Consider the following 282,408-nt stretch of genomic DNA (forward strand, 5'->3'; position numbering starts at 1 on the left):
TACCCTCCTCATGTAGGACAAAGACGACGCCTTGGACCCCAGGCGCCAAACTAACGGTTTATCTAACCAAGTGTTTATCTAACGGTGTGCCTGCCCAGATCTCCAAAACACTCATTCTATCCATCCCAGTGACGCTCAAGGGTCAGAATGCCGTAGTCTCTTATAGCTTGGATGTGGACCTCCAGGACAGCTTCGAAAAAGATGGAGCTGCCCCACCCACCCAACACCCTAGCGAAGGTTAACTACTTGAGAGGGTCAATCTGTGTTATTAGCAATCGGGCAGCTCTGACGTCAGCCCCAGGAATCTGGCGATAGCAGAACAGGTCACCATCAGTGCAACGGTGGCAAATAACATATCTACCTCCTGCGCATGCGCTGAGTCGCCTTATAAAAGGATCCGTTTTAATTTCTCTCTACCCCCAAGAAGGGGCTTCTGCACCCGCCTTAATGAACCTCTCAAATGAGGCCTACCTCGTGGTGTGGCTTCTTGGATTGCGTTGCTTAGCTCCATCGCCTAACTCCCAACAGGTGCTCTGCCTCAAACTCCCACTCACTATACTGTGTGCAACTGCTGTTTTAAGCTGCACGGTTTCCCTGAGTGAGTCCATCTTAGAAAGCTGCAGTTAGCTTCATTTCTACGTTAAACTGCGACAGAATGACTTCATTTAACTTGTGCAAGTAAACACTCAGCATCTGTCTAACCCAGCGTGGACTGATAAAAATCGACTAGTGCAAGCTGGGAAGTGGTGGCGCACACCTTTAGTCCCAGCACTCGGGAGGCAAAGGCAGGCAGATCTCGAGTTTGAGGCCAGCCTGGTCTGCTGAGTAAGTTCCGGGACAACCAGGGCTACACAGGAAAACCCTATTTCAAAAACCAAAACAAACAAGCAAAAAATAAATAATAAAATATTTTCAAAAAATCTTTTGTGCAAATGAAATTACCACCTAGAAACTTCTAAGTTAAATCATGGGTGAACCAAAATCTTAGCAAAGAAGCCGAGTCTTGAGCTTATGAAACATAATACCAATGAATAATGCAAGCCCTTTCCCACAGAGAGAAAGCAGTAACCTAATGCTAAGATACCACAGAACCTGCCTGCCATCAAGCCCCTCCCACCCCACTCTCACCGCCCCCCCCCCCCCAAGTGCAGTGCTGACATTATGGAACATCGCAAACATCCATTTATAGAACAGCTTACTCCACTGGGAAGAGTTATGAGTACACATAGCCTTGACTGAGCCTGAGATCTGTCCTCTTAGGTATCTCTCCTTTTCCAGACATTTCTTGGCTACTTTGAAGAGGGTTTTTTTGTTTGTTTTTAAGTTTTATTTATATACTTATTGTATGAGTGCTCTATCTGCATGTACACCTGCATGCCAGAAGAGGGCATCAGATCTCATTATAGATGGTTGTGAGTCACAATGTGGTTGCTGGGAATTGAACTCAGGACCTCTAGAATAGAGTACACAGTGCTCTTAACCACTGGGCCATCTCTCCAACCCTAATTTTTAAAAAGTCTTTTTTAAAAATTGCATGTGTATTGGTGTTTGTGAGGGTGTTGGATGCCCTGGAACTGAAGTTACAGACAGTTGTGAACTGCTATTAGGTGCATAGGAATTGAACCCGGGTCCTCTGGAAGAACAGCCAGTGCTCTTTACCTCTGAGCCATCTCTCCAGCCCTTTTGGCTAATTTGAAGAAAGTGCTCTTTGAGAGATTTGCTCCCCTTACTTCCTGCCCTTAGGAAATCTGGAACTTCCTGTAAAACTACCCGTTTTACCTTGCACCAGTCTGTGGCGCCTCAGTAAGCTTCCTGGAAGTCTGTTCAGTGTTAACTCCCCTAAAAGAAAAAAAGAATGAAAAGGTGGGCTCTCATTCAAACATAGCTGAGAAGTCAATGGTAGCTGATGGCTACTGGGAGAGGGACAGTCAGCTTTATTTAAGTGTATGGCCCTTGAGAAGCCATATGATCCATTATGTAGTAGATGGTTCCATACCCATGCGCACACTGGCAGCGCCCAGTGGACTCAGTGAGTCCACACTTGGCAAGAAATAGTTGCGGTGAAAAGAGGAAAGGAACAGAGGGTGGACTTTTTTTTTAATTTATTTAATTTTCATTTTATGTGCGTTAGTGTGAAGGTGTCAGATCCCTTGGAATTTGTGTTACAGACAGTTGTGAGCTGCCATGTGGGTGCTGGGAATTGAACCCGGGTCCTTTGGAAGAGCAGACAGTGCTCTTAACCACTGAGCCATCTCTCCAGCACCCAGAGGGTGGACTTTATCAGAACAAATCAGATGCATCTATGAATCTCTCAGTTAAAAAAAATTAAAAATAAGAGAGCCAGGAAGAGTGAAACTCTGAGTTCAAGGCCAGCCTGGTCCTACAAGGTGAGGTCCAGGACAGCCAGGGCTGTCTCAAAAAAAAAAAAAATCAGTCAATCAATAAAGGAGCTCAGAATGGTAGCACATGCCTTTTGATGCAAGTACTTGGGAGGCAGAGGTAAGCAGATCTCTCTCTCTGTGAGTTCAAGGCCAGCCTGGTCTACATATCCAATTCCAGGCCAGTCAGGAGTACACGGCACTCTTCTGCTCTTCCAGAAAATCTGCAGCTCACAGCTTACTCATCTCACAGGGCACTTGATGCCCTCTTCTGGCCTCCATGAGCATTGAATTCACACTCACACATACGTAATTTAAAAATAAAAATAACAAATGTTTTAAAAAAAGATCTAAACCAGCCATACAGTGGTAGCACACACCTTTAATCCCAACATTCAGGAGGCAGAGGTAGGGCATCTCTGAGTTCAAGGCCAGCCTGGTCGAGAGGACAGTCAGGGCCACACAGAAAAACCTTGTCTCAGAAGAAACAACAACAAAAACCCAAAACAACACAACAAAAAAGCCTAAACCATAGCATTAAGTTTCCATGTCTCTGTGGCTTCCTCCCCGGATCCTGTTATATACTGCTGTCAAATTATGAATCTCCCGAGCAAATGTTCCCCAGAAATAACCTCTCTGGCAGCGGGTTCAGTTTTAGAATTTAATTTATACTCTGCCTCTGCGTCTCCCCACCCCCTTTTTCTCCTACCCATCCTCTCCCCTCCTCCCTCTTTGCTAATTGTTTTCCCCCACTTTCCCATAATTAAATTGTCCAATTCCCCCAGGACCCTGCAGGGTTACTGATTAGCAAATAATTGAGTGAATTAGACTGTTTGGAAGAAAATTAGCATGTTTACAGTGTGCAAAGAACCTTTCTCTACCTATAATAGCTTCCCTTATCTCACAGTATTATCTCACATTATCCTTTAAAGGAATAGACAAAATATGTAAATATAATCTTAGCACAATATATGGGGTCTTGCTGACGTAAAGGAGATCGTTTGAAATTGTATCTGATATTTGTTTCTGCTGTCTGCAGATGCAGTTTATGTTTTTTGTAAATTGCTCTTGCACCCAGCAGTTTTTCCGAATTCTCTAATGAATTCTCATCATGTTCCTCACTAATGAATTCTCATGTTTCTCATGTCACTTGCTAGCAGACACTGCCAGTTATCCTGGCATGTGGCCGTCTGCCTCACAGAGGGAAAGGCCACTACAGGTTGCTCCTGGGTATTTGGGTCAGCTGTGTGCCGCCTGGGTTTAGCCAGAATGCCCAGGCCGAGACACTAAGCCAGCAACAATGTGTTCTCCTCAGCAGCTCCTGCCACTGTTGGACAAGCCCATGGTGGTTTGTTACCCACGACTGTCTTTATGGCGCCACCTAACCTCCACCCTAAAGGAAATGGTAGCTTCCTGTTGGGCTGGATCTCTTCAGCACTTCCATCACGGCATGCTCTGTCTCCACTGAAATTCAGTCTCGAGGGCTAGAAAGATGGTGCAGGCATTAGCTGCTTTTACAGAGAGCCCAGGTGGAGGCTCACAGCCATCTACAACTCCAGTTCTAGATCAGTTGACAGGTCCTGCATTCACATGGTGCACAGTCCTGCATTCAGGCAACAGACATATAAAATAAAAAGGAATAAATCATAGCCACAGGTAATAGTAATCTAAGCACTTCAAAGTCAGAGGCAGGCAGGCCGCTGTGAGTTCAAATCCAGCCTGACCTACATAGTGAGTTCCAGGACAGCCAGAGCTGCATAGTGAGACTGTCTCAAAAATAAATAAGCGTGGCAGTGGCGTAGCACACCTCTAATCCCAGGATTTAGGGGGCAGATCAGACAGATCTCTGTGAGTTCGAGGCCAGCCTGGTCTACAGAGCAAGTTACAAGACAGCCAGAGGTACACAGAAAAGCCCTCTCTCTTTCTCACACACATACACACAATAATAATAAATTAAATCATTGTAAAAGATTTATTTATTTTATGTATAGGAGTGCTTTGTCTGCACACCAGAAAAGGCTATCAGATTATGAGCTGCCATGTGGTTGCTGAGAATTGAACTCAGGACCTCTGGAGAACAGCCAGGGCTCTAAACCACTGAGCCATCTCTCTAGACCCTAAATAAGCCTTATTTATTATTTTACATTGTTTTTGCTTATTTTACAGGAATACTAGAGGTTCAAGCTCAAGTCCTCACAATTACACAGCACATGCCCTTACCCACTGAGCCATGTTCCCTGCAAAATTATGTGTATAATTATATATAAAATTATATATGTTATATTAATATATAATATTAATATTTAATTATATACTAATTAATATTAATATAATACTATCTAACTTTATATGTAATTATAAATCTAGATGAATTCAGTCTCTGCTTTGAGGTGTTAAGCAATCAGGCCAGATGGTATGGATATACATCACAGGAGACAAAAGCATTCATGCATTAACAGGCCTAAGAACTATCTTAAGAGTCTATTAGGAAGCCAGTAAGAGTCCGTCTGTTAGGAAACCAGGTTGGATGGGCCTGTCCCAGTCATGTGATGCTCTGCACTGCCTTAAACCTCTGCAGAGTCCTCTACTTCAAGACAGCCCTCAACGGACACAGTCCACCTTAGACTCCCAGCCTCCCAGAACCTTAAACTGAATGAACCTTTATTCTTTATAAATTAGTCAGTGGGTGGTAGTGAGTGACAGCAACAGAAAATGGGAGTTAAGTGTCAAGCTATGGACCCAAACAATACTCCGGTTATCTTTAAATGAAATTTAATTAACCTTTAGGAGACAGAATTCTAGTAGCTCACACAGAATTCTGTGTGACCTACAAAGAAATGACCGACCACCACCACTGCCACCACCACTACCACCGCCATCACCACCACAACACCCCTGGTCTAAAACTGCTAGTTGCTGCTTCCTAAATGCAGAGGGCATTGTGCCGTGGAACGTAGGCTGGTCTACAGAGCGAGTTCCAGGACAGCCAGGGCTACATGGACAAGCTTGGTCTCAAAAAACAAACAAACAAAAACAATGAGAATGAAGATGATGATGATAGGCTGGGGAGACAGATCAGTCAGTAAAAGGAAAAGGCTTGCTTTGCTAGAATGAAGATCTGTATTTGCTCCCCAAGCACCCACTTTAAAAAGGCAGGCAGGATGGCACACATTTCTAAATCCTCAGAAGATCCAGACAGGTAGATCTCTGGGGCTTGCTAGCCAGCCAGACTAGCATATGTGGCAAGCTCCAGGCCATGTACATACACACGGACACGCACACGCACACGCACACGCACACGCACACACACACACCAGAAGTCCTGAGTTCAATTCCCAGCAACCACATGGTGGCTAACAACCGTCTATAATGAGATCTGGTGTCATTTTTTTCTGGTCATTCAGGCACACATGCAGATAGAGTACTCAAATATATAAAATAAGTAAATCTTTAATATATATAAATGTTTATATATGTATGTTTATTTTGCTTAGTGTCAAGGTTAAAATCCAGACAGCACGGTGCTGTCACATTATAGTGATAGCATTATCAGGAAAGGAGAGACCACCTGATTAAACAGGAGACAAGATGGCAGGGAAGAGCCAGGCTTGTTCCTTTACAAAAACTCTCTCAGTTCTGACATCATGACTTATAACTGGGACACAAGAAAGGCAGAGTCAGCTGGGCAGTTGTAAAAGAAACTTTTTTGGGGGTGGGTGGGTGGAAAGAGACAGGGTTTCTCTGTGTAACCTTGGCTGTGCTCGACTGGCTTTGTAGACCAGGCTGGCCTCAAATCACAGCGATCTGCCTGCCTCTGCCTCTCTGCATGCTGGGATTAAAGGTGCGTGCCATCGTGGCCGGATGTAAAAGAACTTTTATTTGTCAGTTTCAATTGTCTTGAAGGCTTACTGCCTCTGTCTGCTATCTAGTCCTAGAAGCTTCTAGCTTCCATACAATCTAACCAAGGCCTAGAATGTTTTCAGCCTCTGCGACTTACTTCTTAATAAGCTCACCCTTTCTTGTTCTTCCTGAGCTCTGGGCTGGCTGGTTCAGCTCTGCTGTTCTGGCTCAAACTCCAATCCTAGCTGACTTATTCAAACCTAGCTTTTCTCTCCGGCCCCCCAATTGCTCTGCTTAGCCTCAAACTAACTCCAGAAATCTTTTCTAATCTTCTGGCTCCTTCTCATCTGCTAGTTTGTTCTCTCTTTGCAACCTGTCTCTCTATTATTGTCCTCTCTCCCTCTGCATTGCCCCTTAAGTAGCTTCCCTTTCCTCTCTCTTCTCCTGAGAGTTGGGTGTATCCTATTCTGCCAAATTTCTCTGATTTGTCACATTTTTCTGCCACTTAATTAAACATCACTTTCAAGAACGGGTGCTTTCTTCTACAAACTAACTTTACCTTCATTGTTTGGGATTAAAGGTGTGTACCACCATGCCTGCACCTAAACTTTTCTTTACTTTAAACTTTCTCTATACCAGGCTGACCTTGAGCTCAGATTTGTTTGCCCTCTGGATTAAAGGCATGTTTGTATTCCAACCAGATCACACAGACCTAGAAGGTCTTTGGATATGATCCCTTGCCAGAGTAGCCATGTTTTGAACCAAAATTCCTCTACAGGCAGTGATGGCTCATTTCCAGCACTTGGGAGGCAGAGGCAGGCGACCTCTGTGAATTTAAAGCCAGCCCTGTTTACAGATGAGTTCCAGAACAGCCAGAGCTACACAGAGAACGCCTGTCTTGAAAAACAAGAAAGAGAGAGGCAGAGAGACAGAGAGACAGAGACAGAGAGAAGAAAGAAAGAAAGAAAGGAAGGAAGGAAGGAAGGAAGGAAGGAAGGAAGGAAGGAAGAACAAGCACAGGAAGAAAGGAAAGGTAGAGTCAGGAGGGTAGAAAGTTCAAGGTTGGCCTGGGCTACATAGGAAGACCTTGTCTCAAAATCCAAATCAACCAAGGTAATCACTCCCAGAACATCACCCTTCTTATGAGCATTACCAGATTCCCACATGAGCAGCATTAGTCCCTTCTAAGAGTTGCACCCATGGGCCCCACCTCTTACGGTTCTAGTCCCACATCACCACCCTGGAGACCATGAGCTTCCAAGTCGGGCGCCCTTGGGGAGGGGAGTGGGGTGGACAAATGTAGACAACTCACCCACTGGAGAGTCTTTCCCTTCTGTTTGTCCCTGAGTCCTCCGGTTCCTCCAGCGGCTAACTGGTCGGCTGTGAGAAGCAGAGGCTCCATGATCATACAGTTCCAGCTCCAGTCCCCCAGAGGACAGGTATGACCTGCTCCCTTCAGTATTATTGACGCACCTGTAAAGTAAGCGCACCTCAGGAAGTTGAACAGGAATGTCCCCTGGAGACAAGAGTTAGGTGAAGAGAGGCTGTTCCGTTAGCTGTTTGTGTCCTCTTCCTTTAGAGACAACGAATTTGGGTTCTCCCTGTTGTCTAGACCTGCATTTGTTCTTTCTGCCTTCCTGTGCTCTGCCAAGGTCAGGGGACTCTGCCAATTTATCCTGCCACCTGAGTGAGTTTCCTGATGTTGTTCAGAGGTCCAGGTTCCAGTCAGTCTCAAGGGATTTCATGAGGCTGCAGTGTTAGAATGTAGCCTCTCAGCCCGCAGTGTCTGTATCCTCCCCTCCCCCGCCCCTTCCCCTCCGGTTTCACAGAAACCTCTTCCATCCTCAGAACTACAAGAAGAGGCTTCCACCTGGGCTGACTCCACTCTTCAGAGACCTAGCCATTCCCTGTCTCTGGGGCCTGAACGCTTCTCGAAGGTCCCGTCGTGCTTTTGTCCCCCTGTCTGCCTGTACACGGCATCAGTAGCTCTAATAAACTTTTTCTTCCCGGTGATTCATTTCAGTGTCCCGAACCCTTTCACCACCACAGAGTTTTCCTTGGTATAAACTGGAGGTTAGGGCACATTCAAGTGCATGAAATGCTTAGAGCGCACTGGGCACCGTGTGGGAGGGGTGGGAATCAACAGTGGGAAGGAGGAATTGATAACCAATAACACACTCCACAGCTATGCCTTTGTAAGAAGGTTCTCCGAGAAGTCTCGTCTTGGGGGTGGGGAGATCTGCCTCAGTGATTATATTCGTCAGAGTTGATCCATAAAGCACAGGCTGTCTTTGAAGAGCCCTGCCGCGGGGTGGGCGGATGCGTACCACCACGCCCAGCTTCTGGTTTGTTTGTTTGCCCCTACTGGACACGCAAACTACCGCCGAGCTGCGTCTCCAACAAACAACAAACTCACAAAAACCTCACGAAACACAAAAGACTCTCAGGTCGAACCAGAAACGCTAGCTGTGCACCTTCGGGAGGCTGCAGAGCTAAGGGTGAGAGCAGGGCGAGGTGGGCGTGCCTTCATCGGAGGGGCGGGGCTTCCAGGAGAATCACGTCCAGGGACGGACCCAGCGCGCTCCCACTTGGGATTGGTGAACTTCCTCAGGGGCGTGGCCTCGGGCTGCGCGCGCAAACGCCTGGGCCCACCCTGGTCTGCGATTGGCGAACGTGATCCGGGGCGGGGCCTCGGAGGGTCCGTGAGCATGCGCAGTCAGGTAATTCGGCGCGACCTCGGCGTTCGGCTTCTGAACCATGGCGGTGTCTCTCCTGCTGCGGGGAGGACGAATCCGGGCGCTGAAGGTAAAGGGCGAACGGGCGAGACCTACCAGGCCCCAAGCCTGACCCTCGGCAAGCCTGACCTCAGCTGCACCCGTGGCTCGGTGCGGTGAGAGGGGTCCCAGGGTTTGTGCTCACCTGACCCGGAGAGAAGGGCTTTCTCTGCAGGAGCAAAGCCGAGGCTCCTTGGCTGCTGTTAAAACTTAACCTGGCTTTCTCTGCAAAACCAGTGTTGGGGTTTGTTCGGGGATGGATCCTAGAGCTCTGCCCTTGCTTGCCACGAGCTGTCATTGAACTGCCCCAAACAGGAAGTGCTCACAGAAAGGGTCCCCGTCGTCAGATGGGCACTATTTAGTGCCCCTCCCTTTTTTTTTCACCGTGTTTCGGTACACATAATTTGTACACACGCGGAGAATAATCGATATAAGCAAAAGTTTTCCCGTTCTTTTGGGGGCCCGGCATGAAGCACCCTAGGACCTAGCACGTACCTTAGCGGCTGCCTGCGCAAGTACAGTAAGATTCTTCTCAGGTTGTAACATTTCTGGAGCCATTGTCTACATTCTCTTTACCAGTTGATAACGTTTCTGCAGCTTTCCTAAGTCAGGGAGCTAATTTTGCAAAAAGAAACAGTATTTTACAGAGTAACAAAATAAGCGACAGGATAAACTGGCTGTGGCTTCTAGGCCCAGTAATCCGGACTGGGCTGAGAGTCCACTGGGCCTTGCGTCCAGGATTCTGGCAGGCTAGGTGATGGCAGAGGTCCAAGAGGCCAGCACCCCCTCCCCATGTCAAGTCCGGTTTGTCTAACTGGGACTTTTCAGGACAAGTGGCGGCAAGCTCTTCTGCCAGCAGCACCCGCCTGTCATCTATCCCCTACCCCCTGAGCCCCAGGTTCTGCAGAACACAGGACCAGGCTCTTCTCCTCGATGTCCCAAAGGTTTGTATAAAGAATGTTGCAAACGTCTTTGTTTTTTATATTTTTATAAGATTTATTTATTATTTATACAGCATTTTGCCTGTATGTGTGCCTGCATGCCAGAAGAGGACACCAGATCTCATTATAGATGGTTGTGAGCCACCATGTTGTTGCTGGGAATTGAACTCAGGACTCTTTGGTTGCTGGGAGTTGAACTCCGGACCTTTGGATGTACTCTTAACCTCTGAGCCATCTCTCCAGCCCCTCAGGACTCTTTGGAAGAAGAGCCGGTGCTCTTAACCCTTGAGCCCTCTCTAGCCCATGTCTTTACTTTTTTAAAAAAACTTTCCAAGTGTCTATTTTGGGAAATTTTTTCAAAGATTAGGGAAATGAAAATGTTCTCGTTCACACAGTGATTGTCCTGGAATTTGGGTATGTTTTTCTTGAAGCTTTTTTTTTTGTACCTTTCAAAATAGTCGTAATTCCCATATGTCTTGAACATTGTAATAAACATGCCACATGAATACTATTGTATAGCATTCGCATTATAATGACCCTTACCAAGGTGCGTATCCTTGTTGACTCTCCCCAGGCTGTGCTCCTGGAGGCCAGGGTGTCCCAAGAACTGGCTTCTGCCGTGGCCCTCTCTACAGAATCAGGGACGAATGAAACGGGAGTACAGTCAAATCCCAAGAAGCACAGTGCAGCCACAGGTGAGATTTTTAAGAGGTGGTCTCAGGGGGCAAAGAATGCAAAGTCAGTAGCATGAAATGAGTTTGACTGGCCACAGACCCTAAGGTTCTTCATCTTCCCAGGGTCCAGATCATAATCAGATACAAGGTCGGGACACAGCAGTGGTGCTTTCTAAATGCCCAGCTCAACAGGGAGAGCAGAAGGGCCCTGACATTTCTGAGGCTCTAGGGGACACGTGCCAGTGTGTAATAATGAGACCTGTCCTACTTTCCTTTCCCTGGCTTCTGGCTTTCCTGTCTCTCCAAGACTAGTGAGTTTTTCCTAGCGTACCTCATCACCATCCTGAGCCAGCGTTTCTGCTGTGCTGGCACTCAGCTGGTGCCTGGTCGGTTTCTAGCTCTTTGTGACATCATTTTGATTTCTGTCACATTTCCCCCCTCTCTGAATGCCTCACACCAGGCAAGCAGGAACTGCAGTGCATCTTAAATGCTTCTCTCCTGGGAATGCTCAATTGTTTTTGTTTTTGTTTTTTTTTTTTTGGTTTTTTTTTTTTTTTTTTGGTTTTGTTTTTAAATGGATCACGAACTAGGTTCATTGAATTTAGTTTCTTAATTCATGGAGCTCTGATCTACCCCGAACAGCTATATAGAACTGCTTCTTAGCAAAGCTTCCATCATAACACACGGGACCATGGAGTGGTAATTGAGTTCGGTCTTAGTTTCACTAAAAATAGTATTTCTTCGGCTTGAATATGTGAAACTAGAGATTCTTCTGTTTTCTCCTTATCTGAGTACTGGCTATCAGTAGATGTTAAATGTTTGCACTGCCTGCCCACAATCTTTCCTGCTCTACACACACCATACACACACATGTATGTGTAAGCCCCATAACATAAGCCCCACAACAAAGGTGTCCTAGCATGAATTACAGAGGGACATGATTCAGCTCTGCCTAAACCTGCCTGATTTTTAAAACACAATGCTCCTTTCCTTTTGGATGCATTGAAAAATACAAATATGAAACATGAGGACTGTTTAAAACAACAACAAAACATAATCCCAGTGTGCCCAAGAAATGTCTGCAGCAAGAACGTCAGTGAAGTTGGGTACCGTGTGTGGCATGGTCTTTTGTTTGTTTGTGCATGCTGTGGATTGAACCGAGGGTTTTGCATAGTCTGGAATGCTTATGACTGCTTCCTGGAGAGTGACTTAGATTTCAATACTAACTGTGTCCTCTTCTCTGGTAGATTGTTAAGTTATGTCTATAATCCTATCTTTAGATACATGATTTTAGACTAGCTGGATTTTAGGACCCAAGAGCCTTCTACATAAGATGTCTGTGTGAATAGAAGTGTCTTCCTGGGAAGGTTTGGGAAGGGGACCTGGCCTGAGAGTCGGCCTGGGAGTCCCATAAAGCTCCTGCCCATGGGCCCTGCAGCCACCTGAGCCTGTACGTTTGCCACTTCCCTGGGTGCTGTGGGGCTGATGAATCTGTGGTGTGGGTGTGGTTGTGGATGGCAGTGGGCTTTGGTGTAGAAGATGACCTTCAGAAATAAATTGCCTTCTGTGCATAGTACACTTGTCTGTTATAATTTCTCTGTACAGAGAAAAAGAAATAGTGCTTCTAAGTAGCCTCAGGTAGGCCTGAGTTTTCCCTAGAGGTGCCAGGGACTTGAAAGCATTGAACCAGCGTGGCTTTGGGACCCTCTGGGGCTCCCTGCATCTATTCAGCCCCTAGCCCAAGGGTCGGGGCCTGCCCTTGAGGACAATATTTTCTGCCCTATCCTGGAGGCTCCCATCTCTTAGCAGCATGTAAAGCTGTTGACACACGTCAGTACCAAGGTGCTCCCACTGACCCTTCTTGGAGATGTCCCTGGCTTTTCTTCACTGTCTGACTGAATCCAGTCACCAAGCCACTGTTGCACAGATCTGTGAGTAGACTAGCTGAGCAATTTTCACATTGCTTTTCTTCAAGTTGGTTTTGGTTTTTTTCTGTGGTCTTGCTATGTAGTACATGCTGGCCTTGAACTCTGGAGTGCTAGGATTTACAAGTGTGCACCATCGCACCTTGCTTTTGAATAGCTCTTTAAGAGTACAAGCCAGAGTTAGTTGTTCTCCATCCAGGGTCGAGTCCAGGCTTAAGAAGTGTGTCATTTCTAAAACTAGAGGTTAGCCATATTAACCACAGGCTGAGGGTGGAGGGAGCGCCGTTCTGAACACTTCCTACACGTTACCCGCAGACTTCTTACCGATGAGCTGAGGTATCACACCAAAGAGGTCCGCTTCGGGCCTTGACATTCCGGCCTATTCCCTTCTCTATATTCTAGTCACTGTGCTGTCTCACTTCTGGAGGAAAAAAAAAATCTAGATTCTCCTGCATTCTTTTTTTTTTTTTAAGTCTGTATACACATGTAATCCTAAGCCTATAAAATCCGAGTGATTTTAGTCTCCAGACATGTTTAAGGTACATTTGTGAGGAGTGTGCTTTGTTTCCTGGGTTAGTTTTATAAATCACTAACACTACATAGGAATATTTCAGGGTTGCTAATTCGTTTTATTATTTACACACACTTATTAACATGTATGTGTAGGGGTGTGTGCGCGTGCCATTGTGTGGCTTTGTGTATGTGAGTGCAGTGCCCACAAATAGCAGAAGAGGGCATTGGATCCCCCGGAGCTGGAGTTACCAGCTATAGTGAGCCACCCAAGATGGGTACAGGTTGCTGAACGGGGTTCTCTGTGAGAGTAATAGGTGCTCTTAACTGCTGAGCCGCCCTCCCTACCCTGCTAGTACACAGCAGCCCTCTCTTCTTTGATAGAAAGCTTGAAGACCGTGTTCTCCATCTTCAGCCAAAGAGAAAAGAGATTCAGAAACTTGAGCTGTGTCTTCAGAGGAAGATGGAGCAGCAACAGGGAGAAATGGTTGGCACCATCTGTGTTTGTAGACGTAGCTGTGTGGAGGCTGCTGTGGTCTCTGGAACGAGCAGCCTCATGCACATTCCCCTCTGTGCTCTGAGAGGAGCCTGCAGGAGTCAGGGGTAGGAGACTGTCTGCTGAGGAGAGCCGGTCTTTAGCTAGAATGCCATGAGAGGATGCCACATCCTGTGTCCACACACTGAGTGTGCTCCTCAGAGGTCACGGTCACCTGTGACCTGCTCCGCCGGATGCAGACTTGCTGTGGATGCTGGTTCCAGGTGGCAACCATGGATCCATATGGCAGGCTTCTGTCCTGGAGCCCAGAGATGAGGGCAGGGCCAGGGCTGGGCAGGACAGAAGCTGACCCTCCATCAAAAGCAAAACCAGATCTCAAATCTGTTAGCCTTTCCTTGCACTTCTTCCTGTAACCAACGAGAAGAAGAGAAACTGCCCAGGCCTTCTCATTCCATACGGTGAAGTCCCCTTGTCAGGCCGGGTCTGCCTGTCTGGAATGTTCTTTCTGTTTCATAGGTAAATAACCTATAATGTAAGTTTTTATTCTCTCTCTCTCTTTTTCTCTCTTTCTTTCTCTCTCTCTCTGTGTGGTTATTAAACCCAGGGCCTTGCATGTGCCCAGCACACACTGTATCACTGAGCAACACCTCAGCCCCAGTGATGTAGTTTTATAACTCATTACAACTTTATAAATTTCTAAGGGCTAAGGAGAGGGCTCAGTGGTAGTTTGCCTAGTATGCCTGAGGTCCTGGGTCCAGTCACAAGCGTAAAAACAAAACCCGAAATCCCCAGCATATTTTTTTTTGGAAGAGTCAGTCCATCCATCATTTTCCTATTCCAAATAGCCTTCCGGGAGCTTTGTTTATTTGTTTATTTTAATTTTTTGGATAGCGCTGTATGTAGCCCAGGCTAGCTTCAAACTTGCTATGTAGTTGACCTTGAACGTGTGATCCTCCTGCCTCTACCTCCAGAGTGCTAGGATCATAGTCATGTACCACCCCATCCATTTTAATGCAGTGCTGGTTTGGAGCCCAAGGCCTATTGCATGTCCAGCTAGCACTGTGCCAGCTGAGCCGCACCCCAGCCCTAAGGTCATGTCCTATTTGCAGTAGTCCAGCTCAGGAAGATGCCAGTGCTGTAGATGAGTGGGCTAGCTGGACTAGGAGCCACACATCTGGCTGCTGTGAATTCTGAGCTGTGCGGTTGTGGTTCAGAGAGCAAGCGTGTGCTGCCCTGCCCCGCTGTACTACTCAGCAAGGCTGGAGCTGTGTGCTCTCTGAGTCACCACGTCAGTCCCTCAGGCAGGGTCAAGGCAGACCTAGCCTATGTGTGAACCAGGGCTGGGTCCAGCCGTCACCCCCCACACTGGCTCTGGTCATTTCATTTCGCAGTGCCTGTCACTCTTTCTCTGGCTCAAGAGACTTCACTTTTCTCTGCTCCTACCAGTTACAGGTTTCCCCTTGTGTAGGGTGATGACTGTGGGTGAGCAGGCCTGATCCTACTATGGAGGAGGCACGCAGTTTTAGTGTGTATGTAGCCCCGTCTTAAGGACCCTGTCCGTCCACTCCTCTGGAGAATGTTTGGTTCCACTTCAGGCCTGAGGGCAATTTACCATAGGAATAACTTGTCCTGTGTTTTTCTGGTTAGAAAGATAGATACCCAAGTAGATTAAATGAAATTAGCAGTAAAGTGATTTTTTTTTTTAATTTTGCCCTTTCATAAGTGACTATGAAATGTAAGATTTTTCTGTTAGGATTCATCTAGCTTTTTCTGCAGTTTAACATCTGTTTCCAGTGATATGGTATTAAATTATTTTAGACTTTCTGGTTTTGTAAAACTTGTTTTCTTGGCTGAAGAAATCCCCATGTGGCCTGTGTGAGTTTTGAGGACTTTTCTTCCTTTTTAGGGCAACATTATTTAAAAAGCTGTTGCCGCTCCCTCCTGCTCCCCTCACAGGAACGCCCCAAACAGACTCTTGTCTAGACCTGCTGTTTTGTTCAGAAAAGTCAAACTGTGAACTTTTACTGAGAAGCACCAAATGCTTGAGTGATCTTAGCGCTTCGAGAAATTGTGCATTTGTAAAACTTGTATAGTCAACTGTAAAAATCTGCAGGAGTCTAACTTATAAACTTGAGTGAGATCATTTAAAAATAATTACTATTAGGAAGCAGTGAGTGAGGAATGGAGTCCGTTTGTGGCCCTGGTTGGTGAGAACGTCCCTCATTGAAGGTTCTGCTCAGAGTCAAGTCTGCCCACTCCTGCTGCCGCCCCAGCACCTGTGGGGGTCCCTGGGACCTCTCTTGGCAGGGCCAGTTCCCCGGACCGCATTAGAACACGCTGATATGCAATGCACTGTGTGTAGCTTTGAGTTGTTCTTTAAATAATAAATGTTCCTCTTTATGCCGTTTCCCAGATGTGGTGGGAGCAGAGGAGAGAGGCAAGCCCCTAGCCACTCACACAGCAGCCGCACTGGCCAAAAGCACGTCTCCACCCAGTTCTTACCCATCGGTGGAGAACACAGGTTGGGCCGTAGCTGGCCCACACCCCAGTGGCAGCCTGCTGCGCACAGATGAAGGGCTTCTGAAGTGTTTGTCAAGAAAGACTCTGGTAGAGTTTCCTCAGAAAGTTCTGTCTCCACCCCGGGCCCAGGGTCCTGACTCAGAGGCTCGGCGGCATGTGCAGAAGGTGACAGATGACTCGTCCTCATCCAGCACCTCAGATTCAGACTCTGATGAGGAACGTGACTTGGGCGTTGGTCACCGAGTGGCAAGTCAAGGCAAGGCAGGGTCTTCCAAACCAAAGGCTTCCCGTCCCTTCGAAAACGGAACCCCTAAGATCACAGTTTCTGCAAAAGAGAAAGGCAAGGTGCAAAAGCCACACACAGGTGACACCTCCCAAGAGAAGTCCCTGCAGCCGAAAAAGAAAGGGACTGTCACCAAGCCTGTAGAAGACCTCAAAAAAGCCAGGTCCAAGCCCAAGGCATCCAGTTCACGGTCTAATGAGATTCTGGAGCAAAACCTGAAGGAAGAACGCCAGCAGGGGAAACCGAGACCAAGGGAGACAGGGAAGGAAAGCCCAAAGCCACTCGAAGCTGAAAGAATCTTACCCGACCACACAAAAGCCAGGCGATCTGCACAGCTCACTAGTGGCCCAGTGCTCACAGCGAGAACACAAGAGGCCAGTGCAGGACAGCGGCCAGCTGCCGCCCCACTGGCCGAAGCCGGACATCCGGGACCGGAAGTGCCAGAGCCCACGGGGAAAGCTGCTCCTCTGGTCAGAAAAGAAAGCCTGGAGAAGCAGGTGCCAGAAGGATGCTCAGAGGCCAAGGAGAGCTTGGAGGATCAGAAACTAGTTCTGAAGAAGACAGTTCCTGTTCAGAAGAAAGATACCTTCGAGGAGAAAGCAGGACCACAGCTGGAGGGGAGGTTCCAGGCCGAAGTTGGCGAAGCCACGCCCACTGACGCAGGCCCACCCCAGGAAGTCCCAGGCGACACACAGGGTACAACTTGCCTTGGTTCAGACTCTCCTTGCCCTGTAGGGTGTATAGATTCTAAGAACCCCCTTGAGTTTCTGTGTGTCTAGAAAGGAGTATCCTTTTTTTGACAGTCTTAACGTAGCTCAGGCTTCATTTCAAAATTGCTAGGTAGCTAACACTAGCTTTGCACTCCCGATCCTCCTGCCGCCAGCTCCCAGGTGCTGGCTTCAGGCGTGCACCACTTGGCCTCATTTAACTATTTCTTAGATGGCTTAATTTATGGAAACTGATAGCTAGCATCACCACACTTAACCTTGGAGGGTTTCCACACACACATTTCATCCTGCCGAGCAGCAGTCGTCCAGAGCTTCCACAGGTCAGGAGCAGCAGTCACACTTGGCAGTGATAGCCCTCGGGTGGACTGAACTAGATAGGTGCCTTGCCGAACTAAAGCAAGTGCGAGCAGGCAGGCAGCCACGGCCTGCATCGTGGACTTTTCACAGCACAACACACTGGGCTGTTTAATCTCCAGTGAGTTTCCAAGGAGGGGCCTTTCGGGGGGGACAGTACTCCTGTGAAGCTTCGTGGGCTCGCACGTGTATGACGTCCTCTGGGCAGCTCCCTGGGAAATTGGAATTCCTTGATTTTTCTTAGAGTCTTTAGTTGCTGGAGCCTGTCTTAAGATGCGGCATGGCTAGCAAGGCCTGGTCCCTGCACCTGTGTGTCATTCCCAGCCCACCCTGGCCTAACTTGTATCCCCTGTGTGCTAGCTATTGCTCTTCCAGGAAACTGACAGCATTTGTTTTCTTTCTTTTCCATTGCCCCTTTCACTAATATGCCAGGTACCAGTGCATGCCAGACTGCCTAAGACCTTGGGGCCTGCCTTCCTGATGCCATTGCAATTTTCAGACTCGATCTCAACTGGACAGGAGGGCCTCAAACCTAGGATGAAGGCCCCTAGGGCCGGGGATTTCTAGGTTGTTTCTGGGGGGGGGGAACCACAATGACTCACAGGGCTGCCTGTGTAGCTCAGTGTGGGGCTTAGTCAGTGAGTAAGGTCCTGGGCTCAGTTTCCAGCACTGTGGAAACAGGCATACCTCCCCCAACCTTCCAACCCTCCTTGCTGGCAGGAGAGGCTTAAAAAGTGCTCCTTGCCTGAAGCTCCTTGCTTCCAGGTAACCCCCGGCTCCCATCAGCTGCTGCCTAACTATGTAGTCCATTGCTTTCAAGGTACGCCTTCAGCGCACTGAAGATCTTCAGCTTGGTGCAGAAGACAAGATGCCAGCTCTATAAGATCATTTTGCTTCTTTGCTTCTTTCTTTCTTTCTTTCTTCCTTTCTTTCTTTCTGAAATGACAAGAGACAGCTGTTGGATTTGGAATAGAGAAAGATGTATTTAAGTTGGTGGTGTGTGTGTGTGTGTGTGTGTGTGTGTGTGTTTGGTTTTTGTGCAGTGTGACTAGAAATTGAGACAGCTCTACTGACCTGATTCCTAGAGAGCTGGGAAGAGTGTGAGCCCAGACCTTGTCCTGTGGCCCCCGCTAGCCCTGTTTTGTCTCCTGTCTTATATTCATGTTGCAGAAGAGCCACGTCCTTTTGCTTTGGTCCCACACTTCCACTTTTAAGATTACCAAGTGTTTAGGTATATAGATTTAATTTTTTCCACTTAAGATAAAAGGCTAAATTTCTATTTTTGTTTTTGTTGTGTTTTTTTTTTCTCTATTGAATCTGAAGATAACCATTTTCCTCAAAAAGTTAAAGTGGCAAAACTACATCTCCTTCCTAGTTCTCATGTTGATTTTTATCGTTATTTTAACACTCAGATTTTTCCCATATCTGTGCATGGAAATCATCACTTTCCAGGGAAAGCGATGTCCTGTGTATTTTTATATAACCCAGAAGTCCATCCACAGGTCCTTCCACATTTATAGAGTTCAGGGCCTAGAAGTACATAAAGTACCTCTTTACGCATGTATCGATGCGAGGTGCCTCGATCTAAAATAAGGAGCGAGGCAGCCTTGTCCTGTCCCGTCTCATAAATGTTAGGATCTGCCATTGTATTACCAGAATCAAAGCAGAGAGCTGTCCTGTCTCCCGGCCATCCTGTGATGCAGCTATCATGGGGAAGGCATCTGTGGCAGGGTTAGAGGATTGACAACATTGCCTCCGTGTTCTTCATGATTACACTTCACTGGAAAGACAATAAGTTTTAGCATAAGTTTTCAGATGATTTCTCTATATTGTCAAGGTCTCTTTCTTCTGGTCAGCGGGCTCACTAGCACAGACCTCTGCTCTACAGCGCCCAGACAGGCATGTGTCTTGACCGCTCTCCCATCACTTCCTTCTACAGAGCCCACTCCAGCCCCTGAGCCGATGGACATGACCACCTACAAGAACCTGCAGCATCATGACTACCACATCTACACCTTCCTCGACCTGAACCTGGACCTCTCCAAGTTCAGGATGCCACAGCCCTCCTCAGGACGAGAGTCGCCTCGGCACTGAGCTCAGCTCAGGGCAGCCCCATGTCAGCCCATGAATTCTTGCCTGTAAGAATAAAAGCCAGTCTCGAAGCTCCAGATGTGGTTATTTTCCCCTCACAGTGTCCAGACCAGAGAAAGAATTAGCGACACCCTTGACTATTTGTGTAGAGTCTGTGGCATCCTCCAGGGGGCCACAGTGAGATGTTCACGGATCTTCCTTGAGACGTTAAACTGTATCATCCTAACAAGGCCTAAGGGATGTTATCTGTTGGGTACCACATCCCTGTTTAACCGGCAGTCTAGGGATCCAGAAAATGAGAGAAACAAAGCTGCCGGGCCCTCTCAGCTTGGTACTGGTCTACAGCTGCAGTGACTGCTAGATCTGAGCTGCAGCCTGGATAAACTGGGAAACGGTTACAGAAAAAATAAGTGTGTGGAGAGAAAGAATAGAAACTGGGGAAAGTTACACTGATTTAAACTACATTACACAAAAAATGTGTGTGTGTGTGTGTTTAGAGAGAGAGTAGAAACTGGAGATAGGGAGTTACACTGATTTTAACTACTACATTACACAAAAAAAATTAAGTGTAGATTACACTGATTTTAGCTGTAATTGTCTGTAAAGAGAATGCCCAGCCTGGCCTCCAACTCAACCCTGTCGCTTCAGCTTCCCTCTTCCCAGGATACAGACGTGCCACCATGTCCTTAAGGGTCAGCTGTGTACCTGCCAGGACAGCACAGCCTCTGGTGACCACAGAAAACTTGAGCTACTGTAACTGTTTATTGACTGGGAAAACCATCACGGAAATTCAGGGCCAGTGAGCACTGCTATGCACGTCAAGGGTCTCAGCCCCAGGCATGGTGTGGGGGACAGACTGACTCCAGCGACAGCCAAGGTCACATGTGGGGGCTCAGGTGACAAGTGTGGTCCACTGAGGTGTTGTCTTGGGTTTCCTGTTCCTGCCCTTCACCTGCTTGCTGTGAGCCCAGTGCTGGGGTTCTGCCGGTCTGAGTCCTGGTGTTTGGCCTCCAGCCTGCACAGCACATCGGGTGCAGATGGTCTGACCCCACGTTCCTGCGGTCACACTTCTCAGCATCGGTTCAAGTGGAAGACTTTCCCAGGGATACTGTGATCCTCTTGGTTTGGTGGGCAGCGCACAGTTCAACAGCTCAACAAAGGCCTTCTTTGTGAAACTTAGTCTTTCAGTCTCTCACGTTTATATAATGTGCTTTGGTCACACCCCCATTACCCACTCTTGTCCCCCTCTCCACCCCACTGACCCATTTCTCAACAAGCCCCACTCCTACCTTGATGTCTTTGTGTGTGTGTGTGGCCTGCTGCATTTAACTAGGGTTGCTGATGTGAGCATGGGTTGGGGTTGCTCACGAGAGCAGGGGTGACTCAGTTTCTATTGCTGTGAGAAAACACCATGACCAAAAGCAACGTAGGGAGGAAAGGGTTTATTTTATCTTACAGCTTAACAGTCCATCACTGAGGGAAGCCTGGGCAGGAACTAGACAGAAACTAGAGGGAAGCAGAGGCCATTGAGAAACTTCATTTCTGGTTTGCTTACCATGGCTTGCTCAGCCAGTGTTCTTACATAACCCAGAATCCTCTGCCCAGGGGTTGCATGGCCCACAGTGAGCTTGGTTCTTCAGTTTTGCCTGGGAGCAATCTGACGAGGCATTTTTCTCAGTTGAGTTCCTTTTTCCTAGGTTTTGACCTTATCTAAGATTGTATCAAGGTGACAAAAAAATGACCAGCACAAGGGTCAACTTGTTAATTAACTATACCACTGAGGAATATGACCACCCCTCAGCAACCACTGCTGGTAGCTTCATAGGGAGGAGTGGGGCCACGTGAGCCCCTCCCCCATTCCTGATCCATGTCGATTGGCTCAGCCTAGTTTGAGTTGCCGCTGCTGCTGTGGTGAGTTCGTGAGTACAATGACCATGTCATGTCTAGATGACATTCCACAGCCCTCTTCCTCATCTTCTGGCTCTCACATCCTTTCACCCTGCTTTCCCGAGACTTTCTCTGAACTTTGGATGGGGTGGAATAGATGTCCCATTTAGAACCAAGCACCCAACAGTGACTTATTCTCAGCCCGAGTTACCAGCCTCTTTTTTAACTGACACCAACTGTACAGAGAATCAAGACTGAGAAGAGCACCGATTGTATCTGCATCTCACCTGTCACCATGGGTCTCCTAATTACATTTCTTATTAAGCTTCTTAAACATGGTACCAAACAAAAGTGGGAATCAGTAAGAGTTTCTAGAATTCACCCAGATAACATCAACATCTCCCTCCATAGAGATGGCTTAAGGCAGACGTAGCCATTTTTAACGTTCAGAGTTTTGGCTTTAGATTAACAGCTTCTCCGGGCTGGAGAGATGGCTCAATGGTGAAGAGCTCTGTCTGTTCTTCCAGAGGTCCTGAGTTCAATTCCCAGCAACCACATGGTGGCTCACAGCTATCTATAATGTGCTCTGATGCCCTCTTCTGGTGTGCAGGTGTACATGCAGATAGAGCATTCATATACATAAAAATAAGTAAACACATTTTAAAAAGATTAACAGCTCCTCAAACGTAAGCCAACATGTGTGTGCAGTGTATGTGGGGATGTGAAACTTTGGGTGAAAAGGAATATACAAGTTGTATGTGTGTGTATGTGTGTCATGTGTGTGTGAGAGAGAGAGAACATGTAGAGATAAGAGGACACCCTGCAGAAGTTGATTTTTCTCCTTCCACTATCTGGGTCCAGGGGTCAGAACTCAGGTCACCGGGCTTGGCAGCTCCTACCCTCTGAGCCATCGCTCTAGCCCCAAGGGTAAGTACATGCCGATCTCAACAGGAATTATGAGGCCTGAGCCATTCTTGCCTTGGAACTGGTCCCTCTGGGCTGTCTCAGCCTTCTTGGCAGTTGGCTCACTGCTCACTGAAAGGCCTGAAAGACAATGACGAGCAGCCCCAGGCATGGTCACAGCTGGCACTTCCTGGGTATTCCATCTGGTAGCGATGGATGCAGATGTTATCCTCACAGTCAGTTGGGGGCAGTGGTTGTCTGTTGTTTTCTCGTGCTGTCTTAAAGACTACTAACAGAACATCTATGTGGCTTGAATTTGCTTGTGCTTTGTCACTTCACTGGGACAGCGTTCCAGATTCTGACCCGTGTCACATACTATGAGCTCCCCTGCTGCTTTCCTTTGGCTGAATTTTAAAACCAGTTTGACACGTATGGTTCTGGTGCCTATTTTTCTGTCACCAGCACTCTGGCATCTTTTCTTGATGGTGCTTCCTCACACCTGGTGCAGATGCTCACCGACCGGAGCAGGTTGTTTACAAAGTCACCCCAGCCCTTAAAGATAGCAGCAGCCCACTGGGCACATGGCCATTATTTAATCCTAGCACTAGAGAGCCAGAGGCAGGTGGATCTCTGAGTTTGAGGTCAGCCTGGTGTACGGGAGTGAGTTCTAGGACAGCAAAAGTTGAACAGAACAAGAGTGACCCTGAGTGGGAGGACCATGACAGTCATAGTTCCATCACCATCTTGAAGGCCAGTCCAGACCTTACACCCACACTGACATGGGGTTATCAATCCCTTCTGTGTGTTGTCTGATGGGTACCTCTGCCCTGCTGGGTTCATTAGGATAAAAGTTCTGCAGCCTGAGCCCTGAGGGCAAGCTGCTTGGTGGATATCTGTGGTCTCAGACTATCGCTCTATGTGTATTTTGAATGATTGCCTATGGCCTTGCCTGTGTCTGGAGCATGTTTCTTGTGACATATCTCTCTATATATGGTCTTCATTTTTTCCCACCCGACATGTAACCAGCAGTGGCATCAGTCTGTTCACTTTTCTTCTCTGCTACTACCACCTCACTGCCTCTGTGCAGGATACACATCAGTTACAGTGAAAGACAAAGCCCCTTCACAGATAGAATTCAGACTAAACAATCATGGAAGTCAGGGGCTAAGGAGGTGGCTCAGTGGTTAAGAGCACTGGCTGCTCTTCCAAAGGTCCTGAGTTCAATTCCCAGCAACCACATGGTGGCTCACAACCATCTATAATGAGATCTGGTGCCACCTACTGGTGTGCAGGTGCACATGCAGGCAGATACTGTACACATAATAAATCTTTTTTAAAATTTTTTAAAAAATCATGGAAGTCAGACTGCATGGAGAAGGAGGGCATGATGGCAGGTCAGAGCACCTGCCTTCCAGAGCACACAACTGAGTACCCAGCAGTAAAGAAAATGAGATAAATAGAAGCTGACAGGTGAGGGCCAGTGAGATGGCTCAGTGAGTAGAGGTACTTGCTGCTAAGCCTGAGGACTTGAGTTCAATCCCCGGACCCACAAATCAGTAGGAAAGAACAGACTTCCTCAGGTTGTCCTGTTTCTGTTCATGTGCAATGGCACATGCATACATACACACGAATACATACACACCCATGCACATGCGCACTACCTGGGTATAATAAAAATAAATGAAGGAGGAGAGCAATTGAGGAACACACCCGATTTGACCCCAGGCCTCCAAACGCGTGTAAACTCCTATAGGACAAGTACATCTAGCACACACACGCCACAAAATACACACGCCACAAACAGCACCAACAAAACCCAGAAGCAGGTGGCACTTGAAGAAGGCAGAGCCTTTTGGCAGCTCAGACCGTGACAGTTCCTAGAAGGGAAGCCCCAGAGAGCGCCCATCCCTGCTGCTGTGGGAAGATGCAGTTAGCAGGCACCATTTAATCCAGTGCCAGGGCACTCTGAAAAGACTCCAAACACCTCGGGCCACAAGAGTGGCATATGCTTCGCCACAGTAAAAATCCAAAGTGAGTTTGGAGGGAAGTCTGCCTCTCCTGAGAAGGGTCACATCGTACCTCAGCAAACGCCACAGTAAAAATCACCAGCCTCAAATACTGGAAACAAAACCTGGGCTTGACAACAACTCAGGGCTTGACTGACGCTCAGATCCTGTCCCCATTGACCTCTGGGCTGCTCCCCAAAGCCTCTGCGAACACTCGTGGGCCCAGGGGGAGCACTGACATACCCAGTGGGAGCACTTAGATCCGCCCATACCCACTCTGCTGCATTGGTCACACCCATCTCAGAGAGCCTCTTGACTTCAGTCAGGCCTGACATCCTACAGGCTTGACTAGGCAAAGCTGCCAGCCATGTCCAGGGTCGAGGCGGCTCTCTCCCTCACCCCTCGTTAGGCACTGTGAACAAAAGGAAGTTACCTTCTCTTTCTCTTCACTTGGTCGGTCACGTGATTCAGGAACTCAGGCCTGCATCATCATCTTATTTTAACTCTACAAAACAACCGGGACAATGGACCCCTGCCACATTAAGCCTGCTGGCTCCCCAGTCGGTCTTGGACTCCCCAACTCTAGAACCGTGAGGAATAAGTCTGTTGTTTACAGGCCACACCACTAACGGCATTTTGTCGCAGCAGCCCGTACGGGATGGATGACAGAGACAGCTCTGCTTCCCTTGGCAGGCTTCCAGCCAGCGGCTGCTCCCCCACAGCCAAGGGGAACGGGACGGAGAGCTGGAGTGGAAAAGCTTGCCCCCATTGTGTGTGTTGGAAATGCCTTCTGCTCATCGGACAGCTGGACTGTGCGAAGCCTGACGGTGCCCTGCACCTCCCCCATTGGCTTCTCAGAAGTCCACCTCTGGCTGGTCCAGGAGCATCCGGACTGTCAAGGACACATAGCAAGTCTCGGCCATTCCCCTCTACATCCAGCCACGTGGGATGTGTCCCACGGTCGATGGGGAAAGTCTGTGTGGAAAAAGCATGTTCCTCTAGCTGAGTGCCCCCCTTCCTCCCCTTGCCTCCTCCTCAGTTGCCCTCCCCTCTCTCTTCTTTTTCCCCTCCCATTGGTCCCCTCTGTACCCTAAGATGGTTTTGATGCTGCTTACATGTCACCCGTACATACAGGGTTGTATGAATCTGTACAAAATCTGGGATTCACAAACGGGAGAAAGCTTGGGATTTTTGCCTTTCTCAGGCTGACTTGATTCAGCTGTGTGAACACGGCCTCATGTAACCCACTCTAGTGAAATAAGATGAGATAAAATTAAAAAATGAGCAATGTGGACTTGCAGCGTTCATCCGCCTAATTCGCCAAATGAACGTGGTTTCTCTGAGAGTAGGGGGAATTATAAAGTATTATCACTAACATCTGTTCTTTTTTGTTTGTTTATTTTGTCTTTTTTTTTCTTTGTTGTTGATTTTTGTTTTGAGACGGGGTTTCTCTGTGTAGCCTAAGCTATCCTGGAACTCACTCCGTAGACCAGGTTGGCCTCAAACTCAGAGATCCACCTATCCTTGCCTCCTGAGTGATGGGATTAAAGGCGAGCGCCACCACCACCACCCAGCCCTTAACATCTGCTTTTTACTTAAAGGTATGGAACTGAGGGGCAGGAAAGGAGGGAGAGACACATCTGTTCTTGTCTCCTTGAAATGATGCAGACCTAGTTAGTGACAGCCCTAAGCAAGCTTGTATGGCTCCCTTTCACTGTTCCCCTTGCTGCTGTAGCGCTGTGATTCCAGGTCTCCATGAAGGGAGGTCCATGAACTCTTGGATCTGCCAAAGCTGAAGGCAAGTGACCTCCATCCATCCAGTCTCCTGACTCCCTCTTCCTGACTCAATGGGAAGTGGGTGAGGTGCAGATCAATGGATCGGCCATGTTTTCAATCCATTTTTTTAAAGATTTCTATTATTATTATAAGATTGATTTATTTATGCATATGAGTGCTTTATTTGCATGTACGCCTGCATGCCAGAAGAGGGCATCAGATTCCATTACAGATGGTTGTGAGCGACCAAGTGGTTTCTGGGAATTGAACTCAGGACCTCTGGAAGAGCAACCTGTGCTCTTAACCACTGGGCCATCTCTCTAGCCCGCAGTCTGTTTATTTGTTTGTTTGTTTGTTTTTACCGCATGCATTCCTGAAGACATGACACCCCAACACAGGCCATGTGGGACACCACAGTCACCACAGTGGGTATTAACATGTATGTATGAGCAGGAAAACATGGCCACATGTGCTCACTGTGTCTTGATGAAAGGCTTGACATCCTTGCTTTATGTTCCAGAGGGTTCTGAGTATGCAGGCAAGCTAGACTAGGGAGCTTGTGGCTAGGACCATTGACCACTGACCATGGCCTCCATCCTTTCACTTTCTCCAAACTGCCTTCTGTGACTGTGAGCATCTCCTAAAGACACATGTCGGAATCCTGAAGTTTACAGTACAGCAGTGTTGGGAGATGAGGCCTGGTAGGAGGGTCTTGGGTCAGAGAAGAGAGCTCCAGGAATGGACTGATCTCTTTCTGCTGTTAACAAATTAGCTAATCACTGAGTTCAGCCTTCTTTTCCCTTTCTTTCTTTCTTTGGTTGGTTTTTGGTTTTTTGAGACAGGTTTTTCTCTGTGTAGCCCTGGCTGTCCTTGAATTCACTCTGTAGACCAAGTTGAGCCTGAACTCAGAGATTCACCTTTCTCTGCCTCCTGAGTGATAGGATTAAAGGTGAGCGTCACCACTCCCAGCCTCTTTTCTTTTTCTTATAAACCTTTTTCTCATATACGTGTGTGTGTGTGTGTGTGTGTGTGTGCGTGTGTGCGTGTGCGCGTGTGTGTGTGTGCGCGCACATGCGCATACATGTGCGTACATACATACAGTCTTGGGTGTCTTGCTATAACAACAGCAAACTGACAAGACCAGCCCAGGCGTGGTGGGGCAGCCGTGGCTTTGCTTTTCAGGAACTGCTGTCTTAGAGAACACTGTTGCATAGGGTTTGTCTCTGAGCCAAACAGCCACCATCTACATGAGTCTAGCTTCTGCTTGCAAAAGATCACCACAGCCAGGCCTGTCGACTGTCGACCTTCCTTTAGAGAAGGAGGAGGCAGGGGGAATCATGGGATTTCTCACTGGAGTGCCTAGCCACTCCTCCCAACCAGTTGAATTTAATTCTGCCCTAATTTCGCATTGCTATCAGGGTTTCAGGGAGGGGTGAGACTATATATTCAGAAGGATGAGGGAAGGGACTCCATCTACACAGCCATGGGAGCCTTGTCATCCATGCTGGGTACACACCTTCCAGTGTGGCTACTTTAAGGTCATCTATACTGCCCATTCTCCTCCCTGACGCTCTCAAATAAGCCTAATAAACTCACTGGTTCCCAAGGTTGAACTTTGGTGGAATCAAACTTTGTCATTAACGCCTGATGGGAAAACAGCACACACACACACACACACACACACACACACACACACACACAGACACACACCAGGAAGAAAATTCTCAAAACAAAAACCACAGGACAGCTACTGCTGGCACAACTTAGCACTCTGATTCTGGGGCAGAAATGAGAAACTGAGTGCTTTCCGCTATTGCTGTGTGGAGGACATGGAAACGGATATCCTGAAAAGTGGACCTCTGGGGCACCAATTACCAGTAATGTTTTCAAGCCAGGCACAGCGGTGCAAACCTGTGATCCCAGGACTCAGGAGGCTGGCAAAGCAGGATTGTGAGTTCCAGCCAAACCTGGGCTTCACAGCAGGATCTGGTCTTAGAAAAACAAAACAAGACAAAAACTTTGTATCAGTCCAGGTGAGGCGGCCCGCACCTTTAATCCCAGCGTTGGGCAGGCAGAGGTAGGCGGATGTGCTGTGGGTTCAAGGCCAGGCCTGTTTCATAATGGGTTCCCAGCCAACCGGGGATACATAGTGTGACCCTGTTTTGTTTTGTTAATAAACAAAATCTTTGTATCAAAAATGGTTGATAGTACCTTGTTTCTTGTCCCCATTCTTGTCCCCACTTGCAGAATCCTGAACCCATCTTGACTGTGGCAGGCAAGACAAACCAAGGGAGCCAGCCGTTGTTCCTCTCGTGATCCAGTAGGCTCCGAGATCCTTGTGCCCACTGGCCTTCACTAGGGGTGCCTGCAATATTAAGCACATAGGCTTGTTCCTCCAAAACCTGTTTTCTGCCCAGAAGGCTGAAGAGGTTGTACTTTCTAGACTGGTGACCTTTGTGTGGATGGAGACTTTTCTACCACCGCACTCTCCTTCAGAACTACATTATAAATTTGTTTTTCTTTTTGTTTTTTTTTTTTTTCAGCCAACCTACAGAACCTGTCTTTACAGACTTGCATTTCAATGTAGTCATGTCTGATCTATATTTACTCAAGGAGATTTATGTATGTTTTGTCATGCACACAGTATCGAGTTAATCTCAAGAATAACTTTCTCCAAATGTGCTGTCAAATAAAGCATTCAGGGTCAGAATCCGGAAGTTTGAGCCAACCCTGGCTACTGACACCCAGAGACACCCCCTCCCCAACTCCTGCTTCCAGGGTAAATACAATACACAAATACAATATACAAATGGGCAACATGGGAAGACATTGATGCTGGGATTCTTTTAGCGCACTGCTCTTTGGTCAAGGCTAGACCGAGGACACCTCCTGGCAGTGGCCTCCCAGAGACCAAGAGCCTCAGAGCAGCCTCCCTCTGATGACAGACCCGTCCAGTGCTCTGAGAGACACATCCTGCCACTCTTGTAGGCACTTGCTATCTTTCTGTTCTCAAGCCCTGGCTTTGAAATCAGGAAAAAATTGCAAAGGACTGGGAGCCCAGCAGGAGGAGCAGGCATGTCTGAGGCTTTCTACTTGCTGGAGCCTTTGCCAGAGCCTTTGAACAAGGGACTATGCTTCATTTCTCTTTAGTTTAAATGCAACACTATGTAGCCCCCAGGCGCAGATCCACCTGACTTCCCAAGTGCTGAGATTGCAGGAGTCTGCAAGCATGTCAGGCTTCTTCTGTTTTTGAGAGGAAGGGTGTATGTGTGTCTGTGTGTACGTGTGTACCCTGTCATACAGTTTTCCATACCTATCCTTAGCTCTGAGCCAACCAAGGGAAGGCGCAGTCTTCCCCTAAAAGGCACCAAGTGCCTCTGCCACCCTGCCACCCTGCCATCGCTGTCACATTGTCACCATCAGAAGTTCTAGAAAGACCATTCCCTCACCAGGATCAAAGCTTCATGCCATCGAAGCTATTTCCAGCAGGGGGTTCTTTAAACTAAAGAGTTCACGGGGAAGGAGGGAGAAGCCGCTCCCAGGCTGTCTGAGCTATCTGGGGGTGGGGAGGAGCTGCCCAGGTTGCTTGTCTAGTATTGCTCTCACTCAGTAGGATGCCCTGGACCTTAGGTGAACCTTTGCTCAGCTGCAGACACTTCAGACAGCTGCCTTCTCCTGGCTCAGTTTCCACCTTTTCTCCCTTGTAACGGGCCCTTTAAAAGATCCCCATTGTTTTGCCAGAACCACCTCCTCCCCCCTGCTTGTAAACCGAGGTCATCTGCAGGAAGGAGGCGTCTTAGGCAGATGCCCCCTCCTCCATCTATTTAAGGCTTATTTTTTTGGTATCGTGCGATGCTCTTCGTACTGCCTTAATCTTTCAGTTATTTCCCCTAAAATGCATAATTCTCATTCATCCCGAACTCTCGGCCTTCCAGGGGTTCCCACGCCTGTATCTTTGCTGTACTTAACATTGCTGCTGTGGTGGTTGTTGAGAATCCCGCAGCGGAACAGGAAATTTTATGTAGTGTTGCTGGAGACTTAAAAGTTTTTGATTTTTAAATTTACTGTTGGAGTTAGTGTGTCATTAGGGGGGAAAAAGGGCTACAACAAAAGGGCCTGCTGGCATTATTAACGGCAGAGGCAACGGGCTCATATATAATGCATAAGTCTGGGTAATGGATACTTTTCGTTAGTCATAAAATGTTCAAATGACTCACAGATGTGTGGCCCTCGCAGCTGTTCCTCCCCGGCTAACGGCACTGGCTTCCATTCAGAGGAGTTCTGTACGGAAGGAGGCTGGCAGCCACAGCAGTTCTTGTGATATTCCCATTGAGGGGCTCACTCACTGTCAGCAAAGCCTACAATGACAAGCCACTGAAGGCTGGCCGGGAGGCCAGGAAGGCTGTGACCCCCTTGCTTTCCAAAGGGGATCCTCAGCTGCAGAATTCTCACCCCACACACACACACACTCAATTCAGGCTGTTTTATTGATAAAGTCGTTTTTCTTTATTTTGGGGAGGGGTGCATTTGAGACAAGGTCTCTCTCTGTATAACCCTAGCTGGCATGGAAGTCACTATGTAGTATGGGCTGGCCTTGAATTAAAAGAGAATCCATTTGCCTCTGCTCCCTGACTGCTGCTGGGATTAAAGAATGCGACATCACACTGGCTAATAAGATTGCTTTATTTTTTTAATTACATATATTGTGGAGGCCAAAACAGGGTATCATGTCAGATCCCCTGCCGCTGGATTTACAGGTGGTTGTGCGTTGCCCAACATAGGAATTACCCTAGAACCCATCAATTACCAGCAGCAACAGGGTGAGGCCCCAACAGCCTCAGAGTAGCTTAGAGCTGGGAAGAGAAGGCCCAGTTTATTGATTTATTTAAATTTTTTAAAAAAGATGTATTTATTTGTTTTATGTATAAGAGTGCTCTATCTGCATGTACACTTGTATGCCAGAAGAAGGCATCAGATCTCAGTGTAGATAGTTGTGAGCCACCATGTGGTTGCTGGAATTGAACTCAGGGCCTGTTAACTGCTGAGCCATCTCTCCAGGCTCAAAGGCCCATTATAAAATGTTTGCCTTCCAGACTAGGGGAAATCTGAGTTCAACCCCCAGAAACCATCTTTATTATTATTGTTTTTAAGATTTATTTAGTTTATGTGCCTGAGTGCTTTACATGCAAATATCTGTATACTATATGCCTGCCTGATACCCACAGAGGCCAGAAAAGGCTGTCAGATTCCCTGGAACTGGAGTTTCAGACAGTTGTAATCCACCCTGTGGGTGCTGGGAATTAAGTCCCGGTCCTCTGTAAGAACAATGCTCTTAACTGCTAAGCTATTTCTCCAGCCATGCCAGAACATATATTTAATTAAAAACAAAACAAAACAAAACAGGTGGTGTTGGTGGTGCACGCCTTTAATCCCAGCCCTCAGGAGACAGAGGCAGGGGGCTCTCTGTGAATTTGAGGCCAGACTGGTCCACAGAGTGAGTTCCAGCACAGCCAAGCTACATAGAGAAACCTTGCCTTTACTAAAAACTAAAAATAAAAAATAAAAAGGTGGACAGCACCTGTGGAACACCAGAGAGTGACCTTTGGCCTCTACTTGCATGTACACACACACACACACACATACACACACACACACTCACTCACGAAATCCGAGTGGCATATGAGCAAAAGCTCAAGAGCAGAATGAATCCTGGAAAGCTGGTTGTCTAGCCAGGGCCCCACCAGCCCTTCCCAGGTGCTGGTCAGCCCCTCATCACTGTGAGAAAATGACCTAGAAGGAAGTGCTGGCTCAGGAACACGTGGCCACGTGGCTGTGTCAGGCCTGAAGTGCGGCAGAGGAACGAGGTGGAAATTAATGGAGCAGAGGGGCTCACCTCATGGAAGACAGAGTGGGAGAGGGTCCAGGACATGCTTGAGTCTCTCATCCAACTAGGCCCCATCAATTCTCAACGTGAGATGAGAGTCCTTTCACAGGGCTCACCCGAGACCACCAGAAAACGCAGCTCTTTACAATACGGTTCCTAACAGCAGCAAAATTACAGTTAGGAAGTAGCAATGGAATAATTCTATGGTTGGGGGTCAGCACAACATGAGGAGCTGTATTAAAGGGTCACAGAGTTAGGAAGAATGAGAACCTAGCACCTCCCACCTCCCAGTGAGGCCTCCCAGTGTGTTATCTGTGGTTAACACACTGATTAGGTTAGAGTCTGTAGGATCAAATCACCTCTCAATGACGGGGCCCACCAGCTGGGAACCAAGCTGCACATATGAGCCCATGGAGGGACATTCCGTCCCCAGCTGCAGTACCTGCTAATACAGAGAAAGGTTGTTCTAGGTCTGAGAGTTAGCCCTCGGGACACCCTTTGATCACCCTATCTTTGGGGCAGGACACACTGGACCGAATGTAAGAACCACCCACGTGCAGTGCCTGTGGTGCTGAGCCCTCATTAAGGAGGCCTACGGGTAATAAAACCTTTCAAAGCCAAAGCCAGGCTGGAGAGACGGCTCAGTGGATAAACACAGTTGCTGCACAAGCTTGAGGACCTGAGTTCAAATACCAGGGACCCACATAAAGTGTGGGGGGAGGCAGGGCAGGTGTGCATTTGTAATCCCAGCATTTTTATGGTGAGATGACAAACAGACACAGGAGGATCCCCAGAAGCTCATGGGCCAGCTAACCTGGCACACACAACAGCAAGATGGAAAGTGAGGACGGACACCCGAGGTTGTCCTCTGCCCTCTACATGTGTGCCTTTGAATGTGTGTGCTCGCTCTCCTAAATATCTCAACGCACAGAGACAGAGACAGGCAGACAGACAGACAGACAAAGCCAAGAGCTGAGTGTGTACTTTGCATGTTCAGGTTCCTGGGTTCCATCACTAACCCACCCATCAAAGAAAATCCAAACATTAAAAAGCATGAATTCAATAGCAAGAGGCCTCAGAATCAAGCTGGGAGGTGTCTCCCATGGGCCTGGCCCTGGGTGGGGCAGAGGAGCTGCAGGGAGGGCAGTTTATAGGCCTGTGATAGTCTTACAGTGAGAGCCTGGGCCTGTCAGCTAAACAGGAAACACTTTTTTCTACGTCTCGCCGGCTTCAAGGGGATGGACAATTCTTCCTGCCTGTTTTTGTTTGGTTTAAGGGTCCTGTGATCTCCTGTTTCATCATCCTACATGGATAGACCTCCAGGCATGACCTCCTACAATTGGCAGGGGACAGACTCACTAAGTATCTATGAGAAAAAGAGCATGGAGTGGTAGGGTCTGGGTCTGGCTTTGTCACAGTGCACATGGATATATATATATATGAGTGGGAATAAGTGATGTTCAAAAGTTGAGGGGCTTCTCTGGGATGTCATTTTCTGGGGCCACAGGAACATGCCATCATTAGCAATGGTGGTCTCCTCTATAGCAGTCATTCAGAAGCTCAGAGGCTGGTGGGCCGGCACTACATTTTGAGACAGTCTCAGACCGCCCAGGGTGCCTGAGACCCTACTTCTGAATCCATGCTGCCAATTATGGGATGACCCTGTATGACTCAGGAACACATGTCCCTTTTCCACAGGGGAGGGGAGAATATGGGTTGTGAAGGAGGCAGGAGGGACTCCATGTGTTTGGAGAACATACAATGGCTGAAACAAAGGCACACAGAACAGACAATGGTTTGTAAATGATTCTCTTTGGCACCGAAACAGAAGTCAGTGGTGTGTGACAGCAGAGCCTGCCCAGGTGTGTTGACCGACTTCAGCCTTTCTTCCTGGGTGTGGACCGAGGCATTGCTCCTTATTGAAGATTTTGAGAGGCCTCCTTGGAGACCTAGCAGGTGGACAAAGGAACCTGGAAGGGACTTTCCTTGTCAGGGAAGGGTGGGCACCTCGAGTTCTGAGAGAGGTTCCATGCTTTAAAACACACATATAACAACAGCAAAGAACATTACAAGTGAAAAACCAAAAATAAAATAAAATAAACACCCGATTTAAGATGAAAAGCAAAGTGGCTAGCAAGGGAAAGGGCTAGAATTGACAGCTCATCTTTCAGCTTAGGAAGAGCCCCATAGTGTGCCAACAAAGTGGCCTGAGACTCTCTAATGCCTGTGTGGCCAAAGGGAGAGAAGCCCGGATCCTGGATGCTATGGTGTGCCTGGGGTGGTAGCCGGACTGAATGGCCATGTAGCTGTAGAACATGGCCACTCACTAGGAAGCACATCTGTGATCAGCAGTTGTTTGTTTGATTGGTTGGTTGGTTGGTTTTTCTGGGCAGGGTTTCTCTGTGTAGACCTGGCTATCCTGGCACTCGCTCTGTAGACCAGGCTGGCCTCAAATCCAGAGATCTACCTGCCTCTGCCTGTGGAGTGCTGGGCTTAAAGGAACCATTCTGATAACCATAGCCCCAGGGAGACGTAAGGTCAGAGAACTCTCAGGCAAGACACTAAGCACCCAGGACCTTTCAGGGGATACTCACAGCTGAGATGTCTCAGTGGGGTGGTGTTCTTCACTAAAAACATCCCTCACAGGAATAAAAAAATTCAGTATGCTGTGTGCCACATACAAAAAACAAGCCTCGCTCTCCGAGTCTCAGGTGACCAGCAGATCACGTGCTCGCCCTGATGCCTCATGCTAAGATTTTAAACAACAGCCTTATAAGTAAATGTGACTTTGGATTTTTGGACTTAGATTTAACACCCAGGAGACCCTCCATTCATTCCCCATCACACATGTACCCACCTATACACACACACACACACACACACACAGAGAGAGAGAGAGAGGAGAGAGAGAGAGAGAAAACAAACCTAGTTACCCTGGCTGTCCTGGAACTCTCTCTGTAGACCAGCCTGGCCTCAAAATCAGATCCACCTGCCTCTGCTTCCCAAGTGCTGGGATTAAAGCGTGCCACCACAGCACAAAACAAAACGGGATTTTGCTATGTATCCCGTGCTGCGGCCTCAAACTCAAAGGAATGCTCCTGCCTCTGCCTGCTGAAGGTTGGGATTAAACCTCACCACACCCAGTCCCTATTTACTCTTTAAAAGGGCTCTGCTTCGGTCTCAGGAAGTTAACTCCTGACGTGTTTAAACACCAGGCACTGGAGCAAATCCATGTCACTAACCTGGTTGACCATTGTCGCTACAGTTGCATTTTGTAGTAGTGTTCTAAAAGTAATTAAGTAACTAGGTTACGTGCATGACTAAGATATTTTTGGAGGGTAGTTTTAGTTACCTTGTGGGAAGTACCTGGGGGAAATCATTTTGTCAGCTTTCCGCAGACTCTTCTATATCATTTTGGGTGAGATTCTTAACTTGTCAATGCCTTGATTCCCCCCATAAAATTGAGTTAATAACACTTGTCCCTATTGTACTGAAACACCTAGGATTTGCCTCTAAGGGTAATGGTAGTGGCTTAGTGGTAGATTACTTGCTTCGAATGTATGATAAAAACAAAGAAAAACAAACAAGACAAAAACCCAAACCAGTGTGGCAGTGCAAACCTGTGATCCCAGCACTCAGGAGGCAGAGGCAGGTGGATCCCTGTGTGTTCGAGGCCAGCCTGGTCTACAAATTGAGTCCAGGACAGCCAAGGCTACAGAGAGAAACCCTGTCTCAAAAAACAAAAGCAAAAGCCAGTAAGTAAATAAAGCAATTTAAGGAGGGAAGGAGATGCATAGGAAATAGAAAAAACAAGATCGACACACTGTTACTAAGTTTGTACCGTGTGTGTGTGTGTGTGTGTGTGTGTGTGTGTGTGTGTGTGTGTGCGCGCGCGCGCGCAAGCATGCAGGTATGATGGGGATTGAATGGAGGGCCTCATGAACATTAAGCATTGGTCCTACAGTTAAGCTGTTTCCCCAGACCTTCATTTTTGCAGCTGAATGCTGATCACACAAGCTCATTATATGCTCCTCTCTACCTTCAGGCCTACAGAAATGCCCAAAATAATAAGTTAAAAAAAAAAAACCTTTAATGGCACCTAGCCCTGCCTGAGACATTAAATAAAAACCACGCTAACTCCACAGTCCTCCCAGGGTGCCTGCCATTCCTTGGAGAAGGCTGCAGCATAAATGAGACTTTGCGTTATTATTCTGTGGCCCTACAATGGTTGCATCACACCTAGAGGCATTGTTGACAAGGAGACAGAAGCTAGATGAGAACCCTGGGGAGGAATGGCTGTGAAGGAGGAGGATAAAGCTTTCAGGCAGGGGCCCCTATGCAAGGGATTTGCTTTTAACATGAGGAATGGGAACCCCATCTGGGCCCATTGGTGATGAAGGACATAAACTCAAAACATATCAAAGCTATGTTGCCTTCTAGCTGACAATTTATTTCTGGAGTTCCGTGTGTACAACATTTCTTGCCCAATAAATGACAAATAATACTCTTTTTACTTGTAAATCACTGGTTCCCAGGCAGGTACACACACTGAATAAGAAGAGGCTCCCAAGGAAGCTGACTAATTCCTGCCATCTTGAACGTGAGGACAGACTTGCTGAGTGCAGGGATTCAGGTGCCGATACTCCTGGGACACTGTGACTGCCAGAACACAGACCTTGTGACAGGAGTCAGAGGTCTGGACTAGGACAGTATTGCTATGCATTTTGAAACTATGTGTCCACTATTTCAAAATCACGAAGTGGTGCTGGAGAGATGGCTCAACAGTTAAGAGCACTTACTGCTCTTACAGAGGACCTGGGTTCAGTTTCCAGAACCCATTTGTAACTCCAGTTCCAGGGGATCCAACCCCCTTTGATGACCTCCAAGGGCATCAGGCGCACACCTGGTGCATGCATGCAAGCAAAACACATAAAATCTAAAAAACAACAACAACAACAACAAAAAAAAAAAACAATTTAAATTAGGAATTGGACCTGTGAGGCGGCTCAGCAGGCAAAGGCTTCTACAACTAAACCTGATGACTTGAGTTTGATCTCTAGAACCCGCTTGGCAGGAGGAGAGAGAATGGACTCTTGCAGGTTGTTCTTTGATTTCCGTATGTGCAAAATGAACTTCCAACACACTAAATAAATGAATAAATGTAAAGACGATTAGCAACGCCCCCTTGCCAGTAATTTTGGAGGGGTGTGCAATTGTGACTGTATTATCGCTGTATTACCCCTATGCTTTCCATGATACTGTATGTCTTGAATCTATTCTACAACCCCGGAGGAAGAAAGCCCTCATCACTCATCATTCATCACTCATCTTTCTCTGTAAGACTTGTATGTCCAGAGATCTGCAAACCCAGGGAACCCTCTAGAGAGTGGAGACACCAAGTCCATTCTACCTTGAGGAATCCACAACACAATGACCGTGAGAAAAAGGAAAAGCACATCTTTCTGCAACCCAAAAAAGAAAATACGACAAATCATCCTCCAGTTCTGAGACACAAGATGATGAGTTCACCTCTTGGTGAAGGAAAGCCAGCCATTACCACAGCCAGGAGGTAGAGGAGTGAGAGAGATGTGTGGTGGAGAGGAAGGAGGGAGCTTGTGTGTATTTGGGTAGGGGAGACTCACCATCACTTACAGAGAGGCAAACTCCTGTGCAATTCAAGGTCATAGGGGCACATTCAGAAAGATGGCACCCAGAGGCAGAGTTTAGTCCCTCTTCTAAAAGTCTTAGTTAAGTTGAGACATTACAGCCTTTTAAAGGGGCGGCAGCTTTCACATAAATCAGTCGTTTTCAACCTGTGGGTCATGACTCCTTTGGGTGCTGAACATCCCTTTCACAGGGGTTGCCTAAGACCATCAGAAAACAGATATTTATGTTATGGTTCATAACAGTAGCAAAATTACAGTTATGAAGTAGCAACAGAAATAACTTCATGGTTGGGTGTCTCCAAAACTTGAGGATTAAAGTGTCGCAGCCTGAGGAAGGTTGAGAACTGATGCCCTAAGCATGGTGCCCGATTGGCTTAGCTGCATGCCTGCAGGCCCATTTTATTCCGTTTCATTTCCGGGCAACAGATTGGCCTCCCAGTCTCAGTCCTCCTGCCTCAGCCTCCAAAAATCTGGGATTGCCAGTGTGAGACATCACAGACAGCTTTTCAATGTAAAAGAAAATTATAAAATATTTCCACACCCCCAAAATGAGCAAGCAAACTGTCGCCATGGAAACTGATACACAGGAGTCTTTGGCAGGTCAGGATTGCCAGTGACCAAGATGAAGAGTTGGAACTTGCCCTGTTTACAAACGCTTTTGTTTTGAGATAATAAGGGCAAAGGAGTTGCTTTGGAAGAAATTTTGCCAAACACAAGCTATTTGAAGGGCTTTGGAAACTTATGAATGCTTAACAGGTGCTAACTTAATTATGTATTATTTCCTTACAGCTGTTAATTCTTTCCTTTCCTTTTCTTTCTTTCTTTCTTTCTTTCTTTCTTTCTTTCTTTCTTCCTTCCTTCCTTTCTCTCTCTCTCTCTCTCTCTCTCTCTCTCTCTCTCTTTTCTTTTTCTTTCTTTCTTTTCTTTTTTTTCCCTTTCTTTTCTTTCCTGAGACAGGGTTTCTGACAGCTCCAGCTGTCCTGGAAGTGATTTGTTGCTTAGCCCTGCCTCTGCCTCCCAAGTGCTGGGATTAACCCTATGAGCCACCACTGTCCAGTGCTGTTAAGTCTTTTAAAGATCCTCACTGATTAAGATTTCAGAGTCCTAAAGCCAGGCATGGTGACACACGCCTTTAATCCCAGCACTCGGGAGGCAGAGAAAAGGGGGTGTCTGAGTTTCCGACCAGCCTGGTCTATGATGAGTTTCAGGACAGCCAGAGCTACACATGAGACTCTGTCTCAAAAACAAACAAACAAACAAACAAACAAATAAGACTTTGTGGTTCTTGTTCATATGGAATGGTGTGAGACGACAGCCATTTATAGGGTACCGGCATACATCACCCAAAATACACATCATGAGCACAAGGTGATTATTCTGAGACTGGTAGACATCGGAGACACTCAGTGGAGCAGGGAGCAGGGTGGACGTGGGGTGTAGAATCACTTTGTACAGGAAATCTCCCTCTCACTTGCCTGTCCCTCCAGAGGCTTAAATCTGCACAATAATTCTTAGGTTGGTCACTTGCTTTCCTCATACAGGGTCACCTTCCATAGCCTGCCCTCCCGTGGCTTTAGAGAACTTGTCTTAGCTACCTCTGGGCCCCCTCCCTCACTCCTGAACTACTTCCTCATACACTAGGAACCATTTGGATTACACTTCTGCACGCTTTGCTTTTTTGTTAACTCACGGTTTCTTACAGGAACCGCAGCAGATACCTGGAAAGGAAGAAGAGAGAGACTGGCTTTTCTCCTTCATGCACAGTTGATCTGAAAGAGTACTTGTGGGGATGGGAGGGACCTAGAAGCTGGCCTTGAGCTTGTTCTCTGTAGAGCAGGCTGCCTCCTGAGGCTTCTGCTTCTTCAGACTTGCAAGGACATTCTGTGTCACATTAGCTCTACACATTAAGCATCTATTGATACCGGTTGATTCTTGGGCTCACACACACATGCACGGGTGCACACAGGCACACACACACACACACACACACACACACACACACACACACACACACAAGACCTCAACGTTGAGATGGATAATACATGAGGAAGGGGGCCAAGGATGAAGGCAGCCTACCCTCCTAGGCAGGAAGCCAGAGAAGCAGCACTGTGGGACTGAGGGTCCCACCCACAAGGCTACCCTCTTTGTCTTCACTGGCTCTGTGTTGAGGAAGCGGAAACCTTGTACTTGGCTGCTTCTGGGCATCAGATGATAAGTCTTGATTTTGGCATCATGAGAAGGACAGCTAGGAGCAAGGGGCAGCAAAGGAAGGATTTCCTTTTGGCTTGACACTTCTTGTGGGTTGACTCCGCATGTCCAGGAGACAGGAAGGCAGGTGTCAGCCTTGTCCCCCTCCACCCAAGCCAGCCGTTCATATTAAGCTTGTCCAGCTATGCCAAAGTAGGTCACTTGAGTCACTGCAAAAGCCTTTGTGACTAGCTGGTGGGCAAGGGGACCAGCCACAGCCAGGTGGCCACTGTCCCTCCCAGGGACCAGCCCTCTCACTCCATCCTCTTCCATCTTTGACCAGGCTGAGAAGGACCAGATCCCCCCCAGGGACAGTGTCTGACTCCGGCTGCCTGTGTGGGCAGAAGGGAAACTGCTTTGGTGCTTTTGGTGTCTGCAGACAGGAAGCAGGATGACAGGAATTCAAAAGCACCTTTCCTGTGGCTATCCCTACCCACACCTTCCCTCTAGGAAGAGCCAGCAGGACCACAGCCATCCAGAACTGTCCTTGACTGTCCACAGTGGCAGGTGAGACAGTGGTGTGATATGTCAGTGAAGTACATGAGAGTCCAAACAGAGGTGAGGAAGGGTTTAGAACGGCCGCATTCTTCTGAGAAGCATAATCTGTGGGCTGGAGACATCGATCCAGCTACATATATACACACTCACACATACTTACATACATTACATACACACACACACACACACACACACACATACATGCCTGCATACATACAACACACATATACATACATGCATACATACATACAATACACACACATATACATGCATACGTACACTATCCATCTACCTACTCACACATCCATCTACACATTAATCCACCCATCTATTCATCCATCTACCCATCCAACCACACACACACCCATTCATCCAACCAAATAATCAGCCGGCCAGCCACCCACCCACCTACTCATCTATCCATCCATACATCTACCCACCCATCCATCGGTCCTTCCTTCCCTTCTTCTTTCTTTCCGTTCATCCATCAAGACAGTCTCTTTTAAGGAGCTTGGGGCTGTTAAATTCAAGGCCTGCAGGGACAGAGAAGCCCAAGCTTTTGTAGTTTTGCAAACTGAGCAGGCTGAAACTGACAGCAGACAGGACAACGGGAGAAAAGGGGCAGATTTATTAACCTGCACGTGTGCCCGGGAGCCATACAAAATATGGAAGTCAGAGAAGGGCCCTATGGTTGAAGCTTCAGGACCTTCCTTACAGCGGTGAGGGAAGAGGGAATGGCCTACAGAGCGTTGCAGAAGGGGGGAGGGCAGGCCCGGTGATTTGTAGAGAAATGAATTGACCTGAAGGATACACAGAGGCTTGGCACAAGGTTTTCTGGGCTCTGGGGGGAGGTGGTGACAAGCTATGAAAAAGCAGGTGGCAGGCTGGGCTGGAACAAAGGCTTTCTCACAGTGTGAACTCCCGGAAGGGAAGGTATGCACCTTGTAAATGCATGGTGCAGTCTTGCCCTCATCGCCTGCCCGCCCCTGGCTGGCCTAACTGTGCTGAGGTGAAGGCTTACCGTCCTGTCAGAGAACGCAGTTCCTACTTCTGCGACTCAGTGTGTTCATCTTCCCGGCTAGTGTGGTTCACGGGGAGTCCAAGCCGGTTGTGTTGGAAGAACTGCCTTCAGTCAGGTGAGAGACTTCAGAGAGAGCCCTGGCCATGCTTGGGGCAGTGCCCGAGGTCAGGGAACCTATCATCCCAAGACCTGGTTTCCTTTAGTTCTGCGCACTCTGCAAGCCAAGCAACATACATTGGAAGATGGTGAACAGCAGGGTAGGGAGCTGCCTGGCCAGAGTCTAGGCTGCCTCTAGACCAAGGCCATCTGGAGGCTTCCTTCCTTCCATCCTGGGTCCTGTCATCTCTCTTAAGTCCTTAAGCCACATCATGGAGGGTTGGTTGGCTGCTTTACCCAAGTCTGATAATGTCAGTGTCACCCTATCACACTTTCACAGAAACAGCTCAGGTCCTTCAGGACAGCAGCAAAACCCTCTGGTTCTGACACCGTCTGTCACCAACACACATCTGCTGTGGTTGCAAGTAGGAGGCTGAGACAGCAGACTCAAATTATTGCCACTCGCTTCTTATTTTCTTTTTTTTCCTGCTCAGTCTTTTTTTCTTCTTTTTCTCCATTCCTTCCTCTCTTATTTCTCTCCCTCCCTCCTTCCTCCCTTCCCTCCCTTCCTCAATTCCTCCCTTTTTTTCTTCCTTTCCCCCCCTCTTCTTCATCTCTCCCTCCCTTCTTTCCTTTGTCCCTCTCTCCCCTTTTCAGTGCTGGAAATAGAACCCAGGACTGTGCATGCCAGGCACAGAGCTGCACCCCAAGGCCTGCTGGGTTTAGTTTTGTGGAATACTCCTTTCATTTGAAAGGACAACCAGCTAACGCACGTCAGTTATTCAGGACTTGAGCATCGGAGAGAAGGGTCAGAGGGTAAAGTGCTTGTTGAGCAAACATGAGGATTGGAGTCCTAGCACCCGCAAAAGCCAGGCGTGGTTGAACACATCTGTCTCCCCAGCGCTGGGAGGCAAGCCCTGGAGCTCACTGGCCAGACAGTCTGGCCAAATCTAGAAGCTCCAGAGTCAGTGAGAGACCTTGTGCCCCCCCCCAAAAAAAAAAAAAAACTAAGATGGAAATGACAGGAGACACCTGACATCGACTTCATGCCTCCACAATACAAAGTAGGAAAAAAAAAAAAAGACTTTAAAAGTGAGAAGCTGGTTTCTTGTTTGTTTGTTTGTTTGTTTTAACTTATCCATCCAGAGTGCGTACGTGCATGTGGGTGCCTGTCTGCCTGTCCAGATTCAGATTCCCTCACCCAAGTAGATGTCTAGAGAGGCCAAAAGTTGACCTTGGGTGTTTCTCTTCATTTTGTTTTTGCTGCTTTGTTGAGATGGTGTTTTTCACTGAAACTGGAGCTCCTGTTTTGACCAGGCTGGCTAACTAGCCAGACCCCAGGATCCACCTATCATTCCCCCCCCCCCCACACACACACAGGCACTCGTGCACACACAGTGCTGGAATCACAAGCCCTTGCCACCACACCTAGTTGAATACATTTATGCTGGGGATCCGAACTCAGGTCCTCATGTTTATGCAGCAAGTGTTTGCTACCTAGACCCCTGGGCAGATTATTTCTTTAAAATAAGCAAGATAATGGGCCTAGTGTACACACTTGGAGTCCCAGCTGACTCAGGAAGCTGACTCAGTAAGGACTACTTCAGCCCAGAAGTTCAAGGCAAGGCTGAACAAGATCATGTGACTTCAGCCATGGGCATTCCTAGCCCTTTGGCTGTGAGGGACAAAATCTGAAACTTCAAGTGAAAGTTTAAATCCTAGAGAACTTATATCTGTGCTGTGAACTTGACCATTTATTTTATTTATTATTTTTACAGCGTTCTGCCTGCATGTGTGCCTGCGCACCAGAGGAGTGCACCAGATCTCACTATAGATGGATATGAGCCACCATGTCAGTGCTGGGAATTGAACTCAGGACCTTTGGAAGAACATCCAGTGCTCTTAACCTCTGAGCCACCTCTCTGCCCCCAAACTTGACCGTTTTCTGGTGCCGGCTCTTATGAGGTAGGCAGGGGCACTAACAACCAGGATGTTACTTAACTTGGTGAAAACATTCAGCGTTTGGTGCATCCAAACAATCCGGGAACTGAGGCTTTCCAAATGGCCCCGTTGCAGAATGCCACGTGGGCGAAGCAATCAGACAAGCCCAGTGCAGCGGTGGCTATTAGTTCATCGATGAGGTGGCCTTGACTGTCTCTGAGTCTACTGCCAAGGGCCGAGCCCTGCCAGAAACAGCCACATGGAGTCTGGCAGGACATCCTGTTATCTGCAAAGGCCACCTAAATCCTCCTCCCCATCCCTGATACAGGCCGGCCTACGGGGCCTCGTTTCTTCACTCACGTCAGCCAGAGTTATAAATCACAACTGACTGGATGCAGACGAAGATAGGGGACAATCTGGCTGTCTCTGATTAAGCCAGATGTTGGAGGGATTTGCAAAATGTTAAACAATGTCACCCTCTTCATTGTCCTTTGGAGAAATATTTTCTTAAATGTTTTGGCTATCACAAGTGGACTAGGTTTTAAGCAAATTAGTAAAATTAACAAAAGTCTCCTAAAACACTTTCTGCTTTAGTTTCCTTTTTTTTTGTTTTGTTTTGTTTTGTTTTGTTTTGAGTTCTGTTTCAATCTTGAGGGCTGTGTGCTTGCGTGAGCCGGAAGCCAGCTAGATGGAAAGAAGAGCGGTTCAGGCTCTAGATGGGAGTGTTCCGTAGTATAAACAAATGATCCTGTCCCAATAACTCTGGGGAATTTAGTCTTCTTAACTCTTTATGCTTAGGGAATGCCATAGCATCAGCTAGGATTTTTAAAAATCTCAGGAGGTAAAGCAGGGAGAGGGGAGAGTGTGGCGGTGAATCAGAATAGGGATCTTAGAAATCAGTGACACTATTATATACCCATCAGCACGGTCCTACTTGGGCGGGGGAGGAGAGACGCTAAAGCTGACATGCAGCTGGTGGAGACGCAAACCCACACAGCTGCTGTGGAAAACAGGATGGCGGCTGCTCCAGAGATTAAACATGGATTTATGAAACAGGGTATGGTGACACACACCTGTCATCCCAACGTTCTGGGGCCGGATGCAGAGCCAACCTCACCTACATAATAAATTCAAGGCCAGCCTGGGATACACGAGACCTTAAAAACAAAACAAAACAAAACAAAACAAAACACAAAACCAAACACACCTGGGCATGGTGGTACACTCCTTTAACCCCAGCACTTGGGAGGAAGAGACAGGTGGACAGCCAGGGCTACACAGAGAAACCCTATCGCAACAAAACGAACAAACAACCCTGTCCTCCCACGCCGATAGATAGATAGATAGATAGATAGATAGATAGATAGATAGATAGATAGATGAAAAGGGCAAACAAACAAACAAACATAAAGCAGCTAGAGAGCTAGCATGAGAGACTTTTTCTACAAAACCTGAGTTTGGTTCCTATCATATCAAGTGGCTCACAACCTCCAGCAGCCCCAGCTCTGGGGAGAATGTCCTTGGATCCCTGTACTCATGTGCACAAACCCCCTGCATACATACACATAAGTCATAACAAAATCTCCTTTGAAAGACTTATAATGTGAGCCAGCATACCCATGTTCAGAAAAGCCCTATTCACAAGTGCCAGCATTCGGAAACAACCTAAATGCCCCAAAGCTGATGGAGGGATGGATGAACACATTAGGATCGATCCAAACCATGAGATAAATCTTCAGCCTTCAAAAGGAAGGGAATCCTGTACTTGCTACATCGTGGGAGAGTCTTAAAAGAAGCCAGAGGGCTTTGAGACCTGTTTAAAAATGGATCAATCATTACAGCAAACAACAAAGAGAACCTTGACTCAACCTAGTGGCTTTTTCTGTCAGTCTGAGCTGGGCACAGCCCAGCTGTCTCCAGCCCCGAACTGGGGCAGCAGGGTGAAGAGGAGCCTGCCCCCTGCACGAATGCTTTTGTGTTTAATTCCCCAGTTTCACTGAAAAAGGGATTTTACAGCGTTTGGGTCTGGAGGGTTACTAATTCCAACATTAGGGAGGCTGAAGCAAGAAGACTGCTGACTTGAAGGCTAGCCTGGGCCACATAGCTAGACTCTGACTCAGACAGGACAGAACAACACTTTGCAAAATGTTGGCATCCCTCGACTCAGTGGATCTAACTTGGAAGCTGGCCAGCTCTGAAAAGAAACTGACGCTACAGCTGGCTACACAAGTTGCTGCTGCTTGCAAGAAGACAGGGTGGCCGCTGGCACAGTGCAGCGTGACCACAGTGGCCTGGGAGACTGTCTAACCGACAGTGTTAGACATGTCCTGAGCAGCATGGCAGTTACCGCAAGCCAGCCTCTGTGTCTAAAGGGCCTGTATGACCCTGGGGCTGTATGATACCCTGTCACGAGCACAGCTGTTCTGGGGCAGGCAGCGGCACAAAGGCTTTGGGTCTGGAAACCATCCAAAGAGCCAAGCTGCCGGAGTAAAACCAGGAACCACGGGAGCCAGGACCCTGTAGTTCCATCTCGCTGCTTACACTTTCAGGGACCATGCCTTGCTAGTAGCTGAGTCCTGACACAGGCACGGTACCTCCATGGTAGACCCTCAGCCAATGTTTTTTTTTTTTATGGATGAGCAGGTTTTAAGTTTCTGTGTTGGTCAGTTAGTACTCTCACAAGATCCCTGAGGTCATCACTTTAAGAAGCAGGAAGGTTTATAAGTCTTAAGAGTTGTGGAGGTTCTGACCCATGGCCTATTGGCCCTGTTGCCCTAGGCCTGTGGTGAGGGAGCACATTAAGGTAGGAGCCTGGGCTGGAGGAAGTCCTCACAGAGCATCCAGGAAGCATGGAAACTGAGGTCCCAATGTACTCATTAAGGGCAGGTCTTCAATGAGCTAACTTCTTCCCTCTAGGCTCTACCTGTTCAAGGCCCCACCACCTCCCAGTGACATCCGAGGCTGGTGATCAAGCCTTCTGAACACAGCTTTCTGAGGACTGTCCTCCAAGCCACGGCAGTTAACAGCTGAGAAGTGCCGTGGTAAACTGGGTCACTCTGGTGCCTGGTCTGAGCCCACCACATGGACAGCCTTTAGCTAGGAAAGAACTGGGCTGCGACAGATCGTGCCGAATGGGGTGGGGGAGGTGGGGACATGGACCGCTGAGAGGATCCTCATGCAGCAAGGACCTGGTACCTCCCGGACAGCTGTTTCTGCATTGGAATTCCCTCATGCACAGGGCCCAGCTTTCCCTATGTTGTGGGGTTGAACTATGCCTGCTGGAGACAGCACAACAGAACAGAACAACCTGACTGTTTTCTCTACCTCTGCTGCAGAGCACCTCTGTGGTCTTAACCTGGTGGGTCTTGTTGGAGGAACCGTTATTTGAGGTCTCCCGGTCCAGTCCGGGTAGCCATTCTGAGCTCCATGTTAAGGTTCAGGACTCCCTCTCCCCAGCAGGGCCCCTTGTTTTCCGCCTGACTCCATCTGGAGAGTGTCTTTGGCCACAGACACCCCTAACCACATTTGAGAAATGGCCTCTGACACAGCTCCCTGCTAGCTCTCCCCTCCCCATACCTGTAGGAGAATTAAGTATTGTATTTCTGCTTATATGATAGGAGGGTGATGTTTAATGCAAATCAAGCATCCTTGAAGTGCCTAGTTCCAACCAATTATGTATATCTATCCTTGGAGCCTCCCTCCCCCCCCCTCACACTTCCCCAAGGGATATATAGCCTTTGCTCTCTGGAATTAAAGTTGAGCTCGCTCCCTGAAGTGGTTCCCAGAGTGTGTGATCCCTGTATGGGTGCTTGCTGGCCATTCCAGGCTTGCTTCTCCTCTCCCGCCCCTCCTGACTTTGCAGGCTGCTGGGAGACGGGCCCCCCAGGCAGGAGGAGAAGCACAGGTTTCTCTCCTCTCATCAATTCTCAGGTAGGAGTTTCATCAACCCTGACTCTATCTGGAACATCAGATTTCACAGGCCAAGACTTGACCCGCACGGCATGAACCTCACTTCAGAAAATAGCTTCAGGTCCTGGCTGGTTCCGTGATTTTGATAGATTCACTAGAAAGGAGAGTTTTTATGCCTTGAATTTGAGTTCCTCTGAGTATGTTTCGTCATTTGCCGGAATTGCTCACAGAACTCAGAAAGGCATTTTACTGAACGTGTATCCTTTGGTTTTAAAGGGGGCAACTTAGGACAGAGCAGGTGGCAGAGGCTCTGAGGTGTAGAGAAGGGGCAAGAGGGCTGCCATACCCGTGGAGGGCTCTACCCAACCCAGCTCCCACACCTGGAAGGCCTCTGAACTCCCCCCAACCTCGCCCTGCCCCAGTTGCTCTCGGTTCATTACTTTTCTGTTGCTGTGATAAAACACCACGAGCGAGGCAGCTTATAGAAGGAAGAGTTTATTTAGGATTACAGTTCCAGAAGCCTAGGAGCCCACAGGAGCGGGAAGGGGCATGGCAGCAGGCAGCAGGCCTGGTGGCTGCAGCAGGAAGCTGAGTGTTAACATCTTGAACCACAAGCACAAAGTCCGGAGGGATCCACAAGATCTTTTTTTTTTTTTAATCTCAAACATCCCTTCAGCCGGACTCAATGATGTACTTCCTTCAGCAAGGCCTCACCTTCTTAACCTCCACAATGGGAACCACCTACTGGGGACCAAGTGTTCAAACGTCTGAGGCTGTGGGAAGACATCTCATTTAAACCACCACACTCCCCTTCTCAGAAGTAGAGGCAGAAAGCTCCAGGCTCCTAACTAGAGCTTGTCTTCTTCTGGGTTTTTTTTTCCCCACATTCAGGAGACACCAAGAGTTGTCTCATTAAGACAAAAGATGCTTCCATCTCCTAGCAAGCCTCTAAGGGTCAGGGCCAGAGACCAAGAACCAGAACCAGTGTGTCCGCTAGTTTTAAATCAGCCTGATGCAAGCTAAAGCCATCTGAGAGGAGGCATTCTCAATGGAGAAAATGCCTCCACAAGATCAAGCTGCAGGCAGGCCTCTAGGACATTTTCTTACTTAGTGATTGATAGGGGAGGGCCTAGCCCATTGTGTGTAGTGCTATTCCTGGGCTGGTGGTCCTGGTTCTCTAAAAAAGCAGGCTGAGCAAGACAGTAAGCAACACTCCTCCATGGCTCCCACATCACCTCCTGCTTCTAGGGTCCTGCTGGGCTTGAGTTCCTGTCCTGACCTTCAGTGGTGAATAGTGATGAGAAAGCATAAGCTGAATAAACCCGTTCCTCCCCAAGTTTCTTTGGTCGTAGTGTTTCATCACAATAGTAACTCTAACTAAGACAAGTAGAAACACTTTCCAGTGCTTGTTACCCAGGAAACTACACAGGTGCTAGGAACCAGGATGAAGCCAAAATGTACATTTTGAGGAACATAGCTGCCATTCTAAAAGGAACAAGGGATAGTCCATTTTGAGTCAAATCTGAAAACAATGGTCCATGGACCCAGATTCAGACCATCCTGAATGACAGGGCCCACTGTGGAAGAGGGTACAAGAACACAGGGCAGTCATAAGTTACTGCATTTGCCAGTAACTTATGTATTTACTCTGGTGGGGACCTGAGGTGGGCAGGTAAGCAGATACAGGGATCTCCTCTGTAGTGCTCAGATGCTCTCTGATGACATTTTGAGCTTTAGGGCTAGCATGGGTGGTGGTAATGCATTCCCAAAGCTTTCCCCACAGTCACAAAGATTCAGGCCATGTACTAAAGTGCTTAGCAAATGCCCCCCCCCTTTTTTGAGACAGGGTTTTTCTGTGTAGCCTTAGCTCTCCTGAACTAGCTTTGTAGACCAGGCTGGTCTACAGCGCACAGAGATCCGCCTGCCTCTGCCTCCCCAGTGCTGGGATTACAGAGGTGCCCCACCGCGCTCAGCTCGTAAATGGCTCTTAGGGGCAGGGAAGACAAGGCCAGTGGTCTTGGTGATAGTGCCCATCACCAAGTTAAAATGAGATCCTCAGGTGGGCACTGATCCAATCTGGCCTGTGTCCTTACAAAGGAGGAGCCTAAAAACACACAGCAAGTGTGCAAACAGTGAGGACAGGGGGAAGCACCTTGGGACCATAGAGCACCTACTGCTCTTAGAAACCCTGAGAGAAGCTATGGTGTGGGAGCAGAGCCTCCCACAGAGCCTGGGTGGGGGAGGCAGTGTGCAAGGTCAGCTCTGGTGTCCCTAGGAAACTCTGTGTGCCCCATGTAAAGAGACTCGGGAAAAGAAAAACGCTTTAGGGACCGGAGAGATGGTAAAGTGCTAGCCACACTAGGGTCTGATTTTGATCCTCATCACTCGTGTGAGAAGTCCGGGAGAGGCTTTAAGACCTATAATTCCATCCATGGGGAGGTAGAGTCAGGGGCATCCCCCACTTGTTAGGTAGCTGTAGGTTTAGTAAAAGACTCTGTCTCGAAACTAATGTGGAGAGTGACTGAGAAAGACACCCAATGTCAGCCTCTGGGCTACACATCCACACACACACACACACACACACCCCCGACACACATACACGCATACATGTGCACATGCAGAGAAACTCAGATAGTACACACTATGCACACACGAAGATAAAAATTAAAACAGAAAAATAAACAACTCCAGTGGAATCTACACATTATAATTGACTGTTTCGTTGACTTGGGTTTGGCTTTGTTTTCTTATTTTTTTAGAGACAGGGCCTCATACAGGCTGGATGGCCTGGAACTCGCTATGTAGCCAAGACTGCTCCGGACCTCTGACCCTCCAACTCCCTAAGTGCTAAGATTAGCTCCTCAACTTAGCTGGTTGACTTTTGAGATGGGGGGTGGGGGCCGGGGGTGTCTTGCTAAAATGCTCAGGCTGGCTCTGAACTCCCAATCTTCCAGGCTGAGCCTCCTGAGTAGCTGGCATTAGAGGTGCCCCTACACCACAACGCTCTACACAGTCATCAGAACTCTCCTTCCAGATCCCTTAAAAACACCCAAAGTTCTCTTCCAGCCCACGGCAGGACTGGCTGTGACCATGCGATCAGGGGCAGTATCCTGCTTTTTCTGTGAGGTCCCCTGCAGGCCTGAGCCCTCACCAGGCTGGAGGGGGAGCTCAGTCCCTCAGGCTGCTGCCTTTATCGATTCTGTCTTTCCTGTAGTTTTGCCTGGAACACACAACCACCTGTCTGGTCCTCATCACAGTACTGCCCAGGGTGCCTGCCCAGCCATAGGTGGCTACCTGGTCCCTCCATTCTTCAATTACACCCACAGACATACGTACACCACAAGTACCTACACTCAAGAGTACTGAAATCCTCGTTTCTGTGAGTGACACTTGAGATAAAAATCAGAAACAGGATGAATAAAAACCCAAGGCGTGATAAATTTTTAGGAGACCAATGGTGAGCGTGTGCAAGCCCAAGTGAGGTCATGGCCAGGTGCTTCCTGAGTGGGAAATGCAGGTTGGAAACTTAAGTCCCAAGATCATTCCCATAACCACACAAGTCTCATCCAGTATTGTAAAACTGGAAAAGGATTCCACTCTTGAATTTCTGCATACATTTACTCATGCATGGTCCTGAAGCATGGTCCTTAGGAAAATAGTGAAGATAAAGCCTTTTTTGTTTGTTTTTTCGAAACAGGGTTTCTCTGTGTAGCCCTGGCTATCCTGGACTCACTTTGTAGACCAGGCTGACCTGGAACTCACAAAGATCCACCTGCCTCTACCTCTCTGAGTGATGGGATTACAGGCATGCACCACCTAGTCCGGCTGTGACGACGCTTTTTAAAAAAAATTATTTTTATGTGTATGTACCCACAGATACCAGAGAGGACGTAGGATCCCGTGGAGCTGGGGTCACGGGTGGTTTGCCACCTGACATTAGTGGTGGAAACCAAACTCCAGCCCTCTGGAAGAGCAATGCTTGCTTTGACCGTGGAGCCATTTCTTCGGCCCCCGACAAGGAAGATTTAAAAGGCAGTGTAAGGACACAGAAGAGTTAAGCATATGACATTCTTACCCTTGATCTCAGCGCTAGGATGAGGTCCTGCGTGGCCTCACAGGTGAGAGAGAAGCAAGAACCCCTGATGCGAGAGTCTGCTTCCCCTGGTGGCTGGGTCGCACTTGCCCGGTACAAATCTTTTTTTTCCCTTTTCCCACAAATGAACTTGTGTGAACGAGGAAAGGGGTGGTGGGAAAGGAAGGAGACAGCTGGCAGAGAAGACCAGATCCCTCTAAAGCCAGTTTGGGGGGAGGGGGGTCAGCAGCTCATATCAGGTGTGGGCTGACCACACACCGGGATCCTCCCGGCAAACTCAGCTGCTCCAGTGGAAGAAACTGAAAGCTTCGGCCTGGACGAGGTGAAGCCCCTGTCCACGTCCACGGACACGGCCCTTGCACAGGACCTGCTTACAGGGCCTTTCACCCTCTGTGCTGGTTTCTGTCAACCTGACAAACTAGAGTCACATGGGAAGTGAATACTTCAGATGGGGAGTTGCCTTCATCAGATTCGCCTGTGGTCATGTCTGTGGGACATTTTCTTAATTGCTGGTTGATGGGGGGGGGGGCGTCACTCAGTAGGTAATCAAGGATGACTTTGAGCTTTTTTGTTTTGCTGTGTAGCCCTGGCTGTCCTGGAACTCGATTTGTAGATCAGGCTGGCCTTGAACTCACAGAGATCCACCTATCTCTACGTGAAAAGTGCTGGGACTAAAGGCATGTGTCACTATGCCCGGCTGGCTTTGAACTTCTGATCCTCCTGCCTCTGCCACCCAAGTGCTGGGGTGACACCTGGCTTATGTGTGATTTGCGTGTGCTAGGCAAGCGCTCTGAGGGATACATCTCCAACCCCCAAATTCATTTATTTTTTCAAACTTTATTATTACTGTCCTGTTGTTATTGTGTATGTGTAAATGTGTGTGCATGCTACACATACGTCCTGGTAGTTGGTTCTCTCCTTCCACATGGGTTCTGTGAACTGAACTGTAGCTACAAACAGAGCGATGCTCTGGCTTCCCGGTGTCTGTGGAGCCCTGAGGACACAGAGGGAGTCCTCTGAGCTGTGCTCGCTGCGTCTACCTCAGGGCCCTTCCAGCCATCAGTCCTGGCGTATAAAGTTCCTCCTGAGGAGTGTGGGGTCCGCAGAAGATGTGCGCGGATGCGAAGCCCTGATCACACACGCAGGCGGCCGCTGCATAAAGTGAGCCTAAACAAGCCAGGCAAACCGAAGGGCCTCCATCGCGCTGTCTTTACAGTCTTCCAGGGAAGCCACGGGGCCCGTGGGTACGCCGCTGCAGACGATCTGGTTAGGCAGAGCTCCAACTGGAGACAACAGCGTCCAGGCCAATTTCTTGCCTGGAGTTCGGGTCCGCTTGAGTCCCCTGGGAGGGACCAGATGTCAGTCCGCAGCTACCCATCCGTCAGTCAGATGACAGTACCCAGGGTCAGGTTCCAGGGCGGGCATCTCAAGCGCTCAGTCCTCCAGTCCTCAAAAGCGCGCCATCCCCCGCAAGCCCCCGCTTCCCGCGCCTACCCCATCTCCAGAACCTGGACTGAGAGGCGCCCCACAGGACGAAAGGCTGGAGCTGGAAGGCCCGAGAGTCCCGGGTGACCTCAATGGTACAGCCCGCTCTCCCCGCCGAAGCTGCAGATGGTTCCACCCAGCTCAACAAACAAACCTCTTTCCCAAGGCTGAGAAGGGAGCGGAGGAGGCGTGGTCCCACGCAGCCCTGGGCCACGCCCTCTCCGCATAGTCCATGAGATGGTAAGCTCGGCCTCTGGGGGCGGGGCCGCTGGGTGGAGCCACGCTGAGAGCGCGCGGCGGGGCGGGACCTGCCTCCGCCCCGCCCATCCTGGACGCTTCCCGCCCCCTGGCTCGCCCCCGCCCGCCGCCGCCCCGCCCCGTGCCCGCCGCCGCGCTGGGCGGGGGCGGGGCCCGGGTCCGGCAGGCCCCGCCCCCGCGGTGAATATTGATGCGGCGCGCGTCGGCGTCGCCCTCCTCCCATTGAGCGAGGCTGTGTCGCGTGGCCCGGCGTCGGCGTGACGGTTGGACGCGGGCGCGGCACTGCGGGTCCCGATTGCTGCAGCCGCTTGTCAGTGTGATGAAGATTGGCACCCAGGTAAGCTGTCACTCAACCGCTCCGCCGCCGCCGCCGCCGCTCTCGCCGCCGCCGTCCCTATCAATCACACCGGCCGAGGCCGCCGCTGCCGCCGCCTCCGCCGCTGCCTCTTCCGCCGCGGGCCGGGCGGGAGGTCTGGCGGGCGGTGCCCGGGGCCGCACTTGACCCGCGCCCCGGGCGGGGGCGGGGGCGGGGGAGGGGAGCGCCGGTGGGGGAGGGGGGCGCTACGGCCGCGGCGCGGGGACGCGCCCGGCTTGTTTCCCTGTGCGGGTTCAGGGGCGCGGAAATTTCTGGAAGGCGGCGGGGCCTCCGCGCTGGGCCCCGCTCGAGGCGCGCGCCTAACCGTCGCTCACGGAGCGCGGCTCGCGGGTGGCGGGGGCGCGCGGGCCGGCGGGGGCGCGCGGCGGGCCGAGGGCCGGGGGGCGGCGCGGCAGGAAGATGGCGGCGGGGCCGGCGGTCCTGAGGGTCGGCCCGAGCCGGCGTGGGGCTCCCCGCGGGAGTGCGCGGCCGGTGACAGCGTGTCGCGCCGCGTCCGCGGCCCGCCGGGACTCGTTCCTTCGGGAGCGCCTGGCCCGCTGTGCCCGCCCGGGGTGTTCCGACCGAGGGAGGCGGCGGGGCAGCCCGGAGCGGAGCTCGCCGGCTCGGCGGCCGCGGCCTGCGCGGTGAGGTCCCGCCTCGCCACCGGGAGCGGGGACCGCGAGGGCCGAGTTGGAGCGCACGCCTGGGATTCTGGATAGCTGAGACATGGGTGTCGGCCTCTTCCAGCGGTGGCTGGGGTTGTTTGTTTGTTTGTTTAGACGCGGGTGCTTTCCGCGAAAGGATGGAAGAACCCGCCCCCTAAGCAGGCCTCCTGTCACGGCCCTAGAAAAACGAGCTTTCTCTAAACACTCCCAAGGAAGGGTCTGACCGAGGCGGGAACGCTTTGCCCAGCGCACTTTGTTGTTCCTGCGGTGTCCAGGTGCTGCGGGGGTCAGGCAGAACCGTCTCAGCCTGGGGCCTGGGCCGAGCATCCCATCGCCACAGCGCGCTGAATCTCAGATCCACCATTGTGTCACTTTTTTTTTTTTTCCTGGCTAACTTTGTCACCAGGGAGTTGAGGCTCCTTAGAAGTGTTCCCTGTGCTTTAGAATAGAGGAAGCATGGTTAGATGGATAGCCAGCTCGTTCCCTGACGGTCTCTGCTACTCAGGGGGCAGCAGGTTGCGAGGCCTCCAGTTCACTTTTAGTTACGTTTCTGTGGTCTTGTGTCATCCCTACTTTAGGAAAGTGCTAATTGTGGAAACAAAGTCATTACAGGAGTAACATTCAGTTACAAGAGAACTGTTAGTCTTGAGAACATTTTAACAAGTTCTCTAGAACTGTTGAGAAGAAATTTGCCAAAGTTCAAAGTATGGATCCAGGCGCTGTAACTTTCCCAGGGTCAAAAAGAGTGCCAGCCCAATTGAAATAGCTGTCAAAAAATATCGTCCGACCTAGCTGGATGCTAACCCAGCCCTCAAGAGGCAGAGGTTCAAGGCCAGCCTGGTCTAGAGAGTGAGTTCCAAGATAGTCGGGGTTACACAGAGGAAAAAAAAAAATCCTGTCTCAAATAAAATAAAATAAAAACGTATTGGGCCAGAGTGGTGAGAGGCTCACCAGAGCCCTCCAAGTCCTTTGAGGGTGTGGGTTTCTGTGACAGCTCAAATGCTTTGTGGACATACCCCAGGCTGGCCCTGCTCATCTTCTGTTCTCAGTGCCTGCCTTCTTGAAGAGCTGGGGCACGCCTGGAAGCTACTGCAGGTAGTTTTTGGTTTTGTCAGTTTCTAATACTCAGGGTAAAAGGTCCTCATCAGAAACCCATGTACATTTAGCTATCTTTGGCAGGAGCATGAATGGAGGTGCTGGCCCCCCTCTACATGACATGGCTTTTTGGTGGCAGAGGTGACAAGGTAACAAGGAATTAAAAGTGGTTCAGTCAGGAGCACTTGATGTCCTTATGTAGGAGTGTGGCCTCACAGTGGGTAGTTAAAGATAAGAGAGGGAGCCTTAGCCTTTGGTGGGTTAGGCTGTCTTACAGCTAGCAGTGCTGAATCCCAGAGTCTTGAGTTCTGTTTAGATCTCGTCTGAAGTGGAATTATGCTGTGTATACCAAAAGTTGGTTGGTAGAATGACAAAGTCTGTGCTGGACGCTCATTTGGTGCAAAGCAGACACAGGCCTGGCCACAAAGGCTGCTGTGTGTTACACCACTGAGGGAATGCCAGGTACCTCGCCTGCTGCAGCCCCTGCTGTTCAGCTATTGTTTATGGGAATTATCCACAGAAGGCACTCATTGTAGTGGCTGGCCTGTGGTTGACAACTTCTGTTTCTCTGATGTTCTGTGGTTCTTAGGACATGGGAAGAGGATGGAGCAGCTCCTCATTCCAAATATCTTCAGGGAGGTGACAGGGTAAGGAAAAACATTTGCAGAATCTTGAAAACCACTAGGTAGGGGATGTAGCTGATTGATAGAGCTCTTGCTTTACAAAGCCCTGACTTCAAACATCCTGATGCCAGATGATTTATTGTCTTGGGCCTTTCTCCAGATTGATAGAGTCAGCTCCAAGGCCCTTCTTCCCTCCTGAGGGTTAGCTGATTGGTGTGGATTGTTAGTGCTCTGTGTGTGTAAGGGAATTTCTGCTCAGGGCAGTCCTGTCATCCTAAAGGCCTGTATAAGTTACTTGGTCCCCTCCACCCCCCAATAGAGGAAAACCCAAGTGACTCTGTGTACTCGTGCTCAGGACAACAGGAGGAAGGTGGGCTCCCTCTGTAGTCACCATGTTATCCGGTCCTCACCCAGCTCTACCTCATTCTTTCAGTCCTCACTTTTACCTTCCCTTTTGTTAGCCATGGACCTGAGACTTCTGAGCTCTCTCTTCCTACACACCACCATCCACACACTGAGCTCTGGGCTGGGGGCTGCCTTTTTCTTCCCAGCAACCACACTTTACTTTCTGTGTGTGTGAAGGTGCCAATTTTAGGTATCCCATATAACTGGAATAATTCACCTTTTTGTGAGTGGCTCATTTTACTGAGCAAAATTTCATCCACACTTTAGCTTGTGTCAGCATTCCCATGTTTTTAAGCCTAATAAAGTTCCATTATATGTATGCCCTGTATTTTGTTGATCCACCATTGCTGGACACTGGGTTCTTTCCACCTTTGGCTCTTGTGAATAATGTGGCCATGAACATGAGTGTGTGGATTTCTGAGGTACTGCTGTCCGTGCTTTTGGTAGAGTCTCAGAAGTGGACCGCCACATCGTGTTGGTTACATCTTCAAGAACCATTATTCTGTTTTTCCACGGTGGCAGTGCTTCAGGTTTCCAGATTCTCAGCATCCTGTCTTGTGGGTGTTTGGTGGTTCGGTGGCAAGAGTCCAGAGCTTTGTGAACAGTGTGCAAAGCACTCAACCACAGAGCTACACTTCTATCTAGCACCAGCTCTGTATGTTGTTTTAATTGTCAGTTTCATGTGTGAGATGACATTTTATGGTTTTAATTGCATTTCTTTAGGGGTTAATGATATGGAGCATCTTTTCATGGGTTTATTTGACATTTGTATATTTTTTGGAGGAATTTCTTTACATTCTTTGCCCAATTTTGAATCTAGTTTGTGTGCATATATTTTATATATAAATTGCTGAAGTACTTTGTATCTAGCATTATATAATTTTATGCATGTTAACATAAATGTTTCTCATTTTAAAATTTTAAAGTTGGGCCAGAGAGATGGGTAAGGAAAGGCATTTGCCACCAAGCCTGACAACCTGAGTTTAATCCCAGATCCCACATGGTGGAAGAAGAGAACTGACTTCTTCAAGCTGCCCTTTAACCTCTACACTGGCTGTGGCATGGTACACTCACACAATAAAGAAATAAATTTAATTTTAAAATGTTAAGTGTCACAGTTTGTTTTTGTATGGTTTAGTACCTTGTGGTTATGCCTGATGTATAGGGCGTTTGAGCAGTTAGCTTTGACTTTGTGTTTTTCATCTGACAACTGGCTTTCCTCTGATCCACTCAACATGTACTAGCTAGGCTGACAGGGAATCTGGTGTGGAAATGCAGCAGCTGCTGGAAGAAGGGCCCGCTGGGGCCTCTTTCTACAATGGCCTGTCAGTGTCCCTGAACAGCACTGCAGTACCCAAGGCGGAAAGATTGTCCTAGGGAAAAGGTTCTTAGCTCGGAAGAGTTAAGGTCTCTCTATTTTCCTCGTGCTAGAGATTGAACCTGGGACCTTGTACACGTTAAGCACATATTACCTCTGCTGTCTTGTCTCTCACAGGACAGTTTCATTGATCTAATAACAAGGACATTGTGCAAGTTTTGTGTCTCAGTTAAATTGATGCCAGTAATAGACAGTCATATAGTTTTAAAGCTCTGATAATGAACTTAATAGCTAGGATAGACCATCTTAGCCTCAAAACAAATTATAAAACCTGTAAAATGTCTTTTTTTAGGGCCAAGGAGATAACATGTGTTTGCTTGGCCCAAGCTCAGATCCCCAGAACCCAGGAAAAGCCTGATGTAGCACATGTATAAGTCCCTGCACTCCTGTGGAAGGCGGGGAGCCGAGAACCCCTGGACGCTCACGGGCCAGCTGGCCTGGCAGAGGCAGCAGCAAACAAAGTAGAAGACAAGCGCTGTGCCTCAAGATTGCCCCCTGACCTCCACATGCTGCTGTTGCACGCGTGCCAGCACTCACACCTTACACTGACACACGTGCTGTCTTTGTTATTAGAACTTTGTTATGTTTATAAGTTGATTCTGTGGATTTTTATCTGTTTATTTTCTGTGTAAGCCAGGCTTAGCTCAAACCATTCTTCTGCTTGAGTCTCCCAATGGCTGAGCCTCCTGAGTGGGGGGTTGCAAGTGTGCCACTGGGCCTGGCGCAGGTTTTGTTTTAATAGGATTTAATATCCGATCATTTGGATTAGTTTTAAATGGCACCTTCTCAAGCTTTGTTTGAAAACTAAAATGATTTCTTGGCAGATGTTTTTCTTCAGGTAAGTTACCTATTGACTGATCATCCTTGAGCTAGGGAATGAGAACAGGGGCTGTTTGTGATTTTTGAGCTCTAGTCACCTGAGACTTCTTACACAATGAAACTCCCTTGACTTTGTGCCAGGTGCTTAATTCCCTAAAAAGCTCTGGAGAAGGTGTCCTTTTGAAGACAGACCTTTGCCAATGTCTGGTATTTCGGGTATGTGAAAAGGCAGGTGTAGTTTGGGCAAGGACCATCAGCTCTTCTGGAGGACTGGTGACAGAAGGGAAGAGCCAGCCCAGCAATCTCGAGTGCTGTCTTCAGCCTTCTGCTGTCACGTCTGTCTCTTTTAGTGCTGATTTTGCCCTCTGCAGACACTAGAACTGAGCTTGCCTAGAATGCCCAGCTTTTCCGGATTAGGGTTGAACAGGTTCACTTGGATAGCAAGTCAGGCCTGGGGAAGCTATCCTGTGTTGGTTGTGGCAGCAGGAGAGGAACATAGGGTGCTCGGGTCTATGCAGTGGCTTGAGGCATCAGCACCTGAGTCGGTAAACGTTTTAGGTGGGTTAAGAGAAGTTTGAGTGTTCGAGGACAGCTGGGACTACACAGGGAAACAGTGTCTTTAAAAAAAAAAAGAAAGAAAAGAAAAGAGGGAAGGAGATTTCTCTTTGCTTAGATATACTTAATGAGACCAGGAGTTAGCAGGCTACAAAATCCAGCTGTGGTCTGTATTTGTATGGCCCTAGAGCTAGGGATTAGTTCATGACTGCGTGTATGTGGAAGAGAAAAGCCTGATTCAGACCTTCCCTGCCTCCCTCCCCCACAAAGACAGGGTTCTCTGTGTAGCCTTGGCTGGCCTGGACCAAGCTGGCCTTGAACTCAGAGATCCGCCTGCCTCTGCCTCCCGGATTGCTGGTACTAAAGGGCTGGGCCACTTTTAAAGTGTTCTCTCTTTGTACATTTTAGTGGATATTTTGTGTGTGTTTTTTTGCCTGCATGTATGTGTGTGCACCATATACTGTTTGGCGCCTCTGGAGGTTAGAAGAGGGCACTGGATCCCTTCGAGGCAGTTACACATGATTGTGAACTACCATGTAGATTCTGGGAAACAGCACACATCCTTCATGTTTTGCACCTTGCACTCCTGGGCACACGGGAGCCTTCTGAAGCAGCTTCATGGGTAGCTGGGACTGCAGGTGAGCACCTGCACACCTGGCTTATAAACATGTTTATGTGTAACTGATAATGCAGGGTTGTTACGGAAACCAACCGGGATAAAAGTGTCACTGTTGACTTTAGGTGGTGTAGTGTAAAAATAACCAGTTGGCTACTGAGGACAGCGAGGACAGGGAACATACCACGCATCATAAACAGGGTGACTAAACAGGAAAACTCTTAACAAAGAATCGAGAAACGTAAAACCAGGTGGCGTAAACTGAGAACATCAAGAACCATCATCAGTTTGGAATGGCTCAATCTCTCATAAAGCTAAGACGGACAAGTAGATGAGGAGCAAGGGGTGGAAATTTCAGCCCTACTAGAAGCAACTGCCAGACAAGACAAACTTCTGGGCAGTAAAAAGTACTGAGGGCACTGCATGGCCCTCACAGGATCAGTTACTAATGTTAAACTTTATGCCTTGTGTTCTTTTTTTAATGTAATTAAAAAAAAAATTTATGTGCATTAGTGTGAAGGTGTCAGATCCCTTGGAATTGCCGTTACAGACAGTTGTGAGCTGCTATGCAGGTGCTGGGAATAGAACCCCGGTCCTTTGGAAGAGCAGGCAGCGCTCTTAACCACTGAGCCATCTCTCCAGCCCCCCTTGTATTATTCTTACCAAGACTGATTATAGTAAGTAAACTAACACACATACACAGACAGATCTCCCGGAGAGACAGAGAGATCTCCTTGTGACTCCCAGCAGCCCAGTGACCAAGTAATTTTCAAAGGAGTAAGAGTGTCAGGCAGGACATGAGCTAGACCACTCTGTCAGGTCTCACCTGCGTCAATAATCAGAAATGTCTCTGGGTATTGCCAGATGTCCCTTGGGTGCCAAAATTGTCTCCAGCTGAGAACTGGATTTAAACAGTGACACATGAACCAATAAACATGGACAGAAATTTGTGCCTAATAAACAAAATGTAGATTGTCTTTGCCACATAAACACAACAAAATTAGCCCTGTGTTAGGATAAAAAGAAAAATCTTAAGTTTCAGAAAAGTAAATCCTAGCCAGGAGTGGTGCACCACACTTGTAATTCCAGCATTTAAGAGGCAGAGGCAGGAGAATTGCTGTGAGTTCAAGGCTCGCCTGACCTACACAGTGAAATCTTGTCTCAAAAATAGACCCCTCTCCTAAAAATGGGGAGGAGAGGCCAGGTATGGTGACGTCTGCCTGTGATTCCAGCTCTGGGAAGCAGAGGCTGCATCAGGGGTTCAAGGTCCTCTTCAGTCATGAGACCCATTTTCAAAAACAAAAACCTGAACAATTTTATGAATGAGAATCTGAGACCACAGTACCATATCCTAGTAATATAACTTTGAAAGGGAAGTTAATGATTCCTATACAGGACTTTGAGTCCCTTCTATATGTTTCTGGGAATAAAGAGGAGATTCAGAAACTATCTCAGTGAGGGGGGGTACACCTTTAATCTTGCCACTCAGTGGCCAAAGGCAAAAGGATATCTGTGATGATGAGACCAATCATATTGAGCCCCAGGCTAGTTAGGGCTACAAAGTTAGACCCGGTTTCAAAAAATAGAACTATTTTTCTGTCTCTGAATAAATGAGTGACTATAGCCATTTTGTGGCTTACACATGAATAACTATATTACACATCCCTCACCTCCAGGGTAAAGCAGAGACAGGACTCAGGAGAAACTAACTCCACAAGTGCATTTACCAGAAAATAAGAAAATAAGCAGATTGAAGTTTCAGCTTAAGATAAAAGTAAAATTAACCCAAAGAGGGAAAATCTGATGGTTTTGCTTGTTAAATTTGATTCAAAAGAAATTAGAGAAAAGTAGTATTAAAAAAAGATATGAAGACAAATTGAAGGTGACAAAGATTCATTACGATTGGGGCTGGAGAGACGGCCCAGAGGTTAAGGGCACAGGCTGTGATTCCAGAGGACAATGGCAGCCCTCAACTACAACTTGAGTTTCATGGGATCTGGTGCCCTCTTCTGGCTTCCAAAGGTATCAGGCATACACATGGTACACAGATGTACATGCAGGCAAACTACTCATACATGTATAATAATAAAGAGGAACATCACATGCTGATAAATTGCAGTGCCTTTGAGGAGCTGTGGATCATGTATGAAGAGAGCAAGAGTCTGAGTTGACCTTGTAGGCTGAGCATTTTGAACAGGCTCCAGGAACAGATGAGTGGGTTCTATGGGCTTTTCATAGAACAGGTAATTCCTGTGTTGTGCAGGCTTTAGGAATCACTTACCTAAATAACTGATTTCCTGCTGTATACCCAGCATTGTGATGGGGGCTGGGAATAGGGGGTGAATAGAAATCGCTAAAGTTCCTGGAATGTGCAGAAGTTTGTATCTGGAAGAAAATGAGCTCATCAGCAACTCATCAGAAGAAGTGGTTTATTACAACCGTGGTAAGGACCGGAGGGGAGGCATACTTTGTTCCAAGCAGCTGGTCAGGGTTTGGGGGTGACGCATACAGTGAAAGGATAGCTGTGTAGAGGAGAGAGGGAGTGAAGCCGTGCTAGACAGAAGGGGAAGCTGTGTGTTCAGAGGTTCAGAGAAGATACTGTGGAGCCTGCAGAAACCTGAAGTGGCTGGATGGGGCCAGATAGGAAGGGGAAACTAAGGCCCAACCATCATTGGATATGCTAGTTACAGTCTTCATCTCGTGGCTAATAGAAAGTCCCTGAAGGGTCTTTAAAGACTTGGGATCAAAGCAAGAATGAAAACTAGTAGAGAGATATTAAACTTTGTAGAGTGTGTGTCACCTCTAGGCACCTGGTGTCCTGATGGTCCCCTGAAAGGGCTTGGAGCCCCACCATTGTGATCTTGCTCTTTGCACTCCTCATTCTTAAGCTGGCTCTACTCATTTCTTGTAGCTTTCCTAAACAAAAATTCTCCACCAGTCTCTCCCACACCACAGAATCTCCCTTTTAATGTCAGTTAATACACACGGTTTCACACATCACTCAAGCCTGCCTGCCTGGCCCTACCTCACCTGACCTGATCTCCTGGACCTTCCTTCGAAAACCAAGACTGTGAAAGACCCTATAAGTGCTGACTTTGTCAGGTGCAAAGCTTGGTTCATAGGGAGGACGTCAAAGTCCCAGAAGTGCCCTATTCTCAGGGTAAAGTCAAATGAATGGATGCCTTTACATCCTTAAGCCTGGGGCTGGGGTGTGGGGTCTGGCAAACTTCTGAGGTGTCCTCACAGCATCTTTGTTATTGCCCTGGTGCAAAGTACTTGGCTTCTTTCTAACATCTCTAGTCCTTTCTACAGTTATGCTCTTGTCTATAAGTCTCAGTAAGCTCCTTTTGCGTCTAAACTGTCTTTTCCAAATCTTTCTTTTTTGCTCTTTGATCACAATTTCCACTGTAAACTTATCTAAAAGTACCCACCAGTAGGCACATCACAGACTGACTGGGGATTCCTTCCACAAGGTTAATTAGACCATCTGCTTCAGCCCCTCATAATTCACCATAGACAAACTGTAGCAAGTTCTTTGCCAGAATTCACACAAAAGGCCTCGGATCCAATTCTCAGTGGACTTCTCATTCCTGTTGGAAAGCTTGTCAGCACACAGTTACTCTCCACATTCCTGTCAGCCTTCTGGCCTTCCAGGCTCCCTCTCTGGCTCTCAGGCTCCTGCTCTGCCTAAAGCAATCAAGAGCTTTTACCTCTCATCGTCAGGCTTCTCCAAACTTCTCCCACAAACAAGTTTCTGTGGCTGAGGACCATATGGTCAGGTAGTCACAGTAATGCACCAGCTTCTTGGTGATAGTTATCTGTGCCAGCATTTTCATCATTGCTGCAAGATACCCACCATACACAACTTCTGAGAGGAAACTTACTTTGAGTCACAGGCTTGGAAGTTGCAGTCCATGGTTGGCTTCCCATTTCTTTAGGCTGGTAGTAAGGCAGACGTCATGGAAGGTCATGGCATAAGATGATTGCTCATTGTATGGCAACCAGTAAACAGAGAGAGGAAAGGATCAGGCTAGCTGTACTGTTCAAAGTCATGCTTCTAGGCATCTACTTCAAGGCCCTGCTCCTCCAACAAGGTCCTGCCTATTCTCACGTGAGAATGGGAAATGTATTAATAATGGAAGTTTATTTGGCTCGTTGTTCTGGAAGCTGAGGAATCCCAGAGCATGGCTGCTTGCCTCTGTGTGGCACCTCTAATCTCAGCATTGGGAGGCAGAGGCAGGTGATCTCTGAGTTTGAGGCCAGCCTTCCTGTTCCACACAACATGATATCCAACACTACATGGAGCCTGGATTTTTTTGAAGACTATTTATTTTATGTATATGAGTACTCTATTTTCATGAACACCTGCAGGCCAGAAGAGGCCATTGAGGGTATAGATGGTTGTGAGCCACCATGTGGGTGCTGGGAATTGAACTCAGGACCTCTGGAAGAGCAAGTAGTGCTCTTAACCACTAAGCCATCTCTCTAGCTCCCCAGAGCCTAGGTTAAAACAAAACAGAGTACAGGTTCTTCATTTGTAGTAAAATGAGCTGGTAACACAGTGGAGTTCAGTCTTCGAACTCTGTGGTTTCAGAGCTTTCCCTTGTCCTTGTTTATTTTTTTGAATGTTTATATTACTAAAGAAAAGCTTACCCAGTGGCCTTGTTAAAAACAGATTTACCTCAGGAACACCCCAACAGGCAGAGGAACCAGGCAGGGAGCTTTGCAATGGGAGAGAGACTGGCTTACCTCTCATGCAGCAAGGTAGCGTGGAAATTTGGAACCCAGGAACAGAAATCTGTGGATGGAGAAGCAGCAGAAAGCAGCCTGGATGAGGGGCATATGGGCAGCCTGATCTGAAAGGATTCTTGCTGAAGGCAGGCCAAGGTCACCTCCTGGGGATGGTGGGTGTGATTATGTTGTAGGTGTTCAGGTACCAGAGGCCGAGAGTCCGGCCAGGTCTCTGTGACAGGGTTTCTTGTTAAAGGCAGACTATAGAGACAGCTGCATTTGCATAGGAGCCCTGCTTGAGAAGGGCATCAGAGGAACTTGTCTAGAGTTAGGCGGAGTGGCCAAGAGTAGCATTGGCCCACAGCCTCACTCCAATTCCAGCTAGCCTCAAGCAGCTCCGCACATTTGAAGTATCCCCTTAAGTCTCTGAGCACAAGTTCTAGGCTCCTCTTAGTTTCTGCTAAGTGCTCATTTCTGGTGGTACTGTGTTGTAGTGGGTGGAACAAATGTGTGTGGGTATGCATATATATATATATATATATATATATATATATATATCACATGGATATCTACTTCTGTATTTCTCTAGTAAAACCATTAATTCAGCCGGGCCTGGTGGCCCACTCCTTTAATCCCAGCACTCAGGAGGCAGAGGCAGGCGGATCTCTGTGAGTTTAAGGCCAGCCTGGTCCATGAAGTGAGTTCCAGGACAGCTAGGGCAGTTATATAGAGAAACCCTGTCTCAAAAGCACAGGCACACACACACCTACAACAATCAACAACAAAAACCCACAAGACCCAAAACAAAATCATGGATTCACACTGACATTCCCCAATTCCCCAGCACCATAGAGAGCCTTGAACCCACCTCTCTTCTGTCACTGGGAAGCCTGGCTCTCAGTATCTCTTGCATTTGTCTTTCCATACTGGAACCTCCCTGGTCTTAAAACAAGACAAAACAAACAAACAACCTCCAGGATATTCAGTTTTCTCCTGCCGTAGCCCAAAATTAGGCCCTTCAGTCTATCAGTCACTTGTTTGCTCCAGGGACCTCTCTGTAGACACTTCTGCAGGGCCTGTCAGTCAGGCATGCTTTGTGACCAAGAGTTTATAGGAAGTGACCATTCTGTTCTTGGAAGAGTGATTGCAGAGCTGAACTGGGTGTGAGTTGAGAGAGTCAGGGTGCCTTGTCACTTCTGCTTTGCAATTGAACATTCCCTCTGTCTCTACAGTAATGGGAAAGTACATAGTATGTGTGAGGGCATGTGCATGGGGTCGGATAGGAGATAGGTCTCTTGGTCACTCAGTTCTCCCATATGCCGAATCCCCAGGTGACATGATAAAAGACAGATGGTATATTAGGAAAAGAGCTACATGATTATGAGACTGGGAACATGTGTGGGCACTGAATGCTGGCCCCGTCTACCCACTGAGGGGAGAGAGTGAGACAGCAGTGAAGGGTCACTGAGTACAACCAGAAGCATACATGCTCTGCTCTAGAACTGTGTTCTTCTGGAAAACAGGCATGGAGAGACCAAACCTCTGGGTTGTTACACTGCCCCCTGGCTTCCCAGATGGTTCATTGGCCATCATCTCTTAGCCAAGTTTGCTCAGGAAGCCTCCTCAGTGAGACTAGAAGACTATCTCCCAGCAGGGTGGCATCTTTTCCTGTGCCACATGAAGAGTGTTCAGTGAGAGCTATCTGGAAGCAGTACAGGACCAGCCATTGACTGTGTGACACCGTCACTTCTAGACTGACCTGATTTTGATATGGAACTGTCAGTATACTGTTGGATTCAAGGTGTGACAACCCTGGGAGATGTACCTCAGTGGCAGTCACAGCAGGGTCCCTCACCACTCCTCATGGCCAGGGAAGGGGAAAATCTGTGGGGGAGTCCAGTGGCTCTTTAGTTTAGCTATTGTTTAGAATACCTCTATAATTATAAGAGGCCGGACATGGTGGCACACGCCTCTAATCCTACAGCACTCAGGAGCGGAGGCAGGCAGATCTCTGAGTTCTAGGCCAGCCTTGTCTACACAGTGAGTCCAGGACAGCTAGAGCTATGTAGAGAGACCCTAGCTCACAAAATGAAAACAACAAGAACAAAAAATTGTGTAAGGCTGGAAAGATTGTTTGAATAGTTAAGAGTGCTTGCTGCTCTTGCAGAGGACTCAAGTTCAGTTCCCAGTACCCACCCCACATGACAGCTACAACCTCCTGGAGCTCCAGTTCACCCACCCCACATGACAGCTACAACCTCCTGGAGCTCCAGTTCACCCACCCCACATGACAGCTACAACCTCCTGGACCTCCAGTTCACCCACCCCACATAACAGCTACAACCTCCTGGAGCTCCAGTTCACCCACCCCACATGACAGCTACAACCTCCTGGAGCTCCAGTTCACCCACCCCACATGACAGCTACAACCTCCTGGACCTCCAGTTCCTAGAGATCCAATGTCTTCTGGCCTCTATCTACATGGTACACATAAACTCACACAAGCGCACATACCTACACTAAAGTGATTAAGTTAATCTTTGAAAAATACTTTCATATCTTAACCATCTCAGCCCTTGAGAGACTTAGACCTCCAGTTGACTGATGGTTGAAGATCATCGTTTCCCAGGCTCTGTGTGGGCTTCTTGTTCCCTAGGCAAGGCCCAGGAGGAAGGAGGTGTGGATGATAAAGCATGCTCTGAGCTAGCCATACACACAGAGTGGGAGACAGGGTGGGCAGAGCTTCTAGGGAGGTTAGGACTGTGGTGGGAGAGAGCGCTGCAGCAGAAGGGAGACAAGGTAGCTGGTTTGAAGATGTACCTTGGAGGTGGGTGGACGTAGCCTGATGCCTGGGGAAGGGCTTGGGGAGAGACAACTTTTTGAGGACAGTCACATGACCAGTTTGCGGTTTAGAAAGCCTGGAGAATGGTTTGGAGCAAGGCCAGACTTGGGCTCTGGCAGCCTGGTGGAAGCTGCAGAGATGGAGGTCTGAGGAACTGTGCTGTGCTGGATTTGAGGGTGGAAGGGTAGGTTGAAGCAAACCTGAAGAGGAGTCAGGATTGGAGGAGAGCCAGACTTTAATCACAGAAGAGGGCATTAGGAGATGCTCTGGAGCAAGTCGCAGGTGTGTGGGTCTCTGTCTCAAGAATGGGGTCCTGGGGGAGGTGGAACACACAGACCTACCAGACTTCACAGCATTTTAAAGATTTAGCTCTTTTTTTTTTTTTTTTTAAGATTTAGCTCTTTAAAATGGAGTATTGGCACATGAATTTAGTTCCAGCACTTGGGAGGCAGAGGCAGGTGAATCTCTGTGGGTCTGAAGCCAGCCTGGTCTACAAAGTGAATTCTTGGATAGCCAGAGCTACATGGTGAGACCCTGTCTCCAGGAAAGAAAACAAAAGCGAAGAAACAGTATTTAACTTGGTTTTCTCACTGCGCTCACTCCATCTTCTGAGCGGCTGTCTGTGCTGTACTGGCTCTTCTTTTAAAGTGTTTTCCCACCCCTCCTAGTACAGACAGCTCTTAGGAATGTGCCCTGCTGATACCATGGCTCCTGGTGGTAGGGTTTGGGGCCATGGTTCTTGTTTTGCCCACCAAAGGCCTTCTGCTCACCAGCTGCTGACTCAGTCCTCCTCTTCCTGATCCTGAGGAAGTCCTTGGCATGGCTGGCCCTCCCCCACCATGGCCTCCCTCTTTTATGTAGTGTAAGCAGTTCTATTGTGCTTCTCATGTGCTGTGCTGTGTTCTCTTGTCCTCCAACCTCCAGGCCATCTCCTTGCACTCTGCCTTCTGTCTTTCTTTTGGTCTCCTCCAGTCTCTTGGCATTTACGTCATGTGTCTATGTGTACTTGTCTACTAGGGCAACAATGCCAAATTACCCTCAGCTGGATAGTCTAAGCAGTAGAGCACTCACTTAGCCTGTGGGAGGCCCTAGATTTAATGTCTACCACCCCCAGAAATGGATTCTCTCATGGGTCAGGAAATCCACGATCCAGGTGTAGACAAGGTTCCACTCCCTTTGAGGGCTCTAGGAGGCTGACCTTGCCTCTTCTAGTTTCTGGTGACCCAAGCAACACTGAGGCTTCCGGGGCTGAAAGGTGTGTTACTGTAGTGTGTGCCTCCTCCTTACCATCATGAGCCTCTGTGTGTCTCAGATCTTCCTCTCTCCTCTTACATAGACAACCAGTTGCTCTGTCCCAAGTCCAGAAACATTTCGTCTCGAGACACTTAGTGTCATTCTGTCTTTAAGACCCTGTTTCTAAATCTGGTCCATGCTCAGGTGCTGGGTGATAGAGTGGGACGTGTCTTGTGGAGGACTCAGCTCATCTCCAAGTGTACCCACTGTGCCCTGACGATGACCAAGTGATTCCAGCCCAGGCTCCTCTGCTCAGTTTCCGAGAAGGTGTCTGAGAGTCGTCTGCAGCCTGAGATGTCCTGCCTGCTTTCCCTCCCAAGACACGGAGCTCTCCTTAGCTGTTTGCTCATCTCAGGACCCACGCGGCTCTGTTCTTCCAGGTGCTCAGGTGGGAAGCTTGGGCCCATCCCTGCTCCCTTAGTCCACCTGCAGGTCCCTGGCTCACCAACTCTGACTCTTGTGCTTGCAGCTCCCCACCTTGGCTCTGTGCCCCTCAGCTGTTCAGTCTGGTCTGTACCTGTGGTCGGAGCATGAGCCAGCCACTGCTCACATCTGCTGTGGGCTTCTATCTATCGGCTTGCTGTCCTCACTGTAGCACAAACTCACCTGATCAGACATCCCTACCAGCTTCTCCACTGTGTTCAGCCATCTTGTCTGCTGGCTTCCTTTCAGCACAGTAGGTAGCCTGCTACCTCTTCACTCGTCAGACCTCTCCCCTCTAAGGTGCTTTCTGCCCCCAGTCATCCTCCACCCCAGCCTGGCTCCTGTACCTCATCACTCCTGTCATTGACTTGCCAGTGTGTGTCAGTAGTTTCTATCTGTGCCCAAGCCATTTGTCCCTGTGGTATCTAGTGAACTTGTCTATTGGCCCCTTCCCCCATACAGCTCCTGGGCCTGTGAAAAGCTCTGGTACTGGGAACCTCAGGATGATGCTGAAATGAGCCCAGTTTACCTTTGGTCAGCTCTGTGGCCTTGGCCCCATTATTCCAACTTCTCACATATAAAGCAAGCATCATTGTGCTCAAGAGGTAGCCCGGCTATTGCTCCCATCACACTGCTGGTGGGACAGACCCCTTCTCTGAGCTGTCTCAAGACTTGCTGCTCATTTCTGTCCTTGGCTTGCCCTGCACAGGCTGTATGCGCTTCTGTTTTGCCCAGTCTAGAGTGTAACTGTGCTTGCTTTGGTGACCCTTAGTTGGTTCTGCTAGTGCAGAACAGACGATGTACCTGTCTTTGGTCTAGGCCAGCTGGGACTGACCCCGTGCTGCCACACTGCATCCCCCACCTCCACCTCCACCTCCCATGCTTGTCAGATCCCTGGCCGTCATTCCAGCTCAGCAGCATTACTGTGAGGGTGTCTGTCATCACTAAGCAAATGACCATTGCTTACTTACTCGTGCCACACACGCAGATTTGTCAGTGTGCCTGTGGGACACAATATTTTCATTTTGCACTAGTCATTTCTTCTTTTCTCCCTAGTCTTAATGGTAATCAAGCCTTTCTTAGATGGCTTTTTTGTGGGGAAGGCCTGCTCTGCCCACACATCCTGGGAACCCCTCCATACCTCTCCTTTTCTCCTCATGCTCCTATCCTGTGGCGCCACTGGGTATCTCTCCTGCTAGTCTCCTCTTCTGCGCCCCTCCCCCTACTGCCATGTACTCAAGGGAGGCTGGGTCTCTCTAAACTGACTCCTGTGCTCCTGGTGTCCCAGGGCCCCACCCAGTGTCTTGTATGTGGAAGAACTTACTGGCTCCTTATTAGGAGGTAAAGGCGTGTGGTTGACCATATAATAGCAGGTTGGGGCCCAGCACAGTAAGATGAGTGACTGCTAAGCAAGTGTAGTGCTGCCAAGGAGCGTTTGGCCTGGAGTTAAGAAGGGACTGTCCCTGTGTTTGTAAAAGTGCAGTTTATAGAGATGACGTGATGCTGGGACAAAAAGGCGAGGGATGCTGAGCAAGTGTTAACCGGTACTCTTCTGCTCTTATTTTTCTAGACACCATTCGCTTCTGACTCAAGATGATCTGATGTCTGAAGTGAACCCTCATCAACCATGATGGCTACACAGACGTTAAGTATAGACAGCTATCAAGATGGACAGCAAGTAAGGGCCTGACCTATTCTGCATCCTGATGACTGCCAGGCGACCTGACACAAAATGTAGACAGCACTCTATGTGACTTTTGAGTCTCCGTGAGCTTGTGACTTTAAATGTATTAGGCATTCATTACATATTGGAGCTCAGAGCTCTCAGCTGCTCTTGCTGGCTTCTTGTGTGACACCACTACTTCCTGCCTAGCCACCATTTTTAGGGTATGAGTACAGGTACCCCTGAGGTCCAAAAGAGGACACTGGATACCCTGGAGCTGGAGTTATAAGCAGTTGTAAGCTGGAGTTCTGGGAACTGAACTCAGATCCTCTGTAAGAAGTATACAATCTTAATGCTGTGCCACCTCTTCAGACCCAGGCTTACTTACTTGTCTCATATTCAGGAGACTGAGGCAGGACTGCCACAAGTTCAAGGCTAGCCTGCCTACAATAGCATGAGAACCTGTGTCACAGAATAAAATCTAGGGGCGAGCCAGATGTTGTGCTTGCACATGTTTGTTTTGTTTTGTAGTGCTTTTGCTGTTTTGAGTCTGCCTTGGGACCTTTTCTTTCTCCCCTCCTCTTTTCTACTTTCCCATTCCCTCCCTTCCCCTTTCTTCCCTTCCCTTTCCTCCTCCTGTTCTTCCTTCCCTGATACTCTCTCCAGTTCTTTTATTGTTTTTTTCATATGTAGCATAGCTCAGGCTAGCCTCACACCTTCTGTGGTTGAGGATGACTTTTTAACTCCTGATCCTCCTTCCTCCCTCCTGAGTACTGAAATCACAACTAGGCTCTACCACACCCAGCTCTGGGTGATTTCTTTTGACATACACATCCAACAATATATCCCCTCTCTGAGCCCTAACGTGGCTCCCCATGGGTGTTAGGCAACGTCCAAACTGCCCTAGTTCTGCATGCCTGCATGCCCTGGTGGACCGCCAGGCCATCCAGCACCTCATGGCACATTCAGGCATCTCTTTGCCTAGAGGCTCTACCTCTGGCTGTTCCAGTTGCTCTTCACCTCTTGTCCTCTAGGCCTTTGTTCAGAATAGCTTTTTATCAGCCTCCTGTGTATATCCCCATACCAGAAGGAGCAGTGACAGCCTCCTGCAGCAGGGCCTGATGTTCTTTCAGGGACATTCCATGTGCCCTTGTGTGGACAGTCACACCTTCCCGAGGTAGAACGCTTGGGTTCCTCCTCCTTCAAAGTCATTTAAAAGAAGACTCTGAAGTCTTGTAATGCTTTTTTATTCACACAGTCAGACCACCTTTAAAAGGCTTGTGTTTAGTTAGGCTTTCGTTGCATACTTATTTATTTAAATTTTCTGAGACAACATCTCACTATATAGCCCTGGTTTGCTGGGAACTCACTATGTAGACCTGGCCTCAAACTCAGAGTTATCTACAGGCTTCTGCCCCCGGAGTGCTGGGATCAGAGGTGTGAGCCCCCGTGCCTGGCTAGTTGCATCATCATCATCATCATCATTATTACTATTGTTGTTATTATTGGTTTTTCGAGACAGTTTCCCTGTGTGGCCTTGGCTGTCCTGGACTCACCTGCCTCTGCCTCCCCAAGTGATAGGATTACCAAGTGATAGGATTACCACTGTGCCAGTCTGTTTTGTTCTTTTTTAAGAATATTAAATATTATGTACATGTGTGTGAGTCTGTGTGAATTTTTGTAATCCATACTTGTGGAGGAGCCCTCAGAGGGCAGAAGAGAGTGTTGGCGCCCCTAGAACTGGAGCTAACAGAGTAGCTAGTGAGTGCTGTTAACTTTCTAGCCCCAAGTTGCCTTGGTTTTTGAAAGAAAAAGAAAGAAAGAAAGAAAGAATTCTCCAACTGTTTTATACCACCTCTAAAGGAAACAGAATGGATTCCTTCTGCACTGCTAGAGAGCATCCTTGGGGGCAGGGCACCTAGTTAGGGCTCCTTCCGGATGGGTGGAGGCAGGGTGACCACTTGAGGACAGTCTGAAACTTCTGGCAGGAAGTCTCAGGGGATGGCTAATCAGCATTTCATTTTATTTGAGTGACAGATGCATAGCTTGTGTAACCGTGAGAATGTTAACAACCCTAGAAAGCACACCTGGTCTTTGCTTTCTAAATAAAGTGCCCTTTGTCTACAATCGTGAGCTGAGGCCAGAGAGATGGCTCACTGGTTGGGAGCTCTTACTGTTCTTGAGAAGGCTGGAGTTTGGTTCCCAGAATGCACATTATATGGTTCACAACCACCCATAACTGTGGCCTCCATGGGCATCTGTGCCCGTGTGCACATACACACGCATTCATGTGCCCATACATACATACATACATACACACACACACACACACACACACACGCACACGTAAAAATCTTCTCAAAACTCATTGTGTGCATGTGCGTATATGCTGGGAATGAAGTCTAGGATAGATGTTGAACATGATCTGTGCCCAGCCCCTGTTCATATTTGTATAGCAGCGTAGGATAGGTGTGGGAGAACTTGAGCCCTGCCACAGAATGGTAGTGTTGTATTTGAGTTTTTGTGTACCAGTATAAGAACACAGACCTTCTGTTCCCCCTCTTACCAAGTTACTAATTGGGAGCTGTTTGGCTAGAAGAATCAGCTTGCACTGTGCAGTTTCTCTCAGCAATACATCATGATGGCTTTAAAATCATCTCACTTCATAATGAATTTGGCCTTTATGCTGTCTACTCTTAGAACATACGAGATTCAAAGAAGTTTTGCTAGATCTCTGAGTTCCAGGCCCGCCTAGTCTGTAAAGCAAGTTCAGGGCAGCCAAGGCTACACAGAGAAACCCTTTCTCAAAGAACAAACAAATAAGCAAAAAGACCAGAAAACAAAATAAAAAAGCAGGGCACGGTGGTACATACACATACGCTTATAATCCTAGCACTCAGGAAGGCAGAGGCAGGTGGATCTCTGTGAGTTTGAGGCAGCCTGGGCTTAAAAGGGAATCCAGGACAGCCAAGGCTACACAGAGAAACTCTGTCTCTTAAAAAAAAAAAAAAAACAGGAGTTTTACTACTAGTGTTCTTTGTGGTGTTATTGTCAGTTATATAATTTTCCTGCTGCAGAATGAGCTGAGCTCTATAAGTGTTTTGTAACAAAACTTCTCCTTTTACAGATGCAGATGGTCACAGAGTTAAAAACAGAGCAAGATCTCAACTGCTCTGACCCAGATACAGAAGGAGTGAGCCCTCCTCCCATGGAGTCTCAGACCCCAATGGATGCTGACAAGCAGGCCATTTATAGGTAGTGCCTGGGTGTGGAAAATGTGGTTTGCAGAGAACGAGGGAGAATACAGACGCGTCAAGTGGAACCCAGGGCTGGGATTCAGGCTGATCTGGGAGGTCCTAATAGGGAAACCTTTTCAGATGGAGATGTTACTTCTAATAATAAAAGAAAAGGTTTTATAGTATAAATCTCCATTTTGGGTAACCTTTGAGAAAATCTTCCGGCCGGCATGGTGGTGCACACTCAGCACCTCAGCACTGGGACAGAGGATTTGGAGCCAGTGTTGGGCCACCCTGGGCTCCATAACAAGACTCTAAAAGAAAAGGGGCATTGAGTTTGGTCAGCAGGCAAAGCACTTGCCATGCAAAACCGGATAACCTGAGTGTGGTTCCTGGGACCCACAGAGCTGTGCTCTGACTTCCACACATGCAGCCCTAGAGAGTCCTTGTTGTCCTTGTGCTCCGCTGCCCAGGTGTCTCCTGGTGAGGCCATGCCTGTCGTAGACACTCACTTCAGTTACATCATGCCTCCTTGATCTTCTCTTCTTGACTGGCTTCTTTCACATAAAATGTTTAAACATGAATCTGCAATACTCTTCTGGGACTTCTTCCTTTTGGAGGCTGAATACTATTCCACTGTGCATTTACCACATCTGTCAACAGACACTTGGGCTTTGGGTTGCTTCATCGCTCTCTTTTTTTTCTTTTTGAAACACAGTCTGTGTAGTTCTGATCTGTTCTAGACCTCACGATGTAGATCAAGCTGGCCATGAACTCACAGAAATCTGCCAGCCTCTGTCTCCCAAGTGCTAGGCTCAAAGGTGTGCCACCACACAGGGCTGGGCTTCGTCGCTTCGTGACTATGCACTGTGAACACGGGCGGGTAGACGCCTAGCCGGCCGTGCAGTTATTCAGACTCCTGACTCCTAATCGTCAGACTAGAAACAGCCTGTGTGTTTCTCATGCAGGGTGCGTCCATATGGCGTACGCCCCTCAGCGTGGAAAGGAAGGACTATGGCTTTGTGCAGCTGTTTGTGTGAATCCCAGCTGTCTTGGGCTGAGTGAAGGCAGCCCTTCTTAGAAGGCTTATATTATGTATAACTGCCTGTACATCACACCAAGAGAAACTTGATGATGACCCAACTGGGTAGGGGCTCCAGCATGGTGTACCACAGGGAGGACAAGAAGAGGGTTTGGGTATCCTAGAGCTGTGTTTATAGTGGCAGCACACAGATAAGGATCTAAGGACAAGAATGGTCCTTTGACTGTTGGAGAGTTGACAAATAAAAATACAGATCCAGGCTGGGTGATACATGCTGTAATCTCAGGCACTGGGAGCTTGCAGCCAAGGAGTGTGAACCAAGGCCAGCCTGGACCGTGCAATGAGACCCTATGTCAGCAAACAAATGGCAAACCAATAGCGAGAAAAATTAATACAGTTCATACAGGCTTAAAACTAACCCAGCTAAAAATATTTCACGAAACAGTTCCACTAGAGTAGCTGTGCCGTAAACAAAAAACAAGTAACAGATGGGTTAAGAGAGATGGCTCAGTGGTGAAGAGCGTGGGCTGTTCTCCCAGAGGACCCGGAGGATCTGATGCCCTCCTCGGAATCCATGAGTACCAGGAGTGTGCACGGTGCACATACATGGAATAGCATTCCAAGAGAGCACACAGAAACAAGGAATGGGCCGTTTAAGGATTATTCATGCAGACCAGACAGTGCACACCTATGAGCTCCCACACCTTTGCTCTCTTTCCCCGCAGGCACCCACTGTTTCCATTGTTAGCTTTGTTGTTTGAGAAATGTGAGCAGTCTACACAAGGCTCAGAGGGCACAACATCTGCCAGCTTCGACGTAGACATTGAGAACTTTGTCAGGAAGCAGGAGAAGGATGGGAAGCCCTTCTTCTGTGAAGATCCGGAAACTGACAACTTAGTGAGTAAAGTCCATGTTCTGTTTCTATTTTTTGTATGTGGTTTTTGTTTTGTTTGTGTTTTGTTTTGGCTTTTTGAGACAGGATTTCTCTGTGTAGCCCTGGCTGTTCTGGATTCACTTTGTAGACCAGGCTGGCCTTGAACTCATAGAGATCCTCCTGCCTCTTCCTCCCAGAGCACTGGGACTAAAGGCGTGCGCCACTGCACCTGGCTTTTTGTGTGTAATTTAAGCCTGCTAATGCAGTTTACCTTTCTAGTCTTCTAGTTTCTAGCTAGTTTTCCTTTAATAATCTACTAATTTGTGCTTCCTGCTGCGATGGGGGCTCAGTTCTCTCATGGGTGTCTATAAAGATTCCCTGGGGCAGGCTTCTCCCACAAGTGTCTGCACCACTTGTGTTGTGAGTACAGACCTAATCTTAGAAACAAGCTTGAGCTGTTCTCTGTAAAGCAGCTCCCCCAGGGCTGACACCAATTGCTGGGCCTTCATCCTTTCCAATCCAGTGGCGAGGTCTTTGAGGACACAGGCAGTGCCAGTGTCCCTTTTCAGGGTACCTGCACTGTTTGCTCTTTCAGCTTGAGCCTCTCCCAGAATCCGATGAACTTAGAAACCCCACAGCAAGGTACCTTCTCGGGGTTTTGTGAGTACCCTGTAGGGCTCAGGCCTTCAGCAGGTCTTTTGGAAACGTCATCATCCATGATTAAGTTGTATCAATCTTAGCTCTGCTGCTTGCCAGAGCCCACTGGCAGAGTCCAGCAGATCCTGAATGGAGAGTTTGAAATAATGAAAGCAAGTCACACTACACACAGGATCAGCTCAAGAGGGCTGTCAGTAAGACTGCAGCGTGAGTTTATCCCACAGTTCCTTTTTATAGGCAAAGCAAAAACAAGTCACATCAATACAAGAAAGAAGTTCGTGGAACTGCCAGACTTATTTTCTAAAACTACTTCCCTGTAGCAGATATGGTCCAAGGTCACACAAACAAGTTTTAAGGAACTTGGTGAAACATCCTCTTTCTCTGTCTCACCGTGAAAGCCGGGGTGAAAACATGTTTTTTTGCTGAATAACAAAGCAGCTTGACAAGCAAGCAGCTCTCCACAGCTGCTTTTGATGTCTCATTGTGCGGTCAGTCTTTACCACCAGACAGGTAAGGATCAGGAGTGCTTTAGGTTCTGGCCCATCCCTGGCCTGGCTCAGTTGAGGGGACAGGTATCCTCTACAGCCTGCCAGCACCTCCTCGTCTAAGCGCAGGAGCTAGAGGTGCTCATGCTCTGTAGCTTTTGTGACTGACGGTCTCTCACTGCTTCAGGAATGTAGGTGACTTCATACATGAGCCTGTGGCTGAGGGTCATTGTTCACAGCAAGAGGTGCCAAAGACATTCTTCATGACCATTGCTAGAGGGCAAGTATCCTCAACACTTGGTGACTTCATATTAAACAATATGAAGAATTTGGGGATCTAGAGCTAGGTAGAGAGTTCTTAGACTTGACATCAGAAATGTGATCCAGAAAAGGCAGAGCTGGTGGGTTGAGCTGTGAGAACCACTGTAGGATAGGTGCAGATATTGAGATGGAGTAGAGTGAGGCCGCAGCCCAGTCATCCCAGAACACTGAGCCACACTCCCAGCATAGCCATGCTGAAGGAGGCTCCATATTCCTGTGTGTGTCACAGGTGCTGCCAGAGCTGGGCAGAGGCCCTGAAGTGCACAGACACTTTGCCTGTCTGTGTAAGTGCTAATGCTGATGCAACGCCACTGTTTGCATTTAACAGCCAAGAAAGAACAGTATGTGTGATAAGGTGACTTATGATAACAGCACGCTATTTCCCACTTCAAAGTCTTTGTTTTCTCTACCTCTAGATGGTGAAGGCAATCCAGGTCCTGCGCATTCATCTTCTTGAACTGGAAAAGGTTAATGAACTCTGTAAGGATTTCTGTAGTCGGTACATTGCCTGTCTGAAGACAAAGATGAACAGCGAGACCCTGCTGAGTGGGGAGCCTGGGAGTCCGTACTCCCCCGTGCAGTCCCAGGTACTTGCCTTTGGGGCCCACTGTGCTTCTGGGCCATGGCAGTGCTGATCACTCAGCACTAACTCCCGAGACCCTCCTACAGAATTGTTGGCTGCCTTGATGACATAAAATTCTCAGCTCTTAACCAGTGGTATCAAGTGCAGTCTCCCTGCTGTGTGGCCATCACCGCCACTATTCACTTCCAGGAATTTCTCATCTTCCCAAAGGAAGTCCTCTCCCCATTAAATACTAACTTATTTCATCGTGGACTTTATTTGAATTTCCCTAATAGCAAGTGATGTTTTCACGTGCTGATCTGCCATCTGTGTGTCATCTTTGCTAGAAAAGGCTGCCTATGTCTTTTGCTCATGTTTTTTTTTTAAGATTTATTTATTTATTATGTATACAGTGTTCTGTCTGCTTGTACACTTCCATGCTAGAAGAGGGCACCAGATCTCATTATAGATGGTTGTGAGCCACCATGTGGTTGCTGGGAATTGAACTCAGGACCTCTGGAAGAGCAGCCAGTGCTCTTAACCTCGGAGCCACCTCTCCAGCCCCCGTTTTGCTCATGTTTTAACTTTTGTTTTCCTTTAATTTCTAAGTTTTGAAAAGTTATAAGTGTCTGCAGATGTTCATCTGCTCCAACACCTGTTGCTGAAAGCTCTCCTCCTGCTGAACTTTATTTCCTGCTTTGTCAAAAGCTGGTGGGCACGTTTCAGGAGCCTCTGTGTCTGATGTTCTGTCCCATTGCCCTGTGTGTCTGTAGATGATTGTTTACACCTACCTGGCAAGTCTCAGCATTGAAGAGATGGTTTCCTCCCATTTCATCATTTCTTTTCCATATTGTTAATGATGCTGTGTAGATCTATAAACAAATATCACTGTGGGTGTTGGCAGCACTGCATTGACCTTCCACATCAGTTTAGGAGACCTGACTTCTTTACTGTGTGGCTCTTCAGAAACATGCCACATCTCTGCTTTTGTTTACATCCCCTCGGGCTTTTCATCAGTGTTTGCAGTTTTCAGCATAGTGATCCATGGCGATTAGAAGTCCTCACAAGTAGCTTGATATAGTAGCACACACCTCTACTCCCGACACTTGGGAGGCAGAGGCAGGCAGATCTCTGTGAGTGTGAGGTCAGGCCAGCCTGGTCTACATGCAGAGTTCTGGGACAGCTGGAGATACATACACAGTGAGACCCCATCTCTGTACACACATGTGTGTCTTTAAATGATTATAAATGGGTTCTGTTTGTTTTTAAAGACTTACTTAGTTTTAGATGTATGAGTGCTGCCTTCATGAATATATGTGTACCTTGTCTGGTGCCTGAGGAAGCCAGACCAAGGTATCAGACTCCCTGGAGCTGGAGTTACTGACAATTGTGAGTTGCCATGTTGTTCCTGGGAACCAAACCCTGTCCCCCAGAACCACCCCATATGCTCTTAACTACCAAGCCATCCCTCCAGCCCCTGGAGAGATGGTTTGTTGCTAGTCTGCAGAAAAGCAGTTACTTTTTTTTTTTTTTTTTTTTTTTTTTTTGTGGGGTTTGGGATGTTGTTCAAGAGTTTCTTTGTGCAATCCTGTGTATCCTAGAACTAACTCTGTAGACCAGGCTGGCCTTGAACTCACAGAGATCCAGCTGCTTCTGCCTCCCAAGTGCTGAGATTAAAGGAGTGTGCCACTATCACCTGGCTTTTCTCTTTCTTTTTTTTCAGGGGTGTGGCGGTGGGGCAGTTATTATTTAAATATTAATGTGTCTTGGGAGCATTCCTAAGAAAATCACATGGAGTGTATAAGCCTGTGTGTTTCTGTGAGCAGATGTCAGTTGTAGAAAGTAGTGGATTTCATTTTGACCTTCCATGAATGTGTATAAGCTGCTTTGGTCATGCTTGCCGCTCTGTAACTTCCTCACCCTCTTCCCCATCTGTCAAGCCCCTTCTAACAGCTGGTGTTTGTTCTCATTTCCTGTGACCCTGATGGGTTCATTTTTCTCTTCTAAGTAAAGTATTTATTTGGTCCATTCCCTAGGTTGGTTGGTGCCTGCCTGCCTTCCTTCCTTCCTTCCTTCCTTCCTTCCTTCCTTCCTTCCTTCCTTCCTTCCTTCCTTCCTTCCTTCCTTCCTTCCTTCTTTCACTGAGTCATGTACAAATAGGAACAACTCTGCTCCCTTTCTTTTCTGCTAATTTTTTCTTTTCCTGCCTCATTGCATGGGTTGAACTAATTAGCTGACTAATTCGAAGGTGGACTTCCTCCCTTTGCCCCTGGCTTTTGGTGCCTCCAAGCTTGTGGTGTCAGCTTTGCATGTGTTCCTTCTGTCCTGAAGGGTGTGGCTGTGGAGAACTGTTACCTGAGCCAAGACTAAGGAGAAAGTTGTGATCGAAAGCTGGGTCTTTCTGCTCCCCACCTGGGCTTGAACAGCAAGCCCATCATATCCAGTGTGGTTGGTTTTGCATCTCTCTAGTTCCCGTACGGATGCTTGCTTTCTGAAAGCCTGAGTCTGCTTTGTGTCCCTAGCCCCCCTTCCTATTGTAACGTTATGAAACTGCTTTCTTTGAAGTTTTGAACATGGTTTTTCTGTGTTCTAGTAATTCCCACAATGTGTATGTTCTGATATTCAGCAGATTCAAAGCGCCATCACAGGCACGCTCAGCCCCCAGGGAATTGTGGTGCCAGCATCAGCCCTGCAACAGGGAAATGTAACCATGGCAACAGTGGCAGGTAGGACACCTTTCATGAGCTTTTGCAGAAAACAGATTCATTATATTAGAATAAGCATATATACATATATATATATAAATGTCTTTTAACTTCCATTTTTTTTCTTCTCGATTTCACTGTGTTTTACTCAATGCATGTTACTGATATAATAGTACTAGAATCTAGAGCAGTTTCAGGATCTGCTTCGTGTTGATTTTCAACATGTATGTTGTACAGATTGTGTTTCTCTACCAAAATCATTTGGGGAAAAAAGTTTTACATAGGAATCGACTGTACACAGCAAGGGTCTGGAGAAGTGGCTGAGCTGTTGAGAGCACCTACTTCCAGAGGGTTTGAGTTGGCTCCCCAGCGCCTGCGGCAGGCTGCTCACAGCCGTCTATAACACCAGCTCTGGGGGGTCGCCCATGGGTACCTGCACTCGTGTGCACACACCCACACTCACATGTGCACACTTTAAAATAAGAAGGTAAAAAAGAAAAATATGTGGCAAAAATTAATTATGGTTTAAAATAATACAATTTTTGAAGTACTTAGTGTATGTGTGTATGTATGTGTGCACACGAATACATACATACATCATGGCCTGTATGTGGAGGTCAGAGGGCTACTTGCAGGAGTCATTCATTTCCCTCTTTCCACCACATGGGTTCTAGGAATCAAACCTGGATTACCTAGGCCTGATAGCAAGCACCTTTACCTGCTGGATCATCTTGCTAACTTCTCAAATAACATAGTTTTTAATTGTGCTATCCACAGGACTCAGAAACTGCTTAGCTGTATTATAAATTGGTGGTACCAATCAAGGAACAATATTACCTTAGACTTAGTTTTATTTTTTATAACAAAACCATTACAGGAAGGAGGCAGTTGGAACATTTTGTGCTCTGTGTAGAATATCGCAGATATGAGAATCCTGAGTTGGAACAGGTAGGTAGGGAGTAGTAGACATATCCTCTCACGTATCAGAGTGCGGGGTAAAGGAGACTTCACCAGAAAAAGAGAACTGTTGCTAAGAAACATAACTAGGATTCAGTGTGGCGGTGTACCAGGAGGCAGAGGCAGGCGGAGCTCAGGGAGCTTGAGGACAGCCAGGACTGCATGGAGGGACCCTGCTTCCAAACAAATAAAAAAGAAAACACCAACAGAAAGCTAGCATAAAGGTGTTCATTATCCCATACCTTTAGCTAAATCCTGGTTATGTCCTAACTGTAGGAAAAGCAAGCAAAAGGAAGGGACTTCCACGACCCTATTGATAAGGGCAGATGCCATACAGGCCAGATTTGGTGTGATAATTTGTTGGACTAAATGGTTTGCGAAGTATTGTTGACCATTTGAGGTGGTTGAAAGGCTCACCCAGCAGGCTTTTCACTTCTTCCACAAGCGTGCCGGGAAGAATGGCTTTAGATCACTACGACTTAAAATAGTTTAACCTTTAAATTCTCTCTTCCTTTTTGAGGTGGCACAGTGTACCAGCCTGTCACCGTTGTCACTCCACAAGGCCAAGTGGTCACACAGGCGCTATCTCCTGGGACAATTAGGATCCAGAACTCCCAGGTGTGTGCTGCCTTCTAGAAGGACTTCTGCTGCCTGCGTCGGGGTGCAGTGGCACAGGCTAAGCGCCCCTTTTTGTGACTGTCATTTTTTGTCAAGTAGCCTAGCCTCTAGTTGGTTTGTTTCTCTTCATGTTTCATCTCCCTTATTGAAGAAATTTGTAAAATTCACAACAGTCTTGAGACACCAGGGAGGTTACTTGTGGCCCCGGAAGCAGCCATAGCCTCTGTTGTACACTAGAAGCAGCCGTAGGATGCCTGTCCACTGTGTGCGCTCATCAAGACTGGAAGTCCTGTAGGTGCAGAGCAGCAAAGCAGAGCTCTCAGAACCACAAAGCCCAGGCTGCACCCCTTGCCTGAGGCTGCACCCCAAGCTCTGGAAGTGTCTCAGACCTCTGTTTTGCATCCGTGGTGTGACTGGGGTACTTTGTTGAAGTCAGGCTCTGGGTGTTTGCAGAAGCAATTCTTGGAGCCCACCTTCAGGTGTGTGGCTTGCAGAATAAGAGGCGACCTGTGGCATACTGTGGCCATGGTCATTCTGCAGTCTTCCTGTTCCCTTGTAGTGGAATGTGGAAATTGGATCTTCTGGGCTGGAGGACCCTCTAAGTCCTGGAAACTTTTTTTTTTAAACTTTGAATAACCAAAGACAAGTTTGAAGTATAGTTCTTACTTTGTGTATACCGATTCACCTTGTGAAGTCTCTGTCAGTGTCCCTATCAAGGACTTTAATGCCTAGCCAAGGGTGTTCTGCACATGGGCTACAGTGCTTTCAGTGGTCTGGGTAGTCTGGGGCTGCCATCTTGGCCACAGAGATTTGGTGGCAACACTAGAGAAAAATTTGGAGGTGCCACTGACATAGGTGGGGGCTTCAGAGACGATCTGAGCTGTGTGGCTGCTCAGGCCCAGGCCTCCATAGGAGAGAGCTAGATCTCAGTAATGCTGCAGTTGTCTCCCTACCATCCATCTTCCCTGTGGTTTTCTTTAAAATGTTTGTAACAATAGAGCCATGTCCAATTATTGACTAGTTTTCTAGGATCGAATTATGCTTTTTAAGGGAAGACGTTTTAAGTCAACTAACTAGTACTGTAACAGATAGTCATCTGTCTTGTTGAAGAAGAAAGGGGTTTTCCTTGTTTGGGGGGAATTGGGGCAAGGTTTTACTCTGTGCCCTGACTGGCCTGGACCTCACTGCAGCCTTCCTGCCTCAGCCTCCCCAATGAAAAGAAAGTCTTCATGTAACTCAATGATCTCAGGAATAAAGTTTCCTTGCTTAAATAGCAATCCCACCAAGTCTTCAGGAGAGTGCTTGCTGACCCTTATCCCCACACTATTTTCCACTGTCACAGAGGGTGACATGGCTCATGGCAGGCCCAAGTGGATTGATGTTACCATGCTGGCCTCTGGTCAGAAAATGCTGCATGCTGCTGCTCCCTCAGGAGGTGTCAGCCTTGGCGGGTACACTCTGGCCTGGCCATGTGTGGCTGTGTAATGACGACAGTCATAGGCCAGAGTTGACCCTGACTTCTGGGAGATGGCCCTCGAGAAGTCTTTAATTATACTGCTAGCACATACCCACGTAAAAAATGGTTTTGAGAGAGAGGACTAGGTAGGAGGTAGGTTTTCATGTGTTACAAGCTGACCTTAAACTCTCTATCTAACCAAGAACAGGCCAGGACTTCCCATCCTCTGCTTCCACTTTCTGAATGTCAGGATGCACGTATGCGACATGGAACCCAAAGTTACTTGTACAGCTGCACCACACCTCCAGACAGCCTGTTTGTACCACTGGTACTCAAAAGTGTCAGGTTTTGACTCCCTCACCTCTCACCATTACTTGAAATTTTCTGTCAGGTTGGGGTGTGTCACAGTTTAGCCCTAGCAGGACCCCTTAGGCAGGACATACAGCTGAACAGTTCTTTGTTCCCCCAGGTCCCCTCCAGATCTCTGAGCCATTTATTCTGCTGTTCTCACGTGTTTCTAAAGGAAAGATTCTCTCTCTTGAATTCCTTTGGAATTTCCTTGTCTGCTTTTCACCGCACCAGGCTCCACTGTCACACCCCTGACCATCCTCTAGTTGCACAAGCCAGCGTTTATTGCTAACACCCAGCAGCAGCTTCTGTTGAGCATTCTGCAGTAGTTCTGTGCAGCCCTGCTTCACAGTGCTCCTTTAATTTTTGTGTGTGCGAAGTTTTCATTATATAAGCGTCCAGTGGCCCCGTGGTTTGTGTCCAGGGTGTGAGGTGACATGCCAGTGGTGCTGCTTGCCCTGCCAGAGCCAGCTGTTCCGTGGCTGTCTTCCAGGCCTCAGCCCATCCTGAAGCCATTGCAGAGGATGCAGATGGAGGCAGGAATAGTGTATGGGGTGGGCACAGAGCTCCCAGGTTCCTCTCTAGTGTGCCACCTTCCAGGAGCAACGTGGGTAGGATTGATGAACCCACACTGACTGCTGGTGATCACCCTAAACTTTAGCCCCGGGTGTACTGCAGAGATTAGGACCTGTGGTCTGCCCCAGAGGCGTCAGTCAACAGTTGACACAGTTCAGCACACAGGAAGACATCCCTTATCAGTTTGAAGAGTCCAAGAGCTGTAAGGCTTGCATGCTAAAAAAGTGGGAATGAAGACCAAATATATGCTGACAAGTGTCATGCTTGTCCTCCGAAGATTAGTCTGCACAGGGTTTCAGCACACGCATCTTTACTGTAGATAAGCCTGTGAGAGCCTTGCTAACTCCTGTCTGAAGTCATGAGCTACTTGATGTGTTGTCGTTTCAAAGCCTTTCTGACATTGTTTACCAATTGTATGAAAGCTTCAGTTGCAGTTGAACCAAGATCTCAGCATCTTGCATCAAGAGGACGGCTCCTCCAAGAACAAGAGGGGTGTCCTGCCGAAGCATGCCACCAATGTGATGCGGTCCTGGCTCTTTCAGCACATAGGGGTAAGAGTACATTGGATACACCATGAGTGACCCTGGGACGCCCTCCTGGCTTGAGTCCCTGGGAAAACTGATTTGTGTGTATTGTGCCCAGGTCAAATTGTTGGTATTATGCTATGTCTATACTGGGGATTGAGCACAGGTCCCTAATAATGGCTTCAAGAAACTTAAAATGCATCAGGGATCTCCATGGCTGGAAAATGAGTCAACTAAACCACTGCTAGTTGTGTGTCTTTGAGTCAAAAAAACCCTACTGTGTGCTGGGCCTGACTGGAGAAGGAGGGAAAGAAAAAGGCATTTGGAACAAATGAGCAAGCAGCAGTGTTTGCAGTGAGTTAAAGGCACATCGTGGAGTTGGGCACAGTGAGGAGAGCCGACACACGGCTTGTTTAGCTTAAAATGAGTGGCCCAGGCAGACAGAGGAGCACATACGTGTATATGAGGGCTGCCCTAGAAGGTGGTGTCGGGTAGAGGACAGGAAGCGGTGGCCAGTACAATGGCTGTGGTGCTTTGGTCATCATCCTCGTGGAAGTGCTGTGTGAGGTGTGCCCCTTTCTTTTCAGGTGTCGGTGGCTTATCAGACTTTCTTTTAATGAGTTATTACTTTCTCAAACATAAGCCATGGTTATAAGGATCAGTGAGGACACATTTCCTCTCTGGCTTGTTTCCTTGTTCTTTCTTGCCCTCATTTCTTTGCAGCACTTAGTTTTCCATCCAGTGGGGTAGCAGTGACTGATTTTCTGGCTCTGTGCTTACATTTCTGATCTCACTTTTTATTTGTTTTTGTGTTGCTTTTTACATGTTTTGTAGGGTGAGGGAATTCCTTTAGCCTGAGCTACAACCCAACCTCTTGATATTTTGAAACAAGGTTTCACTGTGTAACCAGGCTGGCCTAAACTCACTATTCTCCTGCCTCTACATCTCAAGTGCTGGTATTACAAGTTTGCTTGCCACTGTTGAACCCATTGTACTTTTATGAGTTTGTGTAGGGCAGTGGTTCTCAACCTTCCTAATGCTACAACCCTTTAATACAGTTCCTCAGGTTGTGATGACCCCCCACCATAAAATTATTTCATTGCTACTTTATAACTGTAGTTTTGCTACTGTTACGAATCATAATGTAAATATTTTTGGAGCTAGAGCTTTGCCAGAGGCTTCACAACCCAAAGGTTGAGAACCGTTGGTCTAGGGTAAAAGCAATGGCTGTTTCAACAGCCTGAAACTGAGTCACACTCATCTGTCAGGTCCAACAGAATCACCCTGTTGATCAGTTTGTAGACCTGATGCCGTTACATTCCCATGGCGGTGTGTGCCGTGACTTTGCCAGATCAGATGGAGTATTTAAAATAAAAATGTACTGAAAATAAAAATGAACACAGGCACCTGCTTTTGTTTGTTTGTTTGTTTTTCTATTTGTTTCTTTATTTTGTTTTGTTTTGAGACACTTTCTCTGTGTGTAGCTCTGGCTGTCTTGGAATTTGCTCTGTAGCCCAGGCTGGCCTCAGACTCACAGAGATCCACCTGCCTCTGCCTCCTGAGTGCTGGAGGTGCGCACCAATGCACCTGGTGACACTTAGACCTGGGCCCAGCAGTCCAGACTGCAGGATTTGATCATGAAGTTTTGGACTGCTTGGCTTCTTTGGCTCCACATGCAGCCATCGTCAATGCTGAGGGGTGGTTTGGATTGTTTTGTTTTCCTGGAAATGAAAATATTTTCCTTAGTACTTCTAGGAATTCTGATATTTATTTCTGGTTTAGTTTTGGTTTTATTTTGTTTCTCTTTTTTGGTATGTGCATGCATGTATGGAGACCAGGATTCAACACTGGAGTCTTCCTCTTCTGCTCTCTTTCAGCTCCCTCCCTGCCTAGCACTGGGGTTCTAGGCACATTCTGCCATGCTCAGATTTTACGTGGGTACTGAGGAGTCCAAACTCAGATCTTCAGGCCCAGTCAGCAAGCACTTTACTCTTGGAGCCATTGCCCAGCCCCTTAATTCTGGTGTTTTATTTTGTTTTGAAAGTACCCTGAGCATACATGAAGGAAAGATAATACAGTAGACACTCCACTGTATAGCCCTGCATTTAGTTCTTTACTGACGGACTAGGGGTTAATCTAGCTTTCCATCGTTTTAATAGATACTAGGGACAACCAACTCAACAAGAAGAAAGGTTTGAGATTCTGGCCCATGTTAGATGGCTCTAACATCATGGCTCTAGTAGGGGTATTTAATGACAATGTTGGAACCATAACAGAGCAGAGTACACAGTTCACGGCCGGAAGGAGAAGAGGAAGGGGTTAGCATCCACAGTCCTCTTCAGGGGTAAACCCCTGGTGGCGTGAGGTCTCCTCCTCTTGGCCCTACCTCCTAAGTTTCCACCAGCCCACGGTGGCAGCAGCCTGGGGGACCGCACCTGCAACCCCAGGGGCCGTCGGTATCTGTACAGCAGCATCCGGTGAATCCAGCAGAGATTTGGTCCTGAGAAAGCGATCAGTCTGTTCTCAGGGTTGAAGTATGTGCCTTGTGTTTGCTCGTGCACTAAACCGCCACAAAGTTGATACAGGCGTTCTGTGTCAAGGTCCAGATGGCACTGGGCACAGAGGATGCCCCACAGCCTGGCTGCAGCTCCCACTGCTGTTGTTATTACCTGTGCGCCTTGGGCCGCGGGCTGACTACGTTCTCGTCACAGACAGCTGCTGTAATGGTGGGCATTCTTGGTCAGGGAAGACAGTTGCTTCATTCTCATCTGAACCTTTCTAAAACGAGGATTTGTGAGACTCAAGTGTAGTGTGCTAAAAGCTCTACCGCATCAGCCTTTTCTCTTATTTGTATGCATGAGTTTGCCTAGATCAGTGGTTCTCAACCTTCCTAAGGCTATGACCTTTAATGAAGTTCTTCATGTTGTGGTGACCCAACCGTAATTCTTTTGTTGCCATTTCAGGACTATAATTTTGCTTCTGTCAGGAATTGTAATATAAATATCTGATATATAAAGCCCTAGGGGGTCGTGACCCTCAGTCTGAGAACCACTAGTCTAGCTACTCTTAGGTTTCTCTTTAAAAAAAAAAAAAAATATCAAAGCCTGAGGTGACAATAGCTGTCTTTATTTTTAGCATCCCTACCCAACGGAGGATGAGAAAAAGCAGATTGCTGCTCAGACAAATTTGACCCTGCTCCAAGTCAACAACTGGTAAGATGACCGCTTGCTGACAGCACAGCTGTTACTGTGGCAGAGCCTGGACTATTCTGTGCTGCCATCGGAGCGCTGCAACCAGAGACGTAACAGAGTTTATTGGCACATGCTTTTACCTGGAGGGTATGCCGACCCAGTGGACCCTCTGCCCTCCTTTAGAAACTGACGTGGCTGGGTGTGCTGTTGCACACCTTGAACCCAACACTCAGGAGGCGGAGGCCGGTGGATCGCTGTGGGTGTGAGGCCAGTCCGGTCTACACAGTGAGTTCCGAGATAGCCAGGGCTATGTTGAGCGTTTGTTGCTGTCTCAGACCAACAAAGCAGAACCACGCTGTCACTTTGGGCCTGCATGTGTCTCTGCAGTCATCCTGCTGTAGGCAGGGCGCAGAGCTAGTCCCAGGAAGGCCAGCCTTGAGGACACTGTAGTGAGGATCGTATAATTTTGGTTTCTTTAAAAAACACAGAAATATGTTGAGACTGTTTTCGTTTTAACCCCAGGTGTGGGGGTTTGAAACAGCTGACTATGGTTTGCCTTGTGCTCTAGCAGGGGCATGGTTTTGCCAGCTGCAGACAGTTTCTGCAATGGTGTGATGTCTGGAATTCTGAGAACTTTTCAGAAGATGTATAAATGCTAGGGTCCCCGGAGGGGGGTTGCTGTTGTTCAGTGGTTAGTAGTTGGAAGCTGTTGGTTGCTTACAGTCATGCCAAAAGAAATGAGAAAAAGGAATTAGATATCCTGATAACAAAGATCAAACTTGCCCTAAGGAACTTGATGCCCTTAATAACAGGAAATAGTCTAATGATAACTTTGTCCCCCTTTTCCTCTACCCTTTTTTTTTTTCTCCTGTCTAGTGTTAGGGAGTTAATAAGGGTGGAAGAGAGAAAAAGGAACCCACAAAGTAGCAAACACCAGCTGTAGAAGACCACCGTGTTTACAGGCGAAACATCCTCTGCTGGTTGGGGTCACACTGTTGGAGACAGTTGGGCCGTGGGCATGCGTCCTTGTTAGGAGAGCTGACCTTCATCAGCTCTCATAACACACACACACACACACATGACAAGTCTACTGAAGTTGTCAGTCACTGGTCTCCATCTCACTGTTGTCAGATGGGAGACGATGGGAGCCTCATAGAGTCAGCTGCATACAAGGAAGCACACGCTTCCACTCAGAAGCATTGCGGGCTTCACGCCGCAGCTGCACAAGCGTACATGCCTGTCGCAGCTCTCAGTACGCCGTGCAGTCGGCCTGCTTAGACACCCAGAGATGCAGGAGGTCCTTCAGGGCTGTATTCAGACCATTCTTTATTATTAGAGCAGCAGCAGTAGACCATTCTGCTTGAGTTATTTCCTGTTAAATTCTTTAAATATAGTGCTGGCAAAGACATAAAAGGGTTCAGGCATGTCGCTAGGAGTGAGGTGATCCATTCTTGGCTGGCTGGCTGACTCACCCTCTCTCTCTGGTGGTTATTGGTGAGACAGTGTCGTGCTGTGAGCCCAGGCTGGTATTCCTTCTGTGACAGTCTCCTGAGTGCCGCTGTGGTTATTGTCACCTGTTCATGGCATAGGATCACATTTAGTTAATGCGTCAGCCACTGGTAGATGTTTTGAGTGACTGGTAACTGCTCTAGGCCTTCTGTCACTCTTGGGCTCCTTGCTCTCTCCATGTACCTCTTTGTGTTCCTACCTTGCTGCTCTGCTCAGCTCCCAGAATTGTCTGATCTGAAAGGCTCAAAACCAGCTTTTAATTTTTAAAAGTAATAAGATAACTCTTGAGTTTTAAGAGCACTGTTTGCTCTTCCAAAGGACCCGGGTTCAAGTCTCTAAAACCTTTTTACTATCTGTAGCTCCTTTTACTTAACTTACATGTCTCATTTACATAACGTTGCATGGTGTGTGTGGAGCGGGGTAGGGGGTGGGATGTGCCCAGCATTAGCACTGGCCTAGCCTGTAGGAACTTGAGTAAAAAGAAAATGGCAGGGGGGAAGGGGGGGAGACAGCTCAAAGGCTAAGAACGCTGGCTGCTCTTCTAGTGGTCCTGAGTTCAATTCCCAGCAACCATATGGTGGCTCACAACCAGCTATTTTTTGAGATCTGGCGCCCTCTCTGGCACATGCAGGCAGAATACTGTATACATAATAAATAAATAAATCTGAAGAAGAAAACAAAACAAGGGCTGTCCTTCACGCCCTCACTCTTATGTTGGCCTCCTGCTGCTGAACCTTTGTGCCTCAATGAGGCCCTGAAATGGTACCAGGTGTATTTTTAGGATGTCCTCAGGTTGTCAGGTAGGAAGCTAGGACTTTTAAGTGACCTGCTCTGAACCTATACTGCACAGATGAGGTGCTCAAAGAGCATGTGTCGCCACCACAGAACCCAGGTACAGAAACAGTGCTTTGTCTCTGAACCCAGCAGTTCCGCTACCTTATATGGAGAGCTCATGAGCATCTGGGGAGGGGCCGTCCCTTATCCCTCCCACCACGAAGGATGGGCAGGTAAGCCTGTCAGAAGTTGTATCAGTCCAGGTGCCGTCAGTTGGAGATGCTGTGGGACAGCTTCCGACATGAGGGAGCCACATGGGGCGCTTCAGGGTCTTGTCCATTGCCGATGACCCTAGCAAAGTGGAACAGTGTGGAACAGGACCAGGGGAGTGCTGGGCAGCGGGGGTGGTTGCCCTAACACGCCAGCATCTGTATCAGGAAAAGCTGATTGGAGGGTCTAGGCTCTTTCTTGTACCCCATTTGTCACATGCTCCCATTTAAAGTCAACTGCTTCGGTGTACTAGAGGCCAGAGGTGTGTCGTCTTAGCCTGAGAAGCCATGTCTGGCCAGCCCGTTCTCTCTGCTGCTGTGTCTGTGTGTCTCTCTCCATGGGCCATGACTCAGGTGTGAGTTCATCTCACAGAGTGGAAAGATCTGTAGAAAGTTGATCGCTATGTGCTGGCTGGTCTGGCTGTGTTGGGTGTGGGGGGCAGCAGAGTGCCTGGGTCCTCACTGGAAATCATCTCTTTTATAAATTCTATTACTGTGTGTCCATGGTGGGGTGGAGGGTCAAATGTGCCATGACACACGTGCGAAGGTCAGTAGAGTCAGTTCCCCCTTTCTACCTTAGATGGGTCTGGAGTGGGACTCAGTTCACCAGGTGCCTAGACCAACGGAGCCATCTCACTGGCTCCAAGACACACCCTACCCCAGGCCCCACTCTGGTGACCCACATCATCTTGCTGATGGCTCAGCCCGCTGCCAGCAGCACAGGAGGAGGAATGTTCTGCGGCATAGGCCCCAGGCTCACTATGTTAACATTTTTCAGTCCTTAGAGAAAAGAGTCAAATCCACAGATTCTTGTTAGAATGAACATATAATTCACAGGAGCAATTTAGACAAGATAAATAAACCACAACAGCACTGTAGAGTAGAAATTTTTTTTTCTACTTATTTTTTTTTTGAGACAGGTTCTCCTTGTGTGTCCCTGGCTGGTCTAGAATTCATTATGTAGACCTAGCTGTCCTTGAACTCAAAGAAATCCACCTACCTTTGCCTCCTGAGTGCTGGGCTACCATGACCAACTAAATTAATTTAAAAAAAAAAGATCTGGACCTGCTTTTCTGGAGACCTAGATAGTCCGTGAGCTTGTCACTCATGTCGGCATGGTTCCTAAAGGGTGGTACCCTGTCCCAAATCTTCACAAGTTCTTTGCCTTGAGTATCCCTTTGTCCATACACAGGTTCATCAATGCCCGAAGGCGGATTCTCCAGCCAATGTTGGATTCCAGCTGTTCAGAGACTCCAAAAACAAAGAAAAAACCTGCTCAGAACAGACCAGTGCAGAGGTTTTGGCCAGATTCTCTTGCGTCAGGAGTGACACAAGCAACGCCTAGCGAGCTTGCCATGTCAGAAGGTATGTCGCTTCAGATGCACAGAGGTGGGGGCAGTGGGCCAGGTCAGCTGCTGGCAGTGGTGAGCCCATGCAGAGCTGTCTGCCTGAGCACATCTAAGACTCAAGACAGGCAGGACAGCTCATTGGGTAAAGGCCTAATGACCTAAGTTTGATACCCAGCAGGGAATCAACTCCTACAGGTTGCCCTCTGGCATCCACACTGGCCACCTTACATTACACTCCCACACATACTAAACAGCAAATAAAGCAGGAGACGCGTCCACGGTGGATGGTCAGGCTCACCCGTGATGGGGAGTTAAGGATTCTTGAGGTGTCCTCAGCAAGATGCTCTCCTGTATTTCCAGTTTTGCTTTCCTCTCCAGCCTTCAGTGCAGTCAGCAGAGTGGACCCTGTCCATACCAGCTGGCCTGTGGCTTTGGTGCATGTGCCCATTTCTTGCTCTTGACCTTTTCCTTCTCTCCCCGTGACAAGCCACCATTCTGTTGTGTCATCAGCAGCTCTGTCTTCATGAGCCCTTCAGAGTCTGGGTTGTTCTGTATGTGATTAGTTTTGAGACAAGGCCTCACTGTGCTGCCCCGGATGGCCTTCAACTCCTGGGCTTAAGCACTTTGCCCTCAGCAGTTCTGACTGAGGGTGCGCCACTGCCTCCAGCTGTGTGTGAGAGTGTGTGTGTGTGTGTGTGTGTGTGTGTGTGTGTGTGTGTGTCTGCACAGTGGTATCTTACTGTTGTTTCTCCTTCCCCACGGCAGTGCGTGCCTAGGAAGCTTGGGGACAGTTTTTAATTTCTTTAATGTTGTTTTTGGAGAGCTGGGTATAGAACCACTGGCCTCACACGTGCTGTTCTGCCACCGAGCCACATCCCAGCCCAGCAGCCCCACCTCTTTTCAGGCCTCCGGCTGCCCGTGTTTGAAGCAACTGGCACTGATGTCACTGGCACTGGTGTTCTTTTATCCGTGTCAGGCTGAGTCATTTCTGTCTTTACCACAACCCATCCACCTTTACATAAGGTTGACCCTGCACAGTGTGATTTTATCGTAGGTATTATACACCTCGCCTTTCCCACAAGTAGAATTTGAGTGCTTTGAATGCTGCTTTGGTGCAGTGGCACACACTCACACGCACACGCCTTAAATGGAGACTGAACACGCAAGCAGTGCCCATCTTTGCCTAGAGTGGTTGTCTCCGCATCCTAGGGGAGGCAGTGACCCTCTTGTGTTCTTCTTAGGTGCCGTTGTGACTATCACCACGCCTGTAAACATGAACGTGGACAGCCTTCAGTCCCTGTCCTCAGATGGGGCCACCTTGGCCGTACAGCAGGTCATGATGGCGGGGCAGAGTGAAGACGAGTCAGTGGACAGCACAGAAGATGACGGAGGCGCACTGGCGCCCACACACATCAGCGGGCTGGTGCTGGAGAACAGCGACTCCTTGCAGTAGGAGCGGCACCACCAGGGCCAGTGTGGAGCGGGAGCACCTGAGTCTTTACTGTTTGCACAGCAAACATTTTACACAGTTTTCTTTGTAATATGTTTTATATGTAGATATAGAAGAGTGCACTTTTGTATTTCACAGCAAGCTTCAAGACGTCTTTGCTGGTGCAGCAACTTCCTTCAGATGTGCGTGTGTGGGTTTTTAATGCTAGAAACGTGATGAGTGGCCTCTGCCCCCTGAGTCCCTGTTGAGATTAAGGAACAGTGCTGCCATTTTCTAAAAAATTATGCAGTTGCAATTGAGTTCTGTGGTTTACAGCAGGTCTGGGGGCTGCCGCTGTGTCACCCACAGATCTGAAAGATGGTCTGCACTCGGGCTGCAGGCGAGACGACGCTGGCCCTGGTGGGCGTGAGTACCCACGGCACACTTCAGTTCTCTTCGGGCGGCATTTGCCTGTTTCATTTGCTATATAGAAAAAGAAACTCCTATTTTTACCTTGCTGGGATTATTGGATAAAAAGCTATTTTTATAAATCAGTTATTAATTGGATTATGACTATATTGAGGATAAATTTCTAGAGAAGGAACAACAGCACATGCTTGTCTTTCGATTTGGAATGTCCTGAGAGGCGGTGCCCATGCGTGGTCTCCTGTTCCCCGGGAAGGAGGAGGTTCCCCTCAGCTGCTCAAAGGAAACAACTGTCAAGTGAACTTTCGCTGTCTCCAGCTTTGTGTTCAGATGCAATGCTCAGATCACGTTCACACCTGATCTGGGCATCTTACAGAGTTGTGCTCAGTAGGATGTACGGTAAGTGAGGCGGCCGCCATGCGGCACCGTAGTGTGTCGTAGCTCTGCCATGCCTAGTCCAGCCTCATTCACATTGACTGCAGTTACATGGCTGCCTGGCCGTGTTAACTGGGTGGTGATTTTAGAATTTTTTTTTTTTTTTTTTTTAGTTAAAACATGTTACACACAGAACATTTACTATAAACTAATATAAAGTGTGTTCTGCCCCCACTGGCTCAGAGCCAGGGTAAAGAGCACACAGCCCAGCTGTCTTCCACAGTGGCAGGCACCTGGAGTTAAAACGATGGACGGATGTGCCCGTGGGCCCACTGGTGGCTCACAGGCATCGGTGGCTCTCTTGCTGTCACAGACTCTTGTTGCATATTATTGCTTCCTTTTCCAGAGTCCACCCCTTTCAGTTACCACTCCCTATTTAGGACAGTTTGGGGACTTTGTTTCCTGGTGTCGAGGTAGAGCAGACTGTAGGCTGAGGTCTGGGGTCTGGCTTGATTTGTTTCAGTTTGCTCGGGCAGCTTTTTTCTTGGAGACACAAGCACCTTGCTTCGTGTCGAGCATCTGTGTTTTCACAGTGGTACCTAGGCTGAGAGAGAACAGCTGTGCAGTTGTCAGGGGCCATGCCCTGGGCCCTTGGTTATAGACCAAGGTTACCCTAGGGGGACATCTTTAGCGAAGTCACATTTTTTTTTTTTTTTTCTGGAAGAGTTCACCATCCCCCAAATGTCTTGATTGTATTCAGACATCGAGCACACCTGGACAGCCAAGTAGTCAGCAAGAAAAGCAGGTGCTCCTTTCAGTCCATTTAAGGAGTCTCCGCTACAAAAAAACAAAACAACAAAATAAAACAAACAAAACCAAAAAAAAAAACCAAAAACAAAAACTTTCCAGCAACTCTTTTGAGGAGAGATTTATATTTTAAACAGTCTTTCCATTACTTATTCACAAACTACTTTAATATTTTAAGTCAGGTGTCCAAAAGCCTGAAAGACCGGCTGGTGATGATTGGGTTTAGAGCAGAATAGATGGCCCCTGAGCTCCTGCCACCCTCCCCAAAGAAAGCGCAGTGCCTGCTGTCCTGCTTGTGTGCCGGCTGCTGGCTACTCCAGCTGGGCTTTGAACACCATGATCCCACAAGTCCTTTCCAGTCAGAATCATCTTTCCTAAGCCCTGGACTCTGACTTCCTGAAGTCAGAGGAATAGCATGAAAGTCCGTAAGAGAAGCTGGGGCATGGTGACACACTCCTGTAATCCCAGCACTCAGGAACCTGAGACAGGAGGCAAGCCTGGGCTACATAACCTTGACCCTGTCTAAAAAGAAGGTCGTGAAAGAGCTGGCACACGGTCGTAGCTGGAGTTTCCTTCCACCTCCCTGTGCATACTGAGGTGTTCTTCAGTAATTCCCGTGAGGCAAGCCATTCTGGTTCATAGAATTACTGCCCAGCATACTTATCTGTCAGTTGCACCTTCAAGACACCTGCTTGCTGGGCATTGTGCCTGTAACAAGCACTTAGGGGGCTGAAGCAGGATTGCTACCAGGTTGAGCTCGGCCTCGGGTGCATAGTGAAATCTTGTCTCAAAAACCCAAGCAGAACTGCTCTCCTTTCCTTGGCCTGTGGAGGAAATCTGAAAGTACATTTCCGTTGAGCTTTGTTTAAACGGTCAGATTCTAGCTTTCGTTACTATTAAAGTCCTCCCTAACATTGGAGCCTTTTGAATGTGTTCTGAGACATACAAGTCAACCTGTGTCATTCCTGCTGTTTGGCTGCCTAGCAGAAACATAGCCTGGCTGACCCACCCCTCCGGTGGGCTCGGTTTTCTGCTTCTTTGAGTCCAGATTGTCAAATAGAGGTGTATATGCAATATGCACTGTGGCCCTTCGGGCTGCGGCCGACGGGCCACTGTGCAGCCTGCTGAGGGGCTGGCGCACCTGTGGGGGCAGCAGAGACTTGCTCCTCCGGCACACAGGCAGGGAATGCCCATCCTGAAGGCCTCTCCCGCAGGTAGTGACAGAACTCAGCAGTCTGCCTTTTTCAGTTAAGTTTGGTCTTTGAAACTGACAATCTTTAAAAATGTGAATACTGTAACAATATGTTTTCTTGGATTGTTGTCTTTAAAAGGATTTTTGTGAAGCGATTGATTTATCAAAGAAAAAAATTAAAAACAGAAACACGCCTTGTGGATGATTCATTCTGTAGTTTGTGCCACCAAAGCTGCCTGTTCCCGTTGAGATTTTCAGGTTGTCACAGATCACCGGAGCTCCTCAGGATAAACTGACGGTACACCCACTGTTCAGCTTCATTCACACCTTCAAGGGTCTGGGCTCCAGTTAGTCATTTTTCGGGGAAAATATGCAAAACAGAATTTTCCTTGTAATTTTCATAAATTGAATCACTTTGGCATATCAAGAAGAGAATGGTTCATGGGTACAGACCCATAGCCTTTGCTGGTCAGCACTGTAAAGCCCCTTGCAAGGCGGATCTTGGGCACATCCAAGAGGACAGGAAATTGTCCAGGTATTACAGGTCCACAGCTTGTGTTGGAGCAGCAGACCAACACAAGAAGTGTGTCTAAGGTGAAGGGTGAAGCTCAGTTGGCAGATAACCTGCCTAGCTTGCACAGGGCCCTGGCTTCAGTACCCAGCACCCATAAATGTGGAGTGGAGACACACCCCATAATCCTGGCAGTTGGGAGTAGAAGGTCAGAAGTCGGAAGCCCAAGCTCCTCTTAAACAGGAGATGGGAGAGCCCTTGTCCGGGAAGACAAACCATGTACAATCGGGACCCCGGGTGGCCCGCGTGTCAGGAAGTGTCTGACTTTCAGAAGGCAGGGCCGTGTCACTGTTGAGCTGCGCTGTCCGAGTGGACAGGCACACACCCCTCAGGGGTTGGGGTAGGGGGAGACATGTGCATTTACCTCCATAACAGCCAAGAGGTGAAAACAACACCCATACTGGTACATGGCTGAACGGAACAAAACAAGGACCATCCACACAATGGACTCCGCCATGAAAAGAAAATTCTGATACAGGGCGACATGCGCAACCATGAGAGGCTCACGCCGAGGAAAAGAAGGTAGGCACAGCCACAGGTGTGTGATCGCATTTATAGGAAGTGTCCAGAACAGGGAGCCATTGAGACAGGAACATAGGGGAGGAGGGGAAGGTGAGGAATTGCCCCTCGACAGGGCCGGGCCCCAGGTGGAACACTTCATGCCAGCACTGTATCACTTCACCGCCTTGGGTCTCAGGCCACTGGAATGCACCTTCATTAAAACCCACGTGCTCCCGTGCTGGGGCCAGCACTGCCCTTGAGGATGGGTACAAAGTCCAGGGTTTGCTCTTTCCTGTGCTGGAGCCTTCTCTGGAGAGAAGACTTTCTGACACCCTCAGTCTCGTCTCAGTTGTGCTCTGTGTCCGTCTCTCCTGGCTGATGTTCCTCAGTTCTTCTGTGACACCGGAAGGGAGTCATGTAAGCTAGGAGTGCCCATGTAAGCTACCCCGGCATAGAGGAGTTAGGAAGCTGAGTGTTGGGAGGGGAGGCCGGGCCTCTGCAGCTGGTCTCAGCAGCCACCTGTTCACGCTACCACTGGACTTGGGCGTGGAAACTGGTGGTAGGTGTCTCTGAGAGCCAAGAAGCCCCAGCAGGGAGGGTGGAAGCCAGTCCCGACTTCCAGGCTCTATTTCTGGTTCTGCTCCCGGGCTGCCACGAAGTTTAGCAGGTCAATGGCAGTGACAACCCCAAACACCATTTGTCGCTCGCTGGACATGTCCTCGTTGTGGTCTAAGGAAAAGAAACAGTTGCTGGACTAAGGGTGACATGACACAGCTGATCTGAACCCCACGGTCCGTTGGAAGCAGGAGACCCTTTCCCAGACTTCAAGCCAGAGCCAAGTACTAGCCGCCTTTGCTCCAGCTGAGCCATGTGGGCGGAGCCGGAGAGCAGCTCCTCCCACCAGCCCTGCACTAGGATTCTGGGCGCTGTCTGGAACAGACAGGAAACCAACCCAGGCTCCCCAGAGTGCACGGCCTGGCACTGATGCTTCTTCTCAGCCCATCCATGTCCACAGGCCACATGCAGTATCTCTGCCAGGGCAAGCCTCATGCCCGTTTTCTGGCCCAGACCCCTGCCTGGCAGTCAGGACCCAGGTTTCTCCTGTAAGTTTCCTACCAGTTTGAGAGGATACAGGGAACCCCAGACTTCTGTCCACACAGTAATCTAGGTGCAGGTGGACCTTGACCCCTCATACGAGGGCCAGAGAGGAACAGAGGGGGTTCCCATGAGCAGGGGTGTCCATGGCCTAGGAGTTCTGTTCACCGGCTCTAGGTTAACAACGTGGCCTGCAGCCCTTGGCAGGTATCCACATTAACAGGCTGGACCCTTCGTGCCAAATTCCTCCCTCTCACTCTGCAGACACATGTCCTGTCAGGCCTGTACTCAAGAGAGGCCATGCTGGCACAGTCCTTGGGAGGCTCAGAAGGCCACACCAGTGTCTGAAGACAGAGGCCCCTGCGTGGAGACTTATCAATGACAGACATCTCACTGGCCTGTCTGTAGCCCCAGGGAAAGACAGGGAAACATAAAAAAAAAAAAGTCAGCTTGATGCATTCTGGAGTCACCGAAGCAGGCTGGCTGGTTCCTGACACAGGGTTAGCTGGGGGATGTTTCAGGTTTGTGGTAGGTGACACTCAGCCCTGCCAGGCACCCCAGCTGCCCCTGAAGCTGGAATTCCTTTGTATTTGTTTGTTTTGTTTTCTTTTTGAGATGTTAAAAAATTGGGAGTCCCTCCCCTCCCTTACCCAACCTAGGGGTCCAGAGCCCTAGAATGCCCTTGGAAAGCTGTGATTCTGGCCGAGAGAACCACTTCCTAGGGGCTGGGATGGGTAGGGCGTACATACCTGCAGGCCCCCCCACCACTCCTGACCAGGCCTGGTCTCGTGCTGTAGAGCCAAGGACGGGAGAGGGATTAGACACTGGGCCACCCCCACATGCAGGCCAGCCTCGGGGCCAGAGAGAAGGAGGAATGAAAATCAGCACCCCTCACCCCACTGGGACCTGAGAGCTCTGAGAGCAGAGCAGGAAAGACAGACTGAGTCCTCCAGAGGCGCAGTCTGTGGCAGACAAGCTGTCCCTGTGACAGACGCCCAGAGCTTCCCTCCAGAGTATGGAGAGTTCATCAGAGCCGACATCCCCTGGGATGTCATCGAGGGCTGAGAATGTCAGCTGTCGTGGGTTTTCTCAGATGGTTCCCCCCTGCGTCCTTATGACTTCCTACTGTCTCAGCCTAGGTCAGTGTTGTGCTATCTAACAAGGGATGTGTCCTTTGATAGGGAGAGACTCAGGAGGTCAAAAGTTCTGGTGGGAAGATGAGGGCCACGGACTCCCTGTCACCTGCTAGGGAGCACGTCTGCCTACTTCACATAGCAGGGGTGTAGGTCACAAGATTCTGTGCCAGGCACGGCCAGTGTCCTGAGCTTAACACTCTTGGCCCCCAACAAGAACCCAGCACCACGCGGGCCCCACTCACATTGGATCTGCTCATGGACCACTAGGGCAAAGTGGTCCATCTCCAGGATATGGGAGAGCATGCCCAGGGTGTCGGTCAGGTGGATCTGCAAGAGAAGCTGTGTTTGTGCTGGCCCTCCAGGACAGGCCCTCAGAGCTACCAGCCCCTTTCCGCTTGACAAAACAGGCGCAGCACTCGCCACAGCTGCTTGAGGAGTTTCCTGGCACAGCCCTAGAGCGTTCTGGTAGAGCAACCCACCCGAACAGTGGCTTGCCATCTCACTCCAACCCCACGGCCTCTGCTCAGAGGCCAAAATAGTGGACAGACCAGTGGCTGCGGGGTCTGTGAAAGAGAGATGCACCCAGAGTGCAGAGCTTGGATTGGTGTGCACCCAAGACCTAACGGCGGCGGTGACTCTGAACTGAAGTGACCTCGAACCTCCTAAGCCAGCTTTACAGTTTCCAAGGGGTGGTTGTGGGTCAGGGACCCACTTCTAGTACAGCACATACTGTGCTCTGCCTTGAGGGCTCAGCTTCCTCTCACATGCCCACTGCCCCTCTGGAAAGCAAAACAAAACAAAACAAAAACCCTCATACCGGTTTGAACTGCTTGTAGAGGACTTTGCAGACCTCATCAGATGGCTGCACCTTCCCAGCGAGCAGACATGACAGCATGTTCCCGAGAGTCACCATCCCTAGGATGGCCCTGGGGGGAGCATAGAGTTTAGGGTAATGAAGAGACAGGGACAGAGAGGGATCTCTGGCCAACGTGGAGTTCCTCTTGAGAACTCGGCCAGGGAGCTGGAGAAATGTCTCAGCAATCAAGAGCATTTGCTGCTCTTGCAGAGGACCTGGGTTCAGTTCCTGTCATCCACATGGCAGCTCACAACCATCTGTAATTCCAGTTCCAGATCTTTTGACTGCCATAAACACTAAGCAGACAGTTGATGCACGCGCGCGCGCGCACACACACACACACACACACACACACACACACACACACACACATACACACGCAGGCAAAACACTTGCAAGCATAAAAATATAGTTGGGGGGAGAAAACAGAGAAACCCCACAAAGGAACAAGTAAGGGACACGTTTTTGTCCCCGCAGGGGTCCAGAATGACTAGCCATCAGACTTTTGAGATGATAGAGCATGCTGGTCAACCAGGCCTCCCTGCCACGCATTCACTGTGTACCATCCCCAGGGTGCCTGTCACCTACTCCCTACGGCAGGATGTGGTCCTCAACACTGACTAAATGACCTGCAGGGGACAGAAACACTAAGGCCCAAAGAGTTAGTAATGGTCCAATCTCAGCTGCTCTGGGACAAGCTGGTCAGCAGGCTGTCCGTGGCTCTGGACAGTGTATGCAAACTGTTGCTACCCATCCTATTCAGCGTCATGGACAGAGAGGCCTAGGAAACAAGCTCTGGGATCCTGGAACAGTCTAACGCCAGAACCCCATCCTGGGGTGAGGGTAAGACTGACCCCGACTCGCTGACCACAGGTGCCTGGTCGAAGCCCTTCTCTCGGAGGATGGCGATGGTGTCCTCGCAGGTGACTGTGGGCAGCACGGTCAGGGGTGCTGACAGGCTCAGCTCTTGGACAGGCAGATGCCACCACCTGAAGGAGGGGGCAGGAGGTAGGGCTATGAGAACCACGAGTGAGAAACTGGAAGGCCATCTTTCCTGCTCATCCAGGGGATGGGGTGGGCGCCATCCTTACCAGGGTCTCTTCACTGAGAGCTCCTCCTTCATGAAACCCTTCTGCAGCATCCACTTGTCGCTCAGGAACTTGGACCTGCAGGGTCAGGGTTATCACTGAGGCCTCTGTACCCAATGGGAGGCACATACGTGGTCAGGGGTGAGGTCCTGAGGGCCTCTGCTTTGGGTATTACTGTTTCAGCATATAATGGAAGAAAGCAGAGCCCAGGCTGGAGCGATGGCTCAGAGGTTAAGAGCACTGGCTGCTCTTCCAGAGGTCCTGAGTTCAATTCCCAGCAACCACATGGTGGCTCACAACCACCTACAATGAGATCTGGTGCCCTCTTCTGGCCTGAAGGCATACATGCAAGCAAAACACTGCATACTTTTTTTTTTTTTTTTAACAAAAGCAGAGCTTTAACTGAAGGTTACTGGGCATGCAGGTTGAAGGAACCTAAGAGGTTGCTTCTGAGCCTCCTTGGGCCCCCAGGTCTGCCTCCCCGGAGGGAGCCTTTCCCATCTGACCAAAGGCTGCTGAGCAGGCTACCGAGCTACAGAGGATCTGTCCCAAAGAGACAGGCTGAGGATCACCCGTATGAAGTACATACTCACGCACTCAAGTGCTTCAGACCCCTTGAACACACACAGGCACTCACTACAGGTCAGCCATGTTCTGGGGAGATGGGGGGGGGGCCTCTGGGTTACTTGTCACCCTACCTGGAAGCCATACCTGACCCTGCCAGGCTACCAAGCTCCATACAGATGAAGCTTGGTAGGAAGGTGGATGAAGCCCAAGGTGAGGAAGGTGTGGGATGCCCATCTCTGCCACTCCTGTTGCCCATGATGCCTGCTACAGAGTAGCTGGCCTCTAGTTCAGCCTGGAACCCAGGCAGTTGACGGGACTTTAAGCCTGCTGGTCGCAGGTGGCCAGGCAGGGAGCTGGGAATGTCCTACAAGTGCAGATATCAGCACCAACGAGGCTTCACAGGCTGCTTAGCAAAGACGTCACAGCAAGTCCTGAGAACCCAGCCAGGGCCCACTCACCGTCCCAGGCCCAGCTTAGGACCTCAGATGAAGCGGCAGAGCGGGTAGGCAGGAAGCAGACTAGGGTTGACCCATGACCCCAGAGAGCCCATGGGGTAAAGAAGTCAAACCAAAGAAACCAGGACAGAAGGGGCACAGCTGTTCATCTGAGCTGTCACCATGAACGCGCATAGACTTACACACTTACACACACACACACACACACACACACACACACACAAGAGCACACGAAAGCTCAGGATGGAGCTGGGCAAAGTGGACACTGGCTCCAAAGACATGGAGGATCCTGGGACTAGCAGGCTTACAAAGGAGCTGCCCATTACCCTGTCCCAGCCTCCCACCATCCGCACTTAGGTGACAGCCAGCAGGAGGGTGATGGGGACCAGGGGCGTGCCTTACATGTAGTTCCGCACAGAGTCGGGCAGGATGACCACACAGCGCTGTCCTTCCTGCAGCTCCTGGGCAGCCTTCACGGCCACGGCCATGGCGCTGCCTGAACTTCCACCTGCCGAGAGGACCGTTAGACTTGCCCACACGTGCTTGCGTGTGCGTCCCTACACGAACACACGTGCCTGCATAATTCACACGGTCTACGCCAACACTCTAGAAGAATCTGTCCGAACCGTCCAGGCATGTGTGAGTGAGTGCACAGGCCACGTGCATCTCACCTGTGTCCATACATGCTCTGGAAGGATCTGTGGGAATCTCTGGCCAAAGAATGGGCCTGAAAGTACTCCATCCTTCTGCCTCATCTTCCTCCTCATAGTCTACGAAGCTTGCATTTCATAATTAAACCCTCACTGAGGAATTGGGGAGACCCTGGAACAAACGAGGCTTCATGCTCAGCCAGAACAGGGGCTCATGGCAGGGGCTCCTGGTCCCCCAAGCAAAAGCCTGACCCCAAAGTAAAGAGCCAACCAAGGACAACTTGTGTCTCACTGACTACTTACAGCCACCATGAAAAGCAAGTAGGTGACATCAAGTGCCATTATAATGAGAGCCCTGGGTTCACTGTGACACTGACCACAGGGCACCTTTGGACCTCTAGAGAGCCAAAGCCGCTGTTGCTGCCTCTCCGGTTGGGGCTCCTCTGGGCTCAGCCTAAGAAGGTGCAAGGCAGCCGGAAAGGTCATCCTGGTGCCTCTCACAGAGGACCATGGTCCCTCCCGCCACTCATTTCTCAGAGCCCAGGTTTATACCACTCACACTGAGTGTAGGGTATGAACTTTCTCAGTGAGAGTCCCAGTACTGAAAGCCGTCTCCTAGCGGTCATGCTGAATGCTCTTTTCTATCAACACAGGCTTTTTTTTCTCTCTCTCCTGATAGAGAACAGCCTGACTGTTGAGAACCCAGCTATGCTGGGGAGGATTGCTTTCCTCTGCCCCCTCCACCCACCCACCCAACATAACTCAAAACACGTGCCAACATTTATAGGGTAAGTTCAGGCATGCTTGATGTTCTCCAAATCTCAGGTCTGACTCAGCTGCTGAGGCTTCTGCTGCCCCATGGTCAGGCAGTGGTGCCCCGTCAACCCTGTGCAGGGTGGCTGAGGAGCCCAGGGCGGGAAGAAGCCTGCAGAGGCTGCTTCTGAGTGTGTCTCAGCTTCACGGACAACTAGGAGGGCAAAAGCAGCACCCTCTGGGCTCCCTCTCCAACCCCTTCAGGGGACCAAGGCCCACTATATCCTAGCCTTGAGCTGCTGGGGACTGAGCTCCCATTCCAGGGATAGGGCTGTTTATGAATAAGAGAAAAAAAAATCCCAAGAGCTTGCCTCAAAAACTAGAAGGGTATGCTATGCAGTGTTGGTGCACATCTTTAATCCCAACACAAGGCAGAGGTAGAGGTAGAGGCAAGCAGATCTCTGTGAGTTCAAGTCCAGCCTGGTCTACAGATCAAGTTCTAGGACAGACAGGACTACACGGTTAAAACCCTGTCTCAAAAAACAAACAAACAAGCAGGCTATGTTGGCACACACCTGTAGTTCCAGCACTCATAGAGGCAGAGGCAAGAGAATCTCTGTGAGTTCGAGACCAGCCTGGTCTACAAAGTGAGTCCAGGTCATCCAAGGCTACACAGAAAAAGCCTGTCTTGAAAAACCAAACAAACAAACAAAACCTCCAAAAAACTAGAAGGGCAAATTGAAGCCCATGCCTGGACCTCCCATCCTCATCTCCACAGATAACTCCAAGAGGCTGCAGAGGACAAGCAAACTGAGCTAAGGAAGGAAGAACCTAGACAGACAGATGCTCCAGCAGAGAAGGAGAGTTATCGGCAGTCACACAGCCTCAGAATGGCCATGACTTTCATCCGTTGGTCCTGGAAGGTAGCACACACCTCGGACCACCCTGTACCCCACCACCGACAGGGCTCTCCCAGCCACTCACCACACAACAGCCCTTCCTGTGCAATGAGCATGCGTGCATAGGCGAAGGAGTCCTCATCGTTGCTCTTGAACCACTGATCTACCACCTGTGGCAAGACCGGGTCATGGGGGTCTCAGCTCAGGCAGGGGACACGGGGGCGGGCCAACCTCACAGAGGACTTCATCCTCTCGGCTCTGCAAACAGACTTCTCTGGCCTTCCCTGCTCCATCATGCCCCGCAGAGTAACTGAAACCACCCACATCCTGGCCATCCTCGTCTGTCCTTCCCTTTGCATCTCAGAGCCCGTGTCCAACAGTGTCAGACGTGTTTGACACTAACACGGTGATGTGTTTCATCCTGTCTCAGCCCCTGTACCAGCACTCCCCCTATGTCCCCTCAATGCTTGGGGCAGCTAAGGGCCAGAATGCAAAAGTCAAGTTAAGGACCTGGCAGGCTCTGCCTGAGCCAGAGCTTTACCTCAACCTACCGTCCTGTCCAGGACTGTTGGGACGAAGTCATAGCCAATCCCCTCCACCTCGTAGGCCGTTTGCTCTGTCTGGTTCAGCTCCTCGGGCTCCGCGAGGATGGACCCTTCAGGATCTACACCGATGATCTGCAGGGTGGGTAGCTTTAGGGCTCAGGTCAGGAAGAAGTCCCACCCAGCCCTGGGCAGCTGTTGTCACAAAGGATGTTGCCCCGCTAACATCTGACTGTTAAGGATGGTTCACAGGTGCGTGTGCTAGTCCCAGATCAGAGGAAGGTAAGCCCTCCAGAATCGCAGACAAGCTGGAAGGCCATGACCTACTGGGGCTGATACGCAGCACAGGGTTTTTGGAAGGTCCTCCCAGAGCTGCTCTGGGAAGGGTCCTCACCATGGGCATTAGGAGAGCTTCTGGGGACAAAGGGCAGCTCTGGACAATAACCTCTTCCTGGCGGGTGGACGGTCTCATGGGGAGAAAATGGCCCTGTTTCTGTGTCCTTCCTCATCAGGCCTGCCCCTAACTCGGTGACTCTCAACCTCCCTAATCCTGAGACCCTTTAATAGTGTTCATGTCATGGTGACCCCAATCACTAAATTTTATTTTTACTGCTACTTCCTAACTATGATTGTGCTAGTGTTATGAATTGTAATATAAACATCTGATATGCAGGATGTCTGGTAGGTGACCCCCGCCCCCGAAGGGGGTCGTAACCCGGGACTGTCTCAGGTAGCTTCTGGGCTAATCCAAAGGGCTTCATCTCACTGGATGCAGGAACCCTCCAAACCCTATGCTCCCCAAGTTCCTGCCAGGTGACTTGCCACAACCACTCCACAATTCGACGAGATAGGAATAGATAGAACTCGGTTCCAAAGCAGCCCGGCCTGATGCCAGCAGCACTCTGGGCCTCTGAACCCAGCTCGGGCCCCAGGAAAGAGATCAAGTTCAGGCTCACTCTCCCCACCACCCGCTCCCCGCCAGCACCACCCACGGTGCCACACTCACCTTACAGCCAGGGCACTTCTCCTTCAGCTTCCTGGCGATGCCTGTGATGGTGCCGCCTGTGCCTGCTGAAGCCACCAGCATGTCCAGCTTCCCTGGGGGACAGAGGACATTCTCAGGCCGTGGCTCAGCCAGCCTCAAATGACCATTGGCAAAAATACGCTCAACCCAAATCAGGTCAGTGAGAGAAACTTAAACATTGCTCGTCACTGCCTCCAGTCTGTGGACGGTGTGACCAAGGCAGCAGCTGCTGTCTGCACTGTGTATGACCTTGGCCTCTGAACTACCAAGATAGCCGAATCTACAAGGATAGGTCAGCTGGGCAGCTCAAAGTCTAGCAGAGGTAAGCTGTCAGCCGTGTGTCTTCCTAGGCTATTTGAGTCCTAGGTGGTTAGAGATAAGCAAACTGGGCTTTTAGGATACAGGAAAAATGGCTGAAGCTAATGCTGAGAACTTGAGAACTGGCTCTCATACTGCTGAGGGTCAGCTGAGCATCAGGCAAGTCTGAACTGGGCAAGCTCGGGAATGAAGCAATGTGTGCCAGCTTTGCCAAGCGAGAATTCTCACTCATAAAACCGGGCAGGCAAACCCTCCTCCTGGCTTTTTACTTGCCAGCTCCTGGGCACAAAACAAGCCTGCAACCAGGCCAAGGCCAACAGCAGGTTCCAAGTGGGAGAAGCCAAGGGTGGGGCCTTCCAGCACCTCCTCCCATGAGGACCTCTTAGACAAGTGTCCCACCATCCCTAGGAGCTAGGCACTCAGCAGATACACGTCTCCAGGGAGCATGGTGCCCACACTGAGAGCGAGCTAACTGAAGCTGCCATCGTGCAGCTCCAGAGGTGAGAGAAACTGAATACCACATTCATGTTCCGCTTAGCGCTTCATCCCCAGGCGTGAGGCCAGCACTGGCATGCACGAGCTCAACAGTTCTTAGAGCCCGGAGGGGTGTGAACATAGACCGAGCCACGGGCCTTGGACACCGGTGAGGCATAGGCAGAAGCCAGAGCTCTCAGAGGAAGGGAGGAGCCTCTCTAGAAACTGTTTCACAGAGAGGGACATTTAAGCTGAATTTACCACAGAGCAGGTGACTCACTTGTAGGCTCCAGGGCAGCCACACTTGACTGAGTGTGACACAACTCCGGGGGACGAGGGTCTCAGCGAGGGACTGTCTAGATCAGGTTGGCCCATGGGTGTGTCTTTACGAGACTGTCTTGATTATATTAATTTTTGTGGAAAGAGCTACCCTCCTCGGGTGACACCATTTCTTGGGCGGGGGACAGTGAGGCGAGCACTAGGCGTGCAGGCATGCTCTTCCATGTGGCTCTCGAGTGACCAGCTGCTTCAAGTTCCCGCCTCCTTGACTCCCCCACCGTAACGAGCTGGAACCCGGGATGTGAGCTGAGACAAACCTTTTCCCCCTTAAACGGCTTTTCGTCCGGGTGTTTTATCACAGAGACAGAAGCAAGAGGTCGCTGCAATCAAGGTGGGCGGAGGGAGGGGTGAGAGGCACGCACCTTCACACTGCTGCAGGATCTCCTCGGCAGTGTCGTCGTAGTGCGCCAGGGGGTTGCTGGCATTGCGGTACTGTGCGGAAGAACGGAGGGGCCGTGAGCATCACGTGTGGACACTGGACGGTCAGCTCCGTGCCGGCCCCCAGGTTCCTATGGCAGCCTGGAGAGCCTCAGATACAAGATATCAAAACCAGGCCACCCCAGTGAAATGACCCAGGAGTGAAATGAACAGAGGACTAGGCCTTTTGGGGTGCAGGTTCTTATACACCCTGCATCTTCAGAGCCCAGAGAGAGGGTCCTCTGGAAAGGGCAGCCCAACCTCACTGCTGACCCAGCACAGCTGGATTGTGTCCAGTGGGACGGCTCCCCAGTGCTGGCACTGGCACAGCAGAAACCAAAGGCTCTGCCACTGAGCAGGGCCTGGAGCAACTCCCCCGAGGAAGCAGAGTCACCCCGCTCCTGTTGGGGCGAGAGCAGGACCCCATAGGAAACACCGCACTTGGACACAAATCTCTGACCACAATCTTGTTCCCTGTGGTGACAGGCCGGGTGGCAGTGGGGGGGGGGAGCACCTGACCTGGTCCAGAATATGAGAGTTGGGGATTTCGTTCTTCAGTCGCCAGGCCACTCCCACGTGAGACTCGGGGGAATCGAACCTGGCATTGGTGGGCGTCCTCACTATCTCAGCTCCCAGAGCCCGCAGCACATCCACCTGTCCAGGAAAAGATGCGCCTTTATCACTGTGCCTGGGAGCCAGCCTGAATGGAACCCTCTGGGGCCCACCTTTGCTCCCTCCAGTAAAAAAAAAAAAAAGAGGTTTTTATTAAAGGTGAGGACACACAGGGAGGGACACAGACACAGACAGAGACACACAGACACACAAAGGACACACACACACACCCTGCACCTATCTATTCCTTTGATGCAGCCGCAGCACATCAAGCCACGCCCTCCCGCTGACCACGCCCTCCACCTAGTCCCACCCTAGGCTGCCCTAGGCTCACCTTCTCCATACTCATCTTCTCTGGCATCACGATAATGCAGCGATAGCCCTTCACAGCAGCTGCCAGAGCCAGCCCGATCCCTGAGGGTTGCATACAGGGGGTGAGAGGGGCCAGTTCCCAAAGGCTTCCCCGATCCTGCCTGGGACACCCGGGACAAACCCCAAAAGCGTGGAAAGGAACCCCACACACTGACAGTGATCTCGGAGGACTGTATTCTCACAGCCGGGTGCACACAAGTGCTTCTGGGACCGGAGCTGGACAGAACGCACACCACGGGAGAGGCAGCCAGGGGCCAACTTTTCCCTCTTGACCTCCCTGCAGGTCTGCACAGGCCAGGGACCTTCAGCCTCCACTCTGCCCTCACCTGTGTTCCCAGAGGTCGGCTCAATGATCGTGTCCCCGGGCTTCAGGGTTCCGGCTCGCTCAGCGTCCTCAATCATCCGAAGGCTGATTCGGTCCTTCACGCTCCCGCCCGCATTGAAGAACTCACACTTGGCCACTGACAGGCGACCATGCATCAGAGGGAGGACGCTCTGGTCCCCACACACTCCCGCCACCCTCAAACTGCCTGATACACCCCCAGGATGAGGGCCGGCCTTGGTGTTTGCCCTTCCACGCCCACTGCCCACCTCTCTAGCTGGACATTCATGCTTACGGCTGGCCTGGTCTCCCACCTGCCCTGCAGACCCATGGCAACGCTAAGAGAATGGCCAAGAGCCCGTGGGCGGACGGTTGGAAAAACATGCCCCGGCGGAATGAAATGCAGTAAGCTGCTGGACCGGAGCCCACATGCTCTGGCAGTGTAGCCAGCTCAAGCAGCACCAGCCTGACTGCCTTAGTTCTGAAGACCCTGCCCCAGTTGTCCCAAACTCCTCCGCCTTTGACAGCCTCCATCAACTTTTATCGCCGAGTCTAACCCTCAAGGTCAGCATCACCCACACCTGACATCACCTCCTTCCATGCTGGACCCTTCCTTGCTCTGTAGCCTCCCTCCCCACCTCATGAGTATTTCGGGCATGGAGAAGCGCCCTACTCCAGCATACCCACAGACCACCTTCTTTGGCTGGTTCTTGGTTCTGAAACCTACCATAAATAGACTGCCCTGCCCCCAGGGCTGGAAGAGATTCTGTGGGCACGGAGGGACTTTGATGCCTGCTCACTTGGCCCCAGCCCTCAGCCACCTCATATCCTTAGAACTGTGACATTGCCCCCAGGCCAAGCCAGCTCAGTGCTAAGTTCAGTTAATAGCCCAGGCTATGAATGCCCACCCCATTGCTTAGGAACAGCTTCCTGCAAGGAACCCCTTCCTGGATGACCTGCATTCATCTGAGACCTAATTTCCATTCTTTGTCCCGTATGTGGTATGTGATGGAGTGACCTGCCAAGACTCCAGGGAACTAATGGGAAGATACAGACAAATGCTTCCTCAGCAGCCATGGCTATCTCTTAGCGCAAGCTCCGCCCCCACATAGGACCCTCCACCCCTCCTGAGGCAACCCCCCCATCTCATTAATATACTCTGCCTAACATGGTGGCTTATGTTTTTTGTTTTTGTTTTTTTCAAGACAAGGTTTCTCCGTGTAGCCTTGGCTGTCCTGGACTCGCTTTTGTAGATTAGGCTGGCCTTGAGCTCACAGAAATCTGCCTGCCTCTGCCTCTGCAGGACCTTCCTAGGCTGGCTCCTTCACCCCAAGCTTCCCTGGCCATCAGCTGGAGAAGGGGTGTCTCAATCACCAACACAGCCAGCATTCTAGCCCCACTGCGAACACCCCAGATCCTCAGCTAGGGGTCACCCCAGGGCCCTGGTTCAGGACCAGCAGAACCAAACACTCACGTAGCTCGCATTTGAGTCCGGCATTCTTGGAGATCTTGTTGATTCTCACCATAGGGGTGTTCCCAATCTTCCTCAGAATATCAGGCAAGATTTTTGGAGGTTTTGTCCTAAAATGGAGAGAGGAGGCAGTTCAGGAAGCAAACCAGAATAGCGGTTTGAGCCTTGGCATCTTGTGCACTTAGGAAATCAAGAGTTAGAGGAGTGCCTCGGGGAAGGACCTGGGTTTGTGGAGTGCCTGGCAGATCCACCACCTGGCATAAGTAACGCACACCCAAGCACCCGCCCAAACACCTGGAACACCCAAGCACAGCGACACCTAAAGCCACGTCTGCGGGACTGGACCTCCACATAACTTCCACTTTCTGGGTCTGAACGTGTCTCAGGATGTTATGGCTGGGAAGCTAAATTAGGGACATGCTTTCTGCCACAATGACAGATGAAACCTCTGAAACCATAAGCCGACTCTAATAAAATGTTTTCCCTTAAAAGAGTTGCCGTGGTCCTGGTGTCTCTTCACAGCCACAGAACCCCAACTAAGACACCTCCTCAATGTCTAATTCAGTTAGTTTCTTCCAGAATTCATAACATTATGCTTCAAATGGTTCGACAGGAAAGGCACTGGCCATCTCTCCCAGGCTGGATCACAAAATGTCATCATACTCTGCATTGGGCTGAATGGGACAAAAAAACTCCATAGAAACCTCTCCCCAAGTCAACACTGTCATGGGTTCATTAGACCAATGGACCCCAATGTCTCTCTATTGTTTTCGAGTTCTGCTTTGTGTTTTCAGCCCCTGCTCAGCATTCTGGCGGGACTGGTATCTCACAGGTTATAGCTTCATCCATGTCTATGCTGTCTCCCACCCCCGGGGACTCCTCCATCTCCTCCTCCTCCTCCCTCTAAAATGCCAGCCTTCCATGACTTCCTGTCCTGTGCCTTTATGATAAATCAGTAATGCCAACTAGTCACCCCATACCCCTACACAGACCTAAAACAGTTCAAGAAGACATTTATCCCCCCCCCAATTAATGACTTGGACTTACTTATCTGTCGGGGGGAACACGTAGAGATCTTGTTCTAATGGCAGATGAGACCAGTGACCCCTGGTGACTCAGTGACATCTCACACAGATATGTGGGGCCTAACACCCAGGACTCCGGGACAGGCCTCACCCTAGCAATGATGACACTTTGAGCCTAACTCCTAATGACCTGTGCTGCCTGAACAAACAGCCATGCTAAAGAAAGAGGACTTGTGTTATAAAATTACTTAACAAAATAGTGGCACCCTGGGGGCTGGAGAGATGGCTCAGAGGTTAAGAGCACTGACACTTCCAGAGGTCCTGAGTTCAGTTCCCAGCAACCACATGGTGGCTCACAACCATCTCTAATGAGATCTGGTACCCTCTTCTGGCATAATTGCAGGCAGAACATTGTATACATAATAAATAAATCTTAAAAAAAAAAAAAGATAGTGGCATCCTGTCTACATGTCCAAATACAGAGCCAGCACAAATGGCCCTCAAGGTGAGACCATGTTAATGTCCCCCTGGTTTAGAGAAAGAGCTCTCAACAGATAAAGGGACACACTGTAATTCCAGCTCTTAGGAGACAGACACAGGAGGACTTAGAGTCGTGGCCGAGTGGTTAAGGCGATGGACTAGAAATCCATTGGGGTCTCCCTGCGCAGGTTCAAATCCTGCCGACTATGGAAGCTTATTATTAAATGACTATGACATCTGTGACTAATAAGTTCCATATGGGTGGGGCTCGATAAACCTGCAAAGACAACCACCTGAGAGGAACATTAAAAACAGTAGCTCACAGAGGAGGACTTGGATTTCAAGGTCATTCTTGGCTACACAGTGAGTTTGAAGCTAGCCTGGGATACATTGAGACCCCAACTCAGACATCGTTCCTCAGACCTCACTCTGTCTCAGCCACATGTGCCTTCTCAGGGAATTCATCTGCTACAGATAGCATATTTCAATAAATTCTCTCTCTTCTTCTCTTTTGAGCCCCGGTAAATTCTTTGATTGCTCATGCCACCAATCTTCCAGATGCTATTTCCCACAGCAGCAAACTAAAAAGAGCCAGGCACGGTGGCATATGCCTGTAATCTTTGCACTTGGGAGACTGAGGCAGGAGAACTGCTGTGAGTTCAAGGCCCAGGCCAATCTGGGGTATGTAACAAGACCCTATCTCAATTAAAACAAACAAACAAACAAACAAACAAACAAACAAAAACTATTTTTGAGACTTTGAGACAATAGGCCCAGCCTCTGTCTTGCCTGAGAACTCCTTAGCCTCCCGCGACCCGAACATCTCTTTGCCTTTCAATTCAGTTCCCTGCACAACTGAGGTGCCTCCCTCTCAGAGGTGGGTCTCCTCGGGTAGCATGACCCCAAGAGTCTTCAGAAGCCTGGCGTTACAGGGCCAGAAAGGCAGAAGTGGTGCATAGAAAAAAAAAAAAAAAAAAAAAGGCCTAGGGCTTGCGCCTGGGGCCAGGGCTATGAGCCAGGGATAGATCAAGCCTACGGTTATAGGACTGCTCCGCAGCATTTCAATGATAGCACGGTGTAATCAGAGAAGTTTCCAGAACGGTCTCTCTATGGCTCTCCAACCACAGGCTTGGGGTGGCTGCACAGCCACACTCGCTGCCTATGCCTACCCTTCTCAAAACCCTGTACCCCACAAGCCAGACTTTAAGGCTTGCCAGGCTGCTGGGCCCTGGCTTCCTGCCTCCTTGCCCCAGGCTTCTCCCACTGGAGCCAAACTGAACCTCAGTCACCTTTGCCACCCCTCCCCCAGTGCCTCAGTGAGGGGAAGAATAAAGAATCTAGAGTTCCAGGGAGGGAGGAGAAGCTGCACGGGGGCCAACAGGCAGCAACAGGCTGAACTCCAACCAGGGAGGCAGAGTCTTGCTCTGGAGAGCTGGACAAGCTCCCTACCGGAGCCGCCGTCCTTGTTTGGGCTCAGAAAAATGGAGATAGGCTGGGCCAAGGCCAAGAGCTCCTGTCCCTGAAACCCCAGGGAAGCCAGGCTAAGATACCAGCAGGACTAGGGTCTCAGCTGTGACAACTCGCAAAGCTATCAGATGTTTGTACAGGTGATGGTTCAGGTCCGCCATCCACCCCAACTGCCTGTGCTTTGCCAGCACAGAAGAGCAGCCCCACCCCTACCCCCAGGACCTCAGAAACACCAACCTGTCCCATCTTTCTCTCTTTCTGCCCCTATCTGGTTCCATACCAGGTTCCCTGAGCTGGTCAGAGCCTCCCTGCAGAGACCTCAGAGAAGTCGGAGCCTTCCCCTGGACTCCCTCCCTGACCTTCCAGTGACTTCTGACAAAGGTAGGGTTGATCAGCTGAGGACAAACCTGCCCTTCAGGCGGATGCATGCCACACACGGCTTAGAACGAGCAGTTCCCAGGCCCTCGGGAGCCCTCAGGGAATCGGCTCTCTTGCAGTCCTGCAGCCTCAGGCGCTTCCCCCCTGCTGTGTGGTCCTGACAAGGGCTCATCTGACCAGACCCCGCTTGTATCTTGAGGTCCCAGCACTGGAACCCATTCAATGGGCACAGCTTCTAGTTGGCAATTTTTCATTTGTTTCCTCTGGTCCCCTGAAAAGCGCTGCCTTCCTGACACCTGCCCAGCACTAGGACTTTTGAACCAATAACCATAAACGTTGGTGGCCACCCTCAGGGATCAGGACTCCAAGAATTAAAACACAAATCCTTCCACCCAGTTGCTCTAATTTGAAGACCTTAGACTAAGGAAATGACGATAACCCTAAGAGCTTTTACAACAGGGCAGGAACCTACATGGCTCCAAGCCGGGCATACAGAAGAGGGTGTAACAAAGCCTCTGCCTTCATTATTTCTATCTCCAGCCCCCACAGCAACCACAGGTCAGGGAATCCCATCTCTGAGCCTGGTGGCTGAAAGACCTCCCCACCAAACACACACACCCCTGCCGCACCCCTCAAGGAAATAGACCCACCATACTGGGATCAAAGCCAGAGACTTACAGCACTGCGTGGTAATGCGGGGAGTCTGCCGTGGGCTTCCCCAGCTGCCAGGTACATCTGCTCGGGGTATCGGGTGGAATCCATACTCGTTCCTTGTCCACTGAGGGGCCCTTCTCCCGGTGCGCTTTCCCTGAGTGCCCCTCCACGTGCTGGGGGCACCCTGCAGAGCCGCCTTCACACTGCGGTGTCCCTGAAGGCATGCTGGGATCCGGAGAAGGAGCAGGGATCTGTGGGTTTAGAGGTTGGCTCATTTGTCCCCTCTGGGACTGGGGCTGCACTCACAGGGATGGGAGAAAAGGGACAGGTTCCAGCTGCTGTGGAAAATAGTTATGATGTTCCCCTCAGAAAGTTAAACATAAACTACCATACACTACCATATGACCCAGCAATTCAATCCCAAGGCAGAGGTCAAAAAAAAAAAAAAGTGGAAATGAATATTTAGTGTGCCCATTTTCATGGCAGTTTTGAGAGCCATAAGATGGACATCACCCAAAGTCACTGATGAATGGATGCACAAAATGTGGCCCATCCATGCACCGGAATACTATCAGCCACAAAGAGAAATAGGCACTCGGGAGGCAGAGGCAGGTGGATCTTCGTGAGCTCGAGGCCAGCCTGGTCTACAAAGTGAGTCCAGGAAAGCCAGGGCTGTTACACAGAGAAGAAACCCTGTCTCGAAACTTCTCTCCCCCACCCCCCAAAAAAAGAGGACTAGATGGGGCCTGTAGAGATGGTTCATCAGTTAAAAGTGCTTGCTTTTTAATCATGAGGACTAGAGTTCAGATCTTAGCACACACAAATAAATAAACCCTTTAAAAAAAAAGGAATAAACTAACTCTGAAGACAGAGCATTAAATGAAAGAAACCAATCATAAAACAAATTTCACTTATACAAAATGCCCAGAATAATCAGACATCTTATGATTTGACTTTTGTGAGGGACTCAGAACAGGTAAATCAATTGGATCATAGCACAGAGGGCATCAAAGGTGTGAGTAGAGGGAGTAGTTGTTTAATGCACAGGGGCTTTGGGGGTGATGAAAAAAACATGAGTCTGGTCCTATTATTTTCTTTCTGTAACTGTGACAAGAAGATGAAAAGATAGGGACCAAAAGCAACTGAGGGGAGGAAGGATTTGTTTCAATTCCAGTTCCAGGAAGTCAGGAAAAAAGCTTTAACAGCTAGTTACACTATTTCCACAGTCAAGAGCCTGGAGAAACAAATGCACCTTTCATCACCAAGCCTTCTCCAGGACTTCCGGTGGATTGGTTCCTCCCACATCAATCAAGTCGTAACAATTCCCTACAGACGTGCCCCCAGGCCAATCTGATCTAGGCAGTCCCTTTGTTTAGACCCCTTATCAGGTGACTCTAAACTGTGTGGAGGTGACAGTCAACAGCAGCCAAAACCTTGTAGAGACAGCGATAGCAGTTGCGCAATACTGTGGATAAAGCGATAAGATACCAACCATTTCTGCACTTCAGACTAAGCCGCAGATTGAAAACTTTCAGAGGCTGGATGTATAGTTTGGTGGAAGAGGATGTGGTGGCTGTGCCGTGCCAGGTCTTTGGTTATGTGCACATAACACGGACACATTTTCTTGAAAAATACAGCATCGCAGCTGCTTTAAATTTTTTTTTTTTAAAAGCTGAGTGTCAGGGTGCACACCTTTAATCCAGGAGGCAAGGGCAGGTGACTCTCTGGGAGTTCAAGGCCAGCTTGGTCTACATAGTAAGTTCCAGGACAGCCAGGGCTATGTAGAGACCCTGACTCAAACAAACAAACAAAAATGTAGATTTACTAATATGTGTGAGTGTCTTGCCTGCATGTATGTAGGTGCACCATGCTGTACTGTTCTTGGAGGCCAGGAGAGGCTCAGATCCCCTGGAGCCTGAGTCACAGATGATTGTGAGCTGCTAGGACCTTCTGCAAGGGCTCTTAACCACTGAGCCATCTCTCCAGATCCCCAGACTTCCGTCTGCACAACATGCACACCATCCTTGGTGTTGTAAGTAATCTAGTAATCTGACGTTTGTGAGAGGGTTTACATGGGTTTATATGGAAGAATGGCCATGTGGGGCCACCCTCCCTGGGCTTGGGAGAAAAGACCACCGTTATGCTAAATGTATTTAACCAACCCACAGTTCACCATAAAGAACAGAGCCAGGCAGGTGGCACACACCTGTCATCCTAGGAGGTGGAAGCAGGAGATCAGAAGTTCAAGGCCAGCCTGGGTTACATGAAATTCTGTACAAAAGAGGGGTAGGAATAAACCTCCTCTGTAAAACACGGTAGAAACGGACAGTGGGTACCCTTGAAGTGTGCTGTGGGCACCAAGGACTGGGCAGAAAGCCACAAAGACCCCACTCCAGCAGAAGATCGTAACATAGATGCAACAGTGCCTAGGAGACGGGCCTGAGGCCAGCGAGAGTCTGGAGTTGAGTCTTAACCTGTGCTGAATATACGGTTAAGGAAGGAGAGGACGAGGGGCGGGACCTAGCACTCCCAGATGAAGTCCCAGCCCCGGCAGTCCCGGTCCTACCTTAACCTTTCCCTTTCAGAGGGGGGATGGGAGAGGGTGGAGCACCAGCGGACTGCAACTCACACCAAACGGGGAAGGGGGGGAGGCGCGGCCTAGGCAGGTGCTTCTCTCCTTCCTCCCAAGACCCCTCTCCTCCTGCTGGGCGCCCCCACCTCCCGCGTCCCCTCCCCCTCCACGCGGATCCCTCTAGAAAGCTGTGCAGGCGCTGGTCCCTCAAAGTAGTCTACGGAACAGGAAGCCACCGGGCAACCCGAACCCAAACTTGGCGAGCGTGCCCAGGGCCATCCCGCGTCCCTCCCAGCCCGCACCGAAGAAGCCCCATCTTCCAGTGGGGTTTCCCTGGGGCTGTCGAGTTCCCGCACAGGCCGTCCGGCCCGCTCGACCTTCGCAAGGGGTAGCTGGGGATCGCGCGTGGCAGTGAGGCCGGGAAACCCTCCGCAAGTGGCAGGTTGTGACCCCTGGGTCTCGCGCCACCCCACCCCACCCCCACCCCCATCCCATCCCCACCCCACCCCACCCCCGTTAGGCCCCGCACAAGGCGCAGAACCTGCCCTCCCGCGCCGCAGCCGCCCGGCGCGCCGCTGCTTCAATATTTACCCCACCCGGCACCAGGGCCCGAGAGAACAATTTGCGAAACAGCGGTCTCCATCCAAAACAGGGAAAATCGATGACCGGTACCGGAGCACCCTAGGACCCAGCTCCACGCCTGTGAAACTCGGCGCCACGTGGGTGTGGGTGCCCAGCGTTAGGACTGCGGGGAGGGCGATGCTGGCGCGAAGGGGGCGCGGGGCGCGGGTCTCCGCGGGAGGGCAGGAAGCTCCCGGTGGGACCACGGGAACCCCCGCGACCAGGGCGCCGAGCTTGCGAGCTGGCCCAGTTCTGCGTGTCCAGGCGCAGCGGAAGCCAAGTCCGCGCGCGCGGGGATGAGGAGCGCCCGCGGGCCACGGAACCCCGGCGGGGACCGGGACATGTGCGCCGCGTGGACGTCGAGGCGGACAGAACTTACTTGGACTGAGACTCGGAAACACGGTGCGGGCAGGGCTGGGCCGGAGTGCGTGCACGGACTGGATCACCGCTCAGATGGGGACCCGGGGGCTGGCCGGCCGGTCTAGCACCAACCCGGCCGCCCACAGTAGGCGCAGGCGATTGGCCGGGCGGCGGGGGGCGGAGGGCCGGCACCCGCCAATCCCCGGCCGCAGAGAGGGCCACCCGCCCGCCCCACCCCCACACGCCCCTTCCCCTCCCCACCCCCACTCTGGCTCCATCAATGGCCCCCTGGACGCCCCACCTCCACACTGGGGTGTCTCCTTGCTCTTTGAGAGTTCAGGGGATGCACTGGAGAGGCTCTGGAGTCCAACGAACTGGAGTGGCCCCAGGTCGGTGCCCAGAGGTCTACACAGCCTGGCCGAGTGTCAGGGAGCCTCGTTTCCCACGACCCGGTCCGCTCGAGGAGGACGAGCCTCGCCTCGTGGGGCTTCCTGGCTTGGCACGCTCGCGTCACACGCATCGCTGCTCTGAAGGGCAGGAGTTTGACGCTCACAGGAAAGAGCTCGCAGGTCTCCCAAGCCGCGGACCTGGGTTAGTGGTACCATTGCAAGGGCGCCCCGGTACCGACATCCGGAGGAGGTTAAAATGAGCCTTTTGGTGCATGTCTAGAATCCGAGCATTTGGAGCAGGGTACAGGGAGGAGGATCTCAAGTTTGAGTTCGTGGCCCACCTGGCTACATCCTTACATCCTTGTGGGGGGAAAAAAAGCAAACACCTAAATAAATGGACTGATTTTGAGGAGTCTCACCCTGTGGCTGTGCAGGGGACTTCAGTTTTATTTATTTATTTTGTTTTTTCTTGAAACAGGGTTTTTCTGGGTAACCAACCCTACCTGTCCTGGAACTCTGTAGACCAGGCTGGCCTTGAACTCAAAGATCTGCTTGCCTCTGCCACCTGAGTGCTGAGATTAATGATGTGCGCTCCTTTTATTTTTGCTTTTTAAAATTATTTATTTTATTTTTTTGTGAGGTGGTGGTGGCACACACCTTTATTCCCAAAGGAAGTGCTAGGGAACCTCTGTCAGGGCAGCAAGCGCTCTTCACTGATGAACTCCAGCCCTGTCTTTAGCTTGCTGAGACATGCCGACCTCCAACTCCTTCCTCCCCAGAGCTGAGATTGCAGATCTGGGTCCTCATGCACAGCCGCAGGCCACATCTGATTAGAGGGGCCACATCTTGTTCCAGGAAGAAATCTGGGCTGGTGCGTGTGTAAGTGCCTGGAGCAAGAGCCAAAAAAGGTGGGTCTGAGCAGCCGGGTGCCAACACTGAAGGAGCCTGGAGAAGGGGGGAAGGGTGGAGCTTGAGGCTAGAGATCCTGACACCAGCGTAAGAGTGCGGCTGTTAGGGCGCTGGATAGCACACAGAGTTGGAGTTGTATTGCCTTCCGGTAGAACTTACCCTGTCGTAGCAAGGGCAACGACACTAACGGGAATTACTGGGGAACTTCCTGAATGTCTGGCCGTATACAGAAATCCAGGTCTTAGGGAAGGTGATCTGTGCTGGTGCCTTAAACCCACAGGCACAGGTGTCCTTGAGAGAAGATGAGACTGTGAATGGAGAAAACAGTCCTATGCAGGCATGCCCTGGAGTCACAGCAGACAGACACATGAGCAGCCGAGCAGCCGGGACTGCTTGCCTGTGACTGGCTGCCACCTCCAGCAAAGAGAAGGACGACAGAAGAAGCCCCCTTCCCAAACTTCAGTAGCTGGCACCCCCCACCCCACAGTCCAGTTTATACTTCTGCCCCATGCAAATATTTTTAAGTTTTAAGTCAAGTTTCTGATAACTTGTATAGCATTCTCGTTTTATTTACAATTGAGAAATCTGACCTAATTTCAGACTGCCAGAAAAGTGGCAGGAGGAGTGAGAAAAAGAAGAAGAAGAAGAAGAAAAAGAAGAAGAAGAAATGCCAGGAGACTTTCATACAGACTTTCCCATTGCTCCTCTCTCTCTCTCTCTTGCACACACACACACACACTCACCATCTGAGTTGTTACAGGTGAGACATTGTCCTATTTTGATCTTTGTTGCTGTGATAAAAAAAAGAAAAAAGAAAAAAAAAGAGAGAGAGAGCAAAGCAACTTGGGGAAGAATACTTTGAATGGCTGTTAACAGTCCTCTGTGAAGGAGATCAGGGCAGGAACTCCAGGCAGAAACCCGGATGTAGGAACTGAAGCAGAGACCATGCAGGGTGCTGCTTCCTGGCTTATTTCTGGCTTGCTCAGCCTGCTTTCTTACAGCAACCAGGACCACCCACCCAGGGCTGGCATCACCCACAATGGGCTGGGTCCACCCACATCTGTCATCAATCCAGAAAATTCCCCCACAGGCCTGCCTACAGGCCACTTTGATGGAGGCATTTTCTCGTTTGGGCCTCCTTCTTCTCAGTTGCCTCTGGATTTCATCAAACTGACGAAACGCTAGCCCTCACACTCAGCCTTTCGTCTCAATACTTGAGTAGTTCCCCAAAACAGGACTGCTTTCCATACCCACAAGGCACCTGTCAAATCAGGAGCTTAACATGGTCACACACAGTGCTCCGATGGTTGCCTGGTTGCCAGTGCCCCCGACATTGCCCTCTGCCAAGCCTCTCGGTTTGTGCCTCTCCCCCCCCCCTTTTTAAATCTGGGGCAGTTTCAAGGTTGCTCTCTATTTGAAGAACAGGAGCATTTTTGAAGTGCCTAGGACTGACATTTTGTAGAACATCTATTGATTTTGATTTGTGTGCTCTTCCCGACTCTGGGCCAGATCCAGGGCATGACACACTATGCCAGAAGGCCACGAAAGGGATGCTGAGTTTATGCCCACAGCCTCCACCCGGGGCCGGTTTTGTCTCCTTGCTGATGCTAACTTCTTGTTTTGTTTTCAGCAAGATTTCATGTACTCCAGACCCACATTCATTTTATAGCCAGTGGTGACCTTGAACTTTTGATCCTATCTCCACCTCCTGAGTTCTGGGGTGACGGTTTATATGGAAAAGCTTCATGCACGCTTGGCCAGCATGCTGTCAACTGGCTCCATGTCCAGCCACGGCTTGGGCACTCTGCCCCTCTATCTCCTTGAGAAGTGGGGAGACTTGGTAACCATGGAGATACCTTGGTCTTTCACATATCAACGCTGTATCATTTTTATTGACAGTGTCACCAAATGGCACTTCAAGCCACATTGTTCTTTCTACATTAATCATTGGCCCTTACATGGTAAGAGTTGCCCTCCCTCATGGGTCACTGATTGTATATTTTCTTTTTGGTTTTTAGTCTTTGGCTTAGACAGAGACCCTGCATGCCTTTGACCCCAGCACTCGGGAGATCCCAGAGGCAGGCAGATCTCTGAGTTCAAGGCCAGCCTGGTCTTCAGAGAGTCAGAGCTACTCAGAAGCCATCACAAAGAGATCTCACTCGGTTCTAACCGCTGCTGAGACCACTTTGCAGGAGAATCCTGAGCGGAGACCATGAAGATGGGCAGGACCACACCTTGGCCAGACTCCTTAGCTGTGCACGCACCTGTGGCCTCTGTCGACGCGGCTGCCCTGGGTGCACATGTCCCATAAGCCCTAAAGAGCCAGATGCAGCTGTGTGGTGCAGATCTATCAAGTCTGGGGACTCACGTCTAGAGGCTTCCTGACCAGCTAGCCTGGAGTGCCCAGAAACAAGAGACCCTGCCCCAGCAAGGCACACCAGAGGAGACCCCGCCTCTTCAGGGTGGAAGGCAGGAACCAACGCCTGAAAACTGTCTTTGAATCTCCATATGTGGGCCATAGCATGTGCACTCCCACACGCAATAATTAATCAAAACAAAATGCTCATGTTGGGGTCCCCTGAAGGTGGACTGGGGGGCGGGTCAGTGAGCTTCTTTGATCCTCTTTCCTAGGTGGCCACATTGAATAAATCCCCGTTTCTATTTTTCACTATTATTTTTAAATCAATCAATTAATTACTTTTTTTTTTTTTTGTTCGTTTGGTTTTTTGGAGACAGAGTTTCTCTGTATAGCCTTGGCTGTCCTGGACTCACTCTGTAGACCAGGCTGGCCTGGAACTCACAGGGATGCACCTGCCTCTGATTTCCTGAGTGCTGGGATTAAAGGTTTGTGCCACCACTGCTCGGCTTTAACTTTACCTGTGTATGGGTTATGCCAAGTCTCTCGGACCCCAAAGACCACCAAGGAGCCCATTCTGATGCAAACACAGTAGGGTCTTTTATTACAAGCTTGACCTCGGGCCCACACTGTCACCAATGCAGTGGTGTGGAGTGTAGAGCCCCGAGCTCAGGGGGAGGAGGGTTTTCATTGGTTTACAGTGAGGCTTGGGAAATTACAGCTTAGCAGTTACACAACTTGTGTAACATTCAGCAAGTGACGTTCAGCAAGGGCAAGCTTGTTACACGGTGATTGTGGCTAACATTGAGTAAGCTCTCTACCATAGACCTCAGGAATGTTCCATGCCATGAAAGTTCTACTACCAGGTTGTGTGGGCTGCCTGGCACAGATGCCCCACCCTGAGATAAGATGCCTTCCCATTCTGTGGTTACCTCCAGACTATTCCTTGGATAGAGAATTTTATGGCCTAGTTCCTGGGACTAGTAACTTTTGGGGTGGGGGATCAGGCCTGGTTCTCTCATATGTATGTATGTATGTATGTATTTTTTCGAGACCGGATTAAAAATTTGCACCACCACTGCCCAGCTTTAATTTTATTTATTTTGAGTCAGGCTTTCTCTGCATAACAGCCCTTGCTGTTTGGATTTGTAGACCAGGCTGTCCTCGAACTTAGAAAGATCCACCTGCCTCTGCTTCCCTGAGTGCTGGGATTACAGGCATGAACCACCGTGCCCGGCTTTTAATTTAATTCTTTAAAAAAGATTTGTTTACTGTGTCTGAGTACTGTGTCTGCGTGTACACCTGCATTCCAGGTAGAGGGCATCAGATCGCATTATGGAAGGTTGTGAGCTGTGGGAATTGAACTCAGGACCTCTGGAAGAGCAGTGTTGTTAAGGGCTGAGCCATCTCTCCAGCTCCCTTAATTTTATTTTTAATTGCCTATTTATTTGTTTGAGCTTGGACCCCAGACCTCCAGACTTAAAGTGCTTCACCAATCGAGCCAACCGAGGCCTCTAGCCCTAATTATTTGTAATCAGCCTTACTAGGTCTGGAGGTACTGTCTCCTGTCTGGGTCCTTATGCTGTCTAGGTTCCTTCACAGAACTCTGAAAGCTACTTTTGCTAAAAACAAAACAATAAAAGCAAAACAACCTTTTACTTGAACCTACAGATACCCGCTGGGTGATTGAAAGGGGACAAAAGGCTTGATGTATCCTGTGCAGAGTTAGCTTCTGACTCGAGCTGAGGCAGAGGAGGTGACAAACGGCTGTCATTCCCCGTTCTGTGCACAATTCTAATATGAGCTAAGCTTGGGATAGTCCCTGTTGGAGAAGATATTTGTTTTCTCTGTCCATCTGCATTAGCTGCTTTTCTTCTGAAAAAAGTTTGAGGGGACAGAGTTCCTCCTGGTTGGAGAAGGTACAGTGGCAGGTACATAGCAGTGGGAATATGAAAGCTCACAGGTCAGAGAACACAGGAAGCTGAGAGTTCAGCCAGAAGCCATATTGCCTCCAGAAATAGCTCTACCTCCTCCACCGAGGCAGGTTCTAAGTCTTCTGAAACGGCAGTAGCCAGAGACAGTGTGCAAACACGTGGGTGGGCAGTGGGGAATGGTTCATGTTCAGACCTTAACATCACTCTTGACAAGTTCGTCGATGGCATCTGTGGCTGGCAACTCCAGCGTCTGGGGAAGTGGTAGTTCTAGGTGCTGGCAGGCTTTATGCCTAATGAGGGGGCTGGTCTCAGCTTCTACGTTGGCACCTTGTTGTCACAACTTCTCCAGGACTGAACACTGTCCCTAGCTCAGGGGAAGGGAGGCCATGGCCAGCGACCTGGTGCCTTTTTTTTCTCTCAGGAAGGCTTGGTTTGTTAAATAGGTTGTAACACCTACTGTCATCATTTTCATGGGAAATGGTACCAATCAAGAATTGTGACAACATATTCACTGACAACTTGAGATGAGGATTACGTATATAGATTGGGTTAATTAAGGTGTGGAGATCAACCCTAAATATGGGCTGCATGTGGGCTGTGGTCTCTTGACGGAATAAAAAGTGAGCTGAGCAACAGCATTCAGTCTCTGCTTCCTCAAAGTAGGCACACTGGATCAAGCAGCTCATACTCCCGGCACCTCGTCTCTCATGCCACCATAGGTGGCAAAATTAACCCATCCTTAACAAGGCTTCAAGACCCTGCTAATGCCATTTTGGCTTATACTGCAGACTCAGAGCTGGTTCTCACTCTCCTAATGCTGCGACCTTGTAATACAGTTCCTCAAAGCTTTTGGTTTTTGGAGACGGGGTTTCTCTTTGTAGCTTTGGCTGTTCTGGAGGCTTTGTAGACCAGACCAGGATGGCCTCAAACTCAGCCTCCCGTGTGCAGGGTGGGATTATAGGTGTGTGCCACCTCACCTGGCTCAGTTCATGTTGCAGTGACCTCAAACATGAAATTCTTTTTGTTGCTATTCATGTGACTGTAACTTTGTTATGAATCATAATGTAAATACTGTGCTTTCTGATGGTCTCTGGCAATCTCTGTGAAAGGTTGTGAGCCAGGGATTGAGAACCGCTTGTCTAGAACGTAACTCACAGAGCAGCTTCTACACAGCCTCTTCAGATTCTGGTCAGGTGAATCTTCAGCATCACTTCAGGCACCAGTTTCGTCCATGAGACACCCTGGGGAAGTGTACCTTCTGACCTGCATCCTCCCACCCCAAGAGCAATGTTCTGAACACATGGGAGTGACCGACACTTACTGGAGCAACCCTTGGGACACTCAGTGGTTTCTTGCCCAGGGTGAAGAGCTGTCAGGATGCAACATGTGAACTCCCAGCAGTTGTCACTCAGGGTGCTGTCTGATTCAGGCCTGGCATTGAGGTGTGGCATGGCCACAGTATGGCAACAACTATCACAATATTGAAACAGGAGGCGGAGGCAGCGGCAGCGGCAGCACCCTGGCTCACAGCACATGTGGTTCAGGGCAAGAAATAGCACACAGAAAGGCCTTGGACAATGGTGAATGCTGATGGGACTCTGTGGCTGTAGTACTGGACATTTTGCACCATTTCTTAGGCATGTGAAGACACAGCAGCCACCCTGCTCCATCAGGGGCGTTCCTTTCAAAGGCATTGCCATTGAAGCCAGCTAGAAGCCACAAGGTCATGTGAGCCTATTGGTCCTATGACCCCACAGGTCCCTGTGCTGCACCTCACCCCCGGACATGCTCTCTTGCAAACATGCATGGCCTGATGCTTGGTGCTCAAGTATTGTTGGACACTGGCTCACTGGCTGTGGCAAGCAGAGAAAGGCAGAGACCCCACAAGCCTTGAGAAGAAACTCCTGGTCACTAAGGACAATAGAGCAGCTGGCTTTCCTTCAAAGCTACCCTCCTGCCCTGACTTTTATGCCCTAAACGTAATATTTTATTTATACCAAATGGTATGAATTTACCTTAATGACATGGGACTAGCACTTTTAGAAAAGAGATTGCAGACAAAGATTTTAAAGTCACTCCAATACTGTATCACTACAAATTTTATTCAGAAACCCATCTTTGTTTATTTTTGTTGTTTTTTTTTTTAAAAAAAATCCCATTATGAACTGGCTTGTCAACCAACTACAACACTGTCTAGCAGACACACAGTAAAAACAGCTTGGCTCAGAATCGCCCAGATCTTTCCCTGTCTCTCGACCGCCTCCTGTCACGCTCTCGTCCTCCACCACCTCCACCTCCACCGCCGCCGCCACGCCCACGGTCTCTGGACCTGGAACGCCGCTCCCGGGATCGGGACCTGGATCTATGCCTGGACCAAGGACAAAAAAAATGGCATCAGAAGCAGAGCACAGACAGACAGCCCTGACTGCAGAGATGACACATGAAGCCAGTGACTTACAAGCCCCAACTATAAAATGCGCCCCAATGTTAGATGCTATCTTCAGGAAGGTGCACCTTCAAAGTGAACATATATGGTATACTTGGTATTCTATAGCTTTTAGAACCCAACGACGTGGGAAATCAGCACAAAACGGATGCAGGCAGCAGACGGACGCACACCCAGAAGACACCTGCTGACCCGCCAGCACTGCTCCTCTCCACCTGATCTATTACTTAGGACTTGCCAGGCAGTCTATCAGGCCAATTTTTAGGATGGGAGAGTTGCCATTTGCTGACAATAAACACAATCCCAATAACGCCTACTTCCTGAGCTATGTGTAAGAAGAGGAAGAAAACCATCTAGAATCAGTGAACTCACTGACTCATCCTGACCCCTGCTGTGATGGCCAGGAAAACAACAACGGTACAGCAGGATGGCCCTAGTGCCAGGGAACCCCACCCTGTTCCCAATGCAGGAAAAACCAGACAACAGGCACACCACAAGATTCTAGCGGGCACTGCAGTTCTGGAACACAGGTGTCTCCCTGTACAGCAGGGGCGGGCTTCTCCCAGGTATTTTGTATTTAAAATAACGCACCAGGATCTAAGCAGACATCTTAGCAGACACTCAGTCCCAGGCCCGGTTTTCCTTCGGCACTGGGATCCTCCCACTTCACCATACACCCAGAGGACTCACTTCTTGCGCCGGCGCCCATACAGCTCCCTTCGTAGCTCTCTTGAAATCGGCTTCAGATGCATGAAGTTGCAGAAGCCCCCTCTTGTGCACTCTCTGTGGATCAGATCCAGACATGTGAATTACACTGTGCCTTGCTGACTGCACTCTGCACACACTACAGAGGCGCTCATCCTTACTCACCCCATTTCGTACTGGCGGCAGCAGGCTTCCCTGAAGTCAGTCACTGGGGACAGTTCTGCATGGATCGGCTGCCCATTAAACCAACGGTTATTCAAGTCGATCACAGCTTTCTCTGCATCCTCCTCACGTCGAAACTGAAAGGTAAAACAAAGTGCTTGCCCCTCTGCTCCTGTGGTGCTGATGAATTATTCTCTGCCCCACTACTGTCACACACACCCATTGAGGCAGAACACTTATGGGATGACAATGCTTATGATGGGCCCCAGGACGGCCTAGTGCTGCCTTCTGTTTTAAATCCATTCCCTGAAGAGCGCAGCCCCCCAAGTGTTACTTCAGAAAAGGAAACAAAGTACACGGTCTAATCATGCCAGTCCAAGCAGCTTCCACCCTAGCTATGACTTCTCACTCAAGGACCAGCTGCCAGGATGACAACCCACAGCCGCCATGTCTGTACCTTGACATACACGTTCCCCACCAGGTGGTCTCCTAGGTTGTCACAGACGTTCATCTCCTCAACCTCCCCATACTTTTCTTCCATTTCAGTGAAGACTTCCTGAAGGGGAACACGGGCTGATGAACACTGCGTACAGCCCCATGGTTCACTGGCCACCCTCCCATCTTGCACCCTGGTGCTTACCTCAAAGAACTCATCATAGTGCTCCTGCATCTCCACATCACTCACAGCACCTGCAGTCAAAGACACCCAGCTGGTGAGAGCCCTGTCGCCTCACTTCCTCAAGCTCAACTGCTACAGTGACTGTCTAGAGGACGCCAGGCCAGAGCTGCATGCTACAGGAGCACCGACTTGCTTGTGCCTTGAGTTGCTGAGATCTTAAATGCCCACCACCTCAGTCCTGGCTACCAAAACCAGTCAGCTTTAGTTGGTACCAAAAGGGCCACACAAAGGTCAAGGAAAAAGGTGACTCTTAGATTAAGACGTTTTAAAAACAAAAATGTATTCCTTAAGACTGGAGGCCAGGTTAATTAAGTACACTGATTTCCCCTTTATTAGGTCAATGGAAGCCGAAACCAGGGTGAGTGATCAAGAGCTCATGTGCCTTTATACACTGCTAATCATCAAATGCTAGAAAATGCTTTCTGATGCGACTAAAAGCAAAGCCACCAGACTTCAGCACTTTGGGGTGTCTCGTTATAAAGACACCGACCTTGATGAATGTGCTCCCAACCTCTACACCAAGCTTACTTTGTTAGCCACATGAAGTGAAGCCATGGCTGTTCAGGAGCACTTTTGCCCAGCCTCAGTCTATCCCAGCAATCACCACCTCAACCTCAATCCAAGATACCATAAAACAGTTGGTTGAAGAGCTGGCTAGGGCCTGTCAGATTCTGGATTGTTTGCCAGGCTGGGTCTTTGACTGACCCCTTCTATGAGCCATATTCATGGGCAAGGGGAGAGCTCACAGGCTCACCTGCCTCTTTTGGTGCACCCCACCAAAGTTACGTGGTGAGGCATGGGGCAGTGTCTTTCGGTACCTGAAACTAAGAGCTAACCTACGTTCTGATTGTGACTTCAGCTCCCCTTCTCACCTATCTTGGGTTGTTTTAGCTATTTTGAATTTACAGAAAATGAGTTGGCCTGAAAACCCAAATGTTACAGGATGAACCAGGTTCTCTTGACAGGAGCCTGTCCCGGATGTGGTACCCGACCAAATCTTTAAGGGTGGCCAGGCCTGCCTGAAGGAACAAGTCATAGGCAACAGCAAAAGGTTAAGAAGCCTGCTCCATAGGCAGACTGTAGCAGCTAAAGTCAAGGCCTTCTCTACATTCAGGTAGAACGAGAATAGGAAAAAATACCCCCAGGCTCAAAGCTCTGAGTTTTAACAGCTCTGAAAACCTTTGGTGGTGGTTTTAGGACTGACTCTATGCTTACTCTGTTCCAGTTTCCATTAGTCAATGGGACACAAAGGCTAATTGAGACCAGCACAGCGAGACACTGATCAGACAGAACACCAGGTGGGCTCAGTACATTTTAAGTACTCAACTTAGAAAATGACTCTCCTGATAGAAAATACTATTCTTAAAATTGAGATTCATATTTCACTTTGTATACACAAACTGTATTTCTCTACACTGAGGAGGTAGTAACTAACTTGCTCTAAAATGAAGTCAGTTTCATTTACTTTTTACAATCTGGACCCCAGGACTGGAAGATTTAAGAACTGAAAATTGTTTACAGTACACTTCAAAACACACTGTGAATTGCAAATAGAGACAGCAAACACAACATCCTGTCAGTAAAGCAGAGTCCCCAAGTGAACAACCAGGCAATGAAGAACAGTCACTGTTACCAATCACCTGTTTCCCATTTGCTTGTAACCCAGGGCAGGAACATGAACAAACATTACTTAATAAAGCCACACAAACATTTCCCTCCTCCTACAGACCTTATTTCTAAACATGGAAAAATAAAGCCATGTATTTAAACCAGAGATCGATTGCCAGGTGAACGCTATCTCAATTTAGAGATGCTCTATTGTTAGGTCAGGGTCAGCATCATAAAATACCCAGCACTTCAGGGAAAACACACGGAAATCTCGATCTACACCGGCACTTGCACCAGAGGCTCTCAGCCTGGCCAGCTGCAGCAGGCGGTGGCCTTGGGACCATTTATTTACCCAGGGTAGGCCAACCAAGAGATGGAGGTTGGGGTCAGGGGTGTCCTGGATTTAGCCTGTGGCCACCCAAGGGGAGGTCTACCTTGGGTTTGGACATGACTTCATCCCAGTGTTCCACTGTAGAATAGTCATAACCTAAATACAGTAATTCCCAGCACACGAAGAAATCCGCAGTGAATGTTTGCTGATGCCAGTTTAAGCTGTTGCCCCATCGAGTACCCTCTATCACCAAATGCAGCTCAAGATGCTATCTGTGCAAAGTGGGTGACTGGAACTGAGCATCTCTTCTGCCAAGTGCTCATCTCTTAGCACACCTGCATGGTGTGCAGAACACTCGGGCCTGTGTGGGCCGCAGACCCTCACCTGGGAAACACTCAGAACAAGGCCCTTACATAAGAGCATGACCTCTGACATGCAGTTTGTGAAAAGGAGGCTAGTGGGCGATAAAATCCGAAAATGTCTAAGCAATTTGTACTGGAGTTCCAGAAAGCAAGAGCCGTTCAGATGCTGCTGCTCTTCAGAGGGAAGAGCAGACCTCGAACTCAATCCCAGTGCATCCCAGGGTGACGGTCCAAGTGTGGAGGGAGCAAAGAGCAGCAAGTCCCAACTATTTCAGGGGTGCCCTTGCCAGTCACTGTCATTCTGACTAAGGGACAGGAGTTCAAATCTCCAGCAGGTCAGTGGGGACAACAGCTCCTGCCACCTCTAGGAACGCAGGCGGCTCTTGACACTAGCACAGCAGACCAGGTGGAGTGGACACTGAGCTCTGACACGCAAGCCCAGGGAACCGGGGAAGGAACTTGTATGAACTTACAGCGCAAACCGTCAGCAGACTGGGAAGAGTTTTGAGGGTTACGGTAAATGTTCAAGAGGGCAATGGTCTGAAATACAAAACGCAACAACTTTATATTATGGAAATTGAATGTAAACACTTAACCGGCTGCCTGTGATGATCGCTTCAGTTGAGTCAGTGCTGAAAAGAGAGCAGGTTATTTCTCTAGAGCAGAAGTGTCCCCTTAGTTGGTGGCTGTCTTGAACTATGCTAACACTGCAGTGCTGGGAGATCTCATGAGATGCCAATATCGCACTTCTGCCCACAGCGGACTCTCCACTGCCAAGTGCCAGCCAAGCAAGGACGGCACTGGCTCTTAGCTGACAGAGACTGAGAGGGAAAGTGCTCACACCTGAGATGAACCAAGGGCTGTACCAGAGAAATACAATATCTCATGTCATGAAATCTCCACTTCCTAGAGGAAAAATTATAATGGTAAAATAAAATCCACACTTACTGGGCAACTTACCTTGTTGACTCCTTAATATTCCTACCATTTTAACTTTACAGAAAGAACTTAAGAAAGGCCAGGGTTCAGTCACAGTAAAGGCCAGCAACTGGCTACCCGGGTTAAAACCCACTTCATGTGGGCGGGCACGCTCGTGACAAACTTTAGTCAACAGGAGAGGCTGGCCAGTGACTTTCCCTAGGAGAAGCGCCTCCTGAGCGCTTGTGGCCCCTGTCAAGTTCTGGCTGTGCGCCACGCGGTTCCAGCACCGTGTCCTGTTTGCAACAGCTCTATGTCAGCAGCTCAGAGCCAGCGTTATGTCTCAATTAAGAGTGGGCTCTTGAACACCATCGTTTAAAAAAATTTCTCCAACTGTGGGACTTACAGTGTGAGCCGTCAGCCGTCTGTGCACTGTTTTGGGGATTACGATAGATGTTTTGAATCAAGATGGTCTGCGGGGAAAAAAAAATAAAAAGGGGAATTCTACTGGCTGCTGTGCATATATTAGACAATTGCAAAGAGACAGTTTGCAAACGGTTAACGTTTGTTGTTTTTCTCACAAGTCAGACACTTGTGTTGTGCAGAGTACACCAATACCATCATATTATGAAAACAGAGTTTGAGCAGTGACTTGGGTCAAGTCAGCCAGCAACCAAGAAGGAACTGTATCTGTTATTTTGAGTGGTCCCCGTTATCAATAATAAAGTGCTTCAATACAAGATAAGAGAACACTAACATTTTCTTGTACTTCAAGCCAGCACACAACACGTTAAAAAGTCACATAATAATCATATTCCCCACACAGTTATCTCCCTTAACAAAATGCATACATCAAGCGTATGCAGTACTCAAGGTCTCTGGTCTCTGAGCAAAACAGCCACGCCAGTTGTCTCGGATACCTGACTCTTATTTACACTTTCTTGGTGGGTCTCTGTTTACATAATACAATAGTTAAAACATTTGCTCTTTTGCGATCCTTCTTTTAAGGAAAAAAATCCTTTTAGCCTTTGTGCTTTAAACTGGATCAGGCAGACTTGAAACCTTACACTGTACCGTTCTTCTTAAAATCAAGTTGTCTGAAAAAACAAACCATGTTTAAGTTAGTAAGCTAATATAGTACATCAATCTCACGTCCACATCACTCTAGTGCTTACAAAGAAACCCGCCCTGAATTACACTACAATTATGCTAGCCAATAGACTGTGTGACCTACAGCACAGACGGCCTTTCAACAACTTGCTGTAAAGAAAGCAGTTCTAAGTGCTCTGCAGACCAGTAAGCTTGGTTCCAACTGTGCTCAAAGGGTATAGGGAATGGTGTTTGGGACACAGGCCTGCTGCTGGAACCCAACTGGGAGAAAGGCTGAACATCAGACCACACACCCTGAACCGCCAAGCTAAAGCGGCCAGCCCTCTACCATCCTGGGTCTACACCTTCAGAGGTTTCCCAGAGCTGACTTTACCCAGCTTTCTACTGGGAGCAAGGTGGATGCCTGGTTCCTACAGGTCTCCCGGTACTGGGGCATACAGAGCTGTTCACCGCAGGGAGAGCAATGTAAAAAGGAAGCTAGTTACCTCTGACTAGTCAACCAACCCCAACTGAGGTAATTATTGTAATGTTGAGCTCACTATATGGGGCCTACTCTTCCCTACTTTGTTCTAGGCCACAGTGCTTAGAGCAGCTGAGGTAACCGTGGGGCAGCAAAGGCTTCTGGCTTCTAGAGGGCTAAGAACAGTCTCTCTGACCACCATCTCACATGCAAGTTAACCAAGCACAAAGACACTGAAGGCATGCAGAGTCAGCAGGCTACAACCACCAGGTCAGGAAGGAGATTTTAATAGTCAGATAAACAACACTCGTAACACAGTTTAAAGCAGGTGCTCTAATAGTCTTAAAATTCACAAGAGAGGGACACTTTTAGGGTCATTAGAGGACAGATGCCTCCTAAACTAACATGGGGTAGTCAGGGATGTTAAAATAAAAAAAAAAAAAAAAAATGTACCTGCAGCTTAAAGACAGCTGTAAGCAAGCAGGCTTGGGCTGGAGATATGATAAACTCAACAGCTAAATTTAGACAGACTCAGGGAGACTTCCAATCTCCTGCCTCTTTGGCTATCTTTTATTGTTAAGTTTCTATGCTAATGATGCCTTGTGGTGTCAGACTGTGGACCTCTCCAGGGTATGAGAGCATGCTGGGTCTGCTGAGAGACACCCATGCCAGCATGCCTTGCCCAGTGACTGCTATCACTACTGTCCGGTGAGCAGAAGTCCCTTTGCATTCACTAGGAGGGTCTGTCTGTCAGGGAGAGGAACAGGGTAGTGACCCTCAGCTTCAGCTAATAGGCAACCATACTTTAGGAAGCAACTCTGAGGTTAAGAAGAGCAAGACTTCCCACTGGGGTGGGTCCGTCACCCTCTGCAACTAATGCAAAATGAAACCAGAGGGAAAACATGACTGCTAAGTGCTTGGAAAGATTAATCGCCCCTGAAAGTGCAAGAACTTTTGATAATTTAGAAAAGTAAATACATAAAAAACAAAAACAAAAAGCCCAACAACACACAAACCTGGCTAAAGGTCGGCTTATTGTGCAACCGAGAACATCTGTCTCCGTGGCGACACGCTCCAATTTTGAAATAGAACGAACAGTTGACTCTGTAAGGGAGAATGAGAACTGATTATTTCTGGGAAGATGTGACAGAAACAGCATTAACTCGACCACAGGTTAGTTAGGCAGCTCTGGCTGACCATGTTTCCTCTTGCAGGCAGTATGTCTAGCTACCCACAGAAGTGTTCTAATTCTAACCTGCTTCCTGCTACTTGGCCCCCTCTCTGTTTAATATTTTCTTTTCTTTTTAAAAAGACTGTCCGATTCTCTGGGTCCTGGATGCCACCTAAAAGAGAGGACAATGCTAACGAGGCACTGCTTCAAGAACTGAGTGACATGTGTTTTTCCACATGCCTGTCATTATCTAAAGAAAACAGGAAGAAAAAAAAAAAGAAGTCTAGGCTCTCTCCAACTCATGTACCAAACCAAAAGGAAAGTTCCAAATTGGTCTGAAGCAAGCAGGTTTCACCTCAGTGCAAATGTGCTATTTGGAGACCCAGCCTGCCTTTGAAACTGTACAGGAGCAATTTCCCTGCCACAAGGCCCCTTTAGTACTACTCAGATACTCCTTGGAGCCACAAGCAACCAAAACCATCAGGCACTGGACAGTCTGCAAGATTGTGATAATCAACTTTTACATGATGGAGCTTCCCTATTCAGATGTTAGCTGCAGAGACAGGAGTGCTGGCCCACAGGCACTTTTGGCAAGAGCTACACACTTAATTCCTCACCCTGTAAAGACTGAATGTCTCAACCTCAATGAAATTTGGTGGACCATGAAGACCAGTCATTCCCCATGGATGCTTAGAAAGTGTGAATTTATCAGAGGAAACTAACTACTGCTAGTGATCTCTTTACTTTACACAACCTAACTTGACTAGATAATGTATTTTAGAAAATCAACAGAAGCCAGGCTTGGTGGCACATGCCTGTAATGCCAGTAGTCTGGGAGGCAGAGGCAGGGGGATCACTGTGAGTTCCACTCCAGGAGAGTCTACAAAGCCAGCCCAGGGCATCAAAGGCTACACAGAGAAACCCTATCTTGAAAACAACAAAAGAAAATAAACAGAAAATGAAGAGTTTATGAATGCACCTTGGTGCTTATGAAAGCACCTTGAAATGGGCAGACTTCCTGCTGAAAACAGTCAAGGGTTCCACATGAAACAGTTCTCAAACCTGCACTCCCAGCAAACACTTTTCTTCAATTATCTAAAATAACAAGGAAAGCCCTGTGTGGTGGTACATGCCTTTAATTGAAGCACTTGGAAGGCAGAGGCAGGGCGATCAAAGTTTGATGCTAGCCTGGTCTACAAAGAGTTCAGTACACAGAGAAACCCTGTCTAGGTGGGCCAGCGAAGAAATATAAGGAAAAAGAGTGATTTCTGCCCGACACGCTGGGTCTAGAAAAACACAATTTATAATATTACAACTAAATATTTATTAGTAAAGACCCACATTTTCCTTCTTAAAAAGCCCTGAACTTAATAGGCACCCCATGTTCTTGTTTCAGATGACTGTTTTGCTGAAGTGACATAACAGATTCAAACAAACCCCCCCCCCCACTAGTTTTCTGAAATGGCCCTTCACCACACAGATATCAGCACGGGGCCAGAATTACTACGGCCCAAATTCTGTTAAGCCCTACCTGTTAGGTATGAATGCAGGGAAACCTCTCACGTCAGAACTGACACACACACTTCACCATGTTCCAGGCCACCTTCTCTGTAACCTCAGAATTTAGAGATTGCAATCTTCCATAGCACCAAACAAAATTGCATGTCTCTAGTAGTTCTGGCTATCCTGGAACTCAGAGATACACTTGCCTTGACCTCTGGAGTGCTGGGACTAAGTGTACCACCACACCTGGCTTTGAATGTTGGTTTTAAAGTCCTTTAAAGGTTTTATTTTGAATGATGTATGTGTGGCTTGTAGGCGCATATACCTAAATGCAGGCTCCTGTGGTGGCCCGAGGCAACGGAACTCCCCAGATCTGGAGTTACAGGTGGTCATGAGATGTCAGATTGCATGAAGTGGACTCAGGGAACCAAACTCCTCTCCAGACCCTTTAATGTATTTTAGTCATCCCTGACACAACACATACAGCCTTCCTCCATTTTATCCCATCTGATTCTCCAAGACTGGCTTGGATCTGACACCCAATAAAATGTCTTTTGAGTGACTGCCGATGTGGGCAGAAGACTTATAGAAACACTCCCTCTTTCTAACACAGGAGACTGAACAATAAGAAAGGTCCCTGATCAGACAGCCTCCAACCTGGAAAATAGAACATTTTCAAGAGTGAGAACGTGCCACCAGAAATGTTATCTATTGCAAGTGCTTACCTTCACTGATAGCTGCAAAAACCTTATACAAGATACGAAAACACAAAAGATGGTGACTAGTTACTGAGACCAGATTAAGCCTGACACTTGATCTTTGGGTTTTCAAAGAAGGAATTATCCTTCAACGCGTCTGAATACATTTCCTTTGACCTAAGCTTCAGCTAACACACTGGAAATGAGTATGTGCCACATGGCATACAAATACAAGCAGAACTATTGTTGTTGTTTTTTTTTTCTTTTACCTTAACAGTTAGCTACGGATGCGCAAACCTCAATTCAAAAAGAAAAGCGGGCCCACCAACGCTCAGGCAGGCAAGCGGGTTTATTCTACCGGAACCGCTTCCAATGATCAGCCCTAGCGACTGAGTACCAGGTGAGGATGGTGCCCCAGCACTTCCAACACAACACTCAAAGCCCAAAGTTCCAAGGGACGTGTTAACTCGCCACAGAAGCCCGGGGCGGCGGCGGGAGCGCGGCGTGGAGCAGGGCCCTGCGTAGAATCCGGCGCGGAGCCCCGTGGAGCCCTAAGCGCCGAGGCCCAGCCCGAGCCGCCCGCCAGGTCCCGCCGCCCGGCCCACGAGGCTGTGGCGCCGAGCCGCGCGAGGCCGTCAGGGCCGAGTCACCCGCTACGCCTAGACGCCACCGCCGCTCGCCACGCCCGGCACCCGTCGCCCGTCACCGCCCCGGCCCAAGTCCCGGCAGGTCGGTCCTACTCACTTGTCTTTCTCGGTGCCGAAGATGGAGGCCAAATATTCCGCCATTTTCCACCGGACGAGCCCGACACGGCAGCCGACGCCGCCGACTAAGTCGACGTCCGCAGGAGACGTCACCGGACGCGACGACGCTCTTCCCGCCCGTCGTAGCGCCGCCGTCCAATTGGGAGAGACGCTGCCTACGCGGGGGCGGGACGAAGAAGGCGCCGAGGTTCCGCCTTCCGGCCCTGGCGCCTGCGCACTCCTTGCCTCCCGGGCGGGTCCCGCGCGCAGCCCGGTGCTTGGGCTGAGTAGAGCCTTTCCGCGCGTGCTCAGCACCGCGGTTTCCCGCTCCCGCCGCTGGGACCGCGCCCTCTCTACCTTCTGCCCCGCCTGTCCTAGGCTTTCCACGGGTGCAGCTGTGGACAAGGGCTCTGTCCGGCCTTCTGGAGGAATTTAAACCTACAGTATCCCCACAGTCACCAGCTCACCTTCAAGTTACCGAATTTCCAGGCAGATCTCAGGCAGAGACCCAGGCTGTGGGAGTCATCTCGGTTTGATGACTTTGCTTGCTCTCGGTGGCTATAGAGCCTCTTCCACCCGAGGACAGGTGACATAAATTCCTGCTGGTGATCCTCCATGGCTCTCAAGCCTCTGAGCACACAAGCATCTCTTCACTTTTTTTACGTAGGGTTTCTCTGTGTAGCTCTGGCTATTCTGGAACTCGCTCTGTAAACCAGGCTGGCCTCGAACTCATAGACGCGCCTTCCTCTGCCCCTTGAGTGCCCCCTGGCTTTAAATTAATTATAATTTTTGATTACTTTTTTTTTTTTCTGAGACAAATTCTCTTCATTATGCAGCTTTGGCTGGAACCCGAGATCTGTTGTTTGCCTCAGTGTCCCCAGTGCTGAGAGTCCACCATCTAGCTTAAGAAGGGCTGGAAAATAGGGTGTGTTGTACCCATACTTGGGAGCCAGAGGCTGGTGGGTATGTAGGAGTTTAAGGGCTGGCGGCGTCTACACAGACAATTACAGACCAGACACGTCTACATAGAGAGCCTTCAGAAGAGTGCTGGGAGTGATGCAAATGCTTGTTTAGCATTCGTAAGGTCCTAGTCTCAATCTCCAGTTTTGTGTTGTTCTCTTTTTAGAATAGACATAAACGAAGCCGAGGGTGGTATCACACGGCCTTTAATCCCAGCACTTGGGGAGGCAGAAGAGTGGTGGATCTCTGTGAGTTCGAGGCCAGCCTGGTCTACAAAGTGAGTCCAGGACAGCCAAAGCTACACAGAGAAACCCTGTCTGGAAAAACCAGAGAGAGAGAAAGAGAGAGAGAGAGAGAGAGAAATGGAACTTATAAGTGCATGTGTGGGAATATCTTTGCCAGTAATGGTGCTGGCAATGAGGGTGCCACAAGATACAGATAAATGAGCCTAGTGGTGGTGGCACGCCCTTTAATCCCAGCTTTTGGAAGACAGAGTCAGGCAGATATCTGTAAGTTCAAGATCAGCCTGGTCTATAAGAGTGAGTCCCAGGACAGCTAGGCTTCACAGAGAAACCCTATCTGGAAAAACCGAAGAAAGAAAGAAAGAGAGAGAGATAAACGGGATTTATAAGTGCATATGTGGGACTATCTTTGCCAGCAATGGCGCTGGCAATGAGGATGCCACCATATGCCAGGGAGTGGTTTGCTGGTCATGACAAGCTGCAAAGGAGCAGAAGCTGAACTTTAAAGGTGAGCATGAATATGCAAAAGCGCTGAGGTGTAAAGCAACCTGCCTGGATGGAGAGCTGCCCACCCGGAAACAGCTGAGAACCACACCGGCAGGCTTTCTGTGAATCTGCTGCATGAAAGCTAGAGTTTGAACAGGTGCCAGGGCCTCAGGAGGCAGGGTGGGCTAAGAGAGGAACAACAGGTGGGCACCGTGAAGCTGGCAAGTTGGAAAAGGCTACAGGTGTGAGCATGGGCGTTTTGCCTCTTATGCAAAAGCAACCAGGAAATGTTTCCTGCCTGGCTCTCTCATATGTGTAAGTTTCGTAAGTTCTTAACAGATAAGCTGGCCTGGAAGAAAACCCAGCCTTTGGTATTCTACACAGCCGCTCAGCACATCCTGAATGTCTTTTGAATAGTCATGTTCCTGACATTTACTTTCCCTCTCTTTGTGAAAGAAGTTTTATATCCAAAAGGGGGGGGGGGAGATAAACACTTTGAGAAGGATTGGCGTGTCCCACCACTGCTAGGTAGATATTGGTACTATCTTTGCAAGATCAAGACCAGCATCACCACTCTCACAGTTGCAAGTGTTTAGACAATTGACTAGCCTCATCAGCACGTGCCTGCATGGTCTCTGGGCGAAAACAATTCTGGTTCTTTGTTTTGTTTTGTTTTGTTTTATTTTAATACTTTTTCAAGACAAGTTTTCTCTGTACCTCTGGCTGTCCTGGAATTCACTGTGTAGACCAGGCTGGCCACAAACTAACAGGGATCCACCAGATTCTGCCTTCCTAGTGCTAGTATTATAGGTATGAGCCACCATACCTACTCTTGGACTACTGTGTTTAAAAACAAACAAATCAACCCACGTCAGAGCCGGGCAATGGTGGCACATGCCTTTAATCCCAGAGGCAGGAAGACCTCTGAGTTCTGGTCTATAGATAAGTTCTAGGACAGTCAGGGCTTCACAGAAAAACTCTTGTCCAGAAAAACCAAACCAAATCAATAACACACACACCACCACACACAAACCCAAAACAAAAATCCCCTAACCCAAACCAACAATAAAAACAAAAAACCCAAAGAACTCACCACCACCAAAATAACCAAAAACCAAAGCAAAACAAACCTCAGCCCAGCCTGGCATAGTGATGCATAAAAATGAGAGTAATAGAATTTCTGATAATTGGAGGCCAGCCTGGTCGACATAGCAAGCTCTAGGACAGCCAGGACTACATACAGACCCTTTCTCCAAACATGTAATAATAGGTTTTTGTTTGTTTGTTTGCTTAAGACCATCCCAGTCACAAGGCTGGTGACTTGCCTCTTTGGGCAGGGCACCACTTTCCTGGTAGCTCTGAGACTCCCCTCAGGTCCCTATGATGCCAACCTTTAACCTTGGTACTACCAACACATGACCTGCTAGTTTATAAGCTATTAATACAGACAGGCATTTAGCTTCTACACAGCCCACCTAAGTCAAAAGCTTTCCCAGGAAGCTACATTAGAAAAGTTAGTGTAAAATTACCTTGCTATTTAACAAGTCATTTTGTTCCTAGGTAGTAGTGACCAGATAGTCAACTGGAAGCCAGGTACAGCTCTATCCTTCTGCTATTTATCTCACCTAGAAAAAGTAATTTAGTTGCAAAAATGTGAATGTGTTTGATTTGGAATCCTGGCCCAGACCCTCACAGCCATCATGAAATAGATACAATTTGTTTTTTTGTTTTCATTTGACAACGAAAAGTTTGTTTCAATGTTTTCTGAAAGAATGCCCTTTCTGTTGCCAAGATTCTTGCAAATGAGACTTTGTAACTATTTGTATCAAGATGTGTTCTCTTAGGACTGGAGAGACAGTTCTTAGGCTCGGCAGCTCACAGCTATCCGTAATTTCAGTTCCACTGCCCTCTTCTGGTTTCCTTGGGTATGACATACATGGTGAGCATACACACACACACACACACACACACACACACACACACACACACACACGCAGGCACACAATCATACACACATAACATAAAAATTACAAATTTAGGGTAAATTTTGTAATTACTTGGCAGTTATGAGCACTGGCTGCTCTTCCAGAGGACATGGGTTCAATTCCCAGCACACACATGGCAGCTCACAACTGTCTGTAACTCCAGTTCTAGGGGGTCCGACACCTTCACACAAGCACACATACAGGCAAAACACCAATGTGCATTATAAATAAATAAATGAATAAGGAAATTTTGAGTGGAAGTTCTGTTTTAAAAAATTCACAGGGACTGGAGAGATGGCTCAGCTGTTTAGAACATTGGCTGCTCTTTCAGGGTGGCTCACAACCATCCATAATGGAATCTGATTCCCTCTTCTGGTGTGCATGAAATCAGAGCACTCATATGCATAAAATAAGTATTTTTTAAAATTACAAAATTAGGTGATATATATATATAAAGTTACCTCTGTTTTCTAGAATATTTGATCACACTGTGAACCCAGAGATTGTGTTGTTTACTAGAAAAACCTCTTTCTAGTTTTGGTGTGGCTCAGCCCTAGCACACACCTTTAATCTGAGAGCTTTCTCTGCTTGCATATTGTAAACAGGATTAAATGAAGTCAACCATCAATCAAGAGGCAGGCAGTTGACAGAAAGTGAACATAGTAAAAATATAGACAATAAGGGGAAGTCAGGAGGACAAATAGAGAGACACACAGGAAGTAAAGGGGAGGGACATTCCATTTGAGGGTTTTTTTGAGATGGTGTGGGGAAGGAGCGTTTCTTCTTTTGGGATGTCAGCTAAGGAGGAAGGTCAGCTAGGTGCTTTCTCTGCCTCTCTGAGCTTTTACCCTAGCATCTGGCTTCTGAGTTGTCTTTTTTTTTTTAACATTTGAGATTTTTCTTAAAAACACCTCTGCTTTCACCCCCTTGAGTTTGGCATACCCAGAACTGCTTCCACACACACATGTGACATAGTGACTTTGGTGCCAGTCTGACCTCAGGTTTCATGGGATTGGTTTTTCCTGCCTTGGGACCCCAGCTGCTGTATAAGGTCCCTGGCCAGCCTGTAGCGTGTGAGAGCCTACCTGTGCCTGTGTAGGACACCCAGCAGAATGTACACAGATCACCCAGCTGTAAGGCTGTTGAGACTGAACTGAATACCAGTCTCATTGCTGTAGTGATGGCAGGGATGCAACAGAATCCTATCTGATCCACAGCATCTCTTGGCAATTGCTGTTTCATCCTTCCTGGAGGAAGGACATATGGAGAATCTAATCAGGAGCTGGCAACGTCCAAGACTGCTGTGAGCTGGCAAGGAAGGGTTGTGGGGGCAGGTGATATCACACTGAGAATCTGCCATGTCACCTGAATAGGAATGACATCCCAACGGGACCTCCCTTTGCAAGATGACTTGATGTCCTGTGCCGTCTTTGCTGGGTGGGGTTGCTTCCACAAAGTGCGCTCTTCCTCGTGCTTAGTGTTTAAAGGAGAAGGGCTGAAGGCGAGGTGTGCATGGTGGCAGCGTAGTCATGCCCTGATGCCATCCGCTTGCAGGTGAAAAGGGAGGGTTGCCTTTCTGTGTACAAGCAGGATGTGCTCTGATGATTTAGAATAGGTGAAGAGGTGCTACTAGAGCGATGGCTCAGCCGTTAAGAGCACTCGAGGCTCTTCTAGAAGACCGAAGTTAGATTCTCGGCACCCACACGGCAGCTCACAGCCACCTATCACTCAAACAGCGACCCCATCAGGCAGGGTAGTGAGCTGCAGGGGATTTTTCAGAAGTCAAGACTTGAGGAATTTCCTTTCTAAAGCGGTCAGGTTCTGGGAGCTTCAAGTGTGTCTCTCCCTTACTCCGTCTTTGTATACTTAGGAGCATGTCCTAGAAAACCTAGGGCTTCAGGCATGGAGGATTCCAGGACAGGACACCAGGGCTTGGCCTCAGTGCCAACCATGCCCAGGGAAGACAAGACACCCAGGGAGAGAGATCCCAAGTCCCAGTGACCTGCGAGTCCATGTTTAAAAGATGTAAAGAGCAGGCCTGTGTGGGTGAGCCCGGAAGCTTAGGGGAGGAACGCTGGTGAAGTTGAGGAAGATCCCTGGTAGGCCGTTCTGAGGCTGTCCTGAAGGGGGCGCCACTAAAGAGTTCAGCTGGGACTTGGGATCTGCTCTATGCTTTTATGTTTGTTATTTATCTGGGGGTTTGGTAAATCAATCAGTCTGGTCCGGAACTCAGCCTTCCTGAGGCAGCATGGACAGCAGGGAAGATTATGTGGCTCTCAGGATGGAAAGAGGCCTGTTATTTCAGAGTTCCATTGAGGCCTCTTGCCAGCTGAGAATCAGGAATTCCAGCACAACGAACATTTGCTGGGCAGGCTGCCCACACTGAGGCAACGTTCCTTTTTCCAGTAATAAATGTTGACCACTAGCAATTGCACACCTGTATCGACTACATTCCGCATACCATCCCCCATCCTACTCTCAGCTCCCTCCCACCTTTGCCCGCTCTCCCTTCTCACAAATCTCCTTCCATATTTGCTAGTTTGGGTTTGGTTTAGTGTCTCATAGAGCTTTTTTTTTTTTAAAACTGTTTTTGAAATTATTTAGAAATTTTTATGTACATGGATACTTTGTGTGCATGTTTGTTTGTGCACATGCCTGGTACCCAAGGAGCCTAGAAGAGAACAACAGGTCCTTAGGACCTAGAGTTGCAGGGTGTTTGTGAACCACCGTGTGGGTGCAGGGAATTGAATTTGGATCCTCGGCAAGAGCAGCAGGTTCTCTCAACCACTGAGCCACCTCTCCAGACCTAGGAAAGTACTCTTAAAAAGTGTTTCCTAGCTATGTAGAGGAATGTTAATTCATGGCTGTTCTGGCAAGAGATCACATCCAAAGACCTTCTAGGTCTGTGTGATCTGGCTGAAATACAGAGACACCTTTAATCTCAGGAGACAGAAGCAAGCAGATCTCTGAGTTCAAGGCCAGCCTGGTATAGAGCAAGTTTCAGGTAAAGAAAAGCTTAGGTCCAGGCATGGTGGTACATGTCTTTAATCCCAAACAATGAAGGTAAAGTTAGTTTGTAGAAGGAAGCAACCCATGTTTTGAAAGTGATGTCTAATTGGGTGGCAGAAACAGTGACAAATCAGAGAAAGATTTAACAGAATAGGATACCCCCAACTCTCACAAGAAGAGAAAGGAAAGGAGTCACTTAAGGGGCAATGAGAGAGTTTTACCAAGCCAGTACTAGAGAGACAGGGGGTAGAGAGAGAACTCAGGTGAAGATGGACTGAAACAGAGACTGTGATGGAGCTGGGAGATTAGAGCAGATTTCTGGGGTTAGTTTGAGGCCAAGCAGAGCAATTCAGAAGCTGAGAGAAAAGCCAGATTGAATAAGTTAGCTGAGAGAAAAGGAGTTTGAGCCAGAACAGCTGAGTTGAACCAGACAACCTAAAACTCATTAAGAAATAGAAAGAGTGAGCTTATTAAGCACTAAGTCTCAGAGGCTGAAAACATTCTAGGACTAGGTCAGATGGTTCAGAGGCTGGAAGCTTCCAGGACTAGACCCAAGTTAGCAGAAGGAGCCAGTAAGCCTCAGAGACAACAAGTGAACCAGAATAAAAGTTACTTTAAGACACTTAGTTGCACAGCTAATTTTTAAACTAGATTGTTTTTTTCAGGTGTAGGTTTTAAATTTATTACTTATTTGTGTGTGTGTGCATCTGCACCTAGACAGATAGGAGGTTGCCCAGGGCTTGGGGTGGACTTCAGGGAATGGCTGCATGTGGGTGGGTCTGGGCTTCCTTTTGGGATAATGAAAACATACTGGAACTTGCTGGGTCATGGCGATGGCTCACATTTGTAGTACTAGGATTCAGGAGTCTGAGGAAAGACGGTTGCCACAAGTTCAGGGTCATCTTTGGCTACATAGTGAGTTCCAGATTAGCCTGAGGCACATCATAAAACCTTGTCTCAAAGCAAAACATTACACCCCCCCCAAAAATAAACCCACAAAGACAATAACAAAATTAAAAACAAAACAAAACAAAAACATCCCAACCCAAACAACCAGCCAACCAAACAAGTAAATTCTGAGTTAGCCTAGTACTTAGTGGAGAGGGCCATGTCTCAATACTTTGATTGAAGAAGTGGAGCTTGGGATGCTGGGAGGAGAGAGCAAGAGGAGATGGGTGGGGTGATACCAGGGGAGGAGAAGCATCTAGAACTAGGGGAACCTAGTGGACACTAGGGAAGGACACTCCCGGAGTTTTGGCTAGGCTGGAGGCTGAGGCCATGGGCAAGGGGCAAAAGGCTTTTGGTCGGCTGCCTGCGTGTAAGGCAACCAGGGTTGGTGGGTTTCTGCTGGGTCTTGCCAATTTCCATTAGGGCAGGCCAGTTGCTGTGGTGGCCCAGGCAGAACCCCTGTGGGAAACCTGGTCCCCAGTGCCACCGTGTGGAGAGATGGGGCATTTCCAGGAGGCCTTAGTGGCCAAAGGAATTGCTGTTTTGGTGGTGTTGGGAGCAGTGTCCTGATAAAGGTCTGTCTGTCTGTCCCACCCTTCTGCTTGGCACCTAGACCTCTTCCAGGTGCCGAAACCATGCTCTTGGGTTTCTCAGCCTTTCTGACCTTTGTGAATTACCCAGTCTCAAGCAGTTGGCTAGGGTACCAGAAAATGGCTGAAGATGTGTATGTATCTCCATATGAAGCACAGTGTTAACACGGCTGAAGAGTTGTGTCTGGGCAAAATGGCAGCGTCCAGTTTTGGCACAATTTGTGAGCCGGGGGAAACCTGTCGTCCTGAAACCCAACAAGCTTCTTATCCTAGCTAACTGCGTCGGTTGAGAACCAAGGCCGAGAGAAAGGCGAGGCAACCCGTGTCACGCAGATGTTGGTGATGATGGCTTACTGGAAGCAGAATGACTCCTGCGCCCGAGGAAGAGATCCAGAGCTTCTTTGATTGTTTTTCCAGGGAAGAACCGAAAGATGAGATCAATTCAGGAGACTCTGGGACAGCCTGAGAGTTTACCTCCTCACATAGTGACCAAGTCGTTACAGAGATTTACCAACAAATCCCACCTCAGCTGAAAATGGAGGAACATTTCCAATGTTGGAGATGTTTGCATTTGTATCGTCATGCATTTTTGGAAGGGTAAACTGAGGCAAAAACACATACTTTTGCACTTGTGAATGAGTCATGTTCTGGATCCTGTCTTGAAATGAAACCCTTTAAAAAGAAAAAAAAAAAAAAGAGTTGTGTCTGGGACCTTCTGGATCTTGGCTGTTATAGGGGCCACCATGGGAGGCCCTTGGGTCAAGAGAATTAACATATGTATGTTTTTTGGGTTTTTTTGTTTGTTTGTTTGTTTGTTTTTGAGACAGGGTTTCTTTGTGTAGCCTTGGCTGTCCTGGAATTGCTCTGCAGACCAGGCTGGCCTGGAATTTAGAGCCATCTGTCTGCCTCTGCCTCCCGAGTGCTGGGACTAAAGGTGTGTGCCACCCCCCCTGGCATAAGGGATTTCCTTATTCTGGATACCTGAGCAAAAACCCACTCTGAATGTGAGCAATGCCATTCACGGGCTGGGCCCTGTCTCTGACGGGAGTCTAGCACGGAAATGTATGTAACCATTGTTGTCTGTGTTTGACCGTAGAGGTCTTGTGACTAGTTCTGTCGAGAGCTCCTACTGCCATGACATCCATGCGAATGATGCCCTGTAACCTGGGACTGTGAACTAAAACAAACCCTTTTTAAGTTGAAGAGATGGCTCAGCGGTTAAGAGCATTTGCAGCAGCTGGGGCACGGTGGCGCACACCTATAACCCCAGCACTCAGGGAGGCAGAGGCAGGTGGATCTCTGTGAGTTCAAGGCCAGCCTGGTCTACAAAGTGGGTCCAGGACAGCCAAGGGCTATGCAAAGAAACCCTGTCTTGAAAAACCAAAAAATCAAAACAAAACAAAACAAAACAACAACAACAACAACAAAAAAACAACCAACCAAAAAAAAAAACAAAAAAGCATTTGCAGCTCTTCCACAGGACTGGACTTTGGTGGTTCCCAGCACCCATGCCTGCCATTAGCAATGACTTCTAAAGAATACGTGATTTCCTCCTGGTCTCACAAAAGCTTGGGGTGCTGAGATAATCTCTGCCGGGCCCCACAGCTGGCTTTGGCTATTGCATCTTATCGTCTTCAGGTGGCCTTTTCTTTTTCTCCCCACGTCTAGAATTCCCTGAAGACAGCGTTCCCACCAGCCCCCCTGTCAACACAGGGGGTCCCCAGTACCCCCAGCAACAGGAGCTGGAGGATCCCTGGAAATAGAACCTCAGCCCTCCGGGACCCCCTGCGTTGGGTGCGTTCTAGGGCTATGGCTGGGTTCTTGTGCACAGGGAAGCCTCCAGCGCTCTGAAGTCAGCACAGAGAGGGGACATCTGCTCGCTCCTTGGACCCACGCCCTGCCGTCTGCACTGCCGCCTGCATCTTTTCCTGTAGATTTTGGGATCCACTTAAGCTTCGAACTTTTTTTTTTTTCCCCAAGAATCTGCTTGTTTCACTGGGGTGCAGCCTCCTGTTGCAGCGTTCGGAGGCCCCTGGGGAAAAACACAGCCAACCAGGGTTAGAACCAGAACGATAGCTTTTGCTGCAACAGGGAAGGTGTGTGACCACAAAGCCAGGGTCTCTTGTATGTAGCCCAGCCTGGCTTCCAATTCGCTGTGCAGCCGAGCCTTGAAATTGTAATTCTCCTGCTTCTACCACCTACCTGCCTGCTGTGATCACAGGTACTCATTTTAATCAGGGTTAGGATCGAACCCTGGACGCTAGGCAAACACACTCTACCAGCTGACCTACGCTCCTTGTCTCATTCAGGCTCTTACAGCTTGCTCTTCTTCTTCTTCTTCTTCTTCTTCTTCTTCTTCTTCTTCTTCTTCTTCTTCTTCTTCTCCTCTTCTTCTTCTTCTTCTTCTTCTTCTTCTTCTTCTTCTTCTTCTTCTTCTTTTTTGAGACAGGGTTTCTCTGTGTAGCCTTGGCTGTCCTGGATTTGCTTTGTAGACCAGGCTGGCCTTGAACTCACAGAGATCCACCTGCCTCTGCCTCCCAAGTGCTGGGGAAGGGATTATAGGTGTTCACCATCATGCCCAGCTCAGCTTGCTTCTCTTTCATGAGCCCCCCCTGAGGACATGATCTTAGCTTGTCCACTTCCCTTCAGGATCCCCAGGATCTTCCTAAGATGTGGCCCATCTGTACCATAGGGCAGAATGCAGCCTTGAGAAGGAAGGAAATTTGCTGGGAGCGATTGCATGTTGGCTTGGCTTGGCAGTGAGCTTCCTGGAGGCAGCCTACTCAGTTTTGCTCAGCTGGTGAATGGACATATCCCTCATTTAGGCAAAGCTCCAGGGTTTTTGCCTCAGTACTTCTTATTGCTGCTATACTGCCTTTCCATGCTTGTCTCATATGTCTGGCATGGCAAAGACCCTCCCTGCCTATGGCTTCATTCTGTTGGGCAGGTTTCCTAAGGATTATATTGAAGCCATACCTTCATGACCGAGTGCTGTCTAAATGAACTGATGATTCCACAATTCCTGATAATGATTTTATAGAATTTCCGACTTGACTCAAGTAATTTAAAAACCCTCCTGCAGTATAGCAAAAACTGTTAGGAGCTCTGTGAACCTCCGTGTGTCAAGCACCGGAATTACACCAAGAGGGACAAGATTGAAACAAATTAATAAAATTAAATACATTCATTGGTTATTGCAAGATGAACTTATAATGAACAAAAGTATCTGGTTGGATATAGTTCTAATGAAAGAACTTAGAATTAATAGTTCTACTGTAACACCCTTTTTATGTAATGATTGTATTTATTTTTGGATGAGGTAATTTTTTCTATACATAGAGAACCTTTGTATTAGATGGTATAAAAACCCATGTCAGAATCAAACAGTCGTTGAAGCCACCTGCTTCATCCAAAAATGTGTCTGTCTGATTATGTCTGTATGTGTACATGTGAAATTGTGAAGCCTGTTAGAATTTGTTTGTTGAAGTTCCATGCTTCATCCAAAAATGTGTCTGTCTGTCTATATGTTTTTATGAATGATCTGTGGGAGCTCCCTATGTTTGTCTGAACTTATGGTTCTTTCTTTTCTTTCTTTCCCCCTTCCTTCCTTCCTTCCTTCCTTTTCTTCTCACCATAACCAGCAGCCCCAAATAGCAAGGCTACAATCCTGAAAGTTTATGAGTTAGAGTATAGAGTTTCTTGCCACAACTAGCAGCCCCAAATAGCAAGACTACCAGCCTGAAAGATTAAGAATTATACAAAGGCTACCAGCTAGAAAGATTAAGAGTTAAAGTACAGTAGCCAGAGCCATCAGCCTGACAGTTAAAGTTCATAGTTTCTCACTGTGATCAGTAGCCCCCAAAAGCAAGGCTACCAGCCAGAAAGCCTGAGAGTTAAAGTACAGAAAGAAAAGCTAGGAGCAACCAGCTCCTAACCCCGCTATGCTTAGAGCAAAAACCTTTGGACCCCCTTTCTTGCTAATGCTGCTGGCCCACCTGAGCCACCCCTGGACCTCCTTTATGTAAAAGCACACAGTGAGATAAGCCAAGCAGAACAAGATGGGGCTGAGAGCCTCCCTCTCGGCCACTTGGCTGTCAGTCAGATGAACCCAGATGCTAAAGCTCCTATGAGAAATGTGTGGCTACGAAGCTGCTGCAGCTTTTCTGTTGTCTGATAGTGGGCCAGCAAGCAAGGTTCCCTGGGAGGTGGGGTGCCCAGACACACAGCCATCTGTACTGAGAAAGCTGGGTTTCTGAGCCTCTCTCTTCCAGGACTTTGCAGCCATCTTGTGTTGGGCACCCCTGGATGATCTGGGTTGTCTCCCCCGGGGCGGGACCCTGGACCTAAGCCTAGCCAGTGTCCCTTGCTGCTCAGGTAAGGAGAATATGAACATCTTAGTGGAGTGGGAACATTGGGGTGTCTTTGAGTGCTGTGGAGAGCCGGAGAGATGGCTCAGTGGATAAGAGCACTGTCTGTTTCCCCAGAGGTCCTGAGCTCAATTCCCTGCAACCACATGGTGGCTCACAACCATCTATACTGGAATCTGATGTCCTCTTCAGATAGAACACTGATACATAAAATAAATAAATAAAATATTTAAAAATAAGAGAGTTGTGGAACCTTTCTTGGCTCTTGGTGAACTTGGGTGGGGGGGGCAAGAATACCAGAAAACTCAATGGCCACTAAAGCCACCCTGAGCTAGAGGCTGTTTTTGCTTGTTTGTTTTGTTTTTTGTTGTGAAATTTTGAAGAATTTATGGATCATATAAGGAACTCTTTTTAAAAAAGATTTATTTATTTATTTAATGTATATGAGTACTCTGTCTTCAGGCATGTCAGAAAGAATCAGATCCCATTACATATGGTTGTGAGCTGCCATGTGAGTGCTAGGAATTGAACTCAGAATGTCAGGAAGAACACTCAATTATCTTTTTTTTTTTTTTTTGAGACAGGGTTTCTCTGTGTAGCCTTGGCCGTCCTGGACTCATTTTGTAGACCAGGCTGGTCTTGAACCCACAGAGATCCGTCTGCTTCTGCCTCCCAGTGTGCTGGGATCACAGGTGTGCGCCACTCACTCAAGGGAGAGATGGCTCCCACATTGGGTACTCTTTAGGAATAAACTTATGATAGATTCATAGGTAGGGCGCTTCACAAGGAGGGAGAGAGGGCAGGGAGGGAGGGTGCAGAGTTCCTGCAGAGCAGGAAACAGTGTACCGTGGTGAAGTCTGGGGGCTTTCTAAAGCATTTGTGGCAGAAGCTGAGTATGGCGAGGGGCGTGAGCTGCCCAGTCCTGTTGGCCCAACCATGAGGTGACCAGGTGCCTCCTCTCAGTTTCAGGTCCTCACGTACAGCTTCTGGGCAGATGTTCGGGAGCTAGCAGGGAACTAGAGTGCTCTTCTGGCATCCTGGGCTCCAGCAAGAATACTCTCAGAACTGCTGCTTCCGGGTCCCTGACTCCCTGGCTGCTGGTACATCACTGGGGCACATTCCATGGCCCAGAAAAACCAAAGTGAGGCAGGGCCCAAAATGCCATCGTTGGAGTCATTTGCTGCCTGTAGCTGTGTAACCAGAGTGGATGCAGAGAGGAAGCACCTCCTGCATTTGTGGAAGATGCCTCAGCCTGACTGAGAATGGGGCTGTGGCTTGGAAGCATGGGTTTGTTCCTTTGAAGCTGTTTCATCCCTGACTGTCATCCTCATCTGGTGTGTGTGTGTGGGGGGGGAGGTATCTTCTGGGTGTCCTAAATGATAACTTCTCCAGGGGGGTTTCAGCACATGTACCGAGCTACCTTTAGGCTTAGTATAGTTTTATATTGTGGTAAATATATAACATACAACTCATCTTATTTATTTAGTTTTTTTTTTTTTTTTTTTTTTTTTTTTTGAGACAGGGTTTCTCTGTGTAGCCCTGGCTGGCCTTGAACTCACAGAGATCCACCTGCCTCTGCCTCCCAAGTGCTGGGATTAAAGGTGTGTGCCACCATCACCCAGCCCAATTTTCCCTTTTTTTTAACCTTATTCACATTGTAATGGGGCCATCAGTGCCACACGCAAACCTGCCTGAATCCCAGTATTCTGGCTCCTTCCAGGGCTGCCTGCATTAATAGCTTTTCTGTTATTGTGACAAAATGCCTGTCAGAGGCAATTTAAGGAAGGTTCAGTTTTGGCCTAAAGCTTCAGTTCATCATTGCGCGAAGGGTGTGGTGTATCCTGAGAGGCAGTGAGCGCAGCTGCTGACATCATGGCCAGCCAGGAGGCGGAAAAAGCTGTTTTCATACCCACCAGCTAGGCCTCTGATCTCCACGGTTCTGCAGCCAACCAGAACAGTGCCACCAGCTGGGCCCCAAGTATTCAAACGCATGAACACAATAGGGAGACATTTCAGACATGGGGGAGGGTCGGACACAACCGGATGGATCAGGAAGGAGTGGGGTCAGTGTTTCTTGCCCTCTGGAGGAGATTTGGTGAGGGTGGTGCCCTGAGACATTCTGGGCCACGTCTGGCATCATGTTTTCTCTCCAAACCTTTGCCTTCTTCTCTTCTGCCCTCAAGTGACTCTCCATCCTGCTCATGACATGTCCACAGCTACCCTTTGCCCCAGGCTGTTTTCAGGGACCTGGGTAAAGACAATGACTAAACCAGGCTGATCAGCTCATTAGATAATTAAATCACATCTCTCAGCGGGGCGTGGTGATCCCAGCACTTGGGAAGGCAGAGGCAGGTAGACCTCTATGAGTTCGAGGCCAGCCTGATCTACATGGTGAATTCCAGGACAGCCAAGGCTGCACAGAGAAACCCTGTCTTGGGGTGGGGGGTTGGGGAACAAAGAACAAAACAAAACAAACAAACAACCCAACCAACCAAACAACCAAAAACCAAACAAACAAAGAAAAAATCGTTTCTCTCCACATTAGCAAACAAAAAGAGGAAAGCATACATGACTCTTCTCCACTGCAGCTTTAGAAAGGCTTTGCAAGCCACTGTGCGGTGTCACACGCCTGTAATCCAGCACTCAGGGAGGCAGAGGCAGGAGGATCACTATGAGTTTGAGGCCAGCCTGGGCTACATAGTGAGACCTTGTCTCAAAACAGAACAAAACAAAACAACCCTAGCAAGCAATAATCAAATAAAATAAATAACTGATAATGGTTCTGATAATGATTACGGCGAAAAGCCCATCAGATGGGGCAAAACACAATTGTTGAACCCAGCTGATACCTCCAGGATGTTCATTGTACCCTTTTTCTACTTCTGAGGCCCACGAATACTTTTGTAATGAAAATGAAGCCACTGAGACAGCGCTTTACTCCCATGGCAAAAGTTATCAATGACGCCAAGTGTGAATGATCAGGAGTTGTGGAAACCATGAGCCAGGTATATGGAGTTCCCTCCGACTCCCTGCCTGGGGTGGGGTTCGGTATGGGTCAACTCCCAGGCTGGTCCCTTCAGATACTTCGTGGGAGCTTTCACCGATGCACAGCCACTGAGGGCAAGGGTTGACTGGCCTCCCCCACCCCGCTTCCTTTCCCGGATGTGGTGGTGTCTGCAGCGGACAGTCCTGTCTGACCTGTTGACCCCTGAGGCTGGGGCCAGGGCTTAGCTGGGCGCATTCCTGCCGTCCCACCACAATGCTGGTCGCCCTGCGCTTGCTTTGTGCCGGAGCCCTGGCCCCTGGGGTGGAAAATCGAGCGGAGCTTTCTGACTGCGCAGCAGACTGCTGGCGTCGCGGGAATCCTCAGGATCAAGCAGACGTCAGCTCTGCCAGGGTGGGGCGGCTGAGCCCTGTGCAGCGGAGCGGGAATGCTGAGGTTGGGCGGAAAGCTGCTGTCCAAGCCAGAAGGGGAGAACGCGGAAGCAAGTCACTAGGGCTTTCTCGCCCGGCTGCTGTGCTTAGACAGGAGAAGGGGGTCTTCGGGGTGGAAGCTAACACTCCACCGACACTCTTCCATACGCAAACATATTTACCACAGCACACACAGCACACACTCACTGCACCCAGCACACCGTAGAAATGCCTCTCCAGACACGTGGTTCACCACCCGTACCTCTGTCCCCTGGTACCTCTTCTACCTTCAGAATATCTGACATCAAGCCCACATGCCCCATCTGCTGGATCAGGGGTGTCAGGTTATTCCTGAAGCTTTGGCAGCCCGAGGCCTACCTTGTAGGTTCCCCTTTCCACAGGCCCCAGGATGCTGGATGCAAGTGGGTAGCCATTTGCGTCCAGGCCTTTAGCAGCCTCAGTCCCCAGCATGGGTCTGAGATATGAGTTCCCAGGGGGACTCATGTCTGCTCAGACCCTTGAGATCCAGGAGACTGGTATTTTGTTTTTGTTTTTAATTTGGGGAAACATTTTTTTTTTCAACCTGCAAGCGGGTCACCATCTGTTGATGGGACATGTTGATGGGCCACTTCCCAGGCTCTGCTCAAGAAGGCTTGAGGCTGCTGGCCAGGGCCAGTGAGTTTGCGTTCCTGTAATCCCACTTTCACCTGGTAATATCCCAAAGCACAAGCACAATGCTGGTAACTTGGGTAAACCAAAGAGAAGCCGAGAGATGGGGCCAAGAATTCACGCTGTCGCCCTGCCCCCCGGATGGCACAATGTATGGCCACAGGCAGGTTGGGTGCTTTATGAACTCTTCACCCTTCGTAGGACAAAATTAGTTTCAGTGTCATCAAGTGACAATGATGGATAACGGTATTTTTTTTTTCTTGTTTGTTCTTAAGGCAATTAGCAATTAGGAAGAAGAGACCATATCTGTTCAGTGATATATTTCAAGCATGGGCTGAGCTGACATTTGCACTTAAATGAGATGCCTGCTTTGGGCTCAGTTTCACAGTTCTAAACTTTAAGCCTGCAATAAAGTGCAAGTGGTCCCAAGAGACCCAGAATCAAGCGCTGGTCCAACAGCCCATCTTCCCTCCATCCCCCACAACCGCAAATCTGATCATCTGAAATCTGTTGATGCATAGAGATTTGTAGTCACGGAGATTCTTGGAGTTCCAGACCTTCAGCTCCATCTCAAGAAAGCCTTGTCACCATTGCCGGTGCAGATGAGACAGTGAGCTCCCGACAGAACAATCCTGCAGGGCTGTGTGACAAGGTTGGGGGCCCTCTGTTCTTCCCACAGGCAGGAGGTAGGCTCTAGGACCTACCTTGGTACCAAGCCCTGTAACGAGTGCTCTTTCCACTATCCTGCATTGTGAGGAACGGCATGAATTCCCCTCCCCTTCCCTCTGGACCGTTCTCACCCTAGAGCCTGGCAATCTCTGTAGAGCTGAGAGCTTTCTCTTTTTCACCCAGGAGAGGCCCCTCTCAGCCACTCACTGGCTTCTCCCAGCCACCAGCATTGCTCTGCTTGCGCTTGAGGGATGATTAAGTCACAGGAACACTGGGATGTCACAGCAGTCCATCTCTGACCACTGGCAGCCTTTAGGTGACTGAGGTCTGGTAGCATAGAAGCACTGGGCAGAGGGACGCTACCCAGCAGGCTCCTCAGAGCACTACATGCTTCAAAACACACAGATTGCTTCCCTCCCCTCCCGGAAACTTTCCATGTAATGCTTCTGGCCATGGTTGGTGTGCAGGAAGCAAAATCTCAGCAAAGAGGGGCGACTGCAGAAGTCCAAGTTGAAGCAATCGGCAGAGCCTGTGGCCCCCGAGGCTTCCCTCTTTGGTCTGCAGAGCATGCTTTCTGATGAGCCTCATGGGATCCTTCCTGGGCATCCCCAGTCTCTTCCTCCGTGTCTAAATGCAGTCTTCCCACAAGGACATGGGACTTAGCACCTGCCTGTGTAATCTCATTCTATAGCTATTCCCTTCTGAAAGGCCATCTCAATGCACCCTCTGAGGTACTGAAGGTTTGGTCCTTGAGTGTGCGAACTTGGGGGGGGGGCGGTCATTTCCACCCCAGGCACCTAGTCACTCAAATACATCTGTGACTCCAGAATCAACGGGCGCTGAGCCTTTGCCATTTTTTTAAAGATGTGTGCAGAATGGCAGAGAATTGTTCTCTAAAAAAATCTTTCTCGACAGAGTTAGTCAGGGAACAGTGTACCCTCTCAGGTCTCATATCAAGAAGGCTCTTTCTTTAACGCATATTTAGTGCCTTATATAATTTATTTTAAGTTGGGAAGTGGGGTATGCGTTTAATCCCCATGCTCTGGAGGCAGAGGCAGGTGGATCTGTGAGTTCGAGGCCAGCCTGGTCTACAGAGGGATTTCCAGGACAGCCAAGGCTACACATAGAGATGTCTCTACTCCCTACCCTAAGGACTTTTATTTATGTGTACATGTGTGTCTGTGTGAGTTAATGCTATGTGTGGGGAATCCAGAGGAGGGCACTGGATCCCCTGGGGTTGGAGTTACAGGTGAGCTGACCAATGAGGATTCTGGAACCAAACTCGGGTTCTCTGAAAGAGCAATGAATACTCTTACCCTCTGAGCCATCTCTCCAGCCCTGCTCCCTTTTTTTGAGATACAGTTTCACCATGTAGTCATGGCTAGAACTTGCTAGGTAGACTAAGCTGGCTGGGAACTCATGGAGATATCACCTGCCTCTACCTCCGGAGTGCGGGAATTAAAGGCACATGGCACCCACTACAGCTAGAGCAGAACCTTTCAGACAGAAACATGCCCAGCCAGACATTGACTGGACAATGATAATCTTGGGTTTAGTGGCTCCTCAAGTTTCCTGAGAGAGTAAATGTTTAGTTCGGTGCTCACAGCAACTTTGTGTTCACAGCAACTTTGTAGCTAGAACAGCCATGCCACCACTGCATCAGGAAACACTGCATCTCCCCTGGGAGGTCAGGGGACAGACCCTTCAAAGAGCTAAACATATGTGCTGGGGCACACCTGTAATCCTGGCACTTGGGAAACTGAGGCAGGAGAATCTCAAGCTTGAGTCCAGTCTATCTACGTAGCTAGCGCCTGCCTGTCTGAAGAAGGGCCAGTGAGATCTTGCCTGAAAAAAAAAAAGAAGTGTATATTTTCTAGACAAGACTCAACTAATAGCAGTCGAGGACTGGAGACACTGTCCATGCAGCTGACCTTGGGCCCAGCTCTGGCTGTCTGGAGAAGCCATGGAGCCTGAAGGTGGAAGTGAGATCCCTCAGTAATGAAGATGCCAGATGAATGAGGCTATGGATTTGCGGGATGCGAGTGGGTGTCCGCCATGACCCCTGGACTCTCTGTAAGCCAGTCCCTGTGCTGGTGACACAAGGGTGAGAAGTTGGAAGTGCCCATGGGTGACAGGTCACCTTATGTACTTCCTTGCCTGTGGCAGGCAGAACAATGGCCATCCACGTTGTAGGCCTTAGGACCTGGAACAGGTTAACGCACAGTACAAAGGGGAATTAGAAGCTCCTGAGATCCCTGAGCCTAGGGTGAACCCGGTAGAAGGAAGGTGTGGCTGTCTTGGGTATTCCCAGCTCCTTCTTCTCCCTTTTGGGACATTCTTTGACAGTTTCATTCATGAGTACAAGTGTCTTGATCATATCCACCCCAAACCTACCCTTCCATTTCCCTTGGGCCTCTAGTAATTTCCCTCCCACCTTTTTTGTCTTCTTCTGCATTGTGGTTTTGTAACTCATGGAGTCCTACATACGGTCTGCATCCTCAGGAGTCCTGAGCCATCCACCCAAGCATGGTTATACCCCAAAAGAAAAGTGACCCCCCCTTCTCCCAGCAGCCTCCAACTGCCAACAGCCCCTCTTCTCTCCATGACGAAATGTTGACCGCTTTGATCTTGTTCAGGCAGCTGCTGCAGGGTTATGGCAGCGTCGGCCAGAAGACAGCATTTCACAGCTCTCCTAGCTCTTAGACCCCTTCTTCTGGGACGTTCCTTGAGACTTGGGTGTGGGCGTTGAGATAAGTGCCCCGTTTAGTTCTGATCACTTAACAGCCATTTGTTCTCAGCACTTTGACTTGTTATGAGTCTGCATAGACTGCTGCCCGTAGCCACAAGAAGTTTCTTGGACCAAGGGTCAGAGCGGCACCAATCTGTGGGCCTAAACATCAGTATTTACAAGGTAGTTTGACAATGTGTCCATTTAGCAAAACAATAGTAGTAGGTTTCCTGCTAGCACCTGTGACTTCACCAGCCATGAGCTTTTAATCAGGTTTACATGCGTTTCCTCATGTGGAGCTGGCCTCAGTTCCATGTAGAAAGTGGGTTCTCCTGTGCCTGGAAGGTTGGCATTGTAGCACAAAGGGAAAGATTTTTTTTCCTTCTAATGCCTGCATATGTGCCTGAGGGCCAGAAGAGGGCACCAGATCTCGTTACAGATGGTTATGAACTACCATGTGGTTGCTGGGAATTGAGCTCAGGACCTCTAGGAAGAGCAGCCAGCGCTCTTAACCTCTGAGCCATCTCTCCAGCCACCTCCTTTTCAGTTTTCCAAGACAGGGTTTCTTTGTGTAGCCCTCACTGTCCTGGAACAAACTGTAGACCAGGCTGGCTTCAAACTCACACAGATCTACCCAAGTCTGCCTCGTGAGTGCTGGGATTAAAGGTGTGTGCCACCACTGCCTGGATGGGACAAATCTTTCTAGGAGGGGTAGAAAGTGTAAGAGCTGCAGGGACAAGATAGTGAAAAAGACTTGGCTATCCTTGGCTTCCTTCGAAGGTGGAGGCAGAGCCACGGGCTGCAAGAAGCTGGAAAAGCACGAAGCTGCTTCTCTCCAAGCCTCCGAGGGACCCCGCCCAGCCAGCACCCTTACTTTAGCTCCAAGAGCTACATTGCGGACCTCCGGCTTCCAGAGATCCGGGACAACCCTCTGTGCTGTTTAAGCCACCCAGACTGCAGCAACCTGAGCTGAGGTAGAATGGTGGGGTGGGTGGGGGGTCCTTCAAGTTCCCCTCTCCAGACTTTCACTGTTTAGTGATACTCAGTCCTGGCTATGCTGAATTCAAGCCCCATAGTGAGGACTTTGCTCCCTACAGTTCACTGAGCCTTTAGCATGTAGGAATCCGTAATCTCTCTAGGACAGGAATATGAGGGGTACACGAGCTTGCTTTGTCCTCCATGGCATTGAGCTATGTGGCACTCAGGAGGGGGGTCTCAGGGTGGTACCTTGGCCCAGTTCTTGCCTGTTGCCCCAGCTTGGTTTCTGTGCACACGCAGGGTCCGTTTAGAAGACAGAACAGAATGTTGTCCTCTATGTTCGGTGTTGTGGGCAGGAACTGAAAACACACAGTCTTCTTGTCTTAACTCAACATTTTTTTTTTTTTTTTTAAGACAGGGTTTCTTTGTGTATCTCTGGCTGCCCTGGAACTGGCTCTATGGACCAAGCTGGCTTCGAACTCAGAGATCTGCCTACTTCTTTAAAGGTGTGTGCCACCATGCCCGGTCCTTAATGCAGCATTTAAAAAAAGTAAAAATGACTTTAAAAATCTGTGATAAAAGATATGAAACTTTATTAATTTTTTGGTGATATTGATGAATATTGAACTTAAGACTTTATTCATGCTAGGTAGGTAAGACTCTACCTAGCCCCCCACATTCCTATCTATCTACCTACCTGTGTATGTATGTATCTATGTACGTATGTATCTATCATCTAGAGGCAGGGTCTCATGTAGCTCAGGCTGGCCTTGAATTTGCTCTGTAGTCAAGATCGACCTTGAACACCCAACCTTCCTGCCTCTGCTTTCTAAGTGCTAGGATCACAGGTGTGTGCCACTACACCTGGCTTATGAGCTCAAACCGAGGGCTCTCACGCTAGGCTGGCATTCTACCAACTGAGCTCCCTTCCCAGGCCTTCCTTGCTTTTCTTTTGAGACCGTTCACCTGTTTTAATCGAAGGCATCACAGTATATTACAAAGAATTTTGGTGTAGTCACGTCTGATCTTTGTTCAGCTTGCTTTGTTCCTCAAAGAGATTTAGGTGTACTTTATATTGTGTACAAGGGATTGAATTCATGATCTCTGGGAAAGTTTTCACCAAACTGTGCTGTGCTTAAATGTGCCTAAAATAAACCGCTCGGGGTCAGACTCCTGAAGGTTGAGGCAACAAGTCAGCTACGTAGTCGTGTTAAACTGAACCGCTTTCTTACCCCCTGGAGATCCTGCTGGCTATGAAGAGGCCCCCACAGGGCGACGCTGGGACCTACCTCCTAGTGTGATCTGAAGAACTAAGTTGTGGTCGACAAGGGTTGGGGGGGACAGAATGTGAGGTGCCCATTGTTTCCTGCGGCATCTGCCACGTTTGGCCTTGTTTCTGGGACCCCAGGAAATCACTCCCCTGGCATCACAAGCTTGTAGGGCAAAAGTGGTCGCTGAGGCCGTTAGGGCCTTTGATCACACACCAGTGCCACATGAACAGGTGGAGCTGAGGGATGCCTTTCTTTCAGCTGGTGGTACCCCAGGCTGAGGCGCAGAACACTCTCCAGCACGGCCTATAAGACCCCGGAAGACTGTAAGTGATTTGCCTAAGCCCTGGACCGCACAGAAGCAGAGGGTTCAACGGCCCCTACTGAAGTCCTATTGGGAAGACTTGAGGCTTTGCTAAGGATGACGGCCATGAGGAGGGGAGTACAGAGCGAGCTGGGCAGGGGTAAGTCCAGAATCACACCCAGCTCATCCTGGGCTGAACAGGAACCAGAGCAGGCCGTGGACAGGATCCTTGGCTGATTTTCTGATTGTTTTCTGTCTCCCTTGACATTTTTTTTTTGAGCTGTGTCCTTTTCTGTCATGAGTAAGAAAAACCAAAGGGTGTTCTGTTTTGAACAACGTGCTTTTACTGGAGTTTGTGAGAGCTGGGTATGGCTTGCCAAGCTGTCACCTCCCCACCCGTGAAACAGGACTCTTTCTCCAAGGGAGGCCCAGTGGATCCCTCAGTACAAGGCATGAAGAAGTAGGGATGTCCCTGGCCTGGAAGGTCAGCTCTTTACAGACCTCCTTGGAGAACCAGCCCCTGCTGCTCAGCATGTGTTGCTGTGTCCGGGGTGGCGAGTGAGCATCCCAGCTGCTGACTGTGCAGCCTCTCTCCCAGCTGAGCACAGGCATTTCGGGAAATCCCTTAATACCCCCATTCTCTGCAGGCGTATATAGGGAGGGCCAGGATGCTAGCTCGACACTGCACTGCCCAGAGGCCCCTGCCTGACTCACTGCCAGCCTTCGGTCCCTGCATCGCCGAGGAGAACATGGACGTCACCATCCAGCACCCTTGGTTCAAGCGCGCCCTGGGGCCCTTCTACCCCAGCCGACTGTTCGACCAGTTCTTTGGTGAGGGCCTTTTTGAATACGACCTGCTGCCCTTCCTGTCCTCCACCATCAGCCCCTACTACCGCCAGTCCCTCTTCCGCACAGTGCTGGACTCAGGCATCTCCGAGGTAAGACACAGCCACGCAGGCTTCTCCTTGCTGGTCAGAGGGGTCTCAGCCTTGTCTAGAGGACAGCTAGGGATCCTTGAGGGGGCACTACTGCTCCCCTCGGGCAATGTCCCTGCGTCTCCAGGCCTCTTAACCTGCGGAGGCTGGTGGGGGAGCCCACCTGCCCAGCTGCCAAAGCCTCTCAGATCACTGGGAATGGGATCTGAGGAGGAGACCTGCCCCAGCCCGACTGGTGTCTTTTCCTCCCATCAGCTCATGACCCATATGTGGTTTGTAATGCACCAACCACATGCTGGAAACCCCAAGAACAACCCCATCAAGGCAAGTTACTTGGCAAAGGCAAGCGTCCTGGGCCGGCCGCTCCCTGTACTTTCTCTTCTTGGTGTGGGGGTGGGATGTACTGTCCGGAAGCCCAGAGAGGAGGGGCTTCCTTACAGAAGGGCAAGAACCTTCTGGAGCTGGCAGAGCTGAGGACGGGGCTCCCTCCCAGCTTCCCAAAGATGTGGCCAAAGAAAGGTCACATCCCTCCCTACCCAAGCGATCCACAGTTCCGGAAGAACTGAGTCTCTCTTTGCTTCAAAAGAAGGCTCCCAGGGCAGATTCAGCCACAACCCTAGGAAGCAAATTGCCCGATTGCTCTAGTCAGGGTAGGGAGCGGGGAGTGCAAATGGCTTTGCGCTGGCGGCCGGCAGTGGCCTTGACAGGTGAGGTGGGCTCCTGGGGCTGTGGACAGATCACAGACTTTAGCCCCACCAGCCAGCCAGTTCCCAACTAGTCAGGCAAATAGTCCCTAATGAACCCACCTCCCATAATCAACCCCAACCAACCAGCTACCCTCAACTGACCAGCCACTTAGCCCGTTGAGACCCACCCAACTCCCAGCCAGCCAGTAGACCGTAACCGAACAACTGGTCAACCTGCAACCAGTCATCCGGCAGTGACCAACCAGCCGGCTAACTCATAACCAATAACTTGCTGTGATCAGCCATGGCGCCCATTCATCGACCGACCAACCGTCCTACCATAACCAGTCCTCCAGCTTATAACCGATTAGCCGGCCACATTATAATTAGTTGGCTGAGGCAGAGCACCTCGCGGTGAATCAGCACGACCCAATCCTTGGGTCTGGCGGTTGATGCTGGTCTTACCTGTGGGGCCAGGTGACAGTCCCAGCCCTATCACGCAAAGGCTTTCTTGGCTTGTGGAAGCAGAGGAGTTGACGGGATTGACTTTTCGTTCTGATGGCTGGGTGCTTCCCTGCCTGCTCTCGTCCAATCCACCCATCAGGGATCACACAGCGGTTCCCCTATCCTTTAATCCTTGGAGCTGGTGGCCCTTTGCAGAGCTCCACACGTGGGTTTGGGTTGCAGGTCCGATCCGACCGGGACAAGTTTGTCATCTTCTTGGATGTGAAACACTTCTCCCCCGAGGACCTCACCGTGAAGGTGCTGGAGGACTTTGTGGAGATCCATGGCAAGCACAATGAGAGGCAGGTGAGTTCCGCTTAGAGCCCCACCTGTATGGATTTTATACTCTCAGAGAGATCATGGCAGGCTGCGCTGGCTTGGCTGCTCCTGCTGGGAGGGAACCACATCCTCCTGTGCTGGGCTGGCCCCTCCCAGGATCATGGAGGTCACTGTCCCCAGCCCTGGTAGGGCCAGGCAGCAGGAAAAGTGGGTCTCAGGGATGCAGGATGAGGACCCTTGTATTGGGCACAACTCTAACTATGCTCCTAGATCTTCTGGATGACAGGGGATTTGAAACAACTTCAAAAAAGGAAAGTGCAAATGGCAGCCCCTTTATACTCCTCACCTCCCCCGCCCCCGCCATATTTTCACGTGCAACCTGGCTCGGGAGGGAGAGCCCAGAGGACAGAAGAGCTAGCATTTACACACACCAAAAAGTTGAGGAGCCTCCTGGTATTTCCATTAGTAAGTGGCAGTCCTGAGGCATAAACAGGTCCCTTGCCAAAAGGGGCAGCCCTAAGGCTCCTGATCATGTGGAGAACTTGCAGGTCTTTGGATTGAGGGAGCCCTAGGCACTGAGGCTGGCTGGTAGTGTCACCTGACTGAGCTAGGACTATGCAGGAGGCTCAGTGAGGCTGGCTAGGTATGTCTTGCCCATTTGGGCCAGATGGCAGAGAGGGGCTAAGAGCAAAGTTCTTAGGCCCAGGACTAGTTTCTCTTGGCTGGGCCTTTTGGCCAGTAGTGGAAGGGTTGTGGGATGAGCCACGCTCTTTATGTGCTGAAGCCAGGACATGGCTTCCCCAACCCTGAGCCAGGCCTGGGGGTCCACCTTCAACCTCTTGGCCTTTGTCCCTTGAGAGGGAGGAAGTCTGGGCTCAGGGACCTGAGTCTAGGGACCCAGGATTCCAGCAGAAGTAAGTTTCCTGACTGACTGAAGTCTGGTCTTGAGTGGACTGCTGACAGCTGGTCCTGGACAGTCTCTGTGGGTCCAGGGGGAGAGGAAACTGGGAGGATAACAGAACCAAGGACAGCAAAGCTCATCAAATCTGCAAAAGCCAGTTTCACAGCACAGGCCCCAAGCAAGCCCATCTTCTGTGGTTGGCCTTTGTCAGAGGTCCCTTGGAAGCTTGCTGTGAAGCTAGGGTTTAAGGGGTTTGGCTGCAGCTCTGTCAATCTCAGGGTGAGGTGGCCAGGCACTGGGGCTCTGATCCTGAAGTCCAGCCCCTGTGAGCTCACCTGCAGCCTGGCCGCCTGGTGGGGTCTGAGAGGTTCCGGTGTGGGATGGCGGCCACTGCCTCCCCATCGCCCCTGACCATGCCCCTCCCCGGTGGTCCCCAGGACGACCATGGCTACATTTCCCGTGAGTTTCACCGCCGCTACCGTCTGCCTTCCAATGTGGACCAGTCCGCCCTCTCCTGCTCCCTGTCTGCGGATGGCATGCTGACCTTCTCTGGCCCCAAGGTCCAGTCTGGCTTGGATGCTGGCCACAGCGAGAGGGCCATTCCTGTGTCACGGGAGGAGAAGCCCAGCTCAGCACCCTCATCCTGAGCAGGCCTCGCCTTGGTTGTCCCCTGAGGCCCCCTGACCCATCAAGCCCAGGGACCACGGCAAAGAGTCTGCCTTCTTCTTACCTTCCTTTCTTCCTCTTTGTTTCCTTCCCATCTTCTCCGAGGGCTGAGGGTTTGAGAGAGTGGCTAAGAGAGCTTGGGGTCTCGGCCTGAGGTGCTGTGGGTTCGGGGTGACCCAGGCTTGACACCAGCCAGTTGGAGGGAACGATGGCATTGAACTCTTGAGATGTGACTGGTCCTCTTGGAATGTGACATCTGAGCGCTGCACCAAAGGCAGAGCGGGCGGTGGCTAACCAACTCTGAGAGCCCTCTGCTGAGCCCCTGGATGGCAGCCTCCCTTTTTTGTGCCCACACTCACGTGTAGGCTCACGTGCTGGGCTCCCACAGCCGGCTTCTCTCATGCCCTCTTCCTGCAACTTTCTCTATGTAGTGTTGCTCTTGGGGACCCTGGTCACCCATGAGAATGGAGCCCCTGGCAGACAATAAAGAGCAGGTGACAGAAGCAATTTGCAGTCTGGTGTCATGCTATCTCCCTTTGGGGTGAGGGCTGGGGTGCCTGGGAGGGTGCGGTAGGCATTTCCTGCCTGCCCTGAGAGGATTTCTGGCATCTCACCCTGCCTCCAAACCACAGCTAGCTCTGCAGTGCTGTGTCCTAACCCACGCTGGAGGTGCCTGTCTCCCTTCCAGCTTTCCTCACCAGAGCACACACAGGACTTTGCAGTTCATGTCTACACAGGGCAGTCTATTGCTGTCTTTTTGGATCCCAGGAGTGGGGAGGCCTTGTCTGGAGGATCACAGCCTTCCACTTGGGGCGAGGCAGCAAGTTCTTAGGAGTGGCACCATGGCCACCCAGGCCCTAGGAGACACAAAACACACATTGCCCATCACATGCATGACACATACCACAGTGCTTATCACAAATCATACACACACACACACACACACACACACACACACACACATGTCCCGTCCAAGGGGAGTTCAATGGGTTCCTAAGGAGGGGTGAAAAGAATGGTGGGACAGAGACTCGAAGAAGGAGGCCAAGTCAGTTTGTCTGATCAAAGCCTCATTTATTTGAAAACTTTGCCCCACTTATATAGGGAGAAGGCAGGAAAGGGGGGAGGCTAATTTACTTCTTCAGGAGATAGCAAGGGTGCCTTCATGGCTTGAATATTGTACCTGCAAGATACCGTAAGGATGTTTCCTTAAGATATCTCAAGGATGCTCTAAGACTAACAAACGGATGTCCTCACAAATCTATCACCCATGAGCTAGGGTCCTAGATAACTCTTCCACTAATTGGCTTTAGCTCTCCACTAAATGACCTTTGCTCACTATTTGGCTTTGGCTTCAGTAAATAGCTTTGGCTCCCGACACACACACACACACACACACACACACACACACGTATACATACACACATGCCATTCATCCCAAACATACAAAACACCACATACACTATGCAGTACACATACAGTGTACACATGATGCCTAATCACACACACATACAGAATCCACCAAACGTACCACATACTCCACATACTGCACCTTGAACACACACACCCACGCACCCATAGCACACACCACTCCCACCATGTTGAACTTGTATAAAATGGCTTTTCCCCAGAGATCCACCTGCCTCTGCCTCCCCGAGTGCCGGGATTACAGGCGCACCAGGCTAGTGCTAGGAAATCTTACCCTGAGGCCCTCTATCCCTTCCTCCCCTCTTTTCTTCCTCCATTTCTTCCCCATGCTACTCTCCTGCCTTTCCTGTACACAGGGGTGTACCTGCCCCTTAAACTTGGGTTTAAAGGCTGTAGATGGGGCTGCTTTGCCCCTCTGAGATGCTCTGGGATCCTTGGGCGGGGGGATCCCCAAGAGACTCTCCTTAGAATAGGAAAAGGTGGTGCTGGGGCCTGGTTTCCCACTCTTCTGGGGCTGCCTGGAGCCTGTGTCTCCCCACCTGCCCTCCCTACCCAGGGTTCCAGGTGACTTCATGTCACACAGCTACAATGGGACCAAGGTCACAAGACACCCTGCAGGCCCAGAGCAGACTGCCATCCTTAGGGCAGCTCTGTGGATCAAGGCTAGATAAGGAGGGTCTCAGACTTACCCAGACTCACAGTGAGGTCCTCTGGGGCAGCAAACAGCAAGGCCTGGAAATCTCCAGGATCCACTTGGGCTCATTTCAAAGACCCCTCCCCCCCACATGCTTAGGCATTGTGGCTGGTGACCCTGACCCCTTTGGGGTCATGGTGAGGTCTGCTGGATGCTGTCCCAGAAGGAGGCTAGGAGGACCCAGCTCTAACACTTGGGTACAACTGTGTCTATGGCTGCCAGCTGGCCTTTCGAGAACTGACTAGCTGTCAGAGGTCACCTGGCCATGGGGCTTCTATCTTTGCTAGTCCCCCAAGCCGTGGGAAGAATTCCTGAACCGTGGGACTAGAGAGCCCAGGGTAGGAGGTGGGAAACAAGCCAGGACAGTGCTGTAGCAGGTCCTGGCGATGCCAAGAGAGGATGTTCACAGGACCCTCGGTCAGCCGTTCGTCCCGGGTGTGAGACCTAACAACCTGGCGATGTTAACATCGCCATCACCGCTATCACCAAGACCATCATGACCACATCATCACCAGTACCACCGTCACTATTCTAGTTTTCTTTCTGTCGCTTTGGTAGAACTCTCCGGCTAAAAGCAACTTCGGGGAGGGGAGGGTTTATTTGGTTTGCACTACCAGGTCACAGTCTATCATGGAGGGAAGTCAGGGCAGGCCCTTCGGCAGGAACGTGAAGCAAAAGTTACGGAGGATGATGTTGTTGGCTGACTCGCTTCACGGCTCAGGCTTGAGGTTAGCTTTCTTATACAGCCAGGACCTCCTGCCCAGAGAATGGTGCTGCCCACAGTGGGCTGCCCCCCCATATCAGTTACACCTGAGGAGACCATCTCCCACAGACAAGTCCACAGGGCAACCTGATAAAGACATTATTACTCAACTGAGACTTTTCTCCCCGCCCCCAGTAATCCTAGACTCTGCCAAGCTGATAAATAATGCTAATTAGGACAGTCACCTTCACGGTGATGCCAGTTTTTACCACCGTTGCCAGCACGGTGACATCATGATCTGCCCAGAATTATAGCAGTGGGTGGGAAAATTCCTTAACAGAGGACCTACTGTGCCCATCAGGGCACTGGTCATGCTGCCAACTGGCAGTCCTTCACGCAACCTACCCAGGAGCCTGGGACCTGGTCACATTCTATTAGGCGAGAGAATCCTGGCTTAGAAATGGAGTCACTTGCGTCGTGTGCCTGTTGGTGAAGGTTCGGGTGGATCCACTTCTGACCTCAAAGCAGTGGTTCTCAGTATGTGGGTCGTGACCCCGTTGGGGGTCAGAAGACCCTTTCACAGGGATTGCATATCGGATGTACTTTTATGGTTGGGGGGGTGGTCACCACAATATGAGGAACTGTATTAAGGGTGGCGCCATTAGGAAGGTTGAGTTCTGGCCTTAAAGCCAGAACTTTGTATCTCCCGTGGAAAGTTATTGTAGCGTCATGGAAAATCTGCAGGCCGGGGTCTGAGGAAGGCAGGTAGGCACTTGTCCTTTTCTGTCAGGGACTTGTTTTGTGACTGCAGGCTGGTTTATCGGTCTCTCTGAGATTACCAGAGTCCCATGTTTCTTTAGCCACGGCTGTGTCACAGTCTCACCACCAGGTGGCAGCAGAGTCTTGCCTCAGAGGCAAGACCTCTGCCAGCACCAACAGCAGCCTTAAGGGTCACCTTCACTGGTCCAGGAGACTGGGAGCAGCCTCAATAAACACCCTAAACAGCACAGGGCCTGGTGTGGGGCCCTCCACGTGTGCGACAAGAAACTGCAGAAGAGGCCCCAAGTCCAAGGGGTCTTGGCCAGCAGAGAGCCTGAGCTGGAGATGCACAAAGGCCCCGTGGGGACCCGTCAACGTGTTTCTTTATAATGAGCCTGTCGGAACAATCAGCGGAAGGAGAGGTTACTTAATGAAGGCCGGCACCGTGCTGGCCTGCTCTCTCCGCTCCGGCTCTGCACACAGTGACCCGAGCTGCGAGCCGGCTGGGCCCCAGGGGTTAGAGCAGAGTCTATCAGAACAGCTTCCTTCCGGCCACGCTGCAGAGACCTGTGTGGGGGTTGGGCAGCGAGGAGAGAAGGGCCTGTTAGGAGGGAGGCCTCAGCTAACACAGGTGTTGAGATCACGGGTCCTGTCAGTCTGGCCCTGCTCAGTGCCGGCAAGAACAATGGGCCCCGGGGAACTCTGCTCTCATGCGTGACAGTCCCTGTTTAGAAGGCAGTGTTGGAGGCTAGGGACGGGGTCTGTCCCAGGATTATCTGCAGAGCACAACTCCCCACCCCTAACCTCCATCCCCAACCCCACTCTCTGACTTCAAGATGCTTGACAGCGGAGCCCCCATTCAGACTGGAGGCCCAGCCCCAGGATGCAGCTGTCACAAAAGCTCCCTCAGCTTCTGCTCCCGGCTCCGGGGGCGGGGGCGGGGATGGGGGGGCTTCTGCTGTTAGTTGAGAGGCTGGAAGCCCCAAGGACATGGGATTTCTTCCAAGATTCCTGGCTGAGGATTGAGTTTACTGGTGAGGCAGGCCACAAGCCTGTGTGAGGGTAGAGCAGAAAGGGAAACACACGTGCAGGCATACAGAAGTCATGCCACAAGCACGCATGAACACACTCACACAGACACGGTGCAAACACTACTCATACATCACACACACACACACACACACACCACAAACACCCCCCACCACACACACACATATACAGCACACGCACAGACACACACAGGCACACATACACATATGCGAACACGCACGCCACAAGCACACTTTGGCCTCTGTTATTCGCCTTTCTTTCGTGCCTGGTTTGGACTTGGACTTCAAACACACGATCGCACACATTTTGTTGTTGTTTTCCCACTGAGGAAAATACATCTACCTTAGGCTCAAGGGCATCTGAAGGTCGCTGGGAAAGAGGAGCCGTGTGGAGCTAGGGGAGGTGACCCCTCGATTCTGCGCCTGAGCGGTGAAACCCGTGCCCAAGCCTCCCCGTGAGCTGGACCTTCAGTTAAAAGGCTGCCTGGGTCGGAACCCAGGTTTACAAACACCGCTCGCCAGCACCGCAGATCGCCGATGGGCGGAGGGCTGAGGGGGACAGGGACAGAGTTGCCAAAGGGCACGTCAGACCTGGAGGGCCAGGGGAGAAGACAGGATATTCCAGATTCCGTTTCCAGTTTGTAGGGGACTCGGAGGCTCCACGTTAACCCTGGTGCGTTTTTATGGCTGTGAAGAGGTGGAGGCCATGCTCCGTGATCATTGTCAACCAACAGTGGTGTGGGGTGCTGGCTGGACCTGAACCTGTGGACAGTGCTGCTGTCCCTCACGGGGGCCCACTCAGAAGACCCCGCCGAAGGTCTGCCGGGCCCTCACCTATTATGTGACGTAAAACCGAGCTAATTAAATAGGTGGCCGGTGGCAAGTGGACCCCGGCTGTCTGCTCTGGGTTACCTGCTTGCCCTCAAGACCTGCTCCCCTGTGGCTTGCTCAGGGCTGGATTTCAGTGAGCCCCGCCCACTCAGCTATTCCAAATGACCGCAAGTCAGCGGCTTGATATGAAAAAGAATTCAGAGGCTCCAAGTCCAAAGTTACCGTCGTCATTCATACAGGTCGAGCTCCGTCTGAGGCGGCCCTTCCGTGGTGGGCTAAGTCAGCATGGCAACGGCCTCTGCTACTCTGGAACTTCTTTTCTCTGCCACGGTGGCTCTTCCCACCAGCCACTGCCCCCCATTTCAGCACAGACTCATTTCCACTCGGGGCTACGTGTTGGGCATCTGTGCTTTAGAACTAAGACACATCTTTCAGAGGACAGGGGATCACCCACAAGTATGAATGATAACATCGAGTTTGCCTTTGGAGCCGCTTCATATAAACTATTGTACCTGTCCCCCTCTCCCCTCAGGAAGCCCAGCTGTCTAACATCCTTTAATGACGGAGAAACGGAGACCTATAAGAGTATAGGGAGGAGAGCAGCAGGCCTGAGCCCAGCCTCCAGCCAGCCGAACCAGTGGCCCATGCAGTCAAGGGCTCTAACTTCATTTAATTCTTGTACAAAATTATTATTGTTGTGTTGTTTTACGTGTTTGAGTGTTTTGCCTGCACCACACATATGCCAGGGATGGGCAGAGGACAGAAGAGGGTGTTGGGTCCTCTGGACCTGGAGTTAGAGCTGGTTGTAAGCCGCTGTGTGGGTCCTGGGACTCAAACTGGGTCCTCCGGAAGAACAGTGCCCCCTCTCAGCCACGGAGGCACCTTCTAGCCTCAGTTCCTTCATTCATTGTGAGAAAATGTCAAGATTTATTCAGCAAATGGAAACAAATGGCTTGTGATACTCTTCAAGATCAACAAACCACAAGAGCAGCCCGAGCCTGTTTCCCCGCCCTCATGGTCCCTTTCAGAGCTGACTGTGGACACGTCCTGCTTGAGGCAGTCAGCGAGGGGCCACCCACTCCTGATTCCCAAGGGCTGATGTGCACGCCGACGTACGAAAGCCTGTGTTTCTGTTCTAGATGTTTCTATGGCAATGCACAGTGCACACCCACAGATGACCCCTGTTCATCGTCCATCCGTGAGTCACCTATTAACTGGCTCAGGGCAACTTCCGACCCAGCCTGGGGTACTGTCACCTTCTGGCTCTCACACTTGTTCCAGGAACCCGAAAATGTAAGAGAATTTCCCCCGGGGGCAAGGACTTTGCCGTCAGGGATCAGGACTCCGGTCTTTCCAGGAAGAAAACATGATCTCAAAGAGTACTGCGGGCCTGTCACTCTCCCGCATTCCAGCCATAAGGCCAAATGAAAAAAATGTGGCTTTGGCTGGCCCTGAGCACTGGGAGGGAGGGCAGGGCTGAAGGGCTGGGTTGGAGGGGGTCTCTTGGGAGCCCCCACAGTGCACATAATTTCTGGACGTATCTTCACAGAAAGGTATGTGTGTATTGTGTGGGGGAGTTGCTGAAGGAAAATGAGAGGGGCTTACGTCAGATGGCACCAGGGCTAGGCCGTGGCTCCGTTCGTAGGATGCTTGCCTAGCATGTGTGAGACTCCTGATATGATCCTCATAAGCGCTGGAGATGGCCAAGACCGTTTGTAGCCGGCTCTTGGGACTCTGTGTTACTATGGTAACACGTATGCAGCTAGGGGGTCGTCTCTACCTTGAGCCAGCTTCTGGGTGGCCACTGCATAGCTCTTTGGTCTAGGGGGAAGACAGACATTCAGGATGCTATCTTCTCTCCGTTGGTCCCCAGCCTCCATGTAATCTGGGCCATCTTCTTGGCACAGGCCTGAGGGGGACTGTGGAGTTCTGGCTACCTGGATGTCTAGGGTCTCCTGCAGGGGAATAGTCTCTTTTAGGGTGGGTTTTCTTTTCTTTGAGCTTCGGGGTAGCTAAGTGACCTAAGCCAGGCACCGGAGAGCAATCCTGAGGAACCTATCATGGGGTGGCAGGTCTGGGTTCCACAGGTGGGGCAGAGTGCCCCCAAGGAGGGGGGCCTGCCTAACTCTTACAGCCAGCTTGGGGAGGCCCTTGGAGTGTGCTAACCAGTGGAGGAGGGCTGAAAGGCGAAGAGCCTGACTCTCTACCCCGTGGTTGCTCTCTGAGAGGAGCCCCTGAGGGGAAACCACCAGAAGGAATGCTCTCTTGTCAGCTTCCTGGCCTGGGAGGGCTGTCACGCTTTCTGTCCGGGTGGCTGCCACTGTGGTCTCCCATGGTCTTTGTCCCTCACGGGTGGCAACGGGCCTCTCGGCTTGCAGTTCCTTGAGGAGGCATCCTGGCTCTCTATCTGTGACTCTGTCTTTGAGGTCTGCGGCTGCGGGAGCCGTCTGTACAGTTAGCTTTTGGGGGGAGGTAAGGTGGAGCCTGAAGGGGAAGGGGACTGGTGATGAGTATGAGGAGGCAGCTGGTCTCTGAGGGCATACCAGAGCCTGTGTTACCCTTGTGGGGTCAAGTCACAGGTTGGTGGATGAGGCCTTCGGTCTTGGTTTTCACATCTGCAGCATGGGGCTGGCTCTGACTTAGGGACACTGCTTGTGACCTCAGAGACAGCTAAGGGCCCACTCTGGAAACCCATAGCTTACCTCTGATACCTCATCCTTCTGCTGTGCTCCGCCATGCATGCCCTGTGCCTTTGACAGTGGAATGCAGAGGTGAACAGGGCCAACCTGTCCTCTGCAAGAACCCCTCCTTTCTGCCTCCCCCTGGCTCCTGAGGCTCCAAGGTGTCCTTCATGGAAACACCCACCCCCACTGCAGCCCCGTCCCTTGTTCTAAGCCTGAGTAGGGTCATACCTTCCATTCCCAGCGCCTGCGTGGTCCCTTCTGCCTCTGGGGAGGAAAGAGCCTGTGTGTGGTTCTTCAGGGCTAATGAAATTGGGTTCTGTGCCTTCCCTGTCCTCAACTGGCCCGGCACTCCGCCACTCCAGCCTACCAAGGCTTCTGCACGATCTGATCCAATCTGATCCCTCTCCTGCCGGCTCCCTTTGCTGGAAGGTCCCATGTGAGGTGGCTCCCCTCCCAGTAACGCTGTCTTCAAGCTCTTGGGTTCTTAGGGTCAGCACCTGCCAGCACCTTTCTAGGAAAGAATCATTCCTACCAGGCAGGGACTAAATCTGCCTGATTTTCTGCTACCTTCTCTAAGGCTTGCAACAGCCCATCACTGAGTAGGGATTGCAGAACAAATGAACAAATAAGGAGCTGGTTGGTGCATGAGGTTGTGTCCAGCCACTGCCCTGAAAGAGCAGCTTGCTCAGCCACACCCTCCTTCCCTTGTTGTAAACTTGTCCCCCACAACCTCCACGCTTGGCTCGGCAGATTTTGGACCTAGCTGAACATTAGGTTCACTGAGGAGCTCTGGAAGCTGCAGGTGGATTCTCCCTCCCGTTTGGCTGTGGTCTGGAGGGCCTTTCTGGGCCTTTCCGTGTGCATCTCCCAGAAGGAGGCTGAGTTTCTCACTCATTTAAATTCTCTACCAATCAGAGGGGACTTTGGGTTACTTGGCAGATCTCATTGGCTTATTGCTCGGTGGCTTATTGGTGCGGCTCGGTGGAGGTACACGCTTACTTCATGGGGTGGTCTAGGAAGCTTAGAGAAAACAGTCCTGGGAACATGTCTGGGTGGAGGGAGGGTGACGTGAGGACTTGAGTGTGGGAGGAGGTAGCGTGTGGTGGATGGGAAGGGTTTGCTCCTTGTTCTTGGGTGAGTGGGTGGCTGGGGCTCTCAAACCTCACCTCACAGAAAGGCCTGACGTTAGGATGTGACCACCTCTTCCCTTCCCAGGGGAGAGCTGGGTATCCAACTTCCTGTCTGGCTTAGGAATCAGCTCTACCATAATTCCGAGACATTAGGGTCAGTGACAGGAGTTTTCTGGCTCATTTTAACCCAGGATACCCAAAGTGACCTCACCCACGGCTGACCTCGGTGGCCCGCCACTGTGGCCCTTGAAGCCAGCCTAGTCCTAGTGACATTAGCCTCTAAGTCAGAAGGGCTCCCCAAACTGCAGGAGGGTGTTGCCCTGGGTTGGCACAGAGTCTGTGGGCGTCCCTGATGCCTGCTGGCTGTGGAACCCTGATTAGGAAGTATTGCTCCACTTTGCAGAAGAGGGGATTGGGGGCCACAGGAAGAGCCAGAACCATGGCACCTGGGGCCAGAGCCAACCTCACTGGGTAGCTACTGTCCAAGGTAAGCTGCCCTTTCTCCTGATGTCATCATGTCATCTTGGACCTTCTTCCCCGCCCCATCAGCAAGCTTGGGCCTCGGTCACGTCCTTAAAGGTGGTGACCTTGAGCAGGTCACGAGGTCACTGTCAGTTGGAAGATTCCAGGCGTGGGAAGAAGCTTGGCATGAGCACAGTTTCATTCACTTCAAAGGGACAGTATCTACTTTGCATCTAAGGGGGCTGGAGAGATGGCTCAGCGGTTAAGAGCACTTTACTGCTGTTCCAGAGGTCCCGAGTTCAATTCCCAGCAACCACATGGTGGCTCACAACCATCTGTAACAGGACCCAATTCCATCTCCTGGTGCTCATGAAGATGGAACGGTCGTACGCATAAAATAAAGACAGAACACCCATGTATGTAAAATACATAAATAAACAGATCAATAAGAGCGACAGAGACATCAGGAAGACTGGACACGAGAATGTAAAATGTCAACACGAATGTTCTTATCTTTGTGCTAATATTCTTGCAGAGGCCACATGGCTTCTGGTGCATAGGGCACGCTGCCCTGTCTGTGGAGTAGATGACAGGTAGAGATTTCCAGTCTGCCTGTGAGGTAAGCTATCAGTCTTACGAGGGAGGGCCTCGGTGTCTAGGCCACCAATGACTCTGTTTATGGCCTGACCTTGTTGAGCAGGGATGAGCCCACCGAGCATAGCGGGCACCCTCTAGGCAGAGCGTCTAGCTGGAGCTTAGATCACCACAGCAGCTAGCTCAGCCAAGATGCCATGCTGGGAAGCGTGGGTCAGAGTTAGGGTTGGGGTTAGGGTGAGGCTTGTGGGCTCTGGATGATGGGCTGGCCACCTTCTAAAAGGCTGGGTGCACACCAAACAGGAAGCATGATAGTGAGGAGGAGACAAGGCTGTTGTCTCCCAGTCAATAGAAATACCCTTCTACAAGCAGGCTGGAAGATGAGCATCATGTTCTCAGACAGCCCGGGACACGAAGCTTAGGCAGCAACCAGAATACCAGGGCCCAGGAATAGGGCGTGGAGGGATCAAACTTCATTTTCTACGCCCCCTCCCGACGGCACCACCCTGGAGGTTGGGAAAGGCCCCTGCAGTCCCGTAGTGCTGGAACTGGCTGGGAGGAACCTCGAGGTGGCTGCTGGATCTCGCACGGCTGACAGGGGGCAGCTTCCATCCAGCTCCGGGCCCAGAGTGGCTGCTGGTTCCCACCCCTCCTCCCCCAGGGCTCCTCACCCAAGCTGCCTCAGCAGTGCTGGTGGGTCACTGGCCTGCTGGGAGGGAGGAGTGGGTGTGTGTGTGTGTGTGTGGGAGGACCTAGGGCAGGGGTGGGAGGATGACAAATAGGATGGGGCGGGGCAAGTGGTGAAGCCCTCCGTTCTGCTTGGTCACCCCTCTCAGGTAAGGTCGGGACCCTTCCCTGGGGAAGGGGCCCTCCCCACCACCAACAGCTCTTCGGTGCCCACGCTGTGACTCAAACGTGTGCCTTGAATGTCACCGTGACACCAGCGAGACAAGAATAGCTCGGGTTTGAGGAGCAGTGACCTCATTCATTCCCCACCTCCCTCCTGCTGGTATGCAGCCAAGTTGCCCACCTCTCTGGGCTTTGGTTTCTCCCATCTCTTTTTACTGGGGACTCTGGTTCTCAGTTACAGTGCTGTTGGGGGCGGGGCAGATGGAGCCCAGCTGGGCTAACTGTGACCGAGAGGGCAAGGATGAAGCAGGGGACAGACTGGCAGTAGGGAGTTTTGGATCCCCGCCAGTGATGGGATGCTATCACCTCTACATTCCCCCTCTGCTGACTTTCACTGGTTCTTGGATCCTGGGGCCCTGTAAGCGTAGAGACCCTCAGTTCAAGGCCCCAGACAGTTCTGCAGGAGTGACCTTCCCCATCCCCGGGTCCCCTACTGTGCCTGCCTCCACTTCTTGCCAGTAGAAGACAGACAGAGCAGGATTGAGTTGGTACAGTCGACGCAGGCAGGCACATGCACACTCCCACCGCACATGCCGCAGGCTGTGCCTGAAAGTCGCAGGGGTCTCTGCATAGAGAAATGGAAGCCATCTAGATGGAGACCCGAGCCCACCTTGCCAAGATCTGCACGGCTGCTCAGCTGGGCTGTCCCAGATCTCAAAGCACCAACCAGATGAGACCAGACCTTTGTGTTTACCTGTGACTTGGGTCTTGAGTGTCTACAGTGTGTATGTGTGTTTGTGTGTGTGTGTGTTTGTGTGGCAATGACCTTCACAGCTCAACATCCCTGGATTTCATGGTGTGCGCCCATCGCTCCTGGGTCTCCTGGGAGTGAAGAGAGGAAGGAGGGTAGCCGTGGTTGATGCCTGCCTCGGTCTGTACTGTTGCCACACTTAATCCTAACCACAACCCTGGCAGGCAAGCGCTACTGTACTTTGTGGAGGGCATTCAGCCGAGGGGTGCTTTGAGGAGATTGCTGTGTGAGTTACCAGGATTTTGGGGGTGCCCCAGTATGTCTGTGAGGCTGTAGTCACTTTTTCCTGGGATCCTCCTGTGCTCTGCTCTCTTTTTGCCTGTTTCTTTGTTTGTTTTCTTTTTTGGTACAAGTTCTCTCTACTGTGTGGCCCTGGCTGCCCTGGAACTTGCTCTATGGACCTGGCTGGCCTCGAACTCACAGAGCTCCCCCTGCCTCTACCTCCCAAGTGCTGGGATTAAAGGCGTGCGCCACTTAGCCCGCCCGGGGCTTTTGCACTCTGTTCGAGATCAGTTCCTGCCCCTACCCTGTAGGGGTTCTGGAACTTCACGCCCATGAGCAGGCAGGAGGCACCAGTTGCTCCACCAAGCTCCCCTCAGCTTTTGTCCTGTGTGGCCTTTGAAACTGTGATGATCCAAAGCCAACCAGTGTCTCTGCCAGCCTCACCGGGGCCAGTGATGGCTGTCCCAGTCACTCTTAGCCAAGCTCATTTCTGCCTCTGGGAGAGCCTCTCCTCAGTCTCCTCTCCTCTCTGTGTGACTCAGAGGGACAGAGTGTGTTCCTGAAGCAGTCAGGCCCATGGCAGCTGCGAGTTACTCCTGCCCCCTGCCCTTCACCTCCTCCCACAAAAAACGTTCCCAGCATTGGTTCTCAGGCTGGTTCCTGTGACTGAGCTCTGAGGCCTTTCAAGCTGAGGGAAGATGATGGGAGCAGAGCCCTCTGTCTCCCACCTCCTCCTGTAAGGCAGAGTAGCGATTCCTAGCCCAGGATACTGTTGTCATGAGCAACAAAGATGCCAGACGTTCAGCACGCTTAGGCTCTGGCTCAGAGTAAGTCATTGTAAACTGTGACATCATCACCGTCATTGACTCGACTGTCACTACCCTGTCACCACTGCCGAAGCCATCACCATCATCCTCACCCTCCTGCCAGCATCGCCACCAACACCAATGTCATCATCACCGTCGTCACCATCACTGTCGTCATCCTCACACTGGCATTTTCATCACCATTGACACTATCATCACTGTTACCATCATTGCCTTTGAATGGGCATCATCACCACCATCACTGTGATCGTCAGCCTCACTGTCAGTATCCCGCATCAGCGTCGCATCATCGTCTCCATCATCACCATCATCCCAACCAACAGCATCGCCACCATCACCCCACCCACCACATCCTTCCCCTTTTCACATTACTCCCTCCATCATCACCACCCTCCCCTTAGCCATCATTACTCTCATTGTAATCTCCATCATCGACTATAACTGTAGTAATCGCTTCGTTTCCACATCGTTGACTCTGGCATTGTCAGGGAGACAGCCCAAATGCACACACACACACACACACACACACACACAGACTGTAAGAGATGACAGGCGCCCTATGCAATATGGGTAGGGATAGACATACGAGTGTGGAGATGAAGGATGAGGAGAAGAGGACATACACAGCTTGGGAAGTAGATTCCAAATGGTGTCTGCATGTGTGTGTACCTGAGTGTGCATGTGTGCATCGGCATGCGTGTTCATCTGCATGGGTGTGCTGTGTGCTTGTTTATCCTGTGTATATCTTACGCATGTGCTGCATGCAGTGGACTGGGTATACATCCCTGGGCATGTGCTGTGCTTAATGAGTGTGCATCTTAAGAATGTGCTGTGTGTGTGTTCAAACGGTGTGCTTGTGTGCACGTGCTGACGGTATGTTTTTGCATGTATCTCTATGGGCAGGCCCTCATCCCCAGGCACTTGATCCTGAGGGGAAGTGGTCCCCTTAGGGGCGGGTGTTGAGTGCCCAGTGGTAACCAAGCCAAGCTGTGCAAGAGCTAGCAGGGAGGTCCTTTTGTTTGGGGAAGTTATATCTAAGGATTTTGCCTGGTGTCCTGGGGCAGCGAGTTCACTGGCCCTCAGGTGTGTCTCCCCAGCCCACTCCATGCCAAGCCATTTTCTCACTCAGGCTTCTGAGGAACGAGGACCCTGTCCAGAACCCTCATAGGGAAATGGCGAGACAGGCACCCTCCAGACGAAAAGCGAGCAGGAAGGCCCTGGGCAGATGTGGCAGCCCAGACGGCTCTCTTTCCAGCAGGTTCCAATGGCAGCAATCCCCGAAGTTTGGGCCCCATCAGAAGGTTAAATGCAGGGCAGCTGTGACAGGGAAGAGGCTCAGAGGAGCCACTGTTACAGCTGACTCTGTCCTCATCTGGCTCCAGGTCATCGCCGTACTTCCTGCTCTCCTACAGGGCTGACTCTGGTGGCTGTGGGCTGCCCATGGGTATCAGGTGGGCTCGTGGCTTTTTTGTGCCAGAGTAGGGGCTGGGCAGCAGACACAGCCCCCACAGGGCTCAGTGCGTCTCAGTGGCCAACGCGTTCAAGTACCCCGGGTCTGAGCTTGGGTGGGCAGGGGAGATGGCTCCCTGTGGCTCGTGGGGGTGTGTGCCTGCTGGGTGGGGGGGTGGGAGGGTGACAGGGCGGTCAGAGTGTGCTCACTGGCTCACACCCACCCCAGAAGGCAGGGGACCTGTGAGTGCAGCCGCCAGCCTGGCTGATTGCTTGAGCTGCCTGCTGGGGTTGCACCTGCTCCAAATTGCGATCAGACTAAATTAGACGGAAAACACGCAAGTAGAGTCGGAGCTTTCTGGGCAAATTAGCAATCGAGCGTCGGGGGCAAGCTTCCTCGGCAAGGGGCGCTCTGCCTGGCTGATTGCTGAGTGAAAAAGGGGCGCTCCGCAGTGCAGCTCTTAAGGGGGAATGATTTCAGCTACCTCCCCTAGCTTCCCCAGGCTGCCTAAAAAAGCCAAGATTGACACCTCCCCGCTGGCTTGCCGCCCACGGATGGGTACCAAGGTGCTCCGTTTATTCATCCTGAGAGCCTTGGGGGTGTTCCTGCAGGGCCTTGGGCCGACCTGGGATTGAACACAACCTAGAAAGTAGGGTGGGTTGATTTGCCTGGACTTGCTGTAGGTGAGCGGGGGAATTCCTGAATCTGTGGAGCTGGGTGGGGGAAAGAAGACAATTGTTGGACTGTTTGGGTCTAGCGCCAGTTCCACGAAATTCTGAAGCTGGGAGGTGCGTACAGACGAACCAGCCAAGAGGCCATGGAAACACCAGGCCACAGGCAGCCGGCATCTGATTCCTTGCATTTTTACCGTGACTTGTAATGTGGGTCAAGGCCAAGGGCCCAGAAGAAGTAAAAAGACACACAGTTGTCAGAGGGAGCAGGGGAGTAGCCATTCCCCACACCCCAACCTCTGCCTTTCTCTGCCATCGATATTGAAGCTCGTCTCCATTGTCTTTGACAAGTTGGGTTTGTTTTTTTGTTTTGTTTTGTTTTCTGAGCCAGGGTTTCTCTCTGTGTGTCCTTGGCTGTCCTGGAACTTGCTCTGTAGACTAAGTTAGCCTCCAGCTGACAGAGGCCTCTGCTTCCCAAGTACCACCACTGCCCAGCTGGCACAGATTTCCTAACTGTCTCCTCAGAGGGGCTTGCCTCCTGCTTCCCTTGCCCTGGCTTGCTCACTCCTTTTTTCTCTCAGTGCTGTGGTGTGAACATGGCAGGATCTGGAGGGAGGCACGTGGTGTGTACGGCGAGCTTATGGGGGAAGTGTGGGTCACCATCTCTGAGTGCCAGGAGGCTTGGGAAGACTACAGCCAGCCTCCTTGTGGCCATTTTATTATCCACATGCCCTCTGATTTCAGAGCTAAACTGACTTCCATGACCACATTGGTCTCCAGACACGCCAGTCACTTGCAACCCGGGGCCCCATGGTTGCACACATCTGTGGTGAGGCCTAGCTATCAAACAGTGATCTTTCTGTGCCTGTGTGCACTTGCATACACCTGTCAAAGCGAGGTGGGTCACAGGGGGTGACGATGTTAACTGTCTCACTAACGAAGGCTTAGATTGGATTCAATAATCTCATTTTTTTTTCTGGCATGGAATTAGACATAAAAATAATTCATGTCAAAAGCCAGCCTGGTGGCACACATCTGCAACCCCAGTGTGTAGGGTGATGGCAGAGGGAGTTGGAGCCCCGAGGCTCATTGGTTTGCCAGCCTGGCTAGATTTAATAAGCTCCAGGTTTAGTGACGGACCCTCTCTGGAACAATAAGGTAGAGAGAAATTGAGGCTGATACCTGGCATCAACATGTACACCCACACTCACGTGTGTCCACACACATGCAAGCATGTCATATACACAGCATCACTGCAGTGGAACGGACTCTCTGCTGAAATACAACCCCCATTAGTCCGTTGGTCAGTCAGCAGACAGGCACATATTTTATGAACCGAGAGTGAAATGCCAAGCCGGGCATAAAGACATAAAGATGGCACACACCTTTAGATCCCAGAACTCGGGAGACAGAGGCAGGCAGATCTCTGAGTTCAAGGCCAGCTTGGTCTGCAAAGTGAGTTCCAGGACAGTTAGGGCTACCCAGAGAAGCCCTGTCCTGAAAAACAAAAGCCATGAACAAACAAACAAAATAAGAAAGTGGAATGTCTCCAAAAGGCTCATGTTTAAACACTTGTTTCTCACCAGATGATACTGTTTTGGGAGACAGTGAAACCTTTGTTGGGAAAAGTGTGTCTGTGTGTGTCAGGTTTGCAGCCTGGCCTTGCTTCAGAACTGAGCTCTTTGCTTCCTGATCTACTAAGATGTGAATAAGACGGGCCACAAATTCCCACCACCGTGGACCACCGTGCCTTCCCACGCCGTGATGGTCTAATATTTCTGAAACTGTGAGCCAAATAAACCCTTCCTCCATTCAGTTGCTTCTGTCAGGTATCTTGTTACAGTAATGAGACAAGCAACTAATACATTATGTTTGCACTAATATAAGTAGAGAGATAGAGAGAACATAGTAACTTCTCTCTCTATACCCAGCTAAACTATCACTTGAGAATACAAGCCAAAACAGACATTTCCAAGCTCAGATAACCATCCAGTGACTTCTACATGATGATTTATATATATAAAAGAGCCTAAAATGTTTTTCAGACTTATTATTATTATTATTCAGCAGTAACATGTGGGCTTGTGACCCCCTTTGGGTGAAATGACCCATTTACAGATGTCACCCAAGACCACTGGAAAAACACAGATATTTACACTATGATTCATAACAGCAGAAAAATTACAGTCACAAAGCAGCAATGAACTAATGGTATGGTTGGGTCACCACCACGGGAAGAACTGTGTTAAAGAGTCACAGCACTACGAAGCTTGAGAACCACTGCTTCCAACCAAGTGTAGATGTTAAGAGTTAAAAGTGAAACAGAACAAAACAAAAAGACCCGACAGCTTCCCGAATAGAATAAGAGGACTTTACAAAGCTTTAAATCAACATGGATAGAATAAAGGCATACAAAAGAAAATAGGTAAACTTGGAAAGATGTGTGACGTGAGATTTTCTTGTTTTGTGTCCTTACGGGAGCTAGAAGGTGAGCCCTTCGGTGGGGGACGGAGGCCGTGAACTTGTATGCCTAACCACTCCTTGGATGTACATTCTGAACAAGGGATGAGGATTTTAGAAGGAGGATTTGCTTACAATGGGGGGTGGGGCTCATGTCTCCCACAGTTGTAGCCGGGCTTGAATGTGGACAGCCATGCTTTCAGGTGACACGGGTGACCTCTTGGAACAGGAGGATACCCTGGCCCTCGTGTGGAGCAGAGGTAATAAATATCTGATGGGAAGTCCAAGGAGCTAGCTGTGGAAGTGACTGGCTGTGCTTCCCAGCTCTTCTGTGGCACAAGGCTCATGACACTTACGGATAGCCAATCCCCATGCAGTCCAGTTACAACCACAAAAATAAAACAAGCTTTCTCAGCCCCTGGCAGGTCCGCCTCTGGCTTAACTGGCTGGGTCCCGGAACCCTCTGGGGTCTGACTGTACCTCTCATAGCTGCCCTGAATAGAGGAGGTGAGGCCGAGGACAGGCACACCCAGTACTGACCTTGAGTCGTCAGGAACTACACGCACTGCCGCCCAGGGCAGGTGTCAGCACCACCTCCATTTAGCCAGTGAGCTCTGGTTTCAAACGCCAGGAATCAGAAGGGTTTAGACTGGGTGGCCTCTGCACTCTGAACCCTGTCGGGAAGTAAATAGACAGCAGCCACTCGATGGCAGGGGTCAGGTGACCTATTACAATATTCTTGTGTGTTGGGCTATCGCCTGGGTGGGCCCTTGCCGCCCTGGGCTACAGCGCAGTAGGGCTGTCTTTGCTTGGGTCCCACGTGCTGCCTTCACTGGGTTAATCCTTAGCTCTGTGCTCTCTCATCTCCCCCGTCCCACCCCACCCTGGAGGGGCAAGGTTTCGGGTCTTTCGCAATGCTCACAGTTGCTGGCTAAGAATTACCTCCGAGTGGCTGGGATGGGACCTCTCTTCTGGGCTGCTGCCCAGGAGCCCTGGCAGTGCAGATGGGCTTGGTGCAAGGAGACGCTATTACAGGGCATCATGCGGGTCAAGTTCAGGCTTCCAGACAGCTTCTTGTCTGGGCTGAGGCTGCTGTGGGGCTCCTGGGCACCTATGCAAGGACCTGGCTGGCTTCCTGAGCCACGGGGTCAGGCTGGAGTGGAGGATGAAGGTAGAAATCAAGTCTTGGGCCTGAGTTTTCTTCTCGGTGACACAACAGGTCAGGTGGGGAGTCGGAAGGCCAAGGGTGCCTTTGAAGGCATGAAGACAGACTTGTTTCTAAGAAAGCAGGCATATATGCACAGACATATATGTACACAGAAACAGGCATATATGTACACAGAACACACCCATCAGCATATATACATACAAACATGCAGTAACTCCTCCCCCTCCCCCATGAGCTTGTACTCAGAAAGGCTCATCCATGGATCTTGGGATCAAAACCATCAAAACTTTTAGTTTTAGATTGGCTTGTTTTGTTTGGTTTTTGGTCCAGCATGGTGGTACACGCCTTTGATCCCAGTACTCCATAGGCAGAGGCGGGTGGATCTCTGTGAGTCTGAGGCCATCTTGGTCTGTATATAGAGAGCTCCAGGCCAGCTGGGACTACGTAGAGAGAGCCTATTTCAACGAAGAAAATAAAAGGAAAAAAAAATAATTTTTTTTTGGGGGGTGGGGTGGGGTGTGCAGTGACATGGCTCATTGGGTAAAGACACTTGCTGCTAGGCCTGATGACCTGAGCCCAATCCCAGGAACCGTGGGGTGGAAGCGGAGAAGCGGACTCCTGCAAGCCGTCCTCTGACTGCTACGCGCACACCAAGGCATCCATGCGTGCGGATACACAAAGACTAATGAACGTAATTTTATAAAAGTTTAGCTTTCTTTTTGGTGGCTATAGCGGAGCAGAGCTATAATCGGTACTGGGGAGGTAGAGGCAGGAGAATCACACATCCAAGATGGGCCTGAGCCACACAGTATGATTCCATCAAGGAAAAAGAAAAACGAAAACAGAGGAATGCTTTCAAACTGTTGGCACATCCTCTTGGCCTCATCTCTACCAGCATTAGAAAAAGGAGTGAAAAGGGAAGTGCACGTAGCAAGACTTAAAAAGACTAATCAGAGAAATAAAATTAAGAAGAAGAAAGAGAAGAAGGAGGAGGAGGAGGAGGAGGAGAAGGAGAAGGAGAAGAAGAAGAAGAAGAGGAAGAGGAAGAGGAAGAGGAAGAAGAAGAAGAAGAAGGAGAAAGGAAAGACTCGGTCTTAAACTTCAGGAGATGAGTGTGGCTTTGGCACTCACTTGGTACTCGCTCGGAGCCTTCAGTTGCTCACTGCCTCTCTCTGAGAGCCAGTGTTCGCATCCAGCTCACACCTGGGGGGTGAACCTGGATGTGCTGTCCTTGTGTTTCAAAGCCCAGTGGTCATGAATCACAGTAAAAGTATGTTCCGTAGAAGGCCTGGCACACATCATGTGTGTGTTTGTGGGTGTGACATTGACAGCCAAGTCCTGGGACCGTCCTTCACTACCGGACCTTCCCTCTGCCTTCCTTCCTTTTACGTGCAGTCTTGTCTGCCCCAGGCACCCTCCCCTTCTTTGGTGATCACTGCAATTAGGGAACTCTGCCTCCCTGTGGGAGGCTTGGCTCTGGAGTAGTATTTCTGCGTGGCCTGGCAGAACTCCTCCTGGCTATCACAGGGCCCGGTGGGGCCTGGCAGTGCACACGGGGTGGCTGCGCCAGGCTCCTTTGGCAGCCATGGCACTCTTCACATTGCCAAGGAGTGGGGCTCTGTCCAGCTCGGCTCCTTGGCCTCTTCGGCAGCTCGGAAAAGAAAATCGGTGGTTCCACATCTTCCATGAGCATCCCGTGCTTGCTCATTCTCTTCCTGATTGCCTGGGTTTCAGAGAGTTTCTCTCTGTGGTGTGTTCCTGCCGCTTCTTCCCTCACTATCCTTCTCATTTATTTATTTATTTATTTATTTATTTATTTTTGGTGACACTTTGAGACTTAGACACTTCATGTATTTATACTTATTGCTTTATTCCGCCTTATTGTGGAATATGCAGTAGAGGAGATAAATATGCCCATTTTGAGGAAGACATAGCCTCTTTCTAGATTAGAAAACAGAACACTGGGGTCAGAACCTAAGACTCAGGAGGTGTGCCCTCCATGGTCATGTCCTACTCGCTCACTCACTTGCTCACTCACTCACTCACTCACTCACTCACTCACTCACTCACCAAATTCTTCTGGACTCCCTGCTATGTGATAGGCACGGTTCTAAGGGTCTAACAAGACAGATAAAATCCCCCGGCTGTGTGGCCGACACCGCCATGATTGAGCTCTGATGGTGCCCACACTCGCATGGGTTCTTCAACAACGTGCCATCTTGTTCTACAATTTGGAGATACCAGGAAACCAGCTACTCCTGCCCACGTCGGTGGCCATGGGTCACTGTTTTCACACCTGTATAGTTTTCCTGTTGGATCTTACTCCTTATTCCATTTGTCCGTCCCACTGCTGTGAACACCTGGGCTACCACAGAAATCCTGTGTGAGCATTGGCCTCCTGTGTCCCAGAGTCTCAGGGGATTGTTCCATGTCCTGGAGCCTGCCTTTGCTTGTCTGTAAATGCTCGTCCCCATGGGAACTCTGACTCGAAGGCCTAAGTGACGAGGATGTGAAATGCCATCTGTCCTATTAATTTGTACTTTCCCAGCAATTATTGAGGCCCAGGGTCTTTGTAGGCTTAGCGACATTTCCTTCTCATGAAGCCTTCTGCCTACAACTTCCGGCGTCGGCCTTTGGTCTGCCTTTGCGGGACGTTTTGGCCAGGCACCCTGGGCTAGACAGGCCCCAGGTCCTGGTTTTTGTGAACTTTCACATGCTGACACTGTCTCTTGGGACACGGTGTCTACCCTTCCCCTAAACATCTGGGGCGTGGTGTTAGCCCAGGGCCATCCCTGGCCTCTCCTTCCTGACCTGTGGCCCAGTTTGCTCTGCCCTCTAGGCCTCTAGGGAGGGCCCTCTCTGGTCACCTCTGTTGCACGCAGCAGTTCGGCCTGCACCGTCGGAGGCGGGAGGCTGAACGGTGCATCCGTAGGCATCAGGCGTCCCTGAATGTTTTCTTTGACGCTGTGGAGTCATTAGGGGTAAATTCCCCAGCAGCAGCAATTAACACGGCTTATGTCGGAATTGTGAATTTGCACAGATCCATGCAAATGAGTCAAAGGCAGCTTGTACCCAGTGCTCAGGAGTGTCCCCCTGAGTTGTCTTTCAGGGTCCCCGGATAAGGAATCTGGGCCTTGACAGGGAGGTGTCTCAGTCAGGGCTCGTGGATGGACAGCTCTGCCTCCTGACATGACCCACAGCGATGCAGGACAGACAGGGCCTGGGGACAGAGTCTGCCCGTAAACCAGCCACGCCTTGGCTCGGAGCCTCTGACAGCAGCAGCGGCAGAGTGGAGGTGGTGTGGGCAGGGTCCTTGGGGGACCCTTGTCTGGGATGGCTGCATGCGCCTACTCAGGCGTAGGGCCCCGATGAGACACCGTGGCAAGGCTATGCTTTTGTTTTGAGAGAAGGGTCACGAGACCACCTCAGGGCTGGAGCTACGAGCTCCACCCCACCCCACCCACCGACACCAAACACATTCACACCACACACATAAACCAACCCATGCCCACGCATCCCACACCCTGCAAAACACACACAGGCATTCATACATATACATATTACATGCACAACACACATAGACATCACACACAGACACACACGAGCACACACCTCACACACATTGTCCTCCATCTGGCCTCTCCGGGCTCTCGAGACCTGCCCCTTTATGTCTGAAGCCTGCTTTTAAGGGGCCCCTCTCTACCCCCATAGTTTCCTCAGGGACCTCGCTGGTGATGAGGACGCTTGCCTAGACCTCACACCAGACTCGGTCTTCTTGGGTCCATAACAGATAGCTAGAGGTATTTGATTCTCACTGTTCTGGGCAGCCAAGATGAAGGCGCTGGTGACAAAGGTGCCATCTGTCCCTGGTCGAGAGCCCCTCTCTCATGTGGTCAAATGCTTTCTTGCCAAATCCCTTTATGCAGGGGGAAGAGAGGGAGTCTTCCTTGTCTCATGAAGGCCCAGGAGCTATGGATGGGGACCCCTCAGGCTGGATGGCCTTCAGGGTGACTGTCCACGGGGGGATCCCCGTGGCTCACAGCAGGTATGCGTGCTGGATCACACAGGGCCCCCCTGTAGGAAGGGCTGCCTCTGAGTCCCACGTGGCTGCTGTCTGGGGGAACACAAGCCTGGTGAGAGTTCAACTTCTAATTTCCCAAGGGAAGCAGGGCAAGGAGTTATGGTAAAGACGCCGAGTAGGTCCCCCAGAGCCGAACTATGAATCAAACAGATGCCTCCTCCCAACCCCACCCAGACAGGGTTTCTCTGTGGACCAGGCAGGCTTTGAACTCAGAGATATGCCTTCCCCTGTTTCCTGAGTACTGGGATTAAAGGCGTGCGCAACCTGGCCCAGCTTCTTTCTTTCTTTCTTTCTTTGTATCTTTTACTACTACTTTGAATCATCTACCAAAGCCTGCCTGGCCTTTACTTTGCCAAAACCCTTGGAGTTAATTCACAGTTTTTTGGTTCAGACTCAGCACGGAATCCTTCCAAAGGGGTGACCGCTCTGTTTTGGGTGAGGCTTCTGGGAAGACAGATTGTAAGGGCTGTCTAGAGCTCCAGGAAGGAGGGCTACTGGGAGTGAGCGGCAGTGTAGGGGCGAAATATCACAGGGATCCAAAGCAAGAACTCTGTGGAAGGTCCCTCTAGCACCAGGCCCCAGACCCCAGGCAGCCCGAGGTCCTTGTCTGCAATCTCCGCCATTGTGGGAATCAGGCACCATCATCCCCAAGGGCCACAAATGGTCAGACACGGTCTTGATTTTCTACCATACAGATTTTCAGTAAGGGAAGGCCTCTGGTGACCTTGTGCCTCAGGGTTCGAAATTTATCTCACTCGCTACTCTTTAAGCTTTTTTTAAAAAACGAATTTCAGTTTTCTTTTCGAAGTGTCTTGTTTTCGTGGCTTGCATTAATTTGTTTCTCTAGCCATGCAGGTGGGCAAACTGTTTCTGTCTGGTGGTTATAATTGTGCCGTTGGCTGATGAGCAGAGCTAAACTCATTGGGCTGAAAACATGGCTGCCGTTAGGCAGCAGTGCCACAGGATTTTAATCCTAGCACTTGGGAGGTGGAGGCCGGCGGAACTCCAGGTTTGAGGCCAGCCTGGTTTACATAGTGAGTCCCAGGATAGCCAGGGCCACACGAAGAAACCCTGTCTTGAAAACAAACAAACAAACAAACAAACAAACAAACAAGAGCCAACTTGTAGGCAAACGGCTATCTAACACAATCAACTTTAAATCAAATAGAACTTTCCAGAAATTTGGCTTTATAAGGTTCTAACATCGCAGAAGAAATCTTAATCCCAGGACCATAAATCACCGGTGGAGGATGCTGGCTTGGCAAAAGACGGAGGCCGCTCCGCTTGGAAGCAGGTATCGGGCATGTCATCGGGCAGACTACTGACCCACTTTAAGTGGCTGCGAGTGCTCCCAAACGCACTGTTTTCCTTCTCTGCATTCTTGAGAGGGACTAAGAGGTGAAAAGCCACCGGTACTTAGACTCAGGAGTGTCACACTCATCTCCCGTGTGCTCTGCTCGGAGGCGAGGCGAGGCTCCCTCGGCCGGATGGTTCTATCCAGCCACGTCCGGAGGATTCTCTGTCACTCCTGTCATAGTCCCTGGGGCCAGGCACTTGTGGGTACTGGGCCAAGATCCGTGGCAGTCAAGTGAAGCGGAAACTTGAACCTGCTCAGGTTACAATGTGAAGGGAGTGACACTTTGGAATTCCTACGGTCATCCGTGACAGGAAGTAGTGACTGGTGAGGAACTCACTTAGTCGTGTCGTGTGTGTGTGTGTGTGTGTGTGTGTGTGTGCGCGTGTGCGCGCGCGTGTTTAGACTAGAAGTTGGTGTCAGGTGTCTTCCTCTGTGGCTCTCCATTCTCCCTCCCCTCCACAGGCTTTCTCTGTGTAGCCTTAGCTTGTCCTGGACTTGCTTTGTAGACCAGGCTGGCCTCAAACTCACAGCCATCCTCCTGCTTCTGCTTCCCCGAGTGCTGGGATTCCAGACTTGTGCCACTGCTCTCGGCTGCTTCATCTTATTTTTTGAGACAAGATCAGTCACTGAATCTGTAGTTGGCTACTTTGGTTGGCTGGCTGGCCAGGGAGCCCAGGGACCACGTACAGGAGAGTGCTGCTAGGCCTCGCTTTTGACAAGGGTGCTGATGATCAGACTCAGGTCCCCACTCTCTCCAACCTCCTCTTGGTTCTTTTGGTTCTTCCCAAAGAGCTAACAAACTTGACAAAGCCCATGGGGCAGGTGGGGCTGGGCGAGGACAGCAGTCTGAAGGCTTCAATCCACAGAGAAAGCTGGCCGCAGCTGTGAGTGCACCTTCACCTCTACTCCCAGGCAGGAAGGAGTGTGAGCAGGGTGGGTTGGTCTTCCCTCCATGGGAGAGATCAGGCTGAGGTGGTCAGAATGGGAGAGGTGGCAGGATGTGGGTGAGAAAAACAAAACAAAACAAAACTTTTTTTTTTTGAGGCAGTGTTTCTCTGTGTAGCCCTTGGCTGTCCTGGACTGGCTTTGCAGTTCAATCTGGCCTCAAATTTACAGAGATCTGCCCGCCTCTTCCTCCCTGAGTGTTGGGATTAAAGGTGTGTACTATCATGCCTGGAGTGGGTGAGGAACTTTGTGATCTGTTTGAGGCCCCTCCAAGGACCCACTCTTTCTTGCTTGCTTTTGTTTTGTTTTGTCTTGTTTTTGTTTGAGACAGGGTTTCTCTGTGTAGCCCTAGCTGTCCGGGAACTCACTCTGCAAATCAGGATGGCCTTGAACTCAGAGCTCCGCCTGCCTCTGCCTCCCAAGTTCTAGGATTAAAGGCATGAGCCAGGGCAGTTGGGGAGCACGATGAACTGGGTTCAAGGGACAGAACACAGAGGACCATGCCCGTGTGGTAAAAAACGATGGACCCGGCTTACAGGAGCAAACGTCAGCACTCTCTAAAGCAGAAAGGAAAGTTTGCCAGAGAGTCATCATTCCACTGAGAATACCTGGTACCTAATTAAAAAGACAAAAAAATGACAGGACAGATGAAGCAGCATCAATGATGAGCTGCACCTAATTGACTATCAACCATGAAAACAGACCCAGAAGTGACAGGAGTGGTGGAATTAGACGCCGGATTTTAAGTGAAGATGACAAATTTGGGAACGCTGCTGAAAGACTCGTGGGTACAAGGGCGGGAGGAAAAGCGGCTGTAGTTGTGCCTTTTCTCGTTACCGTGATGAAACACCGTTTGGCTCCCAGTGTGAGGGTGCAGTCCAGCACGGCAGGGAAAGTCAGGATGGCATAGATGAGGCTGGCCACTTCATGTCCACAACCAGGAAGCAGTGAAAGAGAGGAAAGCTGGTGCTCAGCTCACTTTTTCACTAGGTCGAGGACCCCCCGATGTTGGGGTGATGTTATTGTATACTGTGTAAAGGGTTTTCTTTGTATGGTGACTGATTTGTATACCAGCAGAGAGCCGAGTACAGGCCAGGCTTTCTTATTTTTATTCTTTGGCTGCAGTGCATTTTGTAAACACGCCCTCCAACACCTTCTGATTGGTTAATTAAAGAGCTGAGTGACCAACAGCTGAGGCATGAGAGGAAGGCAGGACTTCCGGGCAGAGACAGGCACTATGGAAAAGAATCAGGCTTGAAGGGAGTAGCCAGCAAGACACAGAGGAAGAAACAGGTACCAGTACCGACCAAATGTAATGAACCAACGTAGGTTAATGTATGTTGGGTTGACATAAGCTAGTTGGGAACGCGGTGACGCTACGGCCAACCTTTTATAATTCATAAAAGGTCTCTGTCACTATTGAGGAGCTGGTGGTCTGAAGAAAAGACATGTTTTACCATCGTAGGGAGTGTAGTCATCCGTATTTAGGGTGGGTCTTCGTACCTCGGCGAACCTAGTCCGGAAACACCCTCACAGACAGGCTCAGAGGTTTACGTCCTAGCTGACTCTAGAGTATGTCAAACTGACTGTCAATAGTCCCAGTCACAGGGATATGACGATAATGTCGCAGATGAAAGAGTCACTGCCGGGCTGATCATCATCAAGTTCAACCTGAAGGCAGCAGTGAACGTGACAAATGGAAGTAGGTGGGAAAACAGACAGAGCCTGGGGCTGTTGGATCAGACACCTGGAACTCAAGAAAGAGACGGCAGAAAGGTGGTGGATAAAATCCTTGGAGAAATAATGGTCCCAGGGTTTCCAAACCTAAAGAAAGGCACAAACTCACAGATCCGAAGGACAAGCCCCACGTGGGACAGACCCACCAGGGCATACCAGTCCCAGAAGCTGAAGCCCACGGTGAGGGGAGAATGGACCATGTGACCTAGTTCTCAGTTACAGCCTTTGCCACGCATATTTTCGTACTCTGTCTACTTTGCTGGTTCTTCGTTGGGGGCAGATAAAAAGAATTAATGAAGTCCCCATGTCAGCGTCTCTACTCCTTTACACAGACCTTCAGCAACCCCAGGGGAGAAACGCCTCTACCCCATGGAGGCGAAGAAGGTTGCCTGAAGATACCCATCTAGCCAGGTGCCAGCTGGGAGCTGGGGTTGAGGCGCTACTAAAATTCTCTGGAAGAGAATCCGCAACCTAAAATGTTATATTTAGCAAAAAGCTGGCTCGCAAAAGCAGAGGTAAGGCTCTCTCAGACACCCCGGGCTTACCTCTCCCAACCCCCCCCAAAAAAAGCTGAAAGAATTTTCATGAGTGCACCTGCATTTCAGTAAATAGTTAAATAACTCCTCCAGGCTGAAGGCAGACGACTCTAGAATGATTCCTGCTTTCAGCAGTCACTTCCGAAAGCAACGGTGGATGTTAAATAGTTGCTTTTTCTTAAAAAAAAAAAAAAATTCTTAATAAACAATGACAGCTTAGAGCATTGTGGACCAATGACAGATGCGGAAGCTAAGAGAGACGGAAGTGAGACCCAGACTGGCAGGTGGGAACAATGGCGTGGTAGTGGGCTACCGTGGCTAACTGTGTCAGAGCTGCAGAGGAGGCCCAGCAGCCGAGCGGGGGAACTGTCTGGATCCCAGCACCCACAGCAGGCAGCTTACACCTGCCCAGAACTCTAGCTCCAGGCCATCTGAGGCCTCTGGACCCTGCAGGCTTCAGCAAACGGGGCATGCACTCCATTCAGAGACTCACAATTAAAAAAAAAATTCTTTAAAAAATCAAGTACACACTGAGAAACAAGCACAGAGGCACAATACGTTAACGGTTGAGATAAGATGGACTCCCTAAAATCTCCATCCGAAACAACCCAGGAGGGGAGAAACGGAAGGACGAAGCAAGCCAGGCAGACAGCGAGCCAAGAGCAAAACGGAGGCTCTAACCCATCGCTGTCAATAATGCCAGCGAGTGCAAGCGGCTGCAGCGCTCTAATTAAAAAGCAAGACTCAATTATATGCTAACCGTAGGAAATGAACTCGAAATACAAAGACGGAGATTAGAAGCGGAGGATGGAAAAATGACATACGACGCATTCGCTAATCACAGGGAGGGCCAAGGGTACAGTGAGAGAGGGATCCGGCTACCAGAGGCCTGGAGGGACCACGCGTGGTGACCAAGCCAGCAAGAGGCGGCACCCCTGACTTTATCCACATCCACGAGAAGACCTTCAGAATCCAGGAAGAGGACAGTCACGTTGTAGGGGGACAGACCACCAAAGTGGACCACATTCTGAACGTAACGACGCCAGTTTAAAAGGATCAAACCGGGGGCAACGGGTCCACCGGCCCCAGGGAACGAAGCCTGTACGTAAGACCTTAAGAGCCAGGCTGCTCTGGAGCTGGGATGTAGCTCAGTTGGTCCCGAGCTCTGGCAGCACGAGGAAACCTGGGGTTTAATCCTCGGCCTGAAATAAACTAGGTGTGGTGGTGCACACCTGCCATCCCAGCATGCAGGAAGTGCAAGTATGAGGGTCGGAACTTCCAAGACCTCCTCGGCTACGTAGCGAGTTCGAGGCCGGCCCGAGCCACAGCATTGTTAAACGGTCTAATCCAGTTTTAGGAAGAGTGACAGGCGTAAAGCTAATCTGTGGAATTTGTAAACATGCTTAAAAATTAAAGATTAGTTCACTGGCACTCTTGCCTTTACTCCACCTCGGATTCAAGAAAGACTAAGGATTCGGTCAGCTTACTTCACCAGAGCCTGTTTTCTTCTGCCTGTCCTGGAGAAATCAGAAGCAAATTTTAAAGTTAACCCTTTTATCTCCAAACAGTGCCGTTGTGTGTTGTCATGCCCACACAGTCCTGGGTCCTCAGGACGAGGTCTTGGAGCTCCAGAGGGCAGAGAGGGACGGGGATGCAGCAAAGTCAGGGCTTTGTAGCCCAGGCGCGGGGGATGGGCAGAGACAGGAAGTGCTGACAGGAAGCCAGTTCCTCAGTGGCTTTCTGAACCAGCAGGAGCCACAGGCTGGAGTCTAACACAATCTTCTTAGAGTCGTGGAAATCGAGGCCCCAAGGTCACGGGATGGGCTTCTCCTGAGGTCTCTTTGCCTGGCTTGCAGATACCTGGGCACCCAGCCACCTCCTCCGCCATGTCTCATCCCTCCGTTGGGGCCTCAGTAGATGCACACTCCATCATTCCTACCTGGTTTCCACGCTCAAAAGCCTTCCTTCTTTCGGGCTGGTGAGATGCTTCAGCCAGTAAAGGCGGCGCCTCAGGCAGGCGTGAGGACCTGAGTTTGGTCTCCGGAACCCTGGTAAGGTTGGGAGGAGACAACTGCGCCCACAAAGTTATCCTCTGACCTGTACAGCCATGCTGCGGAACCTTCTTCTCTCATGCCCACCGCCAACAGCCACGATAATAAATCGTTTTCATATTTCCCACCTCTCGACAGGTCTATTATTTTATTGGTCAGGTTTTCATTACCAACTTCCAATGTACTAATTCTTCCTTTTATTTTTATTTATTTATTTTTAACCAGCGCGTATTGCTTGTATGTGTTAATGAGATTCAGAGCCCTCTTTCCATCCACATGGGCACAAGCCCGCTCTGAGCAAATGCTGCCTCCCCAGCTCCCTTCCCCCATTCTGCAGTATTTCTCCCATCCGTTCGGGTTCTTGAAGTTTTGGTGACTATTTTTTGTTTCTAGCTTTTTTGGGCGGGGGAGGAGGGTACTTTCAAGACAGGGTTTCTCTGTGTAGCCTTGGCTGTCCTGGACTCACTTTGTAGACCAGGCTGGCCTTGAACTTACAGAGATCCGCCTGCCTCTGCCTCCCAGACCACTGGGATTCCAGGTGTGTGCCACCTAGGTCTGGATGTTTCTAGCATTTTCAAATTAGACCTTCACTCTGTTTTTCTGTTGTTGACTTATCATTTTTTAATTTGAACCTCTGGGGACTATCAGCAGATACAATGTTAGAATATCTCTTTCCATGTCCTCTTTGCTTCTGTCTCCCACTGGTTAGCTTCATGGGCATGGTTTCACAACACTGGTTTTCTATCTGTTTTTGGGAATTGGGCAGCAACAGTAGGTTGTTTTTGTTTGTTTGTTTGTTTGTTTGTTGTTTTTTTCTTTGTAGCCTTGGCTGTCCTGGAACTCACTTTGTAAACCATGCTGCCGGGGAACTCACAGAGATCCTCCTGCCTCTGCCTGCCGAGTGCTGGGATTAAAGGTGTGCGCCACCACTGACTGGCTGGCAGCATCTTTCCAAATCAGTGTTTTCTGTTTTGTTTCCCGCCGGTCCTCTCCCCCTGGTGTTCCCTGATGTGTGTGGCTTGTAGGTCTTTTCTGACGGCTCACCTTTCAGAACTGGGAAGTTAGCTCTGCAGCTAGGCGCTTATGCCCCAGGACACGGCAGCTGCAGGCTGTCCATGTTGGCGCCCACGTTGGCTGCATGGATATCTCTATCCCCAAAAGGTAGCAGCTCCCCTTGTCCCCAGCTCACAGACGGAGAAGCCTCACAACAGCCCAGTCCTTGCCAGCCCAAGCCCCTGGCCCATGTGGCCAGACTGACCCACCCCTGTACAGAATCAAGTCGCTTTCCGGGGTAGACGGGACAGGCCTCCCTCTGCCTCTCTCCAGGCCAGAGCCTGCGGCTTCTGCTGCAGTTCCTGTGGCAGTGCTATTCCACCCCAGGCTCTCTAGGAAGCTCCGTTTGCCCTAGGGTTCCTCCATACCTCTCCTCCTGAGCATTAGAAAGCTAGAAGGAGAAATAAACTGTTCTCCTACCTCTATACTCAACTCATGCTGACACGTGTGCCCCAAACAACAACACATTTCTTTCTTTTGGGTCACTCCCCAACCATGACAGTAAATCCCTTTACCACCTCTTGACAGGTCTGTTATTTTACTGGTCATTTTTTCACTGACCAATAACAAGAGGCTTGGGTGACTCCAGGATGGCCGTCCCTGGCTTTTCCAGCAATTCTTTGTCTGACTGTCCCTTGGTCCCTCTTGTCTATTGTAACTTGATGCTCTAGCATGGCTTTCTGTTTCTCTGGTAGTGAGGGCAGCACTGCCCAATGCCAGCCTTCAGCCTGGTCCTTACAAGCACATGTGTGACCTTGAGAAGAGGGAAAACTCTAGTGAAAGATTATGAGAAGGCTCTAAACATCCTTAAGACAAAACCTCGACTTTGATAAGCTTTCATTGCTTCTGCTCTAGCCCCTAGAGCCAGGGCTTTCTCTGCTGTCTTGATTTCCACGCTTCCCCCAGCCTCCCCAGCCTCAGAGCCTGAGCGGGTGGACTATACTTTGTTTTTCCCATTGCAGGTCTCTTCAGTGGGCTACACTGAAGGACAAACTGACCTCTGCTGAAACTCTGCTCACAGGGTCTTACTCTCCCATTCCCAAGGTTCAGTACAGAGATTGAGTGTTCCTGAGTCTCAGGAGCTTGGACCAAAGGGGAAGCTCTGTCAGATATGTCTAGGCAACCAAAGGAATTGCTCTTTGCTACGTCCTGCCTTTTTAGGAGTGGCTTGTCAGCCCTAAAGAAGCTTCCTGGCCTCAAGTTCACATGGGTAGAAACAAGCCAGCTCTCTGTATTTGTCAGTTGGCCAAGGGTGGAGAGGATAGTTCTGGTCCAACAGGGAAAGAGATCAACGCAACCAAATTATTGGAAAAGAACATCTCAGCGAGAAGGGGAGGTGGGGTGCCCGGCGGTTGTCATAAGAACAAAACGAAAGTCAATACTTACCTAGAGAAAGTCACACATAGAGAGGCTCCCGGTGATCAATGCTAACCTCCTTGCTGTTAAGATTTCTCCCAGGCAAGGGTTCCCTCCCCAGGACCCAGCTTCTCAGCCCCGTTTGTCTGGGTACAATGCAGTCCCCTTTGTTCATCGGAGGGAGGGAAATCTGCTATTCATTCGGCGTGTTCCTGGTGTCCCTGCACTGCGAGAAAAACAATTTTCACTATAAAAAGAAAATAAAAAGAAGGAGAGAGAGAGAGAGAGAGAAAAGAGGGCTATTACACCACAGGGTGAAGTCAGTTGTGCTCTGGAGCACACACAATGGGAAACATTCCTTGCGTAGGGAAAATTGCATCCTTCCCCGGGCACAGAAGATATTTGATCAAACCTGTGGGAGAGGGCCAATGGCCTAAGGGGTAAGACTGCTGTGGGGGTCTCTCCCCAGTCCCTTTGTTAGTGTCTTCTAACAAACCCATAGACCAAATGAGGGGCCAGCTAAGAACAGGGCTGGACAGATAGTCTGGGGTGCTCTTTTGAATGTATGATTAAAAAGTAAATGTTTTTTTTTTTTTTAAACCTTAATACTATGATACAGGCAGTTTATCTGTGGATGGAGACCATACAGTTCTCCTGAAGAACAGCAAGGCGGTTGGATTCCTGCCTCTTGATTATGCAGACTTTTCTCTTGGTTCATGTGTAAACAGCCAGTCACCTCCGGCACATACTTAAGAGCATGTTTACCCTAAGGTTACCTACGTTTTCCTAGGGCTTCTTATATGGGGGAGGGTACCACAGATTTAGTTAAACCTGCTTGGCTCTCCTTCCAAAAGGTCTTCTAATACTCACCATGGCCACCTTCCGGACCTTTACTCACCGGAAGGGAAAGCTGGTTTAGTGCTGGGGTCATGCTGGGCAGCCAGGTAAGAGAGACCATAGTGTTGGAGGGCAGTACCCATCCCTGCCTTCTCAGCGGGCCTTCAAAATCTAGCCCAGCATGACCCTTTGTACCCACGGAGTCCAAGTGGACCGCTAGCCTGCCAGGTAGACCTCCAGGGAGCGATGGAGGCTGTGTCACACAGGTGCCGCTTTACTGTGCCTGGGGAACATCCTTTTTCTTTTTTGAGACAGGGTTTCTCTGTGTGGCCCTGGCTGTCCTAGAACTCGCTCTAAGGACAGCCTGGTTTAAGACCAGACTGGCCTTAAACTCACAGAGATCCACCTGCCCGTGCCTGGCAAGTGCTGGGATTAAAGGCGTGCACCGCCACCGCCCGGCTGGGATACATCCTTGAGGTACACTAGCTCGGCTCAAGTGGATTGGGGCTGCGGCCTCTCAGGTCAGTAGCTGAAGCATTGTGCTGAGTGCACCCCCCACCTTTCCCTTCCCAGAACTCTGGTCCTTGCTGTGCAGTCAAAGGCTGACTCCCTGCAAGGAAAGCCTCTATCTTGGGCAGATGGCTGGCTCTGGAGGCTACAGACACTCATCTTCTTTACTAGTTTCTTCTCTTATTGCTTACGCCTGCCAAGAGACACTAAAGGAAGAAAGGGTTTACTTGGCTCGCAGTTTGAAGGTGCCGTCCATCTCAGCAAGGAAAGTGTGGCGACTGATGCAGGAGGGACCTGGTCAGCTCTCATCCGCAGTCAGGAAACAGAGGAAGACACGGTCCTTCATAGGTAGCCCAGGACCCCAACCCATGGGACATACCATCTCAGTCAACCCAGGACGGAAAACACCCTCATAGATATGCCCTGAGGTTCGGCTCTAGGATCATGTCAAGATCATGTCTAGGATCACATCAATATTACCTGTGTCTAGGTAGCTTTATTTTCTAGTGAGTGTCTCTTTCGCTCTCATTGGTGGGTTTGTGCAAGCAGGTTTTTTTTTTTTTTCTTTTTTGTTATTGTTTTTGTTGTTGTTGTTCCCCTGCAAGCAAAGCTTTCTCGGGGGAATCAAGGGTTTGTTTCTGCCATCTTTATTACTAGCACGGACAGCCACCTGGCCATAGAGAAACCTTTAGGCCTTGTGCCAGGCTGCAGGGAAGTTGGCAGGAAGCCCCGTGTGTGTAAAGGGATAACGGCTGCTTTGCTGAGTGGCCTAGGCTGTTTTAGGGAGTCTAGGCCTGCTGCCTAAGAAAGCACATGTTGCAGGACATTTGAGCTCAATGTGAACCCCAAACTGTGAACTGTAAAAGCCTGTTTATTGTTTGGTTTGGTTGAGCTCTATCACACACCTTTAATCTAAAAACTTTCTGTTTATTGTAAACCGGTGATTATGGTTTCGTTTACCCAGCCCTAGCACACACCTTTAACCCAAGAGCTCTCTGTATATCTAATAAAGTTAACCCTAGGTCAAGAAACAGCAAGAAACCAGCTGACAGGAATTAAAGGGTAGGAGGGACTTTGAGTTGAGGGGTATTTAAGACTGTGTAGACGAAGCAGGACTTTTAGCTCAAGCTCTGGCTTTAGCTTAGGCTTCAGCTCCTCAGCTCCCTGGCTTTTGGGCTTTGAACTAGCAAGCCTTTGGCCTAGGTTTTTTGGGCCTTTTCCTGCTGGGCTATCAATTGTCCTAGTGAGCATTTTGGTTTTTTTCCATCTGTATCTGAGCTGAGAAGGAAGGTCAGATGGATGCTTTCTCTGCCTCTCTGAACTAGCAGATTTTGACCCCAGCCATCTGACTCCTGAGTCCTTATTGGTAAAATAGAATGGTTGGGATTTTCATCCTTGTATATAACAAGCAAGTGGGGGCGGGGAGGGGAGGATTGAAAGAAGAAATGCTGACCTGGTTTAGAAAGCCTGCCCTGTTCTGTCTTCTACCGACAATGTAAGTCCTGAGGGTGGCAGGAGTTCCAAGACCCCTCCTCCAGTGTCTGCTTGCCATCATTCTGGAAAGGGCAGCCTGTTGTGGGAGTCATCACATGACTAAGGCTGGGGAAGTCCCCTCAAGCCTGTGGTCCCTCCGGCTGCCTGCCTGGACTGTTCTGTGTGGCCACCCTTCACTTCTGGCAGCTTGCTTTCCTTAACAGTATTGCTGCTGGCAAGAGTTGAGGGGAGCCTAGTTGCAGAGGCTGGATTTCCGGTCCCTCTGGATCCTGTGTCTGATCCCACCAGGCTGTCTGTCACCTCCCAGGACAGACATGGGCAAAGCTCGCTACTCTTGCACTCTAGGTCACTACCGTCTCTGTGGGCAGCTGCACTGGGTTCTGCACCCACAGAGCTCATGAACAGCGTTCCCTCGGGAAGGCCCGATGGGCCAGATGCTGGTGCATAAGCCAGCAACAGCCTTCCCTGACTAGGCAAGCATGAGGAAACCTAAATCCTGTGCCCGGAGCCTCAGACAGAGACGCCCGACTCTCTTTGGGTTGTTGCAGTTGCCCCCTGGGTCTCCTACACCCGCTGCCAGGATGCATGCCAGAAGGAGGCATCCAGGGCCAACATGCCAGCTCCTCAGTCCTGCCCTCTGGGGGCGCTGACTCCAGGTCGCTGGGACTGGCCTTGTCATAAGCACCTTGGCTTCCTCCTAGGGGAGGCGGAATGGGAGTCTCCCTGACAACTGGAGGGTTGTGATGAGGACTAAAAACTGTCGTGGAAGTGATGCGAACAGAAGACAAGCTGGTCAGGTAGAGAAGGGCCCCCAAGTAGCAGTTTTGAGAATGTTGGAGGCTGGGAGTGTTAAGAGGGCACCCTGTAATCTCCTAAATGGGCACCTCTGCCTAGGGAGAAGCATGGTGACTGCGAGTCTGAAACTGAGATGAGGCAGCTGGACCCAGGGTTGGATATCTATCTGGACTGGCCAGCTAAACCCCTCCCTCCCTGACTCTGGTTGTGCCAGGCTAGCAGCTGCGTGGTACTTGTTTCTTAAAACCCTCTACTGCTGTATAGGAGCTCTCCTCCCTCCCTCCCTCCACTCTCTCTCCCTCTGTCCTAGCTTCTACCTATGAATCTGTGGTAAACTTCTTTTTAAAGCTCACGCTCTGTGGTCTGTGAATTTCATTCTTTGAATGTAAGAGACAAGAACCCACAGCCAACTGGTTTGGGGTGACTATTGTGGCCACTGAGTCTCTAGAACCCTGGCTTCTTGCTCTAAAACAAGAGCTGAGAAACATCCTGTCATTCTCAAAGACGCCCTGGTAGTCCTGTGTCGGCAGTGACGGGTACAGGGGGTCCTCTGGTGAGAGACAGCATTACCACCACATTTGGGGCATCCTCATCTCTGTAAGATACTGTATTTTCAGAACATGGGCGTGTCATAGGCTGATGGCCCTTAGGCTCTGGCGAGCTGACAGGCAGGAGTGGAATCCCTAAGGTTCTCTAGGTGGGTAAAATGGTGACGTGTGCTTTCCACATTCATCGGCCAGGCCTCAGGATGTGGGAACCTGAGTATAAATAGTAAAAGACACAAAAGTGAAGCTGGAGACATGGCTCAGTGGTTAAGAGCAGTGGCTGCTCTTCCAGAGGACCCGGGTTCAATTCCTAGCACCCACTTAGAAGCTCATAATTGTAACTCCAGTTCCAAGGGATCAGACACTCTCACACAGGCAAATGTGCAGGCAAAACACCAATATACATAAAATAAAAAAAATAAAGAAAAAAAAAGCCTGGCTCTTTTCACATGATTGAAGATGTTAAAACGTAACACCAGGTGCAGTCCCTGCTGTACTTGCATTTGCTTAAGCTAAAACTGTAAACCTCATGTTTTTAATAATGAAGATAGAAGTGCTTTATCCACACTGCTCTTGAGCTCAAACACCTAGAATGCCCTGGTTCCCTACTCAGGTCCTTGAAATATCCTTCAGTTCTCAGGAACTTGGCTTCATTGGCCAAGAGGTGGGTAGACATTAGGATACTTGGGTGGGGGAGGCAGAGCCCAAAGGCTGTCCTAGGAACCTGGCCAAGGATAGGGATGAGGATAGGCCATCTCCTTTGTCAGAGCCGATCAAGTACCGGGCATGGCTGGCCTGGTGGCTAGCTGCATTTGCAAGTGTGCCATCTGTCCTCTGCTCAGCCATGCATCCTCACCCATTGAGGGGTCTCGGGTGGAGGCTGGCCTCATTCTTCCTGTGTGAATGACCCCGAGGGGCCGACCTAGCATGCTACTGAGGGAAGTTATGGCTCACTGTCCTGAGGAGTGAGGTGGGCTCGCCACAGGGCCACAGGGGAAGCAGTGAGATCAGAAAGGAGACTTGCTGAGGCAGAATCCAAGCCTTTAGAGGGCCTTCAGAAACCCATGTAGAGTGACAGGAGAGGTGAGGTACTCAGGGGTTGAGCTAGGGGAATCTTTAGGAGTGATCTGAGGCAGGGGGATTGACCCTGGGCCAGAGTTAGTTAAAGGAGTGGAAGGGAGCAGAAGCAGGATTGGTCATGCATGAAAGCTGTTGCCAGACATCTTTCCCTGGTCAGCAAGACTTTTAAAGGTTCAAAGCATCATAAAATTAATAATAATAATAATAATAATAATAATAATAATAATAATAGAGTCATGATTAAGACAAGATTCCGCTTACCATTGGGGGAAGATCTCTTTGCCTCCCAGGTTGTGGTCACATGACTCTTGTCTCCTGGCCTTCCCTCTGAGCGGCTGGCTTCTGTCTTTCTCTCCCCTCTGGTTCTTTTGTGGGAATGCTTGACTGCCCTCGGATGAAGGCCCTCCATAGGCCTGATTACTTTATCACAGGGTCTCAGTCATATACATCTACAAGAGAAGCCCCCTCCTAGGTACAGGGTGATGACATGAAAAAGACAACAGCAGACAACAGCCTCCTCCCTGTGGGTCCTTATGATGCAGCTGTTGGTGGCTTTCGTGTCCTTGTGCCCTGGGCTGTGGCCTTTCTTGACTGCCCCGCTATTACTCACCTGATGGCCACATGACTAAGACAAGGAAAGCAAAACCTAAGAAGAGGAGTCTGAGACAAGTCTGAGGTGTCTTCCCAGCTTCCTACCCAAGCAGTGAGGAAAGGGTAGTGCAAAGCATCTAGGTGAAGAACGTTCTTTTAGTGCTTGCCCCGGCAAGCCTCGCTCCCATTCCGTCGCCTCTGACACAGGTTCGGTCAGTGTTAGGAAGGGCTCAGGGGTCCCAGAAGTTAAGGAAGGAAGCAGGGCTGTCTGCTTCGCTCCAGTCCCTGTTTCTGGCCCTAGTGTCTTCCAGAGCCACCTCCAGGGTGTGTGTGTGTTTGTGTGTGTGTGTGTTATATACCCTGGGAAGCTGGTCCCTGGGAAGTCCCTGCTGAATCTTGGCCTTCTGTCCCAACAGGGCTCTCAGGATGTCTCATGTCCACTCAGGACCATTGTAACAGAGGCTGTTTCCCACCTTCCTCATTTTAACAGGGTTTGCTCCAAACTGCTCCACTTCAGGTCCCATTAGCGGTTGGTGGGCCTCCAAGGCCACCCCCTACAGCAAACCTCAGAGCCTGTAAGCCAGAAGGAGAAGCATTTGCCCACTCCCTACAGGGGCTGTTCTCTTCCCTCTGTTGGCAGCCCCCCTCTGGAAACAGAGGCTCCTGGAGGGAGGGCTGTGGGCCAAGAGATGGCACTGCACTTCTCAGAGAGAGAGGTACCTTTCGGGGATCTGCCAGCGAGAGATTAATGGGCTGCAGTCTCTCAGCTCAACTCTTCAGTTTGTAGGTGAGAGAAAAATCACGAGTTTCCAAGTGTGCCTGGTCGTTGATTTTCCCTGGCTGCCCATCAGGCACCACAGGCACGTGGTGGCCTGACCTCACCTGTCATTAGGAGCCATAGCTGCCAGGGTTTGAGGATGAGGCTCCCAGGGCCAAGAAGGGCCCGATGCTGCTGTCTCACCCTGAAGCCATCAGTAGTGTCCTACTCAGGGTCTGGGATTGGGGTAGGGATGGGCGGGGCCGTCTAAGATTGCCACACCCCAGAAGCATTTCCCAGGGTCAGGGAAGACGGCAGGCTTCTGCACTTTTGAGTTGAGATCCAATCATCTAAGTGACTTGGTAGCATGGCACCAAAGGCAGAAGCTCCCTGTTACTCAATGATTGATCAATTAAAGGGAAGGAAGGAAAGAGATTAATTAGGGGCTGGCGAAAGTTAGTTTAGGCTCCTGTGAGCAGCCTAGCTCAGTTTGACACACGGTTATTCAGCCTCACGCCGTGCTCAGAGGGTCACGGGGCCAGCAACACACTTCCCTAGGGATGGGGGGAGGGGAGTGGCTCTTTTTCCTCGTTCCATCCTCTCAGGGTAAGAGGCCTTCCTGTCAGAGATGCCACAACCATTTGGCTCCGATGAAAGCCTCAAAGAGAGCCCAACAACCAGCCACGCATAGAAGTGTGGCCATAATCAGAGCCTGGGGCAGGAGAGGTTATACAGTCAGGGCTTGGTAGGGTGACCTTCTCTGTGGTGGGGAGAGGGAGCAGGCTAGGACGCCACCCATCACACCTCACCCATGGTATGTTAAAAGAAGGGCTGACTTCAAACTATGGAGTAGGGGAGAAAAGATAAGTGGGCATGAAGGAAGGATATGGTGTTCCAGATGGAAAAGTGAAGATGGAAGAGCAACAAGATGGAAGGAGTCTGGGTCTCAGGATGTTTACATGAAGACGGAAACCTCTGTTGTGCTTAGGGGACTTCCCTTAGGTTTTTTTTTTTTCCCACAGTGGCAAATCTTATATCTCCATTAACCGTGCCCGAGTTCTCTACCAGACCCCAGCCTACGGCAGATTTTTAAATCTTCAGAAAATAATTTCTTATGACTTTGTTTCAAGTTTCATTGGTCAGACTACTTGACGATAACTCAGTCTCTTTCCCACTGCCACTCCCACCCCCGTGAAGTCACCTGTCCTCTTTTCCTTTCCTGTCTTAAGTTTTCAGATCGCTGTCTAGGAGTTTTGGTGCTATTGGGAAGACTCAGGTACCCAGCTCTGTAAAGGGTTGAGGGTGCTAGCTCGTCCATCCACAGCCCTTGCGGAAGGACTGAGCATGTGGGGAGGTGTAAGGTATACCTTATGTTGGCCTCAGAATCAAGCTGTCTAGAGAGGAGGGGTAGGGAAGGAGTCAGTGTGACAGGGTTCCTGATAAGCGTCAGCCTCAGGGACTGTTCCTGATGGGACCTCACTTTCCAGTGCCAATCTGACTCATGAGTCTCTCTGCTGCAAATGTGGTTTCCTTCTCCCTGGGTGCAGGGCCTTGTTTGAAGGGCAAGCGAGGACCCTCAGAAGGAGCAGGAGGATTGTGGGTCTGACACTAAGTCCAGCCAGCTTGGCCTGGCCTCTCCTGGCCTCACTGGGCTCTGATTCATGGGGAGCCAAAGCCAAATGCATTTGAGTGACAGCGCCTTCCTTTAGCCTTGCCTTTGCCAGAGTTCCATGTTCTCTGGTCCCAGAACAGCTACTCAGCAAATGCCTGCTGCCCTTAGCCACCAATCTGCAACGCACACGCCTGCCTCTCTTCCCACGGTGGAAGCAGGCCAGATTCTCTTCGGTCGCTATTATGCCATCTCCCCTCCCCCCCAACCCACATCTGCGCCAGCGTTTCTGTTATCTGAGGAGGGGAGAGGAGGAGTATGGTGAAGACATCAAGCCTGGGGTCTCTACAAATGGATTCCATCCAGGATATGAGGGCCCTTCTGGAATGCTGCAGGTCTGGAAGATGGGATGTGACCAGAGAGGGTCAAAAGGTCAGTAGTCCCTCCAAGCCGGTTGGCAGCTTCCTCCGGGGTCTTTCCAAGGCTGCGGACATTCATATATAGGAAGGAAAGATAAACTTGAATAGACTCTTCCCTGGATGGTCATCCCTGCAAAGGAGCTGAGGGGGCATAGGAAGAATGGACTGAGTCCCGAGTCCCCAGGAGGTATGCCAGTTGCAAAGGCTGACTGGAGGTGACAACAGACCCCCAAGCCTCATACTGGGAGATGGGGTGGCAGCAAAGCTATGGCTGCTGGGACTTCCTAGCAGGAAGTGAATGAATAAATGAATCCTGGAGCTGCCTTTTCAGCTACTCCGGAGACCACTGTCCCGTCTGGGGCCCCAGTAAAGGTGTCCCCAAGAGACTCCCTGCCCAGGGGTGTGCTGCCTCAGCAGAAAGCACACAGTCCTCCGTGTGAACGAGGTGATGAGAATGGGAGCGTGTTCTCCCAACCCGGGCTAAAGGGAGACGTTTCTGGTCACACCGGGCTTCCTGTGGCTTCTTTTGCTCCAGGGGCTGAGGTGTCATTTGGGTGACGAAGGCTCCCATCACTTCCACAGATACCTCCATCAGGGGACTAGGGGCAATGTGGCTCAAGCAGCCAGCTCTTGAACATTTCTAGGCAGCCAGCAGAGCTGCAGCCCTTCTCACTGGAAGCCAAGGTGGGCTTGTAGAGGCTGCTTCTGCGATGGGGAGGGGGGGGGAGGATGTGGGGGGGGGGGGAAAGGGTGTCACCCTCCTCATCCCTAAGCCCTCAGGAGGGAGGAGAACAAAGGAGGCCTCTGCTTCCTCCCCAGGCCTTTGCCTCTATAAGTGCGTCTGTGTGAAGGACAAGGCTCTTTTTGCCCTTTGTATGGCTGTCACTCTGCCTCTCGCTCCTGGCCTGCTGATGTCTCCTGTGTGTAGGATGTCTGGTCAAGGTGGGTTTTGGAACCCACCCCTGCTGCTCTGTTCATGAATACCATTTGTCTGGAAGGAACACGAACAAGTAGAGGGATAGGTGGGTCTCTGTGGGCTGCAAGAACAACCCTGGCACCAGACAGAATAGGCATCTCTGCCCCCTCTACCAGCCTGAGTTCAGAAGTTAAGTTTAAAGCCACGTTCAGCTTTTTAGCATAAGAAACATTCCCATGGGCCAGTGCCAGGGTCCAGTTATCTGAGGACAGAGAGCGAGGCTCAGAGAGCGAGCTGCCGAGAGGCCCCAAGGTTGGGTGGGGGTTTTGCACCTGGAGGCATGCAAAGTCCCTTCTTCCAGATGGGGCTGACCAGGGGACTATCCTCTAGGGGGCGCTGTCGCCATTTTACTGCCGGCCTCAGCAGAGGGTGCAGCAAGCCTGTCTGGGCCTGCCATGCCCATGTGACTTGGACCTTGGCTCTGGACCCACCTGGTTCCAGGGATAACTTCCTTTGCGATGGAGTAGGCAGCTGGGGCAACTGGGGATGCCAGACAGGAAGGGATGAATGAGGAGGAGGCAGGGCCGAGCATCTGGGTGAAGGCTAAGTGAACAGGGTGGGGGAGGCCTGGGTGAAGGGATACCCAGCTGGTCTCTGGTCAGGTAACACGGGTTGGGCTGAGTGACATTGGCTGAGTCACGTCCCCGAGTTGACAGGCTGCGGTTACAGGCATGAGTCAGCAGCAGCTGAGCCCCAGGAATAGAGCGGGGAGAGCAGCTCTCTGCTCCTCATGCTCTTGCAGGATCTGTCTGGGTCCGTGTGGCGACAGAGAACTTGTGTCCGAGAGGCAGCTGTCCCTTAACATGAAAGGACTGTCCCCGCTATTACATGCTGGAGTCTATGTGAGCTGCTGTAGGAAAAAAAAAATGCCACAAACAGGCCGCCTATGAAAACTCTCACATTTCTGAAGGCTGACAATGTCCAATGTCAGGGTGCCTGAAAGTTCTGTGCCTGGTGTGGGTGACTTCCTGCTTCGTAGATGATGCTTCCTTGCTGGGTGCTGATTGGATGGAAGGAAAGAGGAGGCCTCTGGGGGTCCCCTCTGTAAGGGCCTCTCATTTGTTATTTTTCTCACACCTGTGAACAAAACAACAGGTAGGAAAGGCTTTACTTTGGCTCCCAGTTCAAGGGGGCACAGTCCTTCACGGTAGGAAAAGCCATAGCAGCAAGAATGTGAGGTAGCTGGCCAGTCAGGGTGCAGAGACGGATGCTCTTGCTCAGCTCACCTTCGCCTCTTTGCTCAGGCCGGGACCCCAGCCCACGGGTACAGTGGGTCTCTCTACTTCAGCTAACCAAGTCTAAAAACTCCCTCACATACGCAACCGGATGTCTGTTTCCATGGCAATAATAAACCCCATCAACTTGGCAGTCAGGATTAACATTCACAGGCCCTACCTCCTTTCTGGAGGCTCTCCCCTGTGACCCTGTCAGCTCCCATTCTTTGTACTGTCCCCCTGCAGGTTGGGTATCAACACACACATTCTGGGGGAACACACAAGCTTTGGGATCATGTCACTGGGGTAGGTGTACTGCCTCTCACTTGGCTTCCCTGTCCCAAGACCGCCAGAGCAGGAAGGCGGTTGTGGTGGCTACTATTGACTAGCTTTGAGGACAAGCGGCTGTCCCAGTCGGAGGTGTCACGGCTTGGAAGCTCACTCCCCTCTCCCAGTCTCTCAGACCCACATAGTCCAAAGCACTCTGGATTCAAGATACATTCAGAAAGGGAGAGAAGTTTCCAAGAGTGGATTTGGGGAGCTGGAGGTGACAGTGCTCTGGGCTTCTTCATCTTGGCCCGGCTGAGGGTATTAGTCCAACATGGGCATCAGGTGTGACCATCAGGGGGAAAGCAGGCCTGGGGGACAACCCATCTGGAGCCCATTGAGGCCTGCTCTCCGCTGTGGAGGCCCCGTACTGGAGTCAAGGTGGGGTGCAGGAACTGGCTGTGAGGCTCAGCAACACAGGTGGTGTTTGGTTTAGGTAAGCCCCGGGGCTGTGGCTGGAGAAGCCACCTTGATCCTTCAGGAAGCACTTGCGTGGCCCCTGCATGCCCCAGCTTGAACCACAGCATGGAAAAGGATGTTTTCCCACTTTTCCCCTGTATTTACTTTCATGGTGTTGTGCTTCCTTGGAAACTGCTTCTGTCTGCCTGGCCTCCTGTCACTACCCCCAACTTGGTAGCCATTTGGCTTTCCCTGGACGCCCAGTCTCGGTCAAACACTGAGAGTCCAGGTTCCCAGAATTGCTGTCGTCTAATGCCTCACCCTTGGCCTTCCTGCAGAGCCGGCCACCCCGGCTCCCCTTAAGGGCCCCTGCTGGAATGAGCCCCACACAGTTGGACACCCTGGTCTGGAATCTGCCACAGCCCGAAGCACCTCCTTCCCCGACTGTGGAATGGGGATGTTGGTGTCAGCGGAATCTGAGGGTGTTTGTGGCCCAGTTAACAGTGAGCTCCAGTTGACAGCTGCGTGACTTTGATGCCGACCCTTGGGATTACTGGATGTGTTTATAATTAACTCTGCAGGGAGGGTGTGGACTCCAGGGTCAGCCAGGATGCCCGAGGTTGCCTGATTAAGAACAAGAGCTACCCCAAGCCACGAGTCCGACTGTGACCATAAAAGGCTTTCTTCAGCCACTTTATTTAGACTGACACCACCTAGCACAGTCCATTCCCCGGTGGCCTTTGTGGTGCCCCGAGGCATGGCATTTTTTTGTTCTCCACTTGTTTTTTGTCTTTGTCACAATCCTTCTGGGGACATCACTTTGCTAGCTTCACTCAGACTTCCTGGACACCATGGAGCTGAGCTGCCACCGGCCACATAAGCATCTCCTTTACTTCCTGCTGACCATCTTCTGTTCTGTGTGGTTTCCTTGGCAGGAGTCCGTAGGACTGTTGAGATCCCGTTCCTCCTCTGGCTTCCTTCACACGTGCTCAGAGAAGCACAGCTGCTCCCAGAACTGCAGTGAGATTCTGACCTTCCTTTGGCCAGGTTGGGGCTATGGTGGATCAGTGTCTACACTTTCGTTAAGTTCAAGGCAGCCACAGGGCCCTTCCCCCACTCCGTCACTGTCTCACTAGGAAAGCTGACGAGCCTGGGTTGGACCCTGGTTTGTAGCAAGGAGATCTAGGACTGTGAGGGTGCCAAGAACATATTGCCCAATTTCCAGCAGGCCTCTGTGATGTGGGTGGTCATTGAGAGGGAGTAAGCAACAGACCTTGGCTGATCCCAGAGCCCCAACCCTGCCCTTCTGGGGTACAGGGCCTGCAGTGTCTGAACTCTGCTGTAGGGGAAACTTAGCCACTGACCCAAGAACAGGACTGGGGGGTTGTGCACCAACTGTGGGGGTGTCACAGCCAAGCAAAGGTGTAAGGAGTGAGGAGTCTATACAAAGAGGGAGCTCCTTCTCCCTGGCAGCCCCTCTGTGAACAAGGACGGAGTGAGGTGGAGAGGATGTCTATGTCCTTGCTGTTTGCACAGCTTCCGGCATCTCCCCCACCTCCTCTTTCCCACCAAGGCCGAGAGCAGGGAGACCAGTCAGGGCCGCAAGGCAGTAGGTTCCAGAATGCCGTTCTCGAACTATCCACATCACAGGTGCGATTGAATTTTCCGCTTGCTGAAGTATTTCTGTAAATCCAAATCAGTACTCCCACAGCTTCATGTCCTGGGGTGGAGGGGTGTGTGTGGCAAGTTTGAATTCAGTGGTGACCTTTGACCCTCATCCCCAACTGAGGCTAATCAAGACAAGCTCTCTGCATTCCTGCTTAGCTCATGGTGTAAATATTTCTCGAGTCTATTTAGAGCCACGTGGTTAGTATTTCTGGGCTTTATGGTAGCGATTTGGCATTTCGGGGGCCACAGGCTGGGTACTCTCGCCGTCTAGTGCTTTGAGCATGCGTGACCACGTGACTCGGAGAGCCCTGTCAGAGGTACCGTTTTCGGCCAGGTTCTGGTGCTGTGGCTGTGAGCTGGCTCTATGCTAATGACCCAAGCAACAGAAATTAACAAGATGTCTTCAGACGCGGGCACCTATCAAAACACGTTGTGTGCTCGTGGGTTGGTGGAAATGTGAGCTCGAGTGTCCTCCAGCCTCTGAAATTCGGTATCCTATAACTCAGTGCTAGCCTTCATGAGTAAAGAGAACCCTCTCAGGAGAAATGGGAGCCACAGTCCCGCCCAACTGCAAGGACCGAAGCTCAGGAAGCTCAGAGCTTCTTTCTGAGCAGGTGACCTTGCGCATTAAGGCTTCCTGTTTGTGAAGACCTAGCAAAGCCCTTAAGCCATTTGACACTTTCGCTTTCTCCGGACCACGCCCACTCAGGAGCTGCGCTCCTGGGCTGGTCCTCTCTGCTTCTCCCCAGCGGGTTCTGGTCACTGACTTCAGTGCGGGGTGTTGCATAGGGAGGCTTTAGTCTCTAAATGTGAAAGCTTTAGGCTGGCCCTTCTCTGCTTTGTCTTCTGATTGTGAAACCGAGAGGCAGGGCTCTGACAGCTGAGTCTTAACCTCTCCCACCTTGCAAAAGGGTTCACTCCCTGTGCTCCCCACAAGGCAATGAACGAGGCTGCTTGTCACCCCATTTTACAGATGCAGCTCTAAAACACACACACACACACACACACACACACACACACACACACACACACACACACACACACACGGGCTCCTGCGCTCACTCTCTCCAGCCTCAGGCCCTGGCTGGATACTTCCGGTGTATGACAGCCAGCCAGCTCTTTTCAGTGACCCAGGAATGATGGCTGCAGGTTGCAATCGTTTCCAGCTCTTCACATACAGCATCTCCGGAGAGCTACGGAAGATATCCAAGGGCCGTGAGAGTTCTGTGGTCTGGTCATCACGTTCACTGTTAACCGGGCCTTAGTTTCTGCCTGGTGCTGGCTGTGGTAGAGCACAAAACCTGGCTATGTTTTGATCTGTGTAGCAGCCCTCATACATAAGCTAGTGTTTGACGTAATGGGTACTGTCTTAGTTAGAGTTTCTATTGCTGTGAAGAGACACCATGACCACGGCAACTATTGTAAAGAAAAACATTTAGCGGAGGCTGGCTTACGATTCAGAGGTTTAGCCCATTATCATCATGGTGGGAAGCATGGCGGTGTAGGGGTAGGCATGGTGCTGGAGAGGCAGCTGAGGGTTCTATGGCTGGATCTTCAGGCAGCGGAAAGAGACTGCGATGCACTGGGCCTGGTTTGAACTTCTGAGACCTCAAAGCCTGCCCCAGTGACACATTTCCTCCAACAAAGCCACATCTCCTGATGGTGCCACTCCCGGTGAGCCTTCGGGGGACATTTTTATTCAAACCAACACAGGTGTTCAGCAGATATCTGTCACTGGAAGAATGAAGTGGAAAAATCTATGAGATACTTCGCTTGCTGCCTGACCTCTGCCTGACATCAGATAGTTCTGGATCTATGGATGAATGGGCTCCTGGAGATGATAATGAGGGCTTCTGTTATCTTTCTGTTGCCATCAACAGTTTCCTGGGATAACTTATGAAGAGGAAAGGTTTACTCTGGCTTGTGTTGTGGAGGAGTCAGCCTTGGCCTGATTAGTCCTGTTTTGGGCCCTTGCTGATGCGTCGTGGGCAGAGCCCATGTTGAAGGAAGCCCAACCCCAGGTGTGAGAGCGACAGAGACCAGGGTCTCACACTCCTCTCCAAAGACAGGCATATAAAGGACCTTAATTTCCCCCTCTAGGCCCAACCTCCCACAGGTTCTGTCAGCTCCAGATAGTGCCACGTGACTGGGAGCAAGTCTTCAGCACTCGGCTTTAGATGACCTTCAGTGATCAAGGTCAACAGCAGGCGCTTCACTGTAAGACAGTCTCACCATCTCTTTTAGGGTTCGGGAGGGAGGGCAGTGCACGGCTTTGTCTCTGTGTTACCAAAGAGCCCAGCCTAGAAGACACCAGCCATTGCCTCCTTCTCCTAAATGAGTTCAGGTCGCTGTGGCTGGATTTCCTGTTTCTCAGAGGAAAGGAGGTGCAGCCTGGTGCTGTTGAGTATTCTGGCAGGGGTTTGCAGCGGTTCCCATCCCGGACTCCTCTCCCCCCCCCCGCTTCCCCCACATCCCCTCCCCCCCTTTGGAAACCGTAAGGAAAGAATCCAAAGTGAAGCAAGCAGAGAGTTTCCACAGCACACTCTCATCTCCCCAGGGTGTCTTCCTTTCATGAATTCGGAGCAGGCATCTGTTTCACAGGCCTCAGACTGCACAGGTAAAAAGCCATTCAGACAGGTTGTGGCCAGCACAGAGGAAACGGTTGCCCATGGGAACCTGTCTAGTGTCTGAGGCTCAGGTCCTCAGGTCTCTGGGGTCACCTGGCACAGGGCTTGGGATTGCTATGGGGTGGGGGTTGGGAGGATCCTTTGAAGGTCCGTGAAGGACTTTAGATGTCTGTGATAGTCACTCTTGGATCCTCCTTTTCCAAGACTTCAGGCTGACGGAGTCATCCAACGTAGGAGTCAGGGCCATGTGCGCTTCAGGGTTGGCCCCGCTCACCATGTGGGAAAAAAGGATCCAATGGGCAGGCCATGGAGACAGGGACACACTAGCAGCTGTTTGCTTGATGACGAGATGAAGCTTTGTGACTATTCTCCCTTCTAGGGAGTGGTGGGATATGAGGGTTAGGCACACGAACCTGCCGAATGCTTCCCTCTCCCAGGCTGCTTCCCGAGACCCCATAGGTGCAGCCTTTCACTTGGGCCATGAGAGGAGTTTCCAGGACACAGTAAGGAGCCACCTGTCCCTGAATATCAACACCAGCTTGCTCCTCTAGCCTCTCAGATCAGCAGCAACAAAAACAAAGAGGGGAACGCTGGAACTTGTCGCATGGATCACGGATAATGACTCAGGCCAGCTGGGAAATCAACTATCACACATGCACACTCTCACTCGCTGCTGTCCTGTCTGGCCAATGTGAGAGTCGGTGGCAGAGGTGTCTGGTTAGCCACCAGTGCCAGTATCCACCCCCATCCTGGAAGCCCTCTCCAGTCACCGGGAAACCCTGTCTCAGTCTGGCAAGAGCCAGAAGCAGTTCTTCTATTTGAGGAGTGGGTGGGATAATTTATAATTTATTTGCTCATGATAGTTACTTGAGTTTTACTTTTGAGTCACTCTGTAGCCTAGGCTGCTCTTGGACTCTGGGCAGCCCACCGACCGCCTGGAGAAGTTCTACTTCCTGTTCAGCTGTGACTCCCCCGTCACAGTGTTCTGACAGGGGTGGGGCAGGAGCTGAGAAGGGGGAGGGGTGGCTTGCCCAGTCCATCCCATGGACTTGGCTGGGGCTATCACCAGGCAAACCGAAGTCATGTTTGCCGAATCATTTCTAAAGTGCAAGGCCTAATGCCACTTAACAAGGAAGCAATTTGGAGGCAGATTGGGATGAGGCTCTGGGCTGATGTTATGGCTGGGCGATTCGGTGGCTGGGCAATGTTATGGTGGGCAAGGCCATGGTGATGGGAGCCTTGGCAGTTCAGCCTTGCCTTCTGAACCCATGCCCCAGCCATGTTCCCTCTGTGGGATCAACCACCATCTATGAGTGAGCAGAGCATGGCCTTCCCTGTCTCTCCTGGTAAATGTTAAGTTCTGGAGCTCAAAAGTCCTGGCACCCCACATTTCTTGTGCTGGAAGATACTTGGGTCTCCAGGAGGTGGAGAAGCCCCCAGGCCTCTCACTGTCAGGATGCACAGCAACGGGGTGCAGGGGCCTCACTGTCATCCTCCCAGCGGGTTTGAGGTCCTTCAGGCTGGTCGTGAGCTCTGAGGAAAGTGATCTGGAAGGGAAACCTCTTGAAAGGGAACACACCCATTTTTCTGAGCCTCAGAACAACAACCAAAAACAAAACAAAACAAAACAAAACAACAACAACAACAAACCACCAACAAAAAGGTCCCAACAACCAAAACAGGGTTTCAGGAACTGGTGCACACAACACTCATAGTTAACAAAGTGACTTTTAGATCATAAAACTTCAGCCCTGCCAAACTGTGTTATTCAAAAGAATTTATTGACTCCATGGTGGCTGTGGCTGTTGGAGTCAGATGGAAAACCATCAGATGTTTGTCCTCTTCAGTCCTGCTGATGAGCCCAAAGCGGCACATGACACCAGTCCCTGGAGAGGGTGAGTCCTTGCCCACCTTCTTGGCTCTTCCATTCATCTCTCTGTTTCTTCCCAGGTCATCTAGACGTCCATGCTAAGACCAAGGCTGCCCCAGGAGCTGACCAATGTTTCCTCCCCATCCAGCCAGACTCTGCCCTAGCCTGATGGTGTGTGCATTCACCCCCGGAGACGGTTAGGTATTATAGTGGAGCTATGGGGGCTACATAAGATCCAACCACAGCTCAACATAGGAGCCTGCGAATATTGCTTTATGTGGTAAAACTTCAAATTGGCATTTAGCTACTGAAAGAACCAGAGAGGGCTCTCTCTAAAGGCCTTTAGAGGGAGCACAGCCTTGACTCTTTAGACTCAGGAATCTAGGGGAAAAAAAGTGGTCCAGATGCCATCCAGAAGAGTGTGAAGAGCTGGGACAAGCGTCTGCAAGCTTCCGGCTGCAGGGTGAGGTGGCCGTTGGAGAATGTCATCTGACCCCTCAGAGCCCACACTAGCCATGGGTAAGAAGTTTTGGGTTAGGAGGCCAGGCCTGTGGCTTTTGGGGCAGCTGGTGTTAACAGTCTTGAAGTTTCTATGTAGACAGGGTTGGGGCACTCAGTGATAGGATTCACGTCAAGGTTTTGACATAAATAGTCTTTGTTGGGTTAGCCTGCAGCTGTTAACATACCCATTGCCTTCTCTCCCCTCCACCCTCATCCTTCAGACTTTTAAATTAAATTTAGGACATCTCATAGAGTGTTTCCCTTTATTGCAGTGACAGACGTGACCGAGTGAAGATTCTTTAGACAAGGCCCTTATCCTGAGATAGCCAGATGAGCCTAGAGGCCATCATTTGTGTCCCCCTAAGATAAAGGCAGAGAGAGAGAGAGAGAGATGACAGACACAGCAGGCAGCCATCATGAAAGAGGAGAAGAGAGAAAGCAATATGGCCACAGCTAAGGGATAAGCAGGGCTACTAGTGTCTAGAAGATTCAGGAAGGACTTTCTCCCAGAGACTCTAGAAGGGCATGGCTGGCCATCAGTTGAACTTTGGATCTGTGGCCTCCAGAACCTGAGGAGTTAACCATGTTGTGTAAAGACCTATCCTATGGCCTGTCAGGAGTTCTAGTCCCGAGACTTTGATTCTGCCCTGCCCCATTTAGAACTCGTGTTGCTGCCTTCCTCCCTGACTATGCTTTCCCCATTCATCTTTCTCTCTCTGGGAAACCCTCCCTTGGACCACAACAGATATCATCAGCTGGGTCTTGCTCAAGGCCAGGCAGGCTGTGTGAGGCACAGGCGGGTGTCAGGGTCCAGCAACTCCCTGCAGCTTCTAAATTGAGGTGCCATGGCCCCAGGCTGGTCCCAGTTCACCTGCGTAGGTTGTGGTGGCTCTGTGGTGCGTGGTTTCTGAGCTCAGAGCGGCAGCCGTGACCATCTCGTCCACGTCTTCAAGGCGGTGTGACTCAGCAGGAGTCATGGACACCAGCACCTACACTTAATCCTTCTGAACTTTCTGAAAGCTGCTGAGCTGGCTCGTCACCCCAGGCACAGTAAAGATGACTCCCTCCCCGCCTTTGATGCTCTGAGGCAGACCCTAACCCCCAAAGCTCAGGAAACTTGGCTCCTAGCTGCTCACTACATTGTTGCTTGTCCGAGGTGTGTAAATAATGGCTGGGGTCCAGGCAAGGCAGCTCAGAGCCAAGAACCAAAGGCGAACAAAGCTGCCGTGGAGTCTAACAGCCTCGGGGCCCTGGCTTCAACTCACTGGTGTATGCAAAACACCCCCTCTCCTCTCCTCCTTCCAGCAATCTGTCTCTCCAGGGTAAAAATAAGCGCATTTACCATTCGGCTGGCATCGCCTGCACACAGGCTCTGCCTCAGTGTGCCCGCTAGCTGGCAGCAGTTCAAGAGGCACCGGCTAACAGAACGTTCCTAGTTTCCCCACACGGGAGCAGGTGTAAGTTTCCATTTGCAGGGCTCAGGAGCAAGAGGCTGCCTGCGTCACAGCTTACGGTAAAGGCACAGTCATCGTGACAGCCTGGCCTCACTGGAGGAGCAGAGGCCCCGACCTGTGCCCAGCTGATGTCTGACAAGAGGACAAAAGTGACTCAGTACAAGAGGGAATGTGTCGCTGGAGTGAAGTCGAGGCTGAAAAACGGCCCTTGGCCTGAGCCTCAAAGCCGCTACTGAAATGAACTCACGATGGGTCACAGATTAACTGCAAGCCCCAGACTACAAGAGGCGTAGGAAAATAGAAACTCTTCAGTCTCACAGATCAGGGGGAGAGGTCTCAGGAGTAACACCAGAAGCACGAGCCTCGAGAGGAAAGACAGACACGTCAGACTTCGTCAAAACGAGACGCTGGTGCTCTCCGAGAAACGTCTTGTGCAAGGGCTAAGGGACGTGCTACAGACCGGGAGAAAATGTTTGCAAACCATACATCCGGCAAAGGACCGGTGTTTACGGCGCACAGAGAACGCTCAGAAATTCCACAGTCAAAGCCAAACGATGCAGTTAGAACTTAGGTAAAAGACACAGGCAGGCATTTCTCCAGACGGACCCAGAGATAAAAACAAGCTACATCGGCAGCCGCTGGCACTGCGGGGAAATCTCACTGTGCGTGGACCGGCGCTGGGGCGGTGACACCAGAGGTGGGACCGTTCTAGCTGCTGCTATGGTGTGCTGCAGCCACCCTGCGTGGGGTTTGGTGTTTTCTTAGGAAGCCAAATGTTGCCATACGACCAACCGAGTTCACTCCTGGACATCTGTCCCAGAGAAATGAAGACTTGTGCCCATACAGAGTCTATGCATACTGTTCAGAGTGGCTTTGCTCACGACCACACCAAAGCTGAAAGCAATCCTGATAGCCCTCTGCAGGTCAATGGCCTGCTCTGGTTCTATCCACGGCACCCACCCTACCTTTCCTGATCAACTACAGTGAGGATCAGGCTGCAAAAGATGCAGTGATACGGCTACAGTGCTCTCTGCCTCTTTCTTTGTCTTTCTGTCTCTGACTCTTCTCTTGCCTCTCTCTCTTTTTTTTTCTGTCTCTGTCTTTACCTCTGTCTATGTCTCTGTCTCTCCAGTGTCTCTGTGACCCAGGCTGGCCTAGAACTTCTTCTCTCACTGCCTCGGGTTCCTGACTGTTCCAAATTCATACCACCCACCATGCTGGCACACAGGCAGAAGCCTCTTCCCCGTGGACAGTGAAGAAGCTGTGCCAGTCAGTCCACACAGATTCCCAGCAGATGCAGGCGTCCCGCTTCAGTCTGCTTGTACGCTAGACAAGCTCACCCTGCTGTTCCACAGTGGGAGACGCTAGAAAGGAAGCCACGATAGTTTGGCACAGCCAAGGCTCTAGGCCACCTTAGGCAGCTGGGCTCCGGCCCTTCTTCTAGTCCTATCTTAGTTGTTTGTTTGTTTTTTTTTGTTGCTGCAATAAAATACTCCGACAAAAGCAACCTATGGGAGAAAGGGCTTATTCTAGCTACAGGTCAAAGCCATCACGGCAGGGAAGTCATGGCAGCAGGAGCTTGAAGCAGCCTCACATCGTATGCACAGTCAGGAAGCAGAGGGCGGAGCGTGCTGCTGCCCATGCTCCCTTTCTTCATCTACACGATGGATCCCAGCAAGAAAATGGTGCCACCCACAGTGGGTGAGTCAGTTAGGGCAGTCAAGATAATCCCCCACAGGCAGAGGATTCAGTCAAGCTAACAATTAACCCTAATCATCCCAAACCCTCGGGGGTTTGGGCTCCCAGACACCCTCTGCCTCAGCCTTGATCATGATTTCTGGAAACAGCCCAAGAGGGCTGGTTGGGATCTGGGTTTAGAGCATGGCTCCTGCTTCCTCTCAAGTGAGAGGCTGGAAGGCTCCACGGCAAGATGGAGAAGGCCGGCTCTGCAGCCCTGAATATGGATTCCTGACCTCCATCTCTGCTCCAGGCCGGCCCCAGGGCCAGATGTGGTAGAAGCAGCTTGGCCAGGGGTTACACAGGGTCCCCTCTTTGCCTGGGCACCACCGCTCTCCCTCCTGGCTCCCCACAGAAAAGGACAAGAAATGCCTGAGGAGGACACAGTGCAGCAGGTGTTTGATCCGTGACAACTCCAGCAAGTTGTCTTTGGGTGCCAGGCTGCCGTGTCAGAGGTGGTGTGAGTGAGAAGCTCACAGGCACACAAGCTGACTTACTGTGATGTATGCACACACACACACACACACACACAAAGAATGATGTGTGCATTCACCTTAACACACGTGCACATGAAATACACACTGTGATGCCGACATCCACCTCATCACACATGTGTGCACACACAGAGGCACACACATGCACACATTCTGATGTGTGTCTCCACCCCAACACACACTCACACGCTCATGTGTATACACTTGCCTATCCCATTGCGCCCGGAAGAACGCTCCAAAGCCCAGCCCAGCCTCCCCTGGGCCAGACTACAGTGGCAGGGCCAGCGACACCAGCTTGTCTGACTGCAGCTCTTGGGCTGTGGCTCTTCTCCATGATTCGCCTTTTCCCCTCCAGACCGGGCTTTGGCGGCAGGAGGCAGCATTCCCAGCAGGGGAGGGGCGCTAGCCTGTGATGGTAAAGAGGCAAGGCCCGCCTTGCAGTCACTGGCTTTCACCAAGTCAGGGACTCCACGCTGAGCCTGGGTTTGTGTGGTGCGTGTGTATGCGTTTGTGTGGTACCTGTATATGTGTGTATAAGTGTGTGTTTGTACGTGTGTATGTGTGTGTGTTGGGATGGATGCCTGTGTGCACTGCTGTAATGATAGCAGATTTGAAGATGCAAAAAGAACCGAGTAAATTCATAACCTGAATCCCACACTCTACCTTTGAAAACAAAAACAAAAACAGTCCTGTGGAGTCCATGGGCCAAGCCAGTGTCCTGGAGGATGGCGCCTCTGGACACGGCGACCCCAGGAGCTGGATAATGACAGAGAACGCAGCTGCCCTGGCTTGATGCTCCCGTCGTGGCCACACCTCAAGATGGGCTCTCCAGGACGCCAGGGACAGTCTGTTTACTGCTGTTTTTACAATGTTGTCCTCCATCGAGTGCTCCTCTCTGGAGGGAGATGCTGGTGGAGCCTGTGAGAAGAAGTCTCCATCTGCCCACACTCAGGTGACAACGGCTTTGTGTGAAGCCAGCTCAGGTGGTGATGGCTTTGACTGTGTCCACAGATGCTCAGCCTGAAAGCAGTGTTGGCTCACACACCTTAGACTATGCAGCCTGGTTTTTTGTTTTTGTTTTGTTTTCAACTCAACACAAACCTAGACACAACTGGGGAGAAGGAATCTTAGCTGAGATGATGCCTCCATAATATTGGCCTGAAGGTCTGTGAGGTATTGTCTTGATTAATGATTGATGTGCCAGGGCGCAGCCCACACGGGGGTTGGGGGGAGTGCCATCCTTGGGCAGGTGGTCCCGGGTTATACAAGAAAACGGGCTGAGCAAGCCAGTAAGCAGCATCCCTCCATGGTCTCTCCTTCAGTTCCTGCCTCTGTGTTCCTGCTTGAGTTCCTGCCCTGGCTTTCCTAAGAGACAGAGCATGACCTGAAGTTAACCTTTTCCTCCTGGAGTTGCTCTTGCTCATGGTATTGTATGGAAGCAACTGAACCCTAACTAGGCCGTGGACAATAGGCTGGTCAGCCCCTGGCCCACAAAGGCCACCAGCAAGGCCAGCCAGTAGAAGTAGGCCTATCAGTGGGGAACAGGGTCGCTGGAGGCTGAATCCCAGGGACGAGGAAGGAGGTATTCAGGTCAAACTAGCATGGAGCTAACAGTCTAGAAAAATATTCTCTAAATAAGAAAATGGCCGAGCAAAGGTTGCTTGGTGGATAGGAGTACTTGATCCGAGAGCATGAGGACTGAGTTCAAACCCTTGCCCCTCCCCCCAATAAGAAGTTGGGCTTGTTGCTGGGCATGGTGGTGCACACCCTTAATCCCAGCACTCAGGAGGCAGAGGCAGTCTGATTTTTGTGAGTTCAAGGCCAGCCTGGTCCACAAAGTGAGTTCCAGCACAGCCAAGGTGGTTATACAGAGAAACCCTGACTCTGAAAACAAAACAAAACAAAACAAAACAAAAACCAAAAGCAAGCAAACAAAAAACAAACCCCACCATCAACAGCCCTCCCCCCAAAAAACCAAAAAGAAGTTGGTTGTGTATGCTGTGTATGCCTGTAATTCCTGCACTTGGGGCAGGGGGTCAAGACAGGCTGATCCACTGTGCGCTAACCAGAAAGCTTAGCCCACATGGTGGACTGCTAGTTTGGGGAGAAAGCCTGGCTCAAGGCAGTAAGAAGGTCAGATAAAGCTCATCCAGGCAGGGCATTTGGGAGGCTGGGTGCATGCGTGTGAGCTGCGCTGGTCTCATGGAAGGAGAAGGACCTTCCGAAGATGCTTGAGTGGCAGGCGTTGGGGGCGGTGAGTGACTGATACACACGTGAACCCTCTACTTGGCACGCAATAATCTTTAGGAGGCTTTGGCCCCCGCCAGTCATGGGAGCTAGCAGAAGTACAGGATGAGGCCCACCTTCAGCTGCCCCTCTGACGAACCTTGGTCCTCTGTAGCCACGCGGGTCCCGTGTTCCTGGGTGACTGTCTTCTTTGCTCGCCACAGCCTGCAGACCAGTTGGTCCTCGACCTGTGGACGTGGTGATGGACCCGCTGAATTTGATCCCCCTCTTTAAAGCTCCCAAGCCACCTCAGGCATGAGTGATGTGCCCCAGCAAGTCACTACTTTCCTCCCCCCCCTCCTTCCTGTTAGGGTAGGAAACATATTCGGATGGGCACTCTGGGGTCACTGACAGTCCACCGGTCGCTAGCTTCGTGTGCATCGCCTTTCCTGTCCTCCTGATGCCATTCAGAAGTGGTGGGACCAGACTGTTCGGATGCAGTGTCCCCAGGATGCTGTGAGCAACAAGGACAAGAGTGGGAGCTCTGACCTTCAGGAGGACATGGGGGGGGGGGGCTGTGTGAGCCCTCTGGAGGGGGTTTGCCCAAGATTAGTGCTAAAAGAGGCCCCAGGACGACCTTCTGGCTGGGTCTCCTGAGCCTTTGCACGTATCCAGCACGGCCTGTGCCCTCCCACACACTATTTCTACATAGAAACCACCCTCGTTCTCCACATTCCGGCTCAGAGGCCTGCCTGCCCCCAAAAGGGAGGCGGCAGTACGTATCCCACAGGAAGCTGTCCCCGGTGCTCTCCTCAGAGGGAGCATTCCTGAGGGCCCCTTGGGATCCGGGCCCTGGACTTCCCAGGCCCGGCGCCTTCCCAGGCAGGCTCAGCAGCGTCTCCCTACGTGACTGCCTGAGGGTGCACAAGGCCCACTGAGTGTGGGTGTGTGCCTGGGGCCCGAGCGAGAAGTGATGCCTGTGTGGACCTGTCATCTGAAACAAGCCAGCAGGCAGAGACGTCAAAGCCTCGCGGCTGAACAATGCTGCTTTTTTTAGCCTGGCAAGTTATCTCCTGGCAGATATCGGGAGAGGCAAGCGAGGGGTATAGACCCTCCCTGGGCATTTGGGACCCAAGGTGGGGGTCTGGGGACAGAGGATGGCTGCTTCCACGGAGTCCATCAAGTCCTCGGCCCCTTGGTTATTAAGCCCCGAAGCCATCTCAGAGTCGTAGTGTCAGCGACAGCTGCAGACCCTGTGGAGATGGATGAGATGCATCAGGGCAGACACCTGGCTTGCAGAGTCACTCGTTTCCCTAAACAGGGAACAGAGAACAGGGCGTTTCTCTGAGCCAGCGAACCACAGGGTTTGTGGGGCTATCCCCGGAGCATTTCTTCCATTAACACAGATGCTCTGTACCTGAGGACACCCCTGTATGGAACAAACAAGCTGATGGCTACTAGGTCTGCTGGAAGCTTCCAGTCCACGTGGTGAAGATGGATCCACGGTGTGTGTGTGTGTGTGTGTGTGTGTGTGTGTGTGTGTGTGTGTAGGGGGATTATGTAGCTAACACACAGTAAAGCCAAACGAGACCCATCACTTGGCACTTAGGTCACAGCGCCGTGTGATATGACAAACAACAGCTTGTGACTCTCCTTCCTGCTCATTGGGCTGCTGGGCCCCTGGGGTGTGGCTCAGGGATGCTCCTGCGTCCCTTGCTCCCTAGACCCAGGACCTGGCCAGGTACTCTCTGCTGCAGCCAGGTAGGGGCATGAGGACTGGCTGCTGAGGCAGCACACACCTCAAGCCCTCTCTTCCGTGACCTCTGAGCTCCCACGGAGACAGTGACATGGCAAATTCCGAAGCCAGGTGCTCCAGAGCAGCCCCTGGCCCTTCTGAGACTCAGGGAACAGGTTTCTTAGTTTCCCCTTGAGCTGAGGTGTGGTTCAGAGAGCTCCAGGCCAGGGGAACATCTGCCAACGAGGGCCTCAGCTGTGTGAGTTAGGAAGCGGCACCTGTGGCTTGGTCAGGGCAAAGTCCTAAGATCTGTTTTTGTTGTCCTGTGCCTCAGTTCCTCCTCCAATGAACACCGATGAACCACAGCCCCTCTATCTTGTCCTTTCCAAGGTCTTCCCTGGGCTAACCTGGCTTAGCCTGAGCAGGGACGCCGGCCTCTGATTTGGACTCCCTGGAGTGTCCCGGGGTGGTTGGGTTGGTCTTGTTCAAGACGGTCTTCTATTCCTTGTTCCCAGGAGGGGCTGCCTACACTGACTCCCAGTGCTCTCTAGACTCTACAGTGCTACCTCTCTCACCCAGGGCTTTGGCTCTGTTTTGTTGCGCTTTTGCACCTGGCCCCGGAAGGCAAGGAAGGTGCTGAGCAGGCAGCCTCAGTCAGGCCCAGCAGGAAGAATGCTGTGTGGTCACATAGCTGCTCCCCCAGCTCCGTGGCCATGGAGAGTCCTGGATAGCACACTGCTTCCCTTCCAGGCCAGCTGTGAAAGCCACTCCCTTGCCACCAGGAGTCCTACCTGTGGCAGGGACTGGAGAGTGGCTAGGATGATATGTCTAGCCTACGTCCGGCCTGCCCAACCCGTCTTGTGCTTAAAGCAGCCTGGAGCTGACAGCCATAGTCCCTGAGAATTAACCCACTTCAGGCAGTGAGTGCCTCTGCCGGGTGTGTGTGTGTGTGTGTGTGTGTGTGTGTGTGTGTGTACTTGTGCACATATGTGCCTGAGCATGCATGCCTGTGGTATGTGGGATATATGTGGTGCTGTGTTTATATGGTATATGTGTGTGTGTATTAGTATGTATAAGAGGTCTATGTTGAGTGTAACGCATTTGTGAGTAAATGTGTGTGTGTGTGATTTGGTGTGAATGTGTGACTATATATGTATGTGTTTAACTTTGCGTGTGTAACATTTGTGAGAGTGTATGTCTAGGCTATGTCCTGTCCCTGACAGTGTTTGTCAGAGTGTAAGTGTGATATAGTTGGGTACATACATGATTTGCGAATGTGACATGTGTGCCCATGGTGCCACTATTCCCCCCACCATGGACACTATGCTTTTACTCTGGTTCTAATCCTGTCCTGTGGGTGGCAGAATCCCAGGACCCCTGCCATCGTGTCCCTCTGGGCTCCCCTGGCAGTTTAAGGGTGGAAAGTTTGGTGGGGAGCTCTCTAGATGAGGTGCCATCTTGTTTGGGGGTGCATAGGCTAGAGGTGATAGTGGCCATATTGCTTACATTTTCCTTTAGGTTGGTCAACACTAGCATTTCCCAGAATGGCCAGCCCAGGGTACGCTTGGAGCAGCTCAGAAAACGAAATGCTTCATGGTCCATGGCCCCTGAGATCAGCTCAACTATTTCAAGACATGACTGGAGCTGGGTCAAATGTACATGAAATGAAACCCTGGGATCTGCTCTCAGCCACATATGCAACCAGGATAGGATACTAAGCCAGTAGGGTTGAACCTGGTGTGGCGGGTGGCTTTGGAACGTGAGGAAACAGAAGTCAGGAGGCCGAGGAGCGCTCCCAGTAACTGGGTGTCTGAGACGGGGACAGGAAGAGGCAGAAGCCTAGGAGATGGCTGTCAGCTGGCCAGTGGAGCGCAGACCGAAGAGCCCTGCCCACAGAGCAAGGGAGAAAAGGCAGGGGCAGAGTATGGCTGAAACCCCCTGGAAGACTCCTTCGGAGCACTGGATGGACAGGGAAGAGGGTTACGCTGGCTTTTCAGCGGATTAAAAGGCAGATCCAGAGAAAGTGAGTAAGAGCTGCCTTGATAAGATCACATTTTTGCAGGCGTCTTCAGGAAGAAGGAGGAGAGATAAGAAATGGAAAAGGAGAGGCCTGGGTCACTCAGAAGCTAGCCCGCTGCTTGGCTCTGTTAGAGAGCCGTGAGCGTCGGCTGGACTGGTCATCTAAGTCCAGGTAGGCATGGAGGAAAGCCCCAACTTCAGAAAACTACAAACCAGGCCACCTCAGGGCTCCCAGGTCCCCGATGCCTTCTGCCGGAGCAGCAGAAGCACATGTCCCGCAGAGGCGGCAGGGACCATCACATGGCCTTGCCTGCCAGGGGCTTTCATTGGATTGTGAGGCAGCTTCCCCTCACCGCCTGCCCAAGTGCTGAGTGAATCAGGTCCTCTTTCTGTCTGTCTACCCGTGTCCGTAGGTTGCCTAGGTCTTTCAGATGGATGCACACAGGAGGCTGTGGCAGGTATATAACCGTAGGTTCCACTGTGTTCCCTTGGGGGGTAACTAGGGTGTCGTACTAGAGGCTACACTACAAGGCCTCTTCCTACTGTCATTCTCAGAGCCCTTTGTACCGCCGGCCACTAGTCGCTATGGCTATTAGTGGCTGCTGTTTTGTGGTCACCCTGTGGTTTCAGCTGGCTGGCCCTGGTCCACACCCTCCGTGGACACAGTCCTCAGGGCTAGGCTGTGGGGTGGTCTTAGGAACCCCTCACCCAGGGCAGAGCTGACGGCTTTCCACTTTCTGAGTTTGAGAGGTGGGTGGGTCTTGGGGGGGGGACCCAATGGCTGGTTGCTTCTGAAGTGTCTACTGCACTCCCGAGGACAGGGTCACTCGTAGGACACAGATGGGCTCCTAGAGCCAATATCCCTGCAACTGCTGTGTGTGGGGGTGATGGGGCTCTCTGATGGCCCTTGTTTATGCTGAGGCTGTTACACTCGTTCATTCATTCATCCATCCATCCATCCACCCATCCACTTGTGATGGTTGGTCTTGTCAAGATGACAGAATCTAGAGTGACTTGGGAAGAGACTCTCAAGGTCTAGGCCAGGATGACCTGTGAGCATGTCTGTGGGGGCTGTCTTGATTACATTAATTGAGCGCAAAAGTGCGTGGCACTATTTCCTGGGTTTGGGTCCTGTGTAAAACCAGGAGAAAGTGAGTAGAGTCCAAACATGCCCTGGACCGTGGTGGATGAGACTGGCTGTTTCCAGTTCTTGCTGTCTGGGCTTCCCTGATGTGATGGACTAGAACCTGGAACTGTGAGCCAAAATAAACCCTTCCTCCTCTAAATCGCTTTTGTTCGGGTGTTTCCATCATAGCATCGGGAGAGAAATTAGGACACCGATTATCCAATCAGATCAGTGGCAGGATGCCTTTATGGACCTGACCCTCTGGGCTCCTGTGGAGACCTCATGGAGCTCAGGTTAGTTGCTGCTCAGAGTCCAGGAGACGTGGAGAGACAGGAGGGGCTGGGAGTGATATAGCTATGGTCAGGAGGGCCCCTGGAGGTGACAGCTGGATGGAGTGAACCCTGGTGATGGAGCAGTGGTACATGGAAGGGCAGGGGGAATGGTAAGGCTCAAGTGAGTGACAGGACAGGAGGTCCAGGAGGTAGATAGGGCAAAGTGGGCCTCATGTGGCCCTGGGATACAGTCAGGCCTTGGCTCTGCCTGCCATGAGGGATTCAGAGCCCCTGACCTGTAGGATCCACTCATCTGTGGGTGGCTTGGGGCTCATGCCCTTCCCCATGGCAGCCTTCATCAACCCTTTCCTCCTGCCTGTGTCTTTACCTTCTAGGCTCAGCGCCAAGGACTACTGCCATTGCATACAGGGGTCCTTCCCCCATCTCTCTTTTCCTCTCTCCCCCTTCTTCTCTTTCCTCCTGCCCCTCCCTCCCACTTCCTACCACACTTATAGCAACATGCTACTCCTGTCAAGATTCTGGCCCTGACCATCTGCCCATCTCTTCTTTCCTGGGGCTCTCTGGGCCTATTCTGCTCCATGGTGGGCAAGGGAGACACAGAAGCCTGTGTTGGAACTCCAGGACTCCTGGCTCCTAGCTTCGCTCGGCCTCCTCTCACCTCCTCTTTCAATCAGGATCAGCTCCTTGCTGATCCCTGAGCCCGAAGAGATGCACAGTGCCACTCTAGGGTATAGAGGTGGCGCCGTCTGTCTTCAGCTGGGACTGGGAGCTGAGCCCGCAGGAGAGGGGCCATCTCCTCACAGATGCCAGGGCTGGGTAACATAGCCATGTCTCCCCAAAGTCTTTAAAACCTAGAAAATGGTGTGCCTCCCCCCCCCCCCGCCTCCAGCCATGTCCTGGAGTTGGGTTGCCTCCACCCAGACCAACCTGGACTCTAGCTGGTCATCGGAGACAACCACTCCTGCCCCGTGGAAGGCTGAGTCGCTGGTGTGTGTGTGTGGGGGGGGGGGGGGCTCCTGAATGTATTCTCATTGACCTGAAGAGCAGCCTGGCGGATGACTGGACATAAGAGAAAGAGCCAGCCACCCCTGGCACACCCCACAGTATACCGCTTTCTGCTTCCACAGCCCTGCTGTGAACTCTTGAGGCAGCATCACCCACGCTGACAGCCTGGTCTTCCAGAAGGTTCTCAGACCCAAACTTTGTTTCTTCCCTCCCAGCCCCCCAAGCCTACATGCTTGCTCTTCTTCAGCAGTGACCTGCTCTGGAGCCCTGAACCCCCCAAAGCACGTCTCCATGGAGTCACACTCCTGGAAATCAAAGCTCCATTAGAGGTAGTCCTAGATGGGCACAACAGAGAGGCTGCACTAGAGCGTCCTGCTTCCCAGGGAGGTTGGGCTGGGCAGCTGGTCAGGGAGCTTCACTGTCCGCCCCAGGAGGTGATTGGCAGCACACAGTGGGAAGGCAGGGCTGTGTGTGTCCCAGATGACCTTGCGTGGGACCTTAGGAACCCATCCACGGTCTCCTCTTTAAGGACAACAGGGCCTCAGGTGGGCTGGCCCTGGCACCTGGTGGGGCTAGCTGACTGACAGTAATCCTCTCTCAGCTGGGGTTTCCCCCGGGGTTCCCACGGTTGCCTGGCTGCCCGGAGAGACCAGCACAGGACCCCACCCACTGGAACTGGTTTTCCCTCACGTAGGGTGGAAGCTGATGCAGCTGGAGGCCCAGCAGGCAGCAGAAACTGAACAGGCTGTACCCAGGAATGCAAATGTCCCCATCCACAGAAAAGGGAAGGGCACTGGCCACCACTGAAACTGGCAGCTGGCCGTGAGCACAGCAGAGCAAGGGTTCTCTGCTCCCCGTCAACTCTGCCCCACTGAGGGATGTGGCAACGGACAGGGAACTCTGTCTGGTTAATGCGGTATGCTGCTGCTCTGACTTCTTCATGGACACCTCTTGCTTATCCACTTGTGCCAACTGTGACACACTGCCACAGGGACCCAGTTTGTCACCCCCAAATCTACCAGAGCGTCTCTGCGCTGGCTCTGCAGGAAGCACCCCAGTTCTTAGAGCTTCCCACTGTAAAGTAACCCTAGACCTTGGAGTTAAACCCATGAGTTTATCAGCAAAGACTCAGCATGGAGCTTTAGCTAGGATTGTGTCATGCAAAGGTCCAGGAGGAAGGTTCGGCTCTGCAGCTCACAACTGGGACCACTGTGGGCCACGTACAGCCAACTGGGTCAGGCTGGGACGCTTCTTAGTTTTTTTTGTGGCTGGATTCCAGCAGAGGATGTTCAGGCACCGGAAGGGAAGGCTCCCAAGCCCAGCATGTGGGCCTGCAGCCAGGAGGCCGTAAGCTTTACCCTTGGTTAGCTCTCTTCTTTATATGTTGCAATTTTAAGGGTGGTGAGATGGCTTGGCCATTAAAACACTTGCCACAGAAGCTCACAGGCCAGCTTGGCCTAAGCTAGTTGGCAAGCTCTCTTTCTCTCTCTCTCAAATTTAATTTTATTTTATGTGCATTAGTGTGAAGGTGTCAGATCCCTTGGAATTGGACATTACAGGCAGTTTTGAGCTGCCATGTGGGTTCTGGGAATGGGCCCCAGGTCCTTTGGAAGAGCAGACAGTGCTCTTAACCACAGAGCCATCTCTCCAGCCCCAAGATTCTCTAAAAGTAAGGTACTGAGCAATCAAGGAAGCCACCAGCATTGACCTCTGTCTGCCACACGCACATGCACACGCCACAAGCATGCACAATTTATCATCTTGTCATTTCCTTTTTTTTAAAAAAAATTATTTTCATTTCATATGCACTGGCGTTTGGCCTGCATGCACGTCTGTGTGAGGATGTCAGATCCACTGGAACTGGAGTTACAGATAGTTGTTAGCTGCCATGTGGGTGCTGGGATTTGAACCTGGGTCTTCTGGAAGTGCTATTAACCTCCTAGGCGGCTGTCCAGCCTCATTTTCATCAGTGTTGTGGCACTGAACACGCTCAATACTGGGCATCAACTTCCTGTCTGCCCACTCTAGAGCTTCATCCAACTAAACAACGACCTGTTGGATCTCCTCTCCAGCCCTTGCACAGCACCCCCGATCCCCGTTCTGCTTTCTGTCTACAAATTTGACTCTAAAGACTTTTTTTTTTTTTGGAGGTCTCTGTACTCTAGGATAGCTGGCCTCCAGGATAGCCTTGAACTCCCAGTCCTCCTGTCACCTCCCCAGTGCTGGGATGACCAGCACACACTACCATGCTGGCCTCTCACAGCTCTTCAGTATCTTACGCTTAAGGTTCATTCCTCTTGGAGGCACCAGAATTTCCTGCCTTTAGGAACAGGTAGTATTTCGTTGTGTGTATCCACTTACCTGCTGCTGAGTTCTCCTGGGTGCCTCTGGCTTTGTGTGACTACTGTGAATAATGCCGCCGTGAACACTTGTCCACAGATACTCCTTTGCGTTCCTGCTTTCAGTACTTTGGGGAACAGAAGTGGAATTGCTAAATCAGAGGGGTCTATATTTGATTGTATGAGGAACTGCAGTGCTTAAATTTTGTGTGTGGTTGGGGCTTCTCTGGCTGTTTCCCTAATATTTTGGGGAATTTATTCCCCCAATTTGAAAAACAAACAGAGAACCCTCCTTGTTTTGTGTCTTCTTTTTCTTAGGGCATATTGGTAATGACCTGAGTTGGCTGGCTTTCTGGGCACGGTGGTGGGGTACAGGGAGGAACTCAAGAAAATGGTGTTCCTGATTGGTTAGAGTTGACCTAATAGCCAGTTTTGTAATTCTCTACAGACGGCACCCCTTCTTAGGCTTGCCTGTGAGCGGCCCCAGTCTGACCTGTCTACCTGCCGTGCACTGAACTTGGCTGCGATGTTGAGGGCTAGGAGGCTAGGAGGCCACAGAGTTACAAATGGCTCCAGGCCCAGGTTACTTCGCAAGTGATTTCTCCACACCCCAAGGGGCGCCAGCAGTGTCATGCCAGTGGCTGTGAATCACTGACAGGAAGGGGGTTATTCCAGACCCTCCTTTGGAAGCGTTCAGAGCAATGCTGCTAAAAAACCAGCGATAGAAGCACACAGAGAGAAGTAGGGTGCAGCTCAGTGGGTAGAGTCCTTGCCCAGCTTCCGTGAAATCCTAGGTTGGATGCCTGGTATGGAATAAACCAGGCATGGTGCCACATACTTGTCATTGTGGTACTTGGGAGGAGGTGGAGGCAGGAAGTTCAGAAGTTCTAGGTAATCCTTGACTACATAGTAAGTTTCAGGCCACCCTGGAGGAGGAGGAGGAGGAGGAGGAGGAGAGAACAGAGAGGAAGAAGTCCTGTGTTCAATCCTCAGCAGCATGTTGGTACCCTCCTGTTGCATGCTGGTAACACCCAAGACAGACAGGAGGACCCGAAGTTCACAGAGAAGTTAAGTGAGCAGAGGGACCAGAGATGTCTCTGACAGAACTAAGGGAGGTGACACTGGCTCTTCACACAATGTATCCCAACCATTTGTGCATCCTGCTGAGATGGCTCGAGGGCTCATTACAAGCCACAGGAGACTGTGACCATCAAAGCCATAAACCTTCTAGAAGACCATCATTTCTTTAGCTACACAGTGGGTTCAAAGCCAGCCAAGACTTCACAAGACACTGTCCTCAAAAACAAAAACAAGCAAAAAAAAAAAAAAAAATACTCAAATGAATTGCTGCCAGGATGAAGAGAGAGAGAGGCATTTCACCAGGTACTGAGACAGGGTCTTTGCAGCAGGTCTGAGAATTCAAAACGGGTTCAGCCAGGGTTTCTGTCTCTGGGAAGTTCCCTGTGAATATTCACACGTACACACTGAACACCCCTTCCCCCACAGTGAACCTTCCCTGGCATAAGACAAAGCTGGAGACAGCTTCAGTGTGCTTTGGTAAGGGCTCAATTAAACCTGTGATGACCCCAGGGGAATGAAATTAGTCCTGGGCAGCTCCAAGATAGCTTGTTGGGTAAAGGAACTTACACCAAGCTTGTCCACATGAGGTCAAACCCCAGAAACTACATGGTGGGAAGAGAGAAGGAACTCCCTCAGATTCTCCTCTGACATCCACATGGGCATGTGGGTCAAAACATAGCCACCGAATAAAAGGAAATAAAAACATGATTTAAAAAAGAGTGGCTCAGGCTGAAGAGACGGCTCATTGGTTAAGAGCACTGGCTGCTCCTCCAGAGGTCCTGAGTTCAATTCCCAGCAACCACATGGTGGCTCACGACCATCTATAATGAGATCTGATGCCCTCTTCTGTCATATAGGCATGTATACATTCAAATAGAACATTCACATGTATAAATAAAAAGTTTTTTAGAAGAATGACTCAGCTGGGTGGTGGCAGCTGATGTGGTGGTGCACATCTTTAATCCCAGCACTAGGGAGGCAGAGGCAGGTGGATCTCTGTGAGTTTGAGGCCAGCCTGGTCTAAAGAGTAAGTTTCAAGACAGCCAGGCCTACACAAAGAAAACTTGTCTTAAAAAAACAAGACCAAGGGGCTGGAGCAATGGCTCAGAGGTTAAGAACACTGCCTATTCTTCCAGAGGTCCTGAGTTCAATTCTCAGCAAGCACCCACGTGGTGGCTCACAACCATTTGCAATGAGACCTTGTGCCTTCTTCTGGCGTGCAGGTGTACATGCAGGCAGAACACTGTATATATAATAAATAAAATCTTAAAAAAAAAACAAGACCAAAATAAGTAAGTAGGTAAGTAAATAAATAAATAAATAAAGACTAGTTAATTTGATGTGTGATATTTTTGTTTTGTTTTTTGTTTTGTGTGTGTTTATGTATTATGTATACAGTGTTCTGCCTGCATGTACACCTGCACACCAGAAGAGGGCACCAGATCTCATTGTAGATGGTTGTGAGCTACCATGTGGTTGCTGGGAATTGAACTCAGGACCTCTGGAAGAGCAGCCAGTGCTCTTAACCTCTAAGCTATCTCTCCAGCCCATTTTGTGTGTTTTTATTTACAGGTTTTTATTAATAATAAAATTGATTTTAAAATTATATACAAACAAGTAAAGACAAATATGAGGTTACTTCATGTGTAAAAACCACAGCTTACTGGCAAGCACTAGGAGCAGGTACAGAAATAGGGGTTCCAAGTGACACTTGGGCATGCCAGTACTCCCTGGGAGGGGTGGAGGGAGCATCCTGGAGCTGTCAGGGCGCTGTCCTGTTACACTGTGTGGAAACATCAGAGTAGTGTTTTCTCAGAATCTGACGGGCAAGCCTGGTGTGATGGCACACACCTTTCATCCTACCAGAGGAAGGCGGTAGATTTCTGAGTTCGAAGCTAGCCTGGTCTATATAGTGAGTTCCAGAGCAGCCAGGGAGACACCCTGTCTTGAAACGACAAAAAAATCAAATAAACAAAGATAAGAAATAAAGAGAAAGAATGAAGCTGGAGACCAGAAGTCCAAAGTCACCCTGCTTGCTTCCTTTGAAGGCATAAGGGAGGCTCTGTTCTCTTCCTGCTGATCTGACCTATCCCCAAGCTCTCTCTTCTCCCCTCTCATGAGGCCACAGCACTGCATTTGGCACCTACTCCAGTCCAGGGTGCTCGCCGTTAGGCCCTTGGCTGCAACTCCCCTGCACACCGCTTTGCCCAAGTGGATTTCCGCGTCTAGATCCTGGATGAAGAGGGGTCTCGCTGGAGCACCATGCAGCCCACCACAGTGGGAGATTGAAGTCTGAGTGCATCAGGTCACGGCCTGTGGGATTCAGGAATGTGCGTCGAGACGATGCATAAGGGACCTCCCAAACGAGCAGGCCCTCCTCCCCTGCCTCCACCATGCCAAGGGTACACCAAGAGCCCGAGAGGAGCCACTTGATTGTTGACGACACCCAGAACCAGGCTCCTCTCTGAGCCCCACCGCGCCTGATCTTGGGGGAAGACACACTGCTGGGCATATGGACCTGTGCCCCAGTCTCTCTCTACCCCTCTCCCAGCTTTCCTTATCCAGGGGCCCTATAGATGCAGCAGTTCCAAGCCTCAGCCATTCAGACACAACCTGAGGGGGTTTCTTGGCAGCTTCTCCTTCCATTGTCTCTCAGTCAGTATCTCTGTCTTCCCCAGGGACAGACATTGCTGGGTTCCCCAGCCTTACCCTCTCTCCAACCTCTTCTTGATTTGTTTGAGGCTCGATGTGTGTTCCCAAACACACAAGCTCCAGATTAGGTTTGGGTCTGGAACAGCCTGGGACAGGTACAGTGCCCCCTGACCAGTCAGCATCTGTGTATCATTGATTACCAACCAATGATACAAACTAACCATGAACAACTTGACAGTGAATGACTTGGACCCCAGGACGTTGGTCATAGCTTTAGTTGCCACAATTTGACGTGCTGATATCCTCCTGTAGGCTAATGCCAGCAGGCTGCTTAGCACCTCAAATATACAGGCAGCACCTAACTGTGTGTCAATAAGAAAAACTGCTCTACAACAAATCAGCTAGGCTTTGGGCCAATGGTAAAGGTGGCCTGTGGGAGGGTGGGGCTCGGAGGATGGGGCCCTGGGAAGGATCCAGTCAGCTCCCGAGGCCGTTCTGGTGATCCTCCCAGAACCCAGACTTGTGCCCATTGTCATGCCCATTGCTGGCCTCTCTCAGAGCTGGTGGTGGCAGTTCTCCTGAGCCAAGTCAGGGGTTCCTCCGTACTTGGGCCATAGCCTGGGTTCTGCTTGTTGTCTACAGGAAGTGGCCACCTTCTGGTGCCTGGGGACCTACTTCTCCTGGTGGGTCCCCTGTTTCTCACTTGCTCTGCACCCAGGGATCTGGCTTCGTAGAGCTTCCACTGGCTTCTTGGGGTCCACCCAGCCTGTTTGAGGGATGTTGAGCCCTGGGTTTGGGGAGATGTTCACTGGCTAGAGCCTCACAGTTGGTCCTGCAAGGGCAGGATGACCTTGGACTATGGTTATATGATGGTAACGCCACAGTCCTGTCTTTTCCAGGTGCCTAGGAAATGCCAGAGGGCAGGGGACTCTGGTACCCTCCATGCTCCAAGCAGGCTTCTGAAGCATTAGGACTTAAGAAGACCGTGGACTGAGGAACCCAGGCTTGTGGCCAGCTGAGCCCAGGGTCACCAATCCCACAGACCCAACAGCCCAACTATAATTATACTAGAATCCGTGTGGGCCAGCCCAGCTCCTCATATCTCTGAGAAGCATGGAGGCTAGAGATGCTTAGACCCTTATATAGGCTTCCCTTCCTCTGGAACATTCTGGAAGGTACAGCACAGCTATCAACTCTGAGGACAATGTTGTGAGAAGTGAACCCTCCTCCTTGTTGTAGAATGTTCTTCCTGTTTCAGAGATGACACCTGGGTCTGGACTATTGGAGGTGCTTCCCGCGACTCAGTCCCGTGCCTGTACACAGGCTCTTAAGACACACAACCAGCCTTACCCCCCTTTTGTGCTTCTCTGTGAAACCATGGCTGTCCTGGAACTCACTTTGCAGACCAGGCTGTCCTCTAACTCACAGAGGTCCATCTGCCTCTGCCTCCCTGAACACTGAGATCACAGGTGTGCGACACCACGCCTGGCTGCTTCTCTCTTTTCTTAATTACATTGGGAGCATTTTCCATGCCATTAGACGTCTGCTCTATCATTAGGTCTGTCGTAGATCATTCAGTCCATAGATATAGATTGTTCTGTCACCTTGAGTCCACAATTGACAAACGTCACTCTGCATCCTGTGGAGACTGGATCGCCATAGCCTATTGCTGTGGCCAGGGGCTCCTGGGGGCTAAGATCCAAAGCCAGGGGGCTGGGTGGCCAGTACTGGGGTGGGCCTCTTCTGCTCATGGATAGTCACCTTCCCATGGTAGAACTTCACAGACAGAGAATAGCACTAACCCCATCATGGAGACCCACCCTCATTCCCCCATCTACTGCAAATACCTTCCAACCTCCCCTCCCCAACACCCTTCCATTAGGGGTCCGCTGGATGTGAACTGATTGTTGAGGGTATGAATCAGTCTACAGCCAGCAATACATTCCTACCCTTTAGCATGACTTCTAGAAGAGGAACACAGTATTTCTACTGTCAATTTCTTGGTCGGAATTGAAACACACAGTCACACCGAGTCTGTGAGAGCTTGGGAGTGTCCCCAGCTAAAATTAGGAGACTACAACGACAGTAGACACAGATGCAAATTCAGTCTGCATTGTTGCAGGGCTGAACACTTTGAAATCTTGCATTCAGGTGCGCCCAACCCTTGACACCAAGACTTGATGTCAGCGTCTGTAAAAGTCACACTTAAGAATGGCACAGCCAAGTCACAAAACACATATCTCCTAATGTTGTAAGTAAGTTTATAATATTGTATTGGGTCCCAGTCATAGCTATACTTGGACACATGTGGCCCATGGCCCTGTCATTTATAGATCATGCCTTGTGGCCCAAACTGACTGCATGAGCAGCTGTCATTGCTCCCGAGTTCCAGCCCATAGAATCTTTTTCACTGAGTCATGATACAGGATGAGAAAGTCAGTCTCCTCTGAGTGTGATGCATTCACCCAGGGCTGGGGTTCTTATCATTAGCAGGATAGGATACCAGCAGTTTTCTTTCTTTTGGTTATAAGGTTATAGGACATAAGACCCCAAATAGGGCACCCTCTTATTTCGACATTCACTGTCTAGATCCCATCTCTGCTAAGTTAATATCACAGGCTTCCTAAAAGTCACAACTGTCCCAATTCCTTCTGGTTCGTGAGCTGCCTCTCCAGCAATACCAGGGGTCATCAAAACTTGACATTCGTTTGCTGAACCAGTGTGAGTTGGGTTGAGTGGTGGCCGGGGCATCAGGGCCAGTGGCTGCTGCTTGAGCTCAGGGTATCTCCACCCTAGGATGATGCCAGCAAGTCCCTGTGTCTCCGTAAGTTATAAGCTGCCTGAGTCTGAATCCCTTCCTGGGAACCCTTGTCTGAAGGGTTGCTGGTTTTTGTTTTGTTTTTAAATGAAAATTCCAATCATTCTTTTACCAATAAGGACTCAGGAGCCAGGTGCTGGGGTGAAAACCTGCTAGCTCAGGGAGGCAGAGAAAGCATCCAGCTGACTTTCCTCCTCAGCTTACGTCCCAGAGAAAAAAGCCCCAAAATCTCACTAGCTCAGCTGACAGCCCGGAAGGAAAAGGCCAAAAAGTCCAAGGCTAATGGCTTGCTATCTCAAAGCTCAAAAATTCCCCAAACCAGAGAGCTAAAGCTTCTTCTACTTCTCCTTGTCATCTCAAATACCCTTCAACTCAAAGTCCTCCTACTTTTTAATCTCTGCCCGATGGTTTCTTGCTCTGCCTCTTGACTTATGGTTAACTTTATTAGATCCGGTATACACAGAGCTCTTGGATTAAAGGTGTGCATTAGGGCTGGCTGAACCACACCATAATCACCTGCTTACAATAAACAGAAAGTTCTTGAATTAAAGGCGTGTGATAGGGCTCAATCAAACCAAACAAGAAACAGGCTTTTACAGTTGACAAATTCTGGGTTCACAACAGGACCTGAGATAGCCGAGGGTCTGTGTAAGTTCCATCTGCTTTCCAGTGGGCACAAACATTTCAGATGCGTGGGCTGGCGGAGGGTGGCCAGTGGCTTTTGTTTCAAAGGAGCCGATTTCTGCATTGAAAGGTTGTAAGCCCAGGGAGCATTTGCCCCGAGGATGTGCCTCTTTCATGGCCAGAGGAAGGCAGGGGGACTCTCCCAAGACTCTTTACCTGTACGTGTGGGAGCTATGTGGCCCATGAAGTTATGCAGAGAAGAGTCGCTCCGGCTGCTTACCCAACCACGGCAAAGTCAGTGGGAAGATGGAGAAAGATGTACATGTCCTTTCAGTGCTAATGCAGAAGAGTGAGCCGCAGAGCAGATTGGGCGCTACACTTGCAGTTCAGAAGCCACAGATTGAAGCCTCAACGCACCTTTTATGCTTGCACAGAATTGCGAGGAGGAGTAGGGTGAGGGGCAGAAGCACCAGAGTAGAGTGAAGAGGGGTGAACTGCAGCCTCCTCCAGATGATGCTTGAACCCTGACCCCAGTCGCTGGATGACCTCAGTTAGACATAGGGCTTTGTGGACATGAGGTTCCCTTGAGCTCATCAGGAGTGCCTATGGGACTAGCATCTCTGCCAGCAGGGAAGTTTGGGTCTATGAGGGAGGAGGACAGGATGAGGACACAGGAGAGGATGGCCATGCATGGAGGATCAAGGCTGCTAGAGGCTGGGAAGCCTGAGCCAAACTTTTATTCTGGCCTTGCTAATGCCCCCCATCTTTGATTTTGGTCTTCTGAGCTGTGGGGCAAGAGTCTCCCATGGCTTGGGGCCTGTGTACTTTGTTACACAGCACAGACTGACTGATAAATCCAGCTTACAGAGTATGGTGACATTAATCCTAGGTGGTTGGCCTGCATATTTGCTCCACAGTGCCAACCTCAGTGCCTGCTCATGCCCATGGTTCTTGGATGACCATTGCTTGGGAGACCTCTCTACCTACCCAACCTTGGGTCAGATCCCTATGACCTCCTTGGGGATCACTCTTGCTTTTACCGTCTGGCAACCTCATACTGCTCCAATGGTAGATTTTGTACACCAAGAACTCAGGCTCCAGGCCTTTACAGCCTTAAAGACCCATAAACAGAAAGGCTCCTACAGCCATTTTTAGCCATAGTCATTGACTATCTCTTCCCTTCTGGTGGTCAGAGACTGTAATAGTTTAAATAGGAATGGTCTCCATAGACCCATGTGTTTGAATTCTTGGCTCATAGGGAGTGGCACTATTAGGAGGTGTGGCCTATGTGAAGTGGGTGTGGCCTTGTTGGAGGAAATGTGTCACTGTGGGGGCAGTATCTTGAGGTCTCCTATGCTCAAGCCACACCCAGTGTAAGACAAAGTCTCCTGCTGCTGCCTGAGGATCAAGATGTAGAGCTCATCCCTGGCATGGTGGCACATGCCTTTAATTCCAGCTCTCAGGGAGGCAGAGGCAGATGGATCGTTGTGAGTTTGAGGCCAGCCTGGTTTGTATAGTTCGTTCCAGGACACAGAGAAACCCCCGCCTGCAAAAAGCAAAACAAAACAAAACCGAAAAGACGTAGAACTCTCAGCTCCTTCTCCAGCATCGGGTCTGCCTGCGTACCACCACACTTTCAACCATAGTGATAATGGGATAAACCTCTGAAACTCCAAGCCAGCCCCAATTAAATGTTCTTCTTTATAAGAGCTGCTGTGGTCGTGGTGGCTCTTCACGGCAGTGAAACCCTAACCAAGGCAGAAGTATCCACTGATGGCCAAGACCAGAATTTCAGGCACTCACCAGGCTCTGTGCACTACTTCCGTGTCTCGAGAAAAGGTGCTCTTCAAGATGGCGTCCCCATGCAGAAGAGGACAGAAGCTGTGTCTTTGGTCACCACCCTTCCCTGGTCATGTCCCGTCTCTGCCTCAGTACCTCAAGTTATCTTCCTTTGTAGGCATGTTAGCTGAGGTTGCACCATAGGTATCTGTGTTGATGGTGACTCTCAGCTGCTTCATCCTGTGGCTGCCCCCAGAGCAGGAACGCTCAGGACACATTTTCCCACAGGATGCAAACACATTTCAGTGCCAACCCCAACTCTAGCAGCTCATGGGAGGCCCGGCTCAGTATTTCCAAGGTGATGGTGGACTGGAAAGGTGGACATCCAAGCTCCACACGCAGACAGCTTCCTGCCTGGCTACACTAGCCCAGCATAAAACTTCTAGAGATGAGATTAGGCATTGTGGTGAGGACCATACATGTGGGTGGGATGAGCCAGCATTCATAGGACCTGCCGTGGCTCTGCACGTGACTCAAGCTGCAGGCAGAGCAGGTTCAAGCAAAAACACAGCAAGCACCCTGCACCATTCAGGCTGAAGGTTCTCGTGGAATATCGGCCCAATTTCCTGCTTCTTTGTCTACCAGTCAAGGCCTGACATGCAGTAGACATGGCTAAGACCCAAAGGGCTGAGCAGGAGAGCTTGCTGGGAGCCAGCCCTCTCCAGTGACTGTATAAACCCCCTGGTCATTCACCTGGAGAACCCAGAGGGGACAGGCAAAGAAGGATTGCATTTAGAAACTCACCTGTGTAAGGCAGAGAGGGGTACCCCAGCGGCAGGCAGGAGAGAGAAGCTTGAGTCTGAGCAGGGAGAGACACTGCCATCTCTTGGGAGTGGCCAGGCTATCAGGGGACCTGGATCTGGGGCTGGCTGGCTCCACAGTCCCCGGTATTCTAGGGGAGAGCCTGCAGGCCTGTGCACTCAGAACAAGATCTCAGCCACAGAAGAGGCCTGAGGTCACCCTGGCACCTGAGAGTGGAGGTGGGGCCCTGATACCCACACTTATAGCCCTGTCACCAGCCTCAGGGACTGCCACACACAGCTGTATGCTAGACAGACCCACATGTGCCCACGTGTTCTCTCTCTGTATTGTTCACAGCATGGCTGGGGCCAGGACCTGAGACCAGGACCTGGGTGGAGACCAGGAGCTCAGAGGTCTACTTTGTTTGACATACTTTCTTTTTAGCTTTCCTGAGACAGGATTTCTCTGTGTAGTCTTGACTGTCCTGGATTCACTTTGTAGACCAGGTTGGGCCCAAACTCACAGAGATCCACCTGCCTCTGCCTCCCTGAGTGCTGGGATTATGGGAGTGTGTCATTGTGCCCAGCCTTGACACACATTTTTTTGTACTTAAAAGTTGGAAGATTAAGTGCCAAACATTGATACTTTGAGAGTTAATGTAAAAAAATTCTAATTTCTGGAAGAAGGGGGAGATCATTGCTAGGTTTAAAACCTAACTGCCTCTTCTGGATATAGTTCTGGTCATAGTCTTCGTCTCCCATATTGTCCCGTAGGCCAAGGACCACTTACACTATCTGCTCTGCTAACTGTTACCTTCAATCCTGGCTTCCTGGCTCACTAACTTCCCAGTGCCTGCTCTTTACTTGCAGATATTTGGAGAAGGTGCGATAGCTGCTTCTCCAAGAATTCCAGACAGCACCTGGTACATAGCAAATGCTAACCGAAAGCTTCATGAGTGAGTGAGTAAACGGATGTGCGAATTAAATGAGTGAGTGAATGAATGAATGAACGAATGAATGAGCACTTGAGTGTAACAATGGAGAAACAGGGAAAGGATGTGAATGGGATGGTCCTCAGAATCTCTGCGGTGGGGGAGGTCTGGGCATCAATCACATCCCTCTGTTTTCTCTTCAGACTGACTTTGTGGCCTGCTGTGACTGGCCAATAAAGGTCCCAGACGTCTAGTCCTGGGTGACAGGCTGCTACAAAGCCCTTGATGTTCCTTGTGAGGCCTGGAAAGGCAGCCCTCCTCCATCTGCTCCAGCTCCCTCAGCCTGCAGCGGGAGCCTCGGCGCTGCCTTTTAATGGCCCGCTTTGTTCTTGGCTCTGAGCGCACAGCCAGCCTGCTTGGCTGCTGAGCAGCCACATGCCAGCCATTAAGACAGCAGGCTGCCCGCTGAGCTGGACGGTTTCCATAGCGGCGGCAGCTCACCCAGGAAAGACCCTCTCTTTCCGGGAAGGGGCCTGGTTTACACAGGAGCGCCCTTGCTGCCTTCTCGGTTGGTCACTCGTCCATCTGGGCTTCAAGAGGAGTGCGTGCGTGCCCTGTGAGGACGAGGAAGACGCCTGCCCTTGTAAGCTGTGGGGCTCCTAACTGTGGTGTCAGCCTTCTCCTCAGGAGATGCAGGTCTGTGCTTGCCCCGTGCCCACCCGGACCATGGCCAGCGGCTTGGCAGCGCTGGCAGGTGGCCTGGGAAGGCAGGCACACAGGAAACGTTTGCAGCGTTGCCATGAGCCTCTGCCTTCTATTCTGCAAGTGGGAAAAGGGAAGCATTGCTCTGCCCCGGTGACCCCCCCAAAATGCTTGTCCTTGTGGGGAACACAGGTGTCCCTCAACATATGTGGCAGGTGGGAAGCTGCTAAACATAGATTCTGGGCTCTGGCCCAAGTGCTAGGTCCTCCTCCTCTCTGAGTTCACATTAGTTTGCAAAGCTGACCCCTCTTCTGACGTGACCCTCAACATCCATTCCACCCCAGCCTCCCCTCGGAGCTAAAACTGCCTAAGCTCACTAACATAGAGCAGAACACAGATGAGGTGAGTAATGCCCTGGATGGGGAGGCAGAGTGGACCCCAGGCTCCCACCCCGTACTGCTGCACAGCTCGGTCCACGTGGAGGATCCAGAGCAGGAGAGAGAAACAATGCTTAGTGCCATTCCTGATGGCCTGGTCAGAGGAGGGGACCCTTGAGGGGGGCACACTGGGAAAACCCCACAGCCAAGAGGCTGAGGAAGACCTCTGAGCTACTTCCTAACATGGGTTTTGTATGAACGAGGAGAATTTGCAGGCAGAGGTCCCATGTCCGCTGGGGCTGGGCCTCAGACTACACGGCAGGGGACAGTGGGGTGGTCCCAGGAGGGCGGGGTGGAGCCACCTCCCTTGCACTCTGAGATACGTGTCAGGGCTCTATTGCTGACAATCCCTTCCCCCAAACAGGCTGCTCGCATTCCTCTTCGCCTGGTACAGACACCCTGGGTGCACTGAAATCAACCAGCTCTACACGCAGGTCCAGGAGCTCAGTCCCTAGAGCACACGAGCTACCACCCCCCCCACACACGGGCCTCCTCTGCACGCTGAGGGGGCATCAGGTGCCCACTCAACCACAGGAAGTAGGACAAAAACAGGATGTTGCTTCTCGTTGTGAGATTAGACAAGTGTGTTCATCATTCTGCTCCTGTCTGCGTGCGGCCCGTTCAAGGACCCGGCTTCCAGTTCCTGTCCCCGCAAGCTTCCTGTGGCTTCCCCAGGAAAGCACCAGCAACCGAGTGGATGTGGTGGACATGGCAGAAACATGTTCTCCTTTCCATTGTTCTTTAAAAGTGTGTGTGTGTTTGTGTGTGCATGTGTGTATATGTACGTCTGTGTGTGTGTGTGTGTGTGTGTACACATGTGTCTGTGTCAGTATATGTGTATATATGTGTGCATCTATGTATGTATGTTTTTGTGTATGTTTCTCTCTGTGTGTCTATGTGTATGTATGTGTGTATGTGTGTATATGCGTGTCTGTGTAGCTATGTTTGTGTCTGTGTGTGTTTCTCTCTGTTTGTCTGTCTGTCTGTGCATTTGTGTGCGCATGTGTCTATGTGTGTCTGTGTATGTCTGTGGATTATGTATATGTGTGTCTCTGTGTGTTTGTGTGTGTGGGTGTATATGTGTGCATGTGTGTGTGTGTCCAGGGTGTGGCTGCTCTAGAATGGAGAGGGGGAGGTCTTCAGAAGTGCAATTGGAAACCCCAGGATATTGAAGATGTCAGGGCCATGGGGCATTTGTGAGGAATTGTGAGCATGGAATGGGCCGTCCCAAGACGGAATCTGTGTGTGTGTGACAGGCGGAGCCGGAAGGACAGGGTCCCCCAAGCGTCCTGGAGCCCAGCTAATTTCATTACAAGCCCCAGATGCTGAGCATAGAGCTTCGGGATTTGGTGTTTCCCGTGCTGGGTTTTGGTCTTGCTTTGGGTTATCATTCCTTGCTGTCCCTCCACTCTTCCATTTTGGAACAGGAATGTTTACCCTGTATCACTGTATGTTGGAAGTGTGGTGGTTTGAAGGAAATGTCCCCGTAAGTCTCAGGTATTTGAATGCTTGGTCATACTTGGTAGCTGTTTGGGGAAGATTAGGAGGTGTGGCCTCACTGGAGGAAGTGTGTCACCAGGGGAGGGCTCTGAAGTTCCCATGGAGTCACACCATCCCCACTCAGCACTCCTCTGCCTGCTGCTGGTGAGTCGCAGCTGCTGCTCCAGCGCTATGTCTGCCTGCTGACGCGCTCCCCACCACAGTGGTTACGGACTCTTATCGCTCTGGAGATGTAAACCCCCAAATAAACTCTCTCTTCTGTAAGTTGTGTTTAAACTGCCAAAACTCCTGATCCAGGGGGCATTTGTTGCTGGACTGGGTGTGTTTTGCATTATTAAGATGATCAGGACTCTAAGAGGACAAGGGTGGGAGGTTACGGCGATGCGTCAACTTGTTTGTCAAGTTGACGGTGGTGGGACTGTGATGGTCCGTGTTAATTGTGGGCTTGGTACGATCTATGACCACATGGGAGACAAACTGTTAGCGTGCCTGTGAGGGATTATCTAGGTTAGGCCGGCTTCTGAACATGCTTGTGGGGGGTGTCTTAATTAGGTTAGGGGGAGTAGGAAGACACCGATCGTGTGTAGGAGGAACCACTCTCTGGCCAGGGATCTAGGACTATAGAGAAAAGGAGAGTGAGGCAAACCCAGGCATTCATCTCTCTCTGCATCCTGACTGTGGTTGCCATGAGCAGCTACCTCAAGCTCCTTCCACCTCGGCCTCCCCACCGTGATAGATTTTGTGTGCGTGTTCCTGTGAACTGTGAGCCAAAATAAGCCCTTTGTCCCTGCAGTCAGTTTTGTCACAGAACATTTGATAATGTTCCAGTACCAGGAAAAGGAAGGAAGATGGCTGCCACTGAATACTGGTCTGGACTTAAATTTCCCAAGGTCCCTGTATTGATTACTTTCCTGATGCTCTGATAAACCACCACAACTGAGGCAACGTATAGAAGAAAGAGTTGATCTGGTTCTAGAGTCTACAATGGTGGGACAGTATGGCGGTGGGTGGCAGGCACAGCAGCAGGGACTAAAAGCTCACATCTTGAACTTTAAACACAAAGCAGAGAGAGAAACTGGAGTAGGTGGGGTTTCTGCTCTCAAAGCCTTCTCCCAGTGACATACTTCCTCAGTAAGGCTGTACCACCTAGACCTCCCCAAACAGCGCCACCTGCTGGAGACAAAGCGTTCAACTGCCTGAGACTATGGGAGGCATTCTCATTTGTACGACTCCATCTCCCACAGGGGGTTGGCCTGACAGACGTTACATGTTCTAGCTCTGCACTTGGGTTCTGTGTCTCTTGGTTCTTTTTTGAATCTGGATCAGCTCTCCTTCACTTTCCTTCCATGCTAACGCCTGTCCAGGAAACCAAGCAAACCCATCTGTTATGGATGCCTCTGCTTGCAGGCGGTGCTGCTGACTGGATGCCCTGTCCCATTTTGCTGTGTTGCAAAGGAGAGCTTTATTGGCATGGTGTTGCTCTGGAGACACCCTTTCTTTTGTAGGTGCTGGCACCAGCCAGTTAATACACATGGTAGCCGCTTGGTGCTGCACTCTGCTCTGTCAGTGAGGGTAGTGGTCCTGGGACATCCAGCTTCCCAGAGACATTTTCCTCAGTGGCTTTATGCCCACTGGTGATTGATGGTGGGTACCTGAGTAACAGCTTCCCGAGGGCTTGCGGAGGGAACTTTCCACTTCCTGTACCCACCCTGAATTTGTTAACCAAATAACCAGGAAGAAGAGCTGTCCGCATCATCCACGCCAAACCTCCAAGTTTGCAGAAGGATAAGATAAATGAACAGTCTGTCCTGTGTCCGTGTCCATTGTGTGTGTCCGTGTCCGTGTGTGTCAGTGAGTGTGTGTGTGTGTGTGTGTGTGTGTGTATGTGTGTTCATTTTCAGAGTGAGGAGCTGGCACAAAATTTTTCTCCAATGGTCATAAGTGAAATGAAATCTTTTTCATTATTTTTCAGTATCATGGGAATAAAATCGTGCACACATGATGTGTGTGTGTGTGTGTGTGTGAGAGAGAGAGAGAGAGAGAGAGAGAGAGAGAGAGAGAGAGAGAGAGAAGCACTATCACTGAGCTACACCTGGTCCTGGAATGAATTCTCTGAATTAAACATACTTGAGCCCATGGCAGTCAGGGTGTCTGGATGTCCTAGCTGACTCTCAGAGACTGTCTCCTCCGCTCAGTGCCCTCAGCCATGACTTCAATATAGTCTCTGCTTTCTTCCTTAACTTTTTGCAGAACCCAAATCCTGGGTACACACACTCTCTACCTTTGATCTGTAATTAGCCATCCACAAGCAGGTGGGTGAGACCCCTGTTCAGGCTCATGGCTGCTAAAAAGCCAGGGCCCCCGGCCTCCTCAGGAACATGGAAATGAAAGTCCTGTTTTCAACCGTAACATTCCATGCCCAGTTCACACCTACGGTTCTTGTTTGCTGCTTAACCCATTAGACCCTGCGTGGGATGCTCTTCTCGGGTAATAATAACCGTGGCGCCTTCTCAGAATTGTTGCTTCTGCACAAGGAGGGGAAACCCACACACACACACACCATAGCAGAATCAACACTGATAGCAGGGGCTGCTTGAGTGTTACGTATATAATCTCTTCGCCATCCTTGACTCTCTGAAGATGTATCTGAAGCCCGACGTAAACACCCGATCTCACATCCTTTGGAGTAAATTTTGTTTTCTCGGCTTGGTTATTGTATAAACTCTGTATAAGCTTTAGTTCATTGGCTTCTTTTCAAAGGAGGCTTTGTTTTAGAGCTGAAGTTTATGTTTTTAAAGACGGAGAGCATCCACACAGTTCTACCGCTATGGCCAAGTACATTCAGGAAAGGGAACCTCTACCTCTGCCCTCCCCCGCCCCCAAGTCATTTTTTTATTAGTTTCTTATTTATCTTTCTCGGTCATCTTTGCAGCCATAAATGGCCTCATGTGTGTTCATGTTTTGCCTTTCACCATACCAATGATGGCACACCACACATGAGAGCCTGCCCTTTCACAGCTGATCTGGAACATGCTCCCATCTCTGGAGAGGTAGGGTGTCATGGAAGCAGACCAGCAGGATGGAATCAAGGGGACTGCTGTGGGGGACACTGGCAGCGTGGTGTCACCTGCCCAGACTTCAAGGCATAGCTGCTACTGATAAGGTGAGTGTTAAGCTGCGCTCCAGGCTCTGATCCTGACTAACCAGAAAACTCTGAGCTTGGGGCAGATTCCTTATCCCTCTGAGTTTTTATCTATCTATCTATCTATCTATCTATCTATCTATCTATCTATCTATCTATCTATCATCTATCTATCTATCTATCTATCTATCTATCATCTAATATCCATCTAACATCTATCTATCTATCTATCTATCTATCTATCTATCTATCTATCATCTATCTATCTATCTATCTATCTATCTATCTATCTATCATCTATCTAATATCCATCTAACATCTATCTATCTATCTATCTATCTATCTATCTATCTATCTATCCATCCATGGGTTTTCAAGACAGGGTTTCTCTGTTTAACAGAGCCCTGGCTGTAGACCAGGCTGGCCTCGAATTCACAGAGATCCGTCTGCCTCTGCTTCCGGACTACTGTTTATGTACCATGTATGTTCAATACCCTCAGAGACCAGAAGAAGACATCAGATCTCCCTGGGGATTTGGAGTAACAGATGGCTGCGAACTGCTATGTGGGTTCTGGGACTCGAACCCAGGACCTTTGGAAGAGCAGCCAATGCTCTTAACCACTGAGTCATTTCTCTAAGCCTCACCCTCTGAGGTTTTGTAGCATGGTCCACTGGCCCAAACTTGTGTCCACCTGAGCCTGTGAATGTGAGTTTTGTGACATCAAATTAGCCTTGGGAGGAGTGATCAGGTCAGTTTAGAGTGAGGTCACCCTGACTCACAGGGAGTTCATGTGAGAACGGAGGCAGGACTGTAGTGAGGTTGGAGGAGCCAGGACACCAGGGTTGTGAAGAGCAAAGGAGGACACCGGAGGGGCAGGAAGGGGGTTTCTGCAGAGCTGCCAGAAGCACCTTGGCCTCCTGTGCCTGACCTGGGCTTCTGGGTTGCAGAACAGTGGGAGGAGGAGTTACCCAGTGTGTGTCACGGTCCTGAGGCCCAGGTGAGGGACCAGCTCATCTGGGAAGGCGTCTCCTTCTACAGCATTGCAGGGTGGTACCCTTCCTCTAGGGGTTCAGAGAACGTGCTGCGGAGATGACAGTGTGTGGAGCACCAGGCCTGGCTAAAGCCGGGGCAGGGTAATAGAATGGACGGCATTCTCTAGGGCCTTTTCCTGACTGGCAGAAGAAGCGGGGTCTCCGACATGGCACCATGGCTGACTGGAGAATCAGACCACGTGTACATACAAAACGTGCAGGTCGGGAGGGGGGATCAACATGGGCTTATGGAGTAGTGACCACAGGGTGGCCGGGCCCCTAATAGGAAATGCCGCAGCCGACCAGTGAAGATGGACTCAGAATACAGTGGCCCTGGGGGCTCTCAGGGAGGCCTGAATTTGGTCACCTTGCCCTGGTCCCCAGCCCTCCCCTATCCAAGCTATCTCAAGTGTTTCTGCAGTGTTATAGGCACAGAACTTGTGGGGCCATAGGCACGTGAGAGCTCTTTAATGCCCGCTCAGTCTCTACACTCTTGTGGCTGACCGAAGGCCTGGTAGGATTGACAGCTACCTGGGATAGGGCGGATAGCCTGGCATACATTGAAGACAGCCTGATGTTTGTCTTCAGAGCAGGACTGGTTAAAATGCCACTTGAGCAGGGGTCCCTTGGGCTACCACAGTGCCGGCCTTTCCTCCTTTGGCATACTAGGAGCTATGGCTGCATTGCTTCTGTCCATCTCCTCCTGGGGACAGTGGCTTCCCTATTGCTTGCCGCCTGCGTGCTTATCAGACCTGCACACTGCTGAGGAATGAATGGATCTTTGGGACCAGTGTGGTAGTAAATTAAAAAACAATATGAAGGGCTATGTACTGTTTAGTATTATTGCCCTATGATTATCACGGTGGTATTATCTAACCCACTAATCTCAAATAATAAGACACAGACACCTGTTAGAGCTTATAACTGCCTTATTGACCTTGGGCTAGGCAGATATTCCTACCTGCACTGTCTAAATCACCTCACCATCCACCCCCCAGCCCCCATCCAATGCCATCCTCCTTAACCATCCTATCTCCCATCCATAATCTTATCAATACTTGCTTTTATTCTTCATCTGGGCCTTTTCATGCCATTATTGGAGTCTTTCCTCCTGGCCCCACATGGTTTCTTCTCCAGGCTAACCTATCCTGGCATCCTCCTTCTTCCTCTCTTCCCATCCGTCTATTTCCCATGATGCCCTCTGTCCTCCACAGCCCTGAAACCTTAGCCATGTCTACCCCATTCTGCTCTGCCCAGGTATAGGCTGTTCAATCACCCAATCAAATATGTCTTAGGCAGGTTTACAAAACAGAGATTGGTGTAACCAGATCTTAAGGGCCAGAAACAGGTATCAGACCAACCTCCCACAGACCAGGGATGGATTGGGCCAGAACCTTGCTAACTGCCACCAGCTATCTGCCCCAAGGCAGATAGCTATTTTGTCACTGTTTTCATTCCTGTTGGTCAAGGGGGCAGCCTCACCCAGCCTTACATAGCAGCCTCTGCCTTACACATGCTGTACCATGGCTCTTTCTGTCAGATGATGTCTGAGACCCTGGATGCCCACAGTACAGAGTACCATACAGGCTTTCCATTCGAGGCTCACAGTGGCCAAGTTGGCACCCCCCAGTGTGTGGCCTCAGTCCTCACTTGTGAGGCAGGAGCTATAAGAATTGTCTCAAGATTTCGTATTACAGATGAGTTTCCTGAGTGTGGTGGAGATGTGAGCCATTGATCGGGTTCTTTATGGAATTGGTATGAACAGAGTTGGTTGTATGTCCATCTTGGCAGCCCCTGAAAAGTGTGCAGACACACCTGAGTTCTTCCACAGTTCCCATTTCCTGGGATAACAGGGAACCCTGGAGAACAAACCTCCTCTCCAGCCATTGGTGACCTGGGTCCTCAGGAGTGTCACTAGCTGAGTAACTCTAGATGGCAGGTCCCTAAGGACCGCAAAGCTGGGAACTGTCCCAGATTTTACTTTGGGACCCAGGTGGGAGGGGTCTGGTTTTATCAGGACTCCTACTGGGTTCCTTGATTCAAGGCAGCACTGCTTCTCTGTGAGAAGGGTCCCAGGATCAAGATCAGCCAGGATTTAAGGAACCTGCAGTATGGGATAAGCCATTGAAGAGGTGCCTGGGATGCTGCAGATGCTAGAACATCTGGACACAACCTACTTGCTCAGGACTAGGGGAAGGGTCTGGAGTAACAGGCCTGCTTGAGGGTCTAGAGCTACCAAAGCCATGGTCTTGGTTACTTTTCCTTTGCTGTGACAAAACACCACGACCAAGGCAACTTAGGGTTCATTTGGCTTATGGTTTCTGAGGGTTAGAGTCCATGACGGTGGAACGAAGGAACAGCTGAGAGTGCACATACTTACCCGCAACCACAGGTCAGAGAGAGAAAGACACACTTCCTCCAACAATGCCATACCTCCTAACCCTTTCCAAAGTTTCACCAGCTTGGGAACCAAGCATTTAAATATATGACCCTCTGGGGGCCGTTCTCATTCAGCATCACCAAAGCTGTTCAGCTGAAGAGTTGAGTAGATCTGAAATGCTTACCCTCCTTGCTGGGCGGGAGCATTATGTCCGTTCCCTGACTCCAGGAAAGGACCACAATCTGGCGTGTAGGTGAGGTTGGGCTGGATGCACCAGGGTTAAGGCATGGCACAGCAGATCTGCAGGGCTGGAGTGGCTCTTCCTGTTGTTGTTGTTGTTATTATTATTATTATTATTTGAGCATTACTTTGGTGTTGATGTTGTTTGTCTTATTTTGTTTGTAGGATTGTCAACAGTAGGGAAACAGCTCATACAGGGTAACCCCGAAATCGTGGGGCTCCCACGGAGGAAGGTGGAGAAGGAGGTGGCTTATTCACACTGACTGGCTGCACCTGTGCTAGAGGGCTGGCAGGGACTGTGAGTTTCCCCATTCCTCAAATCTTTCTGAGCTCCACCCTGTCCCTCCAGGTGCCTGAGCTCTGTAGTGAACCCATGGCTGGGTCAACAGAGAGCCCCTGAGCCCCCACCGAAAGGCAATGCACTTGTTCCCTAAGCTTGCTGTTCCCTGTGGTGGCTTCATTTTTCAGCAGAAATGACCCAGAGACCCTAGGCATAAGGCCCTCCTTGAACTCGGGGGATCCTGGCGATTTTCCTGACCATCAAGGAAAACCCGGGGCGACGTGCGGTGTTTGCACTTGGGGCACATGCTTAACTCCTTGCTAATTGCTCTGGCCAGTGAAACAGCAATTGGTGCTAGCTGGGCTTGGTGTCCTGTGACCTCTCCATGTCACGTGGGCATCCTGAGGGGAATGAAACCCACTATAACCCATAAGAAGAGAAAGCCAGTTCACCCAAAAGAAAATGGGGTGGGAAGTACTGGGAAGGGTTCAACAGTGCTAAAAATGATCCCCAGCCTTACTTGGGCTACTCTGGGCTCTCTCAACTTCCTAAGGCTCCCAAATGGCCTCCTCTGTCTTCCTGTGTTGGGTCCCACACTGCCACCAGGGCTGGGAGCACCTGTGACGCAGGACTCAAATAGGCTTTCCAGGCTGGGGACCACCTTGCAGGTAACATATCTTATTTGAAGTGGCTATGTGATGGGGGGTGGGGTGGGGTGGGAGAGCACAAGTATAGAGCCCACACCCAGAGGACTGTTCATCCCACGCTGGGGGATGCTGTGTCCTTGGTCACCATGTGACCCCAGGCGTGTGAATTTTTCTAAAACTGTCCTCATCCCTCAAGTTCCCACCGGTTTTAGGACCAGCATCCGCGTACATTTGACGCTAATGGAAACTCTGCCTTGTGACTCCTAGGACGGCTTGTGGGGGTGGGGGTGGGGTGGAGGGGAGAGCATGTGATGATGGGGAGGGCTGGGTCAGGTTGCCTCACTTCGAGCACGGGTGGGAGGGGCCTTCTAAGTACTGTGCTCATGCTGGCCAGACCCTGGCTCAGGGCTTTTGAGCAAAGCCCTGCGGCACAGCAGCAGCCCAATCCTTTTGGCAGCCGGCTTGAGGGAGCCAGCCTTCATCCAGCCCTGCTTGCTGGGTGGGAGGGATGCTAGAATTCCAGGCATTTGGTATAGAGCAGCTGTAGGGGCAGGCTGTGTGCTCCCCCTGCCTCTGCTAATGTCCGCCTGGCAGCTCAGCTGCTCCTGAACCTGGGAATGGCTCAGGGTCCTCAGAGAGATCTGAGGAGGAAGAGGCAGGCTTGCCAGCCTTAGAAGTCCTCTTCACTGTGAGGCCGCCTTCTCTCTTGCAGTTTTTTTTTTTTTTTTTTTTTTTTTTTTTTCTCTTCCTGGTTTCTGTTTTCAGGGCCTCACAGGGGCCGCAGAGCTACGTTCCGTGCATTCATTCCCTTAGCAAATATTTACCAAATCCTCTTCTCCCCCACTTCCTTTGCTTCCTCTTATTCCTCCTCTTCCGGTCGGTCTTCCTCCAGTTCCTTGCCCTTTATAAGTATGTCCAGTGGAAGCCCTCATCTTTCTAGGGTGTATGTCTCTAAAGAGGTAGGAAGGGACGAGAAGCGGGACAGCCGAAGCGATTGCATCACAATTGTCGTGAAAGGATTCTGGTGCGGGTTTCTGGGAGCCATGGTCCGGGTCTATTACATGAGGGGCACCTGCCACCTGCCCAGCTACAGGCAGCCTGTGAGGCTGAGAGCATAGCCCACTGCAGGTGCTGTCTGCTCTCTGCTGGGGAGGCTGCAGCAGAAACCTGCAGGAGCCCAGTGCTGAGCGCTGCTGAGGGGTGCAGGCTCCAGTGCATTTTGATGCTGAAACTAAAGGGGTTTCCCGGGAACCAGGAGACAATAGCTGCAAGCTGAGCCACATGCAGCAGCCACAGCGTGTCTGGCAGGGGAAGTTCTATGTGTCTCCTCGGATACTTTTGGACACCAAGCAGAGCAAGAACGGCAGAGGGGCTGGAGCTGGGGATGACTTACTTGGCAGAGTACTTGCCCGGGATGCTCAAGGTCCAGTCCCCAACCAAAGAGAAAAACAACCGGGTAGGAAATTCTGCCGTCTCATGGGAGATGGGACTGAAGGACACACAGGGCCACAGAAACTCCGATGACCAAGTGTCTTTGGCTCTCAAAGAAAAGTAGAAAAGTCCTGTGCATATCCTCTGACACTCACCTCTAGACAGCCTTTCTCACAGTTGGGCTTCAGGCGCCCAGGCCTGTTTGGAGCCCTCCTAGGTTGAATACATGATGGTTACGGCACAGTCTGTGCTATCACAAGCCCCTCTTTGTCCCAGGAGCCTATCACAGCCCTTTACGAACTACCAGGTCATGGCCTGAAAGTGGGGCTGCTTCAACGGTCAAGGTTCTAGAGGCAGTAGGAAAAATGGCAGGCGGAGTCCTTTTGGCCAGGACCAGTGTGGGAACTGATTGAAATAACAGAACGAGCTCATGGCAAGACGACGTTATATGTAAATAAATGCAGGTTTATTGAAAGCAGCTCTTGGCAGCCATGCAAGGGGAGGGAGAGAGAAAGAGAGAGAGAGAGAAAAGTACACAGAGAGAGAGGAGAGAGAGAAGGAGGAGAAGAGGAGAGATGCAGAGAGAGGAGAGCAGAGGAGAAAGAGAGAGAGAAAGGACCGAAGTGTCTAGAATATATATTGAAGGGTTTCTGGGAGAGGAGAAGCCCTACCCCTTGGGCTAGGGAACTCAGGGTAGAGGGACGGGTATGCCAGCCATGCCCTGCAGCAGGCAGAAACCCAGGGGTGCCTGAAACCAAATAGAAACCCCCGCCTCAAACCACAGAAGATGAAGACACTGATATACGTCCATGCAGTTTGTGCTCTGTGGTACGGGTGTGCATGTGTGCTTTTGCACGCCCGTGAGTTCTTCATGTATGTGTTAAAGTGAGTGGACTGTTTTTGTACATGGTGTGTGTGTGTGTTGTATGTGGGAGTATACATGTGCGTGTGTTTGTGTTTTCAAGAGCACGTTTGAGCAGGCTGCATGTAGGTATGTACATGGTGTTATGTGCATACAGGGGCATTGTGTCGTGCGTGAATGTGTGTGCTATTAGTGAGTTCATATGTGTTAGGCACACGAGCCTATGTGTGTGGCGTATGTATGACATATGATTCTGTGCATGTTATAGGCACATGCATGCTTGTGTGAGGGTGTTGTGTGACTGTGCGGTACGTCTGCAGTGTGTTTACACATGCGTGTTTATAGTCTAGTGTGGTTTGAAGAGCGACAGAGGGGCTGGAGCTGAGGGTATAATTCAGTTGGTAGAATGTTTGGCTGGCATGCTCCCGGCCCAATCCCCAGCAAAACAAAAAAAGAAAAAGAAAAAGAAATGAAGAGCACAGGAGTGGACTCGTGGATAAACCATGTAGGGTCAGGCTGCTCTATTTTGTAAACTTGGACTGAGTACAGCCACCTGTCCCGTGCTGGGGTGCAGAGAGTGTGTGCTTAGAGGCCAGGCAGGTGTGGTTTGCAGCCAGCAGCCAGCAGCCAGCAGCCAGCAGCCAGCAGCCAGCAGCTTTCTTCCTGGGATGTCTGTGTGTCTCTCCTCCCAGAGCCAGCCAAGTTTCTCACCCATAGGGCTTCCTAGAGAAAGGAAAGTTTGTCTGAGTGGACAGGTACCAGGGCAGGAGAAGGAAGATGAACTGTGAACAGCGCTAAGCCTCAGATACAAACTTCCCATGGGTAATCCTCCAGAGCCTTGGGAAATAAGTGACCTGGGCAAGGAAGGGTCACTGGTAGGCACTGGAGCACTGCCTGCCCTGGGATGCATGACCTGTGGCCAGCCATCCAAGGAGGGACTAAGATGGACAGCAGTATGTGTAAACAGCAGCTGTGGTGAGTTAGTGGCTCGAGAAACTCATCCTGGCCAGTGGTGGTTTCCTGTACCTGGTGATATTACTCAGTAGCCCAGAGTGGACAGAAGGGACTCCAGGTTTGCCCAGTGTTTCCAAGATGAACAAGAGGTCTGAAGCAGAGAGTAAAACGCTACAGGGCAGTCTCTTCAGGAAATGACAGTTTTGTTACCTGCCCTGGTGATGCAGTCACCATGACCACCGAAGCCATGACTGTGAACACCACGACCACCACCAAAACTAACAACATGACTGCCATCACCGTCATTTCACACTCATCACCTTTACCAACATCAGCAACATCACCACCACTACCAAAACCAACGTAACGACCACCATTGCTTTATCATTGTCACCACCACCACCATCACCAACATCAGCATCATTGCGACCACTAAACCTATGAACGTGACCGCCACGACCAGTACCATCACTGTCACCACCACAAATGTCACTATCACAGCCACCAGAGTCAAGACCATGACTGTTGTCACCATAACCGCTGTGACTGCTATCAACAACCATGACACCAACAAGGGTAACGGCTGCAAGTCTGTTTGTCTGTAGTGTGTCTCTGTCCCTCTTTGTGTTGTCTATGCCATGCACTAGAAAATTCCCTGCCAGGGAGGTATCACAGCAGACCCCTCGTCTTTGAGCTTCTGGTTGGGATTTCAGCCATTGGGAAGTGTATCGGAGTCAGGAATGGTGGGAGAAATCCATCCTCCCTCCACTCTCCTTCCTTTCCAGGAGAAGACCTCACTCAAGGGCTCCTCCAGTGCATGGCTCAGTCATTGCTTCTACCATACCCTTCCCTCCTTTGTCCTTTGAACCCAACTCCCACAGATCCCCTTGATGTCTTTGGAGAGTTATTTTCTCCACAACTTGCCACAGATCCACCTAGCTCTTCTCATGAACTGATCTCCCCAGGCCACTCTCAGTGGGTTACCTGTTCCCATCCACTCTTGGAAGGGCACCAGTCCCACGGTACCCCAGAAACAGAAGTCACAGCCGGAGACACAGCAGCTCCTGCACCGCCTCGGCCCCTGGTGACACATAGGCCCAGAGTGTCCAGCCTGCGGCATGTCCCGCAGGCTTGTAAGTAGGCCTCCAGGCAGATGAGGTGGGAATGGGGCCGACCCTCCACTGGAGGTATAACCTACAGAGGCATTTCCTGGCCCGGAAGGGCTTCGGGAGTACAGTGTCTGAGGCCTTGTGGGAGGGATAGAGGAGATTCCCCTCTGCCCTCTACCTCAGGATGAGAAACAAGACCTCTGTCCTTGGGGTTTCAAGCGCTTTCCATCAGTGCCTGCCACCGGCCCTCCCCGCCCTCCTTCCTGCTTTCCTTCCCTGCCCTTCCTGTGCCCCCACCCAGCTCTCTTTTCACAAAAGTAGCTCCCTTGTTTCTCCCTTCCCTCCCACCCTGCCCGTGGCCCCGGGGACAATGCTGGAGCCTCCGCTGCCAGGACGCCAGCAGCCTCAGCTACTGCTGTCAATGCCTATGATCTTCCAAAGGAACAGAAGAAAAAGGAGCCAACGAGGCTCCGGGCTGGCCTCTTCAGTTCTGGAAGCCAGCATAGGAGGGTGAGGGGGGTGTCTTCCCCAGCAGGGTCCGAAGGAGCCAGTACCCTAATGTTCATGAGTGGGACTCTGTCACTGCAGTCCAGCCTCTCCTCAAGAGTGTCCCCAATCTCGAGCCTTTGAGGTGCCTTGACCAACAGCATCATCAAGCCCCTGGTCCCAGGGGTGTGTCCCAAGCCAGGGTGTAGGTTGACTCCCTGGGACTGGCTAGAAACAAAGCGTTGACTTTTGAGGTAGGACAACCAGGGAAGGGTTGATACAAAGCAGCTATTCCTTCTCTGAGGTCCTAACTGCTTCCAGGTCCCTTGAGACCCTGCTGCCTTCTAGACAGGAACCTTTGTCACGACTGAAACCTCTGTTGCTGGTTGTCTTTTGGCCACCTCCGCCCCTCCTCTCCTTAATCTTCTTCACAGTGACGACAGCATCTGCCAATTCAAGCACCTGCTGGCCACCAGGCTGTCAGTGCCACCTGCGGCAGCTCACCCAGGCCAGCTGCACTGTCTTCCCATGAGCCATTTCCCTATAACTTCATCAGTGTTGTAACCATGAAGGAACTGGTCCTTTGCTGTCAGCCTCCCGCAGATCTGAACCTCTGGCACGCAAGGCCGGTGACACTAACTACACAGAAAGAAAAGCCACACATACAGCCACCTTGCCTGCGGACAGGGAAGCTGGGAGCCAGTCTTGGCTCATGTGGAGAAGGGTGGGGACCTGCTGCCTTCACAAAGGCCTTTATTTTTTATTTTTTAAACCAGTGGGAGGATGCTGTTGCTGACCTGCCAGGCTCTGTGGGACCCACCCTCACCAACACAATGGCCAGCTTGTGCTTCTGGCCACCTGATCCTCCCTGGCCTCAGGCCTGGCGCCATGGACAAGGTGAGTAAGTGGAGGGAAGGGTCATTGAAGGGACCCAGTGTCACTGTCAAGGCACACACAGGTGACAAATACAGAGTCCCCAGAGGGACTGAGTGTGGTTGGCAGGATGGTCCTCCAAAGATGACTGTTCCATTTCATAGATCTTGGGGACTTTTGTTTGTTTGTTTGTTTGTTTTGTTTTGCCCTATACAGGGAAGGTGGGTTATGAGTATGGGTGTCTTGGCTGTAGGTGATGGTTAACCGGCTTGTCTGTGGAGGTTCAGGGTGCACGCAAGCTCTGCTAGGTGGAAGAGGGAGCGAGGGTACAGCATTAGAGAGATGGGACGCCTGCAGTTGGCTCTGCACAGAGAAGATGAATGGAGGGATCGCTGGCCTCCAGAAGCTTGGAGGAAGACCAGGAGAGGCATGGAGACATTCTCCCTGGAGCCTTGGGGAGGAGCGCAGTCCTGTAATACTTCAGCTTTAATCAGTGGAGTCTGAGTCAGACCGTAACCGCCCTCCTCCCCAGAACTACTGGAAAATAAATCTGTGCTTTGGGCCTTCAGGTCTGTGGGCCTTTGTCGCAGCAGGGATGGGAAATTCAAGCATGTGAACTTGTCTTCCACAGGTGTGGGACCAGACACCTGGACCTGAAACTGTCCCCTTGGTGATCGAGAATGTAAGATCCCCCTCTTTCAAAGAACTGGATCAGTGAGTGAGGCTAATTGCACCAGGATCAGCACAATACAACCTCAGCGGAGGCCTGGATCTTCATCCCAGATAGAAGGCTGAAACTATCAGGACACTGGCTCAGTCTACTGGCGTGGGTTCGCTGAGGGTTCAGTAGGCTTCAAGGGGGTGGGTCTTCAGGATAAACAGGTGTGGGTAGGGAGTCGAAGGAGTCTTAGAGATCTTAGAGATGGAGGGGAGCCCAGTGTCTTATGCCCTAGGTATAAGCATGTGGCTGTAACCAGGCCTTCCTGGCTTTGTCCTTTCCTCAAGGGGTTTATGGTGGGTGGAAAGCTGGGATGGATAGAGCCACTTCCAGCAGAAAGGTGGCCGCTTCCTTTGAGTGGGGACCTTGAGCTGAAGGCTGGACAAGTGAGCGGGTGAGGGATGTTGGAGGGAGGTCAAGGGAGCAGAGAACAGTCTGGCTATATTGCAACCAGCAGAGGACTGATGCCTCTCACCCTTCCGTGTCCACCAGGGCCCAAGGAGGAGGCTGGTCCTGTGCTGAAGGCAGCTGGCTGCTTCCTCAGATCCCGTCTGCTTCAGTTTCCATCTGTAACGGTTTCCCAAACCAGAGTTTAAATAAACGAAAATACTTTGCTCACAGCCGTGGGCCCAGGGTTCCAAAGTTAGGGTGTTGCAGGGCTGAATCCTCCTGGTGCTCCAGGCCTAGGGGGTCACCAACACTGTGCTGGTTCATATATTTGGACGCTTGGTCATCAGGGAGTGGCACTACTTGAGAGGGATTAGGAGGTGTGGCCTTGTTGGAGAAGGTGTGTCACTGGGAGTGGCCTTTGGGCTTTCAGATGCTCAAGCCAAGTCCAGCATCTCCCTTCTCTCTCCTGCCCATGGATCTGGATGTAGAACTCTCAGCTACCATGTCTGCCTGTGTGCCGCCATGCTTTCCGGCATGAGGATAATGAACCAAACCTCCGAATTAAATGTTTTCCCCTATGAGAGTTGCCATGGTCATGCTGTCTCTTCACAGCAGTAGAACACCGACTAAGTCAGAGCTCGTTGAAGGTCTGGTCCAGACCATTTACCTTCAAAGAAGGCAATGGCTCCTGGGCCTGGGAGACCACACACTGAAGAGTGACCCCCTCTGGGGAGGGGCCAGGGAAGTTCCTTCAACTTTGCCTCCTCCAGCAGCCCTCCACAAGGCCACTGTCCTCTTACTCTGCCAACAGCCTGAGGCACCATCATCTCCTCCCTTGAGGCATGGGCAGGGCAGAGTGGTACAGGAAATTCTTAGCCAGGTATCCGTAGGCTGTGAGAGGCAACCTGCAGGGCTGAAGGCATTGTCTGATGGAGTGGCAGTTGGCTGTGGAGGACTGTGGCCCTAAATACGGTGCTAGGTCATTGGAGACTCCCAGCCAAGCTATCAGCCATATACAGAGGCCCTATTTCATCCTGCCAAGTGAATCCTGCTGAAGACAGATGTCAAATGTCCCGGAAGGTGTGTGGTGAAGTCTGCACACCTAGACCCACTCTGTTGCCATGCTTGTCCCTTCGCAGCCCACCACCTAAGAGGCACAGGCTCATTCTAGAAGAATGACTCTAAACACTGATGGGACCATTAGACAGCTCCCAGTCTTCCTGGAGACGCCATCTTGAGAAAGAGTGAAATACTCATGGACACAGCTTGAGGCCCTGAGGTGGGGCTCTGACAAATTGGTGATGATGAGGCGACCCAGGGCTTGACACAGGAGAATCTGCCATCCATGCTAGCATACTGGTGGGATGGAAAGAAAAAAAAAATGGTCATAGCATCTCAGTGGGAGCCGTGGGCCTGGCTGTGAACTCCAGCCTGGAGGCTCTCTGAAGAGGGTAAGCTTAGAACCCAGCAAGCTGCAGACCGAGCGACAGCGTGAGTCACTGGCAGGGACACTGTACACCCTGCTGGCCCGGATGTTCTCAGAGCTGCAAGCAGGCGGGAGCTCGGTCTCATCGTGACCCCCGTTATCAGGGCAGAGAGGGGTGTAGGTGCTGGGTAGACACAGCCACAGAGCCTCTTCCACAGTGCCTCCTGCTCACCCAGCTCCCCTGCTCAAACACATAAAGCCGGTTTGGAACCCTGGGACTCTAGGAAGGACGGTCCTGCCTCGGCTCGTGACTCCCCTCCTTCCCGGAGCTGGGTGCATAATTCCATCTGTCCCACTGCTCCGTTCGTCTTTTCGGTCATCCCCGTGGTTCATGTTACCTCTCCTATGGCTGTCTTAGGGTTCTCAGTGTTAAGAAGCGCTTTCCGAGTGTTCGGGAGCACGCCACAGTGGCAGCATATCATCTGTCGTTTTACAGTCCCAGCCAGGGACACTCGTTCACCTCAGCCAAGGGCCTCTGAGGGCCGTGTTCTTGTTTCAGGAAGAGAAGCCTGGCAGGAAGGGACTCCCCTCCCCACACCCCAGGCATCCACCTCCCTGAGCGGTAGGTAGGTCTGATGGTCTCCTGCAGCCCGTGGGCTCCTCTCTCCGAAGCCAGGACCTCAAAGCCTAGAGTCAAACCTGCCTTCTTGGAAGCCTTGTAAGACCCAGAGAACTGGCACCGGGCTCTAGGATCTCCCGTCTTGGTAGACAGTTGGCACACGTGTGACTATTTGTGGGCGGGGATTCTTCTTACTTCCTCCTTGCTGGGTCACCCTCCTGCTCTCAGAATGTCACGTGCCCAAGTAACCCATAGCAACCAGGCCTATTGAGACCTCAGGGGGTCTCACTCTTGCAGTCAGGACGTTGACCCCAGCAGGAATATATGGGAAGGCGAAAGGGGGTCTATCATGCATCGGGACTGGGGGTCTCGACTCTGTGCGGCCCGGCCTATGATCTAAGCAACCAGCCACACACGCTGGCTCTGCCAGCCTTGGGGCCCTGGCATGTCACAAGGCCTCCTTGGCATCCGCCGTGTGGCTCTATCCCTGGTGGCTAGAGGTCAGGTTCATGCCAGGGTGGATGGCCACAGACAGCTACAGGCCAGGAGGAATCAGATAGCCAGCCAAGTCTGTGAGGTGAACCTGTGCAGAGGTCGCAGGGCTGGTAAGCGGGGGTGGGGCGGAGGGGTGGTCAGCCCCAGAGTTGGATCACAAAAGGAGAGTCCCCTTGAGCTGGAGATGTTCAGTGGTGCCTGGGAGACCCCCCATCTCCCCGCTCCCCCCTAACACAGGCTCACAGGAACATCAAGGCATATGGCCTGGGCTGTAGTCTTGGCTCTGACCCAACTGGGTCTCTGTTTTCTTGTCCGTTCACCCAGTTGGGTCAGTCAGAGAAAGTTGGTTGAGATGGGCGAGCACTCTCCCACGGTTCCCTAAGGGACTGGATGGTAGTCTCTCAGTCTGTCCACGGGGAACCTGTGAGTGAGGCTGTGTTTGGAAGGAGTGTCTTGCAGCTGTGTATTGGGTGAGGCTATAGCGATGAGCTGGCCCTGGATTAGGCCGGGCCTTAAAGGCAGCCATTGTAATCATTACCAGCGAAGGAAATGAGGAGGCCAGGTGATGAGGCAGGAGGCAAGGACCTCTGCCGTACCAGTGGCCGGGAGAAGCTGGTCACCAGCTGCCCACACCTCAACTCTGGACTTCTGACCTCCAGATCTCGGAGACAGTAAAATGTCTGTGGTTGAAGCCACCCAGTCTGCTACGCTTTGTCTTGTCAGCCACGGGGAACAAATACAGTAGAATGCTCCAAGTTAGGGACACACCAGTGACTCAGCGCGCAGCCACAGATGATGAGGCTAGGCAACCCAGCGGGTTAGGCAAGGGATGGTTCCAGACGCTCAGAAAAGGGAGCCACACAGTTGCTTGGTGGGGAAGGAAGACATTGTGGCCAGCCATTCTCTAAACCATAGCTCCGTTCAAACCAGACGCTGTCTGGCACCACCACAGGCTCTGGTGCCAGCTTCCTGTCCTCCAGGCTGGGTCCTGGGCAAAAGGTCTGAACTCTCAAGGATAGGATATGAGGCCTTTAACCGTTTCCCTGTGGGTCTAACCCCCCACCTGGCTGGGATGAGGTTTCTGGAAACCTCCATTTCCCGGATTCTAGAATTCCCAGGGACAGAAGACAGTAAAGAGCTCCCTTTGGGAGTGAGAAAAAAAAAAAATCGACTCTGCTCACAGAGTGCTAAGAAGCCTTCAGCAAGATGCAAAGATGCCAGGGCCAGGTGTCACCTCCACAGCAACTAGTGTCTGGCCACAAGTCCATGGCGGTTACCACCGACCCCCACCCCTGCTCTCATCCCAGGACTCACTGAGGACGCAAAGGCCAGCGGGACGGTAAAGCTCCGTGCTGGGAGCTGGAGACAGTGCGGTGTTCTCAGCGCTTTGCTTGGAGGAGGAATCATTTCTACGGGTGCACTGAGATACAACTTGCACACAGAAGGCATCTTGGCTAAGGAGCGGGGGGGGGGGGGAGGGGGGCTTATAGACACTAGCAGGAGGGAGAAGGCCAGCCCACTAGGGGTATTACCGCCAGAAGTTGGAGCTTGCTGACAGGAGGGGGATGGGCTGGGTGACCATGGTGACAACCAGTCTCTCTCTCTCTTTCTCTTTTTTTTTTTTTTTTTTTTTTTGAGAGCAGGCTGCAGGCGCCTTCCCAGAAATTCTTTGTAAGGATAAACCATCCAGTCTTTGAAGTGACTCATGATTGCTCCTGCCCTGAGCAGGAGGCATCAGTGACAAAGAGAGGGCCGGGAGGGGACAACACGTAGCTTTACCCAGCTCCTCTGCTGCCTGGCTCTTCCCACCCCGCACAGCCTTCGTGGCATACCAGGGAACAGTAGATGGGTGCCCCTCTCCCTGACCCCTCCTCTCAGCCTCACTGCTCTCACTGCGGCCCTCTGAGGATCCTTTTATCTTTGCGAAATTACAGGTTTGCGGGAGTTGGTGAGGGCTCCTACAGAGGCCCTCAATTAGCAGGAGTTCTCTGTGACCGGGTGGCCACAGAGTGACAAGCAGGCTGCTCGGGGAGCCAAAGGGAGCCCAATGGGGGTAGGGATAATTCACTTCCGTCCCGCCTCCGGGGCCTTGACCTCCACGGCATGTGCATCATGGAAACTGCCTTCAAAGCCCGGCTCGGCGGGGAGAGGGCTGAGGGCTCGGCAGCGTGTGCTCTGCTGACCGTGCAGACGGTCTCTCCTGGGATGCCTGCCTGGGTCCTGGGAGCCGTGATGTCACCGTGACTCTCTGCAGCTGCCAAGCACCCGCCGTGCGGGGCCCCTCCTGGCCGGCTAGGCACTGACGCAAATCCAAAGCTTCCAACCCAGAGCAGCTGCCACCCGCCACTCAGCTGGCAAGCCTGCGGTCCACGGAGGGAGGGCATGCGGGCTCCGGAGCAAGTCGGCATCTGAGATAATCAGCTGCTCTTTAAAGGGCGGCCAGCGTGGCATGTGGGGCTCCGAAGGTCAAGGAGAGACAGCTGCTGGCCTCCTCCTGCCCCTTGCCCTGTTCCTAATGCTACTGGGGTCCTTTGGCTCTGACCACTGGGTACTTGGAAGGAGAGAAGGCCAGGTGGACACTCAAGCCGGGAAGAGAATGGGGGTGACCCATGGGCAGTAAGAAGAGGGTAGCATTGCATTCGGCTGAGCTGCAGTGGCCAGCCTTCCGTGGCCTCTGAGAAGCTGTTATCCTCCATCAGGAGACTCTCCCGAGCCTGTAGCTAGATGCTGAAATCTGGGAGGAACGTGTTGAGTGAGCTCATGAGGGGTAATGATCGTGAGGACACCAGGCTCTTCTTCATGGGAGCAGGCACGAGAGGCCCTGTTACCCTAGGAGAGTCACACATGGCCTAGAAATACTGCCCGATTACCAGGGTGCGCCATTCTTCTTTAAATGGGAGGACTTTCAGTCATCTGTGTACACACATACACGCATATACACGAGATCCACTCAAGACACACACATGCTTGCATGGTACATATGAACATACTGCATACGTATTCATGGTCTTTCTAGCCACACATGCACACACACACACACAGACACACACACATATGTTCATAGCGTGCACACTTACGAAGGCACATGATGAGCATTCACACACACACACACACACACACACACACACACACACACACACACACTGGTATATTCACATGTAAGCATTTGTTCATGTGCATGCGTGTTGTGTGGCAGGCCCAGAGTCCTCTTCACCTATGTGGACCAGCAAGAGCTCATAGACCATGCGGGGGGCTATGGTGGGACGGTTGTCCTAGGCCAGGTCAGGTCCCGATGGGTGGACCTAACAAGACTAGAGACACTGACATGGATCTCCGTAATCTGATATGACAGGACAGGTAGCTACACAAGCACAGAGCAGGCTACGGGTGACCGATGGGCAACCTTTGTGGGAAGAGGACCCTTTCTGGCCCCTTGCTTCATCACAGGCAGGCAGGGGAACAGGGATGTGACAACCGTGACAGGACACCAGTGGGTAGAGAAAACCTCGTGAATGTACAATTCCCTGAGCCACGGAGCCAGGAGCAGGGCGGAGAGATGAGCTTAGCGGGCATGACCTCTCCACAGGGGTGGGCCCCTCTGCCTCAGGGGTGGAACAAATGCCAGCCCCATGATCTCTGTGTGGGTTAGAGAGGCCATCAGCACCCCCCACCCCCACCCCAGCCCCATCATCTATGCCCGGTCTGGGCCTTATCTCAGCAGACCCTGGATCCTGGAAACCTTCTCCTCCCCCCACCTTCTCAGTGATTATCCTCTGAGTCAGGGCCACGGGACATGGGGTCACCTTCTGGGACATGAAAACAACAGGTACTTTTCCAGGCCGCGCCTAGAGCAGCTGGGATTCCTGGGGAAGGTTCCAGGCCAGCACAGCAGGGATTGCGACGGGGGTCAGGAGGGCTGCCCCGAGGGCAATCGGGCAGCAGCTCTTGCACATCAGCCCATGTTCCTCCACGTGGGCTGAGACCACGCAAGTCGCCATCTTTTGCTTGGGTTGGGATCTACATGCTTCCTGAGGGGTACCATGTCCTTGGGCCTTGAGAGTGAAGCCTCCTGCTATAGAGCCTGGCTTCCCAGAAGTCCTGCAAGGGTGACGGCCGAAACCGCAGCCTCCTGGTTGGCCAGCGTGACCCTGGCCAACAGCTCCTCGGTGGCCCAGTTCTTACCATGGTTTGTGGTGGCCAAGCAAGGCAGCCAGTTATACAGCCTTGAGCCTTCTGCTTACCCCTCCCCCCAGGGCTACAGTCTGTTTTATTTTTTTGGTGTATGTAATGCTATGCCGTAACAATCTAAGTAACGGGGGGCAGGCCGCATCCACCAAAGGGATACCGGATGATGCTCCCAACGCAGACAACAGGGTAGCCATCATAAAGGTCTAGGGATGGGGCTGCAGAGAAGGGGACAGGCAAATACAGTTTTATTTTCTTTTTTCTAATTTGCGGGGTGTGTTTGTCTGTGTATGTATGTATTCAAATATACATGCGCGTTGGCGTGAGCTTACTTGTGTGCATATGCAGGTAAAGGTCAAAGGCAACTTCAACCATCCATCCGAGGGCACTGTTCACTTTACTCGCCTGGAGCTCACCAACTAGGCTACGCTGGCTGGCCAGCAAGGCCCAGGATCTAATCTACCCAGCATCCCCAGCGTGGAGATGACAAACCATGCCGCTAGGCCCAGCCTTTTCCACGAGGGCTCTTGGGCCAGAACTCAGGCCCTCATGTTTGTAAAGGCCACCACTTTGTCAACTGAGCCATCTTCAAAGCCCTCTAAGCATCGAGTTACACCTCTGGCACAGCCAAGATGCCCAAGTCAGTGAGGCAGGACCTGCCCTCATCCCCCCTGACATCTCCTTTCCAGCTGGGTAAGTGTCACTATGAACCGGTCCATTCAAAAACCCGAAGCTCACGCTGGCCCTCTGCACCTGGCCGCCTTTGCTGTTTGCAGGAAAACAGTTCACGGCAGAGGCTCCAACCCCAGCCCCCACCGCAGCCACAGCCACAGCCACAGGCTGCGTAGCCCAGGGACAAAGGAGCAAGTGTTTGGCTTGTGGTGGCCAGGCAAGGCAGCCAGCAGCCAGTTCCTCTCTCCCCACCTGAGCTTGGCAGTCACGGAGGCCAGCGCCCTGAGAGTCAATATTCCCACACTCCAGCGGGCCCTTCGGTGCATAAGACATAAATGTTTGCTTTCCCATTAAGAAAATAATCCGAAGTTATCCTTTAAGTGGCGTTCACACACCGCTGCCCTTCAAAAGCTAACACGGCTCTTTCTAGACAGTGTGAAGAGAAAGATCGTGAGGGAGCTCCTAAGTGTAGACTGCCCTTCCGCAGCTCCGCCTGAACCCACGTTCATGATCTCCACGCCCCAGGGAACTAGAAGGAAGCAGATTTTGAGCAGAGAGAAGACTTCAGGAGGCCCTGAGCTGTGGATGAAAAAGCTCTCAGCCTTAAGGTGCCACGCCACACAGCTAAATCCCAGCATGCACCTGGGTGGGGTGGCTGAGAATAACCTCATAGAGAAACCAACCCAGGCTAACACAACACTTCTGGGAGACTGAGTGCTGTGACTATACAGGAGCAACCCTAGGTCTCAGGCTCTCACATGGCCTTGCTGGAGACCAGGGAGATAGCAGAGGATGTTTCTGAGTGAGCCAACATTAGCACACAAGACAAAGAAGAAAGGACTGAGGTCTACTCTCTCCAGCCTCTACCAGTTGCCAAGAGAGGCCAACAGGGAGTTTCTGGGCAGGAAAGTCCCATCAGGCCTCTTTCCTGAACACCACAGAAGACTCACAGGGTTGTGGGTCTGGTAGTTGCCCCTTGGTGACTTCTCCTGGGGTCCTTTGGAGTCCCGATACACTATACCAGAAGAGCCAGGAGCCCAGGACTGAGGGGCTCTGGCTGCTGCCTTTAAATGTTGACAAGGCACCAGGGAGCGGCTCGAGACTTGGGTGCATCTCTGTGGAGTCTCTCGTTACTTCTCGGGTACCATCCCTGCCACTGGTGTTGAAGAGCAAGATTCGGAAGGAAACAGCGTGAGCCTCCCTAGACACATGCTCGATTCCCCACACAGGGTCCTTAGCTTTCTCACCCCTGTGGAAGGGTGATGAAAACTGTGCGGCTGGCTGAGGCTGAGGAGGAGGCTGCCGTCTTCTTCCACACGAGGCACATTTCCCCTGGGGGCTCGTGGATTCCATGGATGGGCAGAACGGCTCTTGGGCCTGGGAGGTCAGGAGGAAAGATTAGGCTACACAAATAGGCCAGGAGGAGCACGATTTGTAATCAGTCCCATGCCTACCATGTGAGGACATGTACAGTTAAGGCTTCTGGTCTGGTCATGTGGCCTGTCAGAACATGTGGAAGCTTCCTTCCCCTCATCCTCTCATTTCTGCTTCGTCCCCCCTGTTACTCAGCCCTGAAGTCAGACTGCCCTAGTTCCATCTCTACTCATGTTTCTCACTCCCTCTGGGTCTCCCTTGAAATCCCTGTGGATTGCTCTCTCTATCTCTGTCTCTGTCTGTTTCTGTCTCTGATTTTCTATTACCCCTTTCAGCCCAAAGACCTCTCTCCTACTCATCCTGAAGTCAGGGGAACATTTTAGCAGGTTCCACCATTAGAGAGTTTCCCCAGTGCAGAGGGAACTTGAGGTAGACACCTGGTGAGAGCCAGCTTTCTTCGGAGGTGCAAAACCCTCTCTGCTGCCCCCATGGATCTCTGGGTGCACCCCCCACCTCCTCTAACCCTTCCTCTATCAAGGGTGCCCTGAGTGGGAGGAAGATGGTGGGAACACTGGAGAATGTTCTAAGTGCTTAGATCAAGCCTGGTCTGTGGGGGGATTGAATAGCCACCACCCTGGGGACTGTCGTCTGAACCAGTGCTAGGGGATATTACCTACTAAATGGCTCTGCCAAGCCATGCATGCCACCTTGGAATCCCCTGGTCAGACATGTGAGGAGCTGGACGCCGAATGCCCATTGCCATTGCAGGAGCCTGGGAGCCAGCCCTGGTGCTTCCTTCCTGGCCCTCAGCCAAGAGCCCCTGGCAGGAACTGGTAAACCAACTCCATCCTCTTGTGCCAACGCCTGGACTCTGGGCCTTGGTGGAATCCAATTGGAATGTTCCTGAGATGGTCTGGCAGCCCTCAGACCACAGCAAGCAGCTTGGGAAGCTGTCTGAGTGGTCCTAACCCCAGGCAGCAAAAGGGGTATCTGCTGGCCTCCTGTCACCAAACCAAGATGACCTCAGGAGTGGTGTCGGAATATTCCAGAGACCCAGGAGCTGTCACTGACTATGATGTGTTACAAAACCAAAAACCCAAAGGATAGGATACCTTCCCAAGGCCTTATCTGTCTACCTCAGGTGGAAAGTGGGGACCACAGCCTCTTGGGAACCCAACACCTGACATGCAGGAGCCAAGCAGCTTGAGTAGAAAGCCTGAAGCACATTTTGGATCTGTCAGTGTTCTGAGAAGGGCTGAAGTGTGAAGCAGACTCCGTCCTAGGGTCGCTAAACAGTTTCTGAAGGGCGCAGGTGGCCACAGCATCAGACTACCCATGATGCCACAGGAGCAAGCTCATGTCTCTGAGACGGGAACTGTGTGTAACTTTCATATATAGTGAGATGAGATAAACCTCCCCACCAAAGACATTTAAACGTATAAAATACCTACAAGTTGCCTATGGGTCAGATGCAAACTGGCCAATTTGACCCTTGGCCCTAGAAGAAGACGCTGGTATTGCCAAATGCCCCCCACCCCCGCCCCACACATGCTACTGAAGAAACAGGCAGTCCATGGAAGGGACTCCTTGGAGTCCATGTAGCTAAAAACCCTGTGTCGACACTAGAGGCCAGTCACAAGGAATGCTAGTGGCCACGGTCACCTGGCATTATAAACCTCACTGACCTCATTGGCTGTGAGGTGTCCTTCTCTTGGGGATCAGGTGTTGCCAGCTCCAGTGCTGGGCGCAGCTCGTATCAGAAGCCACTTGACTAAACAGTAGCTATCCAAGCTAGACAAAGGTGATCCCGCCTCTCTGCTATGGTGACCAGGCCAGAAGAAGATGCCAAGAGAAATACTCAGGGCGCTCACTTCTCTGAGGTCTCTGTCCTCCATGAATGCCTCAGAGTTCTATGCCTGGGCTTCTGCCTGGGGTCAGAAGAGAGGGGGAGAGGGGAGAAGAGGCAGGTAGCCCTGACCCCCACAGAAAACCCCACTTTGAGTTGGCTTCTTGCTTTCTTCTGCAAACCTGAGTCCCAAAGGTCCATGCCTTGGGTCCCCTTGGCATTCAAATGAGCTATCAAGATGTCCTGCAAGAGAAAACATCCCCAGGGCTCACAGTTAGGCAGCTTTCAGCAGCTCACCTGAACCAGTGGCAGCAACACTGAGGGGCTCAGTCACTTGTTTGAAGGCCAGCAGGAGATGGGCAGAGCCTGGTGGCTCAGAGGAACAGGTAACATACCCCGAGCTCCAGAACTCTTTCTACAGAGCAGACCGAAGCCTGCCTCGCTTGGACTGGTCTCACTGTCTGCAGTGGAAAGATACATTCCCGGAAGAGGGCGAGTGCATTCCCAGAAAGCTACCAGTCACAGCTCAGGTCCACTCTTGACCCGTCCAGGACAGCTCAGCCATGCTGGCCTCCTGTCACCGAACCAAGATGACCTCAGGAGTGGTGTTGGAATATTCCAGAGGCCCAGGAGCTGTCACTGACTATGATGTGTTACAAAAACAAAAAAACCCAAAGGATAGGAAACCTTCCCAACTCTTTAATTTCCTCCTTCTGGCCCATGACCATGCAACAGGACCATTCAGTAACCTAAACTCAGGCACTGCCTGCTGGAAGCCACAGAACTCTTGATGGGATATGCCCTTCGTGTGATGGAACGGTTCACGGCCTGAACCTGGTGGCAGCAACCCTGAGGGGCTCAGTCACTTGTGTGAAGGCCAGCAGGAGCATGGGCAGAGCTGACCTCCCGGGTGTTATTTTATGCTGGGGGGGTGTAAGGGTGAAACTTTGGAGCAGGGTTATGAGGGGTTACTGTTGGGGTGTGGCCTCTGTTTGAACACTCAGGCCATCATGCACACTGGACAAGAGACAGATCATCTGTGGGAATTGAAGCAGTTGCTGGAAATTGTAAAATGTATCTCTTGAAGCCAAGGCCAGTTCCTTCCTCTCAAATGTCTGCTTGACTTGTTAGAATATTTCAGAAACTTCTTCAGGCAAGAAGCCATTGTCTTCACAATAACCAAGCCTGAGTGTCACCACAGGCACAAGAGAGTAAAAACAGTGATTTTTAAATATTTGTGTTTTTAATTATCCATTAACTAAAGTATCTGGCATTATAGTTTTAGCATGCTTTTGTGAACGTGTATGGACTCTATCTGCAGTGAATCAAATTCATTAGCTAATGTGTATTTTTTATGTACTTTCTAAGCAATGTTACATGCATGGTTTACACACCTGGGAAAGTGTGAACAGAAAATGGGAGTCCTCCGTCCATTTAACTGGTCCCCTCAAAGGCCATGACTAAATCAAGAAATACTCTTGACGCTAGAGGTATGTGGGCTATGTCTTGCCATCAGCTTAACCATTCTCTCCATTCCCAAACTCACTTTTCTCCCTTTCCTTCTCTCTCCTCCTTCTGCCATATTCAAAGGGAGCACACACTCTCTCTCTCTTTCTCTCTCTCTCTCTCTCTCTCTCTCTCTCTCTCTCTCTCTCTCTCTCACACACACACACGTATTTACATGCACACACATGCAAACACAAATGCCAGGCCCTCTGTCCCCACTGCAGGTGGTCTACAAGCTAGAAGGAGAGTGGTGAGCGGGTACCCCTGGGGAGGGCAGCCACACGGCTGGGTAGAGCGTCTGTCTAATGCCCCCTGCACATGACCAGTGTTCTGAGCACTGAGAGGTGGCAGCTCTGGACACAACACATTGTGAATGTCAGAGACTGTGGGGGCCATAGGATGGATCCCGGTCGGTTCAGACCTGTGGGTAGGACAGGGTGAGGAGGCAATGAGGCATGGGGGTGTCTCATGACTCAGGACCATGAGGGGAGAACTGGGCCTTTGGGATCTGGTGACCACAGGGCTTCCAGGACTGACACTCGATTAGTTCTGGAGAAGCAAGACCCCAGCTACCAGTCAGGGAGGACGTAAGTGAAGGTTCTCAAGTTCTTCTCAGGTGATGGGCACTGAGGAGAGGCCATGACTCCACATCTGTCTGGGAGGAGAGACTACGACCACAGGTCTGGCTGTCCTGAACCCTCAACCCTGGACCTCCCACTTTGGATAGTGGCTGAGTCCTGGGTAAGATCCTCCTTTTTCCTCAGAGATGGAGTTTTGGTCTTCCTCTCTGCCAGATCCTTTCTTCCATATGCTAATTCACACCTGTTAACACATAAGAACTCTTTGCAGCCATGATTCTGGGAGCCCAGCGAGCCCAGCAGTGACAAGGGCTTAGCCAGGCAGGAGAGCCCTGGGCCCTGGGACTGCTTTGGCCCCTCTAAGCCCCTTTCTCCTTCTTCCTCCTGGGTCACCAATTCCTAGTCTTCAAGTACTACTTTGGAACACATGGATCTGCAGGTTTTCCTGCCTGGACTTGGTGGCTATGCATACTGCTCTCAGCCACTGAATGGAAGAGCCAGCCGTGTGCCATGCAAACCCACCCAAATGCTTCCACCACGTCCTGTGAACCAGGATGATGCAGATCTGCACACAGGTGTCTGTCCTGCTGTTCCCCACTGGGGCCACCCTGAAGACATGTGAGAGTGTGGTGAAGAGCACTATTTCACGCGCTGCCTGTCCTCAATCTGAATATCCATCAGCGACTGTGAGCCACATTCCAATGAGACACAGGTTGGCTCTGTCCTATGGGCAAAGCTTTCGCACACGGTGTAGGAAGGAAAAAGTGAGAGTGCGGAAGAGAGCCATCTCTGTGTAGCCAGGTTAGACAATAGACACCTGTGTGCTTGCTTGCGCAGTGACACAGTGGCCATCCTGCAGGGGGAGGGACTAGACAAAAGGGAGGCTTCAGAGAACATATTCTCCATGGTCCTTTGCGACCTCAGGGCCTTGGTTGCTATGCAAAGCCATGTAGAGATGTGCTGCTTGCTCAGAGAATCTCATTTGATTATTTACAAATGATCCTGGCACTCAAAGCCAGACAGGAGGTGAGCAGTCTGCAGCACGAAGGCGGGCCATCCTATGGCTCTGACTCGGCGGCTTTTGAGGTCCCTGAAACACTGGATCCGAACTGGCCGTGAGTCCCGGAGCCCTTTGAGCCTCCTTAGCTCCATCAGTGAAACACATCAGAAGGATAACCTCCACTCGCAGCAGGCCCTTGCTCAACTCAGGGCCCAGCCCCCAACTCTTCAAGCCAAGAACCCAGGGCTCGTTTCTCTGAAGGATGTGGGTAGGATGTCTCTTCCCACCTCCTCAGGCCTGGAGGGACTTTGTCTGGGCTGGCGCCTGAGTTTGCTTATCTCACCATAATGAATGGGTGCTCCCGGGCTAATAACAGGCAAGGAGGGATGCCCCGAAGAGCCAACCTCAGGATCTACTTCAAAACCATGCACGGGCAGCGAGAGAGACACTGGTGATTGGAGTCTGTAAAGCTAGACCTCCTGTGTTTATGCCACGGTACCCCTAACAACCAGAGGAGCCCAGACAGATCCTCTCACTGGAGTGCAAAGAAAGCCATCCAAGTCTCAGTCCCTACTTGGGACAGTCTCCAAAGCAGTTGACAGGTCTACAGCATGTTGGCTATCTAGAGAGGGCCGCTGGGTCAAGGCCTTTTGTGTTTGCTGGGCCAGGGTAGGTTGTGGGTGAAGAGTCAATCATAGACTGACCGCTGCATTCTGCAAACTCCGGACTTCTTAATTGGTCTTGAAAATATGTGCCTCTTGGGGCTGGGAGGAAACTAAAGTGCTTAGTTTGGACTAGCTGAATCCGCGAGCTCCGGGCTCAATGAGAGACTCTGCCAAAAACAAAAACCACCAAAGGTGAAAAGCAATTGAGGAAGACATCCAAGTTGGCCTTTGGCCTCCACATACATGCACTCACATGCCTGTGCACACACGCTCACGCATAAACACAAATGCACATCTTGACAGGTGGGTCACCTGCTGGAATGTGGCTTCAAGTCCTCACGGCTGGACTTGTAGTTGAAGGTTTGCTGAGAGCCAGGCTTGAACAGCTCCTGGGGGCGGCACCATCCGTGTGTTCTCTGTCCGTGGTCTTCCCTGTGAGTGTGAGACCCACTGCCACTGGGTGACAAACAGATCCTCGTAGCTCACTCTGGCTGCAGGTTCCCAATTCCTATGACTCTCCCCAACCCTTATTCTGTACTTGAAAGGGCAGGCTAGCCGAGTCAATGCCGCTTTTAGATACTTACGACATCCTTGGAGTCTGGAATTCTCTGTCTGTAGCCCAGCAGTGTTGGCCTGTAGAAACAGAACCCCTAGCAAGATCTTAGAGGCTGGATTTGAGCACAGTGACCAAACATGGTGATCTGGACAAGGACCCGCCCGCCATCTTTTCATGTGCCCTGTGTCTTTTCTGACCCGAATAAAGTGGCGGGTGCTGGGTTTCTCACAGAAATAAGAGCTTATCTCAAATAAATGGGTTGCAACAGCAACTAGTCACTAATAATTAAGTGCAGACAGACAACTTACCTACTTAAAACATAACCCATTTATTAAAAGACAATTAGGAAGGCTGGATTCCCGCTGAGCCCCCTGCTGCCTTGGGTAAGGCGGACCCACCAGCCCTCCCCCATGCTTACAGGAAAAGGCAATCAAAAGTAGACAGGACATGGGCTCCACAGACCATTGCATTGGGTGGGCGAAGCTTCACAGTGTCAGCTCAATACAGAGGAGACTGCATGTGATGTCGAAAGGTGCAGATGTGACACATCTGGACAGGCGAGACGGTGCCTGGAGACCACGGCCATCTCCTTCCTTGCTGCACACAGCCCTGCAGCTTCTCTGTGGTCCTTCCCGGTGGAAGGCGTCCATTCAAGGCCTCTCAGTGGCAAGTATCTGGAGTCTTGTCATGGAGATGGAAAAAGCCGGGAGGTTAATTGGACTGTTTGTTATCACACGCGGAGTTGGCTTTGCAGCTGGAACCTGCAGGGGGTCCTGACTCCCAGTGACCCCGGCTGGGTCTGGGAAGGCTCAGGGACCCAGCTTCCCGGGCAGCTCCCGTGCCAGCTGGAGAAGCCCCTGGGGCAAGTCTGTGGACGGCTTTTCTTTCCATTCCTGTAATTTGTAATTCCTTTGTTCCTCTGATTTACCAGGAATTCAAAGATGATTCTGTCAAGAAAGTTGAGGAACAAATTGTTTGTATTATTAAACTATTTTCTTCCTCCCTCCCTCCTTCCTTCCCTCTTTCCATCCCTCTACCATCCCTTCCCTCCTTCTTTCCTTCTTTGAGACAGGATCTTATGTAACACAGGCTAGCCATGAACTCAGTGGGTAGCAGAGGATGACCTTGAACTTCTGATCCTCCTGCCTCTGCCTCCTGGGTGCTGGGATTATAGGCTTGTACCACCGCATTCTGGTTTGCGGATCACTAGGGGCTGACCTCAGAACTTTACACAAGCGACCGAGCACTCTACCAACGGAGCTACATCCGCAGCCCCAGATTCGGTTGTTATTTGGATGAAAACCTTACATTTCCACAAAAGGACACTTGGGAGCAGTTTCTGAACAGCGCCACATTTTTAAATACTAGAAAGAAGTGAACAGCACCCCATCCATTTGCCCGTTTTTTCCTGACTTACAGCCTGTCCCCTGGGAATGCCAGCAGCTACCAGCGAATACCGGAGGAGGTCATCTCCAAGAAACCAGCTGGCATGCACCCTGTACCAAAGGATGGAGCAATGGACCCTCATTTACTAGGAAACTGGGACTCATTCTCAGTCTTTGTTCCCCTAGAAGCAGAGCCTGGGGAGAGAGCCTTGTGGGTGTGATTTATTTCAAGAATTAACACCAGGCTGCTGAGGGGTGAATTATGGCCCCCTTAAATTCCTATTTCCTAATTCCCAATGCCTCAGAATCTGACTGTTTGGAGACAGGCTTTTGCAGGATAACTCAGGAGTCACTGGGGTGGGTCTGATCCGGTCTGCCCTGAGTGTCCTCATAGAATGTATGCACAGGGGAGTTTGTATTGCATCTTAGAGGTACAAAACAGGGAACGTGTCTTGGTATTCTTGTCACGTCCTGGGGTCTGGGAGGTCCACAGAGCAGGGAGGAAAGCCTGGAGGGTTAGAAAATCCATCTGGGTGCTAGCAGCAAGTGGGGAAACTGAGGCCTGGAAAGCAGGAATTCACAAGGTGGGCAGAGTTCCAGCCTTGGGGATGGGGCTAACTTGCTGCCTCTAAACCTACAGACACAGGGGATCTGCTTGCTGCCGCCCCTGGTTGGATGCCTTCAGGTCCTCACTCCCCGGGACCCATCAAAAGGGAGCAACACGCTGGGCTGTGCCCGGTGCCCCAGCCCTTCCTTCCCTGTCACTCACTGGGGCCAGGAGTCACCTCATTGCCATTCCATTCCTAGTAGAAGCCATGCCCAAGGTCCCCTGAACAAGGTCATTTCCTTGTGGTTTTATCCTAATAAATGAACTGGTCTGTGTGACCACAGCATTCCTTAGGTACTTAGAGTTTCAGAAAGAAAAAAATAATCTTTTGCCAGCAGGGTCATGGCCCAGCTTCTTTGTTCTTTGTTTAAGGGGTACGAGGACTAGGGCCCGCAGGCAACAGGTTCACGCTTCTCTCTGGCTTCTCTTGAGACATGAGGCAAGTACCCTGGGTCCCTCAGGGGAGACCTGCATGCTTTTGGAAGCTGAAGACCCTTGCCTCGCAGGGCAGAGGGTCTCCTTTCGAGGACCCGTCTCTGAGCGACATCTAATAATGCCAGCCTTGCATTGCACCTCAGTGTGCTTCCGCTGTCTCCTCTACACAGTGGAGGGCGCACACAGACATCCAGAAGCCGACCCACCCAGGCCCAGGCAGAGAGCCCTCGCTGGCCCTTCTGCCTCACCTCCATCTCAACGTTCCGCATATGACCCCCTCTTCCTGCCCAGGTCTCCAGCCCTGCCCACGCACAGAGTCTCCTAGGACCTCAGTCTCCAGGAACAGACGGCACCGACATCTCTGCAGGGGGCCCAGGCGGCTCTGAGTGACTTCAGCATCTCTATCCCGCCCTGACTGGGGTGGGGGTGGGGGCTTGGGGAAGGAGCTTGTACACCGCTTCTTCAGAGACCCTGCTGCACTTCTAAACAAAACTGGCAAGTGGCGGGACTCCAAGAATCAAAGGACGCGGTCTCCTTGGGTCTGAGAATGTGCCACCACGCCTGTTCAGCCCGCCCAGTTTCCCAGAGGTGGAGACGGAATCCGACAAGGATGGGCAACTTGACTCTACCTCAACGAGAGCTGGGTCCAGGTCCTGTCATCAGTCTCATCCAGATCCCTTTCCAAAAGAGATTCAGTCTCTCCTCCCCCGGGAACCTTCACCCCAACTCTCGACCTCATCTAGAATGCCCAGGCCATCCTTGTCTTTTAGATGATACCCAGCAGGGAGAGAATAAGACTGGGATCCCGGAGAAGTGTGTGTGTGTGTGTGTGTGTGTGTGTGTGTGACCACAGGAGCAGTTTGTACCTCTGGGTCCAATGGATGGAATCAAACAGCCTCATTTTCCTTCGAGTCCGAACAAAAAATCCGGAACCCAACGGTGGAGATGTGACAGACAGTGCGTGCACCTACTCCTGGGGGATCTCTGCCGCAGTGGCGCTGAGGAGATGAACCAACTCCCTCCCAGAGGCCTCCAGCAAAAAGTGAGCATTGGGTGGCAGAGCCCACCTAGGTCAGCCTGGCCGCAGAGCCCTTCCTGAGGTTCTAGGCCCAGGGTTTCTTCATGGGGGTTTGTTGCCGGTGGTTGGCACTGCGAACCTCTCCCTTAGGCTAAGACAGCAGGGCTGACCTGCTTGAACTCTGGAGAGCTGGCCCAGCTGATGCGCTGAGCACACAGCGCATCTCAGCGAGGAGGAAGGACCTGGGGCTGGTCCCTTGGGGAGCAGGGAGGAGGGGCAGCCATTCTAGGGCCCAAAGGCGTGGTTGCTTTGTTTGGTTGCTTTGTTTGAGAGTTTTCTAAGCCCACCCTCACCAACCAGCTCTGTTCCGGTCGGCAGACAGTAGGGAGCAGGTGGCTGCCTCCTAAGCAATGAAGCACTTGCTCCTTCTAAGTCCCCCAGAACCCACCCGCGACCCCGTTCTGTCTCCTTGTAGAAGATGGACCCCAATGAGCAGAGGGCACCGAGAACTTCACAACAGCAGATCCACTTGAATGCTGACACCCACCCAGGCGAGCGCCCTCCCCTGCCTAAGCTAGGCACAATTTAGCGTTGTGAATCACTGCTCCGAGGTTTCCATTTGTTTTCCACGGGGTGGGGTGGGGGGAAATGTCCTGGGGTGGGGAGGGCAGCTCTCCCTCTCCCTCGCAGAGCTTTTCTTCCCTCTCACGTCACAGCTCATGACGGCCCCTCCTCAGCCGTCACCGGTGGCGTCATCCTTGTTCCCCTCGCGTCAGCTGCTCAATGACCCTCTGCAACAGTCGCACGCCCCTGTTGGGGTGGTGGCACCCCACCTTCCTCCTCCTGCCAGAAGCAAGAACTGCTCTTCTGAGGAGCAAAGCGTCAGCCTCCCCATCTGTTGTCTCCTCCGCCAGCCACTTTCCAGAAGCCCCAGGGCGACACAGCCAGTGGGCGGGCGGGCACCCTCCATCTGGACCACGATGCCATCCGCCGGGCTGTGCGTCAGCCATGGCACTGTCGCCGGGGCTTCAGAACTCTAAAGGGCACTTTGTTCCAAGCCCTGGTGTGCGCCTGAGACGAAGCCTCATTTCTTTCTTTCTTTCTTTTTTTTTTTTTTAAAAAAGAAGCAGAATCATGCGGTGAACACAGTCACGCCGGAGGAGGCGGCTAGCAGTGTTCGGCAAATTACAGGTTTTCTTTTATTGCAATTAAAAAAAAAAAAAACCCACTGGAAAAGCGAGGTCTCTTTTAATTCATTTGATTGGGGAGATGGGCATTTTGTGGTCAGTTTCCTGTAGGGAGGGGGCACCCCTGTGGGCTCTTTTGTGATGCATTGGGACAAAGGCAATCACAAAAATTCTCGTTCCAGCTGGGGCCCTTGACAATACATGAGGATGATGGGAACAGCGCTTCCTGGCTGCGGGCATCGGTGGGGCCTGCCCCAGCCTGCTGGCTCAGGTGGCCACTTGAGCAGAGCTGATGTTGGCCTGGCCTCATTATTTCACAGACTCCTCCCCCTGTGGGCTGTGGACTTCATGGAGGTGGCTCTTAGGCTCTTTTCCTCTCTGTTGCTGGACCAGCGTCTCGGGTTTGCACCGTCTGTTTTGAAGACCCCGGCTTGTTCAAGATGCCAGCTCAGTTGCCATGAGGGGCGAGGGAGTGAGGTGACACCAGAGCCTTCCCTACCCCAGCCACCTGGATTGCCTTAGTTTGATGGATTTCTCCAACAAACACTACAGAATGTGTGTCCTCAGCGTCAGGCTGTGGAGGGGGGCTCTCCAGGCTGACTGAATGTTCAATTATTCTTGTGTTTTCTGTGACTCTAGAGCAGGACTGAAGTGGGTGCTGGGTACAGACAGTCATGGAAGTGCATTAGGCAGCTGCCAGCTCTGCCCTCTCCCCTCTCATCTGGGTGAGAGAGAGATGTGTGGAATCGGATCAGTACCCACTGTCTGACAGGGCACCCCCATGATCTGGGCACAGAAGAACCCAGGGCAGCAAGCAATCTTGTCCCAAATGGACATCACGGATAGACAGAGGTTCAAAATGTACCTAAAAAAACACGAGGCCATCTAGCCTAAAAGAGCCCCGCCAGTGTCCCATGAATAGTCCTAAGAGCCCACATGGGTGTCAGCCACAGTTCAGCAGTTAAGCCGTAGGTGGGGACAGAGGTCCCAGCTCCTGTTGGCATGAGAGCAACATATAGGGACAGAAGGCAGACTTACCCCAGAAGAGGATGAGTCTGCAGGTTGGCCTACTCTCCTTTGTTAATGTCTGCCTCTGGGTTGTTTGTCCCTGTGAGATGAAAGGGACAACCCTGTGGCCTTGGCTCCTGCTTCTGTTTTTGGGAGAAGTGTAACTACCTGGTCCTGCTGGTGGCCTGTGGGGCCAGATAGTCCCTGCTGGTGATGTGAGACAGAATGGATGACACAGTCCTCTGGTGCAGAAGTGCGATTTCCTCCAGCAGACGCTTCATTTTCATCCCAGCCCCGGGAAGAACAACGACAGTTGACAAAGTGACCAAGAAATGAAACTTCGACCTAAAGCACAAAGCCTTAGAGTTGCCGGAGAGAAGCTGATTTAAAAAGAAAAAAGAAAGAAAAGGGCACACTGTGCCCGGCTTCACATCAGAGCTGCGTGCAACCCACAGCAGCTCCTTCAGAGGTGGCTGGACCTGGAAGGGGTGCGTGAAGGTCCAGAGAACCGTTTTTGACAGGCGGGAACAAGAGGTGCCAAGGAGGTAGAAGAGTCTAGTGCTGTGCTGGCGCCTGAACAAGAAGAGAAGGGGGTAGAAGGAGTTCCCATCCAGATGAGCCTGTCCCAGCCTGCGTGTTAGTGAAGTTCAGGTGCTCCACACTCCGAACAACACAGACGCCATACTGTCCAGTGACCAACTCCTCCGTGTGACCTGTGGGAAGTGGGTGAGGAAATATACAGTTCCTGAGTTTCCTCCCTCCTTCCTTCCCTTCCCTTTTCTTCTAAAATATAGATAGTCAATTTCAGAGCAGAGAATTAATATGGAATAGTCCATCGGTGGCTCTGGGTACCGTGAGTGAGTGTGTGTGTGCGCGCGCATGCGCGTGCACCCAGGTACTCATACCCTTCTCCCTTGTTCTTTCCTCTGACGATGTTAACCATACCTCTAACCTGAATGTCTTTGTCACGGTTACAATAAACTCAGATGGCCTGTGCCCCGGTACAAGAGCAACACTTCCTGGACTAGGCCCTGTGGTGCATTTCTTTAACAAGTGTGCACGAGTGAGTGGTCTGTGTATATATATGTGTGAGTGTGTGTGTGAGAGAGTGTGCAGGTACGTGCGTGTGTGGAGGGCAGCAGGTTGCGCAGTAAACAGATGACTCTCCATAGCCGTGTGCATGTTCGTACAGCAGACTCCCAGGAGCACGGCTGGTCAAACTCATTTCTATCAAGTTGACGAGAAAAATGGTTCCTGTCAGACCTGCCTTTGTCAGAGCACGGAGAACATTCCGTGACAGAGCACCTCACCCTGCGATGGCAGTGACTCACCTCTGCTTGTCATTTGATGGGAAAAGATGTCCCAGACAAGGCCGGGCAGCCCCAGCATCAGCCACGTAGGCATGGAGGTGACAAGACAGCCTGTGTCTCTGTCCCCAGTTGCTGTCAGCTCAGAACTAGGCTATTTGGGAGCAGAATGTGGGGACACACTTCAACTGTCATTTATAACATTTGATGGTGTGTGATGGAATTGCAATAAATAGTAAATAAAACGCTATTTGGGGGCTGGATCATATAATGAAAACCATCTGTGTGTATCAGGCCACGTGGGGCAGGAGGAGGCTCATATTCAGGACCATGGCGTTCCGGTCTAGGAGTTTCCTAGGATGCCATGCCCTGATTGCTCAGAATGGCATAGGTCTATCTATCCATCATCTCTCTACAGCGCAGCCAACGCGACAAAACCATCACGGTGGAGGCTGCCCCTCGCTAGTACTTGGGGGATAAAAATGGAGTACCAGGGCTGCTCATATGTCCTGCAGATATAATTTCCCACATATATATATATTAAATCTGCAGCTGGTTGTCTCCATGAGGAGACGCCTTGGACGGGAAGGGTCCCACAGTCAATGCTCAGCTCAGTCTCTGCAAGGGACAGAGGCGTCACTGTGCTGCAACCTCTGTGGGCCACTCAGGGCCACTGAGGGATGATGTGTGAGGGACCCTGAGCCCACTGCTGGCCAAACACACGGGGACATGGAACCCGGGGACAGATTGGCCAACAGTCCCCTGCTCGGCTCTCAGCCCTTCTTCCTAGTGTCTAGGGGTCTGCCTCGGCTCCTTAGAGGTAGTTTCCTCCTACAAGGCTTCTTTGGGGATCCGGAAGCCTCTGTGACCCGCTTGGAGGCGGTATCAGGATAGCAAGAAGGAAATGGGCTCTTTCTGGCAGGAAGCTAGGCCTTCATTAGTGTTTCCTCCCTTGCAGAGTTGGGGACCTGGGGACCAGGTACTAGTGAGCAAATGACAGCTGGGCTGACTTCCTAGCTTCAGTGGTGCACCTAGGGTGAGCGTGTGTGCGCGAGAGACGGGGAGAGAGCCGGCCTCTTCTTCAGGGACCAAACTGCTTGTCTGTGCCCCCCCTCCACCAATAGCACCACTGCAGGGAAAGAAAGCTAAAAAGGTTGTCTGTTCAGCTCAGCCCAGAAGCCCGGAGTGTGGTCCCATAACAGCCTTCAATTAAGGCAGAAGGCTGGCGGTGCATTTGCATTTTCATTAAGATTAATGAATCATGCATGACTCACTGTGGCGGAGGAGTGGAGAGAGAGCTACCATATAGAGGAGCCCCTCCACGGTGACCCAGCATGAGCAAGGACCCCCACACTGCTGCATCTCCCACAGGGCTTTGGGGCAGCCTGCACTCAAGGACACCATGTCCCTTCCTCAGCCATGTGACTCGGGAGCTCTGTTTCTCCGCACACGGGAGTTCTGGCTGTAGTTACGCAGTAGCTTATCCCATGGATGTCAATAAACGTGACATTAAACAAACCAAGTCCTCAGTCAGGCTTGAGAAATGCCAAGTGAGGCAAAGGCAAGCAGAGTCGGGCAGAATTTGAACAACAGAACTTCCTGGAGACATGAAGATGCTGGTGGAGTGTGCCGGGAACCCCAGTTTCATGTGCACATGGAAGCAGTCTCTCCAGACTCCACCTCTGAATTGACATAGGATTTCCTATGCTAGGCAACCCACAGCCCAGAAGAATGCTCCTACGTGGACTTGAGTTGCTGTTCCCAGGAAGTGGATGCATGGAATATAAATACTTTCGAATGGAGATGAGGAAGGGGGCCTCCTTCCAGAGAATGCATTGCTCATACCCTGTGATGGTTGCCCAGGCCTCATGCACCCACCTCTCTCTGCAACGCCTCCCCAGCTCCCCTCTCCCTTGTCTGTGCCTGTCTCAGGCCTGTGGAGCATTCCTGTCATTTGGTAGGCTTTGAGGAGAAGCAGAGATGAAATTGGATGTTTGCCTGTTTCTGTGGGAACCAGCGTCCTCCCTCTGCTCTGATGTGAGGTGTGGGAGCCCTGACCAGCTCTGGAGGGAGCAGACAGGTAGAGGCCACGGAGAACTGCTGCCCTCACTGGCCCTCAAGGGGCACATGAAGCCTCTGGGATCCTCCCAGATGGTGAAGGTGATACTATCCTGGGTGGCATTGTCTATCTTAGGCATCTGACCTGTGGCCTGAGGACAGTTTTGACTATCTGATGCTTAAGGAGCCTTCATCTTTGCTCTCCTCTGGGCCTGGAACCTGCAGCTCCAACACTGTATTGGAGCCTAGCACCGCTTGGTTTGGGAGCTGCGTGTGGCGAGGACTGCTAGCCGCCTGAAGGTCAGACCGGGGGAATACAAGGAAACTTGATTTGAGCACCTACTCCCCACTGCTTAGTGACCTCGGGGACACCATGATCTCTGTCATTATTGCAGCAAAGCCTGTGCGAAGGGTGATAAGGCTTACAGGGCATCTCAAGGCTCCTGCGGGCTCTCCTTGTCCCAGCGGCCCCAGGGCTGACCTTCCCAGCGCACACGGCACACGGTGCATCATGGGGTCCTGATCTGGTGACAGCTGAGCTTGGCCAGCAGATACTGCCTTAGAGTCACTCTAGGAGAGGAACCTCTGGCATCTGTTCACCTCAGGGACACTCTTGTCCACACCGACACTCCTTATTGACGCTGTCACAATACCCTGCCGGTGCCAGTGTAGTGCAAGCAACCAGAGGCACCCCAGATACCTCCTCGACTGAAGTGTGCTTGAGTGAGCAAAGCCACCAGCCCTGAGGAACTGCTGCAGGCTGGAACGCTCTTCAGCACTAGCACATAGAAACATGCCTGTTGTGCTAGCATAGCCCCCCACAGCATTCCCAGGGAAAGGTCGCTCTAGTAGGATGGGTGGGTCCATTTGGAACCCGAAGCCAACCAGCGGAAGCCCAGGGCCCGTACAGAGAGCCTCACAAGGTGCTATCCTTGGCCTGGTTAAGAGTAGCCTGGCTCTGAGCCTTATCTAATAAGAATGCACCCTTGACGCCCTCTGCGGCATAGTTGGAACATGGGGCTTTCGGTCACGGTCCCTGTGTCCCTGGCCTTAGCCACGTGCTTCACTTGTCCTGGGCTCTCCTGTCAGTGTTGGATGTAGTTGAGACAGAGACTCCTGTACACCCCTACTGTGGGCATCCCTGCTGCCCCAGGCAGGGGAATCTCAGATCCAGAGGGGGCTGGCTTCAGGGCCTGGTGTTATTTGTTGCCCCCCTGAGGGTCTGGAAGGCTGCCAGCTCTGGATTTTGCAGCCTCACAAGCAGAGGTTGCACTATCAGGCTCGCCTCACTGCAAGGTCTAACCATCCCCTGTCTCTCCTTCTAAGTGCCAAAAAGCCAAATCTTCACAGCAGCCTCAGAGGACACGAAGTCCCACAACGCAATGGGATCTCCTACTTCCCAGAAGAGGCATAAGGTTGGGGAGAGAGTATTTCGAGGGGAACCTCTCCTGCAGACCTGCTGGATTAGAAGTGGCTGGCCAGGGCCCAGCACCCATATCCTGTATAGCCAAAGAACTCAAACTGGTTTTGGCAGGAACTGGCCAAGTGTTAGCTCACATAGTTGAAGGTCCAGAGATACCGTTGTTTCAGGCACAGCTGGATCTAGGAAATCCCATAATTCCCTTGGTAAGAGGCTCTGCCCTTTTCCAAGAGGACACACCTAAGAGTGACATCTCTTTGAGGGGTAGCCACATAGATCGGGGCCTCGCTCTGGAGCAGTGTGGAACTCATGTTGACTCTTGTGTCTTCTGGGATGGACTGAGGCTGAGGGTAAAGTCAGCCCTAGGTTAGGTGGCTCTGATTGGCCTCTGGCCTGGTGTTCTACGTGGGGTGTCTTAGGAGTAAGATTCTCCACAGGGGAAGTGATGCTGTTTGGTGTGAATCACAGACACCTTTGGGAACTGAAAGGGGTAAGGGAGGGAAGGATGTAGGGCCTTCAGTAGACTTGACAACCAGGCTGAGTGGCAGCTACTGGTCCACCTGCCCTCCACTCCCTGCAGCCAGCATTGCCATGGCAACAGCAGCAGCATCCAAGGCTTCCAGAGTGTTTCTGCTTCTAGAGGCGGCCTTTACCCTCCCCCTGCTCCCTCTTACAAGCCTTCTGCCTCCAGGCAAATGGGCTTGGAGAGAGAGTTCTGTAACCCCTGCTCCCAAGAGCCTGGGCCCATCTCCTGCTGGGTTCTAGCTGGAGAAACCGTGAGGATGAGACAAGGCATGGGATGTTAAGGTTTAATTGATAACTGTCCTGGCAGGCATGTTGCTGAGGCCCAACCTCCCTGGGCTGGCTACTGTCTAAAAAGGGATAGGGGTGAGCACACATTTCTCCTCAGCCCCATCGTAACTGGTCTGGCCAGCTTCTGTCCTCCCTAGATCTCCCTGCATCCTCAGAGTGGAGAGTAGAGCCAGCTTCAAGCTCTACCTGGGACATTCCCTCTTGCACCCTCCATCATGTGGAGGACTAGCTCTGAAGTTTCCAGAATAACCTCAAAGTGCCAGGTTAAGGTTAGACCTTACCATTGTATAACTGGAAGAACATTCTAGAACCTTCTTCTTGCTGCTGAGGCCTGGAACCAGGTGGGGCGGTGTAGTGACAATTCCAGAATTTGGGTTTCTTAAAAACAAAAAAAAACAAAACAAAACA

The 282,408-nt window shown here is 50.6% G+C and overlaps 5 protein-coding genes, 3 long non-coding RNA genes, 1 other non-coding gene and 1 pseudogene across 23 annotated transcripts; 7 read left to right on the forward strand and 3 right to left on the reverse strand.

Annotated features, from left to right (window-relative positions):
- Window positions 1-8,889: 8,889 nt before the first annotated feature.
- On the forward strand, window positions 8,890-19,585 carry Ndufv3 (NADH:ubiquinone oxidoreductase subunit V3). Of its 2 annotated transcripts, XM_060369222.1 has the most exons (5): window positions 8,890-9,023; window positions 9,821-9,936; window positions 10,508-10,628; window positions 15,952-17,037; window positions 19,363-19,585. In XM_060369222.1, exons 1-5 carry the CDS (start codon window positions 8,927-8,929, stop codon window positions 19,515-19,517), a joined length of 1,575 nt encoding a protein of 524 aa, XP_060225205.1. In that variant the 5' UTR covers window positions 8,890-8,926; the 3' UTR covers window positions 19,518-19,585. The 2 variants fall into 2 exon arrangements, with proteins under 2 accessions (XP_060225205.1, XP_021500834.1); XM_021645159.2 differs by lacking the exon at window positions 9,821-9,936.
- A 33,782-nt stretch (window positions 19,586-53,367) lies between these two features.
- On the forward strand, window positions 53,368-96,523 carry Pknox1 (PBX/knotted 1 homeobox 1). Of its 7 annotated transcripts, XM_060369227.1 has the most exons (13): window positions 53,368-53,521; window positions 68,706-68,941; window positions 69,031-69,237; window positions 70,555-70,662; window positions 73,775-73,902; window positions 75,651-75,822; window positions 77,679-77,849; window positions 80,451-80,550; window positions 82,007-82,104; window positions 84,907-85,035; window positions 88,144-88,220; window positions 91,944-92,116; window positions 93,342-96,523. In XM_060369227.1, the coding sequence occupies exons 4-13, from the start codon at window positions 70,612-70,614 to the stop codon at window positions 93,551-93,553; spliced, it is 1,311 nt and encodes a 436-aa protein (XP_060225210.1). In that variant the 5' UTR covers window positions 53,368-53,521; window positions 68,706-68,941; window positions 69,031-69,237; window positions 70,555-70,611; the 3' UTR covers window positions 93,554-96,523. The 7 variants fall into 7 exon arrangements, with proteins under 7 accessions (XP_060225210.1, XP_021500821.1, XP_060225211.1 ...); XM_021645146.2 differs by lacking the exon at window positions 69,031-69,237 and having other exon boundaries at window positions 68,706-68,949; XM_060369228.1 differs by lacking the exon at window positions 69,031-69,237 and having other exon boundaries at window positions 68,706-68,949; window positions 84,913-85,035.
- Window positions 96,524-97,439: 916 nt separating this feature from the next.
- On the reverse strand, window positions 97,440-118,505 carry Cbs (cystathionine beta-synthase). Of its 5 annotated transcripts, none has more exons than XM_021645142.2 (17): window positions 118,368-118,505; window positions 114,820-115,046; window positions 110,795-110,901; window positions 109,325-109,459; window positions 108,961-109,040; window positions 108,534-108,668; window positions 107,960-108,029; window positions 106,449-106,540; window positions 105,452-105,577; window positions 104,986-105,070; window positions 103,001-103,106; window positions 101,580-101,654; window positions 101,343-101,477; window positions 100,450-100,558; window positions 99,875-99,959; window positions 99,246-99,287; window positions 97,440-98,130 (listed from the first exon to the last, which is right to left on the reverse strand). In XM_021645142.2, the coding sequence occupies exons 2-17, from the start codon at window positions 115,017-115,019 to the stop codon at window positions 98,027-98,029; spliced, it is 1,686 nt and encodes a 561-aa protein (XP_021500817.1). In that variant the 5' UTR covers window positions 115,020-115,046; window positions 118,368-118,505; the 3' UTR covers window positions 97,440-98,026. The 5 variants fall into 5 exon arrangements, with proteins under 5 accessions (XP_021500817.1, XP_021500819.1, XP_060225209.1 ...); XM_021645144.2 differs by lacking the exon at window positions 118,368-118,505 and adding an exon at window positions 117,959-118,347; XM_060369226.1 differs by lacking the exon at window positions 118,368-118,505 and adding an exon at window positions 117,909-117,926.
- On the forward strand, window positions 112,424-112,505 carry Trnas-aga (transfer RNA serine (anticodon AGA)). The gene has a single exon. It is a non-coding gene; the product is annotated as a tRNA-Ser (tRNA).
- Window positions 118,506-118,650: 145 nt separating the features above from the next.
- LOC132648326 (uncharacterized) lies at window positions 118,651-123,005 on the forward strand. The gene is made up of 4 exons (XR_009586698.1): window positions 118,651-118,939; window positions 119,517-119,645; window positions 120,247-120,406; window positions 121,665-123,005. It is a non-coding gene; the product is annotated as an uncharacterized LOC132648326 (long non-coding RNA).
- On the reverse strand, window positions 119,097-120,747 carry LOC132648327 (uncharacterized). The gene is made up of 3 exons (XR_009586699.1): window positions 120,390-120,747; window positions 119,806-119,954; window positions 119,097-119,624 (listed from the first exon to the last, which is right to left on the reverse strand). It is a non-coding gene; the product is annotated as an uncharacterized LOC132648327 (long non-coding RNA).
- A 3,012-nt stretch (window positions 123,006-126,017) lies between the features above and the next one.
- On the reverse strand, window positions 126,018-136,988 carry U2af1 (U2 small nuclear RNA auxiliary factor 1). 3 transcript variants are annotated; one of them, XM_021645150.2, is made up of 8 exons: window positions 136,834-136,988; window positions 133,734-133,821; window positions 130,703-130,769; window positions 127,890-127,939; window positions 127,707-127,805; window positions 127,253-127,386; window positions 127,073-127,165; window positions 126,018-126,304 (listed from the first exon to the last, which is right to left on the reverse strand). In XM_021645150.2, the coding sequence occupies exons 1-8, from the start codon at window positions 136,875-136,877 to the stop codon at window positions 126,160-126,162; spliced, it is 720 nt and encodes a 239-aa protein (XP_021500825.1). In that variant the 5' UTR covers window positions 136,878-136,988; the 3' UTR covers window positions 126,018-126,159. The 3 variants fall into 3 exon arrangements, with proteins under 3 accessions (XP_021500825.1, XP_021500826.1, XP_060225213.1); XM_021645151.2 differs by lacking the exon at window positions 130,703-130,769 and adding an exon at window positions 131,554-131,620; XM_060369230.1 differs by lacking the exons at window positions 133,734-133,821; window positions 136,834-136,988 and adding an exon at window positions 131,554-131,597.
- Window positions 136,989-144,792: 7,804 nt separating this feature from the next.
- On the forward strand, window positions 144,793-145,585 carry LOC110553303 (small ribosomal subunit protein mS37-like; annotated as a pseudogene).
- Window positions 145,586-160,014: 14,429 nt separating this feature from the next.
- On the forward strand, window positions 160,015-163,927 carry Cryaa (crystallin alpha A). 2 transcript variants are annotated; one of them, XM_021645162.2, is made up of 4 exons: window positions 160,015-160,387; window positions 160,640-160,726; window positions 161,758-161,880; window positions 163,192-163,927. In XM_021645162.2, exons 1-4 carry the CDS (start codon window positions 160,118-160,120, stop codon window positions 163,399-163,401), a joined length of 690 nt encoding a protein of 229 aa, XP_021500837.2. In that variant the 5' UTR covers window positions 160,015-160,117; the 3' UTR covers window positions 163,402-163,927. The 2 variants fall into 2 exon arrangements, with proteins under 2 accessions (XP_021500837.2, XP_021500839.2); XM_021645164.2 differs by lacking the exon at window positions 160,640-160,726 and having other exon boundaries at window positions 160,023-160,387.
- An 88,180-nt stretch (window positions 163,928-252,107) lies between these two features.
- Window positions 252,108-255,636, forward strand: LOC132648328 (uncharacterized). The gene is made up of 3 exons (XR_009586700.1): window positions 252,108-252,840; window positions 254,636-254,756; window positions 255,364-255,636. It is a non-coding gene; the product is annotated as an uncharacterized LOC132648328 (long non-coding RNA).
- Window positions 255,637-282,408: the final 26,772 nt, after the last annotated feature.

The sequence above is a fragment of the Meriones unguiculatus genome, chromosome 16, assembly GCF_030254825.1.
Source record: "Meriones unguiculatus strain TT.TT164.6M chromosome 16, Bangor_MerUng_6.1, whole genome shotgun sequence".
Taxonomy (NCBI): domain Eukaryota; kingdom Metazoa; phylum Chordata; class Mammalia; order Rodentia; family Muridae; genus Meriones; species Meriones unguiculatus.

Excerpts from the sequence above, each read along its gene's own strand:
- Ndufv3 (XM_060369222.1), top strand. The coding sequence starts at position 8,927 with ATGCGCAGTCAGGTAATTCGGCGCGACCTCGGCGTTCGGCTTCTGAAC. Across the intron at positions 9,937-10,507 it reads TTCTCCTCGATGTCCCAAAG|GCTGTGCTCCTGGAGGCCAG; the intron begins GTTTGTATAAAG and ends GACTCTCCCCAG. Across the intron at positions 17,038-19,362 it reads AGTCCCAGGCGACACACAGG|AGCCCACTCCAGCCCCTGAG; the intron begins GTACAACTTGCC and ends TTCCTTCTACAG.
- Pknox1 (XM_021645146.2), top strand. The coding sequence starts at position 70,612 with ATGATGGCTACACAGACGTTAAGTATAGACAGCTATCAAGATGGACAG. Across the intron at positions 77,850-80,450 it reads ACTCCCCCGTGCAGTCCCAG|CAGATTCAAAGCGCCATCAC; the intron begins GTACTTGCCTTT and ends TCTGATATTCAG. Across the intron at positions 80,551-82,006 it reads AACCATGGCAACAGTGGCAG|GTGGCACAGTGTACCAGCCT; the intron begins GTAGGACACCTT and ends TTCCTTTTTGAG.
- Cbs (XM_060369223.1), bottom strand. The coding sequence starts at position 116,773 with ATGGCTCAGTGGTTAAGAGCCCTTGCAGAAGGTCCTAGCAGCTCACAA. Across the intron at positions 105,071-105,451 it reads CAACAGTCCTGGACAGGACG|GTGGTAGATCAGTGGTTCAA; the intron begins GTAGGTTGAGGT and ends GTCTTGCCACAG. Across the intron at positions 103,107-104,985 it reads ACAGGAAGGGCTGTTGTGTG|GTGGAAGTTCAGGCAGCGCC; the intron begins GTGAGTGGCTGG and ends TCCTCTCGGCAG.
- U2af1 (XM_021645150.2), bottom strand. The coding sequence starts at position 136,877 with ATGGCGGAATATTTGGCCTCCATCTTCGGCACCGAGAAAGACAA. Across the intron at positions 133,822-136,833 it reads TTCGGCACCGAGAAAGACAA|AGTCAACTGTTCGTTCTATT; the intron begins GTGAGTAGGACC and ends TCTCCCTTACAG. Across the intron at positions 126,305-127,072 it reads TATGGGCGCCGGCGCAAGAA|GCATAGATCCAGGTCCCGAT; the intron begins GTGAGTCCTCTG and ends TCCTTGGTCCAG.
- Cryaa (XM_021645162.2), top strand. The coding sequence starts at position 160,118 with ATGCTAGCTCGACACTGCACTGCCCAGAGGCCCCTGCCTGACTCACTG. Across the intron at positions 160,388-160,639 it reads TGGACTCAGGCATCTCCGAG|CTCATGACCCATATGTGGTT; the intron begins GTAAGACACAGC and ends TCCTCCCATCAG. Across the intron at positions 160,727-161,757 it reads AGGCAAGTTACTTGGCAAAG|GTCCGATCCGACCGGGACAA; the intron begins GCAAGCGTCCTG and ends TTTGGGTTGCAG.